This window comes from Rutilus rutilus, assembly GCF_951802725.1.
Source record: "Rutilus rutilus genome assembly, chromosome: 16".
NCBI classification, from domain to species: Eukaryota; Metazoa; Chordata; class Actinopteri; order Cypriniformes; family Leuciscidae; genus Rutilus; species Rutilus rutilus.
In genome coordinates, this window is record NC_140224.1 from 20,188,022 (window position 1) to 20,467,343 (window position 279,322).

At 37.7% G+C, this 279,322-nt stretch overlaps 20 protein-coding genes and 1 long non-coding RNA gene across 30 annotated transcripts; 13 read left to right on the forward strand and 8 right to left on the reverse strand.

Moving 5' to 3' along the window:
* The first annotated feature begins 2,750 nt into the window (after window positions 1-2,750).
* Window positions 2,751-7,651, forward strand: noxo1b (NADPH oxidase organizer 1b). The gene is made up of 8 exons (XM_084434753.1): window positions 2,751-2,942; window positions 3,040-3,120; window positions 3,204-3,276; window positions 3,827-4,010; window positions 4,210-4,418; window positions 4,507-4,629; window positions 4,716-4,833; window positions 6,698-7,651. The coding sequence occupies exons 1-8, from the start codon at window positions 2,877-2,879 to the stop codon at window positions 7,284-7,286; spliced, it is 1,443 nt and encodes a 480-aa protein (XP_084290879.1). The 5' UTR covers window positions 2,751-2,876; the 3' UTR covers window positions 7,287-7,651.
* A 2,780-nt stretch (window positions 7,652-10,431) lies between these two features.
* On the forward strand, window positions 10,432-17,324 carry rnf151 (ring finger protein 151; the record flags this gene model as incomplete). Its single annotated transcript, XM_084434593.1, has 4 exons — window positions 10,432-10,446; window positions 13,931-14,076; window positions 15,748-15,844; window positions 16,804-17,324. The coding sequence occupies 4 exons, from the start codon at window positions 10,432-10,434 to the stop codon at window positions 17,299-17,301; spliced, it is 756 nt and encodes a 251-aa protein (XP_084290719.1). The 3' UTR covers window positions 17,302-17,324.
* A 12-nt stretch (window positions 17,325-17,336) lies between these two features.
* Window positions 17,337-34,105, reverse strand: tex2l (testis expressed 2, like). Its single transcript, XM_084433454.1, has 12 exons — window positions 33,602-34,105; window positions 30,231-31,490; window positions 27,670-27,870; window positions 27,209-27,497; window positions 25,698-25,927; window positions 22,968-23,114; window positions 22,718-22,817; window positions 21,316-21,448; window positions 20,593-20,727; window positions 19,903-20,115; window positions 18,685-18,805; window positions 17,337-18,512 (listed from the first exon to the last, which is right to left on the reverse strand). The coding sequence occupies exons 2-12, from the start codon at window positions 31,479-31,481 to the stop codon at window positions 18,348-18,350; spliced, it is 2,985 nt and encodes a 994-aa protein (XP_084289580.1). The 5' UTR covers window positions 31,482-31,490; window positions 33,602-34,105; the 3' UTR covers window positions 17,337-18,347.
* Window positions 34,106-37,411: 3,306 nt separating this feature from the next.
* On the forward strand, window positions 37,412-38,694 carry neurl2 (neuralized E3 ubiquitin protein ligase 2). The gene is made up of 3 exons (XM_084433824.1): window positions 37,412-37,521; window positions 37,632-38,359; window positions 38,446-38,694. Exons 2-3 carry the CDS (start codon window positions 37,642-37,644, stop codon window positions 38,559-38,561), a joined length of 834 nt encoding a protein of 277 aa, XP_084289950.1. The 5' UTR covers window positions 37,412-37,521; window positions 37,632-37,641; the 3' UTR covers window positions 38,562-38,694.
* Window positions 38,695-39,506: 812 nt separating this feature from the next.
* Window positions 39,507-40,798, forward strand: msrb1b (methionine sulfoxide reductase B1b). Its single transcript, XM_084433827.1, has 4 exons — window positions 39,507-39,787; window positions 39,998-40,140; window positions 40,229-40,343; window positions 40,475-40,798. Exons 1-4 carry the CDS (start codon window positions 39,733-39,735, stop codon window positions 40,492-40,494), a joined length of 333 nt encoding a protein of 110 aa, XP_084289953.1. The 5' UTR covers window positions 39,507-39,732; the 3' UTR covers window positions 40,495-40,798.
* A 1,033-nt stretch (window positions 40,799-41,831) lies between these two features.
* Window positions 41,832-47,300, forward strand: meiob (meiosis specific with OB-fold). 2 transcript variants are annotated; one of them, XM_084433825.1, is made up of 14 exons: window positions 41,832-41,952; window positions 42,224-42,297; window positions 42,529-42,586; window positions 42,664-42,795; window positions 42,952-43,024; window positions 43,122-43,317; window positions 43,471-43,571; window positions 43,671-43,723; window positions 43,812-43,907; window positions 44,020-44,118; window positions 44,228-44,372; window positions 46,308-46,494; window positions 46,751-46,837; window positions 46,919-47,300. In XM_084433825.1, exons 2-14 carry the CDS (start codon window positions 42,226-42,228, stop codon window positions 47,024-47,026), a joined length of 1,407 nt encoding a protein of 468 aa, XP_084289951.1. In that variant the 5' UTR covers window positions 41,832-41,952; window positions 42,224-42,225; the 3' UTR covers window positions 47,027-47,300. The 2 variants fall into 2 exon arrangements, with proteins under 2 accessions (XP_084289951.1, XP_084289952.1); XM_084433826.1 differs by lacking the exon at window positions 41,832-41,952 and having other exon boundaries at window positions 42,103-42,297.
* Window positions 47,301-47,308: 8 nt separating this feature from the next.
* mlst8 (MTOR associated protein, LST8 homolog) lies at window positions 47,309-54,183 on the forward strand. 4 transcript variants are annotated; one of them, XM_084433828.1, is made up of 9 exons: window positions 47,309-47,476; window positions 47,686-47,842; window positions 48,754-48,805; window positions 48,925-49,087; window positions 49,168-49,243; window positions 49,338-49,490; window positions 49,915-50,039; window positions 50,162-50,325; window positions 52,868-54,183. In XM_084433828.1, the coding sequence occupies exons 2-9, from the start codon at window positions 47,714-47,716 to the stop codon at window positions 52,984-52,986; spliced, it is 981 nt and encodes a 326-aa protein (XP_084289954.1). In that variant the 5' UTR covers window positions 47,309-47,476; window positions 47,686-47,713; the 3' UTR covers window positions 52,987-54,183. The 4 variants fall into 4 exon arrangements, with proteins under 4 accessions (XP_084289954.1, XP_084289957.1, XP_084289956.1 ...); XM_084433831.1 differs by having other exon boundaries at window positions 47,343-47,372; window positions 47,670-47,842; window positions 52,868-54,182; XM_084433830.1 differs by having other exon boundaries at window positions 47,349-47,476; window positions 47,654-47,842; window positions 52,868-54,182.
* On the reverse strand, window positions 53,600-58,238 carry bricd5 (BRICHOS domain containing 5; the record flags this gene model as incomplete). Its single annotated transcript, XM_084433833.1, has 6 exons — window positions 58,152-58,238; window positions 57,349-57,477; window positions 57,117-57,263; window positions 56,932-57,039; window positions 55,524-55,677; window positions 53,600-53,694 (listed from the first exon to the last, which is right to left on the reverse strand). The coding sequence occupies exons 1-6, from the start codon at window positions 58,203-58,205 to the stop codon at window positions 53,600-53,602; spliced, it is 687 nt and encodes a 228-aa protein (XP_084289959.1). The 5' UTR covers window positions 58,206-58,238.
* A 766-nt stretch (window positions 58,239-59,004) lies between these two features.
* Window positions 59,005-61,512, reverse strand: pgp (phosphoglycolate phosphatase). The gene is made up of 2 exons (XM_084434020.1): window positions 59,992-61,512; window positions 59,005-59,907 (listed from the first exon to the last, which is right to left on the reverse strand). Exons 1-2 carry the CDS (start codon window positions 60,584-60,586, stop codon window positions 59,582-59,584), a joined length of 921 nt encoding a protein of 306 aa, XP_084290146.1. The 5' UTR covers window positions 60,587-61,512; the 3' UTR covers window positions 59,005-59,581.
* Window positions 61,513-62,730: 1,218 nt separating this feature from the next.
* On the reverse strand, window positions 62,731-67,793 carry zdhhc4 (zDHHC palmitoyltransferase 4). The gene is made up of 7 exons (XM_084434019.1): window positions 67,469-67,793; window positions 67,089-67,221; window positions 66,928-67,001; window positions 66,575-66,753; window positions 66,375-66,500; window positions 63,210-63,454; window positions 62,731-63,122 (listed from the first exon to the last, which is right to left on the reverse strand). The coding sequence occupies exons 2-7, from the start codon at window positions 67,209-67,211 to the stop codon at window positions 62,832-62,834; spliced, it is 1,038 nt and encodes a 345-aa protein (XP_084290145.1). The 5' UTR covers window positions 67,212-67,221; window positions 67,469-67,793; the 3' UTR covers window positions 62,731-62,831.
* A 2,235-nt stretch (window positions 67,794-70,028) lies between these two features.
* grid2ipb (glutamate receptor, ionotropic, delta 2 (Grid2) interacting protein, b) lies at window positions 70,029-105,829 on the forward strand. Of its 4 annotated transcripts, none has more exons than XM_084435090.1 (23): window positions 70,029-70,632; window positions 71,335-71,588; window positions 73,175-73,507; window positions 73,597-73,751; window positions 78,878-79,147; window positions 83,834-83,919; window positions 84,659-84,728; window positions 86,842-87,135; window positions 88,795-88,946; window positions 89,035-89,160; window positions 90,225-90,307; window positions 90,406-90,550; window positions 92,270-92,583; window positions 93,160-93,924; window positions 94,032-94,119; window positions 94,988-95,077; window positions 95,957-96,153; window positions 96,240-96,395; window positions 96,558-96,644; window positions 96,740-96,869; window positions 98,772-98,890; window positions 99,054-99,218; window positions 104,177-105,829. In XM_084435090.1, exons 1-23 carry the CDS (start codon window positions 70,545-70,547, stop codon window positions 104,246-104,248), a joined length of 4,239 nt encoding a protein of 1,412 aa, XP_084291216.1. In that variant the 5' UTR covers window positions 70,029-70,544; the 3' UTR covers window positions 104,249-105,829. The 4 variants fall into 4 exon arrangements, with proteins under 4 accessions (XP_084291216.1, XP_084291217.1, XP_084291218.1 ...); XM_084435091.1 differs by having other exon boundaries at window positions 95,000-95,077; XM_084435092.1 differs by lacking the exons at window positions 90,225-90,307; window positions 90,406-90,550.
* Window positions 105,830-107,611: 1,782 nt separating this feature from the next.
* arhgap17a (Rho GTPase activating protein 17a) lies at window positions 107,612-142,321 on the reverse strand. Of its 2 annotated transcripts, XM_084434691.1 has the most exons (20): window positions 141,684-142,321; window positions 128,179-128,218; window positions 125,405-125,509; window positions 125,219-125,295; window positions 123,783-123,894; window positions 123,588-123,664; window positions 123,386-123,503; window positions 122,205-122,273; window positions 121,989-122,070; window positions 119,449-119,576; window positions 117,350-117,461; window positions 117,182-117,263; window positions 117,021-117,101; window positions 115,463-115,576; window positions 115,288-115,379; window positions 115,035-115,191; window positions 114,395-114,658; window positions 113,554-113,681; window positions 111,751-112,284; window positions 107,612-109,113 (listed from the first exon to the last, which is right to left on the reverse strand). In XM_084434691.1, the coding sequence occupies exons 1-20, from the start codon at window positions 141,734-141,736 to the stop codon at window positions 108,998-109,000; spliced, it is 2,541 nt and encodes an 846-aa protein (XP_084290817.1). In that variant the 5' UTR covers window positions 141,737-142,321; the 3' UTR covers window positions 107,612-108,997. The 2 variants fall into 2 exon arrangements, with proteins under 2 accessions (XP_084290817.1, XP_084290818.1); XM_084434692.1 differs by lacking the exon at window positions 114,395-114,658 and having other exon boundaries at window positions 141,684-142,305.
* A 705-nt stretch (window positions 142,322-143,026) lies between these two features.
* On the forward strand, window positions 143,027-162,381 carry lcmt1 (leucine carboxyl methyltransferase 1). Its single transcript, XM_084434693.1, has 11 exons — window positions 143,027-143,438; window positions 143,760-143,851; window positions 143,941-144,062; window positions 144,243-144,319; window positions 156,011-156,072; window positions 156,177-156,279; window positions 159,760-159,880; window positions 160,876-160,977; window positions 161,451-161,542; window positions 161,665-161,762; window positions 161,856-162,381. The coding sequence occupies exons 1-11, from the start codon at window positions 143,353-143,355 to the stop codon at window positions 161,876-161,878; spliced, it is 978 nt and encodes a 325-aa protein (XP_084290819.1). The 5' UTR covers window positions 143,027-143,352; the 3' UTR covers window positions 161,879-162,381.
* A 1,340-nt stretch (window positions 162,382-163,721) lies between these two features.
* Window positions 163,722-172,598, forward strand: LOC311306273 (uncharacterized protein). Its single transcript, XM_084434594.1, has 11 exons — window positions 163,722-164,104; window positions 164,443-164,569; window positions 164,699-164,913; window positions 167,683-167,817; window positions 168,046-168,086; window positions 168,777-168,922; window positions 170,694-170,959; window positions 171,259-171,385; window positions 171,483-171,697; window positions 172,242-172,376; window positions 172,480-172,598. Exons 1-11 carry the CDS (start codon window positions 163,845-163,847, stop codon window positions 172,520-172,522), a joined length of 1,710 nt encoding a protein of 569 aa, XP_084290720.1. The 5' UTR covers window positions 163,722-163,844; the 3' UTR covers window positions 172,523-172,598.
* A 1,927-nt stretch (window positions 172,599-174,525) lies between these two features.
* Window positions 174,526-175,288, reverse strand: hbae5 (hemoglobin, alpha embryonic 5). The gene is made up of 3 exons (XM_084434754.1): window positions 175,158-175,288; window positions 174,853-175,060; window positions 174,526-174,753 (listed from the first exon to the last, which is right to left on the reverse strand). Exons 1-3 carry the CDS (start codon window positions 175,250-175,252, stop codon window positions 174,625-174,627), a joined length of 432 nt encoding a protein of 143 aa, XP_084290880.1. The 5' UTR covers window positions 175,253-175,288; the 3' UTR covers window positions 174,526-174,624.
* Window positions 175,289-177,818: 2,530 nt separating this feature from the next.
* On the forward strand, window positions 177,819-178,521 carry hbbe2 (hemoglobin beta embryonic-2; the record flags this gene model as incomplete). The annotated part of the gene is made up of 3 exons (XM_084433480.1): window positions 177,819-177,918; window positions 178,065-178,287; window positions 178,393-178,521. The coding sequence occupies exons 1-3, from the start codon at window positions 177,827-177,829 to the stop codon at window positions 178,519-178,521; spliced, it is 444 nt and encodes a 147-aa protein (XP_084289606.1). The 5' UTR covers window positions 177,819-177,826.
* A 4,195-nt stretch (window positions 178,522-182,716) lies between these two features.
* LOC311306435 (hemoglobin subunit beta-like) lies at window positions 182,717-183,381 on the reverse strand (the record flags this gene model as incomplete). The annotated part of the gene is made up of 3 exons (XM_084434829.1): window positions 182,717-182,850; window positions 182,931-183,153; window positions 183,290-183,381. The coding sequence occupies 3 exons, from the start codon at window positions 183,379-183,381 to the stop codon at window positions 182,722-182,724; spliced, it is 444 nt and encodes a 147-aa protein (XP_084290955.1). The 3' UTR covers window positions 182,717-182,721.
* A 1,607-nt stretch (window positions 183,382-184,988) lies between these two features.
* LOC311306509 (hemoglobin subunit beta-like) lies at window positions 184,989-185,657 on the forward strand (the record flags this gene model as incomplete). Its single annotated transcript, XM_084434947.1, has 3 exons — window positions 184,989-185,080; window positions 185,217-185,439; window positions 185,520-185,657. 3 exons carry the CDS (start codon window positions 184,989-184,991, stop codon window positions 185,646-185,648), a joined length of 444 nt encoding a protein of 147 aa, XP_084291073.1. The 3' UTR covers window positions 185,649-185,657.
* Window positions 185,658-187,050: 1,393 nt separating this feature from the next.
* Window positions 187,051-188,407, reverse strand: hbae4 (hemoglobin alpha embryonic-4). Its single transcript, XM_084433455.1, has 3 exons — window positions 188,030-188,407; window positions 187,438-187,642; window positions 187,051-187,313 (listed from the first exon to the last, which is right to left on the reverse strand). Exons 1-3 carry the CDS (start codon window positions 188,119-188,121, stop codon window positions 187,185-187,187), a joined length of 426 nt encoding a protein of 141 aa, XP_084289581.1. The 5' UTR covers window positions 188,122-188,407; the 3' UTR covers window positions 187,051-187,184.
* LOC311305645 lies at window positions 187,638-189,705 on the forward strand. The gene is made up of 2 exons (XR_014630043.1): window positions 187,638-187,820; window positions 189,022-189,705. It is a non-coding gene; the product is annotated as an uncharacterized lncRNA (long non-coding RNA).
* An 11,215-nt stretch (window positions 189,706-200,920) lies between these two features.
* On the forward strand, window positions 200,921-244,176 carry rhbdf1b (rhomboid 5 homolog 1b). 2 transcript variants are annotated; one of them, XM_084433458.1, is made up of 19 exons: window positions 200,921-201,203; window positions 220,132-220,279; window positions 220,390-220,532; window positions 225,251-225,364; window positions 229,823-230,036; window positions 230,269-230,475; window positions 232,358-232,480; window positions 233,216-233,379; window positions 236,403-236,654; window positions 236,789-236,900; window positions 236,980-237,054; window positions 238,204-238,365; window positions 238,450-238,550; window positions 238,636-238,699; window positions 238,781-238,875; window positions 240,980-241,055; window positions 241,264-241,364; window positions 241,511-241,664; window positions 243,006-243,762. In XM_084433458.1, the coding sequence occupies exons 2-19, from the start codon at window positions 220,160-220,162 to the stop codon at window positions 243,423-243,425; spliced, it is 2,697 nt and encodes an 898-aa protein (XP_084289584.1). In that variant the 5' UTR covers window positions 200,921-201,203; window positions 220,132-220,159; the 3' UTR covers window positions 243,426-243,762. The 2 variants fall into 2 exon arrangements, with proteins under 2 accessions (XP_084289584.1, XP_084289583.1); XM_084433457.1 differs by lacking the exon at window positions 225,251-225,364 and having other exon boundaries at window positions 243,006-244,176.
* Window positions 244,177-279,322: the final 35,146 nt, after the last annotated feature.

Consider the following 279,322-nt stretch of genomic DNA (forward strand, 5'->3'; position numbering starts at 1 on the left):
TAATCTGGTGCAAGTTAAAGGCAATTTTTGATCAACACAGAAAAAAAAACAAGCATTATTCTTTTTTTATTTATTTTTTATTAGTCTCATTAATGAAACAAAGGCATACTTTGTCACAACGTCTTTCAAATCTATTTGCAAATCTAATGCAAATGTGCACATCTCAGCTATAGCTATTATGAGCAGAAGTGTCTTGATTATATTGACAAATCAACTAAATATCTCTCATGTCATGCTCACATTTCATATGGCAAGAAAAATAAATGTATTGTAGTGAAAAATTATGCTTTAATGTACTATTACTATTTTTAACATAAATTGGAAACCTATTTCAGTCGTATTTTAGAAATATTTTGGCAACTTTTATAAGGGACTTTCTTTAGGGTATTTTCCAAGTGGTCATCACATTGTTCATTACTGCAGCTGGCTCCAGATCAAGTCTGGGGGCACGTGTTGCCCCGGTTCAGTGGGTGGTGCACGAAAAGCACGTTTTTTGGGGCCTTCATCCGGACAGCCAAAACGTGCGCTTGGGCTCCTTTTCCAGGTGATGATGTGTGCATGCATGAGGCATGACAAACCCTCACTGCTGATGACCTTGAGCTGATTCTGCAGAGGAGTTTTGGCGGTTCTTCAAGGCCAGTGTGACGCCAGCAGCTTCAGATCAATGTTCCAGCTGTCTACCCTCTCATCACCCTCAGTTTGAAGACACACCTGTGAGCCCCACTTAGCCTGTCCACCTCCACAAAACCACCAGGTCATCATGGGAAAATTACTAAAGGATGACAGGCCTGAATGAACTGCTCACTTTGGTTGTTTTGATGAAAAGTCATTATCCCTTACGGGAAAGGTACTCCTTAAACCAATAAGACTAAGTTAGTCATCCAATTTTTTTTCTTTAAGACTATTCATAAATGTTTTAAGTCAGGTACATAAAAATGTAAATAGGTTTTAATTTGATACTGAAAAGTAAGACCGATTACCCCTGACTAACTGCTAGTTGGTCATAGTTCTTAAAGGGATAGTTCACTCAAAAATGAAGATTCTTTCTTTCAATTCACCCTCATGTCTGTGTCACGGGTGGTTGCAGGAAGGCAGACGGAGATGAGGATATATTTTCCAAAACGAAGATTTAATGTAATAAACGCAGGACAGGTAGCAACACACTAAATGTAACAGAGATCAGACGAAGACTGACAGAACTTAAATGCAAACACAGATTACACTGATTAACAGCACACAGGTGATACAACTGAACTGATAATGACAGTAACCATGGAAACAAAGGAGTGGCGGGAAAAGAACAAAGGAAAACAGGAACAAATCAAATGTCGTTCTAAACCCGTAAGACTTTTGTTCTCCTTCCGAACACAAATGAAGATCTTTTAATGAAATCTGAGAGCTTTCTGTCCCTCCATTGACAGCTACGCAACTACCACTTTGACGCTTCAAAAAGATAATTAAGGGATCATAATCCATATGAATTGAGCGGTTTAGTCCAAATTTTCTGAAGAGACTCGATTATTTTATATGATTAACAGATTTAATTTGGTCTTTAGTTGCTTGACGCACTAGAACAAACCTCATTGGTTCTTGCGGAAGCTCAAACGTGCTGCGTAACACGAGAATGAACCTCATTGGTTCTTACGGAAGCTCAAATGTGCTGCATAACACGAATCTGTTCATAACACGAATCTGTTCAAACGAATGAACCTCATTGGTTCTCGCAAGTCAAGTAAACATGCTTGGGCTTCTGTTTACAACTGATGTGAGAGTTGATGAATGTTTATGAATAAAAGCCTAAATTCAATCTGTTCATCATATAAAGCGATCGTGTCTCTTCAGAAAATTTGGACTAAGCCGCTCAATTCATATTAGTTTTGGATTAGTTTTATGATCTCTTTATGAACTTTTTGAAGCGTCAAAGTGGTAGGGACAGAAAGCTCTCAGATTCGATCAAAAAGATATTCATTTGTGATATTTTAAATCAACGATTTAAATCAACGATTGAGAGCTTCTCAGTTCTCGCGCACGCGTCGTGGCGCTCTCTTGAACTTACGTCAGAGACCCACACGGAAGAAAATGAATAGTTGAATAAAGTCAACTTTTTTTTTTTTTTTTTGTGCGCACAAAAAAATATTCTCGTCGCTTGATAAACTTAAGGTTGAGCCACTGTAGTCACTTGGACTATATTGAGCCAGCTCTCAGATTTCATCAAAAATATCTTAATTTGTGTTCTGATCGATGAACGAAAGTCTTACAGGGTTGGAACAACATGAGGGTGAGTAATTAATTACTGACAGAATTGTCATTTTTGGGTGAACTAACCCCTTTAACTTAATTGCTATGTTTAACCCTATTTTGTTTAAAGTCTATCTATGGTTTAACCTAGTGAAAAAACTATAGCCTAGCCTAGACAGAGAGACAGAGATAGATAGATAGATAGATAGATAGATAGATAGATAGATAGATAGATAGATAGATAGATAGATAGATAGATAGATAGATAGATAGATAGATAGGCTAGTATTGTTTGTTTTCTTGTAAGGACAGACAACAATGACGTTTTATCATTGACAAAATTGTGTCATAAATTTTCCCACATTGGTTTGAAGACAACACTGACGTCTTACTCAATTTCGCACGTGCCCGCAGCCGCTTATCATCCCCTTATTTATTTATTTTTTATTATTCATTTTTTTTTCTTATCAGATTTCTCTTTCACTGTTCACTCCCTCAATTTTCTTTGATCACGTGAGATAAACAACACGCCCATGGCTTTCGGCTAGGCTATAAATGATGAGGATGATGGTGATGCTGAAAGAGAACAAGGAAGGAGAGATATCTTGTGATCTCGTTCATCAGAAACAGAGTCAGCTATGAGTGACCTTCGCTTTCCTGTCGATGTCCGTCTTATCGGAGTAATGAAAAAGGACAAGGACAAAGTAAGAATATGATGTATTCGTAGGATAACTTTAAATACTTACAACGCTGTTAAATGTAGCGTATGATTATAATTGTTTGTTTGTTGATTTGTTACAGAAATACATGACATCTGTGATATGGTCAGACCAGAGTGAGATGATAGTGTACCGATCCCTCCGAGACTTCAAAACGCTCCATGTACGTTTTACAGTCATCTACTTAGCACAGATCGTTACTAGAAGTGAAAAAATCGTTATTTAATTTACATTTCTTTCCATCAGAGGCAATTAAAAAAGAAGTTTCCGGTGGAAAAACAATCTCGGAAAGAGGATAGAGTGCTACCCAGATTTGGAGGTATGATTAACAGTTTTTTAGGTGATCAAAATGTAACTAATGTTGAAACATCTAAATGTACAATTTTTGGTAACACTTTATTTTACAGTGTCCTTGTTACATATGTACATGTACTTACCATAGTAATAACAGTAAATTATTCATAATTACAAGCAACTAAAACAACCAAATCCTAATCCTACCCTAACCGTATAGTAAGTGTAGTTACTTAATATTACTCAGTACTTAAATATATAATTACACTGACACCTTAAAATAAAGTGTAACCCATTTTTTTGTAACCCATTGTTTAAGCCTGACATATAATAGCATGCATAAAGTAGTAACAAATTCCTGTATTTACATACTTTACATATTGATGCTCACATTGCAAAGCCTTTCAAACAATTATTCATCATTATTATAATATTTTATGTTGGAGGGAAACAGCTGAACTTTGTCTGCATGTCTGCAGTACTCCCATTAACCCCCTAGAGGGCCCTGTTAAAGACAACTCTTTTATCCACAATGTATTTGTTTTGTTGTTCATTGAGATTTCTGTTGTTTACAGCTCAGTGCATAATGCCATCATTTCAGTTGAAAGCTCTGGCTAAGTCAGTGTCTCGTCTGAGGAATCTGGAGAGCTACTGTTCCACCCTTTTGCAGTGTGACACATCTGTGTCACATTCCACAGAGGTCATTCAGTTTTTCCTGCCAAATGAGCAGGAGCTTCTGCCAGAATATACCCAAAACAGGTAGGCCATGTAGATTATTGCCCTGCGGCAAAAAAGTATGTAACTAGCATTCCAAGAATATGCAGACAGTAGGCTATAACTCACTTCATATTTCTGATTTGATCTGTTTTGGTTGGAAGAGTTTAAATATCCGTGCCAACCTGCTGGAATGTGTTTGTGCAGTAAATGTCTGTTAAAGCTGTTCTTTTCTCCCTACAAGTGTGATGATTCTGCAATCAAACAGCATCCCCACTGTCAACAGAGGACCTGACTTGGCAAATAAACGTCTGAGCAATGGCAATGTGACCCAGCCTTTTGTGTCCAAGACATATCGATGTGTGGCTCCATATGAGACTAAAGATACAAAGAACAAGCCCTTTAAAGTAGCTGTGGATGAAAGACTGGATGTGCTCATCAAAGACAAAGCAGGTATGTCTCTTGTTTCTTAAAGAAGTGAACTAAAGTTCATAGTGCAGATCCTTACAGCTTCTTAATATTTTTTCTGTGGTGTGATCAGGTTGGTGGCTTGTCGAGAATGAGGATAAACGACTAGCTTGGTTTCCTGCTCCTTACCTGGAATTGTGTGATGAGGAGGAAGAAGAAGAGGACGAGGAGGAGTTTGACTCACCTACTTTTGAATGTAAGATACAGCTGTTACATAAACGTTCTGTCGTATTGAATCTCCAAAGATAACCTTGCTAACTGAAAATGTTTTCGTTCCCCTAGTGTCTCTGTACTGCGCAACAAGAAGTTACACATCTAAAAAAGAGGACGAGCTCTCTCTCAGCATCGGCGCTGTTGTGGAGGTGTTACAGAGGTCTGATAATGGCTGGTGGCTTGTTAGGTAATTAAAGTTGTTGACGTTCATAATTTCAGAGAATTATCTGAATTATTTTAAGACAGATGACTGCTAAACCTTATGATTGACTTGCCCTAGCAAACTATTTCCTACATAGCATGTCTTTTGTTTGCAATAAGCATAATATACAGTAAGTCAGCCATTATTTAAAAAAAAAATACAGTTATAAATACATAAATATTAATATCATTTGAAAACGGTTTTCTCTTTTAAAGGTCCCATGACATGAAAATTTCACTTTATGAGTTTATAACATTAATATGAGTTCCCCTAGCCTGCCTATGTTCCCCCAGTGGCTAGACATTTTGATAGGTGTAAACCAAGCCCTGGGTATTTTTGAGAAAATGAAAGCTCAGACGGGCGAATCTAGAATCTTCCCTTTATGTCGTCATAAGGGGAAAGGTTACCTCCCCTTTCTCTTCTTTGCCCGCAAAGAGAATTTTGCCCGCCCATGAGAAAATGAGCTGCGATATTGTTTTTTCCTCGAGAGACATCATGGCTTGCAAACGAGCGAAGCATGGCAGTTGCTCAGTGTTTGGATGTACAAATGAACACAAAAGTATTTTTTTAGTTCCTTCATCTGAGCCTCTGAAGAACCAGTTGGTTATGTGAATTTCTGATGTGTAATTGTTCAAGTTCAGACAGATAATCTCTCTCTCAAAGTCGTTCAATACTGTTTATGCATCACTAAGTCAAGCCAGTGACTAAAATATCAACTTCACATCGTTTCTCTTGGTAGGATGAAAATAATCTTATTTAAACTGTGATTAAAATATATACAGAAAGCGTTCAAAGAACAATCCCTTTCCAATCGGCCAAGCTGTCAATCACACAGTGCGAGTTTATCTGGACACTTGCCAAAACTCGTTATGAAATCAATGACGCTGTTACACTGCATAACGAAGCTCTTACTGTACTTACCTCATCAACGCAAAGAATGCCATAGAAGTGCTGCACAGGGTGTGAAATCTCGGTATTCTTTGGTTGTTTGGGATAATTAAGCTCTAAGAACATAGGAACTCCAAGGCACTTGAATTACGTGTGCACACACACCCTGACGAAGGCATGTAAAGCCGCAACGCGTAGGTGTACCTGTCACCAATTTTAATGTTTAAGCCATGAATAAAATAAAGGCTTTTAAACTTTTTTCAACATAATTCGAGTGCCTTGGAGTTCCTATGTTCTTTGTACTTACCTCATGTTTGCATTGGTGAAATCATTAGTGAGAGTGCAGAAACTGCGTTGCAATGATAAGATCTTCATTCACGCGATCAACAGGCTGTCATCTGCTCAATGCTCATCACTGCAACCTTTTATGTGATGGGAATAGATCTAAATACTTATCACGATTCGTTAATCTCGATAGCTGTAATAGTAAAAACGTATAATAGCTGTAATAGTAAAAGGTTTTGAGAGAGTTCCACATGTAATGCTAGCTATTTCATATGCAAGCATGTCAGCCAATCACAGCAGTGGGCGTTTACACTGAAGTCTTACAGCAGACACACCCCTTCAAACAGAGTGTTCAAATCAGAGGCTAAAATCAGGCTAGGAAAAATGCCTTTTATTTCTAAATTATTACAATTACTAACATTATAAGGGCACCCCAGGAAACATTGTAAAATAATAAAATAATCCATGTCATGGGACCTTTAATATATTTTTTTAAATGTAATTTATTTCATTGATGGCAAAACTACATGCCATTTCTTCATTCTCACATGATCCTATAGAAAGGATGGATGGATGGATGTTTAAATCTCTAAATGCATAAATTAATATTTCTAAAATGTACATGATGTGTCTGTCCCATACAAAACTTAACCTTAAGCTTGTATTCCCTGTGCAGATATAACAGAAAGGCAGGCTATGTGCCCTCCATGTACCTGAAGCTCTACAGCAGCCCCAGCTTTGGCCTTCAGACTCTTCAGAGGAAACTTCACAGCTCTGCTATCAACCTGTCCGTCAACAACTCTTTAAAACTGGAGCCTCAGGTTCGCTCACGAAACAGAACGAATAGTTACCTCAGCTCCGGCTCTCTGGAAATGCTGTCAGAGCCCCAGAGCCAGAACAGCGATCCGGGACAGCACGAGGAGTCTGCCAGCTTCAGCGATGATGGAACCGACTTCAGCTTCAGTTCCTCCGACACCACCTCCATGAGCCCAAGCATGTCCAGCTCAGAGGGGGAAGAGGGCCTGAGACAGCAGGATAAAGAGCCAGACAGTATTGATAGTGGTATGTCCAGTGGCCAAACCAGCCCCATCAGTTCAGACACTGGCCACCCTATGAAAGGAGTCGGAGCTCCAAGGATACCACCCCGACCACAAACTCAGGAGATCCTACGCCGCTGCACAACCTACACCCGTAAAGTTGCTCTGGCAACCTCTGCACGCCTTGCTCCTGAAACACAAATCATAAAAGATGGAGGTAGAGCTTGAAATGAGTGAGAGAGCGTATGGGTGCAAATGATAATGAGTGACTTTCTACCTATTTTTGGTCATCTTTGAGTTTTAAGATAAAACAACAATATTAATCTTGGTTCATTATAATCTCCTTGTAATCATTTTTGGGGCTAAATTAATTATATCTCAAATAAATCATTTGTATTATACATAACCTGTTATGGTAGTTACAGTGTACATATTTAAAGGTTTCAAAAGTTGTTTTCAGTTTTTTTACTAACCTTATATTCAGACTGCTATATTGTTGTCTTGAAGTTAATAGTATTCCATACTGGAAAATGTTTTTTATTTGGACCTTTGCTTGTATACATATGTTTCAATAAATGTTTTGACTGCATTTTAATGATTCTGATGTCATGGGATGTTTAATTGAATGTGGTAATTTAATATATACAGACATATTTGCATGCACAAATAAAGCATTGTCTACATTTATAAGTATAGAACACTGTAAAACACAATACAGAAGCAAGCACTAAAGATATGAATAATTTCCAGATCATAAAACACTGATTGCTGCAGAAACTGTAGTGTAGAAAGTTTCATGGTCTTAGTGTAGAAAAGATGTGTTAAAAAAAATCGGCTCTGAGCATTAAGGCTTGCAGTGTAAATGCAGCCTAAAGACTCTCATAGCACTTTCCCGAACAGCACTCAAACATTCCTTAAATAATGAGCTTCACACGAATCACCTGTGCACATTAATTTCATTTAGGGAGCACCCATTCACATTAACCTAGGGGCGTGTACGTTAAACATCTAGTTATCATCATACTGTTCCCTGGCTTCATACCGCAAGTCTAATTATATCACTATCAGTGTTCAGTTTGTCTTTCTGAAAATACCCCTGTGTAATTATGACGGTAAGCTAGACAAGTCAGCAAGTCGGTAATAAACTTTAAACATTAACATAAGGAGTGCCGAAGATTTCTTCATAGGAAGCTGCATTTCCTTGCATGATCACCTTTTATTGCTTGTTTGTTGATTATTACTATATTCTAAAGATGTGTACATGTTTGAGGACACTTGTGGTGACAAAGTCAAATTCTTCTGTCAATTTCTCCTTGTTATTCACCATTGCGTCAAGTCATCTTTAGTTATACAGTGCTTGATTGTCTCAAAGCAACTTTACAGTGATAACAGGAAAATGATTTATTCACGAGTTCCTTTGCCCATATAATCTTTAAGCTAATAAGGTTAAGCGTATTTGGCTTGCTGTCCGCAATGGAGGGTCTCAAGGAAGCAGCTTCAACTCGAGCTTAGATTTACCCTCCAGTGGGACTACTAATGCTTATGTAGCGGGACGACGCATTGAGGTGAGAGCAAAAAATCGGAATCATTCCCTTCCGAATCTTGCAGAGATGGAGAGCGTGAGCAGGAGCAACTTTATGACTCTCTATGGGCTTCTCCCTCGACTTTATGCCTCCACGTCCCCCCGATTGACTGCGAGCTTCAGTTTTTACAAAACCTGCTTCTACAGGGCCATAACGTAAGATACAAGGTAATGGAGCCTTTTATACATTGTCGTGTTTCTTTAGAAATAAACAATGGACAAATAGAGTCTTTAAACGCCTCCGATGTAAAGTTATTCGCTGTCAAAGTGACGCCAAAATGAATGGGAGTCAATGGAATGCTAACAGCAAGTGATGGCTTGCTAAGCAATGGCGGCCCCCGGGGATGGTACGCTTTCCGGGTGCTGGATTACCCCCCTGCCAACGAACCATCCGCCATAATGCTCAAGCGGAAGGGATAAAACAAACCGGAATGGGCGGTCCCCGGCAATGACGCACAGGCGGTGACCACACACACACAAACGGTGCATTCGGATCCCTTTTTATACACTCCCTCACGGAATATAATTGGACACAACATTACCCACAAGCATTAAATTAATAAAAAAACTAAATTATGTACGTCCCACCACAATCTACCACCTGCTTTTGCATCGCCGACCCGAAGATGAACTACTAAATGGCAACCATACCCCTCAACTCCAAGGCCTAAAAATAGCAACTACAAAGTTAAAAACAAAGTCTGTGGAAGGTCCAACCCTCCCGGTGCGAGGAAGGTAAGGAGTGGTATGATGACCAGCTGTTACCCATCCTGTCCATCGTTCTTAAAATTCATCTACAGAGAACAGTGGATATGCATCACCGTACTCAAATCGTTTACAGGGAACGATGAATCTGCTTCACCACACCTAAATTCATCTGCAGAGAACAGTGGATATGCATCACCGTACTCAAATTGTTTACAGGGAACGATGGATCTGCTTCACATCCACTGAGATGACGCTGTTGCTTTGTCTCCAACACTAGATTGAAAAAGAAAAACACACAAAAAAAAAACCTAGTCCATTCTCAACATACAAATCAGTCAAACATTCACCCAAATCAATAAGCATCCACGTCTCGGCCCAACAAAGAAATTTACCCTGCCGACTACGCCAGAATGTAGCGGGACGCCGCATTGAGGTGAGAGCAAGCAACCTCTATACGATATAGCTGACTACGCCACCCTGTTAAACAGGGTAATATGACTATTAATGAATTTAACCACCTACAAAGGACACACAGGAACGTGGTTATCGAAAGAAGGGCCTGAGACGTGGATACCACAAGATACAAAAGTTTTATTTCAATCATCAAGCAGTAATCTTAAAACATTAAAAGACTTAAGGAGCAGGTTACACATACAAACATTAAAGAAACCAAACATGAAAAGGAGGCCGAGGCTTACCAATGGCAGGGAAACTAGTTTAATGAGCACAAGACTCCTATACCACCCTGTGCGCAGGTCTCACCACAACACACGCACACCAATAAGGTCAAGCATGAACGCACAGCACTCCGTGACAGAATCCCACCACCACACACGAGGGCCTATGAGTGCGAGTTGTCCAGGAGAAACCAGGATCGACAAAGCAGCAGCATCAAATAGTGTTGCCCCGCAGGCCTCACTGAACGCACAGTATCCGAGAACAGATTATTCCTTCATTTCATAGCGGGTCGCAAATACAAGTCACGCACACAGACTATCGCCATGCCAACAAAAGCATGGGAATGCAGGAGGGGCAAATGAATAGCTGCCGCCAACCACCCCCAGCAACGAACCATCCGCCATAATGCTCAAGCGGAAGGTATAACCAGAGAATGTCTAATAAGGCGAGAAGTTTCACTCTCAGTACACTTCCGGCTTCTGAAATGGTTGCAGTTCCACTCTGATTCCATATGAGGGCGCTCACAGGACGAGTGCAGAATGAATGGAGGTCTATGGCAGTATACCCATCAAAATCCACTTTTCTCAGGATAAATTTTTTTGTCTAGTAATTTGAATATTGTATTCGAAAGGAGATGCAAAGAAATTACACATTGCTGGGTGTTAGATTTTTTAGAGTCACTTATTTGCTTTAAAAAGTATTTTAAAGTGTCAATGACGTCATACACATCGTACGACCAGAGATACTGCTTTACGGCAATCCTTCAGTCACTTTGGTGCTTTCGCGCTCTGCACTTTGTTTACTCTCGAGGCATCGACAACACAGCTGACACAAGTAAATACACGTGCTAGAAAAGTTTTTGTTTTGTTTGTTTCTGGTCCCGCTTCGGATGCCACAATGCCATCAAGCGGTATCTCTGGTCGTAATCAGTCCTTCACTGACCAATCAGCGTTCATTAGCAGAATGCTAGCGTGTTATGGGCAACAACAACTCAACCTGTAAGAAATCGAAAGGACATAAGTACTCGTTCATTCAACTTTCGACCTATAACCCATGTTGAACTTGCAAAACCTACTATCGAATCTGAGATTTCTCAACGGCAATCGGGTGAAAGAGACAAATTTAGCCGTCTAGCCCCATAGACTCCCATTCATTTTGCACTCATGGGCGATCGCCCCCAGTGGAATTCTGGTGGAACTACAACCAAAGTTCGGTACAATAGGACTTAATAGGGAGTGGGCAGGCTCTCCGTAGACGGGCTCTGGTATAACAAACCGGAATGGGCGGTCCCCGGCAATGACGCACAGGCGGTGACCACACACACACAAACGGTGCATTCGGATACATTTTTATACACTCCCTCGCGGAATATAATTGGACACTACATTACCCACAAGCATTCAATTAATTAAAAACGAAATTCTGTACGTCCCACCACACTTAGATGATGATGCCTAAATTATGTTGGTGGAGATGGGTAGATGGGATGCCAAAACATCTGATGCCAGAGCAAGGTGAGCCAGAGCTTTTGCTCCGGCAATTAATTGAAAGATTAGATGGGTTCACTCCTCCCTAAATTAAGTTGTGAACTTCATTTCGGCTGTACAGCAGCTCTAAAAGAAAATAGTGTCAGCTGAAGTCAGTTGTTCAGTGTTAATTCAGTTCCGTTGTAAAGATCATCACTTATTAAATAGTTAATTTTCATCTATAAAGCAGTTCTGCAGAAAAACAGTGATGTCATCGTCCAGCTCAGTTCAATAATATGGTTGAATTTTAAGCAGTGGTTTGGGTAACTCATTACAAGTAACTTGAGTTACGTAATCAGATTACTTTTTCAAGTAACTAGTAAAGTAACGCATACTTTTTAAATTTACAAAAAAAGCTCTCCTGTCCCCAATGGTTGAGACAAATAAAGTGATAAGGTGTGTGTGTGCGCTGTGTAAACGTGATGGTCATTTTAGTTCTAGACTAAATGTGAACATGCATTTACTCATCTCACTTGCACGAAAACATTCAGTATTCCTCAAAATGAATAAAAACAGTAAAATGCAATCTCAGAATTTTACGCAAAACTTTTATAATTAACTTAAATTACACAAATATACTTTATGTATTTAATCTCACTTTATTAACCAATGTCTTTGCTGCTGACCTTCAATGATCTAATTCAACCATATTAATAAGCAAAAATGACTTTAGATTAGATTTAGAAATAAATAAGAGTGTTGAATTTCCTTCACTTGTAACCTATTGTTCTTTAATCCAGAACAGCAGCTGAAAGGTTTGTTTGAGCTGCGCCCCCTACTGTACAGGAGTAAATATGTATTTCCTTCAGCCTGAGGCTTATTCATTTCACTTTTGGTGTGAAAGGGCCTTAACATTTGCCAAAAATATAACTTTTTTTGTTGTTATTAAAAAACAAACAAGCAAGCCCAGCCCAGGTGAGAAAAAGTAACGCAAAAGTAATGTAACGCAGTTAGTTACTTTTTTGGGGAGTAACGCATGCAATATTGTAATGCATTACTTTTAAAAGAAACTTTCCCCAACACTGATTTTAAGTGTCCCCAACCAAGCAAGCCAGAGGCGATTGTGGCAAGGAACCCAAAGTCCATCAGGTGACAGAAATGGAGAAAAAAACCTTGGGCAGTGAACGAACATGGTGTCATTATGATTCAGACTGCATCACAAGTCAGAAATCAGAATTTGGATCGGTAGCATTCAAATATTACATCCAGTTTCTTTTGCTTTAAGATCGGATTCATCACGGAGTTGGTCATAGGTCTGTTCAGAGGATCTGTTTGGTTCTTGCGTCAACATTCACTCCCTATATTGTTCTATATTGATTATTCTGCTTCTAGTTTGTCCTGCATTCTAGCAATTCCTTGATTGTTTTGATTGTAAGTTTCATCTAGATTTTTTACAAATTCATCCACTTAAATATATTTATGCAAAATCTGATGTGTAAACACTGGGGGAAAAAAACACTGAAAAACATTAAAACAAGGGTCAATTATGTAATCAAAAGTAGCCTTACACAACTTATCCATTGACACATATTACCCCCATTCTCCCCTGTACATATGAATGGTGGCCAGTCCAATCTGGTGTTTTCTTTATTTTAGCTTTTAGCTAAAGCCTTCCCAATTACAGGTCTTGACTTAGTTTAATTGTTAAAGTTTGGGACATCATTTTCCCACATACTCTATAATGATTTATGATATATTCTATTGTGTATAAAGTGCTGCTGTGTGTTCATTGGTCATTCAGACCTGTGTGTTTACAGAATAGGGCTTGTAGCCTCTAGAGCAGGCAGCCATTGAAGGTCACCGGTTTCCATAGCAATGCTTTTGTCTAATAAGTAAAACCTAGATGGTACCAAAATAGGGTCCCAGTGGCTAGTGTAAAAAAGTTGTCAGGTGCTAACCACATTTGTCACTTGTGCTAGAATGGAAAAGAAGAGAAAATTGGACATCTGCAATGCATTTCTGAATGATCCAGGGTCAAGTGATCACCTTTGGGATGTTTTGCTCTGTGTTGTGATGACAGATCTGTCTGTCTTTTTGCCTCTCCAGATAATTTAACATATCTATTAGCCGTGTCCTCGTAACACAAGTGAAAATGGTGAGTTTTTCTTTTTTTTAATTACATTACATACAATTAGATATTTGTGCGGGAAAATAATGTATGTACATATTACAAGCTTTAAACATTATGTTTAAAAAGTCTGATAATATATGACATGAATCATTTTACTATAAAAGGGTGGTTTGAAATAGTTTGATTTAATATTAGTAATATTAATCATTGAAAAAATAGTAATGATGCTAGCAGTCAGCACCCATATGCCATCACAATATATGAATGAAATGTTTGTATATGATAATTGTTTTTATTTTGGCATTAGACTGGAGGTTATGAAGTGGAGCAGTTTGTGGAAACCCCAGATGATGATCTGATTTGTGTCATCTGTAGAGCCGTTCTACGCTGCCCTGTACGACTCAAATGCAACCATGTCTTCTGCAAGGAATGCATTTTACAGTGGATGAAAAGGTAGCAATTTTCAATATTTTATAATAACCAGAACAAAAGAGATTAGATGAAGCTGGGAAGTGTTATAAAAGGATTTCCAGGACAACAAAATAAAAATAAATAACAAAAAAGAAAAGTGAGGTAGGAAATTTACATTTCCTGTCTGGGTTATAATTTGATTTATAACTTAATTGGCATAGTATACTCTGAATATCTTGTTTAATTTGAAATATATTACACGCAAGCTTTTTACATCTGCCTGTTTAAAAAAATATCATGGCTAACCAGGGATGGATTGTAACACTTTCCAGTATACGCTACTCTTTTAAAGTTTGAGGTCGGTGAGAATTTTTGATGTTTTTGAAAGAAGTGAAGATGTCAAAAATGCAGTAAAAACAGTGATGTTGTGAAATATTATTACAATTTAAAACAAGTGTTTTCTATTTTAATATATTTGAAAATGTAATTTATTCCTGTGATCAAAGCTGAATTTTCAGCATTATATATTAAGATTTAAATTTTATAGAATATTATTATATTTTATGCTTTTTTATAATTATTGTATGCTTACATTATTTTGTAATAAGATGTACTATTTTTAGTAGAATCTATTGTTTCTATTATCTATTTCTTAAAGGGGTGGTTGATTATGATTTCACTTTTCTAACTTTAGTTAGTGTGTAATGTTGCTGTTTGAGCATAAACAACATGTGCAAAGTTACAATACTCAAAGTTCAAAGCAAAGGAAGATATTTGCTTTTAAAGAAAAGGACTACACGACATTCCTCCCGGGTTAGTGACATCACTAACCCTAGAATTTACATAAACCCCGACCCCGGGAACACGCAGTCCATGTTGAGAAGAGGAAAAGTTGTTGTATAAGAGTACATTTGTGAGTCAGCTCAAACTTTAGCATCCATCTTTTCACATGCAATAGAAAGTCACTCTGTGTGCATCTCACAACAGTTCCTATATGAGCGATTTATAGATTTATCATGACAGAATATCTTAATTGAAGATAGTTAACTTCACATCAGCAACATAAATTCATCAACTAACCATTCAGAGACGTCCTGTTGCATTCTACATGTTGTCACTTCTTCTTGAGTCTCTCCATCTTTGTCTGACTCCGTTTTAACATTAAAGGCAGAACAGTTTCTGTCATTTTAGTGTGTCTGTGTGAGGTAATAGCAGCTGCTAACACACACGAGCTCTTGAAACCCCGCCCTCTGCAGCAGCTCATTTGCATTTAAAGGGCCAGGCACAAAACGGTGCGTTTTTGCAAACCCTCAAAAAGTGACAACTTTAACTTGCTATATAAAAATATCTGTGGGGTATTTTGCGCTAAAACTTCACACACACACTCTGGGGACATCATAGATATATTTTACATCTTGTGAAAAGGGCATTTTACCACCCCTTTAATATTTTTGTGTGCATTCTGTGCAGTGATGCATTTTTTTCAGGATTCTTTGATGAACAGAAGCTTCAAAATACCAGCATTTTTTAGTTTTTTTGTGACAAAAACATTCACTAATGGCACTTTTTATCAACGTGTCCCTGCTGAACAAAAGTATTAATTTCTTTAAAAAAAAAAAAAAAAAAAACTTAACGACCCAAATTTTTGAAGAGTAGTGTACAGTACTTCTGCTTTGGATGTTTGAGCAAATGTTAAAGCCAGTGTTATTTCAGACAGGTGAAATGCCCTTGCTGCAGGCAGCCTATTGACCAGAACCAAATGCTAGTTTTGTTTAAGCTGAGTAAATCCATTGGCCGTTTACCAATCAAGGTAGGCAACATTTTTAAAGCTCAAGTCTAATATAAAGTTGTGTCTCGTGCTTAAAGGGTTAGTTCACCCAAAAATGAAAATTCCCCCATGATTTACTCACCCTCAAGCCATCCTAGGTGTATATGACATTCTTCTTTCAGACGAATACAGTCGGAGTTATATAAAAAAATGTCCTGGCTCTTCCAGGCTTTATAATGGCAGTGAATGGCCGTTTCTGTTTTGAAGTCCATTAGAGTGCATCCATCCATGATAAATGTAATCCACACGGCTCTGGGGAGTTAATAAAGGCCTTCTGAAGTGCAGCGATGTGTTTGTATAAGAAAAATATCCATATTTAAAACTTTTTTGACTAAAATAACTATCGATTTACGCAAGGAAAGAGTAACCCTTCGCCTGACGAATGACGCCATGATGAACTCGGAGGCACAGAGGATAGAGCAAAACAAAATAAAACACAACACCAGTCTAAAACAACAATTTTTAAAGAGAAATGTCAGAGGAGCTTGAGTTTGTTGTCCAGCCCTGTTTGTTAGAACCGCGAGAGGCGTCAAAGCTTACGCTACTCCTACATCATACATGGGTTACTCTTGTGGCGCAAGTCGGCTTGCATAGTATGCGTACGGTCGTCTGCTGGAAGCTAATTATTTTAGTCGATAAAGGTTTAAATATGGATCTTTTTCTTATGCAAACACATCACTTCACTTCAGAAGGCCTTTATTAACTCCCCAGAGCCGTGTGGATTACATTTATCATGGATGGATGCATTTTGATGGACTTCAAAACAGAAAAAAAAAAAAATACATTTTTTAACATAACGCCAATTGTGAAAAAAAGAATGTCATATAGGCTACACCTAGGATGACTTGAGGGTGAGTAAATCATGGGGTAATTTTAATTGATGGGTGAACTAACCCTTTAAACTGTGAATGTGGAACAACACCATGTGTCTGTGTTCCTAGTGTCGAAATGCCCAGCAGGGCTGCAGAACCACGTTCCCGCTCTCGAACGAGTACCTCCACATCTCCAACTGTCCGTATGAGTGGCAGCTCTGTCCTCATGAGGGCTGTGGGCAGCAGGTGCTGAGGAAAGATGCCCAGGCACATGATCAGAGCTGTATCCACTGGCGACAACCGTGTCCCATGGGCTGCGGGACGCTTCTCGTCCGAGAGAACCAGGCCCAACATAACTGCTACCGAGAGCTACATCAGCGCTACGTAGCCGAGCGGAGGAAGCAGAGGGCCATCGCTGCCAACCTACGCAGGAAGATGCAGCGCATGCAGAGCCGGATGGCACAAATAAGAAGGCAGATCAATCTGATGTGTGAGAGCCTGGAGGTCGACGATCTGGAAATTGAAGCAGGGGAGGGAACCAGCACTTGGACTAACGCTAGTGCCGCCAGTCCGAGCAGCAGCCGCAGACGCCAGCACACTAACAGTTCAAGAGTCAGAAATACATGACGGAAATATCCTTCAGGATTCAAAGAAAGCATTCGAGTTAGTTTTTTATGTGCGAGTTTTATTAAATGTATCTTTCCCTTTTTGTAATCATCTGGGATAGTTCACCCAGAAATGTTTAACCGCCTTCATGTCATTCCAAACTTGTATGACTTTCTTTCTCCTGTGAAACATAATAGAAGATATTTTGAAGAATGTTTCAACTGTCCATACAATGAAAGTCAATGTGGTATAAAACAACACTGAAGAAAAGAAAAAAACTTCTTTTGTGTTCTGCAGATTGCAAAACAAAGAAAATCATACAGGTTTAAAAACATGAGGTTGAGTAAATGATGACAGAATCCCTTTAAGGGCAGCACAACCAACCAATTTTACAGATTTATTGTTTGTGTATAGAGAAAAGCACGATAAACAGAAAAAGAGAATTTTTTTAGCACATTCCTCCTAGAGCTTTGAGAGGTTAATAAAAGTGAGACATTGATGCTAATGCACAAATATTAAAAAGAAAAAACAATAACTGTAACATTCAAATGCCTGCTTAAGTTATTACAGATTACAGATATTACAATCTTGAAGTGACACTTGACAAGAAAATGTGAAATCGTACAAAAACTGTCTTGATACTTCATAATGTAAAAAGCAAACACTTGTGGAACATGTAAGACTTTTTTCAAAACGAGTTATGACTAAAAATGAATTCTTTAATAAATTCTTTATTATTTACTATTTCCTTGTTATTACTAATGTTTATACGTCTAATTTAAGCTATTGTGGATGTTCAACAAATAATCAGTTGTCCTTAGGACATAAACACAATAAAATAATAAAATGGTTTTAAACACACATTAAGCCAATGGTATGATAGGAATAACTGTTTTGGGTTTCCAAGAAATGGGAATGTATGATAATGGGAGATAATAAATTAAGAGAGAACATGTGTGGGATGTTTAAATGAAGCTGATTACAAGTTACACTCCTAGTAGTTTTTTTAAGTTAAAGGAGCGAGTTCCTGATACCGGTGTATTGACATGTCTGTCCACAAGGAGGCACTACTGTAGTTCTGCAGAATGTTCCAGATCACACCTGTCAGTGGAGGCCACAGAGGAATGCTGGGACAGCTTTGCAGGATGTTGTTGGGAAGCTGTCGGGTTGTCCATCCCAGAGTGCATTAGCGGCAGGTAAATGTCATCCATGTTGGGCAACACAAAAACTTCCTGGGAAATTATTAGGAAATCGGACAAGAATTGTTATGGAGGTTAATTCAAACATTTTAAAGTACATAATTTAAAGGCAGGGTTTTCCCAAATTTGTTTAAACTGTCTTTATACCAATACATAATTGAAGCTATGAAGAACATGAAGCTATCACAATCTCATCAAAACAAACCTGAAACTCATCTTGTAGCTTCTTTTCAATCCATTCAGTCACATGACAGAAAGTCACTTCTCGCTCTCCCAGTTTGGGCCTGACTCTTAGGTCAAGTTTCGGGGGTCCGCAGAAACCATACCTAAAAGAGAAACAACAAAACACTTATTATTCTGGTGCATGTATCCAAAGACATGTCTGCAAACCTGAATGCACAAAAATCACTTCAATATGAGTACCATTGTGACTTCACAAGATCCAGAAAAAACGCGGTGTAGTCCAAACGAGCCGTTTGTTGTAGTTCTTGAACAGTGGATTCTGTTTAATAAAAGATCTCCCTTTGGAGTGGACTTTGAGCTTTGTAACCTTGCAGATCATTTTTATGCTCAAACAGCAACATTACACACTAACTAAAGTTGAAAAAGTGAAAAAGCATAATAGGACCCCTTTAAAGCATTACATTTTAATACTCTTTTGTCATGCTTTATTTTGATGTACTGACTAACATACTAAAGCACAAGTTAAGTATTTGATTATAATTGTATCCGTAGTGTGTTGGTCAATATTACATTAATTTAGTATATTTTAATTGTACTAAATTGCTACTTCATAATTGCAAAATGTGTCTAAACACAAGTTTCAATAGAAATGACATATTTCAGTTACCATATATCCCTGTCAGTACATCGAGCAGTATAATTGAAACATATTTCAAAGCCAATAAAAGTTATTATGAAACTACATATAAGATACTAAAATCCTACTTAAGCAGGTCAAAAAAAGCACTCTAAAGTTCAGCAATTTGCATTTAATATAAATTTAAACTATACTTTCATTTAATTGAAATTAACATGCAATTAAGTGTCAGGAAACATAACATTAATTTCGAACTTAAGTATATTCTTTTAAAGTAAATTAATTCCATGCTATTTGTTTTAAATAAAAATATGCTAAAGTGTACTTCTTTTTCACAAGGGACACCCACAGTGAAATTGCATTGGTCCACAATCCTGCTCCTCCTCTTTGCATCACTGAATTCATCACATCATGCCCAGTTAGCAGACTTGTCTCTAATCCTTAATTATGAAAATGAAATTGAATTACAACAAAGTTAAAGAGTGAATGACACCAATCATTAAGGAGCGTGATTGCTTTCGATAATCTCTGTAATCATTGTGTGAGCTTAAGCAAAGCTTCAATCCCCGATGCAACATTAACAGCGTGTTCAATGGCTCGTACCATATTCTGTCTGTGGGGGGAGGAGGAATGTTGACGGCCAGGGTTCCAGAGAGCTCTTTAACTTCCACCGCAAGCAGAAGAGGGGTGTTGGACATTTCTTCTATCTTCTTCTTTATGTACTCATTTTCTTTGGCCTTCTGGAAGTACTTCGACTTGGCAATCTTGTCGACAAATTTCAAAATCCGTCTGCTAGTGCTGCCTCCAGCTGCAGCCCTGCGGGAGGCAACGTGAATTTTTCATCAGATGGCTTTGATTTATTTTAAGAAGCATGTTTGACAAAGAACTCCAAAAAAGACAGAGATTATGTTTTATAGGCATAATTCACCCAAAAATCATGTCGCTCCAAACCCTCTTGGCTGGAACGCAAAAGGGGACATTTAGCAAGATGTCCAAGCTGCTCTTTTCGATACATTGAAAGTGAATGGTGACCGTGGACAAGAACCAGGGTTTACATTCTCTGAAATATCTCAACATATTGCATGTTCAATTGAAGAAAGAACGGTTTGGAACGACATGAGGGTAAGAAAATTTAATTTTCCCTATAATGTCAGCAAGCCACTTAATTTACAAAGACAGCATTTCTGAAATACATCCCATCCAAATAATGCAAATAGTTGCAACATCCCAATCTCAGAGAATAACGAATTATGTTTATTGAATTATGTTAATTGTTCAGTAAATAATAGTTACCCCTCAACACCAGCTAGAGCCTTTTCTGTCAGGGTTCCTTGAGTGTCAGCAGATGAAACTTCCTCCTCATCCGAGGATCCTGCACTTGAGGATTCCTCATCACTGTCAGCCAGCACAGAGAGCCTGGACCTGCTACTGCACAACACATCCAGACAGGACCTCATCATAACCAGATATAGACATAAACCCACAAATGACACTGGGATTATACTGAGTCTTAATGTTTTTTTGTCTCTGATGCTCACCAAGGCTGCATTTACTTGATAAAAATACAGTAAAAACAGTAATATTGTGAAGTATTTCTTTCTGTTTTCTATTTAAATGTATTTTAAAATGTCGTTTATTCCTGTGTTGCATATCTGAACTTTCAGCAACCATAACTCTTCAGTGTCACATGATCTTACATCAGAGATCCTTCAGAAACCATTCTAATATGCTGATTGGTGCTCAAGAAGCATGGCTTATTATCAATGCTGAAAACGGTTGTGCTGCTTAATATTTTTGTGGAAAGCAAGATGAATAGAAAGTTCAAAAGAACAACATTTATTTGAAATCAAAAATATTTGTTGTAATCTAACAGTGTTTACTGCCACTTTTGTTCAATTTAAGTATTCTTTTTCTGCAGGTTATATAGTAGACTTTATATATGCCATGCTGTTTTGAGATAATAAGTACTGGATGATGACAATTCAGAAAGGTTATTTTTATTCTCCAAAAACTTACAGCACATTGATTGTCTCCAACTCTGTCTCTGCCTCAAGGACTCCCTCCTTCCCAAGTTTGGAGAGGTTGATTTTAGTCTCTAGAGTCATCTGTAGTGCTCCTGTGTACTCCACCTCCACATGCAACCATATACCTGACACAGAAAGATATTTTTCTTTTAATAATAGCAAAAGTTACCTGTTGTTGTTATAACTGTTGTTACAAAAACTTTTACATTCAGCAATACATATCTAGTTCAGTCATGAAACTCTTTACCACATAGCACAAGCTGATTGGCCTTTGCTGTTTCTGCAACCAATGAGATTACTTGCTCTACAACTAAATAGTCTGGTTCAGTATTCGCTGTAGGCTAGTCCTGCAGCATGCCATCAGAGATCCATCTGGATCAGATTCCGAATGATTATAAAAACAAGATGGAGTCCATCAACACCCCTAATGCTGGCACAGTCCTATACATCGTCCTCGGTCGACATTTCATTCAGTAACATAAGGCAATTTTGATTCTGTTTAATGTTGATGATCGGGGTGTTGATGATTTGATTACATATGATATCACAAGTTTCTGCATCTTCTTCACCTGTGTTTTGATATTAAGTACTCTTTCAGAAGATGCATAATAGCGCCCCCTACCTTATAAAAGTGAAAACACGGAAAGGTGTTAAAACTCGGGGAAGCACTTTCTCATAAAAGACGAGATAACTCGTCAATGGCAGGGAAAGAATTAAAGAAATGCTTATTCAGAAAATGCGTGATTTCTTCTTATAAATTAAATAAAAAGTAATAAAAAAAGTAACAATTAAAATGTTAGATATATCAGCTCAGCTCACATATATTAATTAACCTATTTTAATATTGACTAATAATGTTGTAAGGTGTTGAAATCAAAGACTCTAAGCCTGTGTTACTAACCTATATGGTCAAGATCTGTTCATGGATGAAAGTCCATATAATTATAGCACAGTAAAATGCCCACAAGTCTACTAGCACACATTATAAATCCATAAATGGGATGAGACCTGAACGAGGGAGCCAGACAGTTGAAAGCCATGACATGTTACATAATTCTCACAGATCATGATGCGGAGAGTAAAAGACACACACTGTGCCCTACACAATAACAGCTTCACTTCTCGTGGGGATAATACATCCCGCATGTTCTTCACATTGAGCATTTCACCATGCAGCTGAGCGTGTAAACAGACACGTGTACACGCGCACACACGCGAGCTCCTATTCGCTGAGGAGAGTGACGTGATGTTATGCGCTCCTTTGATCCCTGAGATTACAGAAGGATAATAACATCTCATCTACTACTCAGTGCAGGAACACATACGCTCAAGCAGTCGTGATGGATGAATGACCAAATGCTCTTTTATAAGAGGCTCTTAGGAGCCCTGCTCACCTCTGCTGTTGATCTGTGGCAGTGAAGTGCCTGTTATCTGGGGCATACTGGAGCCCATGGCCAGTTCGGTGAGGGTCAGTTCATCCATGAAGTAAGGCAACTGTGGTAAAAGAGGGTAAACTCAGAAACACATGGACACAGGGTAGGACTATTATTATCATAATCTATTTATTTCACTTGAGGAAGATTTAAAAAAAAACATCCTTTATCCAGTTAAAGAACATGATGTAATTCCTGTCTGTTCTCTTACCCGAATTTTGCTCAGCTTTCGCTGTATTTTCTGTTGGACTTTATCAGCCCAGTACTTTTCATGGAGGAAGTCCCAAAAGATTCGACCAATTATCGCGTTCAACCAGACAGGCTTTGTTTCATCTTCACTGCAACAAAAGGTCTGCTCCTAAGAGGGTGATGGAAGACACATTGTAATTTTCTACAATGTGGGGTAAGCTGCACCCCTTTTGACTTAAATAGTCCTCAAAGCAAGGAGAAATTAAATATTAAATAGGTAAAAATAATAGTTCTTCATACTGTATATTTCAAGATATTTGCTCTCAACTGAAAACACTGTGCCAAAACATATTGCTTCTGAAAAAAAGTGACAACAAAAGGCACAATTTGCTCCACTTTAGGGGTAAACTGTAATTTCTAGAGATATGTTGAATCATTTGGAAAATATGTGAAAGATTTACATTTTAAAATTGAAATATAAACTTTGTATTATTATTATTAATCCAATTCCAAAATCCCATTACAAAACTGTATGAAATTTTATGCATTTTTTTATGACATTATGAAAGTGTGCCTCAAAACAACATTTTGAAATGTGATTAATATATTAGTTTCAGAATATTTTAATGCTGTAAAACATCTTTCAGCATTTTGTAATATATATACTGCATTTGAAGGCAAAACTAACAGGGGAAAAAAAAGCTTAATTTAATAATTCATGAGTAATCTTTAGCCAAATAATTTACCAAGTTTTATATTTACCCAGTTTTATATAGCAATTTACCATCATGTACTGTATAGCCAACATGTTTGAGACCTAGATAAATGTGCTTATACATACCTGCCATGTAGAAAATTGACTTTATACCAAAAAAAGCAAAAAACATTTTAGCTTTAAAAACGCTTTTCTAGTCAGCGGTGCACTAGCGATAAAATTTGTAATAAATTTTTTAAGCGGTGAGGATGAATTAAATCACTCAAAAGTGACGGTCCAGCCATTTATAATGTTATAAAAGAATTCTGTTTTACGTAAATGCTGTACTTTGAACTTTCCGTTCATCAAAGAATCCTGAAAAAGTATCATGGTTTCAAAACCATTAACGGAGTTTCTATTTACACCAATAGCTCGCCTTGTTGGCAGAGGCTATTTACACTAACTCCACCAACCATTTTCTGATTGAGCCAGACAAAATTGCAAAAGAAATCCCATTGAAAACAGGATCAGTTGCGTGGTGGAGAATAAAGCAAGGTGGCGTTAGCTTTTGAAGTGACCGATCTGAGTTTGAATCTGCCTTTTTCCAAACTCATTCTTCTCCCATTTCCCATTGCATATTAGCTCGGAGAGGTGGTTAAAAAATAAATAAATGAAGAAGATATTTGAAAAGTGGAAATAAAGTGGAACGAGTGTTTAATAGTGTGAATAATGTATTTATCAGGTTAGTGGTAGGTGTAGGGGAGGGCTTTAGAGACAAGGACGATAAAAGGATTAATTCACCCAAAAATGAAAATGATGTCATTAATTACTCGCCCTCATGTCGTTCCAAATCTCTAAGACTTTCATTCATCTTCAGAACGCAGATGAAGATCTTTTTTAGTGTAATCTGAGAGCTTTCTGTCCCTCAATTGACAGCCTACGCAGACTCCAGTGGTTTGACCTCGATTTTATGAAGCGACGCGTGTGCTTTGCACAAAAAAAACATTATTTGCCACATTATTTACAAAATACTTAGTGCAAATAGGCGCTGCTGAGCTACATGAAAACTCAAACAGAGCACAGCTCATATTATTTTTACAGTATTTTTTAGTCAAATAAATGCCTGGTTGAGCATAAGAGACTTCTTTCCAAAACATTTAAAAATGATACTGACCCCAAACTTTTGAATGGTAGTCTATGATGAATCATTGGAAAATATGTGAAATATTTGCATTTTAAAATGAAAATATGAATTTGATCGTTGATAAATAAGCTAATTTATTAATCCCATTCCAATATTTTTTGGGGGGGCACATTTTCATATTGTCAGTGTCATGTTCTGTTTGTTTTGACTTTCACTCATCACATGTGTTCCTTTGTTCACCATGGACAATAACTACATTCATCACAGCTGTTCATCCTTTAGTTAAACATCTCTGTGTATTTAGTTCCTGCCTATGGTTCAGTTCATCGTCCAGTATTGTTCGTGTGTGATGTTTGCACGCTGTCTCAGTTCTGAGCTATATAAATAAACCTTGTTGTTATTTGTCATCTTCTTAGTCTTCCTTGGATATCTGTGACACATATAGTACAGCCAGTAAAAGTTTCAGGTTTCAGTAAAACAAAGGTTTAAATCCAGTAAACAATTTAAAAGCTTTTGTAATTGTATTTCCTGCATTTAGAGGCAACACATATTCGTTTTACAGTTTTGTCAATTTTAGCATCTGACACACTTCCCACACCCACAGGAATGAAGCTTTGTTTAATAATTAATTCCGAATCTTTAGCTAAATATTTAACCTAGTTTTATTCATTAGCAATTCACCATCATGTAAAGCCAACATGTTTTAGACCTAGATAAATGTGCTTTGACATACAGTAGGCCTACCTGTCATGTAGAAGATTTACTTTGACGTGCTTTGGCAACATCTGTATATCAGGCTTTTGTACATGGTCACGTGACAAAGATTATTCACAGCTTGCGCCTTTACAGGGATGACAAAGCTCGTTCACTGACACAAAGCGTTCTATGACAAAGCATGTTTGTTTGAAGCTCACCTGCTCTTTGTCAGTAGGACTGCCCTGGGTGCTGCTTTGGCAGGGGCTTTGAACAGGACTGGCGTGTGCTGAGAAGACGAGACTGGTCATGTAAGAAGTATAGTCTGGTATGTTCTCCTTTACTCTGCCAACCAGATCACTGTGGAACACATCTTCACTGCTGTCCTTGACTGAGCCGTCACCACCACGTGACAGACCATAAGTGTTCTCCTCACACAATACAGATTTATCTAGAGAGCAAAAGAAATGATTAGAATAGTGTTTCCACATTTTAACTAATCGAATATTGCTTGTACCACATCTAGCCATATTTTAACCATATTCATACTGATTGGATGAATTTAACTGAATGGATTTATGTTGATTCTAAGCAATCAATTAGTTAATAGTTAATAATAATAATAACATGATAATCTTTTTTGAGTGCAGAAATCTTAACTTTTTCATTTATTTATGACTGACAATATGCATCACATTAAAGAGACAGTTCACCCAAAAATTAATTCTGTCATTAATTACTCACCCTCACGTCGTTCCAAACCTGTAAGACCTTTGCTCATCTTCGAACACAAATTAAGATATTTTTGATGAAGTCCAAAAGCTTTTTGACCCCCCTATAGACTGCAAAGTAGTTACCACTTTCAAGGCCCAGAAAGGTAGTAAAGACATCATTTAAATAGTCCATGTAACTACACTGGTTCAACCTTAATGTTAAGCTACTGTTTGTGTGCAAAAAAACAAACATAAATAACGACTTTATTCAACAATTTCTTCTCTTTCTTCTCTTCCACATGCGTGTGATGCTGACGCAGGAGCCGGCCAATACTGAGCCGGATTTCTGACGTAGAACCCGGAAGCGGTGCACTGTTTACAATGTGAACAGCGTCAGAGACTGACACGGGAAAGAATAAATAGTTGAATAAAGTCATTTTTTGGACACACAAAGTATTCTTGTCGCTGTATAAAATTAAGGTTAAACCACTTTTGTCACAAGGACTATTGTAACGATTTCTTTACTATTGTTCTGGGCCTTGAAAGTGGTAATATTGTTGCAGTCTATGGGGTGTCAGAAAGCTCTCAGATTTCGTCAAAAATATCTTTGTGTTCCGAAGATGAACGAAGGTCTTACGGGTTCGGAACGACATGAGGGTGAGTAATTAATGACAGAATTTTTTTTTTTTGTGAAGTAACCCTTTAAGTTTATTAGTTTGTTATCCAAATGAATAGAAATTTTATATGGAATTCAAATACATAAATCTTAAATTTAGGCCAATTTATTCATTCTTTGTTTTTGACTAACACAAAGCAAAGTAAAAATATTCCCTTATTAACAAAAATAAAATAGATTAAAAGAAATGATCAATAAATTATATTAAAAGCCTGATCAAATACGTTACATAAATCAAATATCATACAAAAAATTGACATATTGTCAAATTATGTTTTTTGTTGTTGTTGTTTTTTGTACGTATGTTGTATGTTCACTTCATCATAAATGATTGCAACTTTACCACCAAATATAGATTCAAAAAGGTCCTCTTCTTTGTGAATGGACACAGAAAACAGTCGATGGAACCATTCCTCTTTCTCCCGTCCCGTTCGTCCAAAGAGGTAAAGTGTGACAGGTTGGGAAACATTAGTCATAGATCCAGGGGGTTTCTCTACTTTCTGAACCTCGCCCGGACCCTCTACTATCTCGTCTTCTTCCACAGCTCCTTCTCCTTCAGCCAAACTTATGCAGATAGGATACTTCCTGTTCCACACTCTCTTGTGTGCCAAAGCCAGTGGCAGAAGAAATACCTGTTACCAAGGCAACAACTTCATTATGATTATGTGACATCCATGCAACATTCTGCCACATTATAATTCAAGCTATTTGGGTTTAGAGACCATAAGCAAAACTGTGTCGCACTACCACTGAAGGGCAATGCACCTCTTTCTACTAAGGGGATAAAATCAGTGGGACACAAACCTTGCTGCCAGTGAGTCGAAATATCCGTGAGTGGGTGAATTGCTTTTCGTAGCAGGGCTCATCAAAGGCAGCCCAGCGAGGAATGCTGTTACGTGGGTAGTCAAGCCGCAAACAGGGTCCATCCAATGTGACATACACGGAGTGCATGAGAGATGGCTGATAAGTCTCTGGATCGTATGTGTAAATCTCGTTCATCCAGCCCTAGAACACAGATACACTTTGCTTGTACTCTACTGTATTCTCTGCATCCTCGCTACAAAGTTTTAACACAAAGACTGACAAATTCAAGAAGTAGGGCATCAGGATAAGAGCTGTGATGAGCAGTGGGTGTATTTTATTCTGCATCAAGACACTGAAGAGCAGAGTTTATAACACAGTAGATTGGTAATAAGGGTTTTGCTCAGTTTTTGGAGAGAAGCAAGATGCTTAATGCTTACTTTAGACACTGTGAAATTCACTGCAGTGTGTTAAAAATAAAAACTGTTTCCTGAAGGACATAAGCTTTGACACATTGAAGTGCAGGTCTTGGTTTAATAGCAGTCTGCAAGTTCTGTTGCTTTTCTTAGCATTTAACCCTATATTGAAAAGACCAACTACATGTCTTCTGCCCCCTCATGGATTATCCATGCTCTTCAGGAAGTAGAAGGACTTGTAACAATTTCCAAAATGTCTGCCTGTGTCATGATGCATTTGTTTTTGCTGGGAAATTTGATAGTCACAGTAAGAACAACTTTTATATTGTTATTGATATTTCAAAATGAAATTGTAATAAGTGGATATGCAGGGTATTCAACTTATACTAACTTGATTCTTGATACTTTATATACAGAAACATTGTGTTGAAAATGGGTGTATCAAATATGGCTAAGAAATTTGGGTATTATTCATGAGTTAAAATTGTCTTTCATGAAAAATCTCTTTACTAAGATAAATTTATAATGGAAACTGATATTTATAATGCATCAAATTAATCAAAAGTGACAGTAAAGAGTTAAGTAAAAAAGGATATATAGAACCTTAAAGGATTAGTTCACCCCAAAATGAAAATTTCCTAATAATTTACTCACCCCAATGCCATCCAAGATATCCATGTCTTTCTTTCCTCAATGGGAGAGAAATTATGTCTTTTGAGGAAAACATTTCTGGATTTTTCTTCTAACAATGGACTTCATTGGTTACCATCGTTTTTAAGTCCAAATCAATGCAGTTTCAAAAGTCTCTGAAGTGTTTAAACGGGCTGTACGCGATCACAGCTGAAGAAGAGGTTGTTATCTAGCGAAACGATAGGTCATTTAAAAAATATATATATAATTTATAGACTTTTTACCTTCAATAGTTCGGATTGAGCTGATCAACAAACGGACAGGGAACTACGTCATCATGTTGAAAGGTCACGCCAGCGCCGGCAGAAGTACCGCCCCACTGTTTACAATGCGACCGTACGTAGGAGGATAGTTCAAATAGTATTGTTTGCTATTACATATAGTAATAGTATTCAGTGAATATGAATATGAATAGTATATGAATAACATTCTGATGAATATGAATAGTAGTTCAAATAGTATTGCCGGCGCTGGCGTGACCTTTCAACGTGATGACGTAGTTCCCTGTCCGTTTATTGATCAGCTCAATCCGAAATATTGAAGTATTGAAGGTAAAAAATTGAAAATGACCTATCGTTTCGCTAGATAACAACCTCTTCTTCAGCTGTGATCGCGTACAGCCCGTTTAAACACTTTTGAAACTGCATTGATTTGGACTTAAAAACGATGCAACCAATGAAGTCCATTGTTAGAAGAAAAATCCAGAAATGTTTTCCTCAAAAAAACATAATTTCTCTCCCATTGAGGAAAGAAAGACATGAATGCCATCTTGGATGGCATTGGGGTGAGTAAATTATTAGGAAATTTTCATTTTGGGGTGAACTAATTCTTTAAAAGGTTCTGTCAGGCGCTTCATACTGTATATAGAACCTTTCAGGGGTTCCCATCACGGGATCATTTTATGAATTTAGTTTTAATTACATAATTTTCTTTTGATTCAGTTTTGATTTTAATTAAATCTTATTAATTAAACAGCTCATAAAAAAATAAATAACCTGTTAAACATGAAAGTATTATGCAATAATTTAAGACATTTTTCCACAAAATTATTAAGCAGTTACATTTTTAAACTGGGATAGTAATAAAAAAAGTTTATTGCACACAAAATCGGCATATTAGAATAATTTCTGAAGGATCATTTGACACTGAAAACTGGAGCAATGCCTGCGGAAAATTTAGCTTTGCCATCACAAGAATACATTTTTACTGTATTTTTGATCAAATAATGCAGCCTTGGTGAGCATAAGAGGATATAAGCGTATATTGTATATATTACAGTTCTTTTTAACATATTGTCCAAAAATTCAATAGAATGTTTTGCTATTCTGACTATTATTTAATACTGGGTTACATTACAAATGCATGCATTATATTATTGTATGCAAGCTTCCATTGCAAGTACAGAGATAACACCAATTCTGTTTTAACAAATACATTCGCAATGAAAATGCAACTCACCTTGAGGGAAGGTACATTGCTCTGCGGGGTTTCAAAGAGAATGTTATTATAGGAGGTCCCATGTAGTCTATGTTGGTGACTGGTGGACAGGTCTCTGATGGAGCCCCAATGGATGAGCACAAGCCCCAAAATTAATCCAAACACTAAACCAAGGAACAGGCCAGACCAATATGCTGACAAAGGAATGATAAAATAGCAGTATGACACTAATCCAATATAACCAAGAGCCACTCCTGGCACTGGACAGGAGCATTGCTTTGTCAAACCTTGATCAGTTTTGTTAATGCTGGTCTCCATCACAGGTCCAATGTCTATCTGTGTGCTATGGTGGTCATGGGAGAGGGAGGATTTCTGCATACACCGTTTACGATGTCTCACAGGCCAGTTGCACTCCGGTAGAACCTCACTTTCTACTTTCCTAGCACGTTTAGGAGATTCGGATACAGTCAAATCAGTGTTCGATTTCCCGATTCCGACGTTTTTGTAGCTTGGAGAGTCCATCGATCCTGTGCTCCTTTGGTGCTTGGGGCTTCCAACACTTTCCTCACGCATGATCTTACTGAACATGCTCAAAGGTTCCTGCATGGCCTCTGAGAGCTTGCGTCGGGTGTCCTCCAGCTCCATTTTAAAGAAGCTTGCTTTGGGCTCAGTGGGGGACAGGTTGACCGGAGATGGAGGGGCGGTGCGGGAGTCACCATTGCGGCTTTTGGGCTGGGTGAATTGCGTCCACAAGTGCAGATTGAGCTTGGAATCAGACCTGGATTGAGACACTTCAGGCTCACTGTGAGAAAGCTCGGTGGAAATCGACTTTACAAGGCTGAGGAGTGGTTTGGGCTTTAAAGAAGACTCTTTCAGTTCCAGTTCTGTAGATAATGACTTCACTAAGCTGGCCAAGGGCCGGTGAGTAGGCGAGAGGAAGCCAGAACCCGGAAGAAAAGAGTCTCCCAGGGAGCCTGATGAAGGTGGAGAGAGAGGAACTTTGAATGCAGGTGAGCTGAGACCCCACTCCCCCTCTGTCTGAATGTCGACCGAACATGGTCTTTGGGTATGGAGGGAGCTGAGTGACTTTTTACCATCACAGTCCAAGGTGAATATGAGGTCATCGTCATCAAGATTGTCCCATTCACCCTCGGTGTCCGTCAGCTGGATCACTATTCCCCTCCGGTCCGTGTCATGCTGTGGCTGTAGACCCGGCCTCTGGATCTCACTGGACAATTTGTGGGTTCCTTCATTCCCTGTCATCCCTGCCATGATTTATCTCTACACGGCACAAGTAAAACATTTTTGAGTCAGCAAAAACAAGACAATGAAACTATTTTGCCCCAGATATCTGGGCAACACAGTTATTTTGCTTCCATCAGCAGTTTTTAAAGCATTACACAGCATTATATGATTATGAGAAAGATTCTTTCTTTGGCAATGCTCATTTTGGACAAAACATTGACTGGATCAGTTTTGTTCCACAATGAAGTAACTTCTACAACTCTTTTCCCTCTACAGCAGTGGTTCTCAACCAGGGATGACTTCAAATTATTTAAATGAATTATGCTCAAATATACATTTACTCAAGAACGTACAGCTCTTCACAAAACTAATTTTCTTCAGCACTCCCAGTTTCTGTTAATTCACGAGTTCACACTTATACATAATCAGATTGAGTAAAAGAGTATGCGTATTTGGCCTGCTGTCCGAGGAGAGGGTCCCGAGCTCGGTATTTTGGCCCGAACCCAGAGTACTCCCCCCGGATCTCTGGTTAGGATAGTAAGTAACCAGGCGAGTGTGAGGAGACAGGGTGGTGGAGGGATGCTGAAAACTGTCGGGGAACATAGTTGATTTCAAATATACCGTCTGATAAAGGGGGCCTTCAAGTCAAAAAGCTGAGAACCACTGCTCTACAGATGACCCTCTTTGAATATGAATATTGTCTAGACTAGTCTTATATAATGCATATACAGTAGTCAACATTTGAAGTGGATCAAAAAAGTTAATCAAAGTTGTCCTAAGACAAGAACGGGTATTGTTCAAAATTCATGCATAACTTTCAAAAAGGTTTTGATCCACTTCAGATGTTGACTACTGTATAAGTTTTGGGCGATAACAACTTTGACATTCTAAACACACAGAAAGCACTGACACTATGTTGTTATATAAGGATTTAAGAAAGATTTAAGAAAGTTCATGCACTTTGTGCCTGATTTTATCCTATATTTATCCTTCATTTTGTTTTGCCCATTGTAACCATTTCTATATAGACTGTAGCATCCTAAAATACTATTAAGTCCATCAAGGGAACCAGAATGAGAGACTAAGCTATATATCTCTTAGTCAGGAAAAATCGGAACTTTAGTTCAGTCAACTGACTCAATTAAAAGCAAAAATCTCCCACTATCTTTCTAGGTCAAGTAAGGCATTTAAAAGTAAGTTAAAGACGGCCTTCTGTGGTTATGTAACCCTGTGACACCAATTCTCCAGCAACTGGCAAACTCTCTTTAATCCCTACTCCATTCAAACCGGACTGATGAAATAATAAACCAACAGACTGTCCAAGGGCACATCTATGTGGCATGATGTCAGAACTCATGTGTCATCTAATATACTGAACAATCAACATTACTGTATAGGATATAAGAGTATAAACAGTGTGCCTAAACCATCATTTGGTGAGGTAGAATGAAATATGAGTGGCTTTCTTTCAAGCTGACCATGAAATGGTTACAAATTCTGCTAAATAATATCTGTCAAATTACAGCTGACTTGCAACAGGGTAAAAACATGATGTACAATGAAACATTCACTCCCAAAATGTTATTGATTACTAATTTAAATCTCAGACTTGGATACGCATGGCCTTCTATAATAATCTCTTCTGAACTACCACTGGCAGTAAAATGCATGTTGATGGACAGCCTACTGGAAGACAACCATAAGAAAGATCTAGACTAAATGTTGGAAATAAACAGACATAACTTTTGTAGAATGTGTTATTGATAAATAGAACAATTGCATGCACATTATAAAACGTCACATAAATGCCCAATCCTTCAAATTCCTTCAAATCTGTCTGACACGTAAAAAAAAAAAAAAAAAAAATGTTCAGATGGATTATATATTCATTAATAATTCTCAGAGACTCGTGCCAAACAAATACTGAGCAATACGATAAACTTGAATTCATTGCAACGAACAGCAACACAGCATGAGATTCATCACAGCAGATGGTGTGTTGCTTTGCAGGATTCATGCAGTATATGATAGGGGATTCTCTTATTAAAGCAAAACTAACTAGATTAAAGCAATTTAGTGACATTTAAGAAGCACTGGCAAATGACAATTTCTGTGATAACGAGATCATTTTAAAATAATGAACTCACCCAATTTCTGCACCATCGCCTGATCTCCAAAAAAATAAAATAAAATAAAAATAACAGCTTTTGTGTCCCGTCAGTAACACTGAGTCGCAGTTCCGAGAATCATCTCCAGAGAGGAGACAGATTACACTTTCTTAAAACGTCTTGCATGAATCATGAGTCTGACTCTGCACACAGTTTACCATAAGACTTTATGATATAAACAACAGTAACAGACCGATGTGCGTTTGTATCGTCCGTTAGGGCTGTGCAAGATGTGCATGTGTCGGTCGGTAAATCTGGACTGTGCAGCGCGTGCAGCTACGGAGTTTTGAATTATTATAACACTTATGCAGTACATCGCTGTTATATTAGGCTACTGTGAAGCTGTTTATCCCAATAGAAACTAACTCCTCCCCCCTCACAGGCTCCATCCAGATGTGATTTTGCGAACAGCAGCTCTTCAATCTGATTATAGGAAGCATGGCTGGAGTCCACTTTAATCCCGATTAAAAATAAATAAATAAATAAAAACTCCAGCATCAACACGCTCAAAGACACAACAGGACATGTCATGACCCATAAGCACTCCACATTTGTCCTGAATCTGTGACAGTGACCACGTTTACATGCACAGCACTTTCAGATTAAGATTAATTTAGGCTATTCTGGTTATGCTTATTGGAATATAATGTAATATGCATAAAAATAAAATACAAATAAACTTTTCTCCGGACATAGAACTAGAAATGCTCACTCTTACAATATATTATGCGGTAATTTTGTAGCCTAATTTTGGACAATTTAATAAATAAATAAAAAGTAATTTAAACTCGTTAATTCTAATTAATGTCTTTATTTTTTCTTTTAATGTGCTTAAAAAAAAAAAAAATCATTATATTTTTTTATGTTTGTAAAATGTAAATTTACTGTTCGCCCCAAACATGTTTCTGTCATGACAACTCTTGGAGAGATTGCCATGAATGTGGCAATGTTAATGTACTGTATTTGGTCTTGGTGGACTAGATCTGCTCCTGCAGATTAAGTACAGAGACTTGCTACAATACATTCAGACACGCTGCTGCACATATAACATGAAATAACCCTTGTAGCTGTACTAGTGGAGCTATACAGGTGGAGCTGGGGAAGGTGGAGTGTTTCTTGCTCTGTCCAAATACCCACACTTGCAGTCTTTGCACCTGACTTGTCTACTTACATGAGTGTTCAAGTGAGCGTGAAGAGTGCAAATGTGTGCAGAACTTTTGATTACCCCATGGCAGGGGTGCCGCTAGCAATTTTGGGCCCTATGAAAGAATATGAGGTTGGGCCCCCTACCGCACCCATTCCATTACTAAGATCGATCCCCAAAAGCGTGGGCCCCTAGAATCGTCCTAACTTTCACCTCCTTAGCAGCGCCCCTGCCTCATGGGACACACTTATAGTCTTGCAAAAAATGCAAGTGTTTACAGAGATTTTCAATACTTTGCATTTTAAAATAAACTTCTAAATGTCTGTTCAGCAGTTGCTATGTAACTAACAGAAGACACAATATTAAAATTGTGTAATTAAGTGATAAAAAAAGCAGTTGCAAATAAAATGTACAAAATAAACACCCTCATCAGAACTGAATGCGTCTTGCGGAAGAACAGCTACTTCTCTCTGTTTATGTCTATGACAAGTCACGTAGTTACTGGGCTACTCTGCAGTGGTACTACCAGTCTAAAACAGTCTGAAACAGTCCGAATATAAACACTTATTATAGGTGTACCGTTACAGTGAATCAGGGTAAGACAAAAACAAAAAAAAAACGGTTTGGAAAATGGATTCATGATGTACTCGCTCATTATATCATTTTTGTACATTTTGTAAAACAATACCAAGTATTTGAATGTGCAGATGCCACAGCAAACAATCAGCTGCGCTATGTGGATAACAATGTGATCGCTAACAAATTGAGTTAAAGTTCAATAATAACTCTCGAGTATGGGCCTATATAGATGCTTGATTATGATTTCACTTTTTTAACTTTAGTTAGTGTGTAATGTTGCTGTTTAAGCATAAACAACATCTGCAAAGTTACGACACTCAAAGTTCAATGCAAAGGGAGATATTTTCTTTTACAGAAATCTATTTTTAAGGACTACAAACGACAACGAGCTTCTTCCAGTGTTGGTGATATCACAAACCCTAAAGTACAGTAGCCCCGCCCACTGATTCGAGCATGACAAGTAGTAGTAGGTATATAACAGACATGACCTTAACACTGGATCTAGTAACCAAGCGATAAACATGCCTTTGAAGAGTGCAAAATGTTGTGCAGTGCCATGTTGTGGAAAAACACAGTAGCTGCATTGGTTTTGCAGAGAGCAAAAATACTATGCCGTGCCTTCTATATTGAATCCGAAAGGAACGGCGCAACACACTTACAGTTTTTACTGCAGTCACTATTGCTTTGTTACAGATCAAAGATTTATTATGTACGGATTATGTGTACATAACTAAAATCACCAGTGCAGTGACCAGTGATTTAGGCCTATTGATTCATGTAGGCCTACCTACAGTCAGATGTTTTTTAAACTGTGATTAAATTTCAGAAAGCGATCAAAGCACGCTATGTAAATCAAACCGCAACGATTTTGATTGTGTTAACACTGTTAGTTATGATGAAAGCATTCGTTAGTGTGCAGAAATCTATTTACAATGACGAGATCTCTGCATTCATGCGCTCAACATATCTGTAATCGGTTACAATGCTCATCACTGCAACCTTTCACGCCACGATCTAAATATGATGCTATAAACAACACTTTTCACGATTAGTAAACTTTAAGAACTGTAATTGTCAAAACGTACTAAACTTTTGAGAGAATTCCACATGTAATACTAGCTATAACATATGCAAAGATGTTAGCCAATCACAGCAGTGGGCGTTTACACTGAAGTCTCACAGCAGACACGCCCCTTAAAACAGAACATTCAAATCAGAGGGCTACAATCAGGGTAGGGAAAATGCCTTTTATTTCTAAATAATGACCATTTTTGATGTAAAAATCATATGAACATCATACTAGCATTTTTAGCGCACCCCTGGAAACATAATAAAATAATGCAGTTCGTAACGCAGCGCCATCAGTTTCATGACAGAACTTTGTATTTTTTCAATAGCCTCAAATTCAATTTAACATCATCCTGAAATTATCTTTATTTGGACATGCGCAGAAATAAATTAATATTAAATAATGGTGGATATTCTGAATATGTTAGCAGCTATCTTATTTGCTGTCTGATTTCTAGAAACTGGAATATGTAGCCTACTGTCTCCGGTTAGGAGAATCAGATTAATCCATACTAACATAATCATAATCATAGTCTGACCACACCGACTGATATAAGAATATTCTTGAGCATGTGGACGAGGTCAATTAATCTGACATTAAAACAGCAAAATAATAAAAAAATGTAAACTCCCACAGTGCAGCCTGTCTCCGAGTCCTCACTAATATTTCTTTATCTCACACTGTGCTGAGATGGGGTAAAAGAGGACAATTTGGCCTAGATAAAGATTTGTGACGCTGTCTTAGCACAGTTTTCTCTGCACTGAGAAGATAAATGTTATGCAAGCTCACTTTGTACTTCCTTATGAAAACCATAAAAATAAAATAAAAACAATGACACTATGATCTCTAACAAAAAAACTTTGAGTATTTGGAGTATTTTCAATGAGCAGTTCTAATCTGAAGGCTAAAACTCCTACCAATCATTATTCTTCACTCAGCATATCTTACCAGCTATTTAAAACCACCAATGCCACATGCAGCAGGTCAAAAATAGTCTGCCTTTCAGAACTAGAAACCCCAGGCCACAAGGATACCATGTGGTGGAGGTATACGCTAAAAAGACAAGGACTATGCCCAGAGAAGAGGAGAGCAAACACTGAGGATAATGTAAATATTCTGCTTTCAAAAGAGTGACTGACTCATTGTTTTATCTTAAGTGCATTTGTATTATAGGCTTGAAAACATTTCACTTATCTTGTTTTATTTAACTTGTAAAGAACTGTCAAAATGGCAGCTGTTTTTGGTCAGTTTATGGAATTTCACTCAGTTCATGGGACAAATGTGAAACTGGACCTCTCGGGGACTCAGGCCACCCGAGTAGAAAGCTTTGCAAATGGCGTCTGCTTCAGTAAAGACCCTTTAAGCCCTGGCGAGATCTTCCTAGTGGAGATTGAGGAGAAAGAATTGGGTTGGTGTGGTCATTTAAGGATTGGACTTACTGCCCATGACCCACGAACACTGGCAACTGTGCCAGAATACTCTCTGCCTGATCTTGTGGAAATGGGAGACAGCTGGGTGTTCGCAATAACAAGAAACCATAATAAAGTCATTGAGGATGGAGGAGAAGCAGAGGGTGGTGAACAGCCAAATATAGGTGATGAGGCAGGAAACAAGCCTAAAACATTTTTTACAGACACTCATCTGTATGTAGAAAACATGAGCATACCAAGAGACAAGTTGGTGGGACGCAGTCGACCCGGGAGGTTCAGTCACATCCTGGATGATCTGTACAAAACCAATGCTTTACCCCCAACTGCCCGCCGCAGTCGGATAGGGGTTGTCCATGTACCTAAGGGACAAGGGTATGGCAACATGCACATTATCATCAATGGTGAAGACATGGGAGCCTCTGCCAAGGGGATCCCCACCAATAAGCCACTGTATGCCGTTGTGGATGTATTTGCAGCTACTAAATGTGTTCGGATTGTCCAGGTGGAATATGGCTGTAAGTTTAATTTTTACTTGCTAATATGATTTTACATTATTGTATGACAGACTGTAATGATTCCTCTCTCTGCCCCTTTGTTTTAGTTTCTTCATTGCAGATGCTCTGCCGAAAGACCATTCAGAAACACATCGTTCACAGAATGGCTTTGGACTGGTTGGAACTTCCGGAGTTACTTAAACACTATTGCAAATATGAGTGAGCAAAACCTATCAAACATCTGGGTAGATGCAGCAAAGACTTTTAAGACTGAGATTCACTAGAATGTTTTTTCTCTCCCTTTTGAACACAAGAAACATGTCATCTGAACAATTTAATAAATGTTCCTCAAACTCAAGCTTTGTAGATGCAAATTATTACATCAAGAGTGGCATGAGCACTTACAACTTGATAATTCTACTAATTCTACTTCATTATTTAGCCTGCTATTATTAATTGATATAAAAAGTATAATTTATACCTGCATTAATTAAAATATGAATTTATAAATGTATCCTTAGTACACAATTGGGTCTGGACCTTTCTTTTATGTTTGTAAAATGTTAATTTAAAAAGTCTTCTCTTTGTTGTTGTTAATGAAAAATACTTGCATTTTCACTTGTGGCCTCAGATTTTGGACAGATTTTACTGTATGTATATATATATATTTTTAAAGATGTTGCTCATGAACATTCCATGCAATATTTCATAGCATTCTGTTAAAACTTATTATTATTATTTGATTTAATTAATCATTTGAATGAATCATTTGAATGAAATAAAGTATAAAAAATGTTTTTAATAAAGTATAATTTGTACATGTTTTTACATATTGAGGAACACTTTACAATAAGGTCTCATTTGATAACATTAGTTTTAATGTATTAACTAACATGTACTAACAATGAGCAATACATTTGTTACAGTATTTATTAATCTTTGTTAATGTTAGTTAATAAAAATACAGTCGTTCATTGTTTGTTCATGTTAGTTCACAGTGCATTAACTAGGCTAATGTTAACAATTACAACTTTTGATTTGAATAATGTAGTAAATGTTGAAATTAACATTAACTAAGATTATTAAATGCTGTAGAAGTATTGTTCATTCTTAGTTCATGTTAACTAAAGTAGTTAATTACTGTTAACTAATGAAATCTTATTGTAAAGTGTTACCCATATTTTATATCAAACAATCATTTTACCACGTAGATTTGAGTGTTGATCTGCACTGACACCTAGCGGTCCTTTGGGGGAAGTTCAACCGAGCAGTTTTGTAATGGTCACGTGACCGGAACATTGTCTTCGTTGTTTATTCAGTTTCCCAGCTTGTCCTCGTACTTGATCTGCGCATAAAATACGCTGTTTGATTTATCTGTTGATCTCTGTCAAACAATGTCATTTTGTTCATTTTTCGGGAAGGAGTTGTATAAAGATCATTTCAAACCCGGTAAGTATTTATTTATTTTCTAATTCATTATTTAACCTGCCCCCTTTACCTTTAGTACGATTATGATGTAACTTAATAAATTGGATGAACGAACTGATGCAGCGACAGTCCCTTTACTATTTGCTGTACTATTCCATAGCTAAGAAAACAAAATGTTTGTGTTATGTTAATTTTAAAAGAACATTTTCCTGATTTATTGTTTCTCTGCAGGTATATATGTTTGTTCCCAATGTGGACATCCACTCTTTTCAAGCAGATCCAAATATGCCCATTCCACCCCTTGGCCTGCCTTCACAGAGACCATCCGAGAGGACAGTGTAACAAAAATGATGGAGTCATTAACAGCCTTCAAGGTTAGATCAGATTCAAAACATTAGTTAATATTTAAAGACACCACAAATAGGTTCATATGTGTTCATACATGTTAACATGCATGTGCAGGTTCTGTGTGGCAAGTGTGGTAATGGACTAGGCCATGAGTTTCTGAATGATGGGCCAGAGGAGGGCTTATCACGCTTTTGAATATTCAGTCACTCGCTTAAGTTTGTCCCAAAAGGTAAGTCATCACCACCACCACCACCAGCAAATGTAATTTTCTGTATAATATGGCGGTATCATATGGCTTTATACTTATTTACATAACTAAGTAACCACTTGAATTCATCCTCAAACTTTTTTTCTCATCAGATAAGGTTGATAAACACTAAGCGAAGTGATTGTCCATGCTGATGAGGCTGCTGCTGCTTTGCACACTGGTAACCGGATGTTCAGCTCATGAAGTGGACAAGGGAAAAGCCCCAGATTGGGGGTCCTGTTCACAGATATATTATGACCGTCCCGGACACCACAGAGACCAATGCAAATATATTTTTATACTAGTCTGCATAAGCTAATATGAGCATGTTCAAGATTTATCATGAATGAATGAAAATACTTACTGATAAAACCAGTCTCGAATATTATTGATGTAAAATGTTAACTGTAAACCTTCAATAAAGCAATTTACGTGTCATTATCGAGATTATTATTAGGCCTATTATCATATACTATTAACAATAGTAAAATACTTGTAACATTATAATAACCTTATTATATATACAGTTATACAGGTTAGAGTTTTGTGAATTTTTGGAATGAAAGATCAAAAGGATAAACAATGCAGATTTATTTTTACAGTCATCTTTGATCATATTCACCAGGGGTGCCAATAATTCTGACTACAACTGTGTATATATATATATATTTATATATATATATATTTAATGTAAATGGCCCCTGAGTGATGGGGTTAATGGGAAGACTAATTATAAAGCAAAAAAAAAAAACCCAGCTTAACCACTTTGTCACATCAAAATAAAAATTGAAATGGACCAAAAACATGGAGACTGTTTTTTTGTTTTTTTTTTATGAGAAATCAGCTTGAGGAAATTTAAGGTACATCTTTGTGTCTGTGACCAAATCAAAGATTGATAAACTGAAAATAAGTTTACTATTAAAAAGTATAGCTGAACATCAGTTCACAAAAATAAAATATATTGTTTAAATTGTTATTGCCTTGAGTTATTTTGGAATAAGTGTAAAAACACTAACTTGATGACATACTTGGTTTTAATAAATGGAACATTAATTACATATATAAAAATACAAAATAGAATTGTATTTGGTTTCTTTCATCTTTTTTTCTGATAGTGTAGTAAGTAATGTTTATTTAACCAGAAAAATGTGACATTAACTGAACCACTGCACACCACCACGAATATACGATATATATATATATGTGTGTGTGTGTGTGTGTGTGTGTTACTGTATTTCAACCGAATTGTTCATCCGAAATCTTATTAGTTTATTGATTCCTGCATGAATGTGTGTATTTTATTGTCATAAATACATAATTTATTGAAACTGTTCCTATCACATAGAAACTGTCTTTTTATTTTGTTTTCCGCTATTAAAATTTGAATTAAAACAATTATTTTTGTTTCATTTGTTGTTGTTGTTGTTTTTATTTTAAATATTAGCAGCAGTGACATCCATAGACTGTAGGTGACATCATGTCTTGAACCGCCAAAATGACGCTGCTCCGCACGCGCTCATGTCGGAAGAAGAAACGGTCACATTTCATCATAGCTCGAGAGACCCTTCATTCTTCGCGCGCTCTTGACTTCGTAAGAATAGAGATTTTTCACGAAGCTTAACCAATAATAACAAGTTGATTAATCAGTTAAAGAGTATTTAAATTATATAACGAGTTATATACAAATGAAGTAAGAATTAGCAGCGAAACTCTTTTACCTCAGCGTTAGTTCGTCAGGTCAATAGGAATGTTGCTAGCTTTTTTGTTGTTGTTGATAACTCTCATTTGCTAAGTTAGTTGGATATTACTTATTGGAATTACATAGTCATGAGTGTTTTTCTGTTGTGTCACTGTTGTTACAGAGATGAAAATGACGTACGCTCCAGTACAACCATATTTGCCAATATGTGACCTAAACATAAACATCACACACTCGGTGAGAACTTATTGAGGCAAATATCAGAAGACTTATTCTTGAGTGCCTGGTTATGGTGGTATCCTAATTTTAATGAATAATTGGCAAATTACATAATACATTATTTGTATCTGTTTATTCTAGGCTACTTAGTTTTGTGATGATAAATGGCTTTTAACCAAATTGGCCTTTAAATGCATGTAAGGAATGTTTTCAATTCGAAAAATAAGGTCTTTTTTGTTCATTTTCCAGAAAGTGGTTGGAGTAATAATTGGGAAATCTGATTCAAGAGGATTTCCAGACAGGAAAAGTTGGTTACATTACAAATTTCCTGTTTTCATTTTATTATATTTTATTTTTTTTAACAGTCTTTTCTTTTGATTTCAGATGCTGGCTCTGAAAGGTTCACATTCAGCTTCACCGTAAAAGATTCACCAGAACATTTTATTAATGTGTCTGCATGGGGAAACGAGGAATACATCCAAGGACTGAGCAGTCACTTTCAGATTGGGGACTGTGGTGAGATTTAGCAGTAGTAATCATTAATTGTAGATGTCACATTCGTGTGTTAACAAAACTAACTACTAATAATTGATGAAATACAAAAAAACTTATAATAATAGATGAACTACATTGAACTGAAACTGTGAGCCAAAATAGCATCTTCTGTTTTAGTTGTGATTGAAAATCCCCTCGTTGTGACCAAAGACTATGAGAAAGAAGAAAGATTTTGCCCTTCAACTCCCAGGTAAAAAAGAAAAAGAAAATGAAAAATCACATCTAACTAATAAATATTCTGTACCATACTGTATTTGTAAGTGATACATAACCATATTTCATCTCAGTACCTACAGGCTGTTGGTAACAGAGACTCACTCAAGCATTAGAATATGCTCAGATTTAGAAACAGAGGCCAGGATTCTGCCGCTATTCCACATCCCGATTAAAGACCCAAGGGACTTCTATTCATTGGGAGACATTACTGCAAATGGACAGAGTCTGGATGGACACATTATTAACATTCTAGCAGCTTTGCAGTCGGTTAGATTCCAACAATGTACTGTCATCCCTTCACACGGATGTCAGGGAAGTTAACACACCCTGACATCAGTGGCTGGTGGGCAATAAAAAAGCAATTTTCCACCCTGCAGATGTAAAGATCCTTTTCAGTGACTGAGATTTTGTCATCCAAAGGTTGGAGAGGAGAAATTCTTCTCAAAATCTGATGGGCGCAAAGGACAGAGGCTAGAAATAAAGCTCTTTGATGACACTGGGACATCATTTCCTTTAGTGTGGTGAGTAAGATTGCATTAATTCAGTTTGTTTTTTAAAATGAACAGCAAACATCAACGCCAAACACTAAATAAAGTGATTTCATTTCTTTTTTAATTCAGTTGGGATAAAGAGACCATTCGGCTGGTACAAACACTGACTCAAAAAGAAACGGGTAATATGTTTATTGGCCTGTTTATTTTTCAATTGCAATTTCTAATATGTGGGGAATTTAATTAATTTGTACTTTTTTTTTCCCCCAGTGCTGTTTATTGCAGATGCTCGCATCACCTTTGACAGTTTTCGTAGTTGTATGATAGCAACAGCGACCTCAAAAACAATAATTACCGTCAACCCTGGTAGTGATGTGATATGCTGAATTAAAGAATATATTTAAAAACTTACTATTGTAATGTTTTAACCAACTGACTTTATCGTTAAAATCCTTATATTCTTTCAATTGCATTTTAGATACGGCAGAAGCCAACCAGCTGTACACGTGTATAAGGGAACTGTTAGAAGCCGGAGGACTGGACGACCAAGACATCCTCTCAGGTGATGACATGCCATGTAAGTCGCTTGATCTATATTCATCTTGACCTCTACATTAACAATGCAGTATGTGTGTAGCCCATAGAGTAACACACAGTAAAACTGTATCCTTACATTTATTTCTCAGTGGATTCCATTAGTGATGTTCTGACTGTGAACCAACTCAAAGCCAGAAGTCAAGAACATGCTGATGTCTTTCATTGCATAACATATGGATTCATCACAACTCTTGATCTAAGTTCCTCCATCTCCAAAGTCATTCGCAATAAATGGTAAGTGTGCAATGCTTTGACAGTTTTGTGCAATGATCTAATCGGGGTTTCCACGCATCCTGGAAAATTATAGTTTTTTTTTTAGCCGAGAATGAAGAGTTTATTGCTCCCTGAAACAATTACCGTTAGTAGCAGAAAGCGCTGTGTTCGGGGACGCTGAGATTTGACACGTGAGAGAAGTATTTTGAATGGTCTCATATCGGCCCTTGCATCAGTTAGCTAATGTTATTAACTGTTAAAATGTTTGCTGCAAATGTCAACTTGGTAAGCAGCTACCTAACCTTAACATTACATTTATTAACTTACTAACTAATAATTTTTATGTATAATATAAGGCAGCGTTCAGCATGGCAACCTACAGCAGTGACACAGCCTGGTTTATTTAGTTCTGATTGTTGTCAAAAGTACTTTGGTACTATTTCTATTCTGAAATAAAAAAATAAAAAAATGTTTTTAGAGCATTAAAGCATTGTTGCCAATGTTGAGCACATGAACGCAATGACCAATAAGGGTTTTTTAAGAAGTTAATTAGAATCCTCTCAATAGTGCTTTTGATTATAAAGGGAGCATTCTTTGTTTGCAATCTGTACAAAACCCATTCACCATTTGAATAGAAGTTTTATTTTTCACGCTGCTAAGCACACACTGCAAAGTTTCAGGAGGGACAACCATTTTTAAATGTGGGAATGAATCCAAAATTGTGTTGATTGACAGTGATAACCATAGCAACAGACAAGACAAAAAATAAATGTGTGCATTAAAGGTCCCGTTTTTCGTGTGTTTATGAAGCTTTGATTGTGTTTACAGTGTGCAATATAAACATGTGTTCATGTTTCGCGTGTAAAAAAACACAGTATTTTTCACACAATTTACTTATCTGTATACCGCTGTTTTCACTGTCCTAAGAACGGGCTGATGACTTCCTTGTTCTATGAAGTCCCTCCTTCAGAAATACGTAACGCGTTCTGATTGTGCCAGCGGTTCCTGTGTTGTGATTCGACAGCAGCTTAGCGCACGTTGCCCTTAAAGGTCACGCCTCTTACCATAACGTCAGAGAATGTAGACGGGCTCTGATAACGTGGAGATAAATGCGCTCAGGGAAGGCCAAACAAACGTGATTGGACTCCGGGATGAAAATAACAGCGTCTCGACGACATGGCGACAAACACACTCTACAAACGCAACTCTTCCTCTTCTCCGTGGGAGCGCAACAAGACCACGCCCCCTTTTTTTGTGTATTCCTGTGGGCGGAGGTTAGTCAAAAAACTGTTCTAGTGACGTCATTAAAGCAGGAAGTAGAGGGATGTAGTCCAAACCGGCCGTTCGCTGTAGGCTTTGAAAGGGGACTTCTGTTAAATAAAATACCTCGCTTGGCATTGAACTTTGAGCTTTATAATTTTACAGATATTATTTATACTCTAACAACAACATTACACACTAACTAAAGTTTGAAACATGGGATCACGAAGAACGGGACCTTTAAGTGTAAATGCAGACTAACAGACCTGCCGGTAACAACAAGTACATGTAATGTGTTCACTTGACCCATTTAAAGCAATGTTTACATAAATGTTTGACGGCTACATGCTCATTTTTTATCTGTTATTTATTATTGGCTTTTGTTTAATAATTGTATTTTCAAAAAGTAAAATTTCCAATATTTTTTTGCTATAGTATTGAAATTGGTTTTGAGAATCATTTGTCATACTGTATAATTAAAAAATATTAAATAACTGATTTTATAGTTAAGTCATGGCTATAAACTGTACGTCCTTTAAAGACTTAAAAGGAATATATTACTTTAGAGCCTGATCCTTGTCCATTATTGCCGCCGTAGTGAAATTGAAAATGTCCTAGAAAATGCTCACTGAAAAAGAGTGGAAACCATGCCTAATGTTCACAAACCTCAGTTTTAATAAATCATTTCTCCACTAGTGCCAAATGCAAATTTCGAATCAGTGAGGAGACTCAGACGTGTTCCAATGATGCCTGTCCAAATCAAGGACAACAGCTCCAGGCTACCAAAGGCTTTGATCTGCTGCTGGACATCAGTGATCACACTGGGACTTTGCAGTCGTGCAACTTGGCAGGAACAATGGCTGAGAAAACCCTGGGCTGTAAAGTGAGCGCATCTAATACTTGCAGTAATGCTGGTCAAGACTAAATGTATCATCTCACCTTAACTTTTACAACTATTTTGTCTCTGATAAAAACCTTTGTGCGTTGATAACAACAACCCTTGGGTTCATTCACCTGACCTGTGTCTAATCATATATTATATTAAGTAAACATTTAAATGAACTATGTAAATAATATTTTATAGAATTTGTATGTCTGTGTTTACTGTAAAGAATAAGTCAAATATTTTCTCTTGACAGACAGAAGCGTTTTTGTGTCTGTCGGAGTCTGAAAGGACAATTCTGCAGTGGAAGTTCCTTCTGGAGAGATGCAAAATTTATCTAAAGGTTAATCATGTTGACCATTTGCCACTTATTTTCAATATTGAACATTTAAGGATGTAATTTAATCTTCTTTTTAAATGGTAGGTTCTTCCATCTCCTAAAAGCAGAAGTGGAATGAGGGCAAGGATTTTGTCATGTGCACTCGCTGACCCCGTTGAAGTGAAGCAAAGCCTTGCCTCCTCTGTGGTTTGATGCTGTTTTGCAACAAAGCGACACGGCATGGTTCCTCATGTGAAATCAAATAAACTATAGGCCAGCTTGTATTAAATTCACTTTGGTTCAAATGCATATGTAGTGACTAATAATATATGTATTTTTTGACATTTTGCTCCAATGTCGCATTTGATTTCATTGTATTGTAACTGGTCTATAAATTAATTAACTTGATGTATGTTTCTTTGCATGTTTGTTTCAAACTAATTTAATTTGCTCAAATGCTTTAACTAATAAAAACAATGAATACTGAGCACTGCTGCCTCGGAACCCTTTATTTAAGAATTGTTTCCGTGAGGACTGTTTTGGATGGAGCGCCGCTTAGGTTTGACATTTGTAAATAATGTTCATTTCGCTGTTGAGATCATAGTTTTATATGTATCTAATCTATTATCTAATCGAATTTTTTAGTGCATTATTCGTCCCCAGGTAAGAACATTGACTCTTTCTTTTTTTCGAATCAAGTTGCATCTTTCAAAGAGCATTTTAACACCCTAAAAACAATGTCAAGCTATCAGAACAGATTGTTCTCTTGATCTTGTTGGCAGCATAAACAGAAACAAGTGCATTTAAACGTATCGAGGTATATTCATGAATGTTCAACAGCCACAGCTAAAACGAGGCATTCTCCTGCGAAGTTGTGGTTAGGTCTGGATTGAGTTCATCATGAATGTGAATCAAGGCACCGTGGGCAGTGATCCGGTGATCCTCGCCACTGCTGGTTATGATCACACCGTGAGGTTCTGGCAGGCTCACAGCGGCATCTGCACACGAACCGTCCAGCACCAGGACTCTGTATCCTTCACCAACAACAGCGTTCACATGACTACGAGTCTTAACACTTTTAAAAAGTTCACTTTGTATTAATGTCAAAATAGAAGTTTTGGTTACACTTTATTTTAGTGTCCTTGTTACGTGTACTTACTGTAATAATAACAGTAAATTATGCATAATTACACGCAACTAACCTAACCCAAACCTATTCCTAACCACAACCATATAGTAAGAACATGTTGTTAATTAATATTACTTAGACTACTTATATAATTACATACAAGTATTATACAAGTACGTGTAATTACATGCTAACAAAGTCACCCTAAAATAAATGTGCTTTACAACTATTTTAAAGTGTTGACTAACAAACAGCACATGTAAAGTACTTGATTATAATTTTAACTGTAGTGCATTATTCAGTATTAGTATAATATAATTTAAATGTACTAAATTGCAACTTCATCATTACATGTGTAATTACAAATCTATTTAAATAGATATATACAATAAAAATAATGAGTGTTCAATAATAATATGTTCAATACAAGTGTATTTTAGTAATCATACATGTCTGTAAGTACATTCAGAAGTACACTTTAACCATATTTGAAAATCAATTGATGTAATTATGAAATTACATATAAAAATGTACTTTAGTCCTACTTAAGTGGGTCAAAAATTGTACACTGCAGTTCATCTAATTGCATTTAATAAACATTTAAAATATAATACATTTTCATTTAATTGCAAAGAACATGTGATTAAGTTTCTTAAAACATTAAATTCACTTTGCACCTAAGTATTTTTTTTTTTTTAAGTATAATTTTTCTGTAATAAGTACTACGTGTACTTTCCAACATTTACTTCTTTTTCACAAGGGACTGCTGGTACAAAAAAAATACTTTAAAGATGCTTAACTCAAACACCAGCAGGTAAATTCTCTTGAAGTAACGCCTGACAGAAGCATGATTGCTGCTGCTGGTAAGTTCAGCACGCACCTCATTACGCATAAAACTACAATTAGAGCAAACTGTTTTTGTTTTTGTTTTGTTCCTATACTTGTGTTTTTTTCACACTGTACTTTTGTTCTTGCATTTCAGGTTATCAGCACATACGCATGTATGACTTAAACTCAAATAATCCAAACCCTGTGATCAATTACGACGGCGTCAGCAAGAACATCACGTCTGTCGGCTTTCACGAGGATGGTCGGTGGATGTACACGGGTGGGGAAGACTGCATGGCTCGCATCTGGGACCTGAGGTAGCGAAAGCTTTCTGCTGTGTGTATAAAGTCTGTTTTGAGATGTGATTAAGTGCTACTTAAGTACTGTTTTCATTCAGGTCAAGAAACCTACAGTGCCAAAGGATATTTCAAGTCAATGCACCTATTAATTGTGTGTGTCTTCATCCCAATCAGGTCAGTTGGATAATATTTCATTATATGCTACTGATGCTCACAATCAAACCAGTCGAAAAAACAACTAAAGTTTCTCTAAATGTATTTGCTTCAGGCTGAATTAATTGTCGGGGACCAAAGTGGTGTTATCCATATCTGGGATTTGAAAACAGACCACAATGAACAGCTCATCCCAGAGCCAGATGTGTCCGTCAATTCAGTCCATATCGATCCTGATGCCAGTTATATGGCTGCAGTCAACAGCTCGGTCAGTAACCAATAACACTCCTTAAAGGGATAGTTCTCCCAAAAGTTTTAATTCTTTCATCATTTACGCATAAGACTTTCATTTATCTTTGGATGAACGGAAATAGACAGAATGTCTATCCACCCAAAACTCAGATTCTTCAAAACGTTTATAAAGAGATTGTAAAATAAAAAATCCATAATATCTCTTTATGAACCTTTTGAACCGGCAGAGTTTTGGGTGAATAGACATTCAATGGAGGAACCCATGAGATGAGTCATGTCAACCCGACATGAGGGCGAGTAAATAACAACTTTCCCTTTAAACCTTCAAAATGCCACACTGCTAATGAAGTTGTCCTAATGTGTACTGCATATATCCATATTACATCTGAACCGTTTAGTTGAGGTTGGTCAGATTTGGTTCATTTTTCCTTTCACTGTAGGGCAATTGTTATGTATGGAATTTGGCTGGAGGAATAGGTGATGAGGTAACACAACTGATACCCAAGACCAAGATCCCAGCTCACAAACGCTACTCGTTACGCTGCAAATTCAGCCCAGACTCCACGTGAGTGTCTTGCAAAACACTAATCTGAGGAACAATGGGAGAACAGTGAAAAATGTAAATAGTTGATTCTTGTTTACAACTATTATACAAATCAGTGCTTCATTTTTTCATCTCTTTGCTAGATTACTGGCCACATGCTCTGCTGACCAGACCTGTAAAATTTGGAGAACCTCCAACTTTTCTCTAATGACAGAGTTGAGTATTAAGAGTAACAACCCTGGAGAGACGTCCCGAGGTTGGATGTGGGATTGTGCCTTCTCTGGAGATTCACAGTACATAGTTACAGGTGAACACACGCTTTATTTTACAGTACTGTTCTGCATGTACATACGATGTACTTACTGTAGTAACTGGGTAATAACTAGGTACTGGTCCTGAAACTACCCTTAAACCTAATCTTAACCAGTGTAGTTAACTTATATTACTCAGTACTTTGTTGGAAATAAAGAGCAACCAGTTTTGTGGTATGGTTAGGTTTAAGGGTGTAAGGGAAGGATCAACGGTTGTTACTAAATTAATTAATTACAGATTTAATTACATGCAGGTATTTTTTAAATACAAGTACAATGTAACAACATGTTTGTACACAATAAGTGCATTATATCAAACTATTACAGGTGCTGGTCATAAAATTTGAATATCATCAAAAAGTTGATTTATTTCAAGAATAACAGGTGAAACTAATATATTATATAGACTCATTACATGCAAAGTGAGATATTTCAAGCCTTCCTTTGTTATAATTTTGATGATTATGGCTTCCAGCTCATAAAACCCACGAAAACAGGATTTAAAATTTTTTGAATATTACATGAACTCACACAGTAATTACACAGTGATACCATGGTCATTGAACCAGGTTTTGGTTCTTTTGGCAGTGTGGGCAGGTGCAAATCCTGCTGGAAAATGAAGGAAGCATGTAGTGCTCTGAAAATGTCCTGGTAGACGGCTGCGTTGACTCTGGATTTAATAAAGCACAGTGGACCAAAGTCCTCTTTTCTGATGAGAGCAAATTTTGCATCTCATTTGGAAACCAAGGTCTCAGAGTCTGGAGGAAGAATGGAGAGGCACACAATCCAAGATGCTTGAAGTCCAGTGTGAAGTTTCCACAGTCTGTGTTGGTCATCGGCTGGTGTTGGTCCACTGTGCCGTCCACTCAACGCAGCCGTCTACCAGGACATTTTCAGAGCACTTCATGCTTCCTTCAGCAGACAAGCTTTATGGAGATGCTGACTTCATTTTCCAGCAGGATTTGCACCGGCCCACACTGCCAAAAGAACCAAAACCTGGTTCAATGACCATGGTATCCCTGTGTAATTACTGTGTGATTCATGTAATATTCAAATTTTCTGGGATTTTGATTTCGTGGGTTTCATAAACTGTAAGCCATAATCATCAAAATTATAACAAATAAAGGCTTGAAATATCTCACTTTGCATGTAATGAGTCTATATAATATATTAGTTTCACCTGTTAAGTTGAATTCTTGAAATAAATCAACTTTTTGATGATATTCAAATTTTATGACCAGCACCTGTAATTTAAATGTAAGTACGGAGTACTTAAAGACACTAACCCCCAGTTTCACAGACTAGGCTTAAGGCTTGTCCCCGACTAAAATGCAATTTTTCAACTGAATGCAACTTCTACTGACATATCTTAAAATCTGTCAGTGTCATTGTTTTGTCTCAAGATGCACACCAGTAATGTTTTTTTTTCTAAGCCATGTTTATAAAAGCTACTTTAATGTCCTAATTGAACTAAGGCCTAATCGTGACCTAATCTAAGCCCTTTCTGTGAAACCAGACCTTAATATAAAGTAGGTCCAACAACGACAAAGCAACTATTGCAAATCCATTGTGTCAGAAGTACCACAAGCGCTTGAAGCACGTCAACAAATAGGAGGAAGCATCATTTTACTGTCGGGAATTTGTCATGCCGTGTCGCGCCACATCCAGTGTAGACAGCATCAGTACTGATTATAATGGCTTTTGTCGCGTCGTGTCGTGCCGTTCGCGTCTGGTGTAGACACAATATAAGTTGTTGTTTTGATTTGGTTCTTGTTTGGCTGTTGTTGTTGTTGTTGTTGTTGTATTCTGCCTTGAATGTTACACACAAGCCAAAATACTTCATGCAAAATATTCTGGTCAGTAGTCAGAAGTTTACTTCCTCTTTCTTAATAATGTTTGTTGCCTCCTTGAGCTTAAATAACTGCTGGCAGCCTTTTGTAATATTTGCGTATGAGTCCGGAGTGAGAAAACTGGATCTCAGCATCATTGAGCTACTGTAAGGTGAACTCAAACGGGGCAGATCATCCTGGGAAACCAAAGAACTTACAAGACCTGGAGTGAGCTGTATAATCTTAGCCACCATGTTGACCATTTTATGTAACTGACTAAAAAGTTAGAACCAGTTTTGAAGAAAAGAATTAGATCATTTAAATTAAATAAGTTTATGCAACCACGTTTTAGTAAATCTTGGCCACATTGTACTAATTAGTTCCCTCATTTTGATTTAGCCTAACTAAAACAAGGGAATTAATTATTACAACGTGGCCTCGATTTAGGAAAACGAGGGAACAAATTATGATATTGTAACAAGGGAAAAAATGTGTAAAACGTGCTTGCGTATGAGTAAGTCGTTGGAAACGAAATCTTAATTTGTGACTATGTTATTTTTTTCCTGCATGTCGTGTGTTCTCCATGTGTCAGGACAGTGCTAAAATATGTTTTTCATTTTTCTTTCACAACTGTATGTTGCCCTCAGTGGAATCATTTGAAGCGTTCCTGCTTATATGTTAATTGTTGTGTATTGTTGTGGATTTTCAGCGTCCTCTGATAACCTGGCACGTCTGTGGTGTGTGGAGACCGGAGAGATCAAACGGGAGTACAGCGGCCATCAGAAGGCTGTCGTGTGTTTGGCTTTCAATGACAGTGTCCTTGGATAGTATGCCGAAGAAACTCATTCAGCTGTCATAACACCCGACATCTGCATCTATGAACCATCCTCATGGTATTAAATGGACTTGTTGCATTAATGATAACCCTCAATGGCTATGATGATGAAGACAGCAAAAAACTGTCAAAATGTTGTATCCTTATCATTGCTAATTCAAATGTATGGTAGGATACATATACTTTGTTGCATATACCCATTGTTTGTATGCATCCACACATTTTGTCAATAGATGTTACAGTAACACAATCCGAATACATTTAGCTTTTGATTATTATCCAGACATCACTGAATGATTCCTTTCTTGAATTAAAATATATGAGTGACTGAACACAATGGTGCTTTATTGTAGACCAGCAGTGTTTTCCATTACTCGTCTGCATCAGGTTACAGTCTTTGAGCCAAGTCATGTTCAAACCACTGCAAAAATGGGGCTAAATACAAGAGAGGATGAAGATAAGGATTTATCAGATAACATGACAAGATGGTTCTGGCTTCGTTGCCAGATTAAAAATGGCATTTGTTTAGCCTTTCCAGTTGCTCTCATCGACGTCAACACATTTGTTTGTTTGCCTGGCGTGTGCTGGTACACTGGTACAGGAATGTCACTCCGGCAGGTAGTAGAAACACACAGAAACGCAAATGTTGCTTGGGAAGCAGATGTCGATGCAGAAGTAAATAAGTCTTTGTTTCCCGGGACCTTCAGGGAAAAAAGGAAAGAAATCTCAAGGTTCTTATTTCTATAGATGTGCCGATGACAATCATAATCAATGTCCTGTTCCTTGTTCATGCTCTGCTGGTTGTCACTCTAAAAAGGTCACAACTCCATGTAACTGGACTACTGGATCAGGTTTCTGTCACACTGTGCTCTTTATAGAGAAACTCAGCATGTTCTTGGCTTGTTAAATGTCTTCTGTACATTTCTTGTCACAAAAATCAATTGATACAATGTTTTAACATTTTATTTAAAAGTACAATTTACAGTACAATTTTAGTTTAGTACAGCATTTGTGGTATTAATTACCACTAAAATGTATTTTCTCCTTAAAATAAAATAAAAAATCTGGGCTACATTGAAGCACTTCCAATGGAAGTGAATGGGGCCAGTTTGGAAATGACAAAGTACTCACTGTTTCAGTAGTTTTAACATGATTTCAGTGTAAAACAAATAAATCCCTTTTCTACCTTTCCTGTGTGAAGTTATACCCAAATGTACAACTTTCTCACCATGGCAACGTAACCCCTAAAACCCTAAAACAACCATAAAACTGTTAGTAATACAAACGTTTTAACACAAGAATGCAGGTTTAATGTAAGTGTTTATGGCCTGGTTTTAGAGACAGGGCTTAGAATAAGCCAGGATTAGGCCTTCAGTTCAATTCAGGACATTTAAGTATAGCTTTAATAAACGTGCCTTAGGGGAAAAAAAACATGGTGGTGTGCATCTTGAGACAAAACAATAACACTAACATATTTTAAGATATATCAGTGCAAGATGCTTTCAGTTAAAACAAGCATTTCCTTGTCTGTGAAACCAGGGGTAAATGTCTACAATTATATTCACTATATTTCTGCTTTTAAATCATCCCAAAAATTGGCCACTTCCACTATACATGCTTCACTGTAACCTTGATTTTTTCTTTTTTTTTTCTTTTTTTTTGGTAATCAACATTATGCCACAAATGCTGTCATTTGATTGTTGTTGTTTTTTATGTTTTTGAAAGTCTTGCATTCATTTGATCAAAAATACAGTTATAAAATGTAATACTGTGAGACGTTATCACAATTTAAAGGGATACTCCACTTTTTTTGGAAATAGGCTCATTTTACAACTCCCCCAGAGTTAAACAGTTGAGTTTTACCGTTTTCGAATCCATTCAGCCGATCTCCGGGTCTGGCGGTACCACTTTTAGCATAGCTTAGCATAGATCATTGAATCGGACAGGACCATTAGCATCTCTCTCAAAAAAATGACCAAAGAGTTTAGATATTTTTCCTATTTAAAACTTGACTCTTTTGTAGTCACATCGTATACTAAGACCAACGGAAAATGAAAAGTTGCAATTTTCTAGGCTGATATGGCTAGGAACTATACTCTCATTCCTGCGTAATAATCAAGAAACTTTGCTGCCGTACCATGAGTCCAGCAGGCGTAATGATATGACGCGGCGCCTGAAAATAGTCCCCAGCTCAGTAACTTCCAACGTGACCGGGACTAAGTTTGTCTAACCTATTAGACCTATTTTCAGGCGCTGCGTCATATCATTACGCCTGCTGGACTCATGGTACGGCAGCAAAGTTTCTTGATTATTACGCAGGGTACGCGCGCTACACACAGCCTACGACGTAGCTACGGCGTGAGTTCGACGCAGAAGTATAAATAGGCCTTTAAGTGTCACATGATCCTTCAGAAATCATTCTAATATGCTAATTTGATGCTCAAGAAACATTATTATCTATATTGAAAACAGTTGTGTTGCCTAATATTTTTTGTGGAAACCGTTCTTTGATCGTTTGACATAATCTTACCATCAGATCTTCTAGTCCAGTACACAGAGGCCTGCTGACAGAGGGACTGAAGAGGTTCTTGAAGGGTGGAAGCTTCAACACGACTGCCGGGCAGCACTCCCAAAAACTCGGTGTGTTTTTCAGTCTGATTTCCCACCACCCAGACCTGACGAACCTGTGAGAATCATCACATATCTCACTGTATATCATTGCAGAGTAAATGATCCTCTAATGCTGTGATACCGACTCACCGTATTGTTCCTGTGTGAACTCATACACTGTATAACTCCTAAATGTATAATTGTGCCTTGATGGGTTTAAGTGTTTCCTCTAGTACAAAAGCCATTTGTAATTACACCACTTACTCCAATGAGAGATCAGATAGACACTTGTTAAAGCGGAGTGATGCTTGAGCGAGCCTGAGACAAGCAGTTTATGCCTCTCAATAGCTCATTGTGCACCAAAAATTGGAAATCTTATTCAAAAGGCTATTGACCACGGATTGAGTTTCCCAAAAAGTTTTCTAATGGCTTTAATCAAACGCAATGATGCAAAATCTCAACCGAGACCAAAGTTTTAAGTGGTCAGCGATACTTATCGGTTCAACAACCCATGCCATTCTGCGCAGATCATAACCCAGCGCATGAATCTTGTTAAGTGCCGAGAGAAGTGTGTCCAGCACAGGTTTGCGGACGGGAGCTCTGTCTTTCCAGTAGTGACTTATAAGAGGAAAAAGCCAACAGAGTGGCCATTGTGCACCCTGTGGTCCTATCCTGTAACGCGATCCAGCCAAGGTGGATCAGATGGTCTGTGGAATTCGGACTCGGCTACACTAAAACCCTCCTGAGCTGGTGCGGTCCATTACTCCCTTTCTGGAGTCACGGAGGAGAAAGCAGCCAAAAGTGCTCTCTAATCTTCCCAAGAGCACTGGGGTGGAGCTGCGTTCAAGTGTCAGTCAATTTGCCGGCCAGCTTTACGTTTAAATGGCATATAGGGTCTTGGCTGCTGAATGTGATCCGGTTAAATACACCGTGGCAACTGACATTCTCATTCATATGGTAAAAATACGAGACTCGACAATTTATTCCTGTGATGGCAAAGCTGAATTTTCAGCAGCCATTACTCTTCAGTGTCACACGATCCTTCAGAAATCATTCTAATATGCAGATTTGGCGCTCAAGAAACATTTCTTATTATTATCGATATTGAAAAAAGTTGTGATGCCTAGTATTTTTTCAGGATTCTTTGATGAATAGAAGGTGTTCCAAAGAAAGCTTTACTGTCACTTTTGATCAATTTAATACACCTTACTGACCCCAGGTTTTTGGACGATTGTGTGTATTCTATATACAATGTATTATTGCAGGTTAACATCAGATCTTTTGGTCTGGCTCAAAACTAGGAAGCTCGACAAGCAGAAATCCTTTACCTGTTGCTCCGACTTGTTTAGTTGAGATTGCACATTCTCGTAATCCAAGCTTTCCATCCGGCGAAGAAAGCAGCTGTCTTGGTTGTCAGGTTTGTAGCATACCAACCCCTGAGGAAGAGAGATAGGGAAATGTAACCGAGCTTTAGAGGAAAAGCCTAATCTGTGCAGAAAGAAAAGAGTCTTACATGTCTCATGTCAAAAATCACCGTGGAGGTGTAGTTGACATGGGAAGTCACAGAGTAGGTCACTACGTTGTTGTGCTTGTCAATCAAAGCCGACTGATTGATCAAGTCACCCATGTGATCGGGAATTCTGACAACCTGCAGGGAAGACTGTGTGGAAAATGGTTTGTTTTCAGTGCTAACGTGTTTAATAAAGCTTGAAAATGTTCACATTTTGAAACGCTCGGACTCTTACTTGTGTCTTATGCTGAAGCCCTAGATGTGCCGTCACACTGAGAGCAATGATAACAATGAGCAGCATGGCAGTGAGACTGCACCAGAGAACTTTGTGAGGAACCCTGGAGGAGCTGATGGGACCACAGTGCTAGGAAATCCAAACACACATTCATCTCCCTCCGAGTTACATTTAAGGCCATTGCACATTCACATTAAAGAATATTTATGTACACATAAGCAAGACATAAAACAGAGCTAAGCAAAACACAGACTGACATATTTGTGCTACATCCTTAAAATAAAAATTCCAAAAGATTGGTTTTGCAGTGATGCAATGGAAGAACCATTTTGGGTTCTCTAAAGTACCTTTCAATGAACAGTTCTTAAAAGAACCTTTTTTTTTTCTTAGTGTTAAGAACATCTTAATAATCTAAAGAACCATTTTACACTACACTGTAAAAAAAAAAATTATGATTTGTTATCACAACATTTATCTTTTGGAAAAATTAACTTAGATAATTTATGTGGTTCAGATAACCTAATATTTTGAGTTTCTGGTGATTAAACCAATCTCTTTCATTGTATTAACTATTTTTTTTTTTATTTCAATGAACTTAAAATCGAAAGGCAACCAGGTTATTTACTTTTTTTTAAGTTAAACCAACAATATATATTTTTACAGTGTATATAAAAAGAATTTGCGCCATGGAAAGGTTCCATTGATGCTAAAGAACAATATATTCCAATAAATAACTTTGATTTTTAAGAGAGAAGCATGTTTTCTGCTAATGGAAACAGCAATATAACTACATGAACTCTCACCATGCTCTGTGGGTCCTCCAGACTGGTTTCTGAATGCTTCCAGCACCTCACCATTCTGCCCTGTTTTACTTCTCCTCACGGTACCTGTCTTACTCTTTTCTGTATAAGCCAATGTTCATGACGGAGACTGACCAGCAAAGCCTGCGGTATAGGTGTCTTAACTTCTCCCTGCCATCCTCTGCCCCCCACCTCTTGCCTCACACCAGGTAGTCCAACCCACTGGCTGACTACCCCTATACCAGACAATAGACAAAAGGGAAAGGTAGATCGGCACTGTGGACAGGGCTTTTCGTCGCAGAGCCAGTTTTAAGGCATCGACTGGCCTTGCCTTTAGGCTGCTGACTGACCAAGGTGACTTTAATAACTTCAGTTGTGGTGAGAAAATTGAAGAGCAATCGCATTGCAAGGTTAGTTTACCCAAAACTGAAAATTCTGTCATCCTTTACTCACTCAAGTCGTTCCAAACCTTGCTTTCTTCTGTGGAACACAAAATAAGACATTTTGAAGAATGATGGTGAAGGTTTTAAAACATAATTTCTTAAAATATCTTCTACACTTAAAAAGGTTGCTGCCTTAAATTTCTAAGTATAATCAACTTGGATGTTTAAGTCATTTCAACTTAAATTACATTAAACTGACTTAAAAATGAGTTGAATTGAGTCTTTTAAAGTTGAAAATTGCTTAACTTATTTTGATGAGTTAAAGCAATGTAAAAACATGTTTGTTTGTTTTTTACAGTGCATTATGTTCCTCAGAAGGTTTGTTCCTACACGAGGGTGAGTAAATAATGACAGAATTTTGGGTGAAATACCCCTGGCCCTGTAAGTACATTATTAAGAAAAAAAGTACACTTTTCATTAATAATTCTTATTTATTTGATCTGTCACGTAAAATGAACACTTTGTTCAAACCGTGGTGAGAAGTCAAATCCTACCAGGTTGATGGGAGTGACGACAAAGCTGTCATTTAAGTGCAAAATATAATAATTACAAAAATGTATAACATGTTCTCTTATGTTACAAGTAAAGTGAATTAACAGTAGAGTTGAACAAGTACTTCTAATAAAATAAAAACAAACAGCACAATTTTGAGGGTCATTTGTTTTGTAGTACCCGAGTGTTACTGATCAGCAAACACATAACAAATGTCACAAATAATTTTTTTAAACAAAATAAAATACAATAAAACAAACAATAACACTGACATATAGCCCTTATATTAACTTTAAAAACAGTGGGATATATAAAAAAAAAAAGAGGTAGGCCAGTTTAAAATGAAGCCTTGATAGTTAAATCACACTGCATATTTGTGAAAAAACATACAATTTCTGTTAAACTGTAATATTAAAATAGGTTATTTTGTTCCATACTGACACCCATATATTGATAAATATTCTCTACTAAAGTAGGTAAATCTCAAGTAAATTCTGACTATGCCTGTAGTGCAGGTAAAATATCAGCAATGCTGTCTACATAGTAGTCAGGCACCATTCTTTGGCGATGTGGACATTCGCTCTTCAGGTTTGCCTCAGCTTCTGCTACAGTGGAAACTCCTGTAAGGGTCAGCAGGGTCTTCATGCCACAGTTTGACCCTAGCATGATGTCAGTGTCCAGTCTATCTCCGACCATCAGACACTTCTGAGGGTCCAGGTCGAACTGGCTGGCCACACACTCGAACATGAAGCTGCTGGGTTTTCCCACCACTTGAGCTTGGCGTTGTGCAGCGGTCTCTACCGCCCGTAGGAGGCACCCTGTCCCTGTAGAAAAGCAGAAGACAAGGTCGTTGTGATAACACGACATTCAGGTGATTCATTTTTGTGACGTCATTGATATTTGCTTACCAGGGACCGCTTTGCCTCCCTCCAGAGGCAGCCTCGTGTCCGTGTTAGTGCCCACGAACTGACAGTCGGGGTTACACAAGTACTGCAGAGCTCTGTTGAGCTTCATGTAACTGAAATGCTCATCAAACCCGACCAGTACAGCTCGGACCTCCTTATCGAGAGGAACATTGGCCCAGTCGATTTGAACTCCAGAGATGGGGTCAGGCCCCACACCGACCGCCTGGATTCCCACCTCCTCGAGCTCCTGCTTCATCGCGTTGCTCCCAATTAAATAGACTTTTCCGTCGAGTTTACACACATTTTTGAGGTACATCGCCGAGCAGTACGCGGTCCCGAACACCTCGTCCGCGGTGGCATCGAACCCGAGCTTGCCTAATTTATCCGCGTACATTTGTCGGGTTTTCGTGCTGTTGTTCGTGACAAAAAACACCCGCTTTCCGTTTTTCTTCAATGAATTGATAACCTCAGGGGCTCTGGGGATTGCCTGGTCCCCTCGCCATATCACGCCATCGCAGTCAAACAGCACACTGTCCACTGAGTCCAGTAACTGTCGGCTCAGCGCGCCGTTCAGACTCTTACATTTAGATGCAGCCATTCCTCAAGTTACTCTCGTCCTGACAGCGATCTTCTTTCTTGTCCTCGGCCCGTCCTAAAATAACATTTGATCTACAAAAAGTCCGCTGACTAGATTGAGATTAGAGAATGACAGCGAGCCGAAGTTTACTTGTTTCTGCGACTGAACGGAACACTAGCGATTCATTCGTTTGTCAATGACACTCTACTACTGTACGTAACGTTTTATACTAGTAATACACTTCCGCGCCGGTTTAAAGGGCCAGTGACCATAAATGGCATGATGAAATAGACCTTAAAGGAATAGTTCGCTTAAAAATGAAAATTCTGTCATCATTTACTCACCCTCAAATTGTTAGATATGTTGAGGAATTTTTGAAGATTGTCGGTAACCAAACAGTTGATGGACCCCATGACTTCCATAGTAGGCTATTTATTTTTTATGGAGGTCAGTTGCTCCCTCAACTTTTTGATTACCGATATTCTTCAAAATTCCTTCCTTTGTGTTCAGCAGAAGAAAGAAAATCTTACAGGTTTGAAACAACTTGCGGGTAAGTAGGCTAAATGCAGAATTTAAATTAAGTGAACTATATTCCTTTATGGGCCATTCACGCCAAGAACAATAACTTAAAAGATAACTATAATAAAGATAACCATATTAGAGGCCACACCAGCGGACGATATCATGCTGTTTATTCTAAGTACGTGCTTATCTGTCTATTTAAAATGCTCGAGCTCTTTACAGCAGGATGAATTCTGATTGGCTGTCAATGTTTTTATCATTCATCAGCTAGATCAAATCGTTCTGAAAGTGATTCCATGATCGTTATAGCTGTGGTGTGGTTTAGCACTTCTGGTTCCATAATCGCAAAGTCAACGGCTTTTTTTATGGGCTTTTGGGTTAAATGCCTAAAATAAAGCCTCTGGTTAACCCAAGCTCAAGCCCTTGCGATTAAAAAAAAAAAAAAAACTAAGGCCTAAATGGGACTACTACAGATAAATTAAGGTTTTATTTTAATAAGGATTTGTTTTTTTAATATTTTATTTTTAATATAAAAATTGTGCTAAAGACAGTTAGAAAATAATGATTTTATTTGAGATCATTAAGCAAATGCGCATTGATATAGTGTGGCTTTTTTAAAAACATGGTTTATATTGTGGTTATGTTTTATCAATAGAGAAATGGAAAGACAGCATTTAAGCTAAATAATAAAGAACTTCCTCTGAACAATCTGTCAAGACAGACTAAATGGTCTTGATCAGGGATTTTGCTGCCAGAAAAACATAGCACCAAGTTCTTGTGGCAAATAATTTAATGATTTTTTTTTTCTTCTTTTTACTTAAAGGTACATTTAACAGTATTTTACTGTAAAATTACACAAGTTAAGGTTAGATCTATTACAGGTTTCTACTTTTGCTTAAATGTATTTAGCCTATTGATTTATTTAAGAAAACATTTATACTTAGACGGGCATCTTACCCCAAGTGTCTCACTTCAACCTTTCACAAAAAAAAAAAAAAAAAAAAAAAAAATTATATATATAAATTATTATTTAAAAAAAAAAATTAAGTAAAAGGTTGAAGTGAGACACTTGGGGTAAGATGCATATATATTTACCCTATAATCTAAATGAATCACAAATTCCACAATAATATAAAACTTATACAAAAAAAAAATACATTCACAAACCTATTATCTAATGACAATAACATTTGATTATTTGTTGAAAATTTGTTCAGATCATGAACCTTAGTACATATACAATATATTAAATTTCAAAATATAAATCTAACCCTCACATCCTAAATAATAGTCATAATATGCTTATGTTACAGAGTTTTCCAAATCTCATACATGATAACATGAGCATAAGTATTACTCCTAGTCCTCCAGAAATATGTAAAAAAAAAACAAATCCTTGTAACAAAAACACTAAATTGCATTAGAAATGAGATATTCCATATGACTTTAGGACAGTACTCTATTGAATTGACTCAATGCATATCATTGACAGCCATTAAACATGGGCATCTATCCTGAGAGTACTGCAAGTTTAAGTATATACTATATACATGCTTATATATACAAATGTTAAACTATTAGAAAATTCTTATAAAAAATAAGTCAGAAAACAAAAAAGAAAGAGAAAGGATACCAATAATACATAAAGCTGAGAAAGTATTTATTAAAAATCCCATTTACCCAAATAAAATAGTTTAGTACAAATACACTGTTAAAAATAACAATAACAACAACAACAGTTGCTCTAATTTTCTTTTTTCTGAACAGGACATAAGGGCCAAAAGATTTCCCCAACATTTTTGAGGATTCCCCTATGATAGAAACCTCTGAATGGATTGTATGAGGTCTGGCAGTTGTGTCCAGTGTACGGATGGCAATGCTGGCAGCTGTGACCTTTTCCTTTAAACCACTCATTGGCGGTTTGATTTATCAAAGCCAAATACATGTGAAACATAGAATAACCCGCCAAGAGGAAAAAGACAAATACAAGGAAGCCCAGCATGAAGACAATCCGTGGAAACGTCAGAAAGAGATGCTGTACAAAGAATGCAATGGGAAAAGATTTATTAGAGAGATAATCCATGTACCACAGCACAGTTATTAGTAAAGAAGTTATTATTACCTGGATGATGAAGAGCGGTCCAGCGGGATGTTGCACACCCTGCCCGTCAATGTAGTGAGCGTGCAGGAGTCCAGTTCGCAAAACAGTTTGGAGCAACATGTCTGCTGTAAGGACTGCTATATCACCTGCCATGACACACACACTCAGGAGGTACAGCAGGAAGTATCTGATGTTCTGGGCACCGATGCAGTTATTCACCCACACACAATGATGGTCGAATCTCTGGACGCATCGATTGCAAACCCCTGCACAAATGATATCAACAGCGTTTGTGGTATAATGTTGATTACACAGTCAAATTTTTAAACGTAACAAAGAAATGCCGTTTTTGACAGTACATTGGGCCATTATGATAATGACAACAACAAAAGTTTGTTTGCTTATAACTTAATTATTTTGTTTCTTTTTAAACTAAGGGACAAGGGAAATTATTTTGTGATACCACTTAACTCGTATTGAATGGTGAAAATTCCTTTAAATTAGTTTATGTGAGAGAAAATGGGGTTAGTAATAGTTGATTCCTAACTATTCCAAGCTAGTAGTATGATGCTAGATCTTTACTGTATAAAATATGGTAACAATGTTTTGAGTTTTATGGATTTAACTTAAATTTCATTCATCTTTTTCACTTCCAACAGTAGAATAGAGTCAAACAGTGCCCGCCCCCTTTTTCAGCGGTACTGGTTCTGGAAGTATTTTTTCCATTCATTTTTCCCAGGAGGGCAGGGTTTCATATTATTTTGAAGCTTCCCCGGGCACCGCCATTGGCTAGCGGACCCCCACCTGCTGTTAGCATTCCATTGACTCCCATTCATTTTGGCGTCACTTTGACAGCGAATAACTTTACATCTGAGGTGTTTAAAGACTCCATTTGTCCATTATTTATTTCTAAAGAAACACGAAAATGTATAAAAGGCTCCATTACCTTGTATCTTACGTTATGGCCCCGTAGAAGCAGTTTTTGTAAAAATAGGCTAACGATTGCGTCATAACCACGCGACTCTCTGTCGCACAGTAGAGAGATTACTGTATAGACAGGAGGAGAAGCTCGCAGGCAATCGGGGGGACGTGGAGGCAAAATGACAAAATAATGAATCAGAATACTTAGCAAAAGTTGCTCCTGCTCCAGCTCATGGACACCTCCTACTCACACTCTCCGTCTCTGCAAGTTTCTTAAGGGAATGATTCAGATTTCTCTTGGCACAGCAACTAGAAGACAGACGGGTTGCTCACGTCACATCTACGTCGTCAAGCTCAGTTTGAGGCTGCGCAGTACGCTCGACCCCCAGGAAGTAAGAGCTTCTAATTGACTTCACTTGTCTCCGTTGAATCCATCCGTTGAGTCGCTGTGTCCAGTTTATATACTGTCTATGATTTTTCCAATTGGGATTTTAAAATAGTGTTTGTAAAAGAATTATAAGCCATTAACCAAGCCAATCAGCTATAAGGTGAATCATAACATTACAAACTTTGATTTGAAGCAAAAAGGTTTTTGAAAATCGGGACAGGTAAAAGATTGTGCACTTAAAGGATTAGTTCACCCCAAAATGAAAATTTCCTAATAATTAACTCACCCCAATGCCATCCAAGATATCCATGTCTTTCTTTCCTCAGTGGGAGAGAAATTATGTTTTTTGAGGAAAAATTTTTCTTCTAACAATGGACTTCATTGGTTACCATCGTTTTTAAGTCCAAATCAATGCAGTTTCAAAAGTCTTTGAAGTGTTTAAACGGGCTGTACGCGATCACAGCTGAAGAAGAGGTTGTTATCTAGCGAAACGATAGGTCATTTTCATTTTTTTAAAATAATTTATAGACTTTTTACCTTCAATAGTTCAGCTTGAGCTGATCAACAAACGGACAGGGAACTACGTCATCACGTTGAAAGGTCACGCCGGCGCCGGCAGAAGTACCGCCCCACTGTTTACAATGCGACCGTACGTAGGAGGATAGTTCAAATAGTATTGTTTGCTATTTTATATATATATATATAGTAATAGTATTCAGTGAATATGAATATGAATAGTATATGAATAACATTCTGATGAATATGAATAGTAGTTCATAGTATTGCCGGCACCGGCGTGACCTTTCCAACATGATGACGTAGTTCCCTGTCCGTTTGTTGATCAGCTCAATCCGAACTATTGAAGGTAAAAAGTCTATAAATTATATATATATTTTTTTTAAATGACCTATCGTTTCTCTAGATAACAACCTCTTCTTCAGCTGTGATCGCGTTCAGCCCGTTTAAACACTTCAAAGACTTTTGAAACTGCATTGATTTGGACTTGAAAACGATGGAAACCAATGAAGTCCATTGTTAGAAGAAAAATCCAGAAATGTTTTCCTCAAAAGACATAATTTCTCTCCCACTGAGGAAAGAAAGACATGGATATCTCGGATGGCATTGGGGTGAGTAAATTATTAGGAAATTTTCATTTTGGGGTGAACTAATCCTTTAACGGTTTTAGTGAGGGAAAGAACTACAATACCATGAAACATTGGAGATGGAGAAATATAAAGCTACTCATATACAAATGTTGTTTTATATGTATAAATATACATTTTTAGTTTATTGCAAAATATGCATTTACTAACATTTCAGCATTTTGAGAGAATAGAGAGATCGGCTCGATTACGTTATTCCCAGTGCTTCATGGGAGTGGGCGGAGCTAAAGAGCTATTTTGGAGCATGTAGCTTTTTCCAAGACTGATTGGTGTAATTTTCTGTACTGCATTATGGGTAATGTAGTTTTTCCACCAGGAATTCCACTGTTAAACAATTATAAAAATAAGATGAAATAATGCAGGCTGCAGCTTCAGCAGAAGAAAATACCACAAATTAACAACCTCGTCACTCACAGTCGAGCTCTCTTTAAAGGTTTATAAGTTATTGTTCTAGTTTGTACATTCGGAAAAGGTTGTTTTTACAACTGTTGCACTCTATTAACAGTACTTTGCTGTAAAATTACATGGAATGTCCCACTAGATCTATTTTCTAAGTTTATAGTAAAGGATATAGTAGTAAGATAACTTACCGCTCACCAATTAACAGGTTTTTACTGTTGCAGATAATTAGTTGTTTTTTTTTCATGTTAAAATTATGATCATTTTTTACCGTGCATGTTCTGATGTTTAAATGAAGGATTAACAAACACTTACTACAGTGTTTAGATCGGGCAGGTTTGACCAGCTGACAGGTTGAACACCTGACTCCCTGCTGGAACAGTTTTTCATCATACTGGTAGACCTTTAGTTGTGTAGTATGGTTTGCCTTTGTCAGTGTGCCTTCAAAAGAAAAGTCAAACTGAATGGATTTGATTTTATATTCATGAAAATGAGACAAGTCTTCATTTGCTTACCAGGGTCTCTGCTACAACACAGGTAGAACAGATAGGACTTGAGAGCGAGGAGGACATAGGGAATGCACAGGCTGATTGAACTTGTGCCCATGTCCAAACAGAAGCCAAAGACCTCATAGGAGAATTCTCCATACACAACCACTTCAAGTAACAGGTGCAAGTAAAGGAAGATATTGTTCCTGGTGTGAAGGAAATAATTGGACATAGGATGTCAGGGAATGTTTACAAAATTATCTGGTTTCGACTGCATTTTGTTTTTGAGATGTTATGAAATTATCTGTCGGTTTTTAATATACAGTATAAAAAGGTTGTAGCAAAACATATCTGGTGTGACCTGTTCAAACTTATGTTACCTCTGATGGAACAGTCTGTGCATAGTCCTGTAGCAAATGCTTTGGAGACATTGTGGCATCAATTGAGAGACAACCTAAAAGAAAGAAAAAACAGTATATAAATGACACTTTAAACAACTGCAGAAATCATTAAGTTTGCAGGACTTCTCCTAGGCTCTTACCCCTGTGAATGTGTCCAAAAGCCGACCGAGAGGAGTTTGCTGATGTCCTGAATACTTACAAACCAGAGCAATGCAGGTGAGCACTACAGCCACATATATACCAAAGAGAGTGAGGAAGTCCATTTGCCACTACCTAAGCAGCACAGGACTGTGTGTGAGTAACTGACTTCACTTATTACAGATGCTTATGTTTGTATATGTCGAGATCAAAGAGCTTAAATCAAAACCTAATGTAGGCTACTCGTATGTATGGCCGAACCAGAACTCATCCATTAAACCATATACAACTGTGTTTAAAAGTTTATTTGTATACAATACTGGACACACAGGTCTAGCACTGGCAGTGTATACAAAGAGAGGCAAGCGAAGGAAAGTTTTACCTTTTATTCATCTGAGCACCATCCTCCCACACATTTACTATTTCCGTACAGACCTAATAGCGTGAAGTAACAGCAAGAACACGAAACAGTGTTGCCAGATCTCAAAATAAAACACCTTGCATGTCAAAACACGCCCCTACGTGCTGCCTGCCCAAAATTATATATTTAAAAATAAAATAAAACGTATTGCACTTTTGTATTTTGGAAATAAATTTAACAACAACCCGCGACAACCAAAGCGACTTTTTCGGTGGGAAACAACAATCCCAAAGCGGACATGGCAACACTGATGCGGAACTTACTCAGTCACGACAACTGCGTTGTCAAAGTAAAAGTCATCCCATGCTTCTTTTTGATTTTTTTTCAGGCTCGCTTTTTTGAAGTCGTTTCGTTTGTCTGGCAATACAGTCTGCAAATGACTCTTGTTTCGAAATCGTGTCTTTCAAAATGCGTTTAAATATTTTAAATATTTATTATAAATGATTTAGCCATGCACGTTATTATTATTATTATTTATATCAGGTGCCCTCGTAATCTTTTTATCAAAATAGCATTCCCTTTTTCTCTCTGATGACGTGTTAACTGGCGTGAGGGCGGGGACAACCTGTCACTCACATCAAAGCACTGGCAAACCACAACGACCCACCGATCAATCCCCGATAAAGGATTGAATCAAGTTCCGCCTACATTTATTTTCTTGTTCGAGTAACCTCAATCGGATTAGACCAGTAGGGGGCCTCAGTGATCCTCCAGGGGGCCGCGAGATAACTTAAAATTAATTTATATATATTCTTATAAATTAATACATTTTTATTATGAGTAGGCTACGTAAAAAAAAAAAATAACCAAAAAAAAAAGCACCACCTCTCGTAATTATTCTGTGATTGTTTCGGAGCAGCCCAAGCCGTTTCTCATCGCGCTGTAGAAATACAGACTGAACGGCGTGTGAACACTGAAAACCAGTGTCACTAATAAAGCTTTGATGAATGACTGTAAAAAATGACGATTGAAATGAAGGTAAAGACGATTACAGTGACATACAGGAGTCGTACATTAGGCACGCGCAAGTCCGTTGACTTATGCGCAAACAAACCATGTATGTGCGCTCTCGGCTTTAACATTGGGGTGAGCAGGCCAGGGCACTTGTGAGCCACTATGTAGCCGTTTGGAACGCATTTGATGAAGGGAGCAACCATTTTTTTTTTCATCTGGGATGTTCCCATGACAATAGTATTGGTTCGGAGAGGAGGGGCCTTGGAGTAAAAAAGGTTGGAAACCACTGCTCTATAGGCCTATGTCACAACAAGTAGACTGTCTCCACTCACATTTCATATTTGGATAATGATAACTGAGTGAGTACTATCATTCATCAAATGGCATACAACTTTGCTCTGCTAACATACCTACATTCTGATTACAATATACTCTTTAATTATTCTTCTGAACTTAAGCTTTTTCCCACTATGCTTATTTTGCAAATGTTCTTTTAAAACATTAAATTATTTCAAATTGTATCATTTGTCTCAGAAGCAGATAGTTAATAAGTGTAGGCCTACTTGTTTTCAGTTCAGGGTTGCCATAGCCTTCTAACTGTTTCTTCTTACAGTTATCATGTTACAGACCTGCACATTCACTAGAGGTGATGCCTCAAAAGAAAGGGATACCACCAAAGCCCTTCGAGAATACTCCACCAAGCAAAGGCAGTCGGTATTTTCTTTTAAGGTATGCATGCATTTGTAAATCTAAGTGTTAACAACATTTTTATGAATATGAAGAAATGTGTTTTTAAAGTTACTATTTTTTGCACCTTTAGTTGTCAGACCACAACATAAAAGTAAAAAATAATTATAGAAGTTAAATGAGAGCTAACAAATTATTGAAGGCTGGAGAATGGTTTTATTTTTGGATATTTCAGTTTTCCTTTTCTTTTATTCCAAAATTCTTTTTTTTTGTTAATGTCTATGGATTTTACTGTAAACAACCAAGTTAATTATGTTTAATTAATGATGTCTAATTTATTTCTGCAGTTATAATAACAGAGCTATTTGACATTTTAAAATAATGAGGAGAGTCTTTACTGTCAGTGCAAGAATTTCCTTTTTTTTTATTGCAATAAAATGATATTTTTTTCTATATACACAACAACTTTTCGGTTGTATTGGTAAGTGGAGATGTTGATTGAGGAACAAAAGTGGAGATACAAGCATTGGCACTAAATAATTCAGTTAGCCCTGTATAACTCGTCTTTGCTTCAGTCCTACATAATACGTCTATTACGTTTTCCTGCTAGTTATACTGTTTCCCCTTTCAGATTGTAACCTTGAAAGTGAAACCGCACTACACACTGTTTATACTGTGGTGGCGTGTTGATTTTTTTATTATCTGCCCAGGCCAGAACTCAAAAAACAGTCTGGAAGACCTCGGTTGCGCCTGAGCTGCATGTCAGCTCACTCAGTAAATCAATCTTTTCCTCCTGAATCCCCCTCGGATGCATGACAGCATGTGTCCCTGCCATGTGGCACGAGAGATCTCGAGATGCAGCATTTAATCTGTCTAATCCAGAACAAGGGCTTTAATAGCACTGCTCCTGTTCAAAGATGTGTGACTGCGCTCTTCAGTGCATTCAGACGTTCTAATTATCCACCATCGTCCTGCCAGATCCCCAAGCTGCTACTGGGCTACTTTTTGTCCCTTGGAGAGACAGCTAGAAGAGAGAGTATGGGAAGGAGGTATTTATAGAGAAATGGGGCCTCACTTTACCCTTTTTGGAGAGAGAATCATTAAGGATCTGTGCTAGGTGTCCCAGATTCTTGATTTGAGCTCTGCAGGCAGGACTAGGAGGACTCGGCAGAGATGCAGAGTCAACTCATAGACAGGATCACTCTGGCACTCGATGCAGTGTCACCCTTTTTTTAAGTGGCAGCGCTTTGCGTGCCACACGACGATGGGGGGCATTCGCAAGGCGTTTCCCCTGAAGCGTGGTGCGGTTCAGTAGGAGGATCTCGGTGACAACGTTGAAGACGTGGACCCGGCGTTTCACCCTTAGAATTTTTGATACCTGTTGAATTACGACAAAATGAAGAAATTCCTCCAGAATAAGAAAGGGAGATACTCCTTAAAGCAGAACAAGCCGGGTCCTCGCATTCCGCCCAAAGATGCTTGTAGTAAGTGTTTAGTGTTCAAGAATTTCGTATTAGTAGTATAATGTTGTATTAATACTAACATGACTTTCTCTCAGCAGCACATTTAAAGTCAATTTAGATGCACAAGTAGGCTAATGCTTTTATGAATGACCTTCTATCAATCTACAGGCCTAGGCTTCGCATGGACTGACCCATAAACACAATATTTTACCAGCCGTTTAATTGGGAATGTTGATAGTGGGGTTATTTGAATGTCTTTTTGTGTTCTGGTTTCACTAGGGAGCACTTGCTATGCAGTGAACTTGAGTTTCATGTTGCTGATGCTGTGTTCTGGCAAATCTGTCTTCTAATATCGGATGATTTGGGAGCCTCTGTTCTTTTTCAATGAGGTCAATGTTACTGGGAGGTCTAATGTATCAGCTGAGACTCTGTATTTAGTGAAGGTTACGTGGTTCTCTTTATGTAGGCCTGCATTACTTTGTCTTGTCAGGATAGGCAGAAATTCACATATCTTGACACATTTTAGCTTCCAGCCTAGGTGTATTTATTTTAGGTGCTTGACATATTTTAGTGTCTGGTTTAAGCATGTGTCTGCAGTGCAAATTTCCATTTTGAGGAACTTGATCATTCTGGTGTGGATAAGCAGGTCTTGGCTGATTGACATTTGGACCCTAGTTTACTGTTAGAGAGCACATATCCTTTGATTTGCCATCTTTTTCACAGTTCTCACCATGCCAGCATCCAACCAGAGCTGGCCAGAGGAGTTTGGCTTTCAGATAGGGGGGAACGGGCCCAGCTACATCCTGACTGTGGAAGAGGGAAGCAGTGCTCACCTGTCTGGACTGCAACCTGGAGACCAGGTCTTGGAGATTGAGGGGCAGAATGTTTCCAGTCTCAGTGCTCAAGAGGTTATTGCCCTTGCCCAGTCACAACGAAACATCCCGCCCAGTATCGGAGTGGTTTCACGCATCCAACAGGTGGGTCAATAACATGATGCTCACTTTTTGTCAGAATGTATTAACTGGCAGAGTGTCTAGTCTATTTACACCAAGTGCAAAGAGACCACCTTGTTGGCACAGGCTATTTACACTAACTTTGCCCACCATTGTCTGATTGAGCAAGACAAAATTACAAAGAAATCCTGTTGAGAACAGGATCAGTGGCATGGAGAGTAAGGCAAGTGGCATTAGCTTTTGATGCGAGTTCGAATCCGCCATTTTCCGAACTCTTATCAGCTTGGAAAGGCTTTTATTTAAATTTTTTTTTATAAAATATTCGAAAAATGGAAATAAAGTGTCTAACAGTATTTAATAGTGGGAATTAAGTGTTTATTGGATAGGTGTAAAAGAAGGCTTTAAGGATAGGGACAAATAATGTCTAAATAAGGCAGCATCTATTTATGATTTTAGAGGTACACTATGTAACTTTCGGCACTGTAGCGGTTAATAAACAAAACTGCATGCGTCTTGTGGAAGAACATTATAGCCGGAGCTACTTCTCTCTGTTCATATATATGGCAAGTAATGCAGGTACTTTAACATTTGGCGTCCAGCCCGGTCTTTAATAGTCTGATGTAAATTGAGCCACTTCGCATGGCTATGAGCGGGATATTGCTTATACTGTGTATTTCCAAGTATATGATACAGCTTTCATTCTTCAGGTCAATAATATATTCATAGGGAATAAAATCAGTTAAAATAAGGAAAGCGGTATCTTTATCATAGTATCCTTTCAATGGTTAAGGGGATTTCAAATGACGGGCTGGAAATGCATTTCTGGAAATCATCCATTTGTTTTATTAGTATGTTTTTATTTAGTTATTTATTTACCTTCTTAACAATTTGAAAGATAATAAAGATATTGTTTGATAAGTGAAATTTCTGATTGTAATCCTTGAAAACGAAAAACAATAGAGCTTGAAAAGTCCTTGAAAGTCCCAGAATTTAATTTAAATTTGACAAACACTTATTATAGGCATACCGTAGTGATTCAGGATAAGACAAAAAACTAAATAGCTTCATGATGTACTTGATCATTTTATAAATTTGTTCAATTTTAAACTACAAAGTTACAGTTTCCTTTTAATTAATATAATCACATACACTGAATATGTTATTACTGCATACTTTTTTGTGGTATTACAATAAACGGTAACACTTTACAATAAGGTTCATTAGTTAACATTAGTTAATGTATTAACTAACATGAACTTACAATGAGCAATACATTTGTTACAGTTTTTATTAATATTTGTTAATGTAAGTTAATGAAAATACAGCTGTTCATTGTTCATGTTAGTTCACAGTGCTAATGTTAACAAATACAACATTTGATTTTAATAATGTATTAGTAAATGTTGAAATTAATATTAACTAAGATTAATAAATGCTGAAGAAGAATTGTTCATTCATAGTTCATGTTAACTAAGGTATTTAACTAATGTTAACTAATGAACCTGCAAATAGTATCTGCCAATAAGTATAAATGCTATAAAAGTACATACACAATTATATATTCTGTTTCTACCGATATCAACGGGTAAAATTTCACTGACTGTCTGCAGATGGATATCACTCCAGGCCCCGATGGTCGCTTTGGATTCACTATAGTGGGAGACTGCCCCCTGCTGGTGGAGGATTGCTCCCCCTGCTCCCCAGCGGGTCGCAGTGGTCTCCGAGCTGGAGATTACGTCATGGAGGTGAATGGGATCCCTGTGAAGCACCATGAGATGGCCGCCGCTTTGATAAAGGCCTCTCAGGGACGAACACTGCGTCTCGGGGTGCTGTGCATGGGCAGTCGTCAGAAACGCAGCAGCGGATGCATAGAGGGGTCTCTGAAAGACTCAGACGGCTTGCGTCAGGACCGCAAACACAAGGCTCTGGAGTTCAACAGGAGGGTGAGTGAGTTTATCTGACAGACTTTGAATGCGCTTTTATGAATCGGTACAATTAAAGGTGTACAATGTCGCTATCATTCCTTTTTCAGGTTGAGGAGATTTTGAGGAACGATCCAGAGGTGAAAGAGAAACTTTTTGCTGTGCTGAAACAGTTTGCTGCTGAGAGGAAGGTAGACTGGCTTGCTTCCGTTCTTCCTGACATCTTGACAACCGAAGAGCAGCAACAGCTCATCTCAAACATCAGGTATCTATGACAACTCAATCTGCCACATACAGTGCTCATTAATTTTTGATCTCTGGGCCACTCTCTGACCCAGATGGTTTCAGCTACTGTATTTAGCCGTGCAGAACAGATCGAAGGCCACCAGAGGGCATCAGTTTAGTATAGGATAGGTTTTGCTAAATATATGAATAGATTTTTAGTAAATGTTTTGCTGTTTTGATTATTATGTTCTAGAAAGTCCTACTATGAGGGACATACTTGCAGTGAGATAATTAATTAGCATGGCTTTCTGTATAAACTGGGTTGACCTAAAAAGGACACTGATAGATGTGTCTCCATCTGGTGCTGCAATGCAAACTGATAATCTTCTAACCCTCTGATGAATGCTGACACTGTTAATAGTGAAATTCCCTTTCCAGTCAAGCCTATGCCTCAATGCCAACTGGGTCAATAACATAAGACGGCACTGACAGAGAATTCTAGTGTTGATCCATTTGTTGGCTTGTCTCTGGACTCTGTCAAGCTGTTTGGCAAGTGATGCTTATTAGGTCAGCTTACACAGTCTAGCAAGTGATACGTTTTCAGATGTTTTCACTTAATTAGATGTTTGATTATAATATACCTTTCAAAAATGTGGGGTCTGCATGATTTTTAAAAGAAGTCTCTCATGCTTACCAAGGCGGTATTTATTGAAAATTGTGAAATGTTATCACAGTTTAAAATAACTACTTCCTATTTTAATATATTTTAAAATATAATTTATTCCTGTGATGGCAAAGCTGAATTTTCAGCATCATTACTCCAGTCTTCAGTGTCACATGATCCTTCACAAATCATTCTAATATCCTGATTTGGTGCTTTACAGCCAATTTCTTATAATAATATGACATTTCTTATTATTATCACAGTTAAAAACAGTGTGCTGCTTAATATTTATGCGAAAACCGTGATGCATTTTTTTATTCTTTGATAAATGGTTGATAAAAACAACAGCATTTGTTTGAAGTCAAAATCGTTTGTAACATTATAAATGTCTTACCTGTAACATTTGATTAATTTAAATGCATCCATATTGAAAAAAAGTTTTAATGTCTTCCAAAAAAAAAAAGAAGCTTTTGAATGGTAGTGTATGCAGTTCTAAGAAATATGTGTATATTAGTTTTAGTTTGGTGAAGATGTTTAATAAGGTAAATCAAGTAAAATATTTTAACTGTACATTACATTTTCACCTACTTCAAGTCAATTTATAAGGAAGAACATCATTAAGGTTATACAAAGTGTTTAATATCATGTTTGCTAAACAGAGACAAGCTATTTTCTCTGCACAGTAGGTGTTGTTCCTTTGTCTTATGAGATAATAACCTTTGTCACTGCGTGTAATCCTCTTTAGAGATGTATCTGGTGAAGGGAAGTGCATGGGGATGTCACCATATGTTCAGCAGCTTGGGGATCTTGAGTTCCCTGGGATTTTTGTACTATGTAATGCTAAATGTGCTGATGTTGAATACATGGCATTTGTGAAAAGAAATTAACCACCTGTATTGGACTGTTGGCACTTAGTATTCGTTATTCAGTATGTTTTGATCTGTTACATTTGAACATTATCTGGGATGGATTTTAAGCCTATCTGGGTAGATTTAGTTTGCATTGGCCTACTAGGACATTAGCCAGTTCCCAAAACATTTGAGCTATGCTCTTTTAGTTGACAGCAAATATCTATCTGGGCGCAATCATCATTTCTAGAAATCCCTCATTTAGGCCTCATAGGCAAGCCAGTTTAAGGTGTCATTGTCTGTTGTGCCATCTTCAGTTAGAGTAGTTAACACAAGTTTGTTGTTATTCGTTATTCAGGAAACTGAATGCTTTGAATGGAGAAAGATATTAGAGAACAATAAATATTATTATAGTTAAAACTTTAAAATAACTGAATATGTATATGACAGCAAAGCTGATTTTTTTTCTGAGTCACATGATCCTTCAGAAATCATTCTAATGTTGAAAACAGTTGTGCTGCTTAACATTGTGGAAACAGTGATACATTTTTTTCAGTATTCTTTGATAAATAGAAAGTTCAAAAGAACAGCATTTGTTTGAAATATGAATCTTTTGTAACATTTGACATGTTTTGATTGACACTTTTGATCAATTTAAGGCATCCTTGCTGAATGAAAGTATCTTAAACAGAAAATCTTACTGATCCCAACCTTTTGAACTGTAGTGTAAGCCTAATACAGTTTTTTCATATACATTTAATATATTTGACCACTTACAGTAGCTTGTATCCAATAAGCCATACTATCCCCACCTTCTGAAGTAGCATCACACACATTATATGTGTACTTTTGTCTGGTGCAAATATGTGCACATGCAAGTTTATAGTTGTTGAGGGTCAATTAATGTACAGTTCACCCAATTAAACACATGAATTGATCAAATCATATCACACTGGTATCATTCAATCTTCACTTTTAGACACATGTCTCAGTTTCTCTTCAGTGCTGATCTTCTGCAGCGGTCTCGAGGCAGTTGCAGTCAATAGTTCTTGATGGCTCAGAGGCTGTTCAGTTGGGTTAAAGTGACACTCATTGTTCTAAATATATCGTTTAAGTAGCCACTTCACTTTCATATTGTTCTGAGTCATGATACACTAAAAGATGAGTTGCTGTGGGTGAGTACCTTTCATCAAACTTTAATATCATTCATTGATCTATCTAAATGGAATTTGTCTATTCAATATTATGCAGTATTTTGCTGAGAACATGATCGTGAGTGATCATAATTTGATTCGTCTGCAAAATGGTTATGAAATGGTTTTGTCTTTGCCGTAAAACTTTACGTCTAAGATTTGAACTGGTCATGTAAAAAAGGTTTGTGTTCATGTTGTGCCAATGATATTTATTTTAGAGATATGTGGCTTATTAATCTGATTTCTGTATTCCTCACTAGTTTAATTATTAATATTTTTACTTTTCCCACAAACAGAGAGAACTGCTTAAATCATTTTGAATTCATTTTTGGATTACAGTGAACTGAAACAGAATTAATAATAATTTTGTAATTGTGCAGTCAGAGTATGTAATTAAGATATTAAAACAGAGCTACTCATATTAACCTTTGCTCAAAATGTCCCGCATTCAAGTGTATGTTTTTTTAATAGCAATCGCATTTGGTTAGAAAATAGGCAGAGCATGGCACCGTCTGACCCCTTAAATAAATTTCACTTTACAAATGCAAATTCAATCTGGCAATGTTAGTTCCGTCCATATTTTCTGAGAAGCTCAATAGATGTTAATGCACTCTGGTGTCATTCAGAATACTCATGCTAGTGCTGTAGTATTGAGGTGTGTAATGGCCTGTTAAGGCACTTACTGCTTTATTTATTCTTACCTGCTGTCTGAAACTGCTGCCATTAATGCAGCGATTGTTGTGCCACCATAATAATGTGAACCTGAGGCAACTCTTCTCTCTAGAATTGTCTAATGGTGTGTTTTTGTCACTACTGTCACCCAGGCAATGGGGAGAGACACATATTATTGTGAAACTGTATCATTTTAAATAATATTTCCTGGTAAATGGTTATGATTGTATAGCACCTACAGATATTACAGAGTAATAGAGACTGTGCTTATGAAGTAATTTGCTCGTATGTGAAGCGATGTGTATATGTTTTACTTAAAGGGATAGTTCACCCAGAAATGAAAATTGTCATAATTTACTCTGCCTCATGTCATTCCAACAGAAATAGATATATTTTTTAAAATTCTCTTTGGGTGAGTTAATTTAATACTGTGAAGCTGCTTTGATACAATCTGTATTGTGAAAAGCGCTATACAAATAGACTTGACTTGACTTGAGTAAATGATGACAGAATTTTCATGGACTATCCCTTAATATCTATAGTGAACTTTGTGTAAGCAGCTCTGATATGTTTAGTATTAAAATGGTGTCTGTGAAATAAAGAAAAGTAAATTAATTACATTCACTTTGTGTTTTTATAACCTATTAGCCTCATCAAATAAATAGTTTGTCAATGACAATTATAGAGACCTACAAATATCAAGAGAATGTATGCTATGACTCAGAAAATGAGTGTGCTTTTAATTTGATCAACACACAGAAATGCTAATGTCAGTGCATCACCTTCAGAGAACAAAGCAGACAGAATTGCGCTGACGTAACACTCAAGGTTACTAAGGTTACATTTGCTGAGGTTTTTCAGTTGGGGTCTTTTTACTGTTTCTCTGGTGGGTGGCATAACAGGCTTTTCCATAACCGCCAACGTTGCATAAATGTGACAAACATTGGCCTTATTTTTATACTCCATGTTATAAAGGCGAAGCTATAATCAGAGTCAAAATTGGTTTTGCTTCCTGTCTGTCAAATGTTTTTCCCAAACAGTTCAAATTGTTTCACTAATTTCTCTTCAATTATATTTCGAATGTCATGCTACAAGTGAAAGAATTTGCTATTGCATCTAAAATTTGATGCTCTTCCCAGAGAGCATTGAAACATCACTAACAGCAAAAAGAGAATGAGGAATAAGGAGAGAGAAAGAGAGAGAGAGAGAGAGAGAGAGAGAGAGAGAGAGAGAGAGAGAGAGAGAGAGAGAGAGAGAGAGAGAGAGAGAGAGAGAGAGAGAGAGAGAGAGAGAGAGAGAGAGAGAGAGAGAGAGAGAGAGAGAGAGAGAGAGAGAGAGGGAGGCGGTAGTGTTACATACTCCCACACCTTTGCTATTGCTGGATTCTGGTATCTGTACCAGAGCTTCTGGAGTGGGAGTTTCAGATGAAGACAGTACTCAGAGAGGCTGCAACATGTTGGAATTCGATGAAAAATCTGGATGTCCTTCATTACTCGGCTTACTTTGAGTTTTTTCTTGTCTCTGTCACCCTTTCCTGTTCTCCATCCATCACTATTGAATATACTCATGGATTTTAAACAAGTCTCACAGTGATCCTCCTCATCCTAATAACTGCGTTGGACTCGAAACCGAAGCTTCTTCACTTTGGTTCGTGATAGAAACCATTGGATGGGAAAACTGACTGGCTGAATTGAACTAGCAACCTTTAAAGAGTCTGAACGATAATGGCTCCTCGTAGCTGATTTAAACCTTTTTTTCTCTGTTGCCTTCCTGTGACCATGTTTGCCAGGATCTTCATTCCCAAGAAGCATCGGCAGCGCTTTGATGAAGCCGTCTCTCAGAGTCTCCTCAACCGTGTGTGTCGTAGCAAGAGCCTTGGCGAGCCCCAAAACAGGCTCCGCCGGAGCCGAAGTCAAGACCACCACGAGCGTCCTCAAGGCTCGAAACGGGCCAGTTCTGTGCCCAGAGATACCGCAGATGAACCGGCCCAATCCGACCGTGGCCTTAGGAAGAGCACCACCATGGCTTCCAGCCACTATGTCACTGGAGCCAACCAGAGGTATGTATCATATGCCGCCTTAATGTGGTAGCTTTTCGATGTTCCTTTCATGTTTCGATGTTTCCTTTTCGATGTCCTATTATTTTACGTGTGAAAAAAATTAGCTGTTAGATTTCATCTTCCATGCTGTTTTGAACAAAACACTGCAGGAAGTCTCCTCAAACGCATAGAACACTGTGTAATATGTGGGAGACTTTGTGTGTGGGTGGGTGAGAGAAGCACTATTGAGTTGTGTTTGTTTTCACACACACATGCACACACACATGCACAGACTGTCCACATCACGAGCATTTTTTCATATGATGATCTACTGCTTGAGTGTTTTATATATAATCAGCTTATCACACTATTTTCATCATTAAAATCGTGACTTAACCTAAATGGAAAATTGCCATCATATCACATTCAAGCCATGAAGCTGCTTATTTGAATTTCAATCAAAACAAAAGCAGATCCTCTTGTTGTTTGGTTTTTCCTTGTGTACATTTGCTTGTAATTTACATTTACAGTGTGCCTTTCTATATGATGTCATCAGTATTCTTTATTTGAGAATTGGAAATGCTGTCTTAAGTATTACTGGGGAAGTATGAAACAGTGTTTAGATTATTAAATACTACAGCAAAAGTAGATCTGATGTGCTGATACCCTGTAGACTAGGCTATATTCCTCACCTGCTCTTCAATAAATAATGCTTCCTTGGCTCAGTCCTTATGTAACCCCCATAGAGAGTTTTCTATTTTTTTAGCGTGTCTTTGTGTATCTGTCATCCCCTTTCTAATCCGCCATCAGTGTTTGGTTCTAGCGAACCCACCTTGTGTAAAATGGCACTGCGACAAGAAGCAAATGTTTCTATTGCTTTCCTTTATCTCTGTTTACTCAATGGTTCCAGTGTTGCCTTGAGGTGTTGCCACAGCAACTGCTAAGGCTTGCTTTACTCTAATGATATGTCATAGGTTTTCTTTAAGAAGCTGGGAAATCGCATCTTATATGGCCATTTAACTGGTGCTTCGGGATACTTGTCTGTTTTGTTTAATATAGATCATTATCAAATGAATAAATAGCTATGAATCAGTGTTTGGATGTTTGGCCTCTGAAATATGTTGGCCATGTACTGTCAATAAACAAACTAGGATCAGTTTTCATTAATGGAGCTTGTTTCATAAGTCTTGTACAGGTATAAAAATAGAGTTTTTGAGTAAAACCTATGTCTAGGGACTTGACTAATAGCAAACAACCAGCAATTTATAACAACCATCCTAGAACCGCAACTGCTCTTTTGAATTAAGCCAGTAAGCAACTACACAGAACACCCCATCAATGCCCTAGCAACCACCTAGAACACCTTAGCAACCACAAAACAAGTCAAGTCACCTTTATTTATATTGCGCCTTTTACAATACAGATCGTTTCAAAGCAGCTTTTACAGTGATAACAGGAAAATAATGCAACAAAGCTTGTTTCGGCTGTACAGCAGATCTAGAAGAAAATAGCGATATAATCCAGCTTAAGTAAGTTCAGTGATGGTTAATTTTCATTGTAAAAAAAGCTATTAATTTAGTTCATTTATATATATATATAGCCGCTCTGGACAATACAGTGATGTCATTGTCCAGCTCAGTATTACAGGTCAGAAGTCATCACGCCGGTATGGAGACAAGTTTGTTGAGAATCAGTGTCACTGGCTGTCGTGTCGATGAGGCCTTCACAGGGGAGAGTCTAGTTGACACAATCTCTGCTGACACTTCAGGGATGCATTGTGGTCATGTCTAGGCGCAGGTCCTCCATCTGATCTGGATACTGCCAGGATCCGGCTGACTACATAATGCGTTGTGGTCATGTCTAGGCGCAGGTCCTCCATCTGATCTGGATACTGCCAGGATCCGGCTGACTACATAATGCGTTGTGGTCGTGTCTAGGCGCAGGTCCTCCATCTGATCTGGATACTGCCAGGATCCAGCTGATTACATAATGCGTTGTGGTCGTGTATAGGCGCAGGTCCACCATCTGATCTGGATACGGCCTGGATCCAGCTGATTACAGTAAACCTCGGAATAAGCAGAAAGACTAACATTTGCGTAGATGCCATTCATCTTATGATATAACTTGTACATCGGGTGTTATAGGAAGTGCTCCAGGTTCCGGCTGGCCTAATTTATGCAGCCTAATAGATTTTATAGCATAATTTTAGTCTAGATTTAAACTTACAGAGTGTGTCTGCTTCTCAAACAATGCTAGGAAGACTATTCCAAAGTTTAGGTGCTAAATAAGAAAAGGATCTACCGCCTGCAGTTAATTTGTATATTCTAGGTATTATCCACTGGCCAGAATTTTGAGATCGTAATGGACGTGAAGGACTATAATGCGTTAAGAGCTCGCACATGTACTGGGGAGCTAAACCATTCAGTGCTTTGTAAGTAATCAGCAATATTTTAAAATGTATACGTTGTTTAATAGGGAGCCAAAGCAGTGTTGACAGAACCGGGCTAATATGGTCATACTTCCTGGTTCTAGTAAGAACTAACTGCTGCTTTTTGGACCAGCTGGAGTTTGTTTATTATGCGTGCAGGGCAACCACCCAGTAGAGCATTACAATAATCAAGCCTTGAGGTCATGAGCACATGAACTAACTGTTCTGCATTTTTCATTGAAAGCATGTCGTTATTTAGATATATTTTTAAGATGGAAGAATGCAGTTTTACAGATGCTAGAAACATGGCTTTCAAATGAAAGATTGGTATCAAAGAGCACAGCCAGGTTCCTAACTGACGACGAAGACTTGACGGAGCAGCCATCAAGTGTTAGACAGTATTCTAGGTTACTACGTGCAGAGTTTTTTTGTCCAATAATTAGAAACTCTGTTTTTTCAGAATTAAGTAGTAGGAAATTACCAGTCCTCCAATTTTTTATATCAGCTATGCATTCTGTTAATTTTGTGAATTGTTAAGTTTTCCGGCGCGAAGAAATAGAGTTGAGTATCATCAGCATAAAACTAATGCCATGCTTCCTAATGATATCTCCCAAGGGTAGCATGTACAGGGTGAAAAGCTACGGTCCTAGTATTGAGCTTTGCGGTACTCCATACTGAACTTGTAAAGTTTTACATTTCTTTAGTTTTAGACTGCTCTTTTGACTTGAGCCTTTAAGTAACCTTCTAGCAACCACACAGAACACCCCATCAATTCTTTATCAACCACCCAGAACACCCTAGCAACCACTAAGCAACACTATGGCAACTTTTTTGAATTGGGCCAGTAAGAAACCATTCAGAAACCTAGGCCAGTAGGAAACCACCCAGAACACCCATCAAAGCCCTAGCAACAACATAGAACACCATAGCAACCGCAAAACAACACATTGGCAACTTTTTTGACCCAGGCCAGTAAGAAACCACCCAGAACACCCCATCAAAGCCCTAGCAACAACCTAAAACACCTTAGCAACCACAAAACAACACCTTGGCAACTGCTCTTTTGACTTGAGCCAGCAAGTAACCACCTACCAACCACACAAAACACTCCAGCAATGCCCTAGAAACCACCTAGAATGCCTTAGCAACCACGGAACAACACCATGGCAACTGTTTTGACTTGGGCCAGTAAGAAACCACCCAGAACACCCTAGCAACCGTAAAGCAACACCTTGGCAACTGCTCTTTTGACTTGAGCTTGTAAGTAACCACCTAGCAACTACACAGAGCGCAACCGCAATGCTCTAGCAACCACACAACGGTAAAGCAACACCATGGCAACTGTTTTGACCTAGGCCAGTAGGAAACCACCCAGAACACCCATCAAAGCCCTAGCAACAACATAGAACACCATAGCAACCGCAAAACAACACATTGGCAACTTTTTTGAGCCAGACCAGTAAGAAACCACACAGAACACCCAATCAAAGCCCTAGCAACAACATAGAACAACTTAGCAAATGCAAAGCAACACCTTGGCAACTGTTTTGACCTGGGCCTGTAAGAAACCACCCAGAACACCCATCATAGCCCTAGCAACAACATAGAACACCTTGGCAACTGTTTTGACCTGGGCCAGTAAGAAACCACCCAGAACACCCATCATCGCCCTAGCAACAACATAGAACACCTTGGCAACTGTTTTGACCTGGGCCTGTAAGAAACCACCCAGAACACCCGTCATAGCCCTAGCAACAACATAGAACACCTTGGCAACTGTTTTGACCCAGGCCAGTAAGAAACCACACATAACACCCAATCAAAGCCCTAGCAACAACATAGAACACCTTAGCAGATGCAAAGCAACACCTTGGCAACTGTTTTGACCTGGGCCTGTAAGAAACCACCCAGAACACCCATCATAGCCCTAGCAACAACATAGAACACCTTGGCAACTGTTTTGACCTGGGCCAGTAAGAAACCACCCAGAACACCAATCAAAGCCCTAGCAACAACATAGAACACCTTAGCAACCGCAAAACAACACCTTGGCCACTGCTTTGACTTGGGACAGTAAGAAATCACCCAGAACACCTTAGCATGTGTGAAAAAACCCACTCATAGCACCTGAGCAACTACATAGCAACCACACACTACACCCTAACAATGTGGCAGTTTTGCACCGGCATGTTTTTCAGAAAGTGTAAGAATCTAAGTGTTGTATATTACCACACATTCAGTCAGTATAGTCACTAATCCCTCTTTTACTTCCTCTGCAGAACAATCCGTGTGTACCGGGGTAAGAAGAGTTTTGGCTTTACTCTGAGAGGTCATGCTCCTGTGTGGATCGATGCCGTAATGGCAGGTGCGTATGAAACTGTGATGAATAACGATAAGCACTTTCTACCTTTCAGTACTTATCAGAGTGAAAAGAGCACTGACTCGCAGGTGAATCAGGTTTTTCTTTTTCTCAAGGTTTCTGATCTGATGCAGAATTATACATCCTGGGATACAGATCTAGCTCTAGAAATTAATTTTTACCGTCGTATTTTTGCCACCAGCCACCGGAATTTGTGGCATGTTGAGGGTCATATCGCTGTAGACTACAGAGACGGCTGTAATAAAAAGGCACATGGAAAGCACAGCTGTGGTCAGAGGCTTGTTTCAAGGGGGATGTAGTGGTGCATTTTTTTTGGTGCATTTTGAAAAAGGAAGGAGTGGGCTGCTGTACTAATGATCAAGCTTTGGGTACATTTGTACTGAAGTCTGCACAATTGTACGTTGCGAGTGGAGAGAGGGCGGTAAGTGTGTGAGGGTCTGTATGACGATATTCGCCCACTGCAGGCCTGTGCTGAGGCTAGTTAACACTGACTCAGCCACCCTGCTTATGAAAACAAGTAGGAGTCCAGCATCGTGATGAGAAAACAGATTACAAACCCTCTCAGACCCTTTGACGGAGTATCTTGTAGTGTTTTAATTACAAACAATCACAAATGGCAGCAGTATTACACATCCGTAAGATTCACTATTTGTGGATGTGTTTATTATTTACTGTATGTGTTTGAGGTTTTATTCTCAGTCACAAATCCGTTTTCCCATTACAGGTAGTCCAGCTGAGGCATGTGGCCTTAAACCGGGAGACCGCATATTGTTCCTCAATGGCCTAGACATGAGGTGTGTTTATTTTTCTCATGTTTTGATGATGCTTTAAAAGTTGCATGTCAGTGTTATTACAGTAGATACTGTGGTAAATGTACAATTACTGTTCATTATTTCATATCACTTGAGAGGTAGATATTATTTCCCATTACATTATTAGCTTTGCCATCAAGCTTAATATACTTAAGAATTTAAGAAATCAAATGGCCTCAAAGTAGTTAAGTGATTTCTCAGAAACATAATCAAGTTAACTTAATGTGTAGCAATTTTACAAAGCCCAACCATTTTTTTATTTATACTACTGTTCAGAAGTTTCGGGTCAGTGAGGTTTTTAAATAAATTAAGACTTTTATTCAGGAAAGATGCATTAAATTAATCAAAAGTGACAATAAATACATTTATATTATTACAAAATATTTATTTTTCAAATAAATGTCTATTTGAACTTCCTATTCATCAAAGAAATTCAGAAAAAAAATGCATCTTGGTTTCCACAAAAATGTTAAGCAGCACAACTATTTTTTACACTGATAATAATAAGAAATGCAACAAATCTGAATATTAGAATAATTTCTGGATCATGTGACACTGAAGACTGGAGTAATGGCTGCTGAAAATTCAGCTTTGATCACAGGAATAAATTACATTTTAAAATATATTAAAATAGTGATATTAATATATATATCATTTTAAAGAAGCCTTGGTGAGCATAAGAGAAAAAATTGTTGTAAATATTACAAGTAGATGTAACTCAAATGTGCCATTTAAATAGTGTTTTAATTAAATCATTTCAATTGATTAAAACACAAGTTAAACATTAATTGGGGCAGGGGGTTTTTCATCTCCCAGCATGCTTTGTGTGCGGTTGGATGAGAATATTTGTATTTATTTAATAATATTTATTTTTCATATGTTCATTTGTATGGGAAAGGAAGGTAATACAAACACTTTATGTTTAGTACTCCATGTGATATGAGGATTTGAAGGGAGGTATTTTGAGGGTTAACAATGTTATTTTGAGTAAAGCTGTTAGTTAGGTCAGAAACAAGCTATTATTCATTTCACTGTATTCATCATTTTATATTATACATTTGTATTATGCATTCTGCCCCTTAACAAACCTTTGTTGATATAGGCCTAAATGTAAATCCCTTTCCTGCGGCCATGATTTAGCTGCTTCTTGGCTGTGTAGTTAATCTCAAGAGCACTGCAATTTACCCGACTACAGTAGATGCTCAAGTTCATGCTGCCTCAGGGGGACTGACAAACACTGAATTAATTATGCCAATAAATTTTTTTTTTTCACCAACACCAAGTGTACATTTATAAGTATTACTTAAAAAAAGATCCTACTTGCACCCCATTTTGTCCCATATTATATAATCCCTCTCCGATCTCTAAACTAAAGCTTCCCTCACCAGTCTCACAGAACAGAAATCATATAATTAAGTCCATGAATCAACTGCGTTAAATGCAACAGGAAACATAATCTCATTGATCACAAATTGAATATAATCAACCAACTAATTCCATTAATCAATATAAATAGATGAAATAAAGATTCATAGACATTTGTACATCTGTAAAGTTGTTTATAAGTAAATGGTTTACGTTTTAGATGCTGTCGGTACGCCAATATTGTGTGTTTTTGTGTCTATGCATGCAAACATATGTAAACGTCCGTGTGGTATAACCGTAAAATACATACAAATACTAATGAGATCACTTTGTTAAAATAAATCAGTTAGGGTTAGAAAAAATTCAAAAGATCTTTATATATGAGTTAATTAAACAATAATAATTTGTAAATTACAGTGACAATGAATGCCTATTAATGTATTAACAATCTAGAGGCTACAATATAAACTATGATTTAGCTATTTTGCTGGTGATTTATAAGTACTTTATTACAGTATGCATAAAGTATTATATAATGCCACCTAACATTATGTTATATTATTCAAGTTAATTAAATAATGAAAAATATAATTTAAGTTTGATTTGTACAAAACCTTCTCAGCTTTGTATCGTCCACTAGACTATTGAAGAACAAATAGCTGCATCAATGCTAATAGTTAATTCATTATTTGTTCAAATTACACATGAATTCTATTCAATGCACATTTAGGAACTGCTCCCATGAGAAGGTGGTGTCCATGCTGCAGGGCAGTGGTGCCATGCCCTCTTTAGTGGTGGAAGAGGGCCCTGTAGACTATCCGCTGTCAGATACGGAGCCGGAGGAGACCCCCACCATCCAGCGCTCACGTTCCCCGGCCCTCAGCTCCCTGCAGTGGGTGGCCGAGATCCTTCCTCCCAGCATCCGCGTGCACGGCCGTACCTTCAGCCAGCAACTTGAACACCTCCTCACCCTACAAGAAAGATACACCATTTGCAAAGCTCTGGAGACGTTCTTTCAGCACAGGTCAGGTCAAAATTCATAATGACTTGAGTGGGAGAAGACACACGACTTAGTGTTACATTAGTTGAGGTTGGCAGCACTGAGATTAAAAACAGCCTTGTCTAAGTTGTTTTAGTACCAACTTCGACCCTAACAACAGTATTATGTATACAGGTCAAAAGCTTGGAATAATTAAGATTTATTTTATGCTGTTGATAGAAGTTTCTTATGCTCACCAAAGCGGTATTTATTTGATAAAAAATACAGTAACAACAGTAATATTGTGAAATATTATTACAATTTAAAAGAACTGTTTTCTGTTGTAATTTGTATTTTAAAATGTAATTTATTTCTGTGATGGCAAAGCTGAATTTTCAGCATCATTACTCCAGTCTTCAGTGTCACATGATCCTTCAGAAATCATTCTAATATGCTGATTTTGTAATCATGAAACATTTCTTATTATCAATGTTGAAAGCTAAATATTTTTTGTGTAAACTGTGATACACTACCATCCAAAAGTTTGGGGTAACTAAAATAAAAAAAAATAAGAATAAGAATTAATAGTTTTATTCAGCAGGAATGCATTAAATGCATCAAACATGACAGTAAAGACAACTTTATAATTTTCCAAAAGATTTCTATTTCAAGTAAATGGTGTTCTTTTGAATATTGAAAACATCCATCATGATTTCCACAAAAATGCAGCTAAAACTATTTTCAACATTGATAATAATTTGAACCAATATTAATAATTGAGCAGTAAATCAGCATATTAAGTATGATTTCTGAAGGATCATGTGACACAATAGCTGCTGAAAATTCAGCTTTGCCATAGTAGGAATAAATTACATTATAAAATATACTAATATAGAAAACATTTGTAATTGTAATAATATTTCACAAATTACTGTTTTTACAGTATTTTTAATATGCCTTGGTGAGCATAAGAGACTTCTTTCAAAAACATCAAAGAATCATAATGTCACGGACTGAATTTTATTTAACAAAAATGTTAGGATAATCCAAACAGAAGAAGAGCAACGTAACAGCATGCATCACACAAACAACAGCAAACAATTAGGAACTGAAACAAAGGGCATTATATACATGTGAACAACTAAACTACTGAGGGGCAGGTGTGCTCTAATCAATCAAACAATGAATTACCATGACAACCAGTGACAAGCGGGAACATAGGAAACAAAGAGAAACAAACTAAAAGTCCTTGAACATGAAACCAAAACACAGACAAAACGTGACATAATTATTCCAAACTTAGATTTCTGTTAATTAGAGAAGTAATTGTATTTAATAGGTATGACTTTACTAGTGACCAATGCAATTGTTTGTCCAAAACACAATGAGAAATGTGTTAACCAATTCTAGGCAACATAGCTAATTGACATTCGTAGACTGAAACCATCTTTCCGTATGATTACAAATGTCATTGCACGCTTTTCCCACAGCGAGGGATTTTCTGCAGCTTGGCAGCGGCAAGGCAAATGTGAAAAGCATTCAAAAATAGCTTCAGCCTCAAGCATAAATAGATAGGCCTACTCATAATCAGAAACAATCTGTGGGTTCTTCCAAATTTAATAAATAACGCTCGCTGGCGCGACTGCTTGCTGAGAAAGCAGCCCAATTATTTCTAAAATGGCTTCCTCTGTTGCATGTAAACAGGAATGTGGACACGCTCATTGTAGATGTGTTTCCTGTGCTGGACACTCCTGCCAAGCAGCTGATTTGGCAGTTTATATACCAGCTGCTGACCTACGAGGAACAGGAACACTGCAAGAGCAAGATCGCCCGCTTCCTGGGCTTCAAGAGTGCAGGTTAGTCGTGAGTCCACGGTGTGAATGTCAACCCTCTAGTGGCTTTCTGTCCTGAATGCATTGTAATTGTTCATGTGTATTACTGCAGAACCAGAGATAGGTCCAGAAACACACAGACGGAGCAGCTCCATGCGAGTGTCAGGTACCTCTCACAAAAACAATGTGAGAGAGAGAAGCTCAGATGACTGCATTATCGGCACTCACCTTGGAATGGGTATGTCATTTTCCACTTGTCAGTGTGCTGGTTTTTGATCGATGAGCAGGGTGCAAAATGAACCTTTTCCACACTAAACATATACAACAATAATATAATATAATAATATATAGAAGTCTCTTATGCTCACTGCATGCGTTTATGCAAGGATGCATTTATTTGATCAAAACATACAGTAATAATAATAAATTGACATGTTATTACAAAGTTTATGTTTAAAATGTAAAAAAAATTCCTGTGATGGCAAAGCTTTCAGCATCATTACTCTTCAGTGTCACATGATCCTTCAGAAATCATTCTAATATGCTGATTTGGTGCTCAAGAAACATTTCTTATTATCATCAATGTTGAACACAGTTGTGCTGCTTAATATTTTTGTGGAAACCGTGACACGTATATTAAGGATTATTTGATAAATAGAAAGTTCATTTATTTGAATTTTTTTTTTATATACAGTACATTTATAAATAGATTTATTTGACAAAAAAACTTTTGGTCAATTTAATGCATCTTTGCTGAATAAAATAATTTTTCTCAAAAACTTCTTACCTCAACCTTTTGAATGGTAGTGTCATTTATTATTATTTTGATTTAATTTGAATTATTTTGATTTTCCCCTTGCATACATGAGATAAGCTATTCTCAATCCCTCTATGAAACTACATGCGTCACAAAAAAAGTCAAAAAATCAGTTTTGACTCTCATTTGATGCTTGTTCATTTTGGATCCTGCTGATAATATGATATAACTAATATAGTTTATATAGAATACTGTATCTGCTACGCATCGCTTCATTTTAACATTAGTTCAGCTATAGCCATGCCATTCTGTCACTCTTGTGGGGTAAACAAGCAGTCAGAACTCCTCTCAGTCATGTTTATGATTCACCAGCATCTATTAGGAAATAGCTTTAAACTGCTTGCAAGCGCTGTACGCCTCTCAGCCGCCCCCCTTCCAGAGCTACTGCTAAAGCTCACTGCCCACAGTCTCTTTTTAGCTCCTAAAGGGCAGGCAGCTTTCAGTGCACATGCTCTGTTTCTGGACTGGCTCTCTCTGTGTCTCAGGAACATTCACTGACCCTGTGACTCCAGAAGAAAGACAGTGTGGGGATGGGACTTCCTTCCCAGAGTCCCCAGATCTCGACCACGTGGGTACCATTTACTGCTCATCCACAATTCATTGCACGGTCATCACTGCTATTATGAAATCATGCCTAGTCTCATCTAACCACGCCCCAACCCGTAGATGTCAGGAGTGTACACGGAGCTTGGGAACGTCTATCCCGAGAAGAGCAACCAATCTCTCCAGAGTCACTCCTCACCCAGGGCTGTCGGCCTGGGCCACGCTGAGAACAATACATACACTTTGTCTTTCTCGCATAATAACACAGGTATTCTGAGCTTACTCTGACATCCACAATTGACACATGGTGCCTCAGATAAAGAGACCGACATGCAGCCATGATTATGATGACAGATATTACGATATTGGCTGCGTAGGACCTGTGTGACCTTTTGACACTAAATGTGCTTGCTTAAGTAGATCATTTAAGATTTTAACACAGGGGTTTTCAAACTGGGTTCCAGGGAGCCATAAGGGACTGCTAGGAGGATTTTTTTTTTTTAAGAAAAAAATATTATAAAATATACTTATTTCAAAGTTAACACACTAGCTTTTTAATTAAATATATTTTATGCATGATTTCTTTTATTATTAGCTTTATAAAGACTAGTTGGTTGTTATTAACCAATTATTTATTTTTTTATAATATAATAATTATATTATTTTATTGACAACAATATATTTTAACAGTAAGAAACTAAAAAGAAATATTTGAAGATTATAAGTTGGCAGAAAAAAATATTTGTTGTGAAAATTATTATACAAAAAAACTTTACATTTTTTTATCTTTCTCTTCAGAATTATACTCTAGTTCTAACATTAAAAGTGGGTTTAAAAATAAAATAAAAAAAAGTAAAAAAAAGTCCAGATATTATTGTTATACAGTAGTTATTTTGCTTAAGTATAATAACAATATAAAAGATGGTTACAAGTACAAGTTCCTTACAAGTAGGGCCATGGAATCAAAAAGTTTGAAAGTCCCTAATTTAAAGCTGCATTCCGTAACTTTTTTGGGGTTAAAAATAATCCAAAATACGTTTTTGAGCAAGTAACCAGCCAGTGTTCAAAACTATGTGCTTGCCTTAGCTCGATTCAAAACGGTAAGCTTGTAATAATGTTTTTAATCCCAGTGGTACTGGTGGATTTCCGCGGGAAATTCGAGCATGTCTTTGCGTCATTACGTCACATCTGTACACATAAAGAAGGTGTCTCGGCTAGTAGGCTATATTGCCTGTGAGGATGTTGGAGGTGGAGATTTATAGCCTTTTCTTACGGCACTTGATATAATTAAACTTATCAATTTGACGGCGGATCCAGAAAGGTTCAAACGACAATCAGTGGACAATCAATTTGACAACTGGAGATTCACCTCCAGAGTGGCTACAGAAAAATAGAAACTGCAACCGGGCCTATGCGAAAACAAGGATAAATATCGGAAGGGCATTAAATGTAGTCACGCAATGCTGATGTTAACATTAACAATTTGAGAACAAAGCATAATTTGCACGGTTTGACGTGATATGATAAGCGATCGTTAGATCAGCGCGATTTACTGCAATGCTTTTTTTCCCCTTAGTTGGTCAGAACAAAAGTGGATGTTACTTACTTGTTTAGATGACATTTTCCAGTGAAAATTCTTATGTTGGTCTTTCTTCCAAAAAGTAGAATCAGTGATTGCGAATGACAGTATCCTCACCGGTGCGGTGACTGACAGCCGCGCATTCTCCTCAAAACATTCATTAATCCGTGCTGTGCCGTGCTGAGGCACAACCCACGTAAAACTGATAATTCCGTGAATAACTGCAATTGCAGATTTCAAACAGAGATGGCGACAAAGAGCTAAAAAACTACGGACTGCAGCTTTAATGTATGCATGTTTTAGTTCTTAGTTTTATGTAAATTGGAAACTTTTTAGAAAATTTAGTAATATCTGTCATAGTATTCCTGCGTACTATAAATGTTCCTCATGATTTCGTTCATTTTGCAGGGAGCCGTAAGTCAGGCCTCTCTCTTTCATGGACTGAACCCTTTCCTGGCTCTCAGTATGATCCTTACCAGCAGACTGTCCCTTCTCCAGACAGTGTGGAGTCTAATCCTTATGTTAGTTTGGATAGTCCCCCTGCCTCCCCCCTGCCTTCTGATGAACCTAGCCCTCTGCCCCAGCGTAGGAAGCTCTTCACCTTCTCACGCCCACCTCGCAGTCGAGACACCGACAAGTTCCTGGATGCTCTGAGCGAGCAGTTGGGCCACCGGGTCAATATCGTGGATGACTTTAAGGGAGGAGAGAATGACTATGAGGAGGTTAGTGTCAGACACAGAAAGAGTTTACTATTTATCAGCTAACTTAATGTCACAAAAATATATGTAAATTATTATACATAAAATGCGCATTTTATTTTATATATTCATTTTAATGTTATGTTTTAAACATCTTGTCCTATGTAGGTATAGCTAGTCACATTTCCTTTTTTTTTTTTTTATAATTTATTTTATTTTATTATTTAAATCTCTTGTCCTATGTAGGTGTAGGGTCACCTATTTTATTTAATTTCTTTATCATTGGCAGTCGTGGCCTAATGGTTAGGGAGTCAGACTGGTAACACGAAGTTTGTGGGTTCGATTTTCAATACTCTCAGGAAATGACTGAGGTGCCCTTAAGCAAGGCCTCTAATCACTCCCCGGGCACCGCAGTGAACTTTTATTTTATTTTATTTATTTATTTATTTTTTTTTTTTTATTTTTTTTTATTTTTAAATCCCTTGTCCTATGTAGGGTCACATTTCAGATTTTATTTTAAATTGTTTTTGGAAGAGCATTATATACATTTATGTACCATGTTGTTTTTTTAAGCCCTAATTGTCTTTGTGACACTGTCAGATGAGTTTCCAGGATGAACAGGAAGTGAACATGCCTCATGAGTTAAGCAGTGCCAGCAGTGAAGATAACAGCTGCAGCGATGATTCCACCTCAGTCACCTATTCCTCAGGCTCTGACCACATCCCCCCTCCACCCCAGAGTCCTCCGCCCCCGCCACCACCTCTCCAGTTCACCGACCCGCCCTCGCCCCTCCCCCTCACCCCGGAGCACTTGCCCCAACCTCCTCCAGCCTTCCAGCACCACCCGATAATAGTCCCGCCCCCACCACCACCTCGCCCCTTCCTCACTAACCGCCCCTTGTTACACAAAGTGCTGCCCACCAGTGAGGAGCTCAGGGCTCAGCGCACCCTTGTCCGACGCTCCTCTCCCCAGCCTCAGTCTGTTCTCCAGCTGCACCAACCAAAGGCTCATCCCATCCTACAATCATCCCCGCACACCTCCCCTCAACCCCCACATCCAAGCGCACATCACACTCACCTACGACATCACACCCAGTCCATCTACCAGAGCCAGCAGACCTCTGCTCCCAGAAGCTCCCCGAGCCTGACCAAACAAAAGAGCCTCCATTCCCAATCTTCCCAGCAAAGCTTTGAAAGCACACTCTCATGCAAGGTACCCCCACCACCGCCACCTCCTCTACCCCCACCTTGTGATCCACCACCTTTGCCCAAATCCAGTCCGAAAGCCTCTGACAACAACCACATGAGCGTGAAAAGACTGCGCTGGGAGCAGGTGGAGAACTCTGAAGGAACTATCTGGGGACAGGTTGGTAGTGATGCATAACAACCACAGTGCACATCAGAATTGAATGTTTAAGTGAAAGTGGAAGTCATGTGATGATGCATTACTGAGTGGATATGTCTGTTTGTTAGCTTGGAGATGATCCTGACTATCATAAACTCAGTGACATGGTCAAGTACCTGGATCTGGATCTGTACTTCGGCACACAGAGGAATTCCAGTAAGGTTTCTTTTCTTTTTTTTTTTATATCCGGCTCAATGTGATATTGCATGTACATATCATCATCCCCTTTCATGCAGTGCTATGAAAAAGTGTTTGCCCCTGACTGTTTCTCTGTGTTTTTACACTGAATGTCATCAGATCGTCAACCAAAATCTTTGAATGTTTAAAAAGTTGTCTTCATGAACAAAAAAATAAAAATAAAATATATATATATATATATATATATATATATATATATATATATATTTCATTACTTAAATGCAGTTATTTGAGTGTTACAGAACACTGTGAAAGACTTTAATTAAATTATGAAAATAATTTCAAGGAATAAAATAATTTTATAATTCATAAAAAAATTATTTAAGAATTTAAGAATATATAATTATTTCATTTAACGTTAATTTATGAATGTATTAATTTATTATGTATTTTATTCTAATAATACAGTTTATTACAAAAGTTTGGGGTCGGTAAGTTTTATAAGATCTTATATATATAAGATTATATAATATATATAAAAAAATATGTACTACCAAAATAAATTTCAACCACATAAAATGATAAAATGGGGCAAAGACTTTTTTTTTTATAAAGAATTAATATGTAACATCTCATCAGTCTGTATATTGCTGTCTTCATCCTTTTTGTAGCTTTTCATTTTGCTGCTAAAAATGAACTCAATTACCTTGTCTATTTTTGTACTTTTCAGCTCATCTCTCATGGAGAGCTATGTCTCTCAGATCCCATCATTCCCATCCAGTTATTGGCATCTCACAGCCTCTTTTCATTCTCATAACCCTCCATATATTGTTTCCACTACTGGTGCAAGGAGAGCACATCCTTACATTGTTATTAAATGTGTCAGTCTCTCTTCCAGAGCCCACTTTCCTGCCCGAGAACTTTAAAAAGAAAGACGTGGTTGAGATTCTCTCCCATAAGAAGGCCTACAACGCTTGTGAGTATAAGTAGGGTTGTGTTGGAGTGCAATCATCTAGATTGAGCTCTGGGTTGAGTCAGGTTTGTTGTTTCGTGTTACGTTGACGTAATGTGTAGGAGTGGGTTAAAGAGGTGCTGTAGGTATTTGCTGCTGTAGCAACTGTGTGGAGAATTTTCCCATTGAGAAGGTAAAGAATCCATGTCTTATTAAAGGGATAGTTCACCCAAAAATGAAAATTATCCCATAATTGACTCACCCTCAAGCCATCCAAGTTGTACTGTATATGACTTTCTTCTTTCAGCCGGCGTTATATTAAAAAATATCTTTGCTCATCCAAGCTTTATAATGGGAGTGAATGGTACCTTTTTGATGGAGCCCAAAAAAGTGCATCCATCTATCATAAAAGTAATTCATATGACTCCAGGGTGTTAATAAAGGCCTTCTGAAGCAAAGCAATGCGTTTTTGTAAGAAAAATGTGGTTTATTCACTGGCTTCACTGGGTCAGAGGTCACTCTTCGCCAGAACTAGACTCGCTTACAGCCATTACCAGAAGCCAGTGATTATAGTTTATAAAGTTATAAATATGGATATTTTTCTTACAAAAACGCATCACTTCACTTTAGAAGGTCTGCATTAACCTCCTGGAACCGTATGGATTACTTTTATTATGGATGGATGGATGGATGCGCTTTTTGGATCTTCAAAAACTCAAGCTCTACTCACTAAAATTTTATAAAGCTTGGAGGAGCCAGGATATTTTTTTTAATATAACTCCGATTTTGTTTGGCTGAAACCAGAAAGTCATATAAACCTAGGATGGCTTGAGGGTGAATAAATTATGGGATAATTTAAATTTTGGGGTGAACTAACCCTTTAAATCTGGCTGCCCTGTTCAGCTATCCTCATAGCGCATCTGAAGCTGTCCCCGAAAGAACTGCGGGAAATCCTCATGACCATGAGCACCGAGCGCCTGGAACCCTCACACATTAAACAACTGCTGCTCTACGCTCCCGACGACGAGGAGGTCAAACAGTTTCAGCATTACGATAAGGACCCCGCCAAGCTCAGTGAGCCCGACCAGTTCGTCCTACAGGTGCTTTTACCTGAGACCAAGGCTGTTTTTCCTGAGTTCTGTAATTAATGTAAATAATAATTGATTCTTATGGGCTTTTTCTACAGATGCTACTAGTTCCTGAGTATAAAACCAGACTAAGGAGTCTACTTTTTAAGACCACTGTGCAGGAGAAAACAGAAGAAATGAGAGCCGCATACGAATGCATATACAAAGCCTCATTAGAGCTCAAAAACAGCAAGAGGTTGGCCAAGATCCTGGAGGTAAAACACTTATTTCAGCAGATATGCCTCTTAATAATGAATTATAAGTGATAAATAAATCCTGGATCTTATGCAAAGGAGTTGGTGTTTCTGAGCCATTCATTTTTAAACATTTGCTATCTTAATTATAAATATTAATCTTACAATATGCACTGGTTTTAGTTTGTTTTAGCAATGGGAAATTATCTCAATAATGGTCAGCCCAAGACGAATAAAACAACAGGATTCAAAATTAATTTTCTTACTGAGGTATGTTTGTTTTATTAAACATTGTTCATATTATATATATATGTATAAAAAAATTTTTTACATTTCTCCTAATTATGAATTTAAATACCCCCCAGCTAAACACAACTAAAACAGTTGATGGAAAGTCGACCTTCCTCCATATTCTTGCCAAATCACTATGCCAACACTTCCCAGAACTCCTCGGCTTCTCCAGGGACCTCATAACAGTGCCACTAGCTGCCAAAGGTAAGCTGTCAGTACAATTTCCTATTAGATTTTTGTATATACACTGCTGTTCAAAACTTTGGGGTTGTTAAAATTTTCAAAGGGGACCTATTATGCCCTTTTTCAAAGTCTTACCCTGTAGCCCAAGACTGGTCACCCACTGAAGCTAAGCAGGGTTGAGCCTGGTTAGTACCTGGATGGGAGACCTCCTGAGAAAACCAGGTTGCTGCTGGAAGAGGTGTTAGTGAGGCCAGCAGGGGTGCTCACCCTGTGGTCTGTATGGGTTCTAACGCCCCCGTATAGTGATGGGGACACAATACTGTCAAAGAGCACCGTCCTTCGGATGAGACCGAGGTCCTGACTCTCTGTGGTCACAAAAAATCCCACTCTTCGAAAGAGTAGGGGTTTAACACCGGCATCCTGGCCAAATTTGCCCATTGGCCTCTGTCCATCATGGCCTCCTAATAATCCCCATATATATACTAATTCAGCTTCATCACTCTGTCTCCTCTCCACCAATAAGCCGGTGTGTGGTGGGCGTTCTGGTGCAATATGGCTGCCGTCGCATCATCCAGGTGGATGCTGCACATTGTTGGTGGTTGAGGAGATCCCCCCCTTCCATATGTAGAGCGCTTTGAGTGCCGAGAAAAGTGCTATATAAATGTAATGAATTATTATTATTATTATTATTATTATTGACTTTCAAGAAACCAGTTGGAGATGATTTGGGCTCTGTGACATGGTGCGTTATCCTGTTGGAAGTAGCCACTTAAAGGGGCTATATGTAGTTTTCAGCGGCCTCTAGCGGTGATGTTTCAGATTGCAACCAGTAAGTTTACAAGCGAGTGCTCGAACTCACTGCACAGACTCTGTGGAGAGATACGCGAAGAGTCTGTGCACTCGACTTGTCCCAGGCAGCCGCTTACTGAATGACGCAATATACTCTTAGTAGATGCTGAAGCATCTACGCTTCATCTACATTCATTGCTTCAGCTAATGTAGCAATGTTAGCTTACCTGTCCAATAGGATGAAAGCCAACTCCGGGTCTGTTTTTATACCCAGAACAAAGCGGAGGTTTCTCCATGATTCAAATGCCCTGCCGATATTGATCCGTGTTTTCGTCCAAAGTTGATCCGATTCACGTCTGGCCTTACGAGCTTCAGCAGATAAAAATATATATATATATCTTTTTTTTTTTTTTTTTTCAATATGTGGAGTTTGTGTTGGAGTCTGTGTTGTGCTGGGAGCAGGTCGTTTGTTAGTGTTATCAGACATGTCATAAGTTGCATAAGTCATAAGTCCATGTCATAAGTTGCAGTGTCGTCGCTGTTGAGTGCAAAGTCAGTAGACAAGGCGAGAGGCTCGGGAGCGCGCATGCAGGTCACGTCACTGGATTTTGCGGTAAATCCGACCCGGCACCTTCACATAAAAATAATAATACTTGCTTTCAGAGGTAATAGCAAAACCCGCAAAGTGGATCATTTTAATGTGAGATTACAACCCCTTCACACACAAGCAATAAAAAAAGGATTCATTTTAGTAGAAAAACTACATATAGCACTTTAAATGACCTTTCTTCCCAATCATGATGCTCAATTTGAACTTTAGCAGATTGTCTTGACCATGTCTACATGCCCAAATTACATCAAGTTGCTTTAAATTTTGAAAACAGTTGTGCTGCTTAATATTTCTGTGGAAACCATGGTATCTTTTCAGGATAGAAGAAAAGTATTCATTTCTTTACACACATACACACACACACACACACAAACCTTACTTACCCCACATTTTGAATGGTAGTGTATTTTTCTCTTTTGCTGTTGGATCAAATGGAAATGCAAAAATAATATTTGCTATAGCATCAATTAGGCCTAAATGTATTGATGAATGATTGATGTTCACACTTGTTTACTGAAATGCAGTAAATCAGAGGACCGTTACTGCTGATCTCAGCGACCTTCACTCCACCATCCAGGACATAAGAACTTCCTGTGTAAAAATCCCAGCTACTTCAGAGGATCGCTTTGCAGTGGTTATGAGTGTATCCACCAATCAACAACATTTTTAGGAATAAGTTTGATGGTGACAAAAATTTAATAAAAACTAAAGTAGTTACTCTTACAGATTGAGTCAGCACATAATATGTTATCCTGTGAAAATATATCTATAAGTTGCAATGTATCAGCCCTTGACCCTGATATTAGAGCTTCCTGGAAAACTGTCATCCAGCTGTGCAATCCCTAGACTCCTTGCAGCAAAGAGCAATGGATGAGTTTCATAAAGTGGCCTCCTACTTCGGAGAAGACAGTAAGGCCACAACCACAGAAACCTTCTTTGGCATCTTTGCTGAGTTTATCTCCAAATTTGAGGTGAGTTTTTTAAATATTTCAGTAACACTTTACAATAAGGTTCTATTAGGGCAATTGATGTTGAAAAGAGATCAAATTGATGTCAAAATCAACGTAAAAAAAAAAGGGTCAAATATGCAAATCAAATTGACGTCAAAACCAATCCATGATTTGATGTAAACTGAATGTCAAACATATTGACCTGCATATACATAAACCAATTTCAGTGTGGGTATTAACTTTCTCTTTTCACCTAATTACCACTGGAAGACATTGCCTTTCAAACTGACCTTAAAATGATATGCAGTATCTTGATCAAGTCTTGACTAACTTTTGACGTCAAATTGATATCAAGGTGCCCGCTGGGCATTGGTTAATGCAGTGGTTCCCAACACTGCACATTTGAGAGGCCATTCACACGACACTGTTTTCAACTAAAAATGGAAAACTTTTGATGCGTTTTGGCCGTTCATATACGCGCCAACTGGGTTTTGGGGGCCTGAAAACGCAAACATTTGAAAACGGGTTTCAAAGTTTACGTTTTTTGAAAACGATACCATTATCGTCATCATGTAAACTACAATAACACGAATTTGTGAAAAATGTGTGATGTAATGTGCATGCGTATTATGCGTTCAGTCTATATGTGCATAGTTTTTCTTTACAAAGCCAACTACTGGCCTGGCATTTATAATACAGCGTATTTAATCGTTTTTGCGCATCCGCGTGAACGGTGATCATTTAACAACATTGTCGTCTGTACGTGTAAATGCAAAGGAAAAACGTTTCTGTTTTTAGTACATCATTGTCGTGTAAATGTACACTTAGATGTCTCCCTAATCAAACACACCAGATTCAACTCATCAGCTTGTTAGTAAAGGCTCCAAGGCCTCAGATGGGTGTCAAATAAGAGAGACATCAGAAATGTGGTTGGGAACACCTGGGTTAATGCATAAACTAACATTATCTGTAACACTTTACTTAAAGCCTTTGCATTGATTATAAAGCATTGATTATACATTGTAATGCACCTTATAAAGCATTGTATGGTCTCAAATGATTGTAACCACAGTTATGATACATTATAATATGTTACGCCTTTAGAAAGACATTTTTGATGTAACAAGGAATCTGCAAATAGTATAATGCATTTTAACTTTGGTTACTATTATTTCTGAAAACATGTAATGCATTATAACGTACATTATGAATACCTTTATAATGCATTATGCAGTACATAAAGGCTTTATGTAAAGGGTTACCACATTATCTAACAATGTGCAATACATTTGTTACAGTATTTATTCATCTTTGTTAACGATAGGTAATTGTTTGTTGGTTCATGTTAGCTTGGGGCCATTAAATAACATTACCAGATACAACTTTGATTTTAAAATGTATTAGTAAATGTTATAATTAACAGTAATTAAGATTAATAAATGCTTTAGAAGTATTTTTCATTTCATTGTTAGTTCATGGTAACTAATGTAGTTAACTAATTTGAACAAATGGAACCTTATATACAGTCATGTGAAAAAGAAAGTACACCCTTTTGAATTCTATGGTTTTAAGTATCAGGACATGATATAAAATTATCTAGTCCTTGGCAGGTTTTAAAATTAGGTAAATATAAACCTCAGATGAACAACAACACGTGATATTTACACCGTGTCATGGTTTATTTAACAAAACGCCAAAATAGAGAAGCTATGTGTGTGACAAACTAAGTACACCCTTACTGCTTCTATAGGAATTAAGAGGGTAAGTAGCAGTCAGGCGCTGCTAATCTAATGCCTTTGATTAACTGATCATTAGCAAGCGTGACCAACTCTATAAAAGCAGAAGTTTTGGCAGTTTGCTGGCACAGAGCATTCAGGAGTGTGTTAACACAATGCCAAGGCAGAAATACATCAGCAATGATCTTAGAGAAGAAATTGTTGCTGCCCATCAATCTAAAAAGGGTGACAAGGCCACAATCTGAAGTCCATCATTCTACAGTGAGGAAGATTATTCACAAGTGGAAAACATTCAAGACAGTTGCCAATCTTCCCAAGAGTGGACGTCCCAGCAAATTCACCTAAAGGCCAGACCGTGTACTGCAAAAAAAACCAAGAGATACACCTCGGACTCTACAGGCCTCAGTTAGCATGTTAAATGTTAAAGTTAATGACAGTAGTAGTACAATTAGAAAAAGACTGAACAAGTATGGCTTGTTTGGAAGGGTTGCCAGGAGAAAGCCTCTTCTCTCTAAAAAGAACATGGCAGCACAGCTTAGGTTTGCAAAGTTGCATCTGAACAAACCACAAGATTTCTGGAACAATGGGTCTCATTCATTCACTAATAATTGTGTTCTCTATTCGTATTTATACACACATTTGGACTTCGCATGAAAACGCTCTGCCTAATTCACAACACGTTAGAACCTTGTTCTAAATGATGATGAATTCTGAGTGTTCTAAATGAGCGACTGCATGTCCGTGGTAAGTGATTTACATAAAACACACAAAACCATGTCCATTTCACCCTTTTCTTTCGTCACTCTCAGCAAACATAACGCTCTCTAAAGACGTGTTTTTACCCGAGAACACGCACAGCAAGATCCCAGAGCAATGCCAAGAGTGCCATCCTCAGAAAAAGTTCAAAAGCAATAAACACCAAAAATTACAGACCTCTGATTAGCCAGCTGTACATGCGCATATCTGCATCTTTATGCAGAGCTGATAGGGATATATATGATGAAATATAGCCTATTTAATTTCATCTTAACATGTTTATAAGGCCACCAAGAGAATGTCATTTGTGCATATGAATGGTTTCAGTTGTTCCTTCATTTTTTCGTGATTAAGAATACATTTTAAAAGGAAAGTTATAGATCAATCATGATTTGTTTGTGAAAACGTTCATACACAGATTTCACTCACAAATTCGTGTGTACGCATACTTGGTGAATGAGACCCAATGTCCTTTAGACTGACGAGACCAAAGTGGAGATGTTTGGCGAAAACCAAACACAGCATATCAGCACAAACACCTCATACCAGCTGTCCATCACAATGGTGGAGGGGTGATGATTTTGGGCTTGTTTTGCAGCCACAGGACTGGGCCAGCTTGCAGTCTTTGAGTTGACCATGAGCTCCTCTGTATACCAATGCATTCTAGAGTCAAATGTGAGGTCATCTGTCCGACAGCTAAAGCTTGGCTGAAGTTGGGCCGTGCAACAGAACAATGATCCCAAGCACAACAGCAAATCTACAACAGAATGGCTGAAAAAGAGAAGAATCAAGGTGTTTCACTGGCCCAGTCAAAGTCCAGACCTCAACCTGATTGAAATGCTGTGGCGGGACCTTAAGAGAGCTGTGCATAAACAGATGCCCACAAACCTCAATGAACTGAAGCAACGTTGTAAAGAAGAGTGGGACAAAACTCCTCCACAACAATGTAAGAGACTGATAATGTCATATAGAAAAGTTATTGCTGCTAAAGGTGGTTTTACATCATATCATATCATATCATAGGGTGCACTTAGTTTTTCACACATGGCTTTTCCATTTTGGCTTAATTTTTGTTAAATAAATAATGACACGGTGTAAATCTCATATTGTTATTCATCTGAGGTTGTATTTACCTAATTTTAAGACCTGCTAAAGACCAGGGGTCTCATTTATAAAACTGTTGCGTAGGATCCTTACTAAAAGTGTACGTGCGCCCGAAAGACAAAAATGGCGTACGCAAAATAATATTCAGACTATTCAAACCGTTCGTACGCCAGAACCTGCGCAGAATTCACTTTATAAATCCCAGTCAGCGGAAGATTGTGCGCACATGCGTCTCCACCCCGAAATAACCATATATGGAGCTTACAACGCCTAGTTTTACTATGCAGATCCTCATCTGCATATCATTTGCATATGATTATTCATCCACCTGATAACGTTTAACGGTTCAAGACACATTACATTAATAAAAATCAAGTAGTTGCCTATCCTTGCCTTGTTTTTGAATACATAAATCAAATAGTGTAAAATACATTTCAGAGAAAGTTTTTCTCAATCTTTTCCACTTGTCCAATTGTATTTTTAATTGATTTATATTTTTAATGGAAACAGATAGGCCTTGGGCATTATTTGCACGAAACTATTTTCTCAGACAATCTGGTATTATCATAAGCAATTATCTCTGTGGTTAAAACAATCAAAAAAAAAAAAAATCGCATCCACAACAAATATTTCTATTGATTGAATATAAAAAATGTTGTAACTTCTCAGTAATGATTTCATGTTTAAGTTTTTAACTCCATTAATTTGAATGGCATATTTAATCTAAATGTTTATATCAGAAGTAAATAGTTTAAATCATTATTTTATTTATTTAAACTGTTATTTGCGTCAGTTTCACTAAACGGCCCAACTCGCTCGCTGGCGCGGACATTTAAGAAGGGATGGATATTTGCTTCAAGTGACAGGCTTGGTGAGTGAAATTATATTTGTATTACCTTTCTGTATATGTTAAATTTTCTTTAGATTTTCTGTCTAAAAGTGACCAAAAAGACACTGAACTCCAGCTCACCATCGGTGTCGCCAAACCGCTCCATCTCCAAAACGTTCGTACGCATGGGTCTGAGTTTGCGTGCAGGTGCGCAAATTTTCCTGTCAAGTTTGTTTTTATAAATCACAACTTATGCGTCGGAAGTGGCGTACGCCTCTTTCAGGGCCTGTTTTGTGCGTACGCAACGGTTATAAATGAGGCCCCAGATGATTTTTAGCATGTCCTGACTCCTGATTCGTAAAACCAAAGAATTCAAAAGGGTGTACTTTCTTTTTCACATGACTGTTTTTCAGTATTTTTGCTTTGTTCATCATGTGCCTTATGTTTTTTTGGTTGTTCCCGGTTTTGTTTTGTGCAATTAACAATAAAAGTGTGGGTAAATATTGGCACCAAAGTCACCTGAGGTGAGAGTTTGCTGTTTCTCTCTTCAATAGAGAGCACTGAGCGAGACACAAGGAACTGAAAACCCCAGAAGCCCCAGAATAGCCTCACCGTTGGCCTGGTGAAAGCAACAGCATCTGCTGTCTCTAACCCAGAATGCCCATGTGCCAATAAACACGGAGAACTTGATAGCGTGAAAGGACAAACATTACTTTAAAATGTCTTGGATGAATTAAAAATATCTTTAGAATAAAGAATATATATATTTTATACAGAACTTTCAGCCTGTTCATTGAGAAAGTATATTAATATAGCTTAATTATTATTAATTTTGTTTTTGAGATTTGCTGCTTAGAATGTAACGGGAACATAAACACTTCAATTGATGGTATTTTTGATGGTATATTTTTGGTACCGAGGTGAATGAATGTTTACTCATCCTCAAGCCAAATGTATTTTAACACACTAAAGAAGTTTCCAATGAGATTTAAATCCTTCACAGTATTAGTGTTTTATTGTTGAACTCCATTGTGATTCGAACAAGAGTGCACACCCTTCTCTAAAACTAGCTTCCAAATCTGTATTGCAAGACTAGTTGTACATCGGTGGTTCCATCTCGCATGAGAATCTGTGGCAAGTTTTTCAACTATGAAAAGACAACGATAAAGCATCACATTATTAAATGGCAGAAGGGTACACAAACCATCTGCTAATTTAACATGAGTATGTAGCTTGTCTGACTTTTTTAGGTATTATTGTTTAAGGTAACATAATGCATTTCTTCCTGACGCCTTCTGTTCTGAACAAATGCATGATCTTCCTTATTGCCTGTCTTTGTGTCACGTGTATTTTTCTTTGTCAGAATTCTTTCTCTAAATCAAAGACCATAGATGAGGAGAAAACACAATTTGCATTTGCATGTAGCAAAGTATTTCTATTTATGTAATGTATTAACGTTTTGATTGTTTCTGTATCAATTTGTTATATTGAACTTGTTTTATCAAATTAATTAGTTGTAAATTAATATTTGCGTACAAACTGTTGGCGTGACTAGCCTAGTGTTTTCCTGAGCAGTTCTTCAATATCGACAGGCCACATATTGCTGCGTTTTATTGAGATGTCTCATTTGTTTTGCCTGAATAAATACGCTTTTGCGAACATTAATCTCTGTGTAATTATTATTATTTTTTTATTTTTTTTACTGTAACTGTTTTAATGGAGCTGTGGAATCTCTGAGTCATGCTTTGATTTTTTCCCCCTCAAAACGTTGTACACAAAGGAATTAATATTACTTTGAAAAATAGTTGCCAATACTATGCTGATATTTATCTCAGTAATTTCCTGTTATTGGCATTATTCTTCAGGGTAGACGCTCTTTATTTTTCCACATATGAAAATAAGGCAATAAAGAATAAACATATGTTTGGTTGTACTGTTGATTGACTGGATAAATAAATAATGGGAAAATTCTTAAAATTGTATTTGCTTTATTGTTACAATTAACCACAGTTTTACATTTGAATTAAAGGTGTAACTTCAATCATATCTACTCGTGCCAAATTGTAAAGAGATTTTTTTTTTTCAAAATTACACATAAATCTTTTTTTTTTTTTTGCCACTTTCCATTTTCAATATGAACGTCATCATAACGTCCTTGTTACCAGGCAACACTATAAGTGCTTCAAATAGCAAAGATCTTAGGTATGTATATATATATATATATATATATATATATATATACATATGATAATAAACCTCTGCCAGCCTCTTCAAGACCCTCAAACCCTTTAATCATACATGAATACACACACGCACACAAAAAAAATCCTATGAGGCTAAATTCTTTCTTCATAAATAGATACATTTTATAATGTTGGAATGAGATCTTGTTTATATCGGGTCCTTTACACTAATCTAAGGTGCAGAAACATCTGAATGAGGAGAAAAGCCAAACTTTTTTCTCATTTGTCAAATCAACTCAATTAATGTGGTTCTTCAGATAACAATATTTTGTTGAGTTAAAGGAACACTCCACCGTTTTTTGAAATAGGGCTTATTCTCCTTCTTTCCTACATTTAGATAGGTGGGTAAATGCATTTTTGTCTCAGTGCATGCATTGTTTTAGTTTGACAGGGTCGGCGCTAGCTTAGCTTAGCATAATGAATGGAATCCTTTGTTGCCAGCTAGCATGTCCTGAGTAAAAGTGATATAAAAAAAAAAAAAAACCTAATTACTTCTTGTGGCCTGCGTATTCACAACGAGTACAAATAGTGATGCAGATTAACACTAGGCGATTTCCTAGGCAGATATTGACTTATATATTAAGGACTATATTAGGGGGAAGCACAGGCGAAGCACTGCTACTTGGGCGTGATATCTCTGCACCCAAGTAGCAGTGCTTCGCCTGTGCTTCCCCCTAATATAGTCCCAAGTCAATATCTGCATAGGAAATCGCCTAGTGTTAATCTGCATCACTATTTGTACTTGTTGTGAATACGCAGGCCACAAGAAATAATTAGGTGGGTTTTTTTTATTTTATATATTACTTTTACTCATGACATGCTAGCTGGCAACAAAGGATTCCATTCATTATGCTAAGCTAAGCTAGGGCCGACCCTGTCAAACTAAAACAATGCATGCACTGAGACAAAAATGCATTTGCCCACCTATCTAAATGTAGGAAAGAAGGTGAATAAGCCCTATTTCAAAAAACGGTGGAGTGTTCCTTTAACAAATTAACTAAAACATTTTATTTCGATGAACTACATTTTAAGGTAACCAGGTAACTTACTTTAAAGGATTAGTTCACCCAAAAATGAAAATTCTGTCAGTAATTACTCGCCCTCATGCTGGACACCATGCTCACACTCACCATTTCATCAAAAATATCTTCATTTGTGTTTCGAAGATGAACGAAAGTCTTACGGGGTTGGAACAACATGAGGGTGAGAAATTATTGACAGAATTTTCATTTTTGGGTGAACTAACCCTTTTAAGTTAAACCAACAATATTTTTTTTACAGTGTACAGCACAATTGTTTGGGTTTATTTAGAGCCAATATTAATGCATGCACATGTATTAGAGCTATCTTGATTATGATTGGCTATTGTGTTTGTTCTGCAGTTAAATGTATTTTTATAGGAAAATACCTGACCATTGTCCTCTAGTAGATAGGAAGTTGATCGCCTAAAGCTGTGCTCAGTACTTGCTTCTCATCACTATGGTTTCTTTCGTCACATTAAATAATTATTTATTTTGTAAGTAGGCATGTAAAAAGAATGTACAGTACATGAGTAGAGAAGACGGACTGACATTGTTCAGACGTGTCATTTCCCACAATGACAGCTTCAACTGACTTGAATAGGTAATTCAATTAATGAGCATATAACATTTAATTCAACTGAATGTAAATGTTACATCTGAGAAGTCAACAACTACATAACGAAACACTGAAAGACCAGTTCTTGGTTCACTTTTTTTTTTATTTCACTTTGAAGCAGTAATACAAGGCATTTATTTAGCTTTTTTTTATAAAGTCTTCAGACACGAAGCCTCTGAACTTCAAACGCACCATCAACATTTAGTTTCATAAGTGTGAAGTCAGTTTACTTTCCAAACCTTGGTCAAATAACTCTTGTAAGTGTACTTGGGTAAGGCAGCATGGTAAAGGCAAGGAAAATGTACAAAGAAAAGCTAACAGTGAGCATGATCGCCTACATTTTCCTCTCACTCGAGAATCGATCAGAATCATGTGAACGTGATGAATCAATTCACCAAACATAACGTGATTGACAGGCCGATGATAATCGCCACTGGGGTTCATTCTTGTGATCTTGTCAAAATGGTTAAGTTGCAATATCAGTAAAAACAATTTTGAATTATTTTTAATACTTGTAATGGAGACTTTATAGACGATATTGAGACGAGGAGGAAAAACGTAAGCAATAATGTCTGCTCTTAGCTATTATACAGTAAGAATAACATCCAAGTGGCACATTTTCCCCCACTTTGGTACCATATCTGGGATAAAATGAGGGAAATACAAAGCTATCCTTGTCAAGGCCTGGTAAACATACAAACAAAGCCATAACATAAGGTTTCCATACCAGGATATCACTAAAGCACATGTTTTGACCTTTTCCATCACATAAACTGACAGCGGAACACTTTAACTCTAATTTTAGCAATCACATGTCCAATAACATATAGCCTCTTTCACATACGCACCAGTCAGGATTACTTTTACACATAGCTGAGTGGCGCTCTACCACATATATTTAGGTCCAGTCATATTAATGCCCCAAAATTATGAAAACATCAGCTGTGAAAGGCAGAAAATGAATCATTCAGCATTTGCATACTTTAAACCAATGTATTGCATGTAACTAGTATCCAAACTGGAATAGTAAGGCTTGCAAATGAAAAGAAGGAATGTACTGTATTGGCTGACTGGAGACCTGCAGTCACAAGCTATACAAAAAGCCAGAGTTTTTGCATTTGATTTAGTGTCTTTCACCTTTTATTTAGAGTATTTGCTTTGTTTAGCTAAGGCCACTTAAGACTCACCTCAAAGTACCTCATAACAATCAATTTAGTTTCTTGTTCACCAAATTCGCCCATCACTGTACAGACCTAGTTCCTCATGCAATTCAGGCCTTTTTTTTTGTTTTTTTGTTTTTTTAACAAAAATGTTAAATAAACATGCTACATCTTGGGGCGTTTGTATCCCTGGTGCCACTGGGATTGTTGATTGTCTTAAGTGAAGGATATTTGAGAAGCACAGCCAAGATGATAAACACTTTGGTAATGTGAGAAGAGCAGCCCTTTAGCAAACCTTTGGTTAAGGGAAAGGGTGTCAGGGTCAAGGCCATCTTTACAGGACGGTGCTCTCTGTGTCAAGGTCTGAGTCCTTCAGATGGGTAACAGGCTTCTCAACGGCGATGTCAGGAATAAGAGCTCGACCAAGTGCTTTAAATGTCATCCCCGAATCTGCGAGACACAAGATTAGGATGTTAGACCATACAGATGAATGGATTGTTAGTAATACAAATCATTCAGCTTGTTTGAGATAAACAGAACTAATGAATGGAAATGCTGTTTGACTTGCTGTGACACCATGCTGACAGGAAGAGATCAACCAATATTTTACAACCAATATGATACCCATTATTTTTACGTTTCCAATAACCGCTACGCAGAAGTGAGATTTAATAACTGATTTATTTAAGCTTTTTTGCACAACCCCAGGTAGTCGATTTTATCATGAGGATATAATTCACCCTAGACTCTATATATATTTATATTTTTTAAAACTATTTCAGACCACATGGCCATATTAACGATGTTGTTTTAAAACATGAATATACAATTATAATAATAGCAGTAGTAGAAGTAATAATAATAATAATTTATTATTAAATTATACAAGTTAAACAAACCAGTGAAGAAATATATTAATAAAGTAATAATACCATTGTCCTTTAAAATAAAACTGTATTACTAATTTATTAATAATAATTATTATTTTACAGAACATTAAAATTACAAAACTAATATTCATGGCTGTCTTCATTTAAGAAACGGTGATTTTTGCAAAATGGTTGCAAGTTTGAATCCCCACTTAAATATTCTGTAACACATCTCACTAAAGCATAAATAGCTGAATTTATTAATATTTACATGAACAAATTGTTAATTAAGCCATAGCAAGCAGTGTATTAATGCAGTTTTGGGCACTATTCTTTAGAAACCTATCAATTGGCTCCATTTATTACTTGACACGTTTTTTTTTTAAGTATTAAAGTACACCCCCTGTAGTGAAAATCAAGCTTTTAATGTTGTTTTATGTCTATGTGGTGTTTTTAATATGCTTTAAGACAAATCATGTACAAATTCATTAGTCAACACCATTGCTGAGTATTTTCTCGTTAAAACTGCAGTGAACCAAAAACAGTCTCAAAACCGCGGTTTGAAATCGCTGGTGTTTCTGACGTCACAATCTACCTTGTAACCAATCACCTCAACGTGTGATCGTCAATGAGTGGATCTTTGAGCTGGTGAGTGAGTGGAGGCGGGGCTAATTTGCATATTCATAGAACTGCGTATACTAAATAAAGCAAGGGTGTAGAGTTACATTAAAGCTATTTTAAGGCATGAAGACATTTTTTTCAAGGAACAAACATTTAAATATGTCATTTTGTTGATTATTGACTACAAGGGGACTTTAAAGGGATACTCCACTTTTTTTGGAAATAGGCTCATTTTACAACTCCCTCAGAGTTAAACAGTTGAGCTTTACCGTTTTCGAATCCATTCAGCCGATCTCCGGGTCTGGCGGTACCACTTTTAGCATAGCTTAGCATAGATCATTGAATCGGACAGGACCATTAGCATCTCTCTCAAAAAAATGACCAAAGAGTTTAGATATTTTTCCTATTTAAAACTTGACTCTTTTGTAGTTACATCGTGTACTAAGACCGACGGAAAATGCAAAGTTGCGATTTTCTAGGCTGATATGGCTAGGAACTATACTCTCATTCCTGCGTAATAATCAAGAAACTTTGCTGCCGTACCATGAGTGCAGCAGGTGTAATGATATGACGCAGCGCCTGAAAATAGGTCTAATAGGTTAGACAAACTTAGTCCCGGTCACGTTGGAAGTTACCGAGCTGGGGACTATTTTCAGGCGCTGCGTCATATCATTACGCCTGCTGCACTCATGGTACGGCAGCAAAGTTTCTTGATTATTACGCAGGAATGAGAGTATAGTTCCTAGCCATATCAGCCTAGAAAATTGCAACTTTTCATTTTCCGTCGGTCTTAGTACACGATGTAACTACAGAAGAGTCAAGTTTTAAATAGGAAAAATATCGAAACTCTTTGGTTATTTTTTTGAGAGAGATGCTAATGGTCCTGTCCGATTCAATGATCTATGCTAAGCTATGCTAAAAGTGGTACCGCCAGACCCGGAGATCGGCTGAATGGATTCGAAAACGGTAAAACTCAACTGTTTAACTCTGGGGGAGTTGTAAAATGAGTCTATTTCCAAAAAAAGTGGAGTATCCCTTTAAGCAGAAAAGGGTAAATCTTCAGTCACTACTGATACATACCAAAATGCTCTCACAACAATGAAGCGACCAAATGTTTTCACAGCCAGGTGGTGCAATTCTAAAATGTTAGTCTGTTAACTCTTATATTGTTTTTATTTTAAACTGCTGTTAAACTTAAGAGCAGGACACATTCATTCATACAGTGTAATCTCTGTACAGGCTTTCTTATGTGAAATCATGTCTTAATTAAACTACTTAAAAACAAACTATCTTTATGTAAAAGCAGTGGTATTGCAATTGAATCCACTTCATCAACAAAAAAAGAATGAGATATCTTGCTGGTACGAGAAGTGAGAATTGTCAGCTCTTTTTTGATTTAGCAACTACATTTATAAAGGCTTATAAAAGGCATCTTAGCAGACAGAATGTTGATCAAACATTGGATTCAGACTGGGTTTATCCGTATCCTAACTTTCAGCATTCAGACACAGCCTTCATGTGCCCTGAAACCTCACAGAAATGCAAACAAACATGCTGTTAAACAGAAGCTAGTGTGACGGAAATAAAAGAGCTTCACCCATTGTTTTGAAGGCAGCGCTGCAAATTCCATTGCTGTCGCTTCCTGTGGCTGGAGGTTGGGGCGGAGGGGGAACAGTAGGTCTGTTGCGTGGTTTAGGCACAGGCCTCGGGCGAGGAAGCGATCCTGACTGGAACACCGGGGGAGCCGTGGGACTGGGACTGTCGTGAAACAATGCCGTGGGCGGAGGGGTGCTTGGAGGAGTGGGAGTGCTTGGAGGGGAGGGGTCTTCTCCGGGGTCACCAGGTGCGGTGGGTTGGGGAGGGGGTGTGGCCTGTGTGGGAGGCTGAGGGGGTGGATGGTTGGGTGCCTGAATGGGAGGCTGGATGTTCGAATAGCGACGAGGGTTCGCGTTTGTTTGAGCCTGTGTTTGTGGGGGGCTCAGATTGGTGGGAGAGTAACTAGAAAGTGGTCTAGGGGAGGGGCTGAGGGACTGAGGGGTGCCTAAAGAGGTTTGCTGTACTGACTGATTGGTTGGTTGGCCTGGTGGAGGGTTGGCTGGCTTAGGAGGAGCCGGGGCCGGCTTCTTTGTACCTACAAATAAAAAGAGAACTTAAAATGAGCTCTTTCTGGGGTTCTGAGCTGCTTTCATGTAAAGTCCCTGATATACTTCAAGTGAAATCGAAGAACGAACTGGTGTGACGTCATCTCGAAGTTCGTTTTGAAGTACGAAACAAAAGCAAACTTTCCTGGGGCTCTACCTTCTTTGATGTGGAAATCTTCTCCGATTAATTTGTTCTTTTCGTTCTGTAGAGGTCAGACGCTGAAGAGCTGCTTCATAGTTAAATTAAGAAGTTAAAATTATAGTGAAGTTAAAACTGTAATTCTAATTGAATGTGACCCTGACACTGTTTTTTATGTTTAATACTGTTAAGCCAGGCTCAGACTACAGGAGTTTCAGGTCGATTTACCCCTCCCGACATTAGGAAAAAAAAAAAATAAATAATAAAAAAAAAAATTTGCATCCAGGGGATCGGTCAGTTCCGATGTTCTGGTAAGGCATTTACAGATCAAATATTAAACCTCTCGATCTGCTCGCAACAATATAAAACATGTTTGATATTTAGGATTTTGCATCGGGATGATTACTTCCACAATAGCCAATGAGAGACAAGTCTACAAGGAGACGGAAGTGACGAACTTTTGAAATGTCAACCGCGAAACAAGCAGCTGTACAGGTCCGGTGGACGACAGAGATGGAGGAACGGCTGCTCAAAATGTGGCAACAACACGACTGCTATTATAATGTCTACAGCAAGTTGCTGCGACACAGTATCCATTTTGTTTACATCCGCTTCCCCATGAGGTGCAAAATCTAGCATGATAATCTTGTAGCGTGTGCAGGTTTGAGATTTGAAAAAAGACAATCTGTGAAGATTCTCCTTATGTGCGTGATGCAACCAGATTTCACAATAATATAAGATTTCAAAACTTTTTTGAGTTTGAGCCCGGCTTTAGGCTGCTATCTTTAAAGCAATCTATTGTGTAAAGTGCTATATAAATAAACGTGACGTGACTTGACTGGAGTGCCGAATCGCAGAGATGGTGCAAACATATCCATGTCACTATGATTGGATGACTTCTAAAACTGATCTTCTCACCACTCTCATTTTTGTTACATTTTTATTTTGTTATTGAGAGGAAAGCGTCCAGCGCATATTTACAGATTCAGCTAAACACGGGTGGTGTTGGGACGTTCACTTAAAATATCACTGATCAGGCATTTCAAATGTCTTTTTACCTCCAAGGGAAGACTGAAAAAGTACTGTGCTGTAAGCATATCAAAGCCTTAAGTCCACTGACCTCTGCGAGCCATGTGAGGACTGGGTCCTGAAGATCCAGCCACAGGCGTCCCCACACTCAGCTGTCCTGATCCTCCAGTGCCATTTCTCTGAGCTGGAGGAGTTGAAGCAGGGTCTCGGTTCTTTGAGCTGTTAAGCAAACGGAGAGAAAAATCAACCAATAATATTTAATAACATTCCGCAACATTGACATTCCACAAAATGCATACTGCAAATAAATACGAACTTAATCCTTTTCTGACGGAATATTTTAATATTAAATCGTTTGAATTTTTTTTTTTTTTTAAGTGAAAACCATTAAAAACCATTACTAAAATGATTGTATTAATTTACATGACTTTTCTAGGTCTAGCAATATACAATAATAGTGTGACTTTATATCATTGCAAAATGTAAACAGTATTATCACACAGCTCTTTATATGAAGTTGGTTTTATAAGCGTGTCCACATTTTCCGCATACATGCAGTATACTTGTGTAGGGTAAAACTACTATACAGCATTCTCAAATGCTTGATTTCGTGTAAACAATGTATACTGTGAAAAGTGCTACACTTAAGTCAAACATTTCAAATGAATTTTTGCTTGTTTTATCTGTCAGACAGTGTAGCCGGGACAGACATGATTAGATCACATGACCAGTCGAATACTACTTGCTTTATCTCATGAACTCCCCTGTTATCAGACACCTTCATAAATTCATCAATCATAGCTAATTGCCATCGGTTACTGAAAAGCCAGAGAGTTAAAAGACCCGTTTTGTCCCTCCACAGCATCTCCATGTGCATGCTTGGCAGATTCATTAATGCATTGCACTGGTCCGGCACATTGCAGGAGTCTTACCTGATCTCCTCAGTATGCTGAGCTAGAAGCTGCTGTGCTGCTGCCAGGGCGGCCATCCCCAGCGCCAGCCCGGGCTGGCAGCTCTCTAAGCCCATGCCCGCATGTGCAGGCTGCTGGAGCAAGAGTTCAGTCATAGACTGACCCCCTGCACTACCTGCAGCCTCCACTGGGGGCAGCGGGGGCTGGAAGCCAGGTGAAGCGTGCTGCTTTCTAGGTACAGTATTGCCTCTACGAGGATTGTGGTCCATTAATTTATTAGCAGAGCTACAGAAAGAAAAGACAGCAAAGACACCACTAGTGCTAATAAGTTCCCAGGAGAGCGACACCACAGAAACCAAGAGGGTAATCTGCATTGGTAGTAACCCCACTCACATCACACATATTGCAGGGTTAAAAGGGAAAAGCAAGAGATTTATCAGTAGAACTGACAATACCCCAGAGGTTAATGGTGAATGTAATCTAATCCGCTGTTTTAATTGCTCAATTAAAGTGAATTGCTCAATTAAAGTGAATTGATCAATCTAAATGGATTCTAATCAATTTAATTGCATATCTTTGTGAAGCAAGAGGAAATAACCAGTGTGACTGATTCAGGGAATCAAACTGTTAATAAAAAATGTGTGTGAAATTTATGTGGTACCTGTCTCTCCGGGGCAATTCACCATCTGGGCCCACCATGCTGCCAGGTCTCTTCCTCTCTATGGTGCCCGAGTCATAATCTGGCGGGGTCAGGTGGTTGACGTTGTTTGGAAGTGGTGCGGGCATCGAAAACATGCCGGATACATTAAAATCCACATCTGAAGGAATAACAAGAAACAGGTTAATCTTAAAACTGATAGCAATACTTTTTTTCATTGGAAAATACCATATATTTAAAGCTTTATGGCCCCTACCTTCAGGGAAAAACCAATCTGCATGCTGAATGATGGGTTCAATAATAGTAACCACATGGACAGAGGTTGCAGCAGCCATTTCTGCTAGGCTCCTGTGGGTAAAGAGAAGAGCGTTCAGAAAAAGGCACAATTAAATAAGTTAGCGTGTTTGCTGGATATTGCAGAATATTCTGACCCCTCGGTTTTGGCCCACAGTAGATTGGGTCCAAGGACAATGGCTATGTTGCTGGGGGTCATCTTGTTAACGTCGCTTTCCTGTGCGAGCTTTGCAAGGAACTTAATAAGGTATCTGCAAAACAGAGCAAATTCCCGAATCAGAAGAATGCAATTTAAAAACAATTTTTAATCACCATCTGGAACTCCTCTGTTGTTGTAGTAAACGGGAAAGCGGGATTCTAAAGAAAATAAACTTTGCACACATGGTCTTAAATTATAATTAAAAAAAAAAAAAGTTATTTCAGTGATCTGAACATTTGTTTATACACTAGAATATATATATATATATATATATATATATATATGAAGAGTTCAGATGCAAAAGCCTCTAAATGCCATCTGATATTTTCTTCTGGAATGAACATTTTTATCCAGCTTGTATGTTTATGTTCAGTTATTTCACTTTAATGGCAATGAAAATGACCTATTAATTGTCATTTAAGTGAAATTACTGAACTTAAATATACAAACTTGATAAAAATGCTAATTTTACAAGAAAATTTCAGATGGCACTTAGAGGCTTTTGCATCTGAAGTCTTCATATATATATATATATATATATATATATATATATTAAATATATCTAGATATTATGAAAAAGAATAGGTTTTCACCATATTTTTGTATCATTTTTATTTCTTATAAGTCATTATTATTGATCACCCTTTATGTCTGTGTGTGGGTTTTTCAAACTTCTAACCGATGAAAAGCATTTAAAAGAGCTTGTGACTAAATTAAACTCTGTCAAACCTCATAACTCCAATCGCTTCTATAGTGAATTAAGTGCCGCACGGAGTTCGGATGTCTCTGCTTGCTTGCAATGCAAAGGTACTGTAAATAAAGCACTAGTTGTTTGAATAAGGAGCGGAGAAGAATGTCTTAGTCTAGCATTTGTTAGTCCTGTCTTAAAGGGGACCTTTCATGCCCTTTTCAAAGTTTTGATTTTGTTTTTGGGGTCTAATAGAATAGAAAAAACATTATTTGTTCACATATTTTACATTGTTGCAGCACCTCTCTATTATGATGTGTACTGTACATTCCCAGAAGAAAACTCAAGACTACAATTGAGACGTTTCAGGGAGTTCAGAAACAGTGCGGTTTCAGTACGATGATATTCAAGATACATTCTTAAATATTAAGTCTTAATATTTTACTGGGAAAAAAAGATATTAAGTAGAAATGTATTTACAATTTATTAGTTATTTCATTTACTATTATTTTATTTACTCTTATTTATTTGTTATATAATAATATTTATTTTTAATTTAAATATCATCTTATTTCCTAGGTCCTAGTTTCTAAACTGCGTAGTATCATGTGTCTGGATGGCAATATGCATATGGAAATAATATGCAAATGATTTACAATAAAACTTTAATTTAAATTTAATTTAATTTAACTTTAAAAACATTTGTGCAAACATATTTTAAGATAAAATCTGTGCAGTTTTATACATAGAACCCCAGAACTTTGCACAAGCCAATTACACTTCACATTCAGATTTAACTGAAACCTACCTGAAGTTTGCCTTGTTGTTTTTTGGTAACTGATCGCAGGTAACCCACAAAGCCTGTAACCGCTTGTCTGGGTCAGAGACGCTTAAAGTAAAAGCACACTAATTAGCAACACAAACATGATTCCTTTAAACCTTTATGTAAAGTACTGCAAGATGGCTTACTTGGATGCCTGTATCCACTCATCATACATCTGGTAAGTCATCAAAGGTTCAGGCAGCTCTCTGAGATACGACTTTAATGCCCCTTAAACCAGGAGAGTACGATTCCAAATTAACATTCATTAAGTGCAAATGACACATTACTTATACATACAACAAAACAGGCTGTACCAGCAACGGCATGTGGGTCGGAGTAAAACTCCTCCAGCTGTGAGGTGGAGCAATCCAGAGCTGCCTTCAGCTTCTTCAGTTTAGAGGCTCCTGCAGCTATTCTGAAAAGACCCTGGAGAATGACGAAATTAAAGAGCATATTTTCAGGTATATTTAGACTATTAGAAAGCCAAGACCCAAATTCATCTTTTAACATACTATTAAATGTTTATTTGACAGTTGCAGTAACATGATAATTAAAGGGTTAGTTCACCCAAAAATGAAAATTCTGTCAGTAATTCCTCACCCTCATGTTGTCCCAACCCCGTAAGACCTTCGTTCATCTTCGGAACACAAATTAAGATATTTTTTATTAAATCTGAGAGCTGTCTCACTCCTCCATAGGCTTCTAAGGCATTATAACTTGCTGGCCCAGAAAATGTATTAAAGAGATCGTTAATATAGTCCAAGTGACTACAGTGGCTCAATCTTAAGTTTATAAAGCGACGAGAATACTTTTTGTGCGAAAAAACAACAAAAATAACGACTTTATTCCACGTGTCATTTCCTTCTCTCTGGGCCTCGAGTCTTTTCACGTAGTATAACTGCGCAGCGCTTCTGTGTTGTACGTCACACGCATCACACACATGACCAGCGTCGGCCAATACTGAGCCTACGTGTGACGTACAACACAGAAGCGCTGCGCAGTTATACTACGTGAAAAGACTCGAGGCCCAGAGAGAAGGAAATGAATAGTGGAATAAAGTTTTTTTTTTTTTCGCACAAAAAGTATTCTCGTCGCTTTATAAACGTCGCCGTCTCGTCGCGGCTGGAGTTACTTGGACTATATTAACGATGTCTTTAATACATTTTCTGGGCCAGCAAGTTATAATGCCTTAGAAGCCTATGGAGGAGTGATCCAGCTCTCAGATTTAATAAAAAATATCTTAATTTGTGTTCCGAAGATGAACGAAGGTCTTACGGGGTTGGGACAACATGAGGGTGAGTAATTACTGACAGAATTTTCATTTTTGGGTGAACTAACCCTTAAAGACTTTTTTTTTTTTTTTTTTTTTTTTTATGTGTCAATACAATGTGGACACATGTAAAAGTTAAACAATACTTCTATTGTGGTTCAATACAAAACGAAAAGCATTTGCCGATATGCCTTGAACAGCCTGGAAAATATTTCTGTGGTAGATCAATTAGGGATGTCCCGATCAAGTTTTTTGTGCCTACGATCCGAGTCATTGATTACCGAGTATCTGCCGGTACAGAGTCCCGATCCGATACTTGTATTTTCCTAGTGCTTCGTGCACATTTCAAGTACATTAAAGTTATTAAAATCAATCTAAACAGAGCTGTGCAGAGTTTTTCAGTAATTCCAAAATAACAATTACTACAGTAATTATATTCACTATAAGATACTCACTCTCTCTCTCTCACACTACACTGTATAAATACATTGGTAGATGTAAACATCTGGAGATGGTAGACATTGTAAACAGACTGTGCGGTCACAACTATGATGAATATGGTACCACTGATATAAACTTCCTGGGCCAGATTTTGTAAACAGGATAAATTAGCATGAGCGTGCAATTCCAAAGAAGTGGCTAAAGGAGCCTATGGGAAAAGTGCCTATGTGCATGATGAGGATCTACTGACAACACGCAAATTAAAGAACACAGACACAGCCGGATCATTTCCATAATGACCAACGCAATCTACCAACATCTCAGATAGTCTGATGGCAGATAAAAAATAAACTGTAAATAAATGACTTTTGAGTGATTCGTTACAAAAGTGAGCATCAAATATGCTAAACATGGAAGTTTGAATGTGCGTGTGTGACGCGCTAGAACAGACCTCATCGGTTCTCGCGCATGTAAAGCTTCTTCTTTACATTTTAATGCCGGTTGTCAGGCCCACTTTAAGGAGCATACCGCCACCTACTGAATTAATTACAGCTTACTTAAAATAAAGGATCAGGCTTAACCAATCAGTCCTTAATGGCCCCGATACTGATCCTTGAGATTGGCTCGGGACATCCCTAACAACAACACAATACTTGATTTGTATGACTGATGCATTGTTTAAACTCTTCGGTCGTGCCGTACCTCCTCTTTCATTCCAGTCTCCAGCAGCATCATGACGCAGGCCTCTATAGGCAGTGCGATCTCTCTGCCACTGCGCTTCAGGTGCTCGTCCAGAGCAGTTCCAAACGCTGGCTTCTCAGTCCACGAATCTGTCAGGAAAACAGAAATAACTAGTTACTAGCAGCATCAATTAATTGAAAGCATCTCTTTATTAAAGGGGTCATATAATGGTACATGCACTTTTACAAGTTGATTATACTGAAATGTGTGTTGGCAGTGCCTGTACACAACCATCATAAAATGAGAAAAATCCATCCAGTGCTTTTTTTTTTATCTTCTTATATGTTTTCCCCCATCTCAAATCAAGCCGTTGTGAAGTCACAAAATCGACGCCCCCCCCCCCCCAACATTGTTGATTGACAGCAGTGTTTCAACACAGACCCGCCCTAGCTCGTGAGCGAGCTGTCAATCATAGTCCGCGCGGACCGGCGCGGTCATTGTTGATACGCTGGAGAACTGTCTATGAGCAGAATGGCGTCTAAGCGATTGTGGTGTTCTGTTCTTGGGTGTAATAACGAACACAGCAGTCATGTTGATGTTTCTAAATCCGAACCGCTAAAGACGCAGTGGCTGAGTTTGTTTTCGAAGGGAATATTCCCCACGATCAACGTCAATGCTTTCATGTTTGCGCGAATCATTTCACACACCAGACAAACGAGGGTCAGTATAAAGCTGGTTTTGCTAAGAAGCTGCTCCTGAAAAATGGATCGGTACCAACTATTCGTGTTCCTGCTGCACCTCCAGAATAACGTTATAAACGTGTAACGTTTTATTAACCTTTATATTAATATTTATATTAATCTTTGCAAATCGCTTGCTGCACGCTTCACGATGAATGCGTCTGTTTACACTCAGGGTACATTACGGCATGTTTTCTATGTACGACGTTCTCAATATAATTAATAATCCCACGTTTATAATGAACAACGCATTATGGTTATTGTGTTATTATTACAAACGGTGTACGCACAGAACAGAGGGGCGGGGTGAGCAAAGCTCATTATCATTTAAAGACACATGCACTTAAACAGCGTGCTGAAAACAGCTGTTTTTGACCAGGTAAAATTCGTGTTTTCTTACAATACTAATGAGAATTTTTAATTAAAGTATATTACAAACTTTTAATTTAGACCCTAAAGAATCATATTAGCTTGTACAAAAATGGCATTATATAACCCCTTTAAAGTAAAAGATGTGAATTACAGAGGGAGCATTCATCTGTGATTCATCTGCTTTCAAGACTCTAAATACTACATCCTGCTGTTAAGTCCACTTCAAGTTCTTTCTTCCTCTTTATTCTCTCTTACCATTTCTGAAAAAAGCCGATGAACCAGGTGGGTGAGATGTGAGAAATATTACTCATGGGCCACATGCTGGGACATCAAGTCTGTTTGCCTCACGTGTGCTCGCAGGAAACCATCACAACAATTTATAGCACTCAAGTGCCAGATTTATGGGCACAAATGAGAACGAAAACAATTAAGCGCCTCTGAGGACTGCACAGAAAATCCCTGGAACACATCATCAGGCTAAATTCACATGGTTTCCGTTTGATATATCTACATTAGTCACTATGGAAGGTCACGATGTCCAAAACTCATGTAACAACCAACTAGCTGATTACTCAGTTTAATAGTTTATCTAGATTTTCCTACAATATTTTTTAGTTCTTATATTTTCAGCAGTATTGCTTTAATTAGTGTGTTTGTATTTGTATGTCTTTCAAATGTGGAAAAAATCGTCTCTCTTCAGATTGACCAGCTTAAACAGAGTTCACCCAAAAATAATCATAATTCTGTCATCATTTACTCACCCTCAAACCTGTATGGCTTTCTTCTGTGGAACACATTTTAAAGAATGTTGGTAACTAAACAGATCTGGTTACCATCGACTTCCATTGTATGGACAAAAAAATACAACAGACGTCAATGGGAACCAAAACTGTTAGGTTTTCAACATTCTTCACATATCTCCTTTTGTGTTCAGCAGAAGAAAGAAATGCATATAGGTTCAGAACGACATGAGGGTCAGTAAATGATGACAGAACTTTCATTATCCCTTTAAATACACAAGGCTTCCTTAAAGGGACTCAAAAATGAAAGATGAGTCATCATTTACTCACCGTCTTTTCATTACAAACCAGCATGACTCTCTTTCTTCTGCAGAACATAAAAGATATTTTGAAAAATGTCTTTTCAAAATATTTTTTTAAAGCTTTTTTTTAAATGTTGATTTTGGACCCCATTCACTTTTAATTACATGGACAAACGTAGTAGAAACCTTCTTTAATATAACTTGTTCAATGTTCTACACAACAAAAAGTCATACAGGTCAGAAGCAACATGTGAATATGTCGACAAAAAAAATCTGTTTTGAACTATAATTAGACAACTAGTCATCGATTCTGAAAATATGTAGTTTTGCAGATGCCTATTGGTCACTGAATTAGGTTTCATTGGTAGTTATTTTAGTTACACAGCAATAAGAAACTGTGCCGTCACCTTGTTGGGCTTGAATGGTTGGCAGGACGCTCTCGAGCAAGGTGAGAGATTTTCTGTGGTAATCAGCTTGTGCCTCTAATAACTGAGAACAGAGAAGACATCGAGGAAAGACGCACAGCAGAATGAACAATGGGCAGAAAAAACATGGAACTGAACATGAATATACATAGCAACTGAGTTATTGAACCCATGGATGAAAAACAAAATGCTTCTTACCATTACATAGTAGCGGGCATAGTCTGCCTCCTTTGAGAAGAAATTGTACATGTCTGCTGAAAGTTGATCCTTAAAAAAAAATGGACATGATTGAAACTATTGGTGTGATTCTGACTGTGCAGATTCAAATTGGTTATTACAGGAAACAAGCACAGTGTTTAACCACATGCTCTTGACACATCCATTATGCATTTGGCAGATACTTTTATTCAAATTGACTTGTACTCAAGCTATACATTGTATCAGTAATGTGTTCCCTGGCAATCAATCCGTACTGTACAGGAACACACACGCTGAGCCTTAATTGCTCATGCGGGTGATGCAGGTTTGAGACCTTATTTCATGTCTCCACTTACCAAAAATTACTATTCAGTCAGAAAGAAAAAATTCTCTATGATTACAACACTGATTACACATCAGATTTTTGCAGTTATAACAACCGCTGCATCATAAATCAGTCATCATATGGCTGACTAGCAGCTCGATGGTTCAGCCGCCGCCAGATGAATTTTGGATTTAACAGATTGATGTCTGGTCGTATTTGAGACTGATTTGTGATAAGAAATCTCATATTTGCCATTTGACAAAGAAAAAAATTGTGGGCTAAGAGCCACGGTTTTCAATGAACAGACTTCAGAAATCAAGGTTTTTAATAAAAACGAAAATGGATTTTGAATATTCACTTATAAAATATACACCTACACTACCGTTCAAAAGGTCGGTAATAATAACAGAATTAATATGAAATATTAATCTTTGGTAACATTACAAATGTATTTACTGTTACTTTTGATCAATTTAATGCATCCTTGCTAAAAAGCAATTAAAGAGTAGTGTAATATTACTTTTAGAAAAATAAAAAATCTCAAGATTCACCCCCTACTTCTGAAAGCATCACTTATATTAAACATTATATTTTGAGAATTGAATTGTGCTTGGCCGAAAAATCCTCCCATGGCTACCCACTTACTTTCCTTCCAGCAAATCAATTAGAACAACTGAGCTAATGTTGTTATCTAATTAGTATTCATGAACCAAGCAGAGGTGGTGTATGATGCGTCCCCCTCCCCCACACTTTCCAGATCGTTCTTACGCCCCTGCTATCATACGCTGGTGTAAAATCCATAACCAAGCGGCTCATAAGGAGTAAGGCATGTTTAAGCTTGTTTGCACATCAGTACCTTACACAGCTCCATTTTGTTCATAGCTTCGTCGACTTCTTCTTTAAGCAAGTCTGCTTTGGCTGTCAGTGCTTGTGTGTTTGTTCCTGAGATTATCGACTTGGTTGCCTGCAACCACCTATGAAGAAACCGATTCAGTTTTGAACTGGGTAAAATTAGAGTCACGATATAATGAAACATAGATGTATGATAGAAACGTCACCTTGCTCGGGCAGAGTCATAGTCCAGAACCAGCTTGGCTAACTGTCGCCTCTGTTTCAGGATGTTAGGAATGTCCACCTGACAAATCAATAGGATTAGGTATGCATCGATATTAAAATTCTGGCCCAGATTGATAATTATGATCATATGTCCGATAACCAATGAATGGCTGGAAATTAGCATGCATAGTCCGTACCTCTGCTAGCTGATTGAGGGGGTCTAAGATCTCCTTCTCAATGATCACCTCGTGCTGCATTAGCTCAGATGCCAGTCTGTTCTCGGCATCTCCGCACATCTCCATCATTTTTCTGCACAGAAGATACTGAATATAAACTACCATCAAAGTTTGAGGTTGTATGACTTACCAGGTTGGTAAGATTTTTGAAAGAAGTCTCTTATGCTCATCAAGGATGCATTTTTTTAAATCAAAAATACTGAAACTAATATTGTGAAATATTATTATTATTTAAAATAAGTGTTTTCTGTTTTAATACATTTTGACATATAATTCACTTCAGTGATGGCAAAGCTGAATTTTCAGCAGTCAATACTCCGGTCTTCAGAAATCATTCCATGGGGCCGTTTACACTACACCGTTATAAACTAAAAACTTAGACTTTTCATGAGTTTCGGCCGTTCATTTACACGACAACAAAAAGGTGGCTTCAAAACACAAAAGCAAAACAGGTTTCAAAGTGCAAGTTTTTGAAAGCGTCATGCGCATGCATATTTTGTGTTCAGTCTATAGGCACGTAGTTTTACTTTACAAACTGTGACATCGCCAACTACTGGCCTGGCATGAATAATACAGCTTTTTTTAATCGTTGTTGCGAATCCGTGTGAACAGATCATTTTGACAACGTTGTCGTCTGTACACGAAAAATTGTAAGGAAAAACTTTTTACTACATCTTTGCCATGTAAATGTACCCTACATTTTTTTGTATTATGAATGTTGAAAACAGTCGTGCTGCTTAATATTTTTTTCTGGTAACGGTGAAACATTTACTGATGAATAGAAAGTTCAAATGAACAGCATTTATTTGAAATAGGAATAAAATGTCTTTACTGTCACTTTTTATCAGTTGAATGCATCCTTGCTGAATGAAAGTATTCATTTCCTAAAATCTTACTGACCCCAAACTTTTGAAATTAAAAAGTGCTCTGACACAATAACACATGTACAAAACCTCTAATATACCTGCACGTGTGACTCAAGCTCAGCAAGCACCATCTTTGATTTTTAATGGGAATAAAAGTGAGGCTGTGAGGGATAGACATGCATCTACTGTTATTTAATGTGCTTTTGAATTGTTCGTCCAACGAAACACTGCAGAAACTTCTTTCCAAGCAACTTCACTAGACATAGAACTCCAGACATCACGAGCAGTGGAAAACTACAAGTGATCTAGGAGCTTTATACAGCTTTTTACAGAGGATGCCACTGAAAACATTAAGTCTATCCCTCACAGCCTCGCTTTCATACCGGTCATGCTGCTGCTGCTCTGAATGTCTATAATGTTTTATACAATTATCTCATTTGTATTATCTAATGAGTTTTTCCATTAACAATCTAACAATAAAGAACCAGATTTAAGAGGAAATCAATTTAAATGTTGATGTTGTCCAATTACCCAATCAGAGACTCCTCCCCCAGCTGGTTCCCACCATCCTGCATGGCCTGTGACAGCGCTGTTAGTGGAAGCTTTTTCTGTGACAGAAACACAGAGAGTTTGTGACACATTACGTGCAAAGCAGATAAAATATAAAGTGAAGAAGACTGATATTTTGTGCAGTCATAAGCACTGTTATGCCCTTACATGTCTCTTCTCAGCATCAGTGCCTATCTGCCCCTGCAAACACGCAGTCATTCTTTTGTGCGTGTTGTGCGAAACGACTCGCACCGACTCCATACGCCGCTCAATCTGTGCAGGATAAAACAAGACATCAATAACAACCCACAATCCATATTGAGCTGTGGCTACTGCTCAATGCAAAGTCTGCTTGCATTGTGGTGAAAGTAAACAGCCTGTAAAAAGTGCCTAAGGCATGTTATGTAATAAAGCAATGGATGCCTCTGTGAGATGAAACTAGACTTCACTAGACATTTAACCCTACAGCCTTAGAGTTTGTGTCAATTAGCAAGTGTTGCTGATAGGAAGGACTTAAAAGAAAATTTTTGCATAGTCTTGAGGGTGTGGTAAGGTCAAACACGATTTATTACACCACTCCCTTTGGAGGCATGAAAAAGATATGTTATGTTACAGAAAGAAGACAAGTATGACTCATCTGCCCTATTGGGACGCCTAAGATTTAGATGCGTGAGCTCAACACTGGGATGCCATAAATAGAAAATACAGATGCAGGCCAGACCCTCTTTTTCTACTTCTATCTGTTATATAAAAAAGGGGTGCTAATGATGATGGACCCTTTTCACATTTCCAGGTTCTGAGAAGAAGTCATCGTCATGGGTAAACTTCTATAGCCGTGAATGGGAGATGACAGCAAATATAATTTTTGCATTTGCTCTAAAAAGAATGACTACAATCCCATGAAGCACTGCAAATGTAGTAAAAATAAACATAACTGACAAAATAAAACTACTGATTTATAGTCATTAGTTGTGCAAGTATAAACTATAAATAATAATTTTAAAATATATTTTAAAATATTCATGCAAACATATGACTCGATTTCATTATTCACAATGCTTCATGGGAGTGATATCCGCCATATCAGCATTGTGAATAATGAAATCGAGTCATATGTTGCAATATATTTCATGTCATGATAATCTGATTGGTGGATTTCTCTTCAGGATATTTATCAGTTTTTTATCTTTTTTTTTTTTATGTTGAAGTTTGCTTTAGCTGAAGCATTTGTCCATTCCACTGATAAAAGCTAAATGCAGTAAAGACAAGTCATTGTATGTAAACCAATAAATACATCTGCAGCAGAAAGTATTTAGCAAATATTACTACAGGTAAAATGAAATAGCTTGATATGATTGTTTGACCCCCTGCCAGTTTACAAAGCATTTACAGTTGTGTCTGTTAGAACGAATTGACGACTTCTGGCCATCAATGAACTGCTCCAACATTTATAAACTGATAAATCATATTAATAATGTATAAGACCTGACAAAATGTGAAATGATCGGTTGTATTGATTTTGGATTTGACTGGCATTTACTTTTTAATTCATTATTTAGGCTGCTTATACAATCTACCCGCAATAAGTTCAGAAAAAAAGTGCGGGTGTCATCTTGTAAGTTTTGTCAGAGCAGAGGTCCACTGTCTAAGACTTTGAAAAATAACGTCATGACAGACATGTCAGCTTTTTGATGTGAGCAGGGTGGGCCTTCTCGAACACATGTCAGCCCTAAAAACAACCATGAAAAGAATGTTACTTCAGAACTGTGAGAGCGGTATGACTGAACAAACAAGTGAGGGTCCGAATGAGAGAGAGAAAAATCTGACTCATGTTCCAAAAACAGCCCAGTTCAGGAATTCCACAGGCTGGGAGAGGAGATAAGCACCTCCTCACACTTCTCTGCCTCCTTTACGTCATAACATTCCCTCACAGCCGTCCCGACGCAGCTGGGTCAAGCGTACATTCCGCTCAGGCGTCTCCGGCATGAGAACCCCATGAGAAGGGGAATCACTGACTGTTATTGTCCGGGCTTTTTCTGCTGAGGGAGATCCTGTTCGAGGGGAGTTGTTTGGATTATCTGGTGCGAGAGGTCTTTAAATGTTTGGCTGTTGCCATCACAGACAAAAACTGGCAAGCAAACGGCAGACTAAACACAGAAACAATAAGCTTTTTTTGTAATGGAACATATTATATGGGGAAACACCACTATAATACTGATTAGTCATTGGCGAAATGAAAACCGCAGGCACGTCCTGTTCGGACAAGCGATTAGGGAAAAACTGGATGCTGTTCAAATTGGAAGGGAGCCACTATCCAGATGCTCAAGATTGTCAAAAAAAGTCCCCAGAATGCATCTGTGAGTGGCACGAGTGTAGAAGCCCTGAAATAACATGGGTGTCCAGACAGCTGAGAATGGGGTGATGGGAAACCGCTGTGATCCTCCCTGAGCTCCATGCAGAACCCAGAATAAAAACGTGTGTGCCACGGTGGGGGGGGGGGGATGTCAGAATCATTTTCGCTTGATGTGTCCAAACATCTCAGAGATAATTTTAGCCGTAGCCGGCTAAGAGCGATAAACAAGCTGTCAAAAAAGCTGGCGGACACAATATCGGTGGAAGTTCAGATAACGAATCACGTTCCTAGATTTCTAGAAGGTTGTTTTGGCACAATTTCCATAGCAACAAAACTTTGTACAGTTTCACTGGGGACAGTTTCACATATAAAGAGACCAAAAGACTCAACGTGACGCAAACCATTATGCTGACCGTTCAGAAGAGAACATTCTGTCTAATGCGACAAAAATAAATTGCATGGAATGTATTTGCTTGACATAGAGGAGTTCACCTTTCCCAAACCAGTGACTCACTAGTTTCCCACCATTTAATGCAAGATGGATAAGAGCCAAAGAACAGGAGTCAGAGATGGAAAGGAAAGCAGTCACCTGTAACAGGTCATCACTGAGGACCTCTGTTTTCTCCGCTCTGTAAAAGAAGTCAACAGATCATTAGAAACGAATCCCATATTTATTTAAAGACACAGTTTGGCCAAAGTTTTGTGACAGTATATTAATAATAATAAATTATTATTATTATTACTACTATAATTGTTATTTTTAAATAAAAATAATAAACAATTTCACTCTAATAAAATTACAATACTAATATTAAGGCATTTTTAAACATTAAACCATTAAGCTTTTATTTTGGTGGAAAAACACAACAAGCCCTTAAAGGCACACTAAACGCGCAGCATGATTCAGTGTTGACGTAAATTCCACTGAAACAGGAAAACATGGATGGGACATAGAGCAGCTCGTCCCCTTTTTTAAAATATCCAATAGCGTTTTGTTTATTTCATAGCTCGGCAAGAGCCGTTGAGCTCGGTAAAGCCACAGTTTCCTCCTAATCTCTTCCATATCGCTATAAACCAGCATTCTGTGCAGAATTCAAATGGGTCCAATACGTTTTGTGGTCTGCGCCGACTTAACACATTGGCCTATGATCCACTCTGTGCTATCATCACTCATTCTCCCCAATGGAAAGCATATTTACACTGTCTGAATCGTTCCCTATCCCCTACATAGTGCACTGTGCCATTCACTACGTAGGAAACAGTAAATGTGTGAACGAGTGACCGATTTTAGCCGCAGCTTCAGCGTTTATTTATAGCGTAGGGGGCGGGACGCTTCAGATTCTAGAGAACATTTGATTGGACAGAAAAAGTGCAGAGTGATGTCATCAAAATCACTGATCCATATTGGCGAAAGTGAGAGACTAAGTTTTGAATGCTTATATCTTCTAAATGCGAATATTATCATTGTTTTGGAGCACACTAGCTTATAGATAACGGTAAGGCTAACATATTCATCCTAAAAGACAAAACACTTCAATTTTGATTCACGGGGACTTTAAAGCTTCTCTTTTGCTGACAACATGGAAAAATGGTTGAAACATGTTGCGTTCCCAAATGCACGTTTATGTGATACAAACTCAGAGCAGATGTAGAGATGAGTTTGTATGGAGCAACATTTACTGCAAATCGAGCCATTCTGAGACACTGAAAGCAAGTTAGTGCGCAAACATTAGGAGTAGTGGGTAGTGAACACACACACACACACACACACACGGAGCAGTGGGCAGCCATTTTTGCTCTGGCGCCTGGGGAGTGATTGGGGGTTAGGTGCCTCGCTCAGTCGTTTCCTGCCAGTATTGAGACTTGAACAACCAACCTTTAGGTAACCAGTCTGACTCTCTAACCATTAGTCATGACTGCCCCTAAACCTGATCCAACACACCTGTCTGTAATTATCAAGTGTTCCTGAAGATCTTAATTAGCTGGATCAGTTGTTTGATCAGGGTTGGAGCTGAAATCTGCAGAAAGGTAGATCTCCAGGAACAGGATTGGGCACCTCTGCTGTAGAGTGTAGACACCAGTAATGGCCAAGTCTAGGAGTAGCCAACAGCTGACAATCTGTCTGATGAAACCAGCTGTCCGAAATGGCATTTACTTTCCCAGGGAATTTTAGCAGTCCACTGCTGGCCTTGTGAACAAATAGTTAAGGCCCTATTAATAGTAAACTAACTTTGACCATGGCACTCTATCTGAGACAGAGAATGTGAGAGGACAACATCAGCTCAGTTCACACACACATCTATCACACTACTGTTTCAAAACAATGACTCGAAGACAGGTTGTGTGACCTCACCTAGAAATAGTCCTCCTTAATTATCTTTTTACTGTTTTGTCAGTGTTAGTTACCTGAGTGTTTACTACTCCAGATCAGATCAGAAAGGATATCACTGTGTGTATGTTCAATCAAACATACTGAAGCATGCGGGAAAAACAGTGATAACAGGTGGATGTTTATGGATTTATGATCCTACAAGTTCACATCAACATAAAAACTATCATACAATAATTTGTGACAATAAAACACTGCTGAAATGTTTCCTGTGTGTGTCGAGTTAGGCCTGTTTCTGTGTCTGCACCTTCTGTTGTGGCAACGTAATATTCGAAAGCATGGAGGATGTCATGTCTTGTCTGTCATAACCTAGAGTATTAGATTCACTGTACACTCTTTATTGTTCTCTAAGAGGAAGACAGTAATCATGCTATTGTTTATAGCTAAGACCTTATTTTGCCAGTGTCTTGGCAGTAACTTACCATAAATATCAAGTTTCCTTAAATTATAACAATTATATAAGTAAACGTATAATAAAGGTTGTTAATTATAACAAATTAATTTCAATACTACTGATTGTAATGGAACAATAACATAATTGGTTAAGTTACCATTTACATTATATAGCCTACCATTCAAAAGTTTGGGATTGGTAATTGTTTTTGAAAGACGTCTCTTATGCGGACCACGGATGCATTTATTTGATCAAAAATACACAGTAATATTGTGAAATATGTTGTTTTAATATATTTTAAAATGATGGCAAAGCTGAATATTTAGCATCACTGCTCCATTCTTCAGTTTCACACGATCCTTCAGATTTCATTCTAATATGCTGATTTGGTGCTCAAGAAACATTTCTTATTATTATCAATGTTTAAAAAATTGTTGTGCTGCTTAATAATTTAGGCTAGTGGAAGCAGTCATACATTTTCTTTTAGGATTATTTGATGAATAGAAAGTTCAAAATAACAAAAATTAACAAACACACCCTTGCTAAATAAATGTATTAATTTCTTTAAAAAAAATCTTACAGTGGTTATGTATAAGATGTTTATGTTACATTTGCATTATTTATTGTCATTGTCGTGTATTATACACTAGCCGGTTCTAATCATGAATGCTCATGCCCAAAGCCAATGAGTTGTATTTCTTTTTATGATTATTAAATCTAAAATCTCTAAAATAACTAAAATCTCCAAATGTAAAAGCATGCCTTTTGTCATTTATATTATTTACTATCACATCTGTTACCAGAGCTGGCTTGAGAGTTAATTGTGGTAATTTTAAGACTTTACGTTTTATTTATATATCAAAAAAAGTAATAAAACAATTATTGCCATTGTATTTATTGAGGAGCAATAAAGCAGAGACGATCAGCATTAGCTTAATTGAGCCTGACTAATGTGGTTAAAGCACAACACAGAGTCTGATTCTGTAGTTTCATGTCTTCCTTTAGTCTGCCATGTTACCCACAAATCTCAGCCCCAGTTCCTCCTCCTGCCAAAACTGCACAGTTGTAACCTCGTGACAGTGGAGGACAGCTGCTTTCAATTAACACAGGAGGGTGAGAAAAAAGGCCTACAAGACTTCAACCAATCCAGACTGAACTCTAAACATCTTGAGTGTGTCTGAATCAAGCTCTTGATGTCACATATACAGAAGAACTGAAAGTAAAAGGTTTCCAGAGCTCGGCAAAAAAGGATTTCTCTGCACGCCTATAGTCTACCAATTGATAAAAATACAGTAAACAGGAGTGAGGCTACTTAAAACTTCAAAAATCTTGCATACAATTCATTGTTTGTATTCCATCCATTGTGCGTTGTTTTTAATTTTTTTATTTTTTTTGGAATATTAGCCTAAATCTGTTATTGTGCAAGTGAAAGGAGAAAAGATACTGTTGCAGAAAACCGCATCTGTCCGGTGTCTATATTTAAGCAGCACACACATACATGTTAACACAAATGTAACTGAAATGGATAATTTCACGAAACCATAAATAAATAAAAATTCGAATCTGTAAACTGTATCTGTATACATTAAGGCATTAACTAAACAAAGTGTTTTGCTACTTTTTTAATGACATGAATATGACAGCAGAACAACATCACGTCATCCCATTTCACAACACAAATATTTGTCTGGAGTAAACGAGTGGGGTACTGAAGATTAGAGAGTGGTGCAGGGATGACGACGAAATCTATACTAATTTGCTATACGTTTTTTAAAATTAAAATAACACCATTTTCAATTTGCTGTGTGATTTATGTTGTAGATAAAACCGTTATGTTATGTTACCAGTTATGTTTACCACAGACCTTATTTTCCTCTTGTTGTATTTACTCTTTTAATCTTGTTGTATGAACTTAAATTAATTTAGTCAAGACTACAAAAAAAAATGGTTGTCAGGTTACGTTTAATTTTTGTCCTGTCAATTAAATTGCCATCATTATAATTTTAGCTAATTAGACTCTACAGTTACGTCCGATTAAAGTTAAATACTTATGTAGGTTTAAGTGTGAGGTTTAATGCATATATTTTATACTAAGTGCCCATGCCTAAACACAGTCACCACTCTTCTGCATAATAGAAACCACAAAATTCAAAAACATTACAGATAGTCCTCTAAGTTTCTAACATAACTGAACATTAAACACATTGACTAACAACAACTTTCCATTTACTGAAAAACACATAAAATAACACTTTAATCCCTAAATTTACCCTCCAATTGCAAAGCATGCTGGGAACTACAGATCCACTGCCCAGTTAGTTGTCAACAAAAATGATTCATGGTTTCATACAAATTAATTAAGTAAACTTCAGTTTTAAATATATTAGGTTGATTGAACAATTAAAATAAGTTGTAACAAAATGTTAAAAGCTTTAGCTTAGTTCAATTAATTACATTGAACAAGAGGCAAAAGTTCTTTTTTTGTGTGTGTGTGTTTTGTAGGGTTACCAACATGATGAGGAGTGGAGCATGAGCTTGGTTTGATAACAGATGTGTGAAATGTTCTATATTGCCATAATCTTTCAGCAATGTCTATGCTATGCTAATGTTATCAAAGCATTGTGTTACCAACTAGCAAGTAAGCATTTATTGAATTAGCTAAAGCTAGCCAATTTGTTTAAGTTGAGATGATAACTTTAAGGTAAATGTATTAAAACGTATGAATACAAAATAAAAAACTGCCAGTTCTGCTTACTTCAAATGAGAATTTCTTACAAATTTTTATGTAACTGATTACCTCAACTTTTTTGAGTTTTGCCAACTTATTTGGGTGTGGAAATCTCTCAGATCTCCTTAATTTCTTCATTTGTGTTCGGAAGATGAGGGAAAGTCTTTGAGGGTGAGTAAATGGTTACAGAGTTTTTGGGTGAACTAACCCTTTAATGGCGAAGATTTACAAGGCAGCAAGAACAAGCTTCTCTCCCTATGTTGCTGTGTACGATCACCATGAAAATTCAATGCAACAGCCACTAGGCAGCGAATTCCGACAGTCGTGCCTGGATGTCATGTGCAGCAGAAAGGCGGCTTTACACCAAAACATCTTAAACGTGCTTTGTGGAGCTTCTTTGCTTTTTGGTGTATCAAAGTCGAAACTGTTGACGTCATTTGTAAGTTGTATAAGAAACCGTTGTTATAGAACTCCACAACATAGAACTTCACTGTAAAAAGTGAACAGTTGGATCAACTTAAAAAAATTACTTCAATTGGTAACACCTAAAGAAATTAAGTTCTCAACTTAAATTATGACGTTTTATCGTGAAAAACTTGATAATTTAAGTTGAGAAAACTTAATTTCTTTAGGTGTTACCAATTGAAGTAATTTTTTTAAGTTGATCCAACTGTTCACTTTTAACAGTTGAGCAGTCTTCACATCCCAATGTTTTCTCAAGAATGTCATGATGAGGGTCCAGCAGTTTAAAACATTACGTACTTTAAACAGTCATGTAATTTCAACAAAATTAATTTCGATAAAAAATGCGGTGCTTGATTTGGTTTATTTGCTCACTGTTATGCGCCGTCTTATGAGCTTAGGAGAAAAATACAGTACTTTTTTCCCCCTCTAACACAAAGTATGTCTTTTAGAATTCTAATATTATTATAATATTATTATAATTTAGGTAAGAAATTCTAATTAAATTTTCCAGCCATTTTGACAGCCCTACCTTGGCAAGCATAAGAGAATTCTTTTAAAAACATTCAAAAAGAGGCTAGCGCTAGAGTAGCTAAAGTGTAGCTAGCAGGCTAGTGTAGCGCAAACTTTCGACTAAGGGTTTTTATTTTTATTTTACTTTTGTTTCTCATTAACAATTTTGTATACACAGTGCCATTTATTAAATAACATGAAAACATTCAAGCCAGTCATTGTCTATTGCCTTGTAAACACAAATATTTTACATGACGGATAAAAGAGATTCAGCTGGAATTCTCATCTCTTCCTGAATTTATTTTGCGAACAATAAATCACTTCAGTGTGATGCAGAAAGCAGACAAGAAAGCGGCTGAGGCTCAGACGGACGAAAGGAAAAGGGGGTTGTTGAAGTGGCTGGGCGCAGGGCTCAGCTGGTCCCATGGTTCCTGTGATTGTGCGGAGGCAGTACACTGTGTTCGGCATGCAACCCCTCAAAGGAAATCTCTCCTTATTCTTTTTTAAACAGGAAGTCGTACTGAGGAAGCTTCATTTCTATGAATGAAATCAAAGAATCAACTCTGTGGCAGATCCAGCAATGATCTGGGGTTTAAACTGTGTAATGTAAGATTCTATCTGACGATCTAAACTGCACGCTTGTGCATAACACCGTCCCAAGGCACATTAGTGCCACGTTACCTCGCAATTTATCAGAAGACTAGAACCACCTGTCAGTTTGCTGATGATGCACATCTATTGTCTGCTCAGGCTTTTCACTGGCCTCGGGTGCTGTTTGTTTCAGCAAAGAGGAAAAGCAAGATTGTAGTCATTAAAGTAAAAGCATGGCTGTTTTGATCGCCTGTTACAGAAATCAAGCAGTAAATGCATGGATACCATATCTACTCTTAATCATCTTTGATTTTTTAAATAAAAATCTGTTGACAGTATGTTATGCTCAGCTCACCAGGAATGGACAAAGTGCTTCAGGCCAATCACTAGCCATGTGTTCATTCACTGAATAGAACAGAGATAATGTAAGATAAAGTATAATTTTATGGCTGATGGATATTCTTTTTCCCCTTCAGGACAAAAGGCCGTCCACAAAAAGCCTAAATTAAATCTGTTCAGCATTTAAAGCAATCGTGTCTCTTCAACCACTCAATTCATATGGAACAGTTTTACGATCTCTTTATGGACTTTTTAAAGCATCAAAGTGGTAGTTGGACTGTCAAAGAAGGCTCAGAAATCTCTCAGCTTTCATTAAAAATATCTTCATTTGTGTTCCGCAGATAAACAAAAGACATGAGGGTGAGTAAATGATGACAATTAAATTTTTGGGTGAACTATCCCATTTTAGGCGCATCTCTTGCACTAATGGTGATACTCGCAGAGATGTGTCCTCTGAGCCAGGTAGTGTTTTACCTACACTAACTTACATTTCTGACCGCTTTTTCTTTTTGCGCCACCGGTAAAGGAGTGGAACAGCAAGAGCCTTTATCCTCCAAACATTTACCATGGAGGAATGAATAAATGAATGCAAACAATAAACAGCTGTGCATTTATAGGATAAATGGCCGCCAATTAGGGCTGGGCGATTTAAATCGTGAGATTGTTATGCGCATCTCATCAGTAAAGCCGGTTCCTTGATTAGTAGTAAATCGCCATCACCTGCTTTCAGATGGAGCGGCATTTACTACAAAGAGCCGTAGTTAACTGACAAGCTGAGCCATATCGCATTACTACAAAGAGCCGTAGTTAACTGACAAGCTGAGCCATATCGCATTAATAATCGCTGGCGATACGTCCGCGATTTTAATGCGATAGGGTAAGTGTACCCATTAAGCCCACCAAAATCTAAGTCTAGGTTTTTTTCATAGATATTGACATAGTTTATAAGAAAAATTATTTGTTAAAATGCAAGATTAATCTCTCATTTGAAATTGTATTAATTAGTTGATGAACATTTTAGAATATAAAATTAAGATAATTTAGGAATAAAGTCAGAAGTCTGGCATGGGCTTAATTGGTACTTTTGGCACCATTTAAGCCCGCATGTGTTCCAAATAAGCCCACATCATCACTGATTCACAAAATATAAAAAAAATTAATGATTTTAAAGAAGTAAAACTAAATAAATATATTTATTTAGTGACAGGGAAGTATTAAAAAATAATAATTTTGCTAATGTTTCATTAGAGCCCTGGGTATGATGGGTTGGTGTTAGTGGCCGGTGGTCTGGAGCTTTAAGTTGGCTTGACTGGAGTTGAAGCTGGAGTCAAGCTGGAAGTTTGACCGGGTGTATCTCGGGAGCCAAGCCGAGTTAGGGCTCCATACTCTGGGCTTAGGGGGGCCTCCTAGTGGGCACCCCACACAGGGAGTCTGGAGCCTTAAGCCAGCTTGGCTCCCGAGTTATGCCTGGTCAAAGGTGGAAGTTAAACTGGGTGTATCTCGGGAAGGAAGCTGAGTTGGGGCTCCAGACTCTGGGGTTTCAGAGGGTCTCCTAGTGGGCCCCCCACACCGGGAGTATGCAGCCTTAGGTCGGCTTGACTCCGAGGACTGTGGGGAATATAGGGTCCCTCTGGGAGCTCTCCATGCCCGGAATATCAAGCCTTAACTCAGCTTGGCTCCCGAATTATGCCCAGTTATACATAAAGGACTTTAGGACAAAACGGGCTCTATCTCATTTGAATGAATGTGTGTAATTTGTGTGTAAGTAAGGTAAGGGTAAAAGGTTAGTAAGATAAAAGCACACAAAGACACGTTATCATTAAACACTTTCAGAAAATGAATCAGTTTGCAATTAGAGGGATTCCTCATTGAAACACATATGGTGGGCTTAAATGGTTCCACAGTGAGTAATGGTGAAAAAAGACAATGTTTTCCTTTAAAAATGTAAGATATGTTTACAAATACATGCATGGAGCTTAAATATACTGTGGACTAAGTATCATAGTAATTTTCATTGTGCCCACATTAAGAAATGTTAAGTTTTTTCCATTCAAGGTTAGCTTGTGTTGGCTCTGGTTTGCATGCGTTTTGTGGCACTGTACCATTTAAGCCCATCTTTAAAAAAAGTTAATTTATAAAAGAAATCTTCTCTACAAAACAATTTATGATGTATTTATTAGTAAATTAATATAAAATGAATCACAAAACATTTATTGTTTGCAGTTCACATGCTTAATTCTTTGGCAGTCTATCTTTCTGTAAGGCTAATGGTTTGACCTAGAGATTAGCTTTGAACGCAAGCTAATAAAACTCATCTTTCAATTTAAAAGAAAATGATATAAAATGATGAAGTACTATTTGTTCAAACACAAAAAACAATACATTTATCTCTTATTTTACATAATATCAATGTAATTTCCAAAGAAATGGCTGAAAATTGCAGAAATGTGTTGATTTCTGAAGGGTCCCGAAACACCAAAGTTTTGGGGTGACTTTGTGTGAGATCACCTGAGACAGCATGCACATCGGTGGGGCTAACTCAACATTGCCAAATGTGATTGGTATGCAATAAAAAATGTCAGGGAAGTAACAAATCACTGGATTGGTTAAAATAATAAGCAGCATAAAATATTATTTTCTCTTTTTTCTATTTGACTTCAGAGTTGAAAGTGGGCTTAAAGGGTACATGGGCTTAATGGGTACACTTACCCTATGGCTCAGCTTGTCAGTTAACTACGGCTCTTTGTAGTAAATGCGTCGCATGCGGATTTGTCGACCAACTTAGTCAAAAAAACAATTAACGCATTCCAAAGCTCAAATAGGATATGAAAATAGCGCAGGTGGTCGGGACCCCACGCAGTCCCAGTGCGACTCTCTATTGGAAATTACTGACTTCCAGTCCATCGACCGTCGTTTGTTGTTTGCAGTTCACTATTTCCAACATTCGCATACGATTGTCGCATTTTGTCCCCTAGCGCACAGAACTTTCAAACTGCTGCTGAAGCAACCGTTACGCTTATTCACCATGATGAAATAAATAATACATTTCTGAATATATCCACTTAAAACAAATAACCCTCAATATTGCTGAAAGAAAAACATAGGTTTTCTAGGGCTAATCAACGCAAATAACGATTTAATAATTATAAAATTATAATTTATGCCATAATTATTCATAACTGCCATTTTACAGAAAGTGTTTAAAGAATAAAGTTTTATTGGAAAAATTCTGGTAATTCTCACCCTGCACTCAAAATTTTGGTTAAAATACATCACATCTGGTCAGGTGGCCACATATGATCTAGCCGCAGAAGTTAAAATATTTCAATGCATCTGAAGTTCAAATCTGATCCAAAATCTCTGTATATATGATCGGAATCCCATGAAGCTCCTGTAATACTCTGCATTGGTAATGAATGGCTTCCGGTCTGACTCGTCATTTGTCGGAGATAGTGGAAAGGAGGCTTAAGTAAGATCGTCTCCGACTCTGAGTCCCCACTCTTTTTTCCAGATTTGAATTCATTGAACGTTCAAAAATTCTGCATGTATTTGAAGTCGAAATCTTTTATAACATTATAAATGTCTTTACAGTCACTTTTTGGTCAATTAAATGTATCGTTGCTGAATAAAAGTATTAATATCTTTAAAAAAACATTAAAAAAAGAATGGTAGTATATGTCTACCCTTGCTGTTCCTTTCCAAAATAAAAAAGGGAAGATTACAGGTCAGGTGGACTAAACCTCATCTTATCAAATAATACTGCTGAAGTGTTTATGATCTGCCAAGAGACTGAACACTACAGAGCATCATACTTCTATGTAAGGTCAAATGCCATACCTAACACAACAGCTCATTTAGCTCATGGGCAAATGAAAAGTTATATTTGAGGGCCAATCACAGACATCCATAGTTGTGAATATTACTGATGTAATTGGCTTTTCCTGATGCTTGATATCTGAATTGGGTTGAATTTAAAACCAAATTATGCTTTTTAAGTTCATTACTAGTATGTAGATTTAAAAGTATAATTTCACACCTCTGACTTTATGAAAACACACTGGGCTATTTTGTGGCGGTGGACGAACTGCCTTCTTTATAGAAGATAGTAATTTTCTGAGGTGACTGAGATGGCTGTAAAGTTCCTGCCAGGTATTCCAAACTGCAACAGTTATAAATCACCTCTGAAAGGGAAAGACCTCGCCCCCAGTTGGGCTTAGTGTGTGTGAACACCAGTAAACTGTTAGCTACTGACATTTCTCTTCTCATACGGCTCGATTGTCATCAGGCTGCAAAGTCTCTGGTGGCTGATCGAATTGCACACATTTAAAGGGAATGAGGCTGAGGACATGGATGCCAAAGGTCAGGTTAACCACCAGTTAAATGAGCATAGCTAGGTAGGTGCATTCCTCCATGTAAATGTGCTATGATTTGTAAAAAGATGTGTTGTTATCTTTAAAACTATCTAATCGAGCGAGGTTACTGACAGGAATTCTCAAACAGGAATGGTACATGATATCTACCAACAGTTGCGATAATCTTTTCTTCCCTATTGTGACGGATATCAGAGTGAAACAGCCTCTTGAACAAGAAGAAATGTAGATTGATTTTGTCCATCGGGAATTGTTTGGATCATTATCGTGAATCGTGATCTCGTGTGAGTGACAGGGTGTCCCGCTCTCACACCAGTAAACACATCAGAGAAGAGATGTTACTGCAAGAGGGAGGGGAAGTCATTTTGTTTAAAGATTACAAGGGCACGTGAATTAAAAGAATAATAATAATGATGTGCACAGATAAATAATTGATAATAAATACTGCAATTTTCCATAAAAAATAAGAACTGTCCATTTTCATTTCATGGTGACTTTAATTGCTTTTAGTAAACAAACTACTGTTTGGCTTTGGGGGGGATGATTCACAGCAGTAACACCTCCCTGAGAGACCTGTGATCATCATCTGCCCTACATGTTGAGAATCAGGCCCATTTACCCTCAAGCAGCCTGAGCAGAATGAAGAATGCAGTTTGAGGCTTTATCAACAGTCAGAGGAGTCAGAAGTGATGACCATGCACATATCATTTCAATGTAGGACACAAAGTATGATATGAGCTCAAAGCACTCTGCTAGATGACAAACAAAAATTTGAAAATACAATAGGCACACATAACCTCCAAGAACTGTTTTTTTCCAAAAGAGCCCAAGTGTTCTCAATGCACCTAAGAACAAGCAACTTTTCTGGTATTAATGGAAGTCAGACTTATTTGTCATAGATCGGTCCTTAAAACCGGTTCAAGAAATAATTCAACAATTATAACACGTCATTTATCCCCTGTGTGGTATACAACAGTAGGCTGCATGTTCCAATAAAGAGTCACATATTGCTATTTATTACATTATTTGTATTACGTTTTGATAATAGTTGTGTTTATTGCATTTTTGTGTGTGTGTGTTGTATCATAAGTCAGCTCATAAAAAGATTATTTTAAAACCTAAATATAATTTGTAGTGAATGAGTTCTAAAACAAAGAACCGCTCTGACTGATTCATAAGTGAATCGTTCACTCAATTAGTGAACAAATTGTTTTGACAGAATCTACCAAATCATTGCAAAGATCCGACTCAATAGAATGATTCATTCACGAATCAGACACATCTACAGTAGCTTATCAGACACTTTATCTAACAGCATATCAATTCAGGAAGAGATTTGTATTTACAAGGCCATCGTAAATGACTGGCTTTAATGTTTTTGTGTTATTTCGCAAATGGCTCTGTGTAGCTTATAGGCAAGGCAAGTTTATTTATATAGCACGTTTCATACACAATGGCAATTCAAAGTGCTTTACATAGAAGAAATTAAAATAATAAATTGTTATACATAAATTGTTAATGATAAACAAAAGTAAAATAAAAACTATTTTAACCTGTCCTGTAGTCAGAAAAATACCATTCAAATGTTTGGGGTCGATCAGATATTTGAATGTTTTAAAGAAGTCTCTTATGCTCACAAAGGCTGAATTTATTTGATCAAAAAAATTATAATTTAAAATAGTTCTGTTTGTTGCAGCCATGACACAGCTCAAGTGTTTTAGCACGCAACAACATTATTTGTATTGAAGGAGTTCTAGAACTAAGAACCGCTATTCATGAGTGAATCGTTCAGTCGATTCGTGAACGAATTGTTCAGACCGTTTTGAACAAATCCGACCAATTCATTGTAAAGATCCGAGTCAAAAGAATGATTCGTTTCGTTCACGAATCAGACATATCTAATCTTCAGTAGTTTATCAGATACTTTATCTAACATCATTGTCCCGTTAAAATGTAGTATTAAATAAACACTAACGAGGCCGCAACGAATCCTACAAACAGTTAATACTATATAGCCTATATTCTTATCAAAAGTAACACATCTGAAAAGTTGAGCCTGGTCAAACAACTGCGTGATCGAAGTATGTCAAAAAACGAAGAAAGTTTACTGTTTAGCTAATTGCTGTTATATTATGTGGTAAATCGAAAATATGTTTTTTAGGCAGCTGGTTAATTCGGCTAACGTTAAGTTACCGCCTTGACAACATAACATAACAACAACATATCAAACCATGACAGAGCTGTCCGTGCCCATCCATGAGATGGCAAAACCAGATAAAAACTTAATAAAATAAAAATCTGTACTCGCCTGCCAACTGTTTGATTGGCGAGCTGTTTCATCCGATTAAATTGTTTCTTCATTTTAGTGGCGTCGGCCTCAAAACCCAGTTTTTAAGACGTGGAGAGTGTGGTCGTCGATGCCTCATGAGCCGAAAGATCCTTGAGCACGATGGCGAAGTCGTGTGGATAATTACATTAAAACAGCCCGGTGTTCGGTTAGCTCAAGCAGCTAGAAAACTAGCCGAACGGGAGAGAAAAAAACAGTAGTGTGGAAAAAAGTTAGCTCCGGTGAGTAGCGGTGCTCGTTTCATGTCACTCCGTGTTGCAACTGCTCTCACAAGCGGGAGTGAGCGGTGTTTCCACGTATATGCCAGCCCGTGACAACTAACGTTACGGGAGAGAGTGGAAGTGCACGGCAGCGGGCTGATCACTCCATCCGTGTCGGGTACTGCGTGTGTGCGTGCGTGTGTGTGTATATGTTTCACAGGTCAGATCAGCGAAGCTCCAGGCTGATCATGATGCCATTAATGTGGTCACACAGGGGCTGTCCTGAATCCTACTGCGTTGACTATATAAACGTTAAGCGGTCTGTTATGCCCAAATAGCGTCTCTGTTTGAGACGCAGCATGAAAGACTACGCAGAGTTCAGTGTCCACTCATATTACCAACTGTGATGATGATGACCATACACTCCCTGAATGGACTGTAGGAATTTACATCATAGCGAATCTCTTACTGTTCAACCAAAACTGTCCTTCTTTTCTGTTTTTAGTTTTACTATATATTTATACATAATTACACACACACACACACACACACACACACACACACACACACACACATATATATATATATATATATATATATATATATATATATATATATTAGTTGCATCTATTTTAATATTTTAAATACTGTATATGCTTTGGCAATATTGTAAAAGCAGAAAATCATGCTAATATTTTTTTTTACTCTCTCTCTCTCTTTTTCTCTCTCTATTCACAACGTTGACTCATAATGAGGCTTGAGACCTGATCTAATCCAATCCACAACAGTCATTTTCTAATAATGCGGTCTCTTCCTCTAATTATATTTCACAGACTTCTAAATGACAGATTTAAAGTGATATCATTTTTTATAACCCTCATATGACGTCTAATATCTATACATTTGTAACGGGACATTTCCCGTTATCATTGACTTGAGTGATGCAGGGGTGTTATTGTGAGCAATAATATATATTTAAAAAACACATTTATAAAATGATTCTTCTTGCGATTTGCATCGGCGCAAACATCTGAAGACCAACCAATGTAAATGTTACACATAAATGTGAATTAAAATGACTGTCATGCGCAGTAAGCTCTCCTCGCCACCTCGAGATGTATTATGGGAAAGTTCCGTCAGCGGAAATAGATGTAAACATGTGATAGTCAACCGAAGCGCTTGGTGCAGTTCTGTTTATGTTATGCCGCTGTAAAAACCAATATGCTTGTTTCAAATAAATGTGTTTGAAAAATATTTAAAGAATCTGTTGATAATCTTGGCAATGAAATATTGAATCTTTGGCTGTTGCGGTTTTCGAAACCCGCTCAGTTTAGCTAACATTTAGCCTTTGCGTTCATACGAATACAGCATGTGTATTTAACGCAGTGTTTTGCAATAATTCTCACGTTGCTTCAAATCTGCAAGTGTTCATGGCATCCAAACAGCCATATACATATTCTGACACTGCTGATGAAGCGGTCAGAGCAACCTGCGACGACGCATCGATATGCAAAAGGTAGCACGGCTGGCAAACAGTGATCCGAAATAAAATTATTAAACATAATTTTAGTGTGTTTCTAAATGCTTCCCTCATGATATTCTAGCACATTGTTAATGAGCATCATAGTATCACTAAATAGGCAAAATATTGTACTACAGTCGTGGTTGAGCATGAAATGATTGATTTTATATAATAATGTATGTATTACTTCAAATTCTTTCATTATTTACATGTCAGCAACAGTGCTGTAGTTATACATGTCGTATGCCATTTATGTGTAATAATAACAATTTGATTTATTGAATATAACCGTATAGTTTTTATTCTGTTTTATAGGTTTGCTACTAGTAAAGGTTACTGGACTGACCTCTATGCCCAGTATTTTGTGAGGCAAGTAGGTGAACGTAAAGCACCTGAGATCAACAGAGGTAAGATTGTTTAAATATCTCCACCTGCTGGTCAATGTTTGCAGCTGCGTTTAATCTAATTTGCTTTTATTAATATTATTGTGGTGTAGGTTATTATGGTCGTGTCAAAGGGGTGAATCTCCTTCTTGATGCTTTTCTTGAGAAGACGCAGTGTGACTGCCAGGTGGTGAATCTTGGGGCTGGACTGGATACCACTTTTTGGAGATTAAAGGTTGTTGTTTTTTATTATTAATGTCACATTTAACTATTTTGAGATCCAATAATAATAGTTATTATATATATATATAAATAAGGAATAATGTGTATCCTTCCACAGACTCATGAAATAAATCATTCTTGATAAGCAATCAAAGAAAAGTATATTTTTTTAATGTGTATTCTTAATTCTTAGGATGAAAACATTATGCCGAAAAAGTTCTTTGAAGTTGACTTCCCAACAATTGTTGCTAGAAAAATACACCACATCAAGTAAGGTGTTGTTACTTTTATAATATAATTATTGTTTTGATTTTCAATAATTTGCTTATTGACATTAGCATGAATGATTTTGTAAGCATAACATGTTCTTTTAGTCATATTCCTCTAGAGGGAGACAGTGTCTCTAATGAGTAGTTTAGGGACCCTCTGTCTAGCTATGTCCACCCTACCAAAGCAATGGTTTGATTGTTTATCTATCATCATTTTTGTATTAAATGAATAGGTTCTTTGGTGCTCTTTATTATTTTAAAGTATCCCACCTGAATTAATACTGTTCAATTGCTGTTATGCATATAAATTACTATTCATGTGTGGAGGATGTTTTAGACAGCTGTGCAACTAGCCAACTCTTATCCAAAGTGACTTACAATAGAGTGGTGCAGCTTTGGCATCAATGGCTTTTTTAGTAAAATAGGGTCTGTGGTTAATATAACTTGACAATATTTTGATATTTTGTTCTACTGCACACACTCACACCCCAAACATTCTTATCTAGTTGCTCATTAGAAACATACATTTTCAAAAAATAAACAAAATTTGCTTTTTCGGTATGGGTGTGTGTAATTTACTTTGTAAAGCAAAATATTATCAAGCTATGTTTACCACAGACCTTATTTTGTAAAAATATATTGCACAAAATTGAAAAACAAATGCAAAATTATCTGAATAGCAAACAGCGTGGTCAAGGATATAAGTGAAATAATAACTGGGAATCAAAACATTTAAAACGCAATAAAAAAATAACAAGCATGAATCTAAACTTTAAACACACTTAAAATTGATGTTCTGCTCATATAAAAAAAAAAAATGCTTATGCTATTCCCTTTCGAGGTAGTTCTCTCAACATTGCGACACTTAAAGGGATAGTTCGCCCAAAAATGATATTTAAGCCATGATTTACTCACCCTCAAGCCGTTCGAGATGTATATGTCAATCTTTTTTCAGACGAACACATTTTCAGTTATTTTAGAAATTGTCTTAGATCTTTCAGTGGTTAGAATGTGAAGCAATGGGGTCCAGCTCGTTGAAGTCCGCAAATGAGCATGCATCCTTCACAAAAGTAATCCATCCGGCTCCAGGGGGATAAACGAAGGCCTTCCGAGGGTAATCCGTGCGGTTTTGTCGTAAAAATATACAAATTTAAAACTTTAAACGAAAATAACTGGCTTCCGGTGGCGGTCGGCGCACGTTCATGGAGATGGAAGCGTCGTGACGTAGAACGAACGTGACAGCGCAGCCAGAGAGCAGAGCAAAACAAAACTCTACATTCGTTCTTCGTCACGACGCTTCCTACGATACGTCCTACGTCAAATGCCAGCATCCATCTCCGTGAACGCGCGTCGACCGCCACCGGAAGCCAGTTATTTTCGTTTTAAATTTGTATATTTTTACGACAAAACCGCACGGATTACCCTCGGAAGGCCTTCGTTTATCCCCCTGGAGCCGGATGGATTACTTTTGTGAAGGATGCATGCTCATTTGCGGACTTCAACGAGCTGGACCCCATTGCTTCACATTCTAACCACTGAAAGATCTAAGACATTTTCTAAAATAACTGAAAATGTGTTCGTCTGAAAAAAGATTGACATATGCATCTCGAACGGCTTGAGGGTGAGTAAATCATGGGCTAAATATCATTTTTGGGCGAACTATCCCTTTAAGGAAACTCCTTCACCAAAAATACTGAAGACTGATTGAATCACACTATTGCTACTGCAATAGCTGCGCCCCTTCAGTAGATCACCTCAGGCGGTGTTTTGCAGAGTGCGAGCTCAATGCAATCCAGTGTAGCAGTCGAGAGCTTCCCCGGCCAACGGGCTGTGGGATAGACGTCAGAGACGTCCTGCCTGCGGCCAGTTTACAGCCCTCGCCACAGCAGAGGCCGCTGCAACCCCTGTCAGACTGCTTGAGCACGTGGCCAGCGCTGCCAGCAGTGTCAGACTGGGTTATCAATATTATAAAGACGGCTATTCACTTCGGTTTGTGCGCAGACTGCCCCGCTTCAGCGATGTGATTGAGTCAGAGGTATCAAAGTAGGTTGCTCCTATGCTTTGTGCAGAGATCCAGACTCTCCTGACCAAGCAGGCAGTAGAAGTGGTATCTTCGGAGCAATGTCAGTGTGGTCTGTACAGCCACTTCTTTCTCGTTCCGAAAAAGGATGGCGACTTGCGTCCGATTTTGGACTTAAGGCCGCGGAATCGAGCCAGAGCCAAGCGTCCGTTGAAGATGACCACTGTAAAGCAGATCCTCCACTGGTTTATAGTGGTGGAACTGAAGGACGCTTACTTTCACATCCAAATAGCCCCTCATCACAGGCACTATCTGAGATTCATGTTCAAAGGAGACGCATACCAGTTCAAAGTCCTGCCATTTGGGCTGGCTCTGGCTCCACGTACATTCACAAAGTGTGTGAATGCAGTGCTTTCCCCCTTGAGACTCAGTGGGATGCACATTGTAAATGATCTTGATGGTTCCTCTGAAGTAATTTCAGAGACTGCTAGGGCTAATGGCAGCTGCAGCCTCAGTTTACCACTTGACTTTGTTGTACATGAGGCCACTGCAACTTTGGCTGAAAGATTGCGTTCCGTGGAGAGCGTGGAAAGTGGGGAGAATGTACGTTGTGGTAACGCGCGTACGTCTCAACGTTCTGCCACCCTGGTTCGATAGAACCATGTACGACCAGGGGATCAGCGATGGCATATAAACTGCCTGGAATTGAAGGCTGTTCATCTGGCTCTGTGGGAATTTCTGCCATTCGCGAGAGACCGTCATGTTCTCATTCGAACGGACAATACGGCGGTGGTGGCGTGCATCAATCGCCAGGGAGTTGTGTGTCGGCGTCCCCTCAGAGGCCGACAGAGCGCTTCCTCTTATGGGCGGACCAGCGATTCCTCTTGAAAAGGGCAGTTCATGTGCCAGGCAGGCTGAACTGCGGGGCGGACATGCTGTCCAAAGAGGGCGTTGTTCACAGGAAGTTGAAGCTGCACCAACAGATGTTGCGCTTGATATGGAGTGTCTTTGACAAAGCGGAAGTCGACCTCTTTGCCACAGAGGAGAATGCCCACTAGTGCCGTCTGTTCTTCTCTCTGACGAACGCTCCCTTGGCTGGGGATGCATTGTCGAGCCGCTCGCCCAGGAAGAGAAAATATGCTTTCCCTCCAGTGAAGACATTGCCGCTAGTGTAAAGTCAGAAACGATTAAGGTGCAATTTAAGTGAACTTGGAGACTTATTCGGGGTGACTGGAGGAGAGAGGTGTTTCGAGCGGCGAATCAGTTGTGTCAGAGGAAAAGCTACGAAGACCATCGAAAACAGCCGATGAAGCAAGGAAGAGAAGAAAGTTTGCACTGAAAGCTGATCGTGTGTACAAGACGATAAAAAAACACTCATCCTAAAAGAATCACGATGCGAGGAGTGTCGAATCACATAAGTGTCTTCTGTTAAAAGGGATTGCTGTAACTAAAGAGAGTTCCGAGTGAAAGGACAAAAAGATCGAAAAGTATGTCAGTGACGAGTCAACCCAAGACACTGATTTGAACCTAAACTGCCAAGCTAACTATCTTCAGTCAAAGATAGTCAACAGATTTTAAAAGACTTTTTGAACAAACAAGTGTATTCTATGACAAAGAATGTTTCAGTAACTCTGTATGTATTTTAATAACGGTAAAATGGTGTAATATTTAAGAATTTGTTTATGTACTTGTCCATGTGTTTCGAGTGCAGTGTGCTTGCTGCTAGAGCCCGCCCACGTGCTCTTCTGATTGGCTGTGATCGTTGATTGATTTTGTCGTATTTCGTAGTCACGTCTGGTGTGTGGACAGACAAATTGCTTGTTGCAGGAATAATAACGCATCATGTGTGGTTAGGACACGGTGTAAAGCAGACGATGAATCTACTTTTTAGTTGATGTGATCCTAGTGATCTGAGTGATCTGTTGGGTTCATAATTAGTGAGCATATCTGCAATGTATTGAGGTCCTAGGCCATTGAATGATTTATATACCAGAAATAATACTTTAAAATCAATCCTAAATGTAACTGGGAGCCAGTGTAAAGACCTGAGGACTGGTGTGATATGTTCATATTTTCTGGTTCTGCTCAGAATCCTGGCAGCAGCGTTCTCTATGAGCTGCTACTGTCTTATGGTCTTTTTGGGAAGGCCAGTGAGGAGTCCATTACAATAATCCACCCTGCTGGTGATGAAAGCATGAACAAGTTTCTCTAAGTCTTGTCTGGAAACAAAGCATCTAATTCTTGCAATATTTTTGAGATGATAGTATGCTGATTTAGTTATTGTTTTGACATGACTACTGAAGCTAATGTCTGATTCCAGAATCACACCGAGATTCCTGACTTGATTTTTAGTTGTTAGAGACCCCTAGCGTCAAGTTAGGGGTCTCTAACATCTCAAGGTGCGTTCACCTTGAGAACTTCATCTTTGTTTCCAAACGCAATGACTTCAGAACAGGAGTGGTGCAAGAATTGAGCCTTGAGGGACTCTGCATGTCATGGATGTCCACTCAGACTTATGGTCTCCTATACTCATATAATAACTTCTCCCTCCTAAGTATGACCTGAACCATTTTAGGACTATCCCAGAAAGCCCGACCCAGTTTTCCAGCCTGTCAAGAAGTATGTTGTGATCGACAGTGTCAAATGCAGCACTGAGGTCGAGTAGTACCAGCACTGATAATTTGCCTGAATCAGTATTTAAGCGACTATCGTTTATTATCTTTATGAGCTTTATCTTTATTATCTCTGTGCTGTGATGTGGTCGGAAACCAGATTGAAAATTGTCAAAGTATCCATTCGAGCTTAAGAATTTGTTCAGCTGATTGAAGACACCCTTTTTCAATGATCTTGCCTATGAAAGGAAGATTTGAGATTGGTCTATAGTTGCTTAATATGGTCTTATCCAGTTGCTTAATATGGTCTTATCCAGTTGCTTAATATTGTCTTATCCAGATTGCTCTTTTTCAGGAGGGTCAACTGCAGTTTTCAGGGAGTTTGGAAAACTCCCAGAGAGAAGTGAGGAGTTTAGCACTTCTAGGAGATCTGCTTCTAAACAGTTTAACACACTTTTGAAAAAATATGTGGGAAGTGCGTCAAGGGCGCAGGTTGATGTTTTAAGGTGCTGTACGGTTTCTTCCTAAATTTTACCATCAATTTCTTCGAAATCAGACATAGTAACTAGGGGTGGAACGGTACATGTATTCGTATTAAACCGAAACGGTACGGGCGTCACGATTCGGTGCATGAATATACATGGAGAATACACGGTATAAAAATAGATAAAACTCGCGTGCAAATTAATTAATGTAATGCGGAACTACTGTTAGATACGCAGGTTCTTTAGGGACACCTAATCTGTAGCTCCGCCTTAGCTCTGAAGCTCCGTGGCATGAACAAGGGGGTAATCCAGCACCCGGAAAGCGTACCTTCCCCGGGGGCCGCCATTGGTTAGCAAGCCATCACCTGCTGTTAGCATTCCATTGACTCCCATTCATTTTGGCGTCACTTTGCCAGCAAATAACTTTTACATCTGAGGCGTTTAAAGACTCCATTTGTCCATTGTTTATTTCTAAAGAAACGCGATAATATATAAAAGGCTCCATTACCTTGTATCTTACACTATGGCCCCGTAGAAGCCGTTTTTGTAAAAATAGGCTAACAATTGCGTAATAACCACGCGACTCTCTGTCGCACAGTAGAGAAATTACAGTATAGACAGGAGGAGAAGCTCGCAGGCAATCAGGGGGACGTGGAGGCAAAATGACAAAATAATTAAAGGGTAACTAAACCCTAAACCAACTTTTTTAGTTAATGATCTGTAAGAATGGGGCTTTATTAGTGCTGTTCATTGATTCGAGTAACTTTTTTGACATTTGGGTATAAAGTGTTTTAATTCTACAATATATGGTGTAAAAACGTCTGAGTGCTGCCCTCTTCAGGTTGAACGGTGGCTACTGCAGTTGAATCTTCCTATTGGATGTTTGCGGTACTACGTGACATAAGCGGTACTACGTGACGTAAGCAGGTTCCAGCTCACCACGCCCTTGGTATGAGCTCACCACGCCCTTGGTACGAGCTAGCATAGATTTATCTGTATTTAGTACAGTGGTCAGGAGGGTACGTAGGTGTAGTGTTGCTGGTTGCAGCAACACTGCTGGACTGCATAGCTTTCCAGCAGACTTGGAAATTAGGCGCCAGTGGTTGCATGCACTTGGCCTGGAAGACCGTGAGTTCCGGCCTAGAGCTCAAGTGTGCAACCTGCATTTTACGCAGGATTGCTTCTCCAATGCAATAGAGGTGGAAATGGGCTTCTCCACACAGCTCGTGCTGAAAAGCGATGCAGATCCAAACGCTACTCCTCCTGCATGGACTCCACCACCACAGCGGCGTCTTGATGTGAGTGATCATATATATTTTATTCACAATTTATGGTTAGGCTAAAGTTAATTCTCTGGGGTCGACAAACGCGCTGGCGCATTTTGCTGGATTTTTTTACATAGCAGCAAAATATGAATATACCTACAGAGAGCACGCGCTATTGACATCAACTCGATAAAACTCATCAGATGCATGTACTTTACGTCGTCTTGCGACCCTGAGAGTCACTCTCCATTTTAGAGTCTGACAGCAGGTCTCAGGTGCACGCTCCCCCGCTCAGCCCCGCCCTTGGTTCGTCCCCTCTATCTCCGCTGGGGTCTGCCCACTTTTCTAGCATTTTTCAAATATTGCCAGTGGGTGGAGTCAGGCTCTGACCAGGGGTTTAGTTACCCTTTAATCAGAATACTTAGCAAAAGTTGCTCCTGCTCCTAGCTCATGGATAGCTCCTACTCACGCTTTCCGTTTCTGCAAGATTCGGAAGGGAATGATTCAGATTTCCCTTTGCACAGCTACTAGAAGACTAACAACTGTCAGACAGGTTGCTCGCGTCACATCTACGTCGTCAAGCTCAGTTTGAGGCTGCGCAGTACGCTCAGCCATCAGGAAGTGAGTGCTTCTAATTGGCTTCACTTTTCTCCATTGAAGTCTATGCGATCGCTGTGTCCATTTCTTTTACTGTCTATGGGCATGAACAGGCTGTGATGTCAAGATTGCAATGCTGGAATATGTTGTGTGTGTGTGTGAGAGAGAGAGGCGCGGGCACGATCGAACAGTGGAAACATAAAACGTTGTCAGTCTCTCTACTGTAGCAAAAAGAGTGTTTGTGTTGTTTAAGTTGGTGTTTATAACATTTGAGAAGAAAGTCTGTCTAGCTTTGCCTAGTTCCATATTGAAAGCATGGGTGCTGTCTTTGTAGATGTTATAATGGACTACAAGTTTTGTCTTCTGCCACATGCGCTCTGCTTTTCTGCATTGTCTTTTCATATTTTGCACTGCTGTTGAGTTTCTCCAAGGTGCTTTTAGTCTGCCACTCTTCTTCCTGACTTTCACAGGAGCAATATCATTAATTACACTTTTAACTTTTGAGTTAAAAGAATCAAGGAGAAAATCAACAGAGTCAGCAGATATGCTTGGTGTTAAAGATATAGCCTTCATAAATAGTACACTAGTGTTCTCATTTAAGCATCTCTTCTTGACAGACACAGATCTAGCTTCAATGGCAGGAGAGATCAATATATCAAAGAAAATACAGAAATGATCAGACAGTGCTACATCCTCAATAACAATCGATGAAATGTTTAGACCCTTACTGATAAGTAAATCTAGAGTGTGTCCACGATTGTGTGTGGGTTCATGTACATGCTGAGTCAGATCAAAAGTTTTTAAAACAGTTTTGATTTCTTTAGATTGTTTTCTGCATTATCTATGTGGATGTTAAAATCTCCAGCAATAGCAAAACAGTCAAACTCTGAGGTAATTGTTGATAACAGTTCAGTAAAGTCCTCAACAAAGGCTGGAGAGTATTTTGGAGGCCTGTAAATAATAAGTAAAATGCGTGGAGCACCTTTTAACACAATACCCAGATATTCGAAAGATGGGTAATTTCCCAAATGATATTTGCTTACATTGATAGACATCTTTAAAAAGAGCAGATACACCCCCACCTCTTCTACCTGCTCTGCAGACACTGTTAGGAGGGGATGTTTCATTGAGGATTGTTGCACTGCAGCTGACCCGACACATATCACTGAGAGCTGGTATCAGTTGTTTTTAGTTCACCTCGAGCAGATGGGGGAGGGTGTGGGCCCTGGTGTTGTGGCAGAGGCCGAAGAGCTCTCACAGGAGGAGGGCGAACTGGGCCCGCAGGCTTTGGTGTTTGCGGGGCCTGACGTTTTTTGGTTGATATCTAAGGGCTCTCAGCAAAAGAATGGGATAGTTTGGTTCCAGCATACACCAGTTCTTCCATTTTCTCTGAGAATCACAGATGTGGAAATGCTGGAGACAGGGATAATGTGTCTGGTGAGAGGGCTGTTGCTCTGCTATTATCGGAGGCTGTGATATGTTGTCCTGGTTTTCCTGGCTGTTTTTCAGGAAGTCGTCCTTGGGTGCTGAATCTTGGAGCAGTTCTAATATGTCTGTCTGTGGTGAGCTCCGTGGGCAGGGCTCAGCTGAGATTGTGTCCGTGAGCAGAGGTTGTTGTGGCGGAGTGGTGTTATCATTGTCCTTGTGTGATATATCAACCGCATGTTCATTCAGATGCTGAAGTGAAGTCCTGTGGTCATTCATACTGTGTCCAGGTGTGTGTGTGCCATTCAGATTGAGTGGATTGGCACACACTGCAGAAGGATGATGGAGGGAGAAGCAGATATTGTCGTTTAGCACTCTTGAGCTAAGTTTGTTTGGGTGGTGCCCATCCCGTTGAAACGGTTGTCTCTGACTCCAGAAAAGATTAGAGTTGTCAATAAAGTTCACTCCTTTTACATTGCAGGTTTTTTGCAGCCATGTATTAAGCCCAAGCAACCGTGAAAACCTGTTTGTTCCTTTTGCTGGTGGTAGTCCACTGATGAATGTCTGAAAAAGTTCATTGAAATCCTTCTTAAGGAGTTCTGACTGCTCTTTATGAATATCATTCTTCCCCCACATGAGTAAGTCGATTTGCAGTCTTATGTTTCAACAGAATGTTCTGAAGTTACCTGTTTACATCAGAAGTTGTTGCTTGTGGAAGGCAGCTTGTAGTTGTATCCCTGCTGCTAATGTTTCTGATTATGGAGTCACCCACTATCAGAGTCCTGTGCTCGGCTGCGCTCTGAGCTGAGTGCCGCTGTCTGCTCGACCTTGAGTGCCAGTTAGCATCAGTGTTAGTTAGCTACTGGCTGATTCGATCTTTGTTTGATCACATTCATCACATTTGGGGATTCCACATCTACATTCATTAATACGTCAAATCTGTTCTCAAGGTGTATAGGCGGTGGTAGGAAACCAGTGTTTGCAATCCTTGTCAGAGCCGTATCTGGGGTAGAGGATGCTACTGCGGCAATATTTGATGCTTGTGACAATCTGATGTCTCAAGTGCCTTTGGGTCTCGCTCCCTGTTTGTGCCATCGATTTGTATGTCGATCAGTTACGGCTTGTTTCTCTACATTCAGTATGGCCTGTCGAGGAGCACTAGATTCTTGGGACTCACCGGCTGTATGCTGAGGGCGTCCATGATGAAGCTCTGTTGTGTGTTCCGGTTTGGTGGTCCCGCAAGTAACTTTGTTTCAAGAACTGCAATCCTTTGTGAAAGTCTGTGACAGTTTCTGCAGCAAGTAGATTCTTGAACCAGAAGAGGCATTTTCTCTCTTAAGGTCCTTGCACACTGAGTCTGAAATTTTCGCCTGCGTTTTTTCGTATTCGTGAATATTCGTGATTCGGTGGCTCTGAATTGTCAAAACACCATTCAAAATGCTTGCTACGGATGAAACGCAGAAAATCGAACCTGATCCGAAGGTTTTTTTGACGGACGAACGTTTCGGAGGCAGTGTGCAAACGTGATTGACATAACATGAGGTCGTATTTATTTTTTAACGTGTGAAAATTTCGGATACGAATTTCGGTGGCTTTCAGTGGGAGGCTGGTCGGATAAAAGAATTCTGCTTTTTTGTAGTAGTCCAAGCTTTGTCGTTTGAGCACTGAGCTGATTTGCTGAAGTTAAAATTAGGTGATAAAAGGAGATAAAATATAAAAATATAAAAGCGATAGAGCAAAGCGCGGAGCAATAAGCAAGAACAATATACAATTATGTATGTATAGTACATAATTCCTTTCTATGTAAAGCTTTTGAATAACTGTTTGAATTTTCCTTGCTTTTATTTTGTGATTATTTTTATTCCTCTCCATGTAAAGCACTTTGAATTGCCATAGTGTATAAAATGTGCTTTATATATAAACTTGCCTTGCCTTGCCTTACTTCAAACGTCACAACTACCAAAACAACGTGTGTCTACACCAGACACGAGTGGTGCAACAAAAGCACATAGAAACCATTGTAACCAGTGATGCTGCTGTCTACACTGGATGCAACGTGACAAATTCCGGACAGTAAACTGAGGCGTTCTATTTTTGACACACTCCAAGTGCTCGCGCAACTTCTGACACAAGAAACAAATGGTTTTGAAATGTTCGCTTGATGAGGCTGTCCAGTGCAGTGTCTAGCTGTTAAAGCGCAGAAAATAGAAAATATGACGATGCATATCTCGCCCTCAGATTCACCAGTACAACACAGTGTGTTGTGGCCCTCAAAATATTAGCTTCTGAGAGTCTTTATGTGGGTGCATGTAGGTGGTATGATAAAATAATGTAAAATATTTTCCTCTACAAAAGGGTGTGCCAGCAGAAAAAGTTTGGGAACCACTGCAATAGAGAAACATAAGTACAAACAAAATTCATAGTGTACAATGCCAGGTTTATTAGAAAACTAGACTAGGAAACAAGCTAGACCCGAGGTGAAATGCAAAGAAGAGGAAGATTTTTATGTCTGTGTAAAGTGCCTTGGTTTAAGAGTGTTAGTGGCATATAGTACATAAATACACAAGCTGTGTACAGAAGGAATTACGTAATACAACACAATCCCAACCCTCAGTGCATTAGATAACAGAATACCAAAGTGTCATCTGCAAACAAATGATACTAGACCTTTTCTCACAACCTTTTTTTGCAGTTGCCTGTAACTAACTGGTGTGGTATAAAGTCTGTTCCCCTCAAGTTTAAACAAAAAGTGTCCAAATTGTTTGAGTAATATTTGTATATTTTTGAGACAATATAACACAGAGAGATGCTAAAGGCCTATATATTGTCACTATTATCTTCAGTTCATGCCTTCCATTGTTGATTTTCCCGCCACAATCTATCACCATGGACACTAACACCATTTATCACAGCTGTTCGTCCTTTTAGTCAATCATCACCGTGTATTTAAGTTCCTCCCTCAGTTCTGGTTGTTGTTTGTGTCTGTGTTTGACACTCTGTTATGCCAGTTTCCTGCTATCTGATTAAACTTCATACATATTTGTTAATACTTTGTGTGACGTATATATGTGCAGAACAGTTTTCAGAGTTCAAACTTGTATTTTTCATGTGGACTTTCTGCAAGTTGTTTGATGATATGAATGACTTTGATGATAGAAATCTGAAAACTGATAATGATCACTGAGATAAAAGTCCTGTTTTCCATAAAACAATTGAGTAAATGATTAACTGAAGTCTATCTATCCATCTATCTATCTATCTATCTATCTATTTATCCATCTTTTACAGGACAAAACCTCCACTATCAAAACCTTTGATTGAGACGCACTCCACTGATTCACTCCTTCTAGGTATTAAAATCGAATTATGATGTCACAGAGCATTTTACTTTACTATTGTGTGGTGATCTTTTCCACTGTAACCTCTCATCTGTTCAACTTTGTCTTTTTGACAGATGGTCATAGCCTGGACTCGGACAGATATTGTATTATCAGTGCTGATCTAAGAGACCTCCCAACTTTAGAAGACAAACTAAAAAAGTTCCAGATAAATCCAGAGTACGTACTGTAATATCACAACCTTGGCTGAGTTAAAAACACTGAGTTTTCAGTGTTACTATTGCACTGCATATTTGTGATGTCTTATCAACATTCAAGATTAGATAGGAATGGCAATTATAACATCAGGACGAGCCTCTCTTATCTTTATCTTTCTGAAAGGTTCACATGTTTAATTCTTTGCCTCGGTCACATGCGAGAGTTGTATAATGTTGAGACTAAAATTAACGGCTGGTGGAACGTTGTGTATCAAAACAATAGGATTTTGAGATATAATTTGACTTACTAGAAAGTGACCCTCACAATTCTGTGCATCCTACATAGGGTTGATCCATCCTGTTTGGGCCTCCCAATAGGATTTGCACGCATCTGTTTTTTTGTTTTCGTGCATCTGTTGATGCCCCTGATGACAATAGTACACTTGGGAGCATTTAGAGTTTCCTTAGATGCGTCAAAAAGTACACGTTTTCTTTGATGCGATCTGATGAGACCCGAAGGAAGCCACCGTTCTAGAAGGTGTATGACATCAATGGCATCATTTCCAAGGTCTCTTACCTTGAGTTGTTTTGTGTGTTTTTTTTTTTTGCTTGTTTTTTTTTGTAACTTCCTTTTCAGTCCACCCTAACGTGGCGTCTTGACGTTTACCAGCTTGTCTGCAAATCCCATCAGTGTCTCACTTGCTAAATGGAAAAAAAAAATGTCTGGAAAATCTATTGTCATAGCACGCGAACCACTCTTCCAAAACCGTGACTTCCTGCTTTGTACATTTAGATATTACCTTAATGATTTGGCTTCGAGGAAGAAACTTCTTGTTTAATGCATGAGCTGATTAAATTGTGATGTTCTCGATAGAAAAAAATTTCAAAAGATTTCCTACTGCAGAAATATAATTTGATAACACTTAAAAATAAGATTAAATTTATTGACATTTGTTAATGCATTGGGTATATAATCAACTAACAATTTTCTGTTAGATTTGTTTTATGTTTCTGAAAGAAGTCTCTTATGCTCACCAGGTCTGCATTTATTTAATCAAAAATACAGTAAAAAATAAAATAAAATAAAAAAACAGCAATATTGTGAAATATTATAATAATATTCAAATTTTAAAATAACTGTTTTCTGTTTTAACACATTTTAAAATTGTATTTATTCCAGTGATTGCAAAGCTAAATTGTCAGCATCATTACTCCAGTCTTTAGTGTCACGTGATCCTTCAAATCATTCTAATATGCTGGTTTGGTGCTTAAGAAACTATGCTTATTGAAAACAGCTGTTCTGTGGAACAATTTTGTGGAAACTGATAAATTTTTTCAGGATTCTTTGAATAGAATGTTCAAAAGAACATCTTTTACTTTACATTAATCGTTTGTAACATTACGGGTTCTTCTCAAACAGAAGGCTGCGTTCTAGTAAGGCTGCATATCTCGGCTGCCGCTGAAGGCCAACTCAATTTGAAGGAACCTTGGAAGGCAGCCTTTGTTTTGCGACCTTCATTCAGCTAATTTTGAAGTAGGGCTGGGCGATATGGAGCAAAAAATATATCTCGATATGCTATATCTCGATATACGATATATATCTCGATATCTTTACAGGAAAAATAACCCCCCAAAAACTACTACAAAAACAAATATGCCAAATACCACAAAGTTTTTTTTTTCTTTTTTTTTTATTATTAAAACTAACATCATAAAGTATGATTTTTTTTTTTTTACTTTGAGCAATTCTGGAGCTATAATTGACTCTTCTTAGGAGCATATAAAACAAAACAGCCTTGGAAAAAAATGAAATGTAATAGTAGTTATAAACAAAGGTTTATTTTAGTTCAGATTAACATTTGAGGCAATTGTTTTCATAATGTCAAAATAAAACCGACGTAATGTTACTTGAAGGCATTATAGCCTACTATTCCTGCCAAACTTCCATGGTTGCAGTTAGTGTTACTACAGTAAATCCATGGTCAATGTTGCTGATCTGTGGACACTGGAAAGTTCATTCATGGCACAATGTTTCTCCTGGTTTCCACGTCAGCGCTGTTTGATCCGTTAATAACGGAGAAATGTGAATGCTTCTCACTAGATCTCGCAGCGATGTTAATACTTCTGTGGCGAATTCAAAATGCTTTCTTTACTGGATCTCTTATTAGCGCTGTGTAGTAACAGTGTCGCATGATCACGATCGGCTCGCGCTGCACTGGTCCAAACTGATAAACGGTCCTTCAACCACACAATAACGAGCGTTTGCCATTTGATGTTGGGCAATGTTGTGGTCGCGCCGGCGTCATGAGCGCGCTTGCCACGCGCAACGCGCCTACATTTGAAATAACGAAATTTTGGTCGGCAGGAAAAATGTGTACCGAAAACCGAACGGTTCAATACGAATACATGTATCGTTACACCTCTAATCTCCATATAATGGAGCCAGTTGTCCTTTTTTATTTTATTTAGACGAGTTCTGTAGCCTTCGGGCTGGTTGCGGGCGCTGCCATGTTGAATGAGACAACACGCGAGGGGAGGGGTAGCAAAAGCAAGGAGGCGGGGGCGAGCACACACAGCACAGAGAAGGCAAACAAGCAAAGTGGCGAAATCAGAATTAAATTTAAACAATATATCGATATCTCAAAATCCATATCGTGTTTAAAAAATATCTCGATATATTTTAAATATCGAGATATCGCCCACCCCTATTTTGAAGGATGCCTGAAGTGTATCCTTTGCATCCTTCAGTCACCCACAATCCTTTGCACACATTCCAATTCACGGAAAAATAACTGATGGAAAACGAGTCGGCCCTGAGTTCAAAATAATGTTTTCAGAGATGAAGGCATACATGTTATCTTTTGTCTTGGTGTAAATGAATCACTTAACAACACTAAACTGCCAATAATGTAAGCCACTGGGAGACCGCAAGACGGTTGTCATTTACTGCATTGCATTAATAGAAAGCCAGTTAGTACAAAGATTTTTCATACAAAGTATTTTTCCAAAAATAAGTTTTAATAGTATTTTCATGCCGTGACCGTGGAGGTGTAAGCCTTGTGCACTGACTAGACTGTCTCATTCTAGCATTTAATGCTGAGGAGAACTCTAGCCTACAAGCCTTCAATGGACTGGACTAGTCAGCATCACTAGGATCCAGCCTTCTGTTTGAGCAGCCACCCTATAAATATCTTTACTATCGCCTTGGATCAATTTAATGCATCTTTACAACTTAAAATGGTAAAATGCCTAAGTATGTATGTAGACAGTAACATTATCCTAGATTAATAAATGTTGTAAAAGCTGCTGTTCATTGTTAGTTTATGGTAATTATTTAATGTTATCAAATTGTAAAATGTTACCCATAGTTCACAGTTAAATTCAGCCTCTTTTTAGAGGAAGCTTAATCATAGGATGGGTGTTATAAAGAAACTCTTCCCAACCATTGATATGAGCTGAAGGATTATGCTTAATAACAGTATTCCTGCTTCTGTCCACCCAGGTTGCCCACTCTTTTTCTGTCTGAATGTGTACTGGTGTACATGACCCCTGAACAGTCCTCTAAACTGGTGCACTGGGTGGCAGACACCTTCCCTACGGCCATGTTCATTAATTACGAACAGGTGAGTTAATGTCATAAGCTGCCTCGTTATAACAATCCTCATTTAGATTTTTGAAAATTCAAAATGTTCAGTTGATCTTGGTAGAACAGGGTGTCTTCAGGGCTTAAAAAGGTCTTTAAAAAGTCTCAATTCACAAATGAAGGCCTTAAAAAGGTCTTAAATCAGCAGAAATTCTTAATTTCAAAAAGCATTAAGGCATTAAATGTTGCATACATTGCAAAAAATAAATAAAATTAATATCTTCCTCTGTAATTTTGTCCTTTTTTCCAATTTAAACATCTAAACATCTTTAAATCAAGATACATTTATTTGAGTAATAATATTTGTTCTTGTTTTCATCATAAACTCACTTTATTTTGATAAATTTCACAGAAAACAAGACTTCTTAAATGTCATTTTTATCTCCAGTCAATGCATCTTGATTTGCATTGGAAAACAAGACAAAAATACTGATAAAGAACATTACTTTTTTGCTGAGTGATCAGAAGGTACAGTAAAAGTTATTTCCATATACTAGTGTTTGAAAGCAGAGGCATTTCAGATACTTTTTTGGTAAAATGAATTAAAAAGTAATGGATATCTGTTGCAGATAGAACTCATGTGTTTCTCCCTATGCATTTACATTTAGAGAACATATTAACGTATTGTATTTATTAAAGTTTCTTTAAAAACCTCTTCAATTTACCTTCATAAAACCTACAGAAACCTTATAGAATTTGATGAGAAATGTTTGAATTCATACTGTGATCACAGATTGCTTTTTTATTTCTGCAAATGTGAAAGACTTTTTTTTTTTTTATCCAAAGTGATTTATATTGCTTTCAAGGTACACTTTTCCATTGCTTTCTTGTTTTCCCTGGGAATCGAACTTATGACCTTGTCATTGCTAGCGCCATGCCATTATCTACTGTTTGAGCTACAGAAAAGCATGTAAATGTAAAAACATAAACTGTAGAGTAGTTGTGAGCTCTTGCTAACTGTCCAAATCTTTTAAGGTGAACATGAATGATCGCTTCGGGCACATCATGATTGAGAATCTGCAGAGACGGCAGTGCAATCTGGCTGGGGTGGACCTGTGTCAGTCTTTGGACTCTCAAGTATGACGCTCTCACATTTTAGGACTGACGTTAACTTTCTAGCTCTTCACTCATAATGTACTTCTCAGAAATTGTACAGCAGGAGCTGTCAGATTGAATGATTGTTGATTGTTCTTCTCCATACAGTAAAATAGTGTCTTGCTATGTACAATCAAAACATTACACTGGGTGGTAGTGCTTGGAATTCAAAGTTGTTTTCCTGCTCAACATACAATGGGTCATCAAGACTCAGGAAAACAGCGCAGTTAAGCTCAGGTCATTGTGTACTGCAGCCACCCACACTTCAGTCTCACAAAAGCAGTATCAGTGCAAGTCTCTCAAGGTTACCACCACCACGGTGACCTTCTGTAGACACCTCAGCATATCTGCTCAGCTTCACAATTAGCTGAATCTTTTTAAATATTTAATTTTCAGCTAACATTTATTTTGAGAAATGGTTTTAGTTTTAGTAACAACAATGTGTGTTTCCACAGAAAGACCGCTTTCTGTCGGCAGGCTGGGAAAGTGTCAACGCACTGGACATGATGACGGTCTACAGCATGCTTCCTCAGGAAGATGTATCTAGGTACTCAAGCCAACACTAATGCACAGTTGTAATCAAGTGTGTATTTATAACTATGCAACCTGTGCTGGGAAAGATTGAGATCGGAATCTCTGCAATGGCTTTCTTTTGTTTTACAATCACAGAATTGAACGCCTGGAGTTTTTAGACGAACGGGAACTTCTCCAACAGCTTCTACAACACTACTGCATCTGCTGGGCCGTAAAAGATAAGCTCAGTTTAGGTGAGGCTTCCAGTCTACCCAATTAACGTCATTCTAGAGTTTCATGGACAGTTTGACGTCACTTTGTAACTAATAGCGGACTTCTCTTTTCAGGCCTCTCTCAAATTGGGTTTTAAACGTCAATGGGGACTTGGTTGTAAAAGTTTCTTTTGAAACAACATGACCAAGAGTCAGAGGACAGGAAAAGGAAGTCATTTATATCTTTTATTTCCATTTTTGAGGGCAATAAAAATGGAGACTGCTGGCATAAGTGTCTTTTCTTCTGTTTTACTTGTCTCCTCTTGTCTCCCATGTGACTGTGTCTCACTAAAGTGCCATTTAATTCAGGCCATAGCCATTATTAAACCATTGTGAAACATTCACAAGATCACAAAAAATAATATTTTAACTTATTTTGTTAGCTGGCTTCAGTATGAATATTCATGAACAGTGATGATGATGAATAAAGACAATTAAGTGATCTTTAAGTGCATGATTTATTGTTGCACTTTAGGACACCTTTATTTTGAAACCATTTTATTTTTCATCTATACGTTGTGTAAACTACTGGATCAAAAAAAATTCTTGTAAGCAGCACTCAAATAAAAAAGTTGTGAAATGAGTAGACTTTTACATAGAGAACAAAAATGAAAAATAATATATTTAAATATATTATGAAACTATGTTTGCTTGTTATATTTAAAAAACAGAATAGCAACTATTTAAATTACTTTTCAATGAGTAATGTAACCAGAAATGTCATTATAAATAAATTATATTTTATATTATGCATGCATTAAGTATCTGAATACTATGCAAAATAATATATTTATTATTTTTAAAATAATTTTTATTTTTCATTTAAAATGTTGCTTATTTTTATTTATCTATTTGATTAAAATGTAGTTATACAGTTGACTGATATTATGGGTATATGAAGAATATTAAAAAATAAGCACATTTCTTTTCTCTGAAAGCTCATAAGTTGTACATTTTGACATGCCATGGATTTTCTTCAGACTGTACACTACTAAAAGTTTGGGGTCAGTAAAATGTCTCTTTAAAAAAATAAGAATAAATGAATGAATACTTTTATTCAGCAGGGATGCATTCAATTGATAAATGACAGTAAAGACGTTTATAATGTTACAAAGGATTTCTGTTTTTAATAAATGCTGCTCTATTGAACTTTCTATTCATCAAAAAGAATCACAGGAACAAAAATATATCACTTTTTTCAACATGGATAATAATAGGAAATGTTTCTTGAACACCAAATCCTATTCATTGAAATCATATATATTAAAATAGATAACAGTTATTTGATATGGTAATAATACTTCACAACTATTTGTACTGTATCTTTGATTAAATAAATGCAAGCCGTAGTGAGCATAGAGACTTCTTTGAAAAGCATAAAAAAAATCAAACGGACCCCACACTTTCGAGTGGTTGTGAATGTTTTTCAAACGTCACAAATAATCACCAGGAAGTAGTTTCACAAAAGGCGATTAAAAGACACAAAAAAAGGAAACGTTTCCTCTTTAGCCGTCAACGCCAGGCATCCTGCAGTCTTTCTCTGTATTCGTTTTTGTCAGTGAGTCCCTCAAGAGAAACATTAACCCAAAGCGACCTTGTGCTGTTATTTACTGCCACAGGAACATTGATTTGATGCATGAGAATGGAGAGCAGATGCAATGCAAATAAAAACAAAAAAAATTGCTGCAGGCCATGCTGAAATGCACAGCAATCTATAATATGCCATTTACAAAGTTTGGGAAACTGCATTAACTCTAATCAATTCTGTTGCGTAAGACAGTCGAGAAGACCTTGAGTGACATGAGAGTTCGTGGTCTTTTTATTGTCCTCAGTTGTGTAATAGCGTGGTGGATGATAAGCTATATCCTGAACCCGTCACTCCCCCAAACAATGCTCTCCACTGCTGTAATTATAAAGTGTTTTTCCCAAGCCACCAAGACTGATGACAAAGGAGACTGTTGGCCCGCCTTACCACACCACTCCACCCCATCCTCTGTCCACCTTTATCAGTAGAAAGCTGCAGTGTCCGTGTGCACAGAACACCTGAAGCTTCGGACAGGCAAAATGACCTCAATGGAGTCCAAAGCAGATCTCTTTACAGTAACCACAGGCGATGGAGGGGACAACCATCAGAACACGCAGAAGAAGTCCTTCTTTGAGCACTACATTCAGCCGTGCCTGGCAGAGATCCTCGGCTCCACTCTCTTCATGTTCGTGGGCTGCGTGTCGGTCATGGGGAACGTGGGCATCAGCGGGAGCATCCAGCCCGCACTGGCACATGGACTGGCGCTGGCCATAGCAATTGCCATTTTTGGAGAAATCAGGTAACTGCCTTATGTTCTGTGTTCTTGAGTTAGGAAATGGCTAGACTTTTAAACAGAGAAAACAAAATAATATATTATAAAACTATGTTGATAATATTTATATGCTTGTTATATTTACAATATTTAAAATTTTAAATTAGATTTCAGTGAGTAATTTTACATTATGCATGCATTATTAGGATTACTATGCAAAATAATATATTTAATTCTTTATTATTTAAAATATATATACATACAATTTTATGACTAAAGGATCATTTAATATTTTCATTTCTCATTTACATTTTTTATTTTTTCTTTCATGCTTGATTTTATGATGTCACCATCTTGCTTTCCAGCGGTGGTCACTTCAATCCGGCCGTGTCTGTGTGTGTTTACCTCATCGGAGGAATGGAGCTGATGCTCCTGGTGCCATACGTGCTCTCTCAGATGTTAGGTGGAGTGATTGCTGCCGGCCTTGCCAAAGTATGTGTGGAAGCTTCTCTATCGATATTTGTATCTGTGTTTATGACTTATTGCTCAAACTGCTGGAAGCATACAATCTTTTACACTTTTTACAATGCAATATAAACATTCTCTTTTCTTTTTCTTTAGGCTGTCACTTCGGATGTGGCATTTGGAAATGCAACTGGAGCAGCGTTTAATGCCGTTCAGTCCTCTCATGGCGTTGGCTCTGCGACTATGGCAGAGATGATAATGACGCTTTTTTTGACTATAGTTGTCAGCATGGGTGCCGTAAACGGAAGGACCCGAAGTCATCTCGCTCCCTTCTGCATTGGACTCACCGTGACTGCAAATATTTTGGCTGGGTAGGAAACTAACATTTCACACAAAGGCACAAACAAATTATATAGCCTACTGTACAGAATACTATGCCACACTAAATTTTAAAATCTAGTCTAGTTTTTTGACGCCATAAAGAGCATTTGAGTTAAATATGTATTTACAATTGTTTAAACATCTATATCTGCATCTATACCTCGAGTCTCTTTCATATAATATTCCTATATATATCTGATACAAATGAAAGTAGTTTAGAATTCTACTTACACCTGAACTGTGCAGATTACAGTTCTTTCATTCGCTTTGGTACTATTTTCACAAGTAAGGCGTACATTTTCAGGTGCAAAACTCCCAACTGATCACACTTGTATCACAGCTAGTCATTCTTTCAAAACCTGCTTTCATTCTACATAATCATTGTGATATGTAATGAGAATGGTTGGTTTAATCACTGAAACACATGATCTTCTTTCAATTTAGTACTTTTAATAATCAGTTCATTCAATAGCAAACAATGCAAGATACATGTTTCAAATCACCCTTGTTGCTAAAATGATTACAGTAAGACAGGCTAGATGCCACATTAGAAAATACACTTATATTACCTAACTTACGTAATTGAATACATAATGTTTATAATAGTATCTATCAAGTGTGTTATCAAAATGTGTGATGAAGTTATGACATGGCCATTAGGTTTTGTGCTAGAACAGAGTTTGCTGGCAATATATTAAATGTTCTGACTTTGCCATATGACTGAATCTATACTATGAGTTACAGTAATGTGGCAGTCTCTACCATGGTAATCTGTTACAGTATCACATGGCATACTATCATGTGAAATGTTGTATTTGATGCCATCTGTCTCCCTTCTACTGATGCATCTCTAATCATTTATATTGATGAAACACTTATTTTGTGTAGTGAAAAGAATACTTTGTAATTGAATTGAAAGTATGATGACATTTTTAAAAACTGTTACACTTTTGATGATCTGTTGTGATATTAGTACTAAGAGTTTTGAAAATTTATTAATTACTTGTGAAAATTGCATCAAAGCAGTAAAAAAAAAAAAAACCTGTAGTGTTAAAGTACAACAGTCCAGTCCTCTTAGTGTTAAGAGTGTTATATAGGCTATGTTTTTAGACTATGATGTTGTATAGTATAATTCTAATAATTTAAAGTTAATTACATTATAATTATCCATATTATAAAACTTGACTTTGTGGATCCTTATTGCTGAAACTTGCTATAATTTGCTTTAAAAATATATAAATCTAGAAATATTATGGCTTAGCAGACAGGGAGGATATACTTCTACATTCGGCCAAAGAATTAACTATAGAAATATAATATAATTATATAATTAATAAAATATAATTAATTCTATTTCTACCATTTAACAACCATTAACTTATTTTTTATTTATTTTTTTATCTAATTATTAACTAGATTTTACTGCTGACCCCTGACTCCCCTCAGGGTGGAGTTAATGTATGATAGTGATTTTAACCCGCCAACCCCGGTAGCTCATCTCTAATCAGTGAAATGTTGAAATATTTGATCTTGTTCCGTTACTCCCTGATCTCCCCTTACTGTCATCATATGTTTCATGCGCTTTTATAAGCAGATGTTATCTCACAAGTCGCTACACTTGTTTCAGAGTGGAAAATGAAGTGCCTTTGAGGAACATGGCAACCAAACAAACAGGATATTTTACAGGAAACAAAGACACCAGGGGCCGTATTCACAAAGCATTTTATCTTACCACTAGGAGTACTCCTAAATCACACTAAAAGATTTTAGCTAGGAGTTTTCTCTTAAAAGTGATTCACAACGCCTTTCAGACCTACTCTTAATAAAGAAAAAATGACAACTCCTAAACTAAGAGTGAGTCTTCGTTGCTATGGATGACGTCATTACTCATGCACGAGCTTGACTGAAGTGACCACCTTGATTGGCTGATGATTGTAACGCGGGAATGATTCCAAACACCTCCCCTACGATGATGAGTGAGACAGGTGACAGGTCTGAGAATGCGTGCGCTCCACAAGTAGTGCGAAGGACGGAAGATGATGAATAACTGAATAAATAGCCTAAATGAATAAAGAGTAAGGCAAAACAAATAGCCTAGTAGCCTAATGAAACATATGGATTGATGCAATATCTTTGCAACATTATTGAATTAATCTGTCACTATATGCCTCTGCCTACGTTTGCAAAGAGAAGAACATTTTAATTTGATTCACAATGAAACGTTACAATTAGTTTACATGCAATGAGTAGCCTAGTTTTGGTTGTTGTTGGTGGCGTTATTGCATCCCTAGTTATGCCTACAATGCTAAATTGTTCCCTCGCGATTGGAAGCTCCTGTAGCCGCTGCGTACGCATTTCAAAACATCGCAACGTGAAATGCCACAAAAAGCGGTTTGTGAATAGGTCTTAGTGAGTTAGGAGTCCTCTCGACTTCTTTTAAGCTGTCCCAGGCTTAGGTGCTACTTTTAGGGCTAAAATGCTTCGTGAATTACTCTTAGTCAAAAAAATTAGGAGTCCTAAAGTTACGAGTGACACGCCCATTATTTTTAGGAGTTGCTCCTAAATTCGCCAGTTAGTTAGGAGCTACTTTTAGCCTTAAAATTCTTTGTGAATACGGCCCCAGGAGCCTTAGAATAATAATGGCAAAAGGAAATATTAATTCCTAACACTAAAATGTGCTGATATGCTGTATTTGGGGTCATTTTTTTTCAGTTTTGAGAAACTCTGATTTAACTGATTTTGTCTTGCATGTCAAACAGGGGTGGAATATCAGGAGCATGTATGAATCCAGCACGGGCCTTTGGGCCAGCGATAGTGTCCGGTTACTGGACGTACCACTGGATATATTGGGTGGGACCTTTGACTGGTGCTTTGGTCACTGTCAGCCTTGTGAGGTATTCTTGCAACTCACTTTTTCCTTGCACAATGAATGATTTTCTTCATTTAGGAGGAGTATAAAGTCATTATCTGCTTAAACAATATATGATGACTTGTTTAATTTTGAAGCCATTCATATTGAAACGAGTTAATATTTGATATGGGTTTTATGTTTTTATAGCATAAAACTTTTCATCTTAATATGTGAGTATGAGAATTCTAATCAATTGCTTGATTCATTCTAGGTTGATAATGGGAGACAAGAAGATTCGTGTTATTTTCAAATGATGGAGATGAAGGACCTCTGAGGATCCTGCAATGTTGCAAGCTTTTTAAATTCAAGATTATTTGTAAAGCATTGTATGATATTGTCAAACATTTATATTATTGCAGTTTTCTAAACTTTTCTGTATTCTGATGCTTCATTGTCTCTTTGACAAATGTATTTGTTGTTTTAGTTTTATAGCCTGCCATTATGTATTCTGATGTTTTATGTTAATAAGCATAAAGTCTTTTCTTATATATTGCCTGAATGTATTTCTTCAGCAAAATGTAAATATGTAGCACCTCTATATATATATATATATATATATACACACACACACACACACACACACACACACACACACACACACACACACACACACACACACACTGACACAAACACTCTTGGGCAAAAGAAATTAATAAAAATGGGCCAAGTCAAAAAAGGCAAAATATTTAGTGGTCTTTTTATGGTCTTAACCATTTTAATCACAAATCACTGGTCAGGAAATTGCTCAAATTCTGTAGATAAAGTAACTTAGCACAGAATATCCTCAGCTTGTAGATGGCTTTTTACAAGAAGGAGAGTCACTGTTGTCCCACTCAGTGTAATGGCTTCAAACTGTTCATGAGTAGTTGAAAAATGTCTCCTTGTTCATTTGAGTTTAATGTGTGACCAAATATTCCCTATTCAAATCTGGACTCTGACCAGGCCAAAAAATGAGCCTGATGGACTTGCTCTCAAGCCGCTTCTTGGTTGTCTCTTCTTCCTCCATGCTCCACTGTGGTTGTCACAGAGCCAACAACATCGACAGCACCAGACCTCTACGCTCCACCCTCTCGTTCCCAGTCACCAGAGTACTAATCACTGTCACCTGTCACCAATCTTCACTGATCATCACCCAGCATTATATAACTCTTCCCACTGCATTTCACCATTGTCTGGTCTTGTTGTTCCCTCGAACACTTACCTGACTCCTTACCTGACTCCTTACCTGACTCCTTACCTGACTCCTTACCTGACTCCTTACCTGACTCCTTACCTGACTCCTTACCTGACTCCTTACCTGACTCCTTACCTGACTCCTTACCTGACTCCTTACCTGACTCCTTACCTGACTCCTTACCTGACTCCTTACCTGACTCCTTACCTGACTCCTTACCTGACTCCTTACCTGACTCCTTACCTGACTCCTTACCTGACTCCTTACCTGACTCCTTACCTGACTCCTTACCTGACTCCTTACCTGACTCCTTACCTGACTCCTTACCTGACTCCTTACCTGACTCCTTACCTGACTCCTTACCTGACTCCTTACCTGACTCCTTACCTGACTCCTTACCTGACTCCTTACCTGACTCCTTACCTGACTCCTTACCTGACTCCTTACCTGACTCCTTACCTGACTCCTTACCTACCAGAATGATTTGTCTTCAGTCATCTGCTTCCTTCAGCCATCTTGTCATCTGTCTCGATCTCCATTTCCGAACCTGCAACAGATAAGACCATTACTCATCCAGATATCCATCCTGAACACTATATTCATCAGTTACTCACCTGCTTCCATCGTTGCGAACACATACTTCTGCAAATAAACCTGTTGATTACTTTACCTGTGTGAATCCTTCTGTTTCATGACAGTGGTAGAGATGCATTTATTATTATTTCTCAGCAGATTTTCGAAGACACCGATCTAGATCATCCCCATGCAACTTGTTTCATTGTGATTGATCACTCCACACAACTTCCTATATTCTGCCAAAAACTTCATTCTGTCTTTGATGTTTTTCTGAGACAGCAATGGCTTTGTAAGTAGTGCATTTTTAAGTAGTGCACATTTTACCAATTTCCTGACTAACATAATTTGTGGTTAAGACAATTAAAAGCCATTTTGTTTAGCCCAATTTTTCATTTTATTTTTTTGCCCAGGAGTGTATAATATACACACACAGTAGTGGCCAAAAGAGATGTCCAGATATATATCATCAAAATATGAAGAAAATATGTTTAATTATGAAGGAGGAACAAAACTCTACACTTGGTTAAAATATTTATCTAAACCTTAATCTTATATACATATTCTTTTTAATTTAGAAATTAATTGTAATTTATGTAAAGATCAATAAATTGACCCAAATATATTAATATAATTATTAATAAATAAAACATATCCCATTTCAGCATATAATATGCTCAAAGTTCACCTTAAAGTGTCAACGTGCTGGTTTATTATGCTATTTGGGTTGATAGCATTTACAGCCAAGGTCAGGGAGTTATCACACACTTGACATGCAAATCAATAACAACAGATGTAATAGTGGTGGGGAAAAAACTGTCCAAATGCCACTTAAATCTGATAAGGGAAAACCATCCATTGATCTACCTCTAGATTGAAAATGTCTGTGCTTATACCTCACAGTTATTGTTTAAACTTTCCAGTTCGTTTCATTGTCTCCTAAACCTTGGTTGAACAGTATGTGGCTGCTGCGTCTTTCATAATAATCCTATGATAATATATCAGTCTTTCATGGATATAAGAGTGATTTATGGTGGAACAAGTCAAGTTGGCTCTTATCATAGTGCTTCCCTCTGCCACACAGTCACAAAGTTACTCATTCCACTTGATGGTGCACAATGTCAGTGGATATGGAGAAGCTAGAGCTCAAAGAGCTGGACAAAACCTTGCTGAAGAAGAATGAATCCTCACCCAAACCTCAGAGCAAATATGAAAGAATAATCCAGCCATGTGTTGCCGAGCTGGTGGGCACAATGTTTTTTGTCTTCATTGGCTGCGTGTCTGTCATTGAAAATGTGGAGGCAGCAGGAAGACTACAGCCAGCACTCGCACATGGTTTGGCAGTGGCTGTGCTGGTGGCATGTATGGCAGAAATCAGGTAAGAATAATTTATTTTAAGGTGTGCTTGTTCATTAAAGTACTGTTTATAACAACATACTTGTACTTATTAGGTTTAGGGTTATTTGCAAGTAATTATGCATAATATAGCCCCTGCTGTTAATACTGCATACTTACAAATAACATAATAAGGACAAATAAAATAAAGTGTTACAGGCTTTTTTTATTTTTTTATGCACTTCTTTTGATTTGAGTGCTGAAAGGGATGTTTCTGAATCCCTATCTGAAAGCAAGTGAGTTTATATCTCACCTGAATGATTTTTTTTTCTCTCCATGCAGCGGATCACATTTCAACCCTCCGTTCACCATCGCCATCTGGTTGTGTGGTGGACTTCAGCTGACGATGGTTGTTCCCTACCTTATCAGTCAGATGATCGGAGGTGTGCTGGGAGCTGCAATGTCAAAGGTGTGAACAAGAATACACTAAATACAAGAACAGAAAATAATATTGCTGGTTCTTTCCATAACACAAAAAAGTGCTCAACAGAGAATGTATTTTAAAGGTTATGACATCACACGAGAACTACATGAATGCTACCGGAGCGGCCTTTGCTGTTCTGAAGTCTGATGAGCAGCTGGGGAAGGTTGTGTTTGCTGAAATGGCAATGACGTGTCTAGTAACCATGGTAGTCCTAATGGGGGCAGTCAATGGAAAGAGCAAAAGCCCCCTGGTGCCCTTCATGGCGGGCTGCACTGTTATCATCAATATTCTGGCAGGGTGAGTCTACCAAATCAAGCTCAAATTAAGTTAACAAGTTTTTGACCAGTGAGTTTTGGAGGCTAATAGGCATACGTGTTTTGTCCTTCATTAAACTGCCGCATCTGAGGCAGTAGTAGCTATATGTCGCATTAGCTACGTTCTCAACTTATACATTTATAAAGTTTATTGTTGCTATATGGGGCTCAGTACTCCAGTAGGGGTTCAATCTTCAGCTGGCTGGCAGGAGCCGCCACTGGCATGTCACGTGACCTGTCAGTGGCTCGCTGGCTGGCAGCTTCCAGTCTGATTCTGGCATGTCACGTGACCTGTCAGTGGCTGTCTAGTTGTCTGGCAGTCTGCCTTTGGCAAGTTTCAGAAACCATAGATTTTTGGCAGTTTTTTACTAAATGTGGAGATATGAGGTTTCTGCCCATTTAAATTTTGTTAATTTAAATTTGTCTTACAGAGTTTTAGCATTAGAGTGAAATAATAATAAAAAAATATATATATATATTATTTCCCTCATTGTAATTGTTCTACAACTGTTGTTTTATTTTAATAGAGGAGATGTTTCTGGCACCTGTCTGAACCCTGCAAGAGCTTTTGGACCTGCACTGATAGCTAACCACTGGTCTTATCATTGGGTTTATTGGGTCGGTCCGATAGGGGGAGGTCTGGTGGCTGCTGCTCTTGTGAGGTTAGTTTGCCTTGATATTAAATATGCCATATTTCCTTGTTGAGGTCTTCCATGACAAGAAATAATTTTTACAGCAGACTGTAACTTTATTTATTTTTTACAGGCTTCTGCTTGGAGATGAGAAGACACGAGTTATATTGAAATGATATTGGAGCACATCAACATGCAAAGCCTCTCAATTCATGACGCCATTGTTACTTCTAAACTCTCTAAATATTTCATGTCTATCTTAACTGCATATATCGCTATTGAATTTAAAACTGTGGCTTACTGTGCTTGCCTTTTATAACAAATGACCAACCATTTTTCTTCTTTCCAGCAGATGTCAGTAAATTGTCCGTTGATAATGTTTCACATAAAATGTTTTAGCCTATCTCAGACTGTAGTTTGGAATTTACTCGAAATAAAGTTGATTCCATATTTTTACATTATCAGTGTGTTTAAAAGTATTGCACATGTCAACATTAATACTGTTTGTGGAGCATTTCCTGTATTTAGTTCAAAACAAGTTTCAATCAAATGTCTAAAAGTTTTTTTTTTTTTGCCAGACACCATATACCACCAAAAGCGATTATAGGAATAATTAAAAATAAGAGGAATAACAAATAATTTTAGGCTGTATTATTATTCTTAGTCTTATTATTATTCTTAGATTATTATTTCGAACTGAATTATGTATGTTTTGTTCTTGTTTTTTAATATAAAAAATATGGGAGACCTAGTTTTTACAAGTTTTGCCAAGGGCTATTAGGTGACTCTTTAAAAATTCTGGGTTCTTTTTTAACCCAAATGCTGGGTTCAGCCATTTTTATTATTTTTTACCCAAGTGCAATGTGTAACTCAGCTTTTGGGTCATTTTTACTGACAATACGCTGAGTCAGTGTCACATAATAATGCTCCTGCCACTTCCTTTTCTAAATGTTTTATGATTGTCAAAAAATTTCTTGTCATTGAATAAAAAATATTTTATATGAACTTTCCTTTTCCTAGCTATAGTTATAACAGATTTTAGAGTAGCCTATATTATTATTACTATATTAAAATGAATAACCTTCAAAAAAAAAAAAAAAAAAAAGCAAATGAATACAATTAATATATAAATACTGGGTCAAAATAACCCAGCATGTTTTCTGTCCAATGTTTACCCAGCACTGGGTTACCAAATAGGAAAAGTGAACCCAACCGTGGGTTTTAACCAACTTTTTTTAACCCAACTTTTAACCCAGTCTTTTTAGAGTGTATATTTAATAGGCTACTAAAATGTTGTGATATTTGTTGACTATTTTCATGTAGCCTAATTTTTCGAGACAATTTTTTATAGAGCTACTTTTATGCCGAATAGTGCGCGTGGTTTTTGTTCCGCATGTGGCTCCTTGATGAGCGTTGTTGTTGTTTTTCTTTTCTTTTCAGACAATCAAGATATTAGCTTTGAATGACCGTAAATGCCCTATCCAAGACTTTCTCACGTGACTAAGCTGCTCGCGCGTCTCAAGCAGTTGATCTCATTTCATTATTTGACGGGTTCTTGTCTTCTAGTTTTTAGTGTGCTGCTCTATATTTTAATGTAGCTAATTAATATACATTTTATTGTATTATGTGTAATGTCTGTAATTAATTAGATTAAAAATATCAATCGCCTCACAACCCTAATATCCTTTATGTTTATATAACATAGCCTATATGTATTGCATATATATTAAATATATATTGTAGCCTATATTTGTGTAGCCTATGTATAGGCTATAGACTATATAATATATTATAGTATATATATATATATATATATATATATATATATATATATATATATATATATATGTATATATAGCATATGCATGCTAGGCGTAGGCATACTTTGTAGGCTACATAAAGGCCTTAAATATTTTATAAGCTAAAAGAAACAAAATTAATTACGGTATATTTTGAACATTGCATGGTGTGCCAAAATGTGAAGATTGAAATAGGCTATCTACATATAGGCTATTTATTCAAGCAATAGGCTTAATTAATTAATAGCCATGTCCGCTGCATGATTTAGTCTAATCCGAGTTTAATGATCTAAAACAATTTCATAAATACAACAGAATTCATATGATCCAAAATGGATTCTTACTGCAAAAAAAAAAAAATAATAATAATAAGAAAAAAAAAATGCACCAAATAAGTGTCTTCAGATTTGTTTTAATTGACATGTTGTTGACCAAATCGACAAACCAACATTCAAACTGCTTAACAAATATCAAAGAGGTTAACGATATTTGTCAGATAAAGCCAGGGCCACTCTTGCGAGGAACTTGTCCATGGCCAGGTGAGCTTCAGGTGTGAAGTCATCAGGGAAGAGCATGGCCAACACCACGAGAATGTTGTGGGCCAGGATCTGTTAAATTAAGATTAATAATGATTAACAATAATGACAACTAAAAGTAGCCTAGCGAAATTATTAATAAGTTAGCGTCAGAAACAACAGTATGTTTACCTTGAAGTTAGCAGGATCGACTCTCAGCTGGAAGGCATGCAGCTCGCTGAGAGTGAGCAGGCCACCGAAAAGGTCGTCGATTTTTTCAACAGCCAAACCGAGTCCACCGAGGACCTTCTTTCCATGCTTCCTCACCGGAGCAGAGCCGGGGCTCAGGTCGCTCCAGTGAGAGAAGTAGGTCTTGGTCTGAGGGTAGACCAACAGCATTCTGCAAAACAAGGGGATAGTGTAAGTTCCAGTTTAATCAGACCCTTACCATAGACCTGTACAATTATTTTTTAACGAAATTCAAGAATTTGTCTTACCTGGACAACGCCTCATTGCCGATATCCTCAGCCTTTGGGGAAATCTTTGCCCAGAGGGTCTTCACAGCGGCTTTGTCCTTAGCAGAGAGACTCATTTTGAATCGATGTCTGGAATGAATAGACGTGGTCAAATGACTTACCCACCTACATGTTGGTCCTCTTTTTAAGCGTTTGTAGTTGAGATGGGCACACCCAAGATACAGCCTAATTGCGTGTCAGATTGAACTCCTGCCAGTGAACGCTGAAAATTGACTTGATGCCCATTTTCCCCTCCTAATTTTGAGGTGATAAGTGATGATACTGTACGTGCGCGCGCACTTGACTCACAAGTCGAGGGTCAGATCCTAATCAGCTCACGTCCGCAGCTTCATGAGTAACCCCACAACCTGATTTATATAATTATTTAATTCATTTAGTAAGTTTGTTTAGTTCTTATGCAAGATGCTTCATGTGATCTTTAAATTGAACTTAAAAAAAAAAACACAGTGCAGTTTATTTTGAGTGCTAATTTATTGAGTTTAGTTCTTAACGGTCCATCACGCTTCTATATGCGCCACTGATTTTAGTTTTAATCCAATGTTTATTACAGTTTTCTCGGTTGCTGAGACACAATTCATGAAACAATTCACCATTTTCTCACAATTACGAACACAATCCCTGAACTACACACCAACCTGTTTCAGTCAAAAACATATTCTCTTTTGTCGTGAATCAAACATGGCCTCAGATAACACACAAAACCGAACAAATACACAGACAACTTTCCTGCTCAGTGAACACTGGGGAAATTAATTTATTATAAAACTGTAACAAAAACGTAATATTTTTTGCAGCTCAGTGTCTATTACAGTAAATGAAAGAGTTAAGATACAGTAAAATACAACAATGAGCTTTAGTAAAAAAAAATGTTTTATTACATTACTGTAAATGTAGCCTATCTTACAGCACAAATCAGTAAACTTTAAATACCTAAGAATTGAATATGAACATGGTATGCATCACAATATGGTCAATTACTACAGTAAAAAATAAATAATTTCAGCATCCTCTGCACCTTTGGCCAGATTTAATTACAAAATCATCATCAATACTATCGCAGCTTCTTGGTCTTCTGACAATACTTTTTCTACCTCCCCGCTGTCATTTCTCAGTTTTGCAAAAGTGCACACATGTAAAAAAAAAATGTAAAGCCAGTGCCACATGTAAAAAATGGCTATACATACATTTTACAATTGTGAGTTTGAGGGTGTACAACGTGCTACAGTGTACTGTAGTGAAATGTCCCTCATCTAAGTTACTGTATGCTGTAATTATACTGTATGTTGAAGTATACAGAACGATTTACTCATGGATAAATGCTATTCGTGCTATTTGAGTTCACCTTATGATGCTTGAGTTAATGATGTCTTTGTGTTATATGAATGGGAACATGGTCAAACCTGTTGCATTTTACCTGCATTTTTGTGTGAAGTTTAAGTTTTGCAGAAATCATTAAGATTTTATATATCATAAACGTTTTGCGAAATGTCTGTTTTGAGAACTGAACGAATGGTTTGGGAAATTGTGCCAACTGAATCAGTTATAGTGTGTTATTATTATTATTATTATTATTATTATTATTAAGATCTAAAATAAAAAAAAATAAACATGTATGTTTTGGTTTTATTACAAGGCATATATTGTGTAAAAGGAAGACCAAAAGGGAACGGAAGCACAGGTTTTGATTATTCTGAATGATTTATTTTGTGTGCTAATTTACTTAGTTTAGTTAGTATGCAATAGCTGAAAGGTCCATTTGCTCATGCACGCCTCATATACACCTCTGATTTTAATATAAATACGACGTAGGCCTATATCACATTTAATTCTTGCAAATTTGCATTAGTAATAATGATAATAACAGCAACAACAACAAACGTTAACATTTGTTTTCTTACAAGGCATTAGGCTATTGAAAAGACAAAACGACTAAAAAGGGAACTGAATCAGTTTTTGATTATTCAGATTTTTTTATTCTGATTTGATTTATAATCATTTATTTCATTTACTGGCTCTCAAATGTTTGCCTGGTGAATCGATAAAATGCCCACGCCCTTTTTATTTGGTATTTGGTGAGACTGGATTTTTTTTTTCAACCACTCGGTCAAATGCATTTCATTTTGAGATCTACGTAATTGAGAGTCTGGTATAGTGGAGATAAGCAGAGTCGTTTTGAATGTGCGTATGTATGAATGAGATAACCAACAGCTGAGATCACGACAATAATTCATAGTCTTTGAAAGTCACGTTTACAACTGATTAGACAATGATTAAAACAATTACATAAAGATGTAGGAATGTTATGTTTTATCTAAAGACACTTTTATCATTTCCAGCATATGTTGATCCACATTCACCGTCATACTATTCTTTTCCCTTACTCTTTTCGTGAAAAAAGGGGGCGTATGTTATGCTACAAGTAGGCTATTTTGCTACTTACATTAAAACTTCTAGAAGATTGCAAACGTCCAGAATCACTACATATTCAGCGCCCTGCCCATGAGAAGTTTCAGCCAATTAAGTGAGCCCACTTGTATTGGCGATGCAACCCGATGACATAAATAGTGTCGACAAGAGTGGAAAGATATGATTCTTATTCCTAACGGAGAAGAAAATCATAAACTGACGAGATGGTTGTGTGGACCGACCAGGAGCGTGCCTATATCAAGGACGTTTTCAGCAAGCTTAACTATGAGGACGCTGGCCCAAAAGCCTTGCAGAGGTAAGACCCATGCCCATTAATGTGCTCCTCATTCTCATAATTTATGCAAGTTTTCTTTGTACAGAGATTATACAAAAGAGCTGGATTCCTTTTTATTTTTTTATTTTAATTTGATTCATTTGTGGATGTTTTATGTTATATTGCAGGGTCTTGATTGTGTATCCCTGGACTCAGCGGTACTTCGGAGGTTTTGGAAACCTGTACAGTGCAGATGCCATCAAGTCCAATCCAATGGTCGCAGCCCACGGAACTGTTGTGCTCCACGGGCTTGACAAAGCCATGAAGAACATGGATAATATTAAGAACGCATACGCCGATCTGAGCGTTCTGCACTCCGAGAAACTGCACGTGGATCCTGACAACTTCAGGGTATGCAAGCATAACAGCATGTAAAACTCGTTAAGATGCACTCAGACACTATTTAAAACATTTAGCAACCAGTTGCTTGACACTCTTTCTGCCTTTCTGTTTCAGCTGCTGGCTGACTGCCTGACGATCGTGATTGCTGCGACGATGGGTTCTTCTTTCACCCCTAGCGTGCAGGCTGCCTGGCAGAAGTTCATCGCTGTTGTCGTCTCTGCTCTGAGCAGACAGTATCATTAAAAACTCTCAAATTTGGGGAAAGTATTGTATGTCTCTAATGCAATAAAGAGGAATTGATACGCACCTGCCGTACGTTTAAACTCATCATTATCCGAATTAAACGGAGAGTTCACCCAAAACTGAACAATGTCGTCATTTACTCACCCTCATTATTTATTAGACTCCATGACATTTATCACAAAGTTTTAATGAAAAATGAGTTGTAACTGAGTGCAATGCTCATCTTGTTTGGATGTACAGAATTGTTTGGAAGGATGATTAGCCTCAGTGGATATTCTCATTGGGCATGGTGTGTGGGACCACCTATTTACTGTAGCCCTCAGAGAGTGCTTGGCTGCACCATGATGCTTGCCAAACTGCTCCAGATGGAACATTAAACATAATCCACGGACAGCATGATGCTGTGAACTTCTTCTGTGACCATCCCACCATCAAAGTCATCAGTTTCGGTGGCTCCAACCAGGGGTGCGTTTCCCAAAAGCATCGTTGGCTAACTACGATCGCAATTTCCATTGAACTCTATTGGTAGCGACGGAACTTGCGACCATAGTTGGCTTTGGGAAACGCACCCCAGGCCGGTGAGTACATTGTGAAAGATGCTCCAAAAATGGCAATAGAGTGCAGAGCAACATGGGGGCAAAGAGTGTGGTGATGACTGATGCCAACAAAGAGAACAGACTCAACCAGTTATTGGTCACAGATGCATGGCACTTTCCATGGCTATCCTCATAGAAGAAGTCCAAAACGGGTTGCCTGAACTGGTTGAACATGCAATGAGTCTCCTTGTCAATGCAGGAGACCAGCCCGTTGCTGATGTGGGACCTCTCATGATCTCACCTCAGGCCAAAGAGTGAATGAACACAGTGGTGTGGATGGAAGAATGTGAAGGTCAAGGGTTACGCAAGCTGGAAGGACCAACCATCATTAGCAATGTTATGCCCGACATAAAGTGAGGAGATATTTGGTCCTGTATTGGTGATTCTGGAGGCTGACAGCTTGGATGATGCCATCAAAACCCATACGGCAACGGAACTGCCATCTTCACCACAACGGTGCCGCAGCACGTAAATACACCCATGAAGGGGATGTTAGTTAGATTGTAGTTAATGATGTTCCAGATGCCAGAGATAATGTTCCAGAGGCTCATTCAGGGGTGACACAGATATGGAAAGCAAAACTTCTCAAAACTAATCATTGTCTATTACCTCTTACATTTCTTCAAAAGAAACTGACCTTTTCACATCTAAACTGTCATAGTTAAATAATTCCAAAACTTTTTTTTTTTTTTTTTCACATATTGCTCTTTCATTGTATGAAACATCTGACAAATGGTTGGCAGTTTCTTTTCCTGATATAGCAGAAGTTCCTTTGTATGTATATACAAATGTATGTATATTTGCAAGAATTAAATGTATGTATATGTGGGTGGTTGACATATTTGGCTAAAAAAAAGTTTTTTTTAAAAATCTCAAATGTAAGTCATGGAACTCATTGGGTTATATTCTACCAACTCTTATATTTCCAAATATATATGTGGTCTTGTAGATTTTGTCCTAAAATTTACATTTATTCACTAGTTTACTGTCTTAGTGACTAAAAATGTCATATGGTGTGACATGAATGTTATTGTGTATTAAATTAAAAAGGGGTATAATGTGATAATGTAAGTCAATTTATCCTGATTCTTTATCATTACTATATAAAAGTATAGCAATTCTTGTGTGCAAATATGTTAAATTTGGCATTATTTTACTTTATCATCACTCATAGACAGACGTTTACTTGTAATCTTTCAATATACTTCAAATTAATTTGGGAATACCTTGCTATAAAAGTACCAAAATGCTTGTAACCTTTGCTGGCACTATTCCCCATCTGTCACATTGATGATTTTATGATTAATAACCAAAAAGCCTTAATATCTTTAAAATTTTTGAATGTCACACCAAATGACATGGTGTCACGCCATATGATGTCACACCACACAACAATCTGTATGCAAAAATCTGTATTATCTGCATTTAACAAACAACCCAACTTAGTTTGACAAGTGAATCATTGTTTCAGTTACAGCAAAAATCACAAAATTGTTTAAAACAGTGAGTTCTGCTCAAAGTAGCAAAGAATCATATGTTTATAACACATGCATTAATCCACTTACTGTATTCATTTGATGTTGCACTTTTTATTTTAATCTGCTGAATATTAACTACATGAATTATAATAATCTTTATAGTAAATCATTGAACATTTTTTTATTTAATGCATAAATTCATTTCAAAATGAGGATGAGTAAAACAATGACCGAACAGCAAGCTGATGTATCATTTCGTTGTTCTTTCTTTATTCGCATTATCTCGCCATCTACTGAAATCTACCTCAAACTGAAAAAAAAATAAATAAATACATAAATAAATAAATAAATAAAGGGAAACATTTGAGTGACAAAATGCTGTAGTTTAACATGGATTCAGCTTGAAAATGGGATAGTAGGGATTCACCAAATTGAGTTGGTGTATAGATATTAAATGTGTACATAATATAGTATCAAAATGTGTTAAAAGGTCAAAATATTCAATAAACTTAACTATTAGTTATAAAATATGTATCTAAGAACATTATTTACGTATTTAAATGCAATTCATATCATATAGTGTGACAAAATAATCATATGGTGTGACAAGAAAACCCTGTCACACCTTATGATTTTGTGTCACACCATATGAGGTTTCATGTACTTAGCATGACATTAAGCAATGTGCTTTTATGCTAACATGCTAAAACCATGCTAACTACAATATGACAATATAGTTTTGAAGGTAATTTTGACTGAAAAATAATTTAATTTGGGCATTTTTGTGTAAAATGAGTCACACCAAAAGACAGCGCAAAAGGGAACTGAAGCAGGAGTGCCGGATATACTTGATTTTTTTTAAACCACGAAGAGAGAAAACTCTAATTGTAACTTTCAGTGTCCTTCTGAGGTGTTGTTCTTCCTCCTGAAAGAAGGAGGACCCCCACACCCCAAAGATCTCCAAACAATTGCCCTTTTAAAAAAGGGAATATGGCGTCACACCTAATGATATCTATTTCCGGGACAAAACGTTTTAGTTAAGGGCTGATTCAAAATATTATGCCTGAACTTTTACTCAAGCAGACTCACAAGTAGACATCTGGGATAACAATATATGATTTAATAAACAGAAAATGAATTCATTTTTTTGTTTTTATTCAAAATCAAAATTTGTGAAATGTGCTTGGGACAGTCACGCCATATGAGTTTATTCTGGTTTGGCTGAAAATTGTGAAAAAATGGAAGATTAAACCCATGAATGCTCTGTATGTCCATATAAAACAGCACTTTCTGAACAATATCACCACAGTTTTTGATATATTTTTCTATAATTTACTTAACATTGACACATTGGACCAAAAAAAGGCCATGTCATGTCAACCACCCATATATATATATATATATATATATATATATGTGTGTCATTCAGTTTTTCAACCTTTTACATTTTAACTTATGCTTGTCCCACAGCAAGCCAGCTATATTTTAACCATTATCATACTTTTCAACTGAATAAATTTAATTGTTTTCACAATGAGCAGATTTTTGCCGATTCTAAGCAATTTTTGTAAATGTCTTTTGAAAATATGATTATTTAAATGGAATCACTGCAATAACTGTAAATGGTTTTATTTGAGTGCAGAAATGTATTGACGGTTTCTTTAATGTATAACTGACAAATGTGCATCACATTAAGTTCATTAGTTTGTTTATGTTAAATAAATAATTTAAACCAAATTGTATGCAATTCAGATCTTACATTTAGGCCTAAATATTTTGAGCGTATTTAGAGTATTTTACAATAGTCCAACTGCATTTTGGATCTTCAGTAAGAGAATTTTAGACATTAAAGATTGCAACAGTTACACATATCTTTTAAGGTCTTGCAAGGCGTGAGAAAAGGGAGGAGCAGGAAGTTGAGATCATATCAGAATGAACAAAGACCTCAAATGGCCTTCGTGATCCCTATGCCTTCTTGTAAGTCACTAAAGTTGTGAAAACCTGCGTAAAGCTTTTTGATTTGAAACGTAGACAACTCAATGGACAACGAAATCATCTCAGTCATTTATTTTGCATTATACAATAAACATTTTCAGTACAAGAATCTCCTCGTCCAGTTCACGAATCTAATAATACTGCCTTCTTAGGGCTGATATAACAACAGACAGGAACTTTTGCCAAGCAGCTTGGATGTCTGGGGTGAAGTCAGTCCTCATGCGTCTAGCGATCACCACGGTCAGGCAGTCAGCTAAGAGCTGTAAAAGAAGTGGGGAAAAGTAAAGCACAGTTCCAACATAACCAATATGGTAGCCGCGCATTGCTTTAAGACGCCAACCTGGAAATTGCCTGGGTCGACCTGCAGTTTCTCTGAGTGAAGCACGCTAAGGGCAGTGAAGGTGTTCTTGATATTATCCATGTTATTGAGAGCTTTCTCCAGTCCTTGAAGCACTACAGTGCCGTGCGCCGCGATTTTTGGATTAGCCATGATTGCCTCCGCGTTATACAGGTTTCCAAACCCACCAAAGTACCGCTGAGTCCAAGGGTAGACGACCAAGCATCTTGAGATCAGACAATAAAGACAGGTCAGGAACATTAAAGGCCTTGATGGCTAACTAGGCTACAACAAATACGTCCACTGAAGAAATCAAAATACACAAATTATAAAAATTGAACAGTGGAAAGAGAAAATATTACCTCGTCAAGCTCTCGAGGCCCACCGATTCGTGGTCGAGTTTGGCGAATACACCCTGTATCGCAGCGCGTTCCTCAGCTGTCCACTGAACCATCGTGTCTTCTTGTGGCTTCACAGCTGGACAGATGTTTAAATAGGACTGGTAGGCCGCCGCCCATGTATATCAGGCAGATCTGTTCGGCCGATAGTCCGGAGGAAAAGGCGGCAGTTGACCGATAAGTCCATGTGAATAAACTAGTATTGATAATGTTTCATCACCAGAGTGTGAGGTTTCTTGTTGTTTATTTGTTAAACCTGAAAGAGCGAGTCTACTGTTTATGCTACAAAATATATAGGTCTAAGCCAGGTATAGTAAATCGGTTATTTTGTATTTAAAACACATTCATTTTATCATTACAAAAAATGTAGTTTCTTTCATGTATGCATGCATGGCTCACAAATATGAATCACTTTTATAGTTTGTTAAAACGGTGTGATATAAACGAAAGGAAATTTTATATGCAATCCTAATATATAAATCTTAAATTTAGACTTAAATATTCCGTAACGTATGCCTATTCTATGGTCAAGAGAGAAAAAAATGAAGTTGGTCATCTTACCCCATCTTATATAGTGATAATACATTATCAGGGGCTTTGTTAAAGGTTTGAACTTAATATACATAAAGTAACCTATACATAAAGTAACTGACCCACATGTAAAGAAAAGCCTACTGTTAAATGCTTTAAGCACAACGGATAGCGTCACATTTCCCTTTGAACTTCAGCCAATATTTCAGCACTGAAGACTGGACAGCGCCACACTCACGTGAAGCATCATGTCCCTATGGAAATCATTGGAAAACCCTGTTCTTATAGCCTACCTAATTTTCTGCCACAACATTTTTCGTTGCGTTTACGGACATTTTCTTTAACCCCAAAACACAACACAAAATTAAATCTAAAAGTGAAAAAATTAATAGGCCTACATACACAATATAAAACACAGTAGGCTACATTGGCCACTATAGGCTAGTGCATATCATTTTAATTTAGCAAACAGGACCCATGAACTAAGTAGGCTAAGCCTGTTATTTCAACTTTTCACAGGACAGATATGCAAATATGACAAGTTTAATTCGACTCAGATTGGACCTTTGGATAGCTATCTTAGACCTATACAATTTGCAGCATAAACAGACTCGCTCTGTCAGGTTTAATAAATAAACTCTGGTGATGAAACACTATATGATGTTTTATTAACAAAGTTCGGGAGGAGCAGCTTCAGATAATTAACCAAATTATGCGCAGCTGGAGATTAATCAGTAATAATCAACTCAATGACAGAGTATAAATTCACAGCAGACCTATCTCTGTTCATTGAAAGTTTGTCAGCATCCCTCCTCCACCCCATCTCCTCACTTCCAGTTCCATCTACACTTACCAACTGGGGGGAGTAGCCTACTCTGGGTTCGGGCCTAACTCCGAGCTCTGAGCCCTCTCCACGGACAGCACGCCAAATACGCATAAACGTATTGTACTAATTATATGTAGATGTGAACTCGTGAACAATACTAGTTTATTCACATGGACTCCGTTTATCGGTCAACTGCCGCCTTTTCCTCCGGACTATCGGCCGAACAGATCTGCCTGATATACATGGGCGGCGGCCTACCAGTCCTATTTAAACATCTGTCCAGCTGTGAAGCCACAATAAGACACCATGGTTCAGTGGACAGCTGAGGAACGCGCTGCGATACAGGGTGTATTCGCCAAACTCGACTACGAGTCGGTGGGCCTCGAGAGCTTGACGAGGTAATATTTTCTCTTTCCACTGTTCAATTTTTATAATTTGTGTATTTTGATTTCTTCGGTGGACGTATTTGTTGTAGCCTAGTTAGCCATCAAGGCCTTTAATGTTCCTGACCTGTCTTTATTGTCTGATCTCAAGATGCTTGGTCGTCTACCCTTGGACTCAGCGGTACTTTGGTGGGTTTGGAAACCTGTATAACGCGGAGGCAATCATGGCTAATCCAAAAATCGCGGCGCACGGCACTGTAGTGCTTCAAGGACTGGAGAAAGCTCTCAATAACATGGATAATATCAAGAACACCTTCACTGCCCTTAGCGTGCTTCACTCAGAGAAACTGCAGGTCGACCCAGGCAATTTCCAGGTTGGCGTCTTAAAGCAATGCGCGGCTACCATATTGGTTATGTTGGAACTGTGCTTTACTTTTCCCCACTTCTTTTACAGCTCTTAGCTGACTGCCTGACCGTGGTGATCGCTAGACGCATGAGGACTGACTTCACCCCAGACATCCAAGCTGCTTGGCAAAAGTTCCTGTCTGTTGTTATATCAGCCCTAAGAAGGCAGTATTATTAGATTCGTGAACTGGACGAGGAGATTCTTGTACTGAAAATGTTTATTGCATAATGTAAAATAAATAACTGAGATGATTTCGTTGTCCATTGAGTTGTCTACGTTTCAAATCAAAAAGCTTTACGCAGGTTTTCACAACTTTAGTGACTTACAAGAAGGCATAGGGATCACGAAGGCCATTTGAGGTCTTTGTTCATTCTGATATGATCTCAACTTCCTGCTCCTCCCTTTTCTCACGCCTTGCAAGACCTTAAAAGATATGTGTAACTGTTGCTGTCTAAAATTCTCTTACTGAAGATCCAAAATGCAGTTGGACTATATTGTAAAATACTCTAAATACGCTCAAAATATTTAGGCCTAAATGTAAGATTTACGCATCTGAATTGCCCATAAAATTTCTTTTAAATTATTTATTTAACATAAACAAACTAATGAACTTAATGTGATGCACATTTATCAGTGATACATTAATAAAACCGAAAAGAAATGTCTGCAATCAAATAAAACCATTTAGACCTACAGTTATTTGATTCTATTTAAATAATCGTATTTTCAAAATGCATTTATTCAAATTGCATAGAATCAGCATAAAAGCTGCTCATTGTGAAAACAAATAAATGTATTCAGTTGAAAAGTACGATCATGGTTAAAATATCGCTGACTTGCTGTAGAACAAGCTAAAATGTAAAAGATTGAAACAAACTATGATGATAAATATGTAGATTGGTTATTTTGTATTTAAAATAAACATTCAGTTTTTTATTACATTAATCTTGTTTCTTCCATTTTGAGTGACAAATATGAATCACACTAAGTTTAAAACGGTGTGATCCAAATTAATGGAAATTTTATATGCAATCCAAATATCTACATTTTAAATTAATTTAAATGCTGGCCTATTTTATGGCCAAGAAATAAAAAATGAAGTTGGTCATCTTACCCCATCTTAGTGATAATACACTATTAAGGTACATTTTATAGCTTTGTTAAAGGTTTGCACTTCTTTTGTGGGTATATAGAAAGTAACTGACCCACAGGTAAAGAAAAGCCTACTGTTTAAATGCTTTCAGAACAAAGGATAGCGCCACATTTCCCTTTGAAGTTCAGCCAAGGTTTCAGCACTGACGTCTGGACAGCGCCACACCCACGTGAAGCATCATGTCCCTTAGATATTGATACCGACAGCCTTGATCAAGTGCAACACTCATTGATTTATTTCCTTTTGCATTAGTATTTAATAATCAATTTCACAACATGACACAAGAAGAATTTCGCAAATTCAATGACACTTTATTAGGAAGCCAAAATACTGAATCCCTGTCATGCACTGTATTAAATTAGTATAAACCATAAACAATACGGACACAAACGAGTACAATGAGGGAGGTGCATGTCACAAGATTAGTATTATTATTGTTGTTTTTATTGAATATTCCATTGCATTTCACGCATAAGACACACGTACTTTGCAAAACATTTATTATTAATTTATTAAAGAAAAACGTTTGCAAAACCATTCGATCCTTCTTCGGAGGCTCTTCATCGGAACTTCTCGGCTAAAACAGCTGAGAATGCCGAAAGAAACTTGTCTATCGCCGCGTGTGCAACTGGTGTGAAGTTGTCACCCATGTGGCAGGCTAACGTCACGATGATGCAATGATTGAGAAGCTGGAAGTACAAATTTTACGTTAGTGAGTTAAATGAAAAAATACCACATCACATAACATCACTTATTTGGATAAAGCCTGTGTATGTGTACTAGATCAGTTAAGTGGACATGTTTCATTAACACCTTGAAGTTTGTAGGATGTATTCGCAGTAGATAGGCGTGGAACCTGCTTAGTGGTGCCAACGTAGTAGCAAGTGTGCTTATGTTCCTCGCGCCGTCGGCTAAAGCCTGGACGATTTTCTTCCCGTGGCAGCGTAAATGATCTGAATTGGGGCTGATATCTAGATGAGAGAAGTATGTCTTTGTTTTGGGGAACGTTGTGAACATCCTATAAACCAAGGGAGAAAACAAGGTCAACAAGACAACAAGACACAGGACCCCTATCTCCTCCCTCTCGTTGCTTGCGTCATCACTCATGGGCAAATATGCCAAACATAACAAGACCATCAAAAAAGACTTTTGATATTAAGAATATTGAACGGCGAACTAAGGATCCACCAAAGAGCGTAAGTAAGACTTTAACTGGTTTATTCCCAAAGTTTTACATAGTTTAAAGAAAAGCAGCATCCCAGCATATTGGACAATGTAAAAGTCAACGGTGAGGAGTTTAAGGAGAAAAACATCTACTGAGCTTAGAAAACTTATGCTTTGTCTATAGAAATATTTGTCTGCATGGTCTCTAAGCGTTATATTTGTTTGATATAAGACAGCATACCTTAAAAGAGCCTCAGATCCAATATCTTCCGCCACTGGAATCATTTTGTCCCATATCAGTACAATCAGCTCTTTTTCGGTATTCGAGAGCATTACGGCGTGGTACAATTAAAATATAGCCTGACTACTACCCAAATGAGTTAGCTTCTGAACAACGCGAAGAAATCGTTGGGTAGGCAACGATTTGACCGTTTTGCGATGCAGTTTAGATCACATATTAACCACAAACTCTGCGTATCTCGACTTAATAAAATGCTAAATTCAAAAAGAAATGGAAGAGAACAGTTAGCAGAAATGTAGTTCCCGTCTGTCGCTCTCTTCAACTCACCGGCAAACGAGAGTTAATCACGTGAGAGGTGAAACTGCGCAACGTTAGTGTGCTGTGCGTCATATTAGAGGAGCTTATGTTGTCATGCCGGGATTCCTACTTGTGTTTTGAGTGACTTCAGTGATAGGCTATATTTTGCATTAAGTAGCCTAATTATATCACAATACAATGCACAAGCAACAATGAAATGTGTAAACAAAAGGATAAAATAAGCTTGTTGCACTGTAATTCAGTCTAGAAGCGAAATTCTCAATAATTGCAATATGCTATATTAGATGTTTGTAAATAACATTGATAACATTTAAACCTATTAATTATGCAGACGATTTACATGTAGCCTACATGCAATATGCAAATGCCTCTAGTGGATAATTAGTGTTAGAGCGCTACTAAATTACTGTGAGAATTGTTTTTAAATGTAACTTCCTATTATCATCTCTTATTTCAAACATAGACCTAGGCTACTCCTCATATTAAATAAACAGTAAACAGCTTTCGAAATATTAAAAACATGTAGCATCTGCGTTTATGGTTTTACCATACTGCCAAATGTCACTCAAAACAACAAGAAAATAAAATGAAACTGTGAAGTGCTTACACATTTATGATATTAAATGACTTTGACTCTAATTTGTAATGACTATGAGCATGCACTACTGTGATAGGGAGGGGCCATGGCACTGAATCTGATAAACCTTCAAGGCTGTCCCTATCAGTGGCTCAAGCTGCGGGCTGAAAGTGGGTGGAAGTTGAAGAGCAGCGTAATCACCAATCTCACTCCTGCCAGCACACACGACTGCAGCATGAACTACCCATGACTCAGCTAAACTGAAGGACTACCTCTGTATGTAATGGAATCCATATCTTTTTGCATTTTCATAAATGTGCAATACCACAGGCAGTGCATGACTGTGCTCAGGTTCATTCTTGGTTATGTGTGTGTGTGTGTGTGTTTGTGTGAGGCCTGGTAAACATGGCCCCACAAAGATGGCAATATCCGAAATCCCTTGGTTGAAATGGAAAATAGCTTGTAAATCATACTAAGTTATGTTTTTTTTTTAATGATGCAGCTTGTCTATGGAAAGTCCCAGTAAAACATGAAAACACAACGTGTGTGTGTGTGTGTGTGTGTGTGTGTGTGTTATAAGCTGATTTAGAGTAGAAAGCTTCCATCCATATTCTATTTTTTTTCTAATTATTATTATTTGATGTTATTTTATGTTGGCTAATCATTTACTCTGTGCTGATCATTGCTTTCAACCCTTTATGTACAGTATGTTTACAGTATCTTTATTCCCCGAGCTTCAACACTGCAGCTGAACTAAACTTTCTCCTGTCAAAGCCCTCCCTTTACGTTTTTATGTTTTGTTTAATTTTGTGTCTGTTTCGGTGTGGAAATTCTCCATTCTCACAACCTCAAGTGACATATCGTTATCATTAATGTGGTATAAAATATTAGAGTGTTAAATAAACACCAATTAAAAAGGGTCTGATCACTTTAAAACGAAAAAAAAAAAATGCATTTATGAATATTTTAATACAGAAAATACTCTATTTTGATTAAAACAGGGAGAAAAAAGAAGAGTAACAGAAATAAAGATTTTACGATAAGGGATGTTTATGAAAAAAACAGTGGGGAATGATGAGTTTGACAGACAGAGAACTCAAATTCAAAAAACAGCTCTGCAAATGTTTTGCTCTGTATACATTGTCCTCTGGAAAAACCTTGTGTCCTTAAAAGACATTCTCAAATGAAAGTCTTGAAAAATATAAAACTAATATATACAAAGTATCGTTTATTTTGTTTATAAAAGCTTTTATGTTTATATTATTACTATTTTGTATACTATGTTTCAACTGTTTAATATGTCATGTCATACACTACCAGTTGCTATACTTTTATCCAGCAATGGAGCATTAAATTGATCAAAAGTGCTGTTAAAGATATTTTAGAGTTATGAAAGATTTCTATCTCAAATAAATGCTGTGCTTTTGAACTTTCTCTTTCTCAAAAAAACGCAAAAAAAAAAAAAGATTTCTGAAGGATCATGTGACACTAAAGAGGAATAATTGCTGAAAAAAGGCTGAAAAAATGATATTATGTTATTTTAAATTCTAGTAATGTTTCACAATGTTTTACTGTATTTTTGGAATGCAGCCTTGAAGAGACAAAAACATATTTCAAAAGGTTTTTTTTAAACACATTTACCTTCTTAAATTAAAATCCCTTCCTACAAACTGAATTTAAAACAATGTGCCATGCTTTCCACTAGATGGCAACAGCGCACCAAAAGCAAGTGTATGTTCCAGATAGGCCAAAAATCGTATGCAAACCACATACTAGCATATATGGGTAGGCTATACATGTATATGAGGAAATTACATTTGTATGACGTACTCACCCATTTATTAAAGGCTATGCTTTCAAACAATTGCTTGAATAATGATTATCAAAAGCGGCGAAGCATTTTGGTAAAGTGAGATAATATTGGGAGAAGTGCCAGTACAGCTGAATAAAGAAGCCAATGGTTTGCCAAAGACAGAACTAGCTTTCATCTCTTCGAAAGACACAAAATACGGCAAACAGGATTACAGATTAATTATTTCCCTCCGCTTTAATCCTATTGATGTGTAGTTTGCTTGAGCACTCTCAGATCACACATGCCACCCACACTGTCTAGTCTCAGCCTGCCAAGCACTCAGACATGTTATATTGTGACTGGATGGCAGCGCTGATAGATATTCACTGCCGTTTACAATAGATTAGAGGATTTAGGAAGCCCATGAGTCCTTATGAGGGCTGTATAGGGGAAAGGAGAGAAGGAAGCAACGTGAAATCTCAATAACTTATTTAATCTTGATTGTTCTGCACATGAAACAAAATATGTGAGTGGTACTTTGAAATCTTGCCAAACAGAGGCAATAAATCACGTGCACATCTTTCATCATGACTATCTATTTGCTCACCTCTTAGGCCATGTCATGTCGCCTCATCCTGTGAATGCCCCCATGAGGGCCTTTAAACATTTATCATTCCATGACAGTTAATCCTCCTTCCCAGGACAAAAGTCTCAAGTGTTAAAACAGTGCCACAGACAGCCATTGTGATGTGAAGCTCTGTGGATGAAGACATCTGTAGTGTTATCTACAATGAGAAGCATTGCTGATATGTGAAATATGTGCTATAAGAACCTAACTTTTATTCAGCAAGGATGCATTCATTTGATCAAAAAGACAGTAAAGACATTTATAATGTTTGTAATAGATTTATATTTTTAATTGATGCTGTTCTTTAACTTTTTATTTATTAAAGGATCCTGAAAAAAAAAATGGTTTCCACAAAAATAAGCAGCGCAACTGTCAACCTATTAGAATGATTTCTGAAGGATCATGTGACACTGACGACTGGAGTAATGGTTGCTGGAAATTCAGCTTTGCCATTACAATAACAATTTAATTTATTCCTTCGAATTGCAATAATGTTTCACAATATTACTGTTTTTGTATTTCTGATCAAATAAATGCAGCCTTGGTGAGCATATGAGACTTCTTTCTCAAATCAGTAACACTTCACAGTAAGGTTTTATGAGTTAACCTTAGTTAACTACTTTAGTTAACATGAACTAATTATGAACCACTTCTACAGCGTTTATTAATGTTAATGTTAATTTCAACATTAACTAATAAATTATTAAAATCAAAAGTTGTATATTTTAACATTAGGCAATGCACTGTTAACTAACATGAATAAACAATGAACAATTTTTTTTTTTTTTATTAACTAACATTAAAGGGATAGTTCACTTTGAAATTAAATGTTGGTATGTTTTAGCTTACCTCAAGGGCATCCAAGATGTAGGTGTCTTTTTTTTCCGCAGTAGGCCTAGTTTCAATTTTGATATTTTTAGGTCAAACCGTTCTTGTCTGTCAGTCATTTAATGCAGGTCTATGGTCACTGTCTCAAAGAGCATGCACAAAGTCCAAATTAAAACAATTCCCCATCGTAAGTACACATTGATGGCCTAAGACACGAAACGAGCGGTTTGTGTGAGAAAACAAACAGTATTTATATAGTTTTTACCTCTTATACACAGCCACGTCCAAGTGATCTGAGGGCGCGCGCGCATCCTGGTGTGTGACGTGCAGACTGGTGCATAGATATATACACTAGATGTCGCCTTAAAGACATTCGTTCCAATGAACTGCCGTAGACAAGGCGAAATCTAGAGTATATATCTATGCACCAGTCTGCGTACACATCTGGGGCCGTATTCACAAAGAATTTTAAGGCTAAAAGTAGCTCCTAACTAACTGGCGAATTTAGGAGCAACTCCTAAAAATAATGGGCGTGTCACTCGTAACTTTAGGACTCCTAATTTTTTTGACTAAGAGTAATTCACGAAGCGTTTTAGCCCTAAAAGTAGCACCTAAGCCTGGGACAGCTTAAAAGAAGTCGAGAGGACTCCTAACTCACTAAGACCTATTCACAAACCATTTTTTGTGGCATTTCACGATGCGATGTTTTGAAATGCGTATGCTACAGGAGAGGGAACAATTTTGCATAGGCATAACAACAACAAGCAAAACTAGGCTACTCATTGCATGTAAACTAATTGTAACGTTTCATTGTGAATCAAATTAAAATGTTCTTCTCTTTGCAAACGTAGGCAGAGGCATATAGTGACAGATTAATTCAATAATGTTGCAAAGATATTGCATCAATCCATATGTTTCATTAGGCTACTAGGCTATTTGTTTTGCCTTAATCTTTATTCATTTAGGCTATTTATTCAGTTATTCATCATCTTCCGTCCTTCGCACTACTTGTGGAGCGCACGCATTCTCAGACCTGTCACCTGTCACTCATCATCGTAGGGGAGGTGTTTGGAATCATTCCCGCGTTACAATCATCAGCCAATCAAGGTGGTCACTTCAGTCAAGCTCGTGCATGAGTAATGACGTCATCCATAGCAACAAAGACTCACTCTTAGTTTAGGAGTTGTCATTTTTCTTTACTAAGAGTAGGTCTGAAAGGCATTGTGAATAACTTTTAAGAGAAAACTCCTAGCTAAAATCTTTTTAGGAGTACTCCTAGTGGTAAGATAAAATGCTTTGTGAATACGGCCCCAGATCAGATCACTTGGACGTGGCTGTGTATAAGAGGTAAAAACGATATAAATACTGTTTGTTTTCTCACACAAAACGCTCGTTTCGTGTCTTAGGCCATCAATGTGTACTTACGATGGGGAATTGTTTAATTTGGACGACAGGGAATTGTTTTAATTTGGACTCTGTGCATGCTCTTTGAGACAGTGACCATAGACCTGCATTATATGACTGACAGACAAGAACAGTTTGACCTAAAAATATCAAAATTGAAACTACTGCGGAAACAAAGACACCTACATCTTGGATGCCCTTGAGGTAAGCTAAAACATACCAAAATTTAATTTCAAAGTGAACTATCCCTTTAAAAAAGATGAACAAATACAGTAAAATTTGTATTGCTCATGGTTAGTTCATGTCAGTTAATACATTAACTAACAAATAAAACTTTCTTTTTGAAACATTGACTGTGGAGTTTTCCTGCTCACAGTTGCACTTGGTCTTTGCATTCAAAAAGATTAATGAATGGCCATTTGCTCTTAGCCAACACAAAAGAGAGGGGACTTTTGGATTTTCTGCACGTATAGTGGAGAATTTTGGCAAGTTAGAGGCTGAAATGAAAAGTGAAAAACACCTTTTAAATGAGAACATTTAAATGCAAACTTTTGCAGCACAATAGACTTTCCAATGACCAAATGAAGCCCTCAGCTCTGGCAAGTGTTGAAAAGAGAGTGTCCTTGCAAGCACTGAATTGCAGTTACTGTAATTCTTAGAAAATTTATTCTATTATGTTTTAGAGTCTTATATATGCAGATGATGATTTGTTAGCTAAAGTATGATGCATCGCTTCAAATTGGTTTAGATCGTATTTTGTGCATGCTTTATCCACATTCTCCATACTGTCTTAAATGTTGATGAACAACCTCAGCAATAAATACTGTAAGTCGCCAGGGATCTGGAACATCTCCCCTGAACTATATGTCAATGTATATTTAGAGACAAGCAGTGGATTTACTGTCTGCACTGCTGTTTAGATAAAAACATCAGCAGCGGTCTCTCTCTCTCTCTTTCTCCACCCAAAAAGAAACAGAAAGAGCTCTTGTATCTGGCTGTTCTTGTCTGTTAACAGTCAGTGATTTACAAGAGAAACTCCTACTTCGCTTTCAGTTGCAAATGAGTACTAGAATGACTTACATGTTACTAAAAGGAACCAATACGTGGTTTCTTTTTGATAGCTGTTATACAAAGCTATAGCTTGTTGGAAACAAGCAGGTCTCAGAGTCAGGTTCTCTGAGGGAATATGGACATGTCATCAGGTGGAGGACTACTGTAAACTAGTACTACTCCCTTCTGGCCCCCATAAACTAGAAGGTCAGAGGGGAACACAAGAGAGCAGAAGCAAAACCTTCCAGTTCTCCAGTGAAGAGCTGCCAGCTGTGCTTCCTGCTCTGGGCCTCAGCAGGGGGAACTGGGATCTTTGAAGTGGTCACGGCGTGTAGGTGAGCAGCGGGCATGCAGAAGCTGCAGAGAGGAAGAACTGGAGTGTGTGAAAACAAGATTTACACAGTGTGATTTTTTAAAGATCTTTCATTATTGAGAGAACACAAACAAACATGCACTTGTTCTGAATATCATTGATTCGGCTGTTCAAATATGCCCACTTTCCCACTACACTATAAGATTTGTCTCAACAACAACCAAAAATAAATTAAGAAGTAAATAACACAATAGTGTGCATCAATATTTTTGAGTTATGACAACTTTTATTGAAATTATATTCAGTAAGTTCCAAAATAAATGAGTAGTGATCCTGGAACCAATTATATACTACTTATTTAGTATGCAAATTTCATGAACAAGTAATATTTCTTGTCACTAGCAGTAGTTCAGTTAGTGCTCAAGTCACCACCCACAATCTAACCATGAGCACTATTCTTCAACCCAATGGTAACCACAAAAAAGAAACATAACAAGTTCTTTTAAATGTCAAACACAACAGCATTCAATAACATGTCTTTCCCTTTACTAAAAACTAAACATAAAATACAGTTCAGCCTTTTCAGCGTTTATTTTCCTTATCCAGTCCTATGCATGGGACACTGGACAACTTCATTTAAAATGCTTATTATTTATCTTTTTAAATCAATTATATTAAGTTCATGATCAACATTATTATGTCAGCTGAAGTGGAAAACCTGTAAAATGTTTGCACTTTGCACTGCTTGTAGATAAAGCCCTATAAATATATAGTCACTTTTTTATATTAAAGCATTGAAGGAATAATCATAACCAGATGCCACATGGTGTATCCGGGATTACACAGTCCACCCAAAGGAATAGTAATGTCTGAGGAAAACTAGAAAATCTGGGATCTTACTCACAAAGGCTCATGCTGTTATGATTGATCTGATGATGAAGATGAAAGGCACGAGAGCAAAAAGCAGAAATTGCAAAGTATTCCCTGGCAGGTGCAAGCTTTGAATATCAAAAGGATGAAACATTGATGATCTGTTTTTTTTTTTCTGGATGTTCGAACAAAATCAAGGTCTCTATTGGCACGCTTTTTGTGTGGTGAAAAAAGTATGTTAATCTGCTTCCTGCTTTACTGAAATGTCTGATGAGGATTGAACAATACCACCGTATTGTCAGGTGGTTCATCTTTACTTGTGTAAATCGCTCAGCAGACCCAGATCCTGAGCCCATGACCCGCCATTAAAGGAGAACTCCGGTCAATTTTAACATTGAGCTCATTTTTTTTGTACATTTGGAGTGCTGTCAGTACAGAGAACAACGACAAAAATCAGTGTTGCCTACACCGAGTTATCCTCGTTTAGTACCCATGATCACGCGCGTGAACTCGACAATCGACTACTGTGGACTTAGACCGAAAACAGGATGTAAATACAGGTATGTGCGCTGGCTGAATAAACATCATTTTTATTCATATCTTTCACATCTACTGCAGTCAGATTCACCCGCGTTCACTCCGAAGGAATCACTCACATGACCTGTGCACTTGTAATGACACATCAAGGATGTTAAGAGGCTAAAAGCAGGTTTAAAACTTGCCCCATTGAAGTCAACAGGGTGCAAATTTTAAAAAGAGGATAACTCGGTGTAGGCAACCCCGATTTTTGTCGTTGTTCTCTGTACTGACAGCACTCCAAATGTACAAAAAAATGAGCTCAATGTTAAAATTGACCGGAGTTCTCCTTTAAGCCAGAGCCCGTGTGAACGCCAGAAGCCATATTCGTCCCAAGTCTGAACTTGTCTCTGAGTCTGATCAGGTGCGAGAGTTGGCACCAACGTTCGTTCCTGTGGGTATTTTGGTGGAGATAGATGGCATGGAGTGGAGCCCAGCTCATATTCCTACTGAGGAGGGTTTGCTTTTTCCGTTCCATACTGTAATAGATGATGACATCGATGATGTCAGTTCTCAAAGCCTTCCATCAGAGCTGAACAACACTCTCAGAAAAAAAGGTACAAAAGCTGTCACTGGGACAGTACCCTTCAAAAGGGTTCTAATATGTACCATTTAGGTACTAATATGTACACGTTTGGTACCAATATGTACCTTTGAGGGACTTATATGCACTCTTTAGGTACAAAGGTGTAATTTTTGAAAAGGTACCGCCACAGTGATAGCTTTTGTACCTTTTTTTCTGAGAGTGAACAGTGAATATTGGACTTAACATAGAAGCTTGTTTTTGCCATGGAATAAAAAAAAATGATGCGGTAATTGTGACTTTACAACAAGAAGTTTAACTAGCAGGACACAAGAAAATATGCTTTTTGTAGCTGTATAGGCTTCAGTATTGACAATTCAGTTATGTATATGAAATTGCAATGGCTAATACAGCCCTGTCCATGCATTGTAATATTATACACTAGTGTTTAAAAGAAGCCTGTCATCAGCTTTGATAAACTCCTGGGACTCCCCGGGACTCCCCTCACCTTGACATCCTGGTTCACAGTGTCAATGTCCCAACATTAAATCCAGACAAAAACTTCCTCTACTCATCTTACACCAATTTACCACACCATCCTGGAAATTCCTGGTGATCTAAGGTTTTTTTTTTTTTTTTTCATCATGGTTAAGATTTAGCTGCTTTCATTTAATTTCATCAGTAATCAGCTAAACTTCAATGAAGAACTTTCATCAGTTACCTTTGTTTGTACGGTAACTTAAGCTTCCAAAATAATGATTTCAACATCAGATGTACATCTTTACTGCTTTGTAGTATCTCACATTCCAAAAGCTTCCCTGAACAGTTTATGGTCCCAAGATAATGAACTAGAGAGTAGAGGGATAACTACCCTGAGCTACTACGAGTTTAGCAGTGTTTAGGCTCCCGGCTGTCTTTATCTGTGGCTAATAAACAACGTTTGTGGGGAGCTATGGAAGCACTTACTCCTCTGACGTGTAATCATTTCCGTTCTCTCTCTGGTTTAGCCTGGAGAACTGGAGCAGTAGAGCTTGCCAGTGTTGGTTAGTGGGGATGCAGACACAGAAGCCACATAAACAACATTTAACCTCAAATCCCTAATACACTGTGACAGATAACTGACAATATAGAGGAACAGACTCAATGGCTTTTGTATAAGCTTTCAAAATGTCACAAATTAAACAGAAGCACATGTGCCAGATGATTTAGTTCTGAATACGATCTTCACATTTGCTCGTTGGATAGACACATTTAGAAGAGACTATCTTTCATCCGTCTGTACCTCCATTTTAATTTCCATTTAAGTTCATGATGCTTAGCCACACCTGAAAAAAAACACTATAAAAGTAGACAATATTTTTTTTTGATATTGTACACATTGCATGTTAATATGATATAAGTCAAATGAAGGCTTTTGAAAGAGCCTCCGATGTCTAGGGCTGGGTACCATACAGATTTTCAGATTTTGGTCTAGTTCACAATTTCTCAATTCAATTCTGATTCTTTTGATTAGGTTTTTATGGAAGGCCATTTCCGCCACATAAGAAAGGAAATCATACGTTGGACAAATCTTAATTATGACACCAAGCGAGTGATTAAATGGCAAGTATTTTTGAGTTATGAACATATAACAGCATGAGAGAGTGTGAACGACAAACACACGCCGCAGTGCACAAGCCATAAAGCAGTAAAGAGCACAGGGTTCAGACAGGGTTAAATCTGCAGGTCAGGACATAATGTCTTCCATATGCTGATAGAGCTATAATGACATGCATGCTCTCTCCTCTTTCTACCTGCATTCCTTCATCAACACAGAGCACTAAATCTCTGATAGCTCCCCCATGCAGGGATTGATTCATTGCAAGGGTGATTCAAAGATATCTGTTCCTTTTCTCTTCTTCCTCTGTGTAGCAAATGTGCCCTCATGTGGAGCAGCATATCTGATTTGTTCCGCTTTCAGTCGTGGGCTGACGTCGTTATATCAGTGTGTGGAATCAAAGCCCTCCACACCTCATGACAAAAACGTAAGATTGAGTGGCAAGGAGCAACTGCAGAGCTTAAGAACAGAACAGAGCTCTCCATTGCATGGGATCTAGAAGTGTAGCGTATGCACTTTGTAAATAAGATTGTTCCTTGAGGTACATTTTTAAATATATCAATTATAAGTCATTTTTATTTTGGAGTATTGAAAGAGTTTGTATTTTACAAATTTGTATGTTGATGAATAAATGTAAAATAAGCCTAAACTGTGCATTTCGGGTCCAAAGCAAGCACTGGAAAATCCCAGCCGGAATTTTGTCCATCCTGCAGGAGGAATGCTGTTCATTTTCAGGAAGGGGAAGAGGATGCATCCACATGCAGATCCAATCAAAATAGGGATCAGCATCTTCTGGTTCTTTAGGGACAATCCTATCGTCCTATGTTTACTTTTGTTTCCTCTCATCAAATGTGGTTTTCTGTGCCAGAAGGAGGAGTGGTACCTGTCTGAATTAAAGACATGCACCACTGCCGAAGAAAAAAATTCATCCAGATGTTATATTCAAGAAACATGTGTTACAATTTTTTTTAGCCAAACAAAGAGAGGTCGGGTCTAATATTCTCAAACTATGTACTTTTCTTTCCTATACAGCACTATTAGCATTACCCTGCATCTTCTGAATGTGTGTATGAATTCTTGCTGGACATGTCCTTTTCCACAATTATCCTCTCATTTAGTTCATTTTCTATGACACTTTCCTATTACGGTTGCTACAGTCACTGCGTCCAAATTCAATAGTGAATACACTGAGCACGGGTCTCTGTTCTGAAAAGCAATCATTGTAACTTTGAATTAAAGCTAAACTGAATCCATGGATGAGAGATCTCATTACTGAGACATTTAGTCTATGTTGCAATGGCGGCACAATAACACTGCATGAGGAGCTGTCAGTTTGAGTTACTTCAGTTTCCTTCACGCGCAACTGAAAGTGCAATGATGGTTACCTTGATCTTTCCACATGATAAGGCAAAAGGAGACATCTGACCCACAGATATCATCTTGTATTGCATGAAAGTCACATAAAAGCACAATTTGATATTTTGCACAGCTTAATACTTCTGAACATCCAGAACATTGCTCAAGCTTTTATGTAATGATGACTAAACATTCAAGAATAAATGTATAATAATACATGGGGAATGTACATCAGCTGTTGAGTTTGTGGTCCTACAACCTGGAAGAGAATTAGGATTTTCAAGCTGAGGGTTTCCTCCGGAATTTCCTGTGTTTTTAAAATAGCAGTTTTGGGTGCGAATATGTGTAAAATACGGTCTGCGATTGACTTTACTTCAAGAGATTTCATAATTGTTGTACATAAATTATACATATGCATACCTCACGTTAAATTGGATTTGTTTAAAAAAAGAAAACAAGTTAACAATATAAATGGCCTGCCACAAATATGTAAGTTTGAGTGCTTGACTAGGCCTACTCAAACCAGTGCATGCCTTTTATAGATAGCAGCTTATGAACAATGGCTTCAGAATTATAGCCTAACACATTTTTAAGACTTTCTAATAGAGCTATTCAGGCATGTTGTCAGTTTGTAGGTCATCCTTCATGGGAATTTTCAGTGGGGTTTTAGAAATGTGGTTTTCGGTTTAGGAGTAAAATTAGTTTTGCTTTTACTTAATGAGGCTTTGACATTTTGTTCTACATGTTATAGGCTATATAGATAGAGTGGCTATATTATTGTTAAATTATGTTAGAGGTTCAAATGAAGACCGATATTTTAGGACGGGGAAAATAGTCCCAAAATAGGCTATCTTGATATCATCTCAAGGCAATGTGCAGGCATTGTATGTTTATTCTAATGCAGCACTTGATGTTCCTAGCTTTAAATGACGCACAACAGCGGTTTCTGTATCCTTTTGCGGTTAAACTAGAAGGCGTCAGTAGATAACGCCCATGGGTGCCGCTGATTGGTTAGTGACATCTGCACGTCTATGTAGTCTCCGCCCACTCGGGTTCTTTCTGCGCGTGTGGGTGTATTTTTGCAGCTTGAAACTGAACTAGACTGAAACTGTCCGCCCTGTGCTGGGCTTCAAGAGTGGGAATTTACGAGGCTGGCAGCATGGTTTTTATTTACAGCGTTGTCGCAAACTTTGGATTTAGGATTTGACTATGTAAAATCACATTTCTTTCGTACTGTTTAGTTATGCTTTGACAATATATTTCTTCTGCGAAGAAGGCGCATCACACTAAACGCCGGTTGATGAACAAACCTAGTCGCTGAGATCTGAAAGTCCATCAGAAGGTATGGCTTTATTTTAATGAGACTCTTTACGTTTGGTGTTTTAAAGTTGCACACATGGTAACAGATGTTGCATCTTTATTGGTTGAGATTATAGGATGTGTGTCAACTCACGTGCGGCTGGATGCATCCTCCTAAGTAATTTGTTTACATAAAGAACAGCATATTGCCCGGGCTTGTGTGCAGAAGTAGGTTACATTGCACATAAATTTTTTTTCTAAATGATTACTGTCTTACAAACTACTGAGCTGCCAACCTAGATAGCATTTTGGGTCACCGTATTTGCCTGTTGTGGCTAAAAAAGATGTCTAGGTAGGAAGCTCGAGGTTTCTAGACACAGCCCATAAATGTGTGCTACTGTAAAATGATTTTGCAAAGCTATTGCATGCATCTGTAATCTGGCTGCATGATAATCTGCAGTTGGTGGATTAAGTGTAACGAGTGTCACTGCTTTAGTCATTTTAATGGACACGGATTCTCCTCAGTCTGTCTGGGGCTTTTCTCCATGTTCCAGAAGAATAAACCACATAAGAATGTCAACAAAATCCAACAACATAATATTTCTGTTTTATATTTTAAACTGCTTTTTGCCATTTGTGATTTGTCATGTTCTCAGGACAATAATATTTCTCATAAATGTCAGGTTTGGGCAAGATCTTACATGTTTTAAATGTTTCAATGTTAACGCTTTACAATAAAGTATCATAACGTTAGTAGCCTAAGGCCTAGTTTCACATACAGGGTTTTAGACTAGGCCTTAGGTCAGTTAGGACATTTAATAGCTTTTTTTAAAACATGCCTTAGAAAAAACATTACTGGTGTGCATCTTGAGATAAAACAGGGATAGTTCACCCAAAAAATAATCATTTACAGTGTCATCATTTACTCGCCCTCATGTTGTTACAAACCGGTTTGGGTTTCTTTATGCTGTTGAACACAAAATAATATATTTTAAAGAATGTTGTTTACCAGACAGATGACGGGAGCCATTGACTTCTATAGTAGGAAAAAAAAGAAAAAAAAATACTATGGAAGTCAATGGGTGCCGTCAACTGTCTGGTTACCAACATTCTTTAAAATATCTTCTTTTGTGTTCAACAGAAGAAAGAAATTCATACAGGTTTGGAACAACATGAGGGTGAGTAAATGAAGACAATTTAAATTTTTGGGTGAACTATCTCTTTAAGCCTTGACTGCGAAACCGGGTGTATATTTATTAGCTAACACTTAGGAAAAATGAACAATATATATATATATTTAAGCATGTATTCATTTCTGTTAACGTTAGTTTGTAAAAAAGCTAATTGTACATTGCTTGTTAAAGTGTATTAACAAATATTAACAACTTAAGTTTAAAAAAAAGTATTAGTAAATGTTGAAATTACCATTGACAAAGCTTAGTAAAGCTGTAGAAGTATTGTTCATTGTTAGTTCATGTTAACCAATAGAGTTAAAGGGATAGTTCACTTTGAAATTAATTTTTGATATGTTTTAGCTTACCTCAAGGGCATCCAAGATGTCGGTGTCTTTGTTTCCGCAGTAGTTTCAATTTTGATATTTTTAGGTCAAACCGTTCTTGTCTGTCAGTCATATAATGCAGGTCTATGGTCACTGGCTCAAAACACAAGCACAGAGTCCAAATTAAAACAATTCCCCATCGTCCAAATTAAACAATTCCCCATCATAAGTACACATTGATGGCCTAAGACACGAAACGAGCGGTTTGTGTGAGAAAACGAACAGTATTTATATCGTTGTTATCTCTTGAAAACAGCACACGTCCAAATGATCTGACGGCGCGGGCGGGTATAGATATATACATAGATGTCGCCTTGGCTACTGCAGTTCATTGGAACGAAACCGTAGCCAAGCGACATCTAGTGTATATATCTATACCCGCCCGCTGGCGGGTATAGATGTATAGATGTCGCCTTCGCTACTGCAGTTCATTGGAACGAAACCGTAGCCAAGGCGACATCTATGTATATATCTATACCCGCCCGCGCCGTCAGATCATTTGGACGTGTGCTGTTTTCAAGAGATAACAACGATATAAATACTGTTCGTTTTCTCACACAAACCGCTCGTTTCGTGTCTTAGGCCATCAATGTGTACTTATGATGGGGAATTGTTTCATTTGGACTTGGGGAATTGTTTTAATTTGGACTCTGTGCTTGTGTTTTGAGCCAGTGACCATCGACCTGCATTATATGACTGACAGACAAGAACGGTTTGACCTAAAAATATCAAAATTGAAACTACTGCGGAAACAAAGACACCTACATCTTGGATGCCCTTGAGGTAAGCTAAAACATATCAAAAATTAATTTCAAAGTGAACTATCCCTTTAACTAATGTTAACAAATGAAACCTTACTGTGAAGTGTTACCATTTGTGCCGTTTCATAAATTGTTCTGTTTCATAATTATTTTACTGTTAACCTATTATATAGGCTGTTTAATAGCAGCTTCCATTGTGACAACTTACTCCATATAGTATGACAACAACCCTGCTATCTTTTTTTTCTCGAGCAGTTATTGCAGAATGTTGTCTATGCAGAAATCCTTCATGTTTATGAAAGCTGAATAAAATTTTAGTGGTTACAGCTGCAGGAATGTGCAAGGTGCACATGCAAAGTCAATTCAAACATCGGATGTCCTGAAACTGGTTGTTCTTTCGTTTATTTGAGTGACTACAAATCAAAGCATACTTTTATCAGTGGATGTGGAAAGCTTTTCCCACATACATTTTTTTTTTTAAGTATTTGGCCTGTCTGGACACTATTAAAGGGTCCGTGAAGGTGAAAGTGTAGGAACACATCCTTCAGTACTGCAGCCATTAGTGCTGTATATGAGCAGAGGCGCTAAGTTTCATGGTGAAAAGAACAGGTATGTCCTTCTCAGGGGACCTCAAGGAAGTCTCCTATATCATTTGTATCTGACAATTAAAATCTCTAAATCATTGATTATTCAATAGTGGCTGGACACACAGAGACTGCATGCTGCGTGCAGATTTTTGTGAAGATGACGGGCCAACATTCAACCATCTGGTGACTACAATGCTCACTGAATCTTGTTTAATAGATCATAGATTTGCATAAATAGGCCTATTTACTTTTATATCAAGCTTGGCCATTTTAGAGTTATTGGTTATTCTTATAAGTTCCTTTCTTGTGGGACTGTTGCGATTATTAAATAGTAGTCTGATCTTATTATTATTCGATCAAATCACAATTATTTGAGATAACCGCAATAAATGTTTTGCCAACGAATATAAAAAACACTGTTGTGACAGTCAAAGCTCTACAAAATGAAGTTTTGTGGGTTTAATCACAATGCATTATTATATAATATTATATAATATTATTTTATATTATATAAACACTAATTTTCAAAGCATTAAAGTAAACCATATGGGTCTATTTTATTATCATTTTATTTGTATAATTTGATATATTATAGATATAATTCCAAGTAAATAAATAACATATGAGACTTACAGAGTGGCATGAACAAAACTGAATTAAAATTATTTGTATGAAAATTAATTCAGAATTCATGATATTGACAGGTCTACTTTCATGTGCATGTTTTGAAATAAAAGCTAATACATATCAGTGGCTTTTTTGGCTGCTGTGCTGTATGCATGTAACTAAAGCATCTTGAGATGTTACAGTGTGAGGTAAACTCCTCTGTTGTGTGTGAGTAGTATATGATCCCATTTGTAGATTTATCATAAGCTTGGGTGATTTGAACCCACACACTTTACCATAGCTTTGCATCTCTCAATTTGGTAATAGCATGTCAGATAAATACAGCAATTGACTGTTTCTTTGAATAGGTGTTATATTATGAAATCACAGCAGACTGTACGGCTTTGTTCAGCAGACTCTCACACATCTCCCTCAAGCTAATGTTCTACCTCTTCCTTATGCAAGGTCATATTATTGCTTATGATTTATAATCTTTTAAGATTTCAATTTGATCCCTAGCTGTTTGGTAAGCAGTATACACGTCAGTTTTGCATCAGATTGGACTGAATTTCCTGGCCTCTTTTTGACAGCATTGTTATTGAATTTAGAGTATGGTTCATTCACTATCATTCAAAGTTTTGGGGTTAGTAAGATTATTTTTTAAAGACACTGACCGACTGGAGTAATGGCTTTTAAAAATTTAGCTTTGCTATTAAAGGAATAAAATACATTTTAAAATATAATACATTAGAAAACTTTATTTTAAATTTTAATAATATTTCACAACATTTTTACTGTATTTTTTATCAAATAAATGTACCCTTGTTAAGTGAAAGAGACTTATTTCACTTCATTTCTTTCATAGTCATACCTTTGAACACTTTAAAACCAAACCTAACTTTTTGGGAGCTTTTTTCATAAAGAATGTGCTTTTGCTTATTATTTTTTTCAAAATAAATACCACTTGGTTTGATATTTTAATATTCATTGCAATGATATGCAAATAATTTTCATGTCTGCAACATGCTGCATTTATAATACTGCAAGTATATGAACAATCAAGTGGACAAACGTTTTCTTGCAGCATTCAGGAAGTACAGACTAGTTCAGACCTATCCCAAACTATCAGTTCACAGGGAGTGCTTTCAATTCCAAATTTCTTTTGAGCAATCCGTTCAGTTCATTAGATAATCAACACATCAGACGGATCTGATTTCTTTGTCAGCATAACAGAATTTGATGAGACTTTATAGAGTAATGGATGGTTTGATTTAGCAAAAGGCCTGTTAGTCAGCCATGCGCAGGCAGTATTGGGGGTAACTCATTACAAGTAACCTGGGTTACGTAATCAGATTACTTTTTCAAGTAACTAGTAAAGTAATGCATTACTTTTTCAATTTACAACAAAATATCTGAGTTACTTTTTCACATTTATTGACTGACAGCTCTCCTGTCCCCATGTTGAAACAAATAAAGTGAGGAGGTGGTGTGTGTGTTTTATAATAACTATATTAAATGACACAAATATACTTTATGTATTTAATCTCGCTTTATTAACCAATGTTTTTGCTGCTGACCTTCAATGATCTAATTCAACCATACTTATAAGCACAAATGACTTTTTTTTAACTTGTTGAACTTCCTTCTCTTGTATCCTATGGTTCTTTAATCCAGAACAGCAGCTGAAAGGTTTGTTTGAGCTGCGCCCTCTACTGTACAGGAGTAAATATGTATTTCCTTCAGTCTGAAGCTTATTCATTTCACTTTTGGTGTGAAAGGGCCTTAACTTTTTTTTTTTTTTTTTTTAAACAAACAAGCAAGCCCAGCCCAGGTGAGAAAAAGTAACGCAAAAGTAATGTAACGTATTACTTTTCACAAAAAGTAACTAAGTAATGCAATACGTTACTTATTTTGGGAGTAACGCAATTTTGTAATGCATTACTTTTAAAAGTAACTTTCCCCAACACTGCAGGTATGGTCAATTCTTTTCTGTGAAGTTAATTGAGCACCAGGGTATTGTGTGTGGAAATTAGAAGATGAAAAAATATATTGTTGGATGTTCACTAAAAGTAGATTTAAAAAAAAAAAAAAAAAAAAAAAAAAAATTGCGAGGACATTATGGCATGAAGTAATGGAAATAAAAGCTCTTGTGGTGTGGAGAGTCAAATTACCTTAATTTGTGATATTTTTACCTTTGTTCTTGATTCTTTCTCTCTTTCGTCCTCTGTTTCCTGTCTGCTGAATTTGGAATAAAAAGCAGACTGTGGTGGGTAAACCCCGTGTGTGCATAACCAACTCTTTCTCTCCTTCTCCGTGTCTCTCTCAATTCTGCTGGTCCTATCAGGAAACTACAGGCCCCATCCAGACTCTGTCTGTTGTGATGATATAGGCACGGATGAAAAGACGCTACGTTTGTATTAATTAGTGGACCTCTAGACCTAACATAGGGAACGGGATTGGACTGTAATTTTATTGTTACTGTAAGCTGGTTTTTTTTTTCCACTTTGCTTTGGAGAAAGAAATATTATGAAGAATTAAGTTTATCCTGAATGAGCAGGGGTTTATAATCCCAGTAGCCACAGCAGAGACATGGGTTGTGTCTGGGCCTTAGGACATCACGTGGTAGGACAAGTTCATCTGCTCTCGGGGCAGTCTGTGCGTCATCATATATTTCAGAGGCTTTTAGGCTCTTGTCGATGACCTGAATATTTCAGATTATTTAAATAAATGCCCATCACTGGTGATGAAAATGCTTCTTTAAAAAGAAAAAGAAAATGTATGTAAATTCACAAAGTTTATGTTTTATTCCCCTTCCCCCTCCTCCCACTATTGTGGCTTCAAAACTTTGTACTTTGTAAGTGTTTATGGTAAAGATGATCAGAAGTCCCTCCAAAAGGACTGTGTATGCATTACAGCGGCTTTATAAGGGTATCCTCGTCTTTCGATGAAGCCCCTCCTTCCGAAATACGAAATGTGTTCTGATTGGTTTGCTAGCCCAGTGTGTTGTGATTGGCGAACCGCTTAGAGCATGTTCCGGAAATGTCATGCCCCTTACCATAACACAGAGTTTCATTGGCTCATAAATATTAATGATGGCATCAATTTTGCCATACCAATTCAAGCCCGATTTGAGGGTTTACGAACAAGAGGATCATGCATGAGAGCCTCAGAGCTAAACACTACATTAAGGGTCAGGTTTAGTAACAGCCTGTGCCAGTGCAAACCCTTTTTTGATGTTAAAAATCTACTGCCAGGATTTACTTAAGACACGCAGTAATTAAATAGCGCTTAAAAGGCGTGGACAGGGTTATTTTTGCGGCTGACCTTATCGTATATGCGTTTGTAGGAGTTTCCCTTTTAGATGCAAAATTTATGGGAGGAGAGTACTTAAATGAATAATGCAGGTGATTTACTAAGGTTTGCGCTAGTCAGTTTAATAGTATTTGCGCCATTATTTAACGGCCCAAAAAAAAGCATGTCTTAAACTAGACGCTAATTTGCACTGCTCTTGGAAGATTGCGTTGGTCATTATGGAAATTATCCGGAATATGTCTGTGTTCTTTAATTTGTGCATTGTAATTAGATAACGCACAGATCTTTCCACTACTATCTGCGCTTTGTTGGAATTGCACTCTCACTCTAATTTGCCCTGTTTAGTAGATCTGAGTCCAACAGTGTAATGTTAGCTAGCAGGCTAGCGGAGCCAAACAGTTTTGCCCTTTGTTTTCATTGCAGCAACAACATAAAACGTATTATTGGAACTGTTCATAGAAAACACAACAACAAATAATAAAGCATACTTACAGGTTGTGATCCATAAACAGCTGATTGTCCCGACAAAGTGGGAACCGCTCCGTCTTTCAGGAGAAGCTTTTGTGCGTAGCCGCCATTGTAGTCTCTTAGGATCTGGAAGCTGTCCTCCGTAAAATGTGATTGTACACACAGATAAACACTGCGGTTCCAATCAATGATCCAGTCAATTCCAGGTGGACAAAATCAATCCCGCCCTACATTTTTTCTTGTTCGAAAAGCAGTTTCTCTCGGATATACGTCAAAATAGGGAAGAAAAGACTATCGCAGCTTCCGTTTCATGCTGACTTTAAAGCTCACTTGAAATTTAAATTCTGTCATCATTTACTCGCCCTTATGTTGTTCCAAACCTGTATGACATTTTCTTCCATGAAACTTATAAAGAGATGTTTAGCAGGTTGCCTGAGCTGCTTGGGAACCAGCGGCTGTCAAACTCCAAAAAAGTATCATAAAAGTAATTAATTTCATATGAACACTTTGTGTGATGAAAGTTTATTGTTTGAAATTTAAATGATTATTCATTATAAGTCCCAGTCTGTTTTTAGCCTCTCCTCCAGGTTGATGCATCAAAAAGAAAAATCTTGAAAGATGGATGCAATTACCTCAGAGACATTCACAGTGTCTTTTTTTTTTTTGGAACTGATCTAGTTTTTCCTTCCATAAATATTATAGGATTAATATTAGACCTTTTTGAAAGCATCCTTTTGTTCTTACTGCCAGTAATAAGAATTCTTTGAAGGATAGTGCTTAATGGTTATATTTATAGTCAGATCATATAAATGTACAGTTTACTAGCAGTAAATATCCAAAAACATGCGATTGCATGCGTTTGCAAAAACACACATCCTCAGGCTTTTTGATTCACCCAATAAACTTAGGATAGGTACATGAATTGTGGTCTTATAAATGGTGTTCAATGTTATTTAAAGCTTGTGACAGCCTGCTGCTTCTTGACTGAAAGACTTGCAGCTTTCCTGTTTAAATGGGGAAGAATTTCTACCAATTCCTCCAGAAATAATCACATGTCTTTCTGTTAAAACCCTTGCAGAGTCTAAAGTCTTTTGGGGAGGAAACATTTGGCTTTCGTCTGATTCGAGACCTTGTGCGTCTTTATTTGATCTTGGATGTCGGATGTTTGAAACATTCCTTTTATTGTCTGTTTTCCTTTCAAGCTCATGCACCATCTGCGTACAATTAACATTTTATTTTCATACGGCGTGATCCAACAGAGAAAGTGTTCATGTCAAATTCACAGTGTGAAGATGCCTCATAATGAGCACTATTGTGAAAGCAGCCACTTCTTAGACAAAGGCGGCGATCCACCCCACAGCTCTCGAATGCGACACCATTTGCCCATCTGCAGGGCTACAGATCATTCTTGTGCTTTCCTTTGAATAGAAGCCGTTTTCAACGTATGGTTAAAAGAGGTTTTCATATGAGCACCATTCATGTTCTGCTGTGTAATGCTGGTGCGAGGCTTAGCCTGTTTGAGTTGCATGTTTCTGCATGTTGATGGAAGCTGGGATTGTGAAGTATTAAGCAGAGGAACCGCTCAGTGGCTATTAATTGGGTGTGTTGGACGCACTGGAGAGAACTGATATGTGAACACAGACGGCATTCTTTGTTATATCCCATAGTCAAGCTCTTGGCAGACATGAGTCAGGTAATGGAGGCCAGACAAGTTATTTTTAAGAAATATGCTAAAATGATTACACATGGCATTTCTCTTAAATTTGATATATGGGTCAAAGACATGTCTTTAATTAGTTTTTATTATTTAAAACTTTTCTATGATGAGCATGTTTTTCATTTCTGTATTTAAATGCGTGAAAATAGTTTGGCAATGTTTTTAGGAAAAAACTTTTTTCCCACTGCATTCTTAAATTGCCCCTATTTTGTTATTTCAAAGGTCAATCATTTTGTTTTGGAGATGACCTTTGGCATCCAAGGTATAAAAAAAAAACACTCAATTTTATAATATGCATTGCAGCATCACTTCTTTTCTCACAGTGTCTGAAACAGTTCGATTAAAGGATTCGTTCTCTCTAAACCCCTCCTTTCTAAGAGCCTACTCTGCTCTGATTGGCCAGATGGCCCAGTCTGTTGTGATTGGTCTACTGCTTACAGCGTATGTCGGAAACCATATCAGAATTTCAGTTCCGGAGGCCTCCTTCACTTGTATATACAGTGAAATGAACAGTCATTATGGTGAGCATGCAAAGTGGATTCACAGTGCAGAAAACAGCATCTTATCGACATGTTGACAACACACACACCAAACTCTTCCAGGCCTCAGCTTCAACAATGTTTGAGAGCAGGTCAAAATGTGTTCGCAAGCAGCCAATGAATTCCATAGGCTGGAATTATGCAAATTCGTAACAAACATACAGTACATAAGTGTGTAAGACTGGAATTACTGAGGACTCGTTTAGTAATTCAAATTCTTTTGGGAGACATTAAATCTTTATCGTGCACTTTGACCTTTTACACAGACCTTTTACAAAAACAGCTATATAACACACTACATGAAAGGTAATATTCTGGAAAAATTTAATAGGGGCACTTATTTTTGGAAAAAAATTGTATGCCAACTCAAAGTCATGGATAATTCAGGTTATGTTAATGTCACTTCCCCGAAACCTTAATGATATTTATATTAATTAATAGTTCATGATACTTGACGGTCCTACAAGCCTATAAAGTTGGTGTCCGTCTTACTGGAAGAGACTTAAATCACCGTGGCTTACAGTAAATGTAAATCAGGGACTGGTTTGTGTCTCCACACTTTTTTGACTGCTGTTTCCTGGTGGTTCCACGCAAACGACATCAACATCAGGTTTGCGTTTTTTGTGTGCCATTTATGTGAGTGCCAAATTTACTCATTTATGGTTGTGAGACTTGGCCTGTTTTTGCTCATTCTCTGCACTCATTCTCATTCTCTGTCTACAGTTGTCAGATTAAACGAGCGTCTTTCTGCCGGTTCTTCAATGAATATGGCTCGAAAGTCCCCTCCATTTTCAACCATTATTACGCTGTCGCAATCACAGCATATTAAGTATAAAACAGTCTGCCAGACGAGCCACTCTTTTAAAGGGTTGTCTGTTTTTAGAGTTGAGAACTATATTATTCTCAAACAGCTTCTTTGGCAGTTGAAAAGACTGATTCACGTGGGAGTGATTGCATAATTGAAGGGATTTTCCAGAAGTAAATTGCTTTTGTTTCTGAAATATAGCAATTTTCTTCCCTTAAATGATGTAATGGAAGTGTTGAAGCACTTGTGTCCCTCTGAATTAATGACACAAAGTGACTTTATTAGCACAGTTTTAACGTTTCCATCAAAAGCCAGTGAGGATTTTAACAGCAAAATCAAATCAATACAGACAGCCCACACAGCGAGTCCTCTCCAGTGGGAAATGCTCCAGGCGGCCATCACCCTGGAAAGTATTTAAATGGAGATCACATGCTGTTTAGGCACGTGCGGCAGAAAGTCCTCTTGGCTGGCGATGGACGCAACTGAGACAGAAAGATGTTTGCTGGCAGGTCAGAAGATGGATCTGAAGTCCCCTAGCAGGAACCGTTCAACACCTTTGCTCCTCCCAGCATGCTCTCTGGGATCACCACCAGTGCCACTCTGTCAGCACACTGAAATCCAGGCATACTAACTCTGATGTTTTAAAGCTGCATCACTCTGAAGCACAGCCATGGAGTTTTAATGGACCGTTTTGTTCATTTAAAGAGCCGTAAGTGTGTTCAGTCTTCAGCCAAGAGAAACAGAGGAGCTCTACTGGCCTTGCATAGATTAGTTTAAATTAATTTCAAGATGGTTTATTTTGGTCTAGAGTTGTTTTATTTTTAATCATTATCAATTCATATATTATTCAGAAATACACGTTTTATTTTTGAAAGTCTCTTATACTCACCAAAGCTGCATTTATTTGATCTCAATGACTGTAAAAAGATACAGTACAATATTGTAAAATATTATTATAGTTTAAAATAACTGATTTCTATTTAAATATATTTTAAAATGTAATTTAGAAATTATAATTCAAATCATTCTAATTTGCTGATTTCAAGAAACATATTATAATTATCACTGTTGCAAACAGTTGTGCTGCTTAACCCCCCCCCCCATTAAATAACATTATGAATGTCTTTAATCTCACTTTTGATCAGTTTAATGTATATTCGGTGAATATGTATTTTTTAATCTTACTGACCCCAAACAGCAATACACCTTCTCTAAATTATGAGCATCTTTTTTCTGTATTAAAATTCCCTTTGATATTAATTTCTCCTGATATGATAAAGAAAACTATGGAAGCTTGTTTCCGCCACTGAATAAAACATTTTAAAAGATAATTGCGACTTTTTATCTCACAATTGCGAGTTTACATCTCGCAATTCTGACTTTATTTCTCAGAATTGCGAGATATAAAGTCAGAATTGCGTGAAATAAAGTCAGAATTCTGAGATATAAAGTCAGAATTCTGAGATATAAAGTCAGAATTCTGAGATATAAAGTCAGAATTCTGAGATATAAAGTCAGAATTCTGAGATATAAAGTCAGAATTGCGAGATATAAAGTCGCAATTGCGTCTTATAAAGTCAGAATTCTGACTTTTTTTCTCGCAATTGCGACTTTATATCACGCAATTCTGACTTTATATCTCAGAATTCTGACTTTATATCACGCAATTCTGACTTTATAACACATAATTGCGAGTTTATATCTCATTTCACATTTCTCAGAATTGTGAGATATAAAGTCCAATTCTAAGGGGGAAAAAAAGACGGACTTTTATTTATTTTTTTACCTTAGAATAGTTTATATCTCACAATTCTGACTTTATAACACGCAATTGCGACTTTATATCATGCAATTCTGACTTTATATCTCCCAATTGCGTGATATAAAGTCAGAATTCTGAGATATAAAGTCAGAATTGCGTGATATAAAGTCGCAATTGCGAGAAAAAAAGTCAGAATTCTGACTTTATAACACGCAATTGTGACTTTATTTCACGCAATTCTGACTTTATATCTCGCAATTCTGACTTTAAAACACGCAATTGCGACTTTATTTTACGCAATTCTGACTTTATATCTCGCAATTCTGAGAAATAAAGTCAGAATTGCGAGATGTAAACTCGCAATTGTGAGATAAAAAGTCGCAATTATCTTTTATTTTTTTTATTTTGTGGCGGAAACAAGCTTTTCTTTATTAATGAATACTTTTATTCTAAATAAAAGTAATATAGCATAATCTTTAATTATTTTAATATAAAAAAATAAAAAATCTATCAACAATACTACAGAATTACTTATTAATATCTGTATTATATTATTCACCATATTTTTTTATTCATTTTCTTTATCAAGAACACTCTTAACTATGACGCTAACCAGCAAATTTAGCCTTTCAACTATGGTCTTTTAATAAAGGTGATTGATCATAGAAATCTTGCTGCAAGGTTAAGCTAGCTTGCTGGTGAAAACGCTGGAGAGTGAGACCTCCATCATATGAACACTAGTTGAACAAGTTAACGCTAAGATCATGCTGACCCATCATGCAGAGGTCAGCTGAGTCATTATAGCGCACTCTATCCAGTCTTAATCTCACTGGCGAACCAAAATAAATGCGATGAAACAGTGCAGAACGGCTCTAGCAGTCCAGTGGTATGTGCGGCATTTCCCAGAATGTGCAGGGAGCGCTCTGCCCGGATCAGCCGGATTCATGCCCAATCGCTTGGTTCCTAAAGGTGCATGCAAGTTTTTTCAGCATTTATTGATGCCAAATGCGCCATTATGTTTCTTTACCTCTGTGGTTAATGCACTGCACAGAGATTATCATTGGACATGTCTTTCTTTCTTTAAAATATTAACCTGGAGCACAAATCAGAGTAAATATCACAGCAGCGTTTCAGAGTTGAATGAATATGCCTATTTTGTGAAGGTTTCTATTGACGTCAAAAGGATGAAAAACACAGATCAGATTCCTGTGGCTTCTGAATGTCTTTGTTGGTCCCTCTTTTCTGTGAGGAACTATTGTGTCAAATTGTTGCTCATGGAATAAATTTGTCTCAGTCGAGCCAGTGTTTCGAACAAGACCAGCAGTTTTTAGCCATCTTTTGCAGAGAAAAATGTGCGTGTCCCATTAGTCAGTCAGCAATGGGTTGTTGAGTTTCTTACTGTAACCATTTTGACCTTCTATATTAAAGGAGAACTCCGGTCAATTTTAACATTGAGCAAATTTTTTTGTACATTATTTTGGAGTGCTGTCAGTACAGAGAACAACGACAAAAATCGGTGTTTCCTACACCGTGTTATCCTCTTTTTAAAATTTGTACCCTGTTGACTTCAATGGGGCAAGTTTTAAACCTGCTTTTAGCCTCGATTATTAATCGATTACTGTGGACTTCGACCGAAAACAGGATGTAAATACAGGTATGTGCGCTGGCTGAATAAACATCATTTTTATTAATATCTTTCACATCTACTGCAGTCAGATTCAGCCGCGTTCACTCCGAAGGAATCACTCACATGACCTGTGCACTTGTAATGACACATCAAGGATGTTAAGAGGCTAAAAGCAGGTTTAAACATTGCCCCATTGAAGTCAACAGGGTGCAAATTTTAAAAAGAGGATAACACGGTGTAGGAAACACCGATTTTTGTCGTTGTTCTCTGTACTGACAGCACTCCAAATGTACAAAAAAAATGAGCTCAATGTTAAAATTGACCGGAGTTCTCCTTTAAGAAGTGTCCCATTAGTCAGTCAGCAATGGGTTATTGAGTTTCTTACTGTAACCATTTTGAACTTCTATATTAATAATGTTTCCGATAATCATTTAAAGATTTGTTTGAAAATGAAATAAGTAATTGCAAGAACTACAGATTGCATCCACAAAATAAGGAAAATGCTACAGCGTTGAATCCCGAGCACATCTTTTAATAGAATCGTGTATGTGAGAGTGAAAGCAGAGAAAAAGCATCCCTGCTCAGGAAGGAAGTGCTTTCCAAATGAGGTCATTCATCATGTACATCTGCCTTCTAGTCCTTTCTACAAAAACCAACTCAGTGTCCCATTTGGAACATCTGGGCCAAGTCAAAACATCACCCATGTCCTTTCCAGCACAGACCTCATGTAGGAGGACCTCAGGAAGGAGAACTATGATTGCAAAGGAGGAAACGCATTAATTGCGTAATTTGGGTTCATTACAAGTTGAGCTCAATCGACAGCTAAAAATCTAATGTTAATGGAGAGTCACTTACAATGGAAGTAACTGTGGCCCGTTTTTGAAATGTGATGTTTATAATTTCATAGAAATTGTGTTAATTTGTTAAATATTGTGTTTTATTTGAGCTGTAACACTCTTGTAATATTGGCATCATGTAATCATGGCAACAATACTGTTAAAACAGGATTTCACTTTACACAAAACAGTTTTCATTTGCAAGATGTTCTGACGTACAGTGTTTCTCATTTCTACACAGATGTTTCATTTGTTCCCAGTAAGCAAAAGTCTATTAGTCATAATACATTTAATTAGTCGTAATAGTCATGTTAATTCCACATTCACATTTGTGAATCCAGTACAGAATACCTCATTTGGTGGATTGAGGGTGCATTTGTGCCTCAGATAATGAGAGAATATTGAGGCCCCTGATGTGATTTGCTTTTGATTATAAATGTTTTTATTCACCTCAGTGCTCTAAAAGCCTCCGTATACACAGTATTTTGCTGTAATAACAAACTTTACAAACACAACAGCCTACTCATGTGGGCTCCTTATGTCATTTCTTCTGTATAAGAAACAATTCTAGCACTATCATTGAACGGTTTGACCAAGCAGTGATGAATTAAAAACAGAGAATATACAGTAGACTGCTTTAGAAACCGTACTTGTTTTATATTCTTGGACAAACAGCATATAAACAGCTGTATTTTCTTGTAATGAATGTGAAACGGATGTGTGTAGGAGTCATTAAGGGAAGGAAAATAACCCATTTAGTGTCAATATAACTGTAGTAATCCATATTTTACATCAGTTCATTTGAGTTCAGATTGTGTGCCTTCTGAATAACCTGATTAATATTTTATGAAGTGTTTGCTGGGAGATGTATATCAGGCCAGATTTGTGCTAGCAGAATGATAGTTTTTATTGCTGTTTGCTTGTTGCTAACAGCTATGAGCTGAAAGTCTTTATATGGTAACTAGCAATTAGGTTACTGGATTCAAGTGGATTTCTGGGAAATTCTTGGTTCCTCTAATGTCCAGTTTCTGTAGTGGTTTTCAGTCAATCTCTGTGGTTTTATCAGCAGTTTAGTATGATTGGAAAGGAAAGGCTATCATTTCTTGTCAAAGGCAGAGAAGATACAGTAAATTGTATGAATCAAGAGCTTATAAAGGCTTGTATCTGTGACCTAGCTAATCGTTTGCCAGTTGTCACATTTTGCTCTAACCTGTGCTTTCCAATACACATTGCAATGAAGTCAAGACATGAAATAGTTCAGGGAAATACTGAAATTCAAGATATAAATATAAAAAATATATATATTTTGTCGGTTTATAAGGGTCAGTGCTACTCTCTTGCCCAAACCTGAAATTTCTACAACCGTATTTTAATGTGTTTGTTTGGATAAAAATGTGGTCTGCACTAGGAAGTGGTGGGATTCCCCAAATAACACATAGGGTGTTATTTGAAGGATTAAGTTGAACTTTTAGTAAAAGTAAGTGCCCTAGTTTTCGTAAGCAAAAAAGCGCTATTCATTCATGTTTCTGCAATGCTTCATGATCTAAACTGTCTGTATAGTCACTGAGAGTAGGTGTCAAATAGCACTTTGGGCTGATTCTTCAGGATCAAGTCATTTCAAATAAAGCCAATAGGTTCAATAATTATATTACAGAGTCTATATAGAAAAGAACATTGAAAACTGAACAGAAAAACAGGCTCTGATTTGTCCTGTGTGTGTTATGTGTTGCTTTGAAAAGCTATATTTTCACTTACAACCAAGCACACACAAAACATTGCAAACTAAATGAATAAAAAACATTAACATTTTAAAAACATTTTAACACACAAAAAAACATTTTAGTAACAGTTTTTCAGTGCTTTTATGAAATCTTGAAGTCCGAGGCACTGGTAATCCATCAGAAAACAAATTATCTTTACTGTATCTATATTTACATTGCATTGGTGTAATACAATATTAAAATACACATAAAAAATTATATTAGGCTTATTTTTTTTATAAGCTGTTAATATTACTATATATATTGCAATCATTACAAGTCTCGGAATTGTTTTAGCTATTGTATTAGCTATTTAGTTATTGAATATGGCACTGTTAATATTTGGTTTTGGTGGACTAGATCTGCTACACTGCTGCTGCTGGAGAGCAAGCATGGACTTGCTACTGCCAATATACACAGACACACTGCAGTGAGCATGTAAGATATGCTGCTGCTACACAAATAGACATAGACCTACTTAAAGGCAGGGTAGGTAGGATTTTTCTAAAAAAAAACATTCCACATTAGTTTAAACTGTCTTTATATACCAATACATAATTGAAATGTAAGTACTCTGAAAAAGAGAGTATAAAAATCGAGTGTCTGTAGACCTCTCACGACTGTTGTAAACACAGCTAATTATTTCCATTCACTCCACCCCCTCCCTTCTGGGCTCCTTCCAAAGCCACGCCCCCAAAACACATGAACGCGCGACGCCAAACGCTCAGGCTCAGCTGGAAGACGCATTTATTTACCTGAGACGAGTGGAGAGGAAGGAGCGCAGTGCATGCAGTGACATCATGTCAGAATCACATGTAATAAAATACCTAACTTTATCACTATAAATATAAACAAATAAAAGATGGCTTTTAGTACTCACTATCAAGCTAGCATATCGATACTGGTAAAGTTTAAAATATATTTTGTTTGATTCGGTAACGAGCTATATTTATAGGTAACGAGCTATATTTATAAGGCAAAGCTAAAAACAGGTTGCATTGATACACGTTTTTCCATTACCATCAGTTACACTGTGATGAAGGTGAATTTCGTGTAAGATTCATAACATATACGGTGTTTTGCATGTAAGAGTTTCCATGATGAAAACATTGTTGACTCTGATGAGGACTAACGTTATACTCCGGAGACAAGTACCGCATCGTCGGTTCGAGGACAGGTCCGGGGTCGAGGGCGAAGCAGAGGAATGCGCGCATATGGGCAGATCTTGTAGCAACAGGGGTGGTAGCCATGGTTGCGAGAGAGAGTGACAGTCGCCCAAACCAATCAATTGTTTCGTCCCGGATGGAAATAATGAGCTGTGTTTATTGCAGATTAAAAGGTCTACAGTCACTCGATTTTTATACTCTCTTTTTCAGAGCACTTACATTTTAATTATGTATTGGTATATAAAGACAGTTTAAACAAATTTGAAAAAAAGTTTTTTAGAAAAATCCTACCTACCCTACCTTTAAATCCCCTAGCAGATTTATGCAGGTGGAGCTGGGGGAGGTGGAGGGTTTCAGAGGAATTCTGATAACGTGCTGTTGTATGACTAGCTTGAAACTATCAACAGTTCTGGAGCTGTGCTGATATGAAACATTTTGGTTATGCATTTTCTGTTTGTTTGCCTGTGCTGTTTAAAGTTAGCAGCTCTGGGAAATGCTTTTCATCATCAGTATTGCCCTGCAGTGCACTAACAGCAGGGACAGACCCACTTGAGTTAAGTGCCTTGATAGAGAAGGACCGTGATGTTACTCCACTGTTCTAGTGACCCCAATTTGAAATTGAGCAGTGTTTGTGTTAGCAGCCCAGCCTATCTGACCACCCCATCACACATCTTTCAGGAGTTTTCTTTTGTTTAAATTAAAACATTCCTTTAGGAATACAAACTGCTCTGCTTTGAAGGGAAAAAATATACATGATGGGCAATGGCACACTCTTGAAAGAAAAGGTTCATGGGATCATTTTATGGATTTATTAATTTTGTTTTAATTCAGTTTTAAATTTAATTAAATAGTTTGAGTAAACAGCTCATTAACATACTTTGAGTAGAAAAAAAATGAAAAGCAAGCATGGAAGTATTAAAGACATTTCTCCTTATATAGAACCTTTTTTGGCATAAAGGGTTCTTTATATTGAGTCAAGGACCCTTTTTTTTTCTAAGAGTGGTCCCTAGAGCTACAAACAATTTCAAATAATTAAACTGCAAAAAAATAGGACATTTGCATCCTCTGGTGGAGAAGTCGGGGCACACACCTTTCTCACATTTGATATTTTTAAGTTAACTGAAGCATTGTAACAGGCTACTATGAATTGCTGTATTAGTGTTCATACTGTATATGCATAGCTGCCCATTTCATAAGATGATTTTAATGTCAAAAAAGTGCAATTAAAATATGTCTCAGCTGAGCATTGACACTGTGAGTCCCAGGAGGACAAAAGCAGCTGTAGTTTTACTCTGATGTGACTGCAGTCTCAGTGGTGCATCATCATGTCTCAACAACCAGATGGAAATGCGGATTATTTTGGCATGTGTCTTATGTAAGGCTGAGTGTGTGTGCATTGTTCACCCATATCTGTGCATATATGTGTGTTTGTTTGAGCTGTTTATCTGACCCTGTTTGATCCTACAGCTGGCTGGCGAAGGGAGGGGTGGCAGACATGGCCGAAGCTGAGGACGAGAGCACGAACAGCAGCCTGCAGAGGAAGAAACCGCCCTGGCTCCAATTGCACATCCCCACTGTCCCGAACCCCATGGAGGAACAGAATAACTTTCTCCAGGTGGGTATTTGATGCTAGACTTTTGCTCAAGATCAAAGAGATATTGTTTTACTTTGAAACACTTGAAATAAAAAAGAATTCAAATATTTTACTATTCACCTGTCCTACAGCCCGTCATGCGTAATAGCTTGTACCTGCGGAGTGCCAGCGTACCCACTGAAAACATCCAGCTCAGATGTCCACCGGTCGACCCCAATGCCTGCCGCAGACCCTCGGTCCTACGCAAACCCTCCATCTCCCAGACCATCAAGAGGTAAAATTACACATCCACAAACACTACCGTTCAAAAGTTTGGGGTCAGTACGATTTTTATTTTTATTTTTTATAAATAAATATTTTTTTATTCAGCAAGGATGCATTCAGTTGATCAAAAATGACAGTAAAGACATATTTCAAATTTAAAGCTTTCTATTTCAAATAAACGCTCTTCTTTTGAGTAATCTTTTTAGTTTTTTATTGTATTTTAGATTAAATATATGCAGCCTTAATTGGTGAGTATAAGAGACTTATTTTAAAAACATTAAAAAAAATCTTATCAACCCCAAACTTTGAAGAGTAGCCTACTGTAAATCTAAGGTGAAGTGTAGAATTTCACTCATGGAACTAAATGTAAAAAAAAAAAAAAAATTAGTTTTCAATCTGCTTCCACTGGTTGGACAAACTGATTGTCCCGTCCCAAACTTACAGAACCAATGTTTTCCTAGCGCTGCAAAAGGCATAGCATTTACTTTTTAATGGCTTACTTGCTTGTAGTTAAGTGTCTTGGCAATAGGAAAAGAAATGTAACAATTAAGATATTAACTTTATTTACTGTTCTCTTGTACTTTACAATTGTCTTTGGTGTGTACCACATACTGTTTTGCATAGTTGTGTCTTTTGTGATGCTGTGTTGTGTTGGGTCATTTTCTTGACAAGCTCATGGTGCCTAGCTAATATGCATGCAGGGGTGTTAAAAGTTATTTGAAGTGTCATTTATCTTGTCAAATTCACTAAACAAACAGATACACCCATGCAAATCCACATATAATAAAATCTGCATTAGCATAATGCTGGCTGGCACAGTAGCAAAACTGATAACAGTGTTCACAGCCTTGTTTATTTCAGTGTCATATTGGAGTTGCTCAAAACTTGTTTTAATGCCAGGTTGGCACGCTGACTTTATGTGTCATTGTGTATTGCTGTTTGAAGTAGAGATTAGGAGTAAAAGTTTTTTGGCCACCGTTGTCTTATTTCAGTTCCATGGGGGAAAGATGTTTCTGAAAAAGATGCACAACTTCTTCTAAAATATATTCTTCATTTAGTACATATACTGTCTTTAATGATTCATTAGCCTTTTGGCCTCCTGGAAAATCCATCTTGAGCTTTTAGCTGAGTTTATAGCTAGTCCAAGCTGGTCAATTGGATACTGAATTGCAAAAACATGTTTGACCACCTTAAAGTGGTATGGCCAGCTGGTCCAAGATGGTCTATTAGGATCAATGACTGTCTGAAACCAGTTAAAAACCAGCTACATGTTCCAAAACACTAGAGCTGGAATTCTCCAACAAAGGCATTCTAGTCTCTTAAAAATGAGTAGTTCACTTTAAAATGAAAATTACCCCATGATTTACTCACCCTCAAGCCATCCTAGGTGTATATGACTTTCTTCTTTCAGACGAATACAATCTGAGTTATATTAATGAACACCCTGACGCTTCCGAGCTTTATAATGGCAGTGGATTGCAACCAACAGTTCGAAGCTCAAAAAAAGTGTATCCATCCATCATAAAAGTGCTCCACACGGCTCCAGGAGGTTAAAGCAGCACTCAGTAGCTTCGGGATTTCTACGCTGTATTCTCGCAGGTTTCTCTCTAGAGCTCCCCCCACAGCTTCGGAAAAGATATTTGACAACACTGTTGTAAAAACTTGTTGGCGATTCTCAGACAGCAGAGGCTAGTAGATCAACGACATCAAAGCAGATGGGATATTCTTTAAAACGTCTTCTTCATTCGGGTTCGAACAGCGTGAGGGAGCGCAATAATGACAGCATTTTAGCAGATTTATTTTGGCCGTAAAGCAGTTGTTTACATCGCGAGACCTGATATCACGCGAGACTTCCTGACGCGGCGGTCAGCAAAAAGTTGCAAGTGCGAATTTTCCGCTCACGGGCACCAGGTGGGTGCGAAACGACCACCATTTAACCCAAAATAAGTATTATAACCATTCCAATGACTCCGAAGCTGTTCAGTTAAGGTAAAAAAGTTACTTAGTTCACCTTTAATAAAGGCCTTCTGAAGCAAAACCATGAGTTTCTATAAGAAAAATATTCATATTTAAAACTTTATAAAGTAAAATAACTAGCCAAACAAAACAATAACTAGCCAAACAACCATACGGATTTGACTTAAGTGTAAAGCGCAACTTATGCGGGTAATGCGACGTACTGCTGATATTTACACTATGCCATGGCGCACTACGCTACTTCCGATGTCATAAGTTGCACTTTAGGTATCTTTCAAACATCTTCAATGTGTGCTTCTTTTACCAAACTTGGCACTGCACTTACTCGTGCCCGTAGCAAGACACCTGTCAAGTTTCAAATCCATCGGACTAACGGTTCAAGAGATATGCGAATAACAGACACACACACACACACACACACACACAGACAGACAGACAGACAGACGTTCCTGTAATTTATAGATCGATAACTCCGATTGTATTCGTCTGAAAGAAGAAAGTCATATACACCTAGGATGGCTTGAGGGTGAGTAAATCATGGGCTAATTTTCATTTGAAAGTGAACTACTCCTTTAATAACATACAATCTAAAATTCAATTTAGGTGACATGTTGCCACAACTTAAACAAATGCATGGATGCAAGATAAAAATTCTAGATGCAAACATTATTTTGATGAGTTCTTAACTCATCAACTTAATATTGTGTATAATTTAAACTGATATTTCTTTTTTTTTTTCTCTTTTTTTTTATATTATGAATGAATGAATTTAGTAACTTAAATGAAATTATCTTGATATGTCTAGGGCAGTGGATTTCTAGTTTCCAGCATGCTTTGCATTAGACTGGATAAGGAGAATAAATGTTACAATTATTGATGATTGATGTGTTTTTTAGTAAAGGGAAAGCTGTTAGTCTTTATTGCTGTTATTTTTGACATTTAAAAGACTTTCTGTCATATTTCTGGTTACATTACTACCAAGAGTAGTGCTCGTGGACACCTAAAACCACCTAAACCAAACATGTAATTTACTACAAAAATTCGACAAAATATTAATTACTGCAAAAATGTTGAATTAATTTGAATGAATTATTTGTTTAAAAAAATGGGTTGATTGAATGATTCAATGACTTGATTGTTTCATTACTGGATGAATTTTTTAATCAGCAGTGTTTTTTTTTTTTTAGGCATAACAATTTAAACGTTATTTAATGATCGTTATTTGAAGCACCAAGTTACGCTATTTTGATCGCTACCGTAGGCAAAATTATATGGACCCATGTTGAAGGTGGGATAATGGTCTTGGGATGTTTTTTCATGGTTTGGGCTAGGCCCAGTGTTGTAGTGGTGTCTGGAGAAGTGGCTATAATCTAACAGGTAAACCTCTAACTCTGGAGCAACAAAGTTACAAGTTCTTTTTCCTCTTTTTCTCTCCATGATTGATGCAGGATTCTAAATTGAGAAAAATAATATTAGCTTCCTAGATAGCTTACCAAGCTCTCATGTATAAACTCATTCATGCTCAAATCACATTCACTTTAATCAACTCACAGACTTGAATTAAGTCCTGGTTATCGTTCGTCATCACTGACTGGACAAGTAGGTTGTTATGCTAGCTTTGAATAACTAGCCTAGCTGCTAGGTCTGCTATTGAAGCTTGTTTCGCCACAGAATAAAACATTTTAAAAGATAATTGCGACTTTTTATCTCACAATTGCGAGTTTACATCTCGCAATTCTCACTTTATTTCTCAGAATTGCGAGATATAAAGTCAGAAACTTTATAAATAAAGTTTATAAATAGTTTTTTTCTCGCAATTGCGACTATATCACGCAATTCTGACTTTATAACACATAACTGCGAGTTTTATATCTCGCAATTCTGACATCTTTTCTCAGAATTGTGAGATATAAACTAACAATTGTGATATATAAAGTCCAATTCTAAGGAAAAAAAAGACAGACTTTTTTTTTAACCTCAGAATAGTTTATATCTCACTTGATATCATGCAATTCTGACTTTATATCTCTCAATTGCGTATTATAAAGTCAGAATTGCGAGATATAAACATGCAATTCTGAGAAAAAAGTCATAGCTGCCCTGATTGCTGCCTCGCGCTAGGAAATAAATAAATTACTGTTATAAATATAAAACGTCACTAAAGACCTATAATTTTCACAATCATTTTTAATGTTAAAATATATTTGTCGGGGACCCCCCCCCCAAATCCAAAAATAAATTCTTATGGGGGTCCCTAATGACTTATGGACGGTCCGGGACCCCCCCCATTTCAAACCCTGGCTAAAAGGCCAATATGCATTACAGGTACTAAATAAAAAAAATGTATGTGTATTCTTTTTAAATCTCTGACTGCTCCTTAGACTCAGTAACAAGTGCTGTTTATCTTAATGGCTTGCGATGTTTTATGAATTCTTTATGTATGGATGAAGTCCTCCACTGTGAGGAGACACAGCAGTAAATCAAACTAATGTTCGTTTTGACTGCATGTGTGCATCTTTTTCAGCATCTGTTCTTGTGCTCAAATTTTGAATGACATAGAGTCTGTCCTCTTTATTAACCTCCTTTCTGCTTTTCTACTGCAATTAATATGATCCTGTCAACTTTTTAAATGCATCAATTTTTCCCCATCTCTGCTTGTCTTCTGTAACCTAACTGGTTGCTTTTCTATCTTCTCTCTTCCCCTGTTTTCTCGTCCGCCTTTCCTGATCCTCCTCACTTCATCCCCTCCAGTCCCACAGGGAAGAGGGTGCACTTTGAGCAGATGAGCACCGTCCTGGTTAAAGGCCAGTGTTTATCACGTCTGGAACCCCCCAGACGTCAGTCACTGCCGCAAATCGTCCTCAGGTACCGTGGAACCAATATAGACCCTCTGAAGTCGAAATTTATTTACAGTCAGTTACATTTTAAAGTTTTTTGGGTGTAGTAGTTTCAGTGTGTAATTTCAGAATGTGTCGTTTTTTCGAATTAATTATGTGGTTGGAGGCATTTTTGTTGTCTTTTAACACTCTTTCATAAAAAAACCAAAACCAAATAATCTGGTTTTCATCAGTATTTTGAAACATTCAAGACTTTTTAAATCCAGTTCGCCCACACTAAGTTTAAGATGAATCATATAAAATAGCATAGCCCCTCTGACAGCTATTTGCCGCTCCCTGATCATACATAATACTTCATTTGGCTCTGAAAGAATGTCAGAACACACACACACACACACACACACACACACACGTCAGACTCCTACACTAACTTGAAAAAGAGTTCCTTTCTTCCTCTACACAAAAACAGGAGTGCATCAAAGCCTTCACATCTGTGTCTTTGGGTTTGGCTGTGTTCTAAGATAATCAACTGATAGTGTATTGACTCTTGAGTCCACCATGTGTCTACCATCAAAGGAATATCTGAGCTGTGGGAGAAGAACATGTCACGGCAGAAAGTGTTATTCACAATGCTGTAAAAATTGCTTATGTGGGCCTCTTTCGGCTATTTTCAACTCTGCCGCTGATTGTGACTCATGCTTTATTAATTTAAACCTTGTTTTGCACGGGTTTCTGGAGTGTAGGCTTGAAGTTGTGGATGTGTCATGTCTATATTATTACTGATTCATTAATCATTGTTATTTTATTGTATTGACACCATACAGCCCTAGTTTCTACCAGTAAGAAATAAAAATACTATGACAGTTGTTAAACATAACTGTTTTCTATTTAAATATATATTTTTCAAATGTAACGCATTTCTGATGAAAAATCGTTATTTTCAGCATCATTACTCCAGTCTTCAGTGTCACATGATCCTTCAGAAATCATTCTAATAAGCTGATTTGAAAAAAGTTTTGCTGTTTAATATTTTTGTGGAGCCTGTGGAACTTTCAGGTTTCTTTGATGTATTTTATTTAATGGAAAGACAATATATTATTTATTTAATAAATTATTTAATACAAAAACGTTATACATGAAAAAATATTTAATTCAGGAAACATATCTTAGCTTAATTTTATAACAAAGTGGGTCTTTATATGAAGATATATAGCTGCCTTTATAGTTTATTAATGGGATCATAATATATTTCGGGGTCCTCAACTTGTCTGAAAACTTTCTCTATAACCATATCATATCCCCATTCAAATCCTCTGCCACTGACAAAACTATCCACAAGTTAACTGATTGACTGTCCAAACTCATAACGTTTAAAGTCCACTAATGTGCACAGTGCCTATAGTGCATGTTGGGAATTGCATGTCAAATTAAGATGGGTGGTGAATGATCATTTCTTTCCCTCCACCGGGGTATTTGAAGGATGGACTCATCTGTCTTGGAAATGTGTTATCTTTACCCTTGTAGATGAGGATTTTGTGTTATTCAGGATTATTGCCTGCTCTGTGGGACATTGTATTATTGCTTGAGGCATGTGTAATTGTATGTGTGAGTGTATGGTCTTGATTGAATTGTGCAAACTGAGTCTAGTCCCAGTTCTCACACTTCCCTCATGTTTCGACACGTCCCCTATACTCTCTCTCTCTTCTCTCTGTCTCTCTCTTTTAGTCAGATGAGCTGGTATTTTACTGGATGTTTACACACACTCCTCAAACACTATCTGAGTAGGCGGCAAGAGTAAAGTGGAGTTGCTGCCGGGATACATGTGAATCACTGCTGTTTGGTCTCAGACACATTAAGGATCTGTTTAAGTGTTTAAGCGAGTCTTGATCCTTTGGATTGAAGCAGATTTTCTGCTTGAGCTCTGGCATCAAGGAAATGTCTTATTTGCTTCTATGACTTCATGTGATGTAGAGGGTAGAAGGAATGAAAAGCCAATATTTCACTCAGTGTGAAGGCTTCTATTCCTCTACCTCATACATGACCTTCCTTGCCTCCTGGGATGAGTTAGACAGGTAGGTCAATGGAGTGTTTTTTATGTTGCACCGTGTCTTTATGATCGAGGAACTTCTAATTGTGGATTTTTGTATTAAATATTTGTGCTTTGGGATATTTTCGGAATTTACAAACTACCAGCCAACTTTTTTTAATTGAAAATTGTATTTAATTTAACCTTGTTTTTGAAGAGTGTTTTTTAGTATCAAAGCAGGTCTTCTTTATTATGGTTGTTAGTTTGGTTTATTATGGTCTGGTTTGGTTTATAGATCATCTCCATGTGTTTGGTTTTAATCACACAGCTCTCTGGAATACTTGGTTCTGATTGGCCAACAGCTGTAGGTATATTTGAAAATGTTCATAGGTTTAAGTTTCCCACGTAGTTTGCTAGTTTTAATGGAATAAAGATTGCCTTCCTTATTAAAAATAATGTGCAATTACATTTCATTTTGCATCTGAAGTAAATTCAATCTATCTTGTAAAATCTTGTTTAGGAATGTTTATTTTTAGTTGAAAACTTAACATATTTTTGTGTGTAATGGATGAGCCCAATTATTTATTTCATCACCATGTTGAGTGTTTACAGTAGATTAGTTTGTTCAGTTTTTCAGTGGATAGCAGAACAGTTTATCAAGTTATTTTCTTATATTTCATGGCTGATTTGAAATGTTCTTTCTCAAATCATTCCTCCAAAAAGAGGGGGACAATACGGCAGTGACTCCCCCTCTGCTGCCTTAAAAGGCCTCCCCCCTCAGCTGGCCTTCCTTGTAATGATGCACAGCCGACTCTGTTATTACTATGTGGCCTTTACTCTAAACACTGCTGATGTCCTAACTTTACTACCAGCATTTGCACACACTTCAAACACTTAAAACAGGCTCTGTCCTAGGTTGTGTTTCACAGGGGTACACACTAATGTGTTTTGGTCTTGTTTGCCAGTAAAGTATCTAGACAGGCTTAAAATAAGACACATTTACTTGAGAAGCAAAAGATAAGATATTAATAGATTATTATTTCTTAAACCATTGGTGAAAAGTTGGTCTTAAGCATAAATAAATGTAGTGAGAGAAAAATCAACTTAATGCAAGGTTTATTATCTGAAAACAAATCATATTATTTAACACATCACAAGTGAATTTATTGTGTCTTAAAGGTAGGGTAGGAAATTTCAGAGTTATAGCAATCTAGCATTGAAAGCGTATGATCCCAATACCAATACCAAATACCAATTTAAAGTCCTTTTGAAAAAGCATCTTTCGTGTTAGTTGACTATAAACTTAAGGTTGCAGTCAGTTACAATGATGTTTACTGTCTAATGTTTAAGTCTAATGATGACTTTTTGCTATTGTAAGAGCTATGATATGATAGTACTAATTAATTATAGTCAAGTAATCTCTCTTTTACTGCTGAAATAATTGTAGAAACCAGGTCCTATGTATATGTATTGTATATACTGTGTGTATGTGTGTGTGTGAGTGCATGAGTGTGTGGGTGGGTGGGGGGGTTTGCGGTGTTTAGACATGCCAGTGTTTTTTAAACATTGTTTAGGTGTGTGGTGTTGTGAAAAACTGGTGTAAAACTGTCTGAAGAGAAGCATGTTGGTTTGACTCCAGGAAGAATAGCTGTACTTGTTACAGCTAATGGAGATCAAAATAAATACAAATACAAATACAAATCCCACCCTCCCTTCAGTGCGTCTCCGTCTCCTTCAAATCACATCAACGCACACAGCCAGAGCTGAGTCTGCAAAGCGTCATGAGACCAGAGACGGTGTTAAATTACCTCATGTCTCAAAGCACATAACGTTACAAAAATAATTAACATAAACAATTTACAGAGCTCTTTCTTATACCACCTGACTGCTTCAGATTCATTTTGCCGTTGATAGTGTTGGCAGAGAAACGCATAAATCCGAGTCTGAGGACGTGAACAGAGCCCCGGGTATAGAACATCACTCCGTTGCCATCTTGCAATTACGGTTACAACATGGTGTGAACGCGGCATAAGCTTGTTGTTTTGGTTTAGGAGGAACTGTAAAAGGCGGCTGCTGTTTGTTTGTGGTGCTCTGTGACTATATGTCTTCAACTCTGCAAAGCCTTATAAAACACGCTGATGATGTGTGATGTCTGCGCGAAGGTATGGAAATACATATGTTGACAGGCAGGTAGCAGCAGAAAAACAAATCCATCAATATTAGATATTTATGAATGCTTACAAATCATTCACTCAGAAAGAGTTAATGCACTCAGTCGGAATCGACCATGGATGTTTTGTTTGTCTCGGTTAGTTAGTTTGTTGTTTTGGCTCTTCGCTCAGATTGCCCAAGTGGATTTTATTATTTTTTTCCATTCTCTCTTGAGGGCCTATTAGTTTGTACGCTTGGTGTGGTAAAACTGCTGTATTATTACTATAAAAAATAATGATGTGACTGCAGAGGCACAGCAGACTGGTTTGGGGTCAGCAATGATGTGGATGCCACCCAGAAATGGCAGCGGAAGAGCCTCCGCCACTGCACCCAGCGCTACGGCAAACTGAAGCCTCAGGTGATACGCGAAATGGACCTGCCCAGCCAAGACAATCTGTCCATGACCAGTACCGAGACCCCTCCTCCTCTATACGTACCGCCCGCACAGCACGGCATGCAGAGGGTAAGCTGGACGCATACAGTACATGCATACAGATCCCTTTAACGGTACAATCCAAATTGCTTAAACTGTTCTAGGGAAACCACTGTTTCTATAAACATGGGACTTCCATAAACAATTTACCATTATCATTTACTATAGCTGATGCACACTTTTAAAAGCTGATGGTTTGTGATACAGTCACACAGCGTGATCATGACTCACTGTTTAGGTTTGTTGTTGTCGGTCTCTGCAGATCGTAGACCCGCTGGCTCGGGGTCGAGCATTCCGTAACGTAGAGGAAGTGGACGGCCTCAGTATACCTCAGACCCCCATCACCCCCTGCGCAGCTTCCCTGTGCTCCTTCACCAGCTCCCGCTCTGGCTTCAACCGACCTCCCCGCAGACGGAAGCGCGAGTCTGTCGCCAAGATGGGCTTCAGAGCAGCTGCTGCTCTGGTGAAGGTAAGACCAGATAGAGAGACTACAATGTTAAGCAAGTTACATTAGCACTGCATATGATTTATAACAGTGATTCTAACCAGGGGCCCTCAGTAAACTTCCTTAGAATTGATTTAATTAATTAAAATTTTGACTTCAAATTATTATTTTAAAGTATTGAAAATGAATATATATATATATATATATACAGTATAGAAAAAAAATGAGATATATACATATACATATATATATATATATATATATATATAAGAATTTCTTTCTTCAATAATTATTAAAAATAATTTACTATAAATCTAATGATTTTTTTTCTTCTCATTATCTATTTGTTCTTATTTTATTAATCATCTGGAATCACTAAAATAATTGTGGTAAATTGTTTTTAAATATAAACACTACCTGTTTCTGTTAAAGGAGAACTCCGGTCAATTTTAACATTGAGCTCATTTTTTTGTACATTTGGAGGGCTGTCAGTACAGAGAACAACGACAAAAATCGGTGTTGCCTACAACGTGTTATCCTCGTTTTAAAATTTGCACCCTGTTGACTTCAATGGGGCAAGTTTTAAACCTGCTTTTAGCCTCTTAACATCCTTGATGTGTCATTACAAGTGCACAGGTCATGTGAGTGATTCCTTCGGAGTGAACGCGGGTGAATCTGACTGCAGTAGATGTGAAAGAAATATATAAAAAATGATGTTTATTCAGCCAGCGCACATACCTGTATTTACATCCTGTTTTCGGTCGAAGTCCACAGTAATCGATTGTCGAGTTCACGCGCATAGGTTTAGTACCTATGATCACGCGCGTGAACTCGACAATCGACTACTGTGGACTTAGACCGAAAACAGGATGTAAATACAGGTATGTGCGCTGGCTGAATAAACATCATTTTTTATATATTTCTTGTCAGAAATTTCTTTTTTTTTTCTTTGCTCAATGTTTGATTTTCTTTGCTCAATGTTAAAATTGACCGGAGTTCTCCTTTAATAAAACTGTCTCAAAACAAGGAACAATAGCATAATTCCAGTAGAAATACCAGAGGAGAATATCTTCGATTATTATATTAGGCAATGGAGGGCCTTCAAGTCAAAAATATTGAGAACCACTGATTTATACCATTGTAGATGGTCTATTTTAGTTGCATAGAACTGAATGGCCCCAAAAAGTGATTTCATTCCCCAGATTTCCTGTGAAGTCATTCTCTGGTTTTATTATCATCCTCCGGACATGAACAAAACAAGTTCCCAGACAGGAACAAACAACAGGATAAAGCGGCAGACTCATTTCTGACAATTGCTAGAAAAAAATCAAATCACCCTTTGATTTGAGTCAATAATCATTCCTTAAAATTCGGAAATCTCCTTTGAGCTTGAGTGCCCCAAATGTAAAAGTGACGTGAATGCAGTTGGAACAAGGCAAGGGCCGTCCCATAAACCCAGCCGTAGTGATTATCATAGATTACTTCAGAGGCTCACTTTGACGTCCTTGTAAAGATTGTAATAAACGAATATTACCCTCCCCCCGATAATCTGTTATGTAAAAGTTTATCTCTGGCTTGACTTGTTGGCCTGGGATTTGGCCCAGTTCCATTTAGTGCCTGAGCCCAGATGACCAGGCTAAAGGCCTGGGAACAACGCTAACAGATGGCTATGATAATTCCACTGGAATGTTCAGCTGTTGGTCTGATAGAATATTCTGGAGCAGGTTGAGGTAATCTCCTGCTTGGCCTCAGAAACACAGCACAGCTGCATTGGAAAGGGCATTAGATCTCACCCATTGTTTGTGATGTATAATATGCATATCAAGATCTCATGTACCCTTGTGTTCGTACATGAATATAGTAGTCGTAAACATGATGCTGTTGATGAAGATGACTCTGGTTTTAGGGGCGCTCTCTGCGGGAAGGGACCGTTCGGCGAATGCAGAGGCGCAGTTTTGCTGCTGCCAGTTTCCTAGATGAGGACACTGTGGATTTCCCAGATGAACTGGACACCTCCTTCTTTGCCAAGGTGAAACTGACGACAAAACCTGGCGTTTACAGCCCAGACCACCTCAATGCTGCCACCTAGTGTTGGAATATGTAAAGACCATTGAGGTGAAATATATAAATGCACTACTAGCATCAACTGAACAGCTATTATTAGTTTACCTAAATACTGCCCGACTTCCATTGGTCGACAAACAGATATTCCCTCCCCAAACTTACACTGATAAAGGAGGTGTTACTGTGTCTACTCTAGATGGTTTTAGATATTCAAACAAACTGATCAATGTTTTTGATAGGTTCACAGAGTTACAGTCAGTGACGTCCTGTCAGTCTACAAATGGGTTACAGTTGCCTCTACATATTAAGAGGGATTAGTATTATTTATATATTATTATAGTATTTACTTATATTTAGTATTATCTTTTATTTTTATATTTTACGTTTGATGTCTTTTTGTTGTGTTTTTGTCATTTTTATTAGTTTTTGTTTTTTTGCATTTCTATTTATCTTAATTTAATTTTCTTTCAGTTTTTATAGTAATTTTAGGACTTAAACTTAAGTTAGTTACCAAGGCAACATTTCAAATTTTTGTTTAAAGTTATTTGTAATGGTTTTAACAACTTTAACAACACTGGCTTGAATAGGGAGAATAGCTGAGAAACATATAAAAAAAAAAATATGGGTCATCCAAGAAATTAAACATCAATAATGTTTTTGTACACCTACATGTGTCTGATGTGGCCATTTGTTCCTTTAGGATGGGTTTACACATGAAGAGCTGTCCACATACGCAGACGAGGTGTTTGAGTCGCTTTCTGAAGCTGCCATTAAAGAAACTGATGCCAGTAGAGCTGGAGATGAGAGGGACTTGACGGGCAGTGCCCTAGAGAAGACAGAACTGGAGCGGAGCCATCTTATGCTGTGAGTTACATGTGCACTTGAGTTTGTAACGTTATTCTGATGCTCTTAAATGCTCTTAAAGATCTTACAAACACACTTAACGATTGTAAGGCTGATTATGAATGTAATTTGATACTTACGACTGATTATGCCCAAACGCGCCGACTCCGCCGAGTCAGAGACAGCTGTGTTCAGTCGGTGTTTAAAATCTGTTCCAGTCGTTGGAAATGGTCTGAAAGTGTGTTCAGTTCAGTCTTGTTTCAGCTAATCGTTAAGTGTGTCCCCGGCTTAAAGGGATAATTCACTCGAAAAATTAAAATTAGCCCATGATTTACTCACCCTCAACTCATCCTAGGTGTATATGACATTCTAATACAATCGGAGTTATATAAAAAATATCCTGGCTCTCCCAAGCTTTATAATGGCAGTGAATGGCCGTTTCTGTTTTGAAGTCCATAAATGTGCATCTATCCATCATAAAAGTTCTCCACAAGGCTCCGAGGGGTTAAAGGGATAGTTCGGAGTAAATTCAACCTAGGGTCCTTTGCACCATGACCTCGAGCCAAACCCCCCTCCCCAGAAGCCTTTTTTCCCTTGGTCGAACATTATTAAAGTTAGAGCTTATTTAGAGATATCAGCCGAATGGCTTAGTGCAGGCGCTAACGGATGTATCTCGTAAATTACCCCACTAATAATGCCCAGAATGGTACCAAACTTATCCAGTAGAACAAATAGGTTCTGTACTCATAAAACGAGGCATTGGAAAGTTTGTAAGTACATCAGGAGTTTATTTAAATAACACTTGCCTGATGGCTCATGCTACTGCTAACCCGGACGTCGAGGTCACTTCTGTTATTTGGGAAAAGCATGTAAAAGTCCTGGCAGAAAGCGATGCATAAGGATGTAGTGTAACAACGGCCATTTCCAGGAATGCACTAATATTTTGTTGGTAGTACCAGTAACAATTATTAGTTAAAGGTACAATATGTAAGAATTTTGCATTAAAATATCCCAAAATCTCAAGGCCAGTGTTATATATTTTGTTAAGTTGATTACTTACAATATCCCAAATGTTTCCAACTATTTTTAAATCATGAGAAAATTGCGATTTTAACCAAGGAAACGGGGCGTTAGAGCAGGGGGGAGCTGGGAGTCGCCAGTCAATTGCGTCATATCCGCGTTACCCTCGGTTTCCGCTCGTACTGCGTGGAGTCCTGGACAAATGCGGAAGTTGTAGTTGTAGCGTCTATCCATAGATATATCTATGGCGTCTATCAAGTAACAAACGTTAGCTTGTTTCGTGCAGTCGTTATGGAACACAATTATTCTTTACTGATTGCAGCTGGTTCTGTTGACAAAGCATGCTTAATTTTATATTTTCCAAATGTAGCATTCGGTAATAGTTATGTTTACGTAAGGGAAGTATTATTGCTTTAGATTTGTGATTAGTTTATTGACATTGTTTATCACATCTGGTGTTTATGGCCATGTAAATAAATATAGCATGTGTTATACATAAAGATTCAGTATTTTGTCAAATGATGTGGGTATGTTCGAATATACTTTTACAACAATTGTTTAGAACACGTAAAACTGCGCCACGTTATCACAACAATGAATTCGACAAATACAGTAACATCTATGATAACCAATTTAGTATTAAACCTTACTTTTCTTGCGGTTAAAGGTGCAGTGTGTGATTTTTAGCGGCATCTAGTGGTGAGATTTGCGAATTGCAATCGGTCAATAATTCGCGGCCTTTCCTTGAAATTTCAAACTCGAATGAGAGGCTACGGTGGCCGACGTAGGAAGCCGCGTCTTTTTCTGCTGCTTCTCATTCAAGTTAGTGATGAAACGCGTCTGTCTGTTCGCTGTCGGCTACGGTAGAAACATGACGTCACGATATGGCGACCTTCATAGAAGGGGTGGCCGCGGTTATGTACATATAAATGACTCATTCTAAGGTAATAAAAACATAACGGTTCATTAAGTAAGGTCTTTATACACCACTGAAAACATAGTTATGGATCTTATATTGCATTTCTGTCAATAGATCCTCAGAAATATCACACATTGCACCTTTAATTCATTTTAATGAAATAAAAGTGTGATAAGGTTCAAGAGTCAGGAAGGAAGAAGACGGGTCGGCGTGACTGGGACTCGTACTTTATTAAAATAAAACAAAACAAACAAAAGTCGTGCACAACGCGCATTCACCGTGGCAACCGCGACGGCACAAAACAGTTCAAAAATGAGAGCTCGGATCCACCGGGTTTCTTTCTCTGCGTCCAAATTTCTCTCCAGTCTCTCGTACGAGTCCTCTGTCTCTCTCTCGTTCCAGCACGGTCTCTCCACGCCAATAATACTGCAATAAGACACAGGTGTTCGTCATTTGCACTTGACCTACTTGCGTCCCGCTCGTCTCGTTTCTATATCTCCCGTTACAGACCGCGCTGAACCACGCCCCCCCTCGCCACAAAAAGCATGTCATTAAACGCAACATTTATAAAAATAGAACTTAACCTCGAACTTAACTTAACCATGATTTTTCGATTCCCGTCTGATTGATTTACATCCACGGTGGAGTTGAAAACAACAGTTCCCATCATTCCACGCTCCTTCACATCGTCATCAAGCTACGCCGTTGTTAGCGGCAGAAAATGTTGCATATTATACCTTTAAGACTAAATTGTCAACACTTCAAAAAAAATACAAATAAATGGGCGTTGTTTCGCTTCAGAAGGTCTTTATTAACCCCGGAGCCGTGTGGAGCACTTTTATGATGGATAGATGCACTTTTATGGACTTCAAAACAGAAACGGCCATTCACTGCCATTATAAAGCTTGGAAGAGCCAGGACATTTTTTTATATAACTCCGATTGTATTCGTCTGAAAGAAGAATGTCATATACACCTAGGATGGCTTGAGGGTGAGTAAACCATGAGAGCTAATTTTCATTTTTGGGTGAACTATCCCTTTAAGTGGACTATTCTCTGTCTGTACTATAGAAAAGCTAATTTCTATGTCTCTCCATGTCTCTCAGGCCTCTCGAGAGAGGCTGGCGCAAGGGAAAGGATGGTGCTCTGGTTCAGCCTAAAGTGCGCTTACGGCAGGAAGTGGTTAGTGTGAGCGGTCAGCGGCGTGGACAGCGCATTGCTGTGCCCGTTAAGAAACTCTTTGCCAAGGAGAAGCGTCCTTACGGGCTCGGCATGGTGGGCAGACTGACCAACCGCACCTACCGCAAACGCATTGACAGCTATGTGAAGAAACAGATTGAAGACATGAATGACCACAGGTATTTAACAGCGTTGTGTGTGGGTGCTTGGTGTTGACTATTGAGATTGCATGATGGTCTCTGGATAGATAGATGCATGTAATGATTTATAGGTGTCTGTACTGGGTGATGAATTGAGTTCTTTTATCCCACAGGCCTTTCTTCACTTACTGGATCACCTTTGTCCATTTGCTGATTACCATCTTGGCAGTTTCTATCTATGGCATTGCACCTGTGGGCTTTTCACAACATGAGACAGTTGATTCTGTAAGTAAAATGTGTTTTCGGTTTTGTTGCATTGTGCTTGTGTTTATTATGGTGTGTAACAGGATGTCATCTGTTGTAGGTCTTACGAAACAAAGGGGTTTATGAAAATGTCAAATTCATGCAGCAAGAAAACTTCTGGGTTGGACCAGACTCGGTAAATATATTTACAAAATTTAAACATATGGATTTGCCTTAAAGTTTGTGTAAATTGTAATTGTGCTGCTATGTCTGTATTTATAATACAAAATAATCTTACCACCTTGGGACCCGAAAAACAACAACATTTTCCTTAAAGAGAGGCTTTTAGTCCCTTTTGTAGGTTTCCAATATTCCTTTTATGTTGTTTGAGGTTTTAAGTGCATGTGTAATATTATTATAAAATCGTGTTTTTTAATATCATTTAAAAATACTTACATTTATTATAAAATGCTGTTTACAATTGTCTTATATCAGTGTTGTTATTAGTAACTATAAGTAATACTGACAAAAATAAATGGTAATACTTTACAATAAGGTCAACATTAACTAACATTTAGCAATATATTTTTATACAACATTTAATAATCTGTGTCAATTTTAATGAATAAAAATGCAGTTCTTCATTGTTTATTTTAATTCACAGTGCATGAACTAATGTTGCCAAATACAACTTTTAATTTTAAAAATGTATTAGTAAATGTTGAAATTAACATGAACTACGATTAATAAATGCTGTAGAATTATTGTTAATTGTTATTTCATGTTAACTAATGTAGTTAATTTTAACAAATGCAACCTTGTGTAACGCTAGATAGAAATATTGGTAACGCTCTACAATAAGGTCATTTGGCAACATTAGTAAATGCATTAATTAACAAATAGCAATACATTTGTTGCATTATTTATTTGTATAAAAATACAACAGATGTTGGTTCAGGTCTGTTAAATAATATTAACAGATACAACTTTTGATTTTAATAATGTATAAGTAAATGTTTTAGTAAATTAGTGTTTTGGTAAGTTTATGAATGCTTCACAAGTATTTTTCATTGGTAGTAACTAATGATGTTGTTAACAAAATGAACATTATTGTAAAGTGTCATCGAAATATTTAAATAAATAAATAAAAATGACAGAAGTACATAAAATACTAAAGCTAAATAAATGAACACTAAAAATATGAATAATAATAGATCAATAAAAATAGTGATAAATACTATAACAGTATATAAAAACAATACTAAAATAATTTTATTTTCGTTTGAGTTTAGCGCGTTGCCAAAATGCTCTTGCCTAATCTGCAGTTGTCTTCCCTGTCCTGCAGGAGGCGCTGATTCACCTCGGTGCTAAGTTCTCCCCCTGCATGCGTCAGGATGAGGAGGTGCACCAGCTCATCCAGGAGAAGAAGGACAGCGAGCGCCACTCGGCGTGCTGCGTCCGTAATGACCAATCAGGCTGCTTGCAGACCTCTCAGGAGGAGTGCTCGGTCAGTTCCCGTCTGACCTCGCATGTCTACATTAATGTGTGCACTCGACCTATTTTTACACACATGTCCCTGTAATTTTCGCAGAGTACACTGGCATTATGGGTAAAGTGGCCTCAGCACCCAAGTGCTCCGTATCTAGAGGGGAAAGTGCGTCAGTATGGCTCTGTGTGCCATCAAGACCCCAGGTACAATTCAAACCCTTTTTACTCTTTTACCCATTCACACCGCCTGCGGCCTGAATTATCTTATTTCACACATTTGTGATGTTAGGATTTGTCTGGAGCCTGCCTCGGTCACTCCTCACGAGTGGCCTGATGACATCACCAAGTGGCCGGTGAGTGACGGTTTCTTAACAGATGATTAATATGAACACTCGTTATTGCTTCAGTTGATACACCATTTTTCTCTCTGTCAGATATGCACCAGGTACAGCACAGGGAACCACACTAACCTGCCACACATTGACTGTGTCATCACTGGCAGACCCTGCTGCATCGGAACCAAAGGAAGGTGAGGAGAACCTGCACACACACCACTAGATATTAAGTGATTCAAATGACCTAACAAAGACTGATAGCAGTGACAAATATTAATCCATTTCATTATTTTAAGAGCCTTTAAAAAAAATGCAGCACTTCAATGGTAAACATCTACTGTAAATAGGGCAGTCCAGCGTTTAAAATATTTAAACCGATGATTTAAAATGATGTGCCAATTAATTAATCTACTTAATCGCACATCAAATTTGGCTGAGGAATTACCCCCAAAAGATCATTTAATGAGAAAAGCATCTGGTAGACATTACAGAAAGTATATTTAGAAAGAAATATTTGATTTGATTCAGCATAACATTTACTACACAAAACTTTAAGGCTTCAATGGCCATGATTTCTGTTTCAGAAGCTGCCTCTGAATTGATATTTAGATACAATATATTTTACAGACCAAAACAGTTTGGTTACCAACATTCTTCAAAATGTCTTCTTTTATGTTCCGCAAAGGAAAGAAAGTCATACAGGTTTGAAACGACATGAAGATGAAATGTAAATAAAATGTTATTTTTTGGGGCAAACAATCCCCAATATATGAAATACATTTTTTATTGAGATGATGCTCTAAATAAGAAACTGAAACTACCAGTAGGTGGCGGTACATTTTTACAAAATATATAATAATGTTCTAGTGTTTGGATGTTTTAATACAAAAATCTTACATATAAGTCGACAATACTGGAGTTAATTTGTCAACCATTTGGCTCCTTCATATTGTATGGTTTTGTTTTTTGTTTCGTTGTATGTATTATTACAGAGTGACTGTATATTGTAATATGTTTATATTATCCTATTATTATAAGTTTCTTTTATGAACTTTTAACAATCTGCAAAGGAATCATCACAATATATCTCCAAAATAAAAAAACGAACACAACTTAGAATTGATATTTCAGCTCAGCCATGTTCCATTTGGAATTATAAACATTTATAGATTGGACTAGATTGGTGGCTACAACTAAAAAAGTCAGATGAAATTCTGATAGCTTGTAATGTAAATCAGTGAGATTTTATAACAGTACAGCAAACTACATAAAATGCATATAAATATCAATTGCCACTCCATATCTCCCTATAATGTCTTAGTAAGATGATATTTAAATGCTTAGTAAAATGATATTTAAATGCTTAGTAAGAGGATATTTAAATGCTTTAGTTTTATGATCACGGCTGTTTAGTTTTTACTGTGGGTGGCAAAATATATAATGCAATACAATACAGTGATGATTGAGAGATGTTCAAATAAACATTCTCAAAAGCCTGTTGTATCATTTACCATGATTTTTCAAAGAAATGTTGTATGGATAAGTCAACCTAAGTTGCATCAGTCCAATAAGTGTATATCTTGAAATATTACTAACAATATAAAAGTTATTATTGGGGATATTCTGGGGATATTTAATTTGATTTTATCAATCAATAAATTCCACTAGAAACAAACCTTGTTGTATTATTTTAATTTAATACTGTGAAGCTGCTTTGATACAATCTGTATTGTGAAAAGCGCTATACAAATATACTTGACTTGACTTATTCTTTCTTTTTACTCTATAAAAATAAATCTAGATTTCACAGCAAAAAGACACATGTACCACAAGCTAAAAGGCCTTTTACTTTCTAAACTTTCTTAAAAAAGTATAAACTATCAATCAGACAACGGAAGGCATGTAGTAGATAGATTATATAGGTTTTTAGCATATCATTCATCATGTTGATAATTTAGAGGCCTTAGAGATTTGCAAATCAAACATGATACAGTAGGCTTTATAGGGTTAATAACCCTCTCATGTAATGTTAATCAGACAAAATATGAATTTGAGTTGTGATGCACTCTATTCATGAAAAAAATGGAAGGCCTCATCTAGCTTGGGATGGTGTTATGAACCTTCAGTGTTGAAATAGGAAGGAAATCAAGCTCTGAATTAGCATATGATTTAGGTTTTAAGATAATGAAAACATGATCAAAATTCATATAAAGGTTTCCGAACATTTGACTGGTAGTTCATCTCATGTTGTCCTTTAGCTAGTCAAATTTACAATAGTGTCAATTGTGATCTGCACAGGTGTGAGATTACATCAAGAGAGTACTGTAACTTCATGAAGGGATACTTCCATGAGGAGGCCACATTGTGTTCTCAGGTCAGTGGACATTTCTTCTTGTTGACATATAAGTTTAGATCTTACACATTCTGTTGATTTATCTAGAGCAGTACAGTAGTGCAATAAATTGCCAGCAGGGGGTGTAAAGAGCCACATCTGTGCAAGTGCCTATAATTAAAGTGTACAGACATTTAGCTATAAACTGTAATTTGTATAATTATGGATAAAACTGATTATCCGCTCTCAGGTGCATTGTATGGATGATGTGTGTGGCCTCCTGCCTTTCCTGAACCCAGAGATCCCAGACCAGTTCTATCGGCTCTGGCTCTCTCTCTTCTTGCATGCTGGGTGAGTAGGAAGTGTGATCCGTTGCAGGGGGCCCATTGTGAATTTCGCAATAAATGAAATGCAGTGTCAGATTACTTATCCTTGCTCTTTCTTGACAAAGGTAAAGCCTTGTTTGATTGATTGTGAAAGTCTCTTCCTCTCTGCAGGATCCTGCACTGCCTGGTGTCTGTGTGCTTCCAGATGACCATTCTGAGGGATTTGGAGAAGCTAGCGGGCTGGCTGAGAATCTCCATCATCTATATCCTCAGTGGGATTACAGGAAACCTCGCCAGTGCCATCTTCTTACCGTACAGAGCAGAGGTACAGCCTCATGAGTCTTAAAATCCACACATTCAGTAATGAGATAATTTAATATAAACCCTCAAATGGTAACGGTTAAATCCATTGCCCTTTAATGTTATCCTGTAGTTATTGTATTGTTATACAGCATTATACAGTACGGATATTTACATGGTTAGACTTTTATTTGTCAAATAAATGTAATTATTTTTAAACTTTCTATTTATTAAAGAATCCTGATGCATCATGGTTTCAACAAATACTGTAGCACAACTGTTTTCAACATAGATAATAATAAGAAAGCACCAAATCCGCATATTAACTTACTTTATTTTGATGGTCCACTTTAGACATTCTAACTATAAGTAACTTTGCAACTACATGTTAACTATTATTAGAGTACTAGTAGACTGTCTGCTTAATATCAGCTAACACTTTATTTTGATGCTTCCCCAACAGACATTCGACTGACTATAAGTAACTTTGCAACTACATGTCAACTAACTCTCAATAGAATATTAGTAAACTGTACTATAGGCCTACTGTTAGAAGACTTGATAGTCGAAATATTTGACATGTAGTTGCAAGGTTACTTATAGTCAGTCGAATGTCTGTTGGGGAAGCATCAAAATAAAGTGTTAGCTGATATTAAGTAGACAGTCTAATAGTACTCTAATGATAGTATACATGTAGTTGCAAAGTTACTTATAGGTAGCAGAATGTCTAAAGTGGACCGTCAAAATAAGTGTTACCGCATATTAGAATGATTTCTGAAGGATTATGTGACACTGAAGACTGGATTAATGCCGCTGAAAATTCAGCTTTCCAAAATGCTGACAAAATCGAACTGACCCCAAACTATTCTTTTCCCCCATGGCTTATTACAGGCCTAAATCACGGGTGTAAACGTGCAATTGCAACCTAGATGATGACAACTTCCATCAGTCAAAAAGTTACATGCATGTACGTTCTAAAAATGTCATAATGATGAGTGTGCACTGCATTTGATGAATTACTTCTCGGCTGTTAGTAATGTATGTTCTATAAGTAGCTAGTGTGTAGTATGTAAATAATCTACCAAGTTAGAACTGACATGTGATCTAGTTGTCACTGGGATTTAACGGATAGTACGGTGCACATCCGATGTGCCGATGTTTGCAGAAGTATGTTCACTTTTAGGAATACAGCATAAACGAACATAATACTCAATTGATACAGCTTTTCACATATTATATAGCACCTAAATAGGCATTTTCACCTGGTTATGGCCAGCCATGTTAGATTTATATCCCTGGTTTAGTTGCACCAGTGCAGGAACTCGTTCAAGCCATAGTAACCCCTTCTCTGTCTTTCCAATGCCAGGTGGGTCCGGCTGGCTCTCAGTTTGGCATCTTGGCCTGTCTGTTTGTGGAGCTGTTCCAGAGCTGGCAGATCTTGGCACGGCCATGGAGGGCCTTCATCAAACTCTCATGCATAGTGCTGTTCCTCTTCGCCTTCGGCTTGCTGCCCTGGATAGATAATTTCGCCCACATCTGCGGCTTCTTCTCAGGCTTCTTCCTTTCCTTCGCCTTCCTGCCGTACATCAGCTTCGGCCGCATGGACATGTACCGCAAACGTTTGCAGATCCTAGTGGCACTTACTCTTTTCCTGGGCATCTTCTCCGGTTTCGTCGTTCTCTTCTATGTTTACCCCGTCAAGTGCGAGTGGTGTGAGCTTCTCACCTGCATCCCGCTGACGGACAAGTTTTGTAATAAATACGACCTCAATGCTCACCTCCACTGAGGCCTTGCAGAAGAACGGCTGCAATGGAGGGCAGTTGGTCGCCAACTCCAGCTTTTCTGCAGGCCTGGACTGATTTCATTCTTTTTATATAACATCCTTTATAAAGAAGGTTTTATTGTTTTTAATTTCTCCGGCTCAGAGAAGAGCCCGCCCCAGGAGGGAAGAATATTAGTTACGCCAATAGTGCCTTTTCACTCAGTACCAGCTACTGCCATATCTGAGTCCTGTTAGATCGGAGACAAACCTGTAATGTCTGTAGTGCTACTGCAGTGGTAATATTCGGTAGTGTTTTAGCTACCTGATCACATGTAACACAAAATACAATGTGAAGAAATCACTTAGTGTGCCTTCGTTTTTTTTTCTGGTCATTTTTTCTGCTTAAAATAACGGTTCTGTTCTAGCGAGCTGCCTACGTAGACAACATTTTTTATTTGCATATGGACAATACAAAAAACATTTCATTTAAAAAGTCTAAAAAAAAATGATGCTAATTTGCATCTCAAGTAGTTCGCATAGGCGCCGCACCCAATCCAACGTCTGTTCCAAATAGGAAGCAGCATAATTATGGTGTCTTCTAGGGGAGGATCACATGTGTCCTTTGTGGGGAAACCAGTCCCATAATGCATTAAAGCAAGCTCATTTCTATACTAATATTCATTTGATACTAAAAAGTATCAATGAGTTAAAGCTATTTAAAAATATATAGAGGAGATGAACAAAAGTGACAGTGAAGAAGACAGTGTACAATGTTAAAAAAGATATTTCCAAAAAATGCTGTACTTTTGAACTTTCTATTTATCAAGACACCTGAATTTTCTTTTTCAGTTTCCACAAAAATATTAAGAAGCATAACTGTTTCCAACATTGATAATAATAAGAAATGTTTCTTGAGCACTAAATCAACATATTAGAATGGTTTCTGAAGGATCATGTGATACTGAAGACTGGAGTAATGATGTTGAAAGTTCAGCTTTGCCATCACAGGAATAAATGACTTTTTACTGAATGTTTGATCAAATAAATGCAGCGTTGGTGAAGATAAAATACTTCTTTCAAATACATAAAAAAAGACCCAAACTTCTTAATGTTAGTAGGCTATATAGTTACTGATCAGAATTATTGGCACCCCTGGTAAATATGATCAAAGATGGCTGTAAAATAAATCTGCATCGTTTATGCTTTTGATCTTTCATTCAAAAAATGTGCAAAAATGTTACTTTTCACTGAAGTAAAATAATTGAAAGTGGGGGTAAATCACAATATGAGATAAAAGTTTTTCTTCAAAACACGTTGACCACAATTATTGGCACCCCAAGAAATTTTTAGGAGTAAAATATCCCTGAAGTATATTCTGATTCATATTTATATTTTTGGCACACCAGGGTGACTAGGAACATGAAATTGTCTAGCTATTTCCCAGGAGTATAAATAAGGAAACTCAAATTCCCTTAATCATCCATCACAGTGAGTAAAACCAAAGAATATTGTTCTGATGTGCAGAAAAATGTTGTTGAGCTTCACAAAATAGAAAGTGGCTGTAAGAAAATTTATTCCTAAAGCATTGAAAATTCCTATTTCCACCATCAGGGCAAAAATTAAGAAGTTCCAGAGTTTGAGTGGCCAAAGACTCTTCAAGGATCACAGATGGAGAATTGCAGAGATTAGTTGAGTCTTGGGGGTCAGAAAGCCTATACATTTTTTTTTATAATAAATCAAACAACCCCTACATCACCACATGTTGTTTGGGAGGGTTTCAAGAAAATCCTCCTAGCTCATCCAAAAACAAACTCCATCATATTCAGTTGCCAGACACGACTGGAACATCAAATGGGATGAGGTTCTATGGTCAGATGAAACAAAAAAAATAGCTTTTTGGCAGCAAACCCACCAGATGGGTTTAGTGCAAACAGGGATAAAAAGTACCCCATGCCCACGGTTAAATATACCACTGGATCTTTAATGTTGTGGGCCTATTTTTTAGCTGGAGGTCCTGGACATCTTGTTCAGATATACACAGTATCGTGGATTCTAGCAAATACCAACAGATAAAAAATCAAAACCGAAGGCCTCTGCTAGAAATCTTATAATGGGCCATGGTTGGATCTTCCATCAGGACAACGATCAAAAACAAACATAAAAAACAAAAACAAAAAAGTACCACTGTGTGAAGCTTCACAGAAATCACAAAATGAAGCTTCTGCCATGGCCGTCCCCATCCCCAGACCTGAACCCTATAGAAAATAAGTGTGGTGAACTGAAGAGAAGAAGCACCAAAATGGATCTGGGAATCTGAAGGATCTGGAGAGATTCTGTATGAAGGAATGGTCTCTGATCTCAAGTCAGGTGTTCTCCAAACTCATCAGGCATTATAGAAGAAAACGCTGTTATTTTGGCAAAAGGTTGCAAAAAGTATTTAATAAAAGGGTGCCAATAATTATGGCCAACGTGTTTTGGAGAAAAGCATTTATTTCATATTGTGATTTACCCCCCACTTACAATTCTTTCAACTTCAATGAAAGGTAACATTTGTAAGAATTTTTTTAATTAAAGATCAAAAGCATAAACAATGCAGATTTATTTTTACAGCCATCTTTGATCATATTTACCAGGGGTGCCAATAATTCTGACCACAACTGTATATACACAATATAAATAATATACACATACAGATGTAAATGTTTTTTTTTTTTTTATGAAACTACGTAGATGCCTTTATATTTTAGGAAGAGGGCCCTTTGCATGGATCATCATATTTGAGGGTCATTGCCATCAATAAGTTTGAACATCACTATGTTATAGTGTTGCAGTGTTAGCTTAGCAACATGCTAATGTCAAAGTCAGTTGAAATGTATTGTGAGTCGTGCCTCGGTTCACTTTGTGCAAGCAACTTCATTTGTAAGAACTGCAGGATCAGAATCATTCCATTTCAGTTAGGAAGCTGTCTGTGTACACAGTAAACAACAAGCGCGCTCTCTTTGTTTTGTGAGTGATAATGAATAATAATGTTGATATGAATGAACAATAGATGTCACATCCAAACTCTCCTCAGTTGAAAATACAAGAAATGTAATAAATTTTCTCTATCATTTCTGTTCCTGCAAAAAGCATGGCCTTACGTACCCAGAGCCTCGACGCGTGTGCTCACACGTCTGTTCCTCAGACAGCTGCATGTGTTTGCATACTCATCTGTGACAGAGGATGATTGGCCCTGATCTCAGAGCAGCTCTTTGTGCCGTAAGTGTGTGGGGGAGGTTCACGGTTCGTGTGCTCCGCGCTGCCTGCCATCAGCCTGAAGGATCTGCAGGAGTCTGGAGAGCGCATCACTGCATTAATGGAGCTCCATCTTCACGGTCCAACGTCTCTCCTCCACCTCCTGTAAAAAAAAAAAAAAAAAAACAAGAGAAAAAGGCTCCTCTATTGTGGACTATGCTAATTACAAGTCTCCCATCCCCCGTCTCCCTAATGTAGCAAACACAAAACAGCGAACCCTGTGTTAGTTTAGCCGAAATGGTAATTAAAAGCTAGCTAATTAATGTGTGCGCTGGGCTCCGGTTTGCAGTGGTCGCTCAAGTGCTCTTCTGCTGCTGTTCACAAACAGTGCCACTGTAGCATAAACTCTTAGATCTGTCACAAGGAACAATTCCCAGCATTCCATGCCATCATAAAGCATGCGTTTTTATTTCACCCAAAAATGAAAATTCTTTCATGAATTACTCACCCTCATGTCGTTCCAAACCTGTAAGACTTTTGTTCATCTTCAGAACACAAATGAAGACCTTTTTGATGAAATCTGAAAGCTTTCTGTCCCTCCATAGACAGCTACGCAACTGACGCTTTGATGCTTCAAAAGTTCATAAAGAAACCGTAAAACTAATCCATATGTGAGCAGTTAAGTCCAAAATATTCTGAAGAGACACGATCGCTTCATATGATGAACAGATTGAATTTAGGCTTTTATTCACATATAAACATTCATCAACTCACACATCATTTGTGGTAAACAGAAGCTCAAGCATGTTCGCTTGACGTGCGAGAACCAATGAGGTTCATTCTCATGTTACGCAGCACGTTTGAGCTTCCGCAAGAACCAATGAGGTTCATTCTCATGTTACGCAGCACGTTTGAGCTTCCGCAAGAACCAATGAGGTTCATTCTCATGTTACGAAGCAAGTTTGAGCTTCCGCAAGAACCAATGAGGTTCATTCTCATGTTACGCAGCACGTTTGAGCTTCCGCAAGAACCAATGAGGTTCATTCTCATGTTACGAAGCACGTTTGAGCTTCCGCAAGAACCAATGAGGTTCATTCTCATGTTACGAAGCAAGTTTGAGCTTCCGCAAGAACCAATGAGGTTCATTCTCATGTTACGCAGCACGTTTGAGCTTCCGCAAGAACCAATGAGGTTCATTCTCATGTTACGAAGCACGTTTGAGCTTCCGCAAGAACCAATGAGGTTCATTCTCATGTTACGCAGCACGTTTGAGCTTCCGCAAGAACCAATGAGGTTCATTCTCATGTTACGAAGCACGTTTGAGCTTCTGCAAGAACCAATAAGGTTCATTCTCATGTTACGAAGCACGTTTGAGCTTCCGCAAGAACCAATGAGGTTCATTCTCATGTTACGCAGCACGTTTGAGCTTCCGCAAGAACCAATGAGGTTCATTCTCATGTTACGAAGCACGTTTGAGCTTCTGCAAGAACCAATAAGGTTCATTCTCATGTTACGCAGCACGTTTGAGCTTCAGCAAGGACCAGTGAGGTTCATTCTCATGTTACGCAGCACGTTTGAGCTTCCGCAAGAACCAATGAGGTTCATTCTCATGTTACGAAGCACGTTTGAGCTTCTGCAAGAACCAATAAGGTTCATTCTCGTGTTACGCAGCACGTTTGAGCTTCCGCAAGAACCAATGAGGTTCATTCTCATGTTACGCAGCACATTTGAGCTTCCGCAAGAACCAATGAGGTTCATTCTCATGTTACGAAGCACGTTTGAGCTTCTGCAAGAACCAATGAGGTTCATTCTCATGTTACGAAGCACGTTTGAGCTTTCGCAAGAAACAATGAGGTTCATTCTCATGTTACGAAGCACGTTTGAGCTTCTGCAAGAACCAATGAGGTTCATTCTCATGTTACGAAGCACGTTTGAGCTTCCGCAAGAACCAATGAGGTTCATTCTCATGTTACGCAGCACGTTTGAGCTTCCGCAAGAACCAATGAGGTTCATTCTCATGTTACGAAGCACGTTTGAGCTTCCGCAAGAACCAATGAGGTTCATTCTGATGTTACGAAGCACGTTTGAGCTTCCGCAAGAACCAATGAGGTTCATTCTCATGTTACGAAGCACGTTTGAGCTTTCGCAAGAACCAATGAGGTTCATTCAAGTGTTACGCAGCACGTTTGAGCTTCCGCAAGAGGTTTGTTCTTCCAAGTCAAGCAGGTTCGGTTGACCTTCTGTTTATGTTCGCTGAACAATGTGGATACAAGCCGAAATGAAATCTGTTTATCATATAAAGCGATTTGAGTCTCTTCAGAAAATTTGGACTAAACCACTCAATTCATATGGATTAGCTTTACAATCTCTTTATGAACTTTTGTGTAGCTGTCAATGGAGGGACAGAAATCTATCAGATTTCATTAAAAAAAAAAAAAAAAAATCTTCATTTGTGTTCTGAAGATGAACAAAAGTCTTACGGGTTTGAAACGACATGAGTGTGAGTAAATTATGACAGAATTTTCATTTTTGGGTGAACTATCCCTTTAACTTCTTCGCTAACCCGTCCGCTTCTTCCCCGGTAAGGACAAAGGAGCAGCTGAGGGAAACACTGCAATCAGATCTTTTTAGCAGCTCTATAACCTCACTCAGGCACTTCAGAGGAAATTAGCCATCTCTCGCCCAGCCCCCAGCTTCTCCGTCCACTGGCCTATAGACATGGTAATTTTAAGGTAAGAGGGCCATATCGCAAATCATTGATCATAATCAAATCAACATGCAGGGGGATCCTCTAATCCCACTACTTCAATTGTGCATAACAGCTATTTGCTGATTAGCGGGTCGCTTTCCACCAGAGGGAATATTTGAGATACATTGCTATGACGTCTTTCTCTCTATCAATCTCTCTCTCTAATCTCCTTGATTTCTGGTGTACTATTTTTTAAACAGTGCTTCTTAAATTGACTCCAGGCAGAGTCTGCCTTTCTGTCTGATTTATGCATATACTTTTTTAATGGAATAATACAGAAAAATACAGTGGGTTCAAAAGTCTAGTGAAGCCTACAGTTGATGGGCCCCAGTGACTTCCATAGTATTTTTTTCCCTACTATGGAAGTCAGTGGGGCCCATCAACTGTTTGGTTCCGACATTCTACAAAATATTGTATTTTGTGTTCAGCAGAAGAAAGAAATTCATACAGGTTTGTAACAACTTGAGCGTGAGTAAATGATGGCAAAATTTTCTTTTTTTGGTGAACTATCCCTTTAATCCTGAGGCCTCCTTAGAAAGTTAGGTTCCGGCCCCCTGGTTGAGAACCACTGTGTTAGACGCACTAAGATGTCTCATACTGTTTGGCTTGGCTGATTATGAACATTTACCCGATTTAACAGTTGACCCCTCTGGTCAAAGAGGGGACATTTTTGTCCTCCAGCTGTTGACAGATTAACCACACTTCTGATCAGTGAAATGAGACATCCTGTAGTCCAGTAGGCAATAAAAAAAAAAGAAGAAGCCAGTTATTGGTTTGACCTCTTCTTGAATCTGTGGCAGAGTGGTTATCTTATGCTCCAGATGCAGCTTGTCTAGCTCCAATGTTATCTTTTTCAACATCTTTATCCAATTAATTTCCCAAAATATAATGTTAAAAACAAAATCAACTTTCTTTCAGACCAGGCTCACCACAAAGCCTAAAAAATGGCCACTTTGTATATTTAAGTGTAAGTATGTTATGATGGTAAAATTCTGTCTAAAAAGCCAATAATTGTCAAATGGCAGATATTAAAATGATTAAATATTAAAATTTGTCTGATTAAATTACAAATTAAACACTATCTAAAATCAGCTATTTTAAATGCTAAAAGTCAAGTCAATTCACCTTTATTTCTATAGCGCTTTATACAATACAGATTGTTTCAAAGCAGTTTTCGAGTTCAGCTCTGCTGTGAAACAGCTCTAAAAAGAAAATAGTGTCATCGTTCAGCTGAAGTCAGTTCAGTTCCGTTGTAAAGATCATCAATTATCAAATTAGTTGTAGTTCTACTCTGCAGAAAACAGTGATGTCATCATCTACCTCAGTTCAGTTCTCATTAAAAACTGTCATTGTTCAGCTGAAGTCAGTTTGGTGTTGATTCAGTTCCGTTCAAAAACTGTGTAAAGATCATCAATGAAATTGATGTCATCATTCAGTTCAGTTCAGTTATCCGATAGTGACATTGCAATCAAATCAATAATATTGTTGAATATTGAATCAATACACTCAAAAAAAAAAATAGATTTTCATGATTTATCACAACTTTTCTTATTTTGTCAAATCAACTTAGATAATTAATGTGGCTTCAGATAACATAATATTTTGAGTTTCTGTTGATTAAACCAACCTCCTACTTTGTATTAACTCAAACTTAAAATTTTAAGGCAACCAGGTTACTTACTTTACGTTAAACCAACTTAAATTATATTTTTTAGTGTACAAGCAACAATACAAGCTACAAGTCAATTTGAACATCACAACATTAAAATGTAGAGTATGAAAAATGGATTTTCATGTTGAGATTTGCTAAAAGACAGTGTTATTAAATCTTTGAATGTGAAATAATGGCAAAGGTAATCTAAATGTAAAAGTATAGGAAATGAGCAGGCACAATTAAATATTCAAAACAAATGGCAATAAATAAAATCTAATATCAGCTGTTAACCAATCTGGTATTGTTAGCGGGTCAATTAATCGTTTATCGTGCATCTCTAGCTGTAAGTCATATTCCAGCACTGCAGTGATGGGGATGATAAATGGCAGCGTGTGCCACCGTACCTCCATTCGATCAGGCAGAGGAGTCATACTGCAGGCAGAGGGGTAAAGGATGAGAGGGGGGGGGGGGGGTTGCTGAAAGCCGATTCTGAAACAGGAACCTGGCAGCTGCGCAGCAGGTGGTCAGTGACAGGCTGTCTATCCTCATTGTCCCTCAGATGAGCACGTAGGCCGCAGCAGACCCCCAGAGCCACGGCTGCAAGTCAGGGCTTACAGGTGAACGAGTCGGGGGGAGGGGAGCTGGATGGATACCACGCACCTGCTTCAGACACCGCAGTCATGCCTCAGTGGAGAGAGAGGAGCCCCTGCTCACAAAATGTGGCCTATCTGCCACCTGTGCCTTGCCCCCGTCATTTTAGAGGGGGCGAGAGGCATCAGGTAGATGAATTTAAATGTTATGTCAAAACATGCTAAATACAGTCCATTGAAATCACTATGAAAATTTGTTTATTATATGATTGTAATTAAAGCCAATGAAAGTGATTGAAACCACAATTCATTAGAATTTTTTTTTTTTTTAAAGCAAGCACGCATCACAAGTGCCATTTAGGTTTATGATAATTTATGGCTGTCATTCATAGGTGTTTTTTCCGAGTTGACCCGAAAAGAAATAAATAGTACTATTTACAAAGTAAATACAAAGGGAGGACAATGTAAACAACACATAGATCTCTGAATGACCCTTTGAACTTCATGACACATTATCAATTTACCAAGGAATTAACTAATCCAAGAAGAAGGTAACTAGGCAAAACACTGTGATTATATACAGTACTGTGCAAAAGTGTTAATACCCCCCCGTATGAAATGCATAAAGTTGATGAGATATCTGACTTGGTTATAGAATGTTAACATAAATTATAGTAGAGATATTAGTTTTGTTGTTGTTGATGATGCTGCTGATGATGTAAAGTAAATGGTGTTCTATATACACTACCATTCAAAGGCTTGGGGTCAGAGTCTCTTATGCTTAACAAAGCTGCAATTTTGTGATAAAAAAATAGTAAAACCTGCAATATTGTGAAATATTATTCAAATTTAAAATAACAGTTTTCTATTTTAATATACAGTACCGGTCAAAAGTTTGGAAACGTTACTATTTTTAATGTTTTTAAAAGAAGTCGTGTATGTTAAATCAAAAATACAGAAAAAACAATGATATTGTGAAATATTATTACAATTAAAAAAAGAATGGTTTTCCATTTTAATATACTTTTTAAATATTAAAAACTGGGGTGGCAGTGGCTCAGTGGTTCATGTAGGTTGTCTACAAACCGGAAGGTTGGTGGTTTAATCCCCGGTTCCACCTGACCAAGTGTCGAGGTGTCCATGAGCAAGACACCTAACCCCAGCTGCTCCCGATGAGCTGGATGGCGCCTTGCATGGCTGACATGGCCGTGAGTGAATGGGTGAATGTGAGGCTATATGTAAAGCGCTTTGGTGGCCATAGGTCTGTGAAAGCGCTATATAAATGCAGTCCATTTACCATTTAAATATAATTTATTCCTGTGAAACAAAGATGAATTTTCACAAGATCCTTCAGATATCATTCTCATTCTTTAATATTTTTTTTGGAACACGTGATACTTTTTTCAGGATTCATTGATGAATGAATTTCCAAACTTTCGCCCAGTACTGTGTTTTAAAATGTAATTCATTCCTGTGGTGGCAAAGCCAAATTTTCAGCTTTTGCAAATATTTTGCAACATTATAAATGTATTTACTGTCACTTTTGATCAATTTAATGCGTCCTTCCTGAATAAAGGTGTTCATTTCTTTCAAAAGAAAATCTTACTGACCCCAAACTTTTAGTGTACCTTTAATCAGGAAAATGTATAAACATCAATTCATCAAACATCTATAATATAATTTACCATTTACACTCTATTATGTGAAGCAGCCCAGTCAGTTTTCTTCCTCCAGTGTTTCAAGAGTTAACCGTCATGCTTTCTAGCCCCTCTGGTTCTTTCATTTGCCTGCTCAGCTGTCAGATCCAGGCCTCAGACTGTGAGTGTGAGGGCTCTGTCTCCCCCAGCAGCACTGATCCTCAACCCTTCATTCTTGGCTCCACAGCCCTCTGTTTGTAAATTACATTTCTGCTAGTTAGGGATGAGTTTAACGAGCTCCTCTAAACCCACACAATGCCCTCTCCAAGAAAAATCAGTGACCTCAACGGAGCAGATGCACAGCTGGTAATCAATTCTATTAAAACCAAACTGATGTTTGTGTATATACATCCAATTATCCATGCACATATTCTGACAATTGCCCCAAGAAAACATGCATTAAATATTTGACAAGCAAATATGCGAGTAAATGTTAGACCAATTAGACAGCTACATTCTTTGTTTTACTCAGTTCCTTTTTCTAAGGAAAGAAAGCTAAATGTTTTAGAGATGAACTAATATTACTTTTTATGATTGAAATGTACAAAAAATGGTTTTAAGTGTCTGATAACTGATATGCTGAAACAATTATAAATTATCGCTTAATAATTAGATTAAACAATTACACATAATACACATTATATATACAGTATGTGTATATTTATATAACATAAATTAGTATCATTTATATCCTAAAAACTTTGCATGAATACTCTTATTATTTTTAGTATTTATTTATAAGATTGTAATAACTTTAAAATCAGTAATAATATAATTAGTAAAATGTATAATATAGGCCTATAATATCATATTATTGCTATTAGTTATAGTTGTTATTATTGATTCATACAAAGTTGTTTTATGAATTAAATGTTACTAATTTATTAATAAACCAGCTACGAATCTATCAAGTTTCCATGAATGACTTTTGTTTTATGTTTTTTACTATGTCTATCTATCTATCTATCTATCTAATAACATATTTTATATTTAATGGTATAATATTATATTTTACATCCCGATGGTGTCTGGAACAAACGATTACTAAATGTCATACTGGTTCAGCAACATGTCAGTGGTTACCACCACCCACCCAAAAGTGGCGATTCTAATCATGCATAAGTATCCATTTTCCTAACCGGAAAAACAGAAAGTATTACAAGCTGGACCTCCCGAATGCTGTTTGACCCATTGTGTTGAGGAATGGTGCATTGTTCTCCCTCACAACTAGCGTGTCTAATCAGTAAACAGAACATGTGTGGGCTTGCCTGACCCGAGGTGCGGCTTGTGTCTCAGGTTATTCTGTGCTGGATCAGCGTTATGAAAGGATTGGTTGGAGCATGAGGTTGTCAAAGATATTGGAGTTTCTCACTCTGAGGGGGTCATGCTGAATAACTTCATACAGACAATTGTTCTTTAGATATAAACAATGCCACAACTGTCCATAACACTGTAGTAGATAATGCTAATGCTGGTGGTCATCCATGAGCAGTGTAAAGTCATGGATCCCAAGCTAGTTTGTTGTGAGTCGCCTGATTAACATTTAGATTAAGAACAGTCATCTCATATAACCCCTTCAAGTACTTCATTAAGGCTCATCAGCTGCAATAGTGAGAGATCTGAGACTGGAGCGTTTTGAAATGAATAACCACACAGATTTTAGGCCAACTGCTTTTCCCCCTTTACATTTAAATTGGCTATTTATTAAATTTGACACATTCAGCTTTCACCTTTCTCCTGCAAGATGTTTCAGTAGGGCCCTCATTCAGCTCTTCATTCATCAGACCTCATGAGAATGTAATGGGTTCAATCATAGTGATTATAGGTTTTCAGTCAGCTCTACCGGAGCAGTTGCACAACACACACACACACACACACACTTTGTGGAGACTTTCCTAAATGATTTTTATACTGTACAAAGTGTACATTCTATCCCCTAAACCCATCACAGAAAACATTCATAATTTTTACCTTTTCAAAAAACATAATGTCTATTGGTATTTCTATACTAGCGTAAATTATACCAGGATCACTACACACACACACACACACACACACACACACACACACACACACACACACACACACACACACACACACACACACAGACATCTATCTATCTATCTATCTATCTATCTGTCTGTCTGTCTGTCTGTCTGTCTGTCTGTCTGTCTGTCTGTCTATCTATCTATCTATCTATCTATCATCTATCTATCATCTGTCTAAATATGTAGCCTACTACTTCTATCAATATTTATATCTATATCTTTCAATTATATCACTATTAGTTCAAAAACTATCACAGTTCTATAACACAGTTCTATGCTTTAGATTATAATCAATAAGTCAAACTTTCAGTGAACATGAATTTCCCGGCCTTGCTGACCCCTTACACCAATTCATACAGTTGTCCACCTCAACAGTTTAACTCAAGCTGAATTAATCTCCAGATGGAGATAACAGAGCAGAACAGCATTTCCTTCAATAAAGGACGTTTCTTGGAACCATTCGTAAACCACGTGATTTTGCATGCTATGTGAGCTAGATATTCTGTACTATGATTTCGTTGACCATCCACTGCAAGTCAAGGTGAGATGGTTGATGCGGGCATGACATCGCCAGGGCGAGTTCAGACATGTTTGAGAAGCCCTCCCAAGGACTAGGCACGTGGACCGTTGTACCAGGAACAGCTCTCATCCAATCACAGCCAGTCTCAGTGAATGGCCTGCCAGCTTAATTACAGCTTTGCTGATTTGAGCTGGAGTGGTTTTCTAAACAGGATAATCTAGTGTTGCCTTCAAAGCTGACAGATCACCTCATAACGAAACTCAAAGTTCAGAGGAAGACTGCTTCAGCAAAATCACAATTCTCTATTCATCAAGAACCCTATTTAAAGATGCACCAATTGTTTGCCATATAAAAAGCTCAAGTAAAAATATAGAGTCCAGGAAAAGCTGTAACAGACTGTGAATATTAGTGAATATTTCTCAAGATAGGTGTACAATTGGACTCAAAACCTTATAATTACTGAGATTTAACCCTTTCTGTTTGACAACTAGCCCCGGTCTCTTCTACACTTTAAAGGATATCCTGTCACGCACCCCAGACAGTTCATTCTTGTCCATTTCTTTCAAGTGTAACACATCCAGGACAGTGGACCTCTCCTTTGAAAGCGCCACACAAAGTTGAGCCATCTAATAAAACTAACAGGCGTGCCATCCGCTGCACGACCGTATGGTAAATCAGGCATGCATTGTCCCCGTTTAAAGATGAGGCTCATCCGTTCAGTCCAGACTCTTAACAAGAGCTTTACAATGCGGTGTGAGTCGCTAGAGTGAATGAACACACCGGTGGATGAGGCTCAGCCTTGGGAGGTTGCTCAGCAGGCCTCCATTGTAATGCTAAAACAGAATCATGGAGCCAGGATACACATTTAAAGGATAAGAGATGGGGAGAGACTGAGACGGCTGGAATCACAACAGAACAGCAGAAACTCCCCTTCCATCAGAACCCACCCTGAGAGGGACAACAACAACATGTTCAAGGAGCTTTAAGACAGCAGCTTTTTACTGAAACATTTAATAAGCTGTGTAGCAATTGGCCATAATGTGTGTCCGTAAATAAAGGAAAATCCTCACCTAGAGTGATGGAAAATAAAGGGTTTGTAAGTAGCATCATTTATGTTTTTGTGTTCTGACCGAACATTCATTTAATTTATTAAACTGCTCTGCCACAATCAGATTAGAACAAAATTAGAACCGAATTGAGCCGGATAATGACAAGTTTGTAACATCAACACTGTTATTGAACTGAACTGAATCAACATTGAACTGACTTGAGCTGCTTATGGCTAAATTGAAACTGATTAACTTTGAAACACTGAAAGCTATTGAACTGAACTGAGCTGAATAATGACAGTATTATCGTTTGTAAAGCTGCTTTAATGCTGAAATTAAATTTGCTTCATAATTGATTAAATCTGCAGCATTAACACTTTTTTTTATATATATATTTGTGCACCATAGCAAGCAGTATAATGCTTATTTAATTAAACTTTCCGAATGACCCAGCAAAGGTTTAATTAACAATAAGATTTGCATTAATAATATTTTTGTATATATATTTTTTTTCAATTGAAAATTTGACTGTACTGGCAGAAGAAAGTCATTTTGCAAATAGTTACTAATCAAGCGCATTAAATCCACTGTGAGAAATAGTTCTCATCCACACGAGCAGCACATATTGTACTGTACTGCAGGACTGCATGGCTTGTGTTGCTCAAGTTTATAGAGAGCAGTCTGAGCACTATCTGTCTGAGACCTCAATAAGCCGTCATTCCCAAACAACAAGTTAAAAGTCTATACACACATCTTTTCTATGACCTCAGTTGGCCAAAAGGTCAGGACAATTAGCAGATTGTCACAGCAGCTCTTCAGGAACAGGCTGAACTTTATGAAGGCATGTACATTGTGATCAATGTTTAACAAACATCTTTGTATTTTCTATGCAAGTCCTCAAGATTGCAATGGACGTGAAGCTTTGGCATCATTTTGAGTATCTTTTGCATGTTTCCAAGTGTTTTTGAGGCTGTGTTTAACTGGCACAGGGCAGCAGGCTGATTTTGTTTGGAATGGAGTCAATTCGGCCCATTATGAAGAACAGAGCGGTCCCCACAGTCCTCTTTGAATTGGAGAGTGTGAAGCTACACTTCCAAGTGTCCTGGAATTATCAGCTTTTATTCTGCTGCTTTTCCAGACCTAGGCGAACAAAATACGCATGTCAGACCAACAAAACTGCATCTTATAGTCAATGGCTGCTTTGACAGTTTCAGCTTGTTGGCTCAAATATATCGCAGTTGTTTTGCTGCATCTGTTGATTCCCAGAGTAAGGACCACTGCTGTGGTGTTAGCAGTCAAATGACAGATCTTGGATGGTCTCTAAACTTTTTCGCTAAAGCTGTGGTGGTTCTGTCTTCTTCTATACACACTGTTCTTTCAGTTTGGCTTGTGCAGCTAATATCTGGCATCAAGTCGTATGGCCTTCTGTTTCAGCGGCCGGTCTTACCTGGTCAGGAAGAGGGACGTGGTGTAGCTGCCCTGTGTGAAAGCTGTGATTGGAAAGTACAGGACCCACAGGACTGTCACCCCTGTTCAACTCTTCTAATGATACCTCAACTATCATTAGATTGGCCCAATGCATGTAATTTTCTCTCCTCCTTACCCATCCTTCTATCCCCTGGCCTCTAATTATGCATCTGTGAAACAAACCTGTAAAGCCCACAGAGACATCTCAGCATCATAGGGCCCTTGCAGCCGATGACAGAATATATAGTGAAAACCCTCTCACGTCAACAATACACCTTTCTGATTTCTGCCATGTACTTAAAATTCATTGAACTGATTAAAGTCCCCCTGTAGTCAATAATTGTATCGCTTAACACTCATCTTTGATCACCAAAATGACATATTTAAACATTTTTCCTGTGAAAAGAAATCTTCATACCTAAAACAGCTTGAGTGTAACTCTACACCCTTGCTTCATTTAGTGCACGCGGATCCGTGAATATGCAAATGAGCCCCGCCTCCACTCACTCATAGAGCGTCGTCTACAAGTCTATAAATCAGAATGGTGATGCGTTTTATGTATTGCTCTCTACAATGTCGGACACATAACAGTAATTAATATGATTAGCCTTTTGGTTGACTATGTTATCAAACAGCTAATGTTGCTAATGTTACACAAACCATGTTCCCGTTCGCATCTCAGAGTCAGACAGCTGCCTTCTAACCATCAGCATCCTTAGAAACGCTTTGAACAACTTTGAACGTCAGTGGAGAAAAGCATTTTTCATCATCGTAATATGCATCATATACATAATTCAACAGCTATATAGCTAAATGTACCCGATTTTTCATATCAATAGAAAAAATATGTCTGCAAGCATGTTGATTAAAAAAGTCGTGCGAACAAATGATACTGCGGTGGCTGTTGCTGACTATTTAAATCTAGTGGGTTTGGTGTCTCGTGTCGAAAATCCAATGGTGCTGGTAGTGAAAATACTCGCTGACCAATCAGTGATCTGCAGTGTTTACATGTGAAGTTTCAAGTTTATTTATTTGTCATATTTACAAATGTTAAAGACAATTTGTACATTGAAATGCATGCTCAGGCATTCAACAGTAGTGCACTATATACCATTCAATACAATTTAGAGAGAAACAAATATTTACAGTTAAGTATAAATATGCACAACAAATATATGTTTGTATGTTTGCTTTGTATATTAAATAATAAAATGTATAGAATGTGCAGTGTGTTTTAAAGTGCAAAACGCTCTTTGTAAAGGAAAGGTTTGTGTGCAGAGATACTGTATGTAGTGCAAGAACCTGGAGTAGACAGTAGAAGAATTTCTGTCATGGTATATAACAAGACGGAGTTAGTCTGCATTACAGTGTGTTAAGTGTTCTGATGGCCTGCAGGTAGGAGCTCTTCACTGGTTCTGGATTTAATACTCATTTAATACTCATTGCATTCATGACCTCTAGACTAGATGACTTTTATGCATTACTAGCTGGTTGTCCTGCATCCTCAGTAAACAAGCTACAATTAGTCCAAAATGCAGCTGCTAGAGTTCTTACTAGGTCAAGAAAATATGATCATATAACACCAATTTTATCATCTCTACACTGGTTACCTATTAAGTTCCGTATCAATTACAAAGTATTGCTACTGACCTACTGACCCTAAATGATTTAGCTCCTGTGTATTTAACTGAACAAATTAGTGTATTTGCTCAGCAGCAGCAGTGTAGCAGATCTCATCCACCAACATCAAGCCTATGCATATTCCATGCTTTATGCCAATGCTGTTGAAATTTATCCACTCCGAGAGTTGTCAAGACCACCTTACAATCCATCACGCTCTTTAAGCTCACAAAACTCTGGGCTTCTGGTAGGAAGTCCACTAAAGGAGGGAAAGTGTTTTCACATTTGGCTCCTAAACTCTGGAATAGGCTTCCTGATAATGTCCGGGGCACAGACTCACTCCGCCAGTTTAAATCTAGATTAAAGACGCATCTCTTTAGCCAAGCATTCATAAAATGCATTGCATAACCGTGTACAGTTATATCAGATAAAATGCACATATTATCCTTGCTTAATGTTATGAACAGCAGCTATGCTCATTTTTTTTTCTATTTGCTTCTCTGTTTTATTTTGGGATGCCCATCCTGAGGTAACTAAAGAGTGTGTGCGCTCCAGTTTGGATCCAGCCTATTATGAAGACTTCAGATGCCCCAACACCTATGAAGAGACGGCGCCAACTCCTGCGAAGACTTCAGATGACGCAAAAATGTCATAATCATTTTTTAACAAACAAGTATTCATTCCTTCAATAAACTCATTGTTTCTAAATTTTTAGCTAACTGTGATTTTGTATATGTACATTTTTGTACATATTGCACAAATTGAAATTAAATGTGAATACTCCTTTACCACCTGCCTGATGGCAGTTTGTTAAACAGGTTGTGTGCTGGGTGACTGGGGTCAGCAATGATTTTGGGAGCCTTCCTCAGACATCGCGTGTGGTGTGTAAGGTAGGGAGTTTGGTGCCTATAATCATTTCAGCTGCTCTCACAACTCTCAGAAGGGTCTTATGATCACTGATAGCGCAGCTTCCATTCCAGACAATCAGGCACCCTGTCAGGATGCTCTCAGTGGTGCATCTGTAGAAGTTTGTGAGGATTTTTGTGGGGGGAGCCTCCGTAGGAAGTCGAGTCGCTGATGAGCAGACTTTACTGTGGTGCTGGGCCCAGGACAGGTCATCAGAGAGGTGGAACTTGATGCTCCTGACTCTTTCCACAGCCGTTCCGTCAATGTGTAGGGGGGCGTGACTTTCCACTTGCATCCTCCAAAAGTCCACAATCATCTCTTTGGTTCTGCTGATGTCGAGGCAGAGGTTACTTTCATTGCACCACTTAGTAAGTGTTTTTACCTCATCTCTGTAGGCCGTCTCATCGCCGTTGGTGATGAGGTCCAGGATGGAGGTGTCATCAGCGAACTTAAAGATGATGTTGGTGCTGTGTTTAGCAACACAGTCATGCGTGAACAGGGAGAACAGTAAGGGGCTGAGAACACAACCCTGTGGAGCACCCATTCTCAGAGCGTGGAAGAGAGCCAGTTACCAATTCTCACCACTTGGGGTCTGTTCGTCAGAAAATCCAAAATACAGTCGCATAGTTGTCTGTTCAATCCTAAATCTTCAAGCTTTACAATAAGTTTGGCCAGGATGATTGTGTTAAATGCAGAGCTGTAATCGATGAACAGCATTCTCACATAGGTGTTTTTCTTGTCCAGGTGTGTGAGAGCATTGTGCATCGCAAGACTGATGCCATCATCTGTCGATCTGACTTTCCGGTATGCAAATTGGAGAGGGTCCAAGGTGTCCGGCAGGGAAGAGCAGATGTGGTTTTTGACAAGTCGCTCAAAGCACTTCATGATGGTAGAGGTCAGCGCTACGGGGCAGTAGTCATTCGGGCAGCTGACAACAGACTTCTTAGGGACAGGGACAATGGTGGACTTCTTAAAACATGAAGGGATCACAGATAGTTTAAGAGAGAGATTAAAAATATCCGTAAAAACCTCAGCTAGTTGGCTCAGCTTTTTTAAATAATAAAGTATGCTGTAATAATCACCATAAAGCATCATAATTACAAGCAACATAATTACAAGCAACTTGTAACTAGTAAATTAATATCACTACTTATTTGTTTATTTGACTACTTCAACTTAAAATAAAGTGTAATCTATTCTACAAAAGAAGTTACTTATTATTGTCTTTTACATTTAAACAAATGTATCGTATTAAAGCTGTTTAGATATTCTTACTGTAAAACAAGAAATTTTTTGCAATGTAAACATTTTGTATATTGTTCATATGTTTATACGCCACATTACATACTGCTGTTTAAAATAATAAATAAAAAACGTATTCTTAATTTCTTTGTCTCCATAAACAAACATCCTTGAAACAAGATATCTAAGAATATTTAGATATGTTTTCAGAGAATGTGTACTGAGTGCATGTATTTTGTCCTGTCATATGGCTGATTTTTTCGCCTTTTTTTACATTCTTATATACATTCAATATATATTCCTTGAAAGTATGTTTTAATATTGCATTACCAATCATGTATCATGTTTTAAAGATATTTAGATACATTTACTGAAAAAAAATATACAAATATTCTTCTTAAAAGTATAATTTATTTTACCTTTAATATATTACACAGTACAGAACAAGCATGCAAGTGTAGAGGGAATGGGACAAGACCCAGAGCAGCTTGAAACGTGGGTATCCATGAGCCAATAATTCCTTGTAATATGTGCCATCATGTGAGCCAAACGCTATATAATTCCTTTTTTATTTGGCAGACACTGTTAAGCATTGCAACCTTCGGGGCATACATTTTATCAGTGTGCGAGTTCCCTGGGAATCAAACCCTTCATGCTCTACCAGTCAAGCTAAAAGATAACAGATATATCACAATAAACAAAATACAAGCTGGCATAGTGGTAAGCCAGTTAAGTTAACATTTTAACCCGGTGTTTGTTTCCTCTCAATGACTAGACAGTAGCATTTCTGTTTCTTGCCAGTGTGATGTGTTGTCAAACAACATGTATTTAATTATAAACAGTGCAGTACTTAACACACGGGTACACACAAATCACATATATTTCCTTGCTTCAGATTCCCCATCTTTCTCCCCCTCTACTTCTCATCTCCGTCCCGCAGGAGAACTATTATCCACCTCAGTCCTCCTGGGCCCAATTACGAGCCTCTGAGTCGTCAGAGGTGTTCACTTCTACCCTACTGTCCTATTGTACTGACTGTGCGTTGACTGTGTTTATGACTGTACATGTGAATCCATGTGTATCTATATGTGTGTGTTTAAAGCTTGAATTAAGGGGAAATTCTGTCATTTATTCACCTTTCATTCTGAACCTCTGACTTTCTTACTTACTGAGCCCTTTTTCAAAATATATTATTTTGTTTTCCACAGAGGAAAGGAAGTGTACAGGTTTGGAACAACATGAGGGTAGTAAATGATGACAAATGATGATGACGCAACTATGATCAACAGGGCTAACACACGGATCCAACAGAACCACTTTTTGTCATTGTTTATAGATACACATAGCTTTTAAAAAGGCGTCATAACAAATACATTCAGTGTTTGAAGATTTGTGTGCCTTCCTAAACAGCATTATGGAAAATTCCCTATATATATATTTTTTTTTTTTTACTGTAGCACACTTAACTTATGGTGCGTTCTCCAGGTATGAAGTTCGTATTCCTCCTGAAGTTCGCATTTAAGAGTTAAGTAGTAATTACCACATCAGATGCATTCAAGTCACTTCGGTCAGAGCAAGACTAAAAATTCAGCTTTTTTTTAAATACAAAGTTCTGGCATGAAACTCTAAATGGTGCAGGGTAATAGGTCCTTTTACTCACCTGTTCATAATCACATCGTTATCTATAGGGCGCAGCTGATTGGTTCCTGCCGTATCAGTAGCCAATGAGCTCGCTGCTCAACCTTCAAATACTTGGGTAGCATTTGCACCGTGCACCCTCCACTTTCCCCAGCTCCACCTGTATAGATCTGCTACGGGTAATTCATGTACGCTATATTGTACAGCAGCAGCATGTCTTACTTGCTCACAGCAGCGTGTTGTGTATGTATTGGCAGTAGCAAGTCCCGTACTTGCTCTGCCGCAGCAGCAGCAATAACCTACAGCAGCAGCAATAACCTACAGCAGCAGCAGCAGCAATAACCTACAGCAGCAGCAGCAACAATAACCTACAGCAGCAGCAGCAGCAGCAGCAATAACCTACAGCAGCAGCAGCAACAATAACCTACAGCAGCAGCAGCAGCAATAACCTACAGCAGCAGCAGCAGCAACAATAACCTACAGCAGTAGCAGCAACAATAACCTACAGCAGTAGCAGCAACAATAACCTACAGCAGCAGCAGCAGCAATAACCTACAGCAGCAGCAACAATAACCTACAGCAGCAGCAGCAACAATAACCTACAGCAGCAGCAGCAGCAATAACCTACAGCAGCAGCAGCAGCAATAACCTACAGCAGCAGCAGCAACAATAACCTACAGCAGCAGCAGCAATAACCTACAGCAGCAGCAGCAGCAGCAGCAATAACCTACAGCAGCAGCAGCAGCAATAACCTACAGCAGCAGCAGCAACAATAACCTACAGCAGCAGCAGCAACAATAACCTACAGCAGCAGCAGCAGCAGCAATAACCTACAGCAGCAACAATAACAATAACCTACAGCAGCAGCAGCAGCAATAACATACAGCAGCAGCAGCAGCAGCAATAACCTACAGCAGCAGCAGCAGCAGCAATAACCTACAGCAGCAGCAGCAACAATAACCTACAGCAGCAGCAGCAGCAGCAGCAATAACCTACAGCAGCAGCAGCAACAATAACCTACAGCAGCAGCAGCAGCAATAACCTACAGCAGCAGCAGCAGCAACAATAACCTACAGCAGTAGCAGCAACAATAACCTACAGCAGTAGCAGCAACAATAACCTACAGCAGCAGCAGCAGCAATAACCTACAGCAGCAGCAACAATAACCTACAGCAGCAGCAGCAGCAATAACCTACAGCAGCAGCAGCAATAACCTACAGCAGCAGCAGCAGCAATAACCTACAGCAGCAGCAGCAGCAATAACCTACAGCAGCAGCAGCAACAATAACCTACAGCAGCAGCAGCAGCAGCAATAACCTACAGCAGCAACAATAACAATAACCTACAGCAGCAGCAGCAACAATAACCTACAGCAGCAGCAGCAGCAATAACATACAGCAGCAGCAGCAACAATAACCTACAGCAGCAGCAGCAACAGCAATAACCTACAGCAGCAGCAGCAACAATAACAATAACCTACAGCAGCAGCAGCAGCAATAACCTACAGCAGCAGCAGCAACAGCAATAACCTACAGCAGCAGCAGCAATAACCTACAGCAGCAGCAGCAACAATAACCTACAGCAGCAGCAGCAACAATAACCTACAGCAGCAGCAGCAGCAGCAATAACCTACAGCAGCAGCAGCAGCAGCAATAACCTACAGCAGCAGCAGCAACAGCAATAACCTACAGCAGCAGCAGCAACAATAACAATAACCTACAGCAGCAGCAGCAGCAATAACCTACAGCAGCAGCAGCAACAGCAATAACCTACAGCAGCAGCAGCAACAATAACAATAACCTACAGCAGCAGCAGCAACAAAAACCTACAGCAGCAGCAGCAACAATAACCTACAGCAGCAGCGTAGAATCTATTCCACCAAGACCAAACATACTACATTGTCATACCCATTACCATGCCAATCACTCCGAGAGTTGTCATGACAGAACTATTACTTCTATGAAATGATGAATACAGAATGTACATTTGCTGTGTTTTTGCATCTTTGCTTTGTGCTTTTATACAATTTATAAAAGTAATGTAAATTGAATCTTTAAATATTCCACTGTCATTTTACAATACTGTTATAATTCATACAAGCAAAAATGTCATTCACTTCAACAAAATCTATTGAGTAGTGCGTACCGTATTTTCTCACTGACACGCCCTCAAATCAGAAACTCTGGGTTTAAAGAAAGTTTCCCACTTTTCACTGGTGTTTGTGTGCGTTCTCTTCGTAAATACGATCTATCCAACATGACTTGAATGCATCAATGCTATGTAAGGGTGTCATGTGACCAGTGCACCCTAATCCACCTGCTGTCAGCTTGATTACAGGAAGCCGGACGAGTGTGAATTGCGGGAAACATGGAAGTGCGGGGAATATCCATCCATGCAGTGCACTTTCCAGAGATTGCCACTGCTTCTGAGAATCCAGAGTACTCGTGTTCTCCTGATTGCGTATTTGCAGTGTATTAACCCAGTTCCCCTGAAAGCTGAAGCCATCACGGAGCATGTGTGTGTATGCGTGTGTGGATCCCAACCTGCCCGGAACAGGTGTGGTCCCTGTGGGTCCAATCAGTTTTAATGAAGCCCTGGTGGTAGTGTTTGCTCTACAGGAATAGGCTGATGTTTGCTCTACCCCTCTCTCAGGTATCAGCAAGTATATCTGCACTGCACCACCTCTCTGATTCAGCTCCGAGCGCTAGCAGTTTTATAATCTAATTTACAGAGCATTTACATATCAGCTGTGCACTGCTCACACCCGAGGCTCAGTTCAGCGAGCAAACGGACAAGAACGTCATGAATAGAGTGATTAATGTTCTTTGTTTAATAATTCACACACACATTGTCATTATAAGCTCTCAACAGTCACGGAAAGGGAACAAATGTTCTGAACTGATGTTTTTACATTCTAAATGACATAACACGGTTCTTTTCCCAAAAGCACCGACTCCCATAGCATTCTTACAGCCACAGGGGTGTAGTATGTATTCAAATGATGCATCTCCAGAGAGCTTTTATGTGCCTCTAAAGAAGAAATCTTTCTTTTTGACAAACAGAAAACACCCATAGCTCAATGACAAATGTCAGACCATCACCACAAGGGTGAAATCACTAACTATGTTTACAAATATAAAGAATTTACAGTATAAATACAATATTAAGTTCTGTTATAATGTGATTTGCAACCAGATTCTAAATGACAAATGTGTTATCTGAATCAACAGATCCTCTTTGATTTGATAACATTTTCTCAAAACTTTCACCTAAATATTTACAAAAAAAGAAAAAGAAAGAAATATGTCTGAGCACAGTGCAAACCCGAATAAGTTGGTAAAACTAAAAAAAATCTGACTTAAAATAAGTAAGCAGAACTGGAACAGATTTTTATTTTGTACTTTCACAAGTTCCTTTGCCCACATAATCTTTAAGCTAATAAGGTTAAGCGTATTTGGCTTGCTGTCCGCAATGGAGGGTCTCAAGGAAGCAGCTTCAACTCGAGCTTAGATTTACCCTCCAGTGGGACTACTAATGCTTGGATGATGAGTAACAAGATGCCTAAATTATGTTGGTGGATTTGGGGAGGTGGAGGGATGCCGAAACAGCTGATGCCAGAGCACATAACAGAAACTCTTCTAAATTAGCATAGCAAACATTAAACACCACTAAAAACATATATAGGCTACCACTTAATCTTAGCATTTACTCTCCCTTTCGAGTGTCATGGCAAAGCATGCTGAGAAATAGTAATCCAAGCCCATTTTCAGTTCAATTTAAGTTTGAAACTAGTTCTTGAATGAAACAATAAAACAATTCAGATTACTTAAAATGTGTCAGTTTCTGTGAACAACTTTGTGAAAAAAGAAAGTTCTAAATACTAAAATTGTTAATTTGATTGAACTCATTTGTTTAATTTAAGTTTACCCTACTCAAACCAATTAATTATTTTGAATAAAATGAATTCTGTTTTACTTTTTTATTTTGATTAAAGGTGCTGTAAGCGATGTTGGGTGACGTCACTTCTTGTTGACATTCAAAGTATTGTCAAACAAAACGGAGGCTATAGCTCGACCCTCCCTGCTCCTCATCCCGTCCCCTCCCCCGCCCTTACGTGCTTCCTGAAACAGTCATGAACCATTTTTTTTTTTTTTACTGGATTTACCCACCTGTCCAGCAAAAACAGAGCCACCAGAATGTCGAATTGGAAGCCTTTCTGCCGGCGGAGTTCTCGCCACCTTTTGAACGCTTTTCCGATGTAAATTCGATGTAAATTCTCAAGAATATAACTGTCGTTGTCTAGGGCACCTCTCCTCTAGCTAACTTCCCTCTTCATGCTTCTCTCTCCTCCACTCCCCACACCCCTCTTCATGTGCACGCACACTAACCCCCCCAACCCCCAAATCATTCTTGTCGGTTATTGGCTGGAACACTGTTTGTTATGTTTCGTGGTCCAGGCTGGGCCAGTTTGTTTTTGTTGCCGTTTGTGGAGCCTGGGCTGCCTACAGAGACCCTGTTTTTTTACAGTGTGTTCAGGGGACAGGCAGCTAGCGGATAGTGATGAGATGTTTGCTGTATGTGACAAAAATACAGTTTGTTTTTAGTTTGGCCTAAAAAACGTGTGATATCGCTTAAAATAAAATGGTGTGTAGTTGTGGAATTACAATAACAAATAGTAATAATTTGACAATTTTGTATATAGATACAAACTTACTGTAATAAGGGGAAGGTTGTAACAAAAGTACTCGATACTCTACATTAATTCACACAGTTTGGGAAAAAGTTGTAGAATTCAAAACAACTTGAATTTGTAGTATATACATGTTTGAACTTTCTATTAAAGTTTGAGACAAATAGCTAAAACAAAACCTAATTGCAGACGTTTAAAGCTTAAAGCATTACACCCATTCACGGTCAAAAACCTACACAATGACTGCACTCAATTAGCTGGACTTGAAGGGGACACAATACATTGTGGGCTTCTGTTCTGAGCCAAGTGTCAAGTTCAAGCTCATTTAAGCTTCTGGACACCTCATCTCGGCACGGAGCCCGTACACGCAACGTGCGGGTCGGTCATCAATTATGAAGGAGAGGAGCGACACGTTCGACGGAGGTGTCGAAGACCGAGGCTCACATTTCCCCATGTGGAGTCATGCTTATGCAATCAGGTGCTATTTCTCTCACTGATTTAGTGTGAGTGCTAAAGCAAATGAGATTTGCTCCCAGCCCACTCGCCCAGACAGTGTAGGAGGAGAGAGTTTGAACAGGGCCGAACCAGCAGGCAGGTGATAGGAGCCTTGCAGTATGTGATTAAGGAGAGGCAATGACATACAGCTGTCTTTAATGAGAAAAGGGATAACCGCAGTTTAAAAAATGCTAAATGCGATCACGCACAAGACAAAGCTCAGCTAATCATATAAGACACAGATTATATCACATCATCACCCTCCCCCAACTTAGGTTGCATGAGTTGCATGCAAAATTGCATACTTCTCTAATAGTAGGAGAAAAACAGTATGTAAAAAGAGCAGTATTGTCAGAATGTACAAAACACTAGGCGAAAAGTGCCCAGATGACCAACTACTACTTACACAAGTGCACATCCACACTTAATTATCCCATGAGGCCACGGGAAAGGATTTGTGGATGGCATGGAAGCTACACAACTGATGCTGGTATAGGTGAATGACAATGACAACATGATGAATGTAGTACGTCCAGATAATATTCATGCTACACCGATTCAGACTATATACAGTAGAACATACTTTTTTAACAGTCGTAAAGTAATTACTTATTCTAAAGGAGAGTATGATTTCAGATGCAGCCATGTAGAAAAAAAACATAAAACAGGAAATGATATCATAGAGAGGACCTCCTGCAGACCCTCATGACATAAAAGTCATCAAATATCAGAATTAAATGAAGTTTTATGTAACAAAGTTCGGGAGGAGCATGTTCAGGTAATCATCCAATCAGCACAAGAAGAAGCCAGTATAAATAAAGCCTTCCCTTACCTCCTGTCTCATGACAAATTTCTCAGCATCCCGCCACCACCCCATCACCTCACATTCAGATGGGTCTGCTCATAGATACCTATGATCTATACATTCATAGGGGGAGTACTCTGGGGTCGGGCCGAATTCCGAGCTCGGAGCCCTCCCCCCGGACAGCAAGCCAAATACGCATTATAATATTACATCAGATTTCATTAACATGTGAACTCGTGAATCTTTTTACGACAAGGCAAGGTTGTAAAATGTCATGTTGCGACTCCCTGATACTTTTGTTTTAATTTTTCAACCAATATTTTAAGTGTCGTTTTAATGTATTCAATTTAATGTAATATAGTGCACGAATATGGACCAATTTCATTTTATGGAAAAGAGCAGTGCAAACATTCTTCAAAATGTCTCCTTTTGTCTTCCACGGAAAAAAGGAAGTCATATGTGTTTGGAACAAGTAATTAGAATTTTGGGGTGAACTATCCCTTTAATAGGACACAGAAATGTCAGATTCTTACGGGTTGATTGATTTGAGTGATACCAAAATAATTAACAGATCTACTGTATATCCTCAAACTAGAGACACAAAATATCTCCCCAGTATAAATGGAGTCTGAACGAGCTGGTTAGCTGGTAGTGGATTCAGAGAATGGCACTGCATTTGTTTTCTCTCTTTGCTCGCTGGCATGAGGCAGAGTGTGTGGCGGGGCTCCAGGGCAGTGCCTCTGGTTCTGGGCGTCCCGACACTCTGCCCTCTGGCTGCTCTCTCTCGTTCAGCCACAGAGATCTAAGAAACCCCTGAGGAATGCTTTTCACCAGCCACCCTGCCAACCCGTCCTGGGCCTGCACCATGCTTTATAGCAACCCACAAAGGATATGGAGAAGAAATGAAAGGAGCAGGCAGGAGTGACATTTAGGAGGACTGTGTTGACTAATTCTGCATTCCAATCACGGCTGTGGCTCGTACCCAGAGAGCCAAATTTTCGGTACGCTGCATTTGTGAAATGCTCTTTCTTTCCGCTGCGTGAATTTCAGCACAGTTAAGATAAATGAATACGATACATTTTTTCATATGACCTCCGCAGCCAATAACCTGAAATCTCACCACAACATATTACAGGAAAATACGACATTATGTCTTCGTAATGCAATCAAATCATTATGCATCGGAAATTGATCAGGTGTTATTACTCTGAGGTGAGCGAGGTAAATCTACAGTGACATATTTAAGAGACAAAAAGAGGCTATTCGACGTCTGCCTGCAAGACGGCCTCTGAATGGGCTCTTCATCCATCTGAAGTGTCCCCTAATAGCATCTCCATTCGTTCAGACATCAGTGAAATGACCTCATCCAAAAGAGACGTGAACAGCGCAGCGTAGCACAGTTTATTGCGACATGTGCCTATTTGCGGGTTTCCACACAATCACTCAAATTAGCACATCAAGGAGCACAAAATAAAGCTGCCAGTTGTAGCAGAGATGTAACAAAACTGACCTGTATAGAATGAAATTACAAGTGAAAGTACAACTGAATGTATAATGGTAAATTGGTTTTTAACATTGGCTAGATCAGTGATTCTTAAAGTCGGCATAAAATGAAATCTATTTTCTAAATTCATATTGTGAATCGTATCGTGAACAAGTCATCCGTGCAAATATTTCATTTTTATTTTTTGACCTTGTAATATTTAATAAAAATGTCACAAAATTTCTAGTGAAAATTACAGACTTCTCTCTGGTGATGTACTTCTCCAATCTAATAATGCACTTGAACACACCTGCAAGCTCACATTAATCTGTCTCCACTTTTGAGTGCAACGTCATTACACATCTTACAATCCAATCAACAACCGATGCTTAAACCAAGTCCCTGCCTTACACTTTTCTTTTGAAATGATAATCCACTCATCTCTCCTTTAAAGGGGTTATGACATGAATTTTTTTATTTTTTTTATATGTTCCATGAGGTTCACTTATAATGTTAATAAAGTTTTTTGCACACACACACACACACACACACACACACACACACACACACACACACACACACACACACACAACAAAAACATATACTGCATACATATATATATATATATATATATATATATATATATATATATATATATATATATATATTGAATAAAATTATTATTTTCGACATTCTTTCTGACCCGCTGGCCTCTGTCTGAAATGATCTGTTTTTAAGAGGCCTTTAAGGTTTGTCATTAAACAGCAAACTGTTATGATTGGCTAACGTCATTGCATAGGAAACAGTATCAACGGACACTCACTATTGCACATGAGTAAGTTTATATCCCTATAAAACCATAATTTACAGACAAAGCATTATGAAATCATTTACTTACGGTTTGTGATGCAGCTGCTGTCAGATCCAATTCAGTCGGCTGCTTCATCTTTCAACAAAAGTTTCTTTGCGAACTCTCCATTACACTGTGCCTCGTTTACAAACAAAATCCTCTGAAGAAATATATAATCCTCCGACGTGATCCAGGACGCCATTAAAATAAAACATCCACTTGTTTCTGATGATGGGATCCCTTTTAAGTCTGTACAGAGACGATGAACAAGATGAACAAAAGTCTTATGGGTTTGGAATGACATGAGGGTGAGTAAATGATGACAGAATTATCAATTTTGTGTGAACTAAACTAAACTGATATTTACATCAGGGGTGCATGTACTGTAAATTAGGGGTGCCAAATTCAGCTCCTGGAGGGCCACAGTACTGAGGAGTTTAGTCCCAAAACTGCTACAGTTACACAGAAACACACAAACCTGTAGTTTTCAAATCATTTTCAAGGACTTTGATTAGCTGGATCAGATGCATTTAATTAGGGTTGAAGCTAAACTCTGCAGGACTGTTGCCCTCCTGGAGGTGAGTTTGGCACCCCTGATTGATTTACATGAACTGCATAAGCCCATCAATGAGCAAAATGATTAGCATCAAAAATATATATTTATTAAGGCTTTTAGCAATACTTAAAAATAAGGATTTGTTAAGAACCATATTTCACTTCTAATCTTGTAAGTACAATCAATAGTTTCTAATTCTGATTCGAAATAGTATGAAATGCTCAATGAAAATATTTTACACTCATAGCAATGTTATGTTTGTTTTTATGATGTGGTGTTTTCAAGCACACAAAAAGACACATTCTCACTAACACAGATCCGTCAGAAAATATCATCCCACTGCTCTGTAGTTCTGTGAGATAAGAGTAATTTTATTACCTTTGCCCTTTAACCTTGTTCTGTTGGTGACCAATCCAATCCAGCCTGGAATGAAAGGGTTTGTTTGGTTAAGTAAAGCTTTAAATAAGATTTAGGCATAACGACTCACAATCTCTATGGGGCTCTGTGTATTCCAATTGTTCATTGGCTGCATCTGTGACAGCCATCGATATTAACAGAGAAAAAAAAATGTCCTTGTAAGCTTTTAATGAATGAAAGGAATTTATAAAGAAGCCCATGAAATGAGTCAAATGAATTACAATATATCACAAAATACATCGTTTTAAAGCAGCTTAATAGAAAATCATGATGTTAATGTCTATAAAATCTTAATATCCTCATGCTTTCTAGTCGCATTTAGCAGATTAGAGCTGGGCGATAATATAGTCCACATTTTGTGGCGATACAAGCAGTTGTGATAAGCTATAATAATTAATATCACCCTCCGCGAGTATGTTGCATGTATGCAGATAAAGTTAAACTTATATGTCCAACTTTATAAAGAGCCTTCAATGTAAGAAATTTGGTAGGATGTTAGGTCATAAATGACTCTCTCCCACTATATTTAATCAAATCAAGAACAAGAAGTACTATTACATTATGATTTTATTTATATTTGATTATTTGAGTATATTCATTTAACCACGCAACTTTGATTTGGTAGCCAAACGTTTTTCAAATATTAATAAGCAGTGATAGCCTGGCTAACGTCAGACCTAGTCTCATTGAGACGTGGTCTGGGAACCACATGTTAATTTTCTGGTATTTGAGGCGTGGTTTACGAATGCCCAGAGCCGTTTATTGGGCGCTACGAATGTCTATCAAATGCGCCTGTACGTAGCTCATAGCCAATCGTTTCAATTATACCAGATGACGTATGTAGAGCGACAGAAATTCGATGAGGAAGAAGACGATGGGTCAGAGATTTATGTGTACACGATGGCGTTCAGCGACTATTGCCGTTTGTGCAAGACAAACATGAGGGTAGAAGGTATGAATAGATATAAACAAACTGCTTCGGTGTGTCGTCATAACGCATAACGCTGCTCCCTCCCCGTTCTGTGATTGGTCCCCTCGCTGAGGCGAAAATCTGGTCCATGGTATCCAGGCTGCCTAGCAGCGTGAATAAAATCGCGCTGCGTGCAAAGCAGCATGGGGAAACCCAGGCTAAAGCAGTGAGGCAATTTTATTTTTTTTCTAAGATTATGACAAACTTAATCTTGCAAAAGCTTGCTTTTCAAGAATTTCATTCTTTTAAAGGGGCTATATGTAAGAATTGCAATGCATGTAATAATCGCTTTTTTATTGCCAATGTGTGAACAGCTTATAATGACTTTATTCAACAATTTCTTCTATTCAGTGTAAGCCTAAGCTGTTCACATTGTAAACACTGTGCATTGCTTCCGGGTTCTACGTCACCACACCGGCTCAGTATTGGCTGGCTCCTGTCAGCATCACATGCATACATTGTGGTGCTCACGTGAACATGGTCAGAGACTGACACAGAAAACAAGAAATCGTGGGGTTATTTTGTGCACAAAAAGTATTCTCTTCGCTTTGTAAAATAAAGGTTGAACAACTTTAGTCACATTGACAATGTCTTTACTACCTTTCTGGGCCTTGAAAGCAGAAAGCTCAGAAAGCGCTCAGATTTCATAAAAAATATCTGAAGTTTGGAACGATGTGAGGGTGAGTAAAATGACATGCTGAAAGAGCAAATCTGTGCTGTAGTGTCAATGTGTCATGCTAAGAAAAGGGGTTAATTTAAACATATAGCCAGATCTATATTGTCTCTAATATACTTTATAATCAAACTATCATACCAGTGTAATTTTAATTACCTCATCTGTCGACATGGTGCCGGTGAATTGCAGAGCTTGTGCAAACATATCCACATAGCAATGATCAGAGGCTTTCTCAACAACTTTCTCACCGCTGTTATTTTTGTTTCAGCTAACTTAAACATCACTCTCAGCAGCGTGGACGGAGTCAATGTTCGTTAACAGTAGCCTATATCGCTGCAAAGGTATTTCCACCTTACTTTTACTTCTAAGCAAAGAATGAAAAAGAATTTCGCTGTGAGTTTATCATGCTATTGAATCACGTTCAGTGTCTCTAGTTAGGCTATGTGTGCACGAGCAATGAGTTGCTGTCCGCAGTTCACTTAGCGGCCACCGGTGTCGCTAATAACAAAGGTTTCTGAATTCTACAAAGCCTCTTTAAAGGGATAGTTCACCCAAAAAAGAAAATTCTGTCATCATTTACTCGCCCTCATGTTGTTCCAAACCTGTATTAATTTCTTTGTTATATTGAACACAAAAGAAGATATTTAGTGTGGGAAACTGAGCTTTTCTAGGGCTCTATTGACTTCCATAGCATTTTTATTCCTACTATGGAAGTCAATGGTGGCCCAAAGTGGCCTGGTTACAAACTTTCCTCAAAATATCTTATTTTGTGCTCACCGGAACAAAGAAATGTATATGGGTATACAGAATTAAAGAATTTGGGTGAACTGAGGCTTTTGTTTCCTTCATGATGTTTTCAGGACAGTTGTATCAGCTTATCTTTTTGGACCAAAAAAATCAAATCAAATTTTATTGAAAAAATGAAAACCAGAAGAGTTGTAGGCCTACTTAAATCATTTTAATTTATAATTTAAATGAATAGATCAAACAAACAAACCAAAAATGTGCATTATGTTATCGACCCAAATATAAATTTGACATAGTCCAACCAAATGATTTTCTAGTAGGTTTCAGTGTGAAAAATACACACACTGAATGAGTGCTGATGCTAGTGTTTTGCTGACTTTTCCAGCAGAATGGCTGACACATCTCTCTGTGTGATCTGGCTGACATGCCCACATAACACCTGTAATCAGGGTCTGCCAGCAGTGCCCGGGGGGACATAAAGCAGCGTGGCAATGCCCCGCCGTGACAGCCATCCTTGTTCCCGCTGACAGGTCCGCATGAGGGGCCAAAGCGGCGACAGCACCCGTGTAAATACAGGCAGGAGTCTCTGCCTCGGGGGAGATAGTGTTATCTCCAGCGTCAAGGAGTTCTCCCATCCCTCCTCCACAAAAACCCATTCCCTGAGAAGCACACAGCCCCTCGCCCCCGCACCTCCCCTCTCACCCTGCCTACACTGCAACCACGGCACTAACTCACCTCTGTCTTGTCCACAGGGACACAGAAGAACAGAACTCGTGACTTTCTGGTCGCTTGATGTATGTGAGTCTGTATGAATATGTGTCCTTGGCATTAGGGGTCACAGTTCTTTAGGATTACCATCCCTGCTTCTCCCTGATGTTCAAGGAATGTGATTTACTCCACTGATTCAGAAGGGTCTCTGGATATGACCTCCAACAGAAGGAGGCAGAGCCGATGAAATTGACTAATCCTCCCTTTCCTTTTTTCTTTTTCATTAAAAAGAGATTTTAAGTGTGAAAGTATTATTTTTTTTTCCTCAAATGCAGTGGATTTTCACAGATATTCAAGTCAGCTGGATTTTTCAAGGTGGGAGGCACAGCAAGGAAATTAACTCGAAAGAAAGTAAAACACTACTGATTAAAACTCAGCTAACAAAATATGTTATTTTCTTGGTTATGCGAATGTAAAAGAAACATTCCATTTGATAATTTTGCGAACGTTACTTCTGAATGTTCTTTGAACAATCTGAAACATATCATTTTATGTTTTAAATGTTTAAATGTAATTCAGTCAGATGAATGTCCAGCTAAAATGTTTCAGAAACAAACCCTCCCATGAACAATGTATGAATAATGTTTTTGTGCTGACGTTTTGAGAATATAATCAAAGAATAGATATCTTTGAAAGAACGTTAATGTTCCTAGAAGAATGTTTGTTCATAACTTTGAGAGAACCCTGTCAGAATAAGTTCCTGTCCTTCTCTGACTGCTCCATCTGAGCGTGATCGAAACTCCTTTAAAACAAGGGACAATGCAAATGCAAACTATAATATATACTATAAACTATACTAAACCATTGTCAACATTTGTCAATATATGTATAGATATAGACATACGTACACATGGTAATATACCACTGATTGTCAATTCAGATGTTGTTCAATGCTTGACGTTCTTTCACACCTCATGCTGATGTAGTAAAGGTCAAATAGGAGAGTAAGAGTAAAGATCAGTATAGGCAAACATCTGCTGTGAAGCTAAACAGTATTACAGTTATTTGTTTAACTGAAATGGATTTCAATGTGAGAAATGCAGGCCAGTCTGGGCATGTTTTACTGTATTTTCCGTGTCAATAATCAAACCACTCTGACAATAAATCACAAATAGCCACATGAAAAGGGTCATGGATAAGATTGATGCCTGTTTAAGTGTACAGTGGGTACGGAAAGTATTCAGACCCCCTTAAATTTTTCACTCTTTGTTATATTGCAGCCATTTGCTAAAATCATTTAAGTTCATTTTTTTTTCCTCATTATTGTACACACAGCACCCCATATTGACAGAAAAACACAGAATTGTTGACATTTTTGCACATTTATTAAAAAAGAAAAACTGAAATATCACATGGTCCTAAGTATTCAGACCCTTTGCTGTGACACTCATATATTTAACTCAGGTGCTGTCCATTTCTTCTGATCATCCTTGAGATGGTTCTACACCTTCATTTGAGTCCAGCTGTGTTTGATTATACTGATTGGACTTGATTAGGAAAGCCACACACCTGTCTATATAAGACCTTACAGCTCACAGTGCATGTCAGAGCAAATGAGAATCATGAGGTCAAAGGAACTGCCTGAAGAGCTCAGAGACAGAATTGTGGCAAGGCACAGATCTGGCCAAGGTTACAAAAAAAATTCTGCTGCACTTAAGGTTCCTAAGAGCACAGTGGCCTCCATAATCCTTACATGGAAGACGTTTGGGATGACCAGAACCCTTCATAGAGCTGGCCGTCCGGCCAAACTGAGCTATCGGGGGAGAAGAGCCTTGGTGAGAGAGGTAAAGAAGAACCCAAAGATCACTGTGGCTGAGCTCCAGAGATGCAGTCGGGAGATGGGAGAAAGTTGTAGTAAGTCAACCATCACTGCAGCCATCCACCAGTCGGGGCTTTATGGCAGATAGGCCCGACGGAAGCCTCTCCTCAGTGCAAGACACATGAAAGCACACCTGAAGGACTCCAAGATGGTGATAAATAAGATTCTCTGGTCTGATGAGACCAAGATAGAAATTTTTGGCCTTAATTCTAAGCGGTATGTGTGGAGAAAACCAGGCACTGCTCATCACCTGTCCAATACAGTCTCAACAGTGAAGCATGGTGGTGGCAGCATCATGCTGTGGGGGTGTTTTTCAGCTGCAGGGACAGGACGACTGGTTGCAATCGAGGGAAAGATGAATGCGCCCAAGTACAGGGATATCCTGGACGAAATCCTTCTCCAGAGTGCTCTGGACCTCAGACTGGGCCGAAGGTTCACCTTCCAACAAGACAATGACCCTAAGCACACAGCTAAAATAAAGAAGGAGTGGCTTCACAACAACTCCGTGACTGTTCTTGAATGGCCCAGCCAGAGCCCTGACTTAAACCCAATTGAGCATCTCTGGAGAGACCTGAAAATGGCTGTCCACCAACGTTTACCATCCAACCTGACAGAACTGGAGAGGATCTGCAAGGAGGAATGGCAGAGGATACCCAAATCCAGGTGTGAAAAACCTGTTGCATCTTTCCCAAAAAGACTCATGGCTGTATTAGATCAAAAGGGTGCTTCTACTAAATACTGAGCAAAGGGTCTGAATACTTAGGACCATGTGATATTTCAGTTTTTCTTTTTTAATAAATGTGCAAAAATTTCAACAATTCTGTGTTTTTCTGTCAATATGGGGTTCTGTGTGTACAATAATGAGGGGGGGAAATTAACTTAAATGATTTTAGCAAATGGCTGCAATATAACAAAGAGTGAAAAATTTAAGGGGGTCTGAATACTTTCCGTACCCACTGTACGTGGTGTGAAAGCAGTTTTTAATTAGACATTTTTAGTAAAATATGAGTAAAAACCAGAATCAAAATACAGTCTGAATACAATAATATCCAGCAAGTCAATGGGAAATCATTAGGAAATCTTTACCTTGAAATGGATCGGCTAAATCATAATAGAACACAAACATGTCTGTAAAGTACTAAATGTAAACTAAAAACTTTAGCAGTTATATTTATCAAATAATTCTGAGAAATGTATCAATTTATAAGGTAGAATTTTCAATATAAGTATC

Excerpts from the sequence above, each read along its gene's own strand:
- noxo1b (XM_084434753.1), top strand. The coding sequence starts at position 2,877 with ATGAGTGACCTTCGCTTTCCTGTCGATGTCCGTCTTATCGGAGTAATG. Across the intron at positions 4,011-4,209 it reads CCAGAATATACCCAAAACAG|TGTGATGATTCTGCAATCAA; the intron begins GTAGGCCATGTA and ends TCTCCCTACAAG. Across the intron at positions 4,630-4,715 it reads TGACTCACCTACTTTTGAAT|TGTCTCTGTACTGCGCAACA; the intron begins GTAAGATACAGC and ends TCGTTCCCCTAG.
- tex2l (XM_084433454.1), bottom strand. The coding sequence starts at position 31,481 with ATGGCAGGGATGACAGGGAATGAAGGAACCCACAAATTGTCCAGTGAG. Across the intron at positions 22,818-22,967 it reads GAAAGCTGAGCAAAATTCGG|TTGCCTTACTTCATGGATGA; the intron begins GTAAGAGAACAG and ends CTTTTACCACAG. Across the intron at positions 21,449-22,717 it reads GCCACAGATCAACAGCAGAG|GTATATGGTTGCATGTGGAG; the intron begins GTGAGCAGGGCT and ends TTTCTGTGTCAG.
- neurl2 (XM_084433824.1), top strand. The coding sequence starts at position 37,642 with ATGGCAGCTGTTTTTGGTCAGTTTATGGAATTTCACTCAGTTCATGGG. Across the intron at positions 38,360-38,445 it reads TGTCCAGGTGGAATATGGCT|TTTCTTCATTGCAGATGCTC; the intron begins GTAAGTTTAATT and ends CCTTTGTTTTAG.
- meiob (XM_084433825.1), top strand. The coding sequence starts at position 42,226 with ATGAAAATGACGTACGCTCCAGTACAACCATATTTGCCAATATGTGAC. Across the intron at positions 43,025-43,121 it reads TTTTGCCCTTCAACTCCCAG|TACCTACAGGCTGTTGGTAA; the intron begins GTAAAAAAGAAA and ends ATTTCATCTCAG. Across the intron at positions 43,908-44,019 it reads AATAATTACCGTCAACCCTG|ATACGGCAGAAGCCAACCAG; the intron begins GTAGTGATGTGA and ends ATTGCATTTTAG.
- mlst8 (XM_084433828.1), top strand. The coding sequence starts at position 47,714 with ATGAATGTGAATCAAGGCACCGTGGGCAGTGATCCGGTGATCCTCGCC. Across the intron at positions 49,491-49,914 it reads TGGCTGCAGTCAACAGCTCG|GGCAATTGTTATGTATGGAA; the intron begins GTCAGTAACCAA and ends CTTTCACTGTAG. Across the intron at positions 50,326-52,867 it reads TTCACAGTACATAGTTACAG|CGTCCTCTGATAACCTGGCA; the intron begins GTGAACACACGC and ends GTGGATTTTCAG.
- pgp (XM_084434020.1), bottom strand. The coding sequence starts at position 60,586 with ATGGCTGCATCTAAATGTAAGAGTCTGAACGGCGCGCTGAGCCGACAG. Across the intron at positions 59,908-59,991 it reads GGGAGGCAAAGCGGTCCCTG|GGACAGGGTGCCTCCTACGG; the intron begins GTAAGCAAATAT and ends GCTTTTCTACAG.
- zdhhc4 (XM_084434019.1), bottom strand. The coding sequence starts at position 67,211 with ATGGACTTCCTCACTCTCTTTGGTATATATGTGGCTGTAGTGCTCACC. Across the intron at positions 66,754-66,927 it reads CACAGACTGTTCCATCAGAG|GAACAATATCTTCCTTTACT; the intron begins GTAACATAAGTT and ends CCTTCACACCAG. Across the intron at positions 63,455-66,374 it reads TGCCCGATCTAAACACTGTA|GGGTTTGCAATCGATGCGTC; the intron begins GTAAGTGTTTGT and ends TCATTTGTGCAG.
- grid2ipb (XM_084435090.1), top strand. The coding sequence starts at position 70,545 with ATGAAGAAATTCCTCCAGAATAAGAAAGGGAGATACTCCTTAAAGCAG. Across the intron at positions 88,947-89,034 it reads CCTGGGCTTCAAGAGTGCAG|AACCAGAGATAGGTCCAGAA; the intron begins GTTAGTCGTGAG and ends GTATTACTGCAG. Across the intron at positions 96,154-96,239 it reads CCGACCAGTTCGTCCTACAG|ATGCTACTAGTTCCTGAGTA; the intron begins GTGCTTTTACCT and ends CTTTTTCTACAG.
- arhgap17a (XM_084434691.1), bottom strand. The coding sequence starts at position 141,736 with ATGAAGAAACAATTTAATCGGATGAAACAGCTCGCCAATCAAACAGTT. Across the intron at positions 125,296-125,404 it reads CTGATGCTGAGAAGAGACAT|AAAAAGCTTCCACTAACAGC; the intron begins GTAAGGGCATAA and ends TTTCTGTCACAG. Across the intron at positions 122,274-123,385 it reads ACAAAATGGAGCTGTGTAAG|GATCAACTTTCAGCAGACAT; the intron begins GTACTGATGTGC and ends TTTTTTTTTAAG.
- lcmt1 (XM_084434693.1), top strand. The coding sequence starts at position 143,353 with ATGGCATCCAAACAGCCATATACATATTCTGACACTGCTGATGAAGCG. Across the intron at positions 143,439-143,759 it reads GACGCATCGATATGCAAAAG|GTTTGCTACTAGTAAAGGTT; the intron begins GTAGCACGGCTG and ends TCTGTTTTATAG. Across the intron at positions 144,320-156,010 it reads AGAAAAATACACCACATCAA|GACAAAACCTCCACTATCAA; the intron begins GTAAGGTGTTGT and ends CATCTTTTACAG.
- LOC311306273 (XM_084434594.1), top strand. The coding sequence starts at position 163,845 with ATGACCTCAATGGAGTCCAAAGCAGATCTCTTTACAGTAACCACAGGC. Across the intron at positions 168,087-168,776 it reads GATTCGTGTTATTTTCAAAT|GCCAAAAAATGAGCCTGATG; the intron begins GATGGAGATGAA and ends GACTCTGACCAG. Across the intron at positions 171,386-171,482 it reads TGGGAGCTGCAATGTCAAAG|GTTATGACATCACACGAGAA; the intron begins GTGTGAACAAGA and ends TGTATTTTAAAG.
- hbae5 (XM_084434754.1), bottom strand. The coding sequence starts at position 175,252 with ATGAGTCTCTCTGCTAAGGACAAAGCCGCTGTGAAGACCCTCTGGGCA. Across the intron at positions 175,061-175,157 it reads GGCAATGAGGCGTTGTCCAG|AATGCTGTTGGTCTACCCTC; the intron begins GTAAGACAAATT and ends CTTGTTTTGCAG. Across the intron at positions 174,754-174,852 it reads TCGATCCTGCTAACTTCAAG|ATCCTGGCCCACAACATTCT; the intron begins GTAAACATACTG and ends TTAATTTAACAG.
- hbae4 (XM_084433455.1), bottom strand. The coding sequence starts at position 188,121 with ATGCTCTCGAATACCGAAAAAGAGCTGATTGTACTGATATGGGACAAA. Across the intron at positions 187,643-188,029 it reads GGATCTGAGGCTCTTTTAAG|GATGTTCACAACGTTCCCCA; the intron begins GTATGCTGTCTT and ends CTTGGTTTATAG. Across the intron at positions 187,314-187,437 it reads TACATCCTACAAACTTCAAG|CTTCTCAATCATTGCATCAT; the intron begins GTGTTAATGAAA and ends TTGTACTTCCAG.
- rhbdf1b (XM_084433458.1), top strand. The coding sequence starts at position 220,160 with ATGGCCGAAGCTGAGGACGAGAGCACGAACAGCAGCCTGCAGAGGAAG. Across the intron at positions 236,901-236,979 it reads AACATGAGACAGTTGATTCT|GTCTTACGAAACAAAGGGGT; the intron begins GTAAGTAAAATG and ends CATCTGTTGTAG. Across the intron at positions 237,055-238,203 it reads TCTGGGTTGGACCAGACTCG|GAGGCGCTGATTCACCTCGG; the intron begins GTAAATATATTT and ends CCTGTCCTGCAG.